The sequence below is a fragment of the Oncorhynchus mykiss genome, chromosome 4, assembly GCF_013265735.2.
Source record: "Oncorhynchus mykiss isolate Arlee chromosome 4, USDA_OmykA_1.1, whole genome shotgun sequence".
Taxonomy (NCBI): domain Eukaryota; kingdom Metazoa; phylum Chordata; class Actinopteri; order Salmoniformes; family Salmonidae; genus Oncorhynchus; species Oncorhynchus mykiss.
The window spans coordinates 23,125,001-23,399,944 of NC_048568.1; the positions used below are offsets into that span (position 1 = coordinate 23,125,001).

At 43.1% G+C, this 274,944-nt stretch overlaps 5 protein-coding genes across 13 annotated transcripts; 2 read left to right on the forward strand and 3 right to left on the reverse strand.

The window, feature by feature from the left end:
* Positions 1–110,314: 110,314 nt before the first annotated feature.
* rps6kc1 (ribosomal protein S6 kinase polypeptide 1) lies at positions 110,315–162,385 on the reverse strand. Of its 2 annotated transcripts, XM_036975942.1 has the most exons (16): positions 162,110–162,385; positions 150,574–150,609; positions 135,924–136,044; positions 133,445–133,560; positions 132,937–133,030; positions 132,756–132,815; positions 132,223–132,648; positions 131,447–131,571; positions 131,209–131,307; positions 130,057–130,104; positions 129,274–129,406; positions 126,516–128,267; positions 125,533–125,622; positions 118,405–118,487; positions 115,354–115,449; positions 110,315–112,449 (listed from the first exon to the last, which is right to left on the reverse strand). In XM_036975942.1, exons 1-16 carry the CDS (start codon positions 162,209–162,211, stop codon positions 112,348–112,350), a joined length of 3,483 nt encoding a protein of 1,160 aa, XP_036831837.1. In that variant the 5' UTR covers positions 162,212–162,385; the 3' UTR covers positions 110,315–112,347. The 2 variants fall into 2 exon arrangements, with proteins under 2 accessions (XP_036831837.1, XP_036831836.1); XM_036975941.1 differs by lacking the exons at positions 150,574–150,609; positions 162,110–162,385 and adding an exon at positions 139,658–139,934.
* Positions 162,386–174,661: 12,276 nt separating this feature from the next.
* Positions 174,662–181,986, reverse strand: moxd1l (monooxygenase, DBH-like 1, like). The gene is made up of 12 exons (XM_021600813.2): positions 181,556–181,986; positions 180,678–180,824; positions 179,616–179,768; positions 179,027–179,110; positions 178,742–178,897; positions 178,539–178,641; positions 178,152–178,324; positions 177,869–177,960; positions 176,156–176,252; positions 175,863–176,053; positions 175,320–175,428; positions 174,662–175,231 (listed from the first exon to the last, which is right to left on the reverse strand). Exons 1-12 carry the CDS (start codon positions 181,820–181,822, stop codon positions 175,034–175,036), a joined length of 1,770 nt encoding a protein of 589 aa, XP_021456488.2. The 5' UTR covers positions 181,823–181,986; the 3' UTR covers positions 174,662–175,033.
* A 17,451-nt stretch (positions 181,987–199,437) lies between these two features.
* On the forward strand, positions 199,438–232,018 carry snx9b (sorting nexin 9b). Of its 7 annotated transcripts, none has more exons than XM_036975943.1 (20): positions 199,438–199,894; positions 208,090–208,176; positions 208,749–208,823; positions 209,970–210,086; positions 217,571–217,648; positions 220,872–221,049; positions 221,501–221,536; positions 222,125–222,248; positions 222,534–222,621; positions 222,772–222,897; positions 223,094–223,211; positions 223,389–223,519; positions 223,655–223,758; positions 223,848–223,951; positions 224,037–224,114; positions 224,241–224,317; positions 229,295–229,384; positions 229,660–229,774; positions 229,981–230,072; positions 230,402–232,018. In XM_036975943.1, the coding sequence occupies exons 1-20, from the start codon at positions 199,883–199,885 to the stop codon at positions 230,447–230,449; spliced, it is 1,878 nt and encodes a 625-aa protein (XP_036831838.1). In that variant the 5' UTR covers positions 199,438–199,882; the 3' UTR covers positions 230,450–232,018. The 7 variants fall into 7 exon arrangements, with proteins under 7 accessions (XP_036831838.1, XP_036831839.1, XP_036831840.1 ...); XM_036975944.1 differs by having other exon boundaries at positions 222,537–222,621; XM_036975945.1 differs by lacking the exon at positions 221,501–221,536.
* Positions 232,019–239,506: 7,488 nt separating this feature from the next.
* On the reverse strand, positions 239,507–251,014 carry si:ch211-203k16.3 (angiopoietin-related protein 7). The gene is made up of 8 exons (XM_036975951.1): positions 250,907–251,014; positions 249,809–250,273; positions 245,071–245,190; positions 244,862–244,976; positions 244,445–244,582; positions 243,839–244,055; positions 241,119–241,314; positions 239,507–240,839 (listed from the first exon to the last, which is right to left on the reverse strand). Exons 2-8 carry the CDS (start codon positions 250,175–250,177, stop codon positions 240,693–240,695), a joined length of 1,302 nt encoding a protein of 433 aa, XP_036831846.1. The 5' UTR covers positions 250,178–250,273; positions 250,907–251,014; the 3' UTR covers positions 239,507–240,692.
* A 6,177-nt stretch (positions 251,015–257,191) lies between these two features.
* Positions 257,192–263,570, forward strand: LOC100136772 (proopiomelanocortin B). Of its 2 annotated transcripts, NM_001124719.1 has the most exon segments (4): positions 257,255–257,331; positions 260,783–260,855; positions 261,727–261,859; positions 262,062–263,564. In NM_001124719.1, coding segments are annotated over 3 exon segments (723 nt in total). In that variant the 5' UTR covers positions 257,255–257,331; positions 260,783–260,826; the 3' UTR covers positions 262,623–263,564.
* Positions 263,571–274,944: the final 11,374 nt, after the last annotated feature.

The following is a 274,944-nucleotide window of genomic DNA, read 5'->3' on the forward strand; positions in this document are numbered from 1 at the left end:
AAGTTGCTGTTAAGTGACTGTTAGGTGATGTTAAAAATGGGAATCCCCTGTCATTCTCTGGGTCTTGTGATAAGAGGGAAGACAAACCAGCCCTCTAGGTATTCCTGATCCTCCTGGTTTTCCTTACAGGAAGTTTATCCTGTTCTGCTGGCTTGTCAGAGCTCAGTCCCAAAGGAACGTGACAGGGGATTTTTTCAGCCAATGACCCGTGAAGAGGACAGCGGGAAGCAACACAAGTGTGTGTATGTGTGTGTCCTGACTAAGGGTTTTCTTTTCTGTAAGGAGATACTATGAATCCTGTACATTCAGCACGACCTCTGTGTGTCACGTGTGTGCATCCAGTGTCACCTCCATTTGCAGAAAGAATCCTCACAAAAAATCTGCATCCTCTGCGCCTCTTTTTCTGCCCCTCACTCTCTCCCTCCTTTCACTGCCTCTTTTGTGAGTCCAGGAGAAAAACAAAATGTGTCCCTGCCAAACGATGGCCTTTTATCTGAGCTCTAAACAACCAGACTAGTCTTATTCTATTTTCTCTCAGTGCTACACGCTCTGACCCATTCCCTGTTCCACAAAGAGAATATCTCAGTAAAAAAAGAGGGAGAGAGAGAGAGATTAAGAGAAGAGAAAATGGAAGGAAGAGAGAGAGTGAAATGAGACCAAGATGAACAGAGAGGGATGTAGATAGAGAGAGAGAGAGAGAGAGAGAGACAGAGAGAGAGAGAGAGACACAGAGAGAGAGAGACACAGAGAGAGAGAGAGAGACAGAGAGATGGTGAGGGGGAGAGACATTGAGGGGAGATATAGAGAGAGGGAGAGAGAGATAGATATCCATCTGCTCTGATGATCTCACGCCAAGAGATTCTGGCATGGCCCTTTCCTCCATGACACCATGGCCTCAATATCCCCAGCAGCTCCAGAGGACCCAGGGCCCGGCACAGTCTTGACCAGATCAGGAGCGTCATTCTGGGCTAACAGTCTCACCCACGGCCCCCCCTGGGCTGTTTGGAGACTAGCGTTCTGAGATTATCAAATGGTCACTTAAGAGGCAGAGAGTGGAAATAAAGTGGACAGCACTTAGCTAAAGATGATCCTTTAAGAGGAAGGGAGGGAGAGGGAGAACGAAGGAGAAAAGAGAGGGATAAGAGTGAAGAGATGGAGATTGGGGGTGGGTAGATAGAGGGAGCCATAGAAAGAACAGCAAGTGAGAGAGTTGAAGATAAAGAGGGTGCCTGGGAGAAAGAGGGTTAAAAAGATGGTAAATGGCAAAGCGAAAGACTGAGATGGAAATGAAGAGAGAGAAAGAGGGAGATTGAAGGAGAGAGAGATTGAGAGATAAAGAGGGGTAGAGATAGAGAGATAGAGGGAGGAAGGGAGGAAGCAGGAAGGATGAGTAAGTGGGGGATTAAGTGGTGAATGGAGTCGGCGACTGAACTGAACGCGCTGATAGCTCACCAAAAAACAGACAGGGGCCCGGCCGTCCGTACCACTGCACTTGCACATCATCGTGGGTAATGGGTGATGACACTCGGTGTATTCTCCGTAATGAGTTGATCCGTGCCGGGGGGAAGGGATACGGGATTAAAGATTAAAATCCCACCTCTTCGGGAATACCAATGACACAGAGGTCAACCTTCCGGAGCCTTCCGAGGGGACGGGGGGTCACTGGGGCGACTACCACAGAGGCCTGGGAGGCAGAAAAGGCACGGGAGCTTTCTTTAAATTAGAGCCAGAGGTGGAAGGTACAGCAGGATTATTAATGGCAGTAGTGGAGGAGTTTTGGGTTTGACTACTGATTGGCATAATAATATGCTGAATAATATGGTGAGTGAACCATGACAGGGGGGGGGGGTGTATGAGACAGAGAGGGAGTGAGAGAGACAGACAAACAGACAGACAGACAGACAGACAGACAGACAGACAGACAGACAGACAGACAGACAGACAGACAGACAGAACGAGAGATCATTGACTATGATTTGATTGGATTACTACATCTCTCCAATGTCCAATTATATATTCCCCTGAAACACACACACACACACACTCACACACACATTCCTGAGGACTGGACTGTAGGACTGTGGCTAAGTACTGTGGAACAGGTTGGGAGGGGGCTAGAGGGAGGGAGGAGGATGTGTATAAGCACAAGCACCAATCCCAAATCTAGAGCTTTCTTAAGCCCCCTGTCCCTGTCCCTAGGGAGGACACAGGGGGTGGGGGGGAGAGGCTGGGAAAGGGGGCATTCTTATCCCCCTGGAGGAGGAAGGGGCGAAAGAGAGAGAGTGGGGGGGGGGGGGGGGGGGGGGTTGGCCTCTCCATTTAATCCCCTCATTTTCATTTCTCTTACCATGTGGGATTATAATGATTTTATTTAAACTGTCAGCTTGAGCTGCGGATTGAGAAATCTGGATTTTATAGGGATTATTATAACGGAGGAAACACACACACTTCCCCCCTCTCTCCCTCCTTTTCTCTCTCATTCCCTAATAACCTGCCTGACCAACAAATGGTGTTTATCCCCAAATTTAGGGGCGGTGAAATGAACAGACATTGTGATACAGCCCTGTTTAGGAAGCTACCATAACACTGTGTGCACAGGTTGTGTTTCAAGTTCCAAGTTTCAAGTTTAATGTCACATGCACAAGTACAGGGAACTGCCTTTCTTTTAAGCTGTAAAGCCAACAATGCATTAATATCGATGTAATGCTAAAAATAGCATAAGATAGAACAAAAACACATGAGAAATAAAAATAAGAAATAAGAAGAACACAAGAAAGTAAGTAAGCTACAGTATACAGGGTCAGTTCCAATACCATATTTACAATGTGCAGGGATACTGGATTGATAGAGGTAAATACTGTATGTATAGAGGTAAGGTGACTAGGTATCAGGAAATATGATAAACAGGGTAGCATCAGCGTATATGATGATTGCGTGTGTGTGTGTGTGCCCGTGTGTGCGTGTGTTGGAGTGTCACTGTGCGTGAGTGTGTAGAGTCCTGTGAGTGTGCATAGAGGGTCAACTCAGACAGTCCATGTAGCCATTTTGTTAGCTATTCAGCAGTCTTATGGCTTGGGGATAGAAGCTGTTCAGGAGCCTGTTGGTGCCAGACTTGATGCACCGGTAGCTCTTGCCATGCAGAAGCAGGGATTTGTTTAAGGTGGTGCTGATAGACATGGTCGCCTGGTTCCTGGCTCCTAAGCAACTCTGCAATATATATATATTTTTAGTGTTGTTGTTGTTATTTCACACATTATTATCTCAGAGCGTTTTTTGCATCATTACATAATGTTTTGATATTAGAGTGGTGGAAACTCACCAGCATTCCGACCAGAAATACATCTTTCCTGAATTGAATCCTTTGTTCGTACCCCCAAGGTGACCCCACTTATCCCAGAGGCTGTCCCAAGACGTTGCCGGCGAGTAAGAGGTATTTGGAGTGGACTTTTAATTGTGCAAACCATCCATCCAAGTACAGTGCCTTGCGAAAGTATTCGGCCCCCTTGAACTTTGCGACCTTTTGCCACATTTCAGGCTTCAAACATAAAGATATAAAACTGTATTTTTTTGTGAAGAATCAACAACAAGTGGGACACAATCATGAAGTGGAACGACATTTATTGGATATTTCAAACTTTTTTAACAAATCAAAAACTGAAAAATTGGGCGTGCAAAATTATTCAGCCCCTTTACTTTCAGTGCAGCAAACTCTCTCCAGAAGTTCAGTGAGGATCTCTGAATGATCCAATGTTGACCTAAATGACTAATGATGATAAATACAATCCACCTGTGTGTAATCAAGTCTCCGTATAAATGCACCTGCATTGTGATAGTCTCAGAGGTCGGTTAAAAGCGCAGAGAGCATCATGAAGAACAAGGAACACACCAGGCAGGTCCGAGATTCTGTTGTGAAGAAGTTTAAAGCCGGATTTGGATACAAAAATATTTCCCAAGCTTTAAACATCCCAAGGAGCACTGTGCAAGCGATAATATTGAAATGGAAGGAGTATCAGACCACTGCAAATCTACCAAGACCTGGCCGTCCCTCTAAACTTTCAGCTCATACAAGGAGAAGACTGATCAGAGATGCAGCCAAGAGGCCCATGATCACTCTGGATGAACTGCAGAGATCTACAGCTGAGGTGGGAGACTCTGTCCATAGGACAACAATCAGTCGTATATTGCACAAATCTGGCCTTTATGGAAGAGTGGCAAGAAGAAAGCCATTTCTTAAAGATATCCATAAAAAGTGTCGTTTAAGGTTTGCCACAAGCCACCTGGGAGACACACCAAACATGTGGAAGAAGGTGCTCTGGTCAGATGAAACCAAAATTGAACTTTTTGGCAACAATGCAATACGTTATGTTTGGCGTAAAAGCAACACAGCTCATCACCCTGAACACACCATCCCCACTGTCAAACATGGTGGTGGCAGCATCATGGTTTGGGCCTGCTTTTCTTCAGCAGGGACAGGGAAGATGGTTAAAAGTTATGGGAAGATGGATGGAGCCAAATACAGGACCATTCTGGTGAAACCCTGATGGAGTCTGCAAAAGACCTGAGACTGGGACGGAGATTTCTCTTCCAACAAGACAATGATCCAAAACATAAAGCAAAATCTACAATGGAATGGTTCAAAAATAAACATATCCAGGTGTTAGAATGGCCAAGTCAAAGTCTAAACCTGAATCCAATCGAGAATCTGTGGAAAGAACTGAAAACTGCTGTTCACAAATGCTCTCCATCCAACCTCACTGAGCTCGAGCTGTTTTGCAGGGAGGAATGGGAAAAAAATTCAGTCACTCGATGTGCAAAACTGATAGAGACATACCCCAAGCGACTTACAGCTGTAATCGCAGCAAAGGTGGCGCTACAAAGTATTAACTTAAGGGGGCTGAATAATTTTGCACGCCCAATTTTTCCGTTTTTTGATTTGTTAAAAAAGTTTGAAATATCCAATAAATGTCGTTCCACTTCATGATTGTGTCCCACTTGTTGTTGATTCTTCACAAAAAAATACAGTTTTATATCTTTATGTTTGAAGCCTGAAATGTGGCAAAAGGTCGCAAAGTTCAAGGGGGCCGAATACTTTCGCAAGGCACTGTATATTACTCACTAATGTATATATTACTCGCTAAAAAGAAAGGCGGAGGTGTATGTTTCATGATTAACTACTCATGGTGTGATCGTGGAAGCGTACAGCAACTTAAGTCCTTTTGTTCAACCCACCTAGAATGCCTCACAATCAAATGCCGACCTCATTAACTCCTGAGAGAAATCTCCTCAGTCATCATCACACCCATGTATATTCCCCCACAAGCCGATACCACGACGGCTCTCAAGGAACTACATTGGACTTAGCGCAAAATGGAAACCAAAATTCCTGAGGCTGCATTTATTGTAGCTATGGACTTGGACAAATCTGAGGAAAAATCTACCAAAGTTTTACCAACACATTGCCTGCACTACTCAAGCATCATAAACTCTTGACCATTGCTACTCTCCCTTCCGGGAAGGCCCTCTCCCGCCCTCCCTTCAGCAAATCAGATCACGCCTCCAATCTGCTCCTACCTTTCTATAGGCACACACTCAAACAGGAAGTCTCCATGGTAAGGACTGTTCAACAAGGGTCTGACCAATCAGAATCCATGCTTCAAGATTGTTTCGATTACACGGACTGGGATATGTTCCATGTAGCCTCTGAGAATACCATTGACGTATACATTAACATGGTGACTGAGTTAATCAGAAAGTGGATAGGGGATGATGTTCCCACCGTGAAGATTAAAACCTATCCAAACCAAAAGCCGTGCATAGATGGATAGGGCTCGCAAGTGGCAGCCATCTAAAGCACTGCATAACAGTGCTAGAGGCCTCTCTATAGACCCTGGTTCGATTCCAGGCTGTATCACAACCGGCCATGATTGGGAGTCCCAAAGGGCGGTGCACAATTGGCCCAGCGTCTTCCGGGTTAGGGTTTGGCCGGGGTAGGCCATCATTGTAAATAAGAATTTGTTTTTAACTGAGTTGCCTAGTTAAATATTTTTTTTTAAATATGTTCGCTTTCGCACGAAACTGAAAGCGAACCATGGTAAGGTGACTGGGAATATAGTTGAGTACAAACAGTTCAGTTATGCCCTCCGTAAGCCAATCAAACAGGCAAAACGCCAGTACAGAGACAAAGTGGAGTCACAATTCTACGGCTCAGACACGAGACGTACGTGACAGGGACAATCACAGATTATAAAGGGAAAACCAGCCAGGTTGCAGACACCGACGACAAGCTAAATACCTTCTTCCCCCGCTTCGTGAAAAACACAGTGCCTCCGACACGGGCCACCGCCGCTTTAGAGGACTGTGAGCTCTTGTTCTCTGTAGCCGCCATGAGTAAGAGATTTAAACGTTTTAACCTTCAAAAGTCTGCCGCCCCAGACGGCATCCCCAGCCCCGTCATCCAAGCACGCTCAGACCAGCTGGCTGGAGTGTTTCCAGACATATTCAATCTCTCCCTATCCCAGTCTGCTGTCCCCACTTGCTTAAAGACATCGACCATTCTTCCTCTACCCAAGAAAAGAGAAGGCAACTTCTGTCATCATGAAGTGCTTTGAGAGGCTAGTTAAGGATCATACCACCTCTACCTTACCAGACACCCTAAACCCACTGCAATTTGCTTACCACCCCAATAGATCCACGGATGACGCAATCGTCATCGCACTGCACACTAACCTATCCAATCTGGTCAAGGGGAATACCTATGTAAGAATGCTGTTAAGTGACTACAGCTCAGCCTTCAACAACATACAGTTGTAGCCTCCAAGCTCATTACTAAGCTTAGGGTCCTGGGTCTGAACCCAGAATCTGTGCTACTGGGTCCTGGACTTCCTGACAGGCAGCCTCCAAGTGGAGGAGGATGGCAACAACACCTCCACTACGCTGATCCTCAACACAGGCATGCTCAGCCCCATCCTGTACTCCCTGTTCACCCATGACATCTCCAACTCAATCATCAAGTTTCCAGACGACACAACAGTGGTTAGCCTGAGCTACGGCTTGTTCACACCTCTACCATCCAGAAGCCGAGGTCAGTACCGAGGCCGAGGTCAGTACCGAGGCCGAGGTCAGTACAGGTGCGTCAAAGCTGGGACCGAGACACTGAAAAAAACATATATTTCAAGACCATCAGACTGTTAAATAGTCACCACTAGCCGGCCTCCACCCAGTACCCTGCCCTGAACTTTAGTCACTGTCACTAGCCTGCTACCACCCAGTTACTCAACTCTGCACCTTTTAGGCTGCTGCCTACGTACAGTTGGAGTCAGAAGTTTACATACACTTAGGTTGGAGTCATTAAAACTCGTTTTTCAACCACTCCACAAATGACTTGTTAACAAACTATAGTTTTGGCAAGTTGGCAAGTTGGTTAGGACATCTACTTTGAAGTCATTTCCCCAGCAATTGTTAACAGACAGATTATTTAACTTATAATTCACTGTATCACAATTCCAGTGGGTCAGAAGTTTACATACACTAAGTTGACTGTGTCTTTAAACAGCTTGGAAAATTCCAGAAAATTATGTCATGGCTTTAGAAGCTTCTGATAGGCTAATTGGCATCATTTGAGTCAATTGGAGGTGTACCTGTGGATGTATTTCAATGCCTACTTTCAAACTCAGTGCCTCTTTGCTTGACATCATGGGAAAATCAAAAGGTCTACAAATAAAATTGTAGACCTCCAGAAGACTGGTTCATCCTTGGGAGCAATTTCAAAACCCCTGAAGGTACCACGTTCATCTGTACAAACAATAGTACGCAAGTATAAACACCATGGGACCACACAACCGCCATACCGCTCAGGAAGGAGACGCGTTCTGTCTCCTAGAGATGAACGTACTTTGGTGCGAAAAGTGCAAATCAATCCCAGAACAACAGCAAAGGACCTTGTGAAGATGCTGGAGGAAACAGGTACAAAGTATCTAAATCGACAGTAAAACAAGTCCTATATCGACATAATCTGAAAGGCCGCTCAACAAGGAAGAAGCCACTGCTCCAAAACCACCATAAAAAGCCAGACTACGGTTTGCAACTGCTCATGGGGACAAAGATCGTATTTTCTGGAGAAATGTCCTCTGGTCTGATGAAACAAAAATAGAACTGTTTGGAGGAGAACGGGGGAGGCTTGCCAGCCGAAGAACACCATCCCAACCGTGAAGCACTGGGGTGGCAGCATCATGTTGTGGGGGTGCTTTGCTGCAGGATGGACTTGTGCACTTCACAAAATAGATGGCATCATGAGGGAGGAAAATAATGTGGATATATTGAAGCAACATCTCAAGACATCAGTCAGAAAGTTAAAGCTTAGTCGCAAATGGGTCTTCCAAATGGACAATGACCCCAAGCATTCTTCCAAAGTTGTGGCAAAATGGCATAAGGACAACAAAGTCAAGGTATTGGAGTGGCCATCACAAAGCCCTGACCTCAATCATATAGAACATCTGTGGGCAGAACTGAAAAAGCGTGTGCGAGCAAGGAGGCCTACAAACCTGACTCAGTTACACCAGCTCTGTCAGGAGAAGTGGTTCAAAATTCACCCAATTTATTGTGGGAAGCTTGTGGAAGGCTACCTGAAACATTTGACCCAAGTTAAACAATTTAAAGGCAATGCTACCAAATACTAATTGAGTGTATGTAAACTTCTGACCCACTGAGAATGTGATGAACGAAATAAAAGCTGAAATAAATCATTCTTTCTACTATTATTCTGACATTTCACATTCTTAAACTAAAGTGGTTATCCTCACTGACCTAAGACAGGGAATGTTTACTTGGATTAAATGTCAGGAATTGTGAAAAACTGAGTTTAAATGTATTTGGCTTAGGTGTATGTAAACTTCCGACTTCAACTGTACATAGGAATGGAACACTGGTCACTTTAATAATGGTTACATTCTTCTTTACCCACTTCATATTTATATACTGTATTCTAGGCCTATCCTAATCAACTATTTCTGTACATGTACTATTCTATCCTACATATTATGAAGATATACTGCAAATTCTATCCACATACTGTCCATAATGTCTATACATCCCATCATATATATACAATACATGACCAAAAGCATGTGGACACCTGCTCGTCGAACATCCCATTCCAAAATCCTGGGCATTAATATGTAGTTGGTCCACCCTTTTACTGCTAAAACAGCCTCAGTTCTTCTGGGAAGGCTTTGAACTAGATATTGAAACATTAATGCTGGGATTTGCTTCCATTCAGCCACAAGAGAATTAGTGAAGTCGGGCACTGATGTTGAGCGATTAGGACTGGCTCACACTCGACATTCCAATTAATCCCAAAAGGTGTTCGACAGGGTTGAGGTCAGGGATCTGTGCAAGCCAGTCAAGTTCTTCCACATTGATTTTGACAAACCATTTCTGCATGGACCTCACTTTTTGCACGGTGGCAAACTGTTACCACAAAGTTGGAAGCACAGAATTGTCTAGAATGTCATGTATGCAGTAGTGTTAAGATTTCCATTCACTGGAACTAAGGGGCCTAGCCCGAACCATGGAAAACAGCCTGAGACCACTATGATAGTGTCACGTTGAAAGTCACTGAGCTCTTCAATAAGGCCATTCTACTGTCAATGTGTGTCTACGGAGATTGCATGGCTGCAATTTTATACACCTGTCAGCAACAGGTGTGGCTGAAACAAATCCTCTCATTTGAAGGGGTGTCTACATACTTTTAAAAATATAGTGCATTTATAGATATACAGTGCATTCGGAAGATATTCAGACCCCTTGACTCTTTCCACATTTTGCTAAGTTACAGCCTTATTCTAAAATGGATTAAATTAATTATTTTCCTCATCAATCTACACACAATACCCATAATGACAAAGCGAAAACAGTACTTTAGAAATTTCTGCAAATGTATATAAAAGAACAAAACAGAAATACCTTATTTAAGTAAGTATTCAGACCCTTTGCTATGAGACTCGAAATTGAGCTCAGGTGCATCCTGTTTCCATGGATCATCCTTGAGATGTGTCTACCAGACGGAAGCCACTCCTCAGGAAAAGGCACATGACATCCCACTTGGAGTTTACCAAAAGGACTCTCAGACCATGAAAAACAAGATTCTCTGGTCTGATGAAACCAAGATTGAACTCTTTGGCCTGAATGCCAAGCATCACGTCTGGAGGAAACCTGTCACCATCCCTACGGTGAGGCATGGTGGTGGCAGCATCATGCTATGGGGATGTTTTTCAGAGGCAGGGACTGGGAGACTAGTCAGGATCGAGGGAAAGATGAACGGAGCAAAGTACAAAGAGATCCTTGATGAAAACCTGCTCCAGAGCGCTCAGGACCTCAAACCGGGGTGAAGGTTCGCCTTCCAACAGGTCAACAACCCTAAGCACACAGCCAAGACAATGCGGAAGTGGCTTCGGGACAAGTCTCTGAATGTCCTTGAATGGCCACGCCAGATCCCGGACTTGAACCCGATCAAACATCTCTGGAGAGACGTAAAAATAGCTATGCAGCGACGCTCCCCCTCCAACCTGACAGAACAGAGCTTGAGAGGATCTGCAGAGAAGAATGGAAGAAACTCCCCAAATACAGATGTGCCAAGCTTGTAGCGTCATACCCAAGAAGACTCAAGGCTGTAATCGCTGCTAAATGTGATTCAACAAAGGACTTAGTAAAGGGTCTGAATTCTTATGTAAATGTGATATTTAAATTGATTTAAAAAAAAATAGCAAAAAAAGGCTTTAAAGTTACAAAATGTGGGAAAAGTAAGGGTCTGAATACCTTCCGAATGCACTGTAATTATACTCTGTACTCCGACATTGCTCGTCCTAATATTTCTATATTTCTTCATTCCATTCCTTCACTTCACTTTTTAGATTTGGTGTATTGTTGTGTATTGTTAGATATTACTACACTGTTTGAGCTAGGAACACAAGCATTTCGCTACACCCTCATTAACATCTGCTAAATATGTGTATGCGACAAATACAATTGAATTGTATTTTATTTTATTTGAGAGAACGGTCTGTGGCTTGGGTGGCTGGAGCATTTAATGATTTTCCGGGCCTTCCATTCACACCGCCTGATATACGGGGTCAGAGCGTTGGACCAGTAACCGGAAGGTTGCAAGTTCAAATCCCTGACCTGACAAGGTACAAAATCTGTCGTTCTGCCCCTGAACAGCCAGTTAACCCACTGTTCCTAGGCCGTCATTGAAAATAAGAATTTGTTCTTAACTGTCTTGCCTAGTTAAATAAAGGTAAAATAAATAAATATACAGTAGAGGTCCTGGATGGCAGGGAGCTCGACCCCAGTGATGTACTGGGCTGTCCGCACCACGCTCTGTAGCGCTGTGTGATTGAGGACGGTGCTGTTGCGATACCAAGCAGTGTTGCAGGCACTCAAGATGCTATCAGTGCAGCTTTTTGAGGATTTGTTGCTCCATGTCAAACATTTTCAACCTGGTGGGGAAGAGGCGCTGTCTCCCCCCCCCCCCCCCCCCCTTCTTCACGACCGTGCAAGTGTGTATGGACCATTTTAAGTCCTTAGTGATTTGGACACCAAGGAACTTGAAGCTGTCGACCCGCTTCACTGCAACTCGCTCCTATAGTCCGCGATCAGCTCCTTGGTCTTACTGACATTGATGGAGAGGTTGTTGTCCTGGCACCACACTGCCAGGTCACTGATCTCCTACCTGTAGGCTGTCTCATCGCCTCCAGTGATCAGACCTACCACCGCTGTGTCATCAGCAAACTTGATGCGGGTGTTGGAGTCGTGCTTGGCCACGCAGTCGTGGGTAAACAGGGAGTATAGGAGGGGACTAAGTACACACCCCTGTGTGGCCCTTCTGTTGAGGATCAGCGTGCGGAGGTGATGTTGCTTACCCTCACCACCTGGGGTCGGCCCGTCAGGAAGTCCAGGATCCAGTTGCAGAGGGAGGTGTTCAGTCCCAGGATCCTAAACTTGGTGATGAGCTTGGAGGGTATAATGGTTTTGAACAGACTGGGACGTTGAGAGGTTGCAAATTACCATGAATAGATTGAAAATGATTGTGTGTGTGTGCGTGCGTGCGTGCGTGCGTGCGTGTGTGTGTGTGTGTGTGTGTGTCTGTGTGCGTGTGTGTGTGTGTGCATGTGTGTGTTCACACAGATGCACTCAACAAACTGGCTATGACTAATGTTGATTTTGTCATCATAGACAGCAGACAGACAGCCTGGTCTACGTGAGATGACGCTGCAGCCTGCAGTAGACTGACCATAAAGACACAGTAGCTTTAGTCCAGATCATTCCTATCCAGGTCTATCACCTCATCTACATTAGGATAAGGCAAGAAAAATCCCATCACCTTTTCATTCTGAGGACAAATGTTTTATTCCCTCTCTTCTCATTACATTAAAGGATGAGGGAGGCCTCACAGTCACTCTGCGGTATTTAAAGATACCCCTCTTTCATTTGTTTAATTGATCTTGATATAAAGGTACCTCTCATCTATTTAATTGATCTTTATTTAAAGATGCCTGTCATCTATTTAATTAATCTTTGTTTCAATCAGAATGACATCTCGTGGGAAAGGGAGGGTTAGTTACAGCAAATCCCCTAATCCTTCCCATGGAGACACTTATGGGAATAGGATAATAGTGTTACCCTTTGTATCAAAATATAGGAGGAATAATAGAATGTAGGAGGTATAATAGAATGTAGGAGGTATAATAGAATGTAGGAGGTATAATAGAATGTAGTAGGTATAATAGAATGTAGGAGGTATAATAGAATGTAGGAGGTATATAAGAATGTAGGAGGTATAATAGAATGTAGGAGGTATAATAGAATGTAGGAGGTATAATAGAATGTAGGAAGTATAATAGAATGTAGTAGGTATAATAGAATGTAGGAGGTATAATAGAATGTAGGAGGTATATAAGAATGTAGGAGGTATAATAGAATGTAGGAGGTATAATAGAATGTAGGAGGTATAATAGAATGTAGGAGGTATATAAGAATGTAGGAAGTATAATAGAATGTAGGAGGTATAATAGAATGTAGGAGGTATAATAGAATGTAGGAGGTATAATAGAATGTAGGAGGTATAATAGAATGTACGAGGTATATAAGAATGTAGGAGGTATAATAGAATGTAGGAGGTTTATCAGAATGTAGGAAGTATAATAGAATGTAGGAGGTGTACCAGAATGTAGGAGGTATAATAGAATGTAGAAGGTGTACCAGAATGTAGGAGGTATAATAGAATGTAGGAGGTGTACCAGAATGGAGGAGGTATAATAGAATGTAGGAGGTATATAAGAATGTAGGAGGTATAATAGAATGTAGGAGGTGTACCAGAATGTAGGAGGTATAATAGAATGTAGGAGGTATAATAGAATGTAGGAGGTATAATAGAATGTAGGAGGTATATAAGAATGTAGGAGGTATAATAGAATGTAGGAGGTGTACCAGAATGTAGGAGGTATAATAGAATGTAGGAGGTATATAAGAATGTAGGAGGTATAATAGAATGTAGGAGGTATAATAGAATGTAGGAGGTGTACCAGAATGTAGGAAGTATAATAGAATGTAGGAGGTGTACCAGAATGTAGGAGGTATAATAGAATGTAGGAGGTGTACCAGAATGTAGGAGGTATAATAGAATGTAGGAGGTGTACCAGAATGGAGGAGGTATAATAGAATGTAGGAGGTATAATAGAATGTAGGGGGTGTATCAGAATGTAGAAGGTATATTAGAATGTAGGAGGTAAAATCGAATGTAGGAGGTATAATAGAATGTAGGAGGTATAATAGAATGTAGGAGGTATAATAGAATGTAGGAGGTATAATAGAATGTAGGAGGTATAATATAATGTAGGAAGTATAATAGAATGTAGAAGGTATATCAGAATGTAGAATGTATAATAGAATGTAGGAGGTATAATAGAATGTAGGAGGTGTATGAGAATGTGGGAGGTATAATAGAATGTAGGAGGTACAGTGCATTCAGAAAGTATTCAGAACCTTTCACTTTTCCACATTCTGTTACGTTACAGCCTTATTCTAAAATGGATTAAATAAACATGTTTCCTCTTGAATCTACACACAATACCCCATAATGACAAAGTGAAAACAGGTTTTTAAATTTTTTACAAATTTATTCAAAATAAAAACAGAAATACAGGGGGTTAGTATAGGGGTTAGTATAGAATAATGGAGGTATAACAGGGGGTTAGTATAAGATAATGGAGGTGTAACAGGGGGATGGTATAGAATAATGGAGGTGTAACAGGGGATTAGTATAGAATAATGGAGGTGTAACAGGGGGTAAGTAGAGAATAATGGAGGTATAACAGGGGGTTAGTATAAGATAATGGAGGTGTAACAGGGGGTTAGTATAGAATAATGGAGGTATAACAGGGGGTTAGTATAAGATAATGGAGGTGTAACAGGGGGTTAGTATAGAATAATGGAGGTATAACAGGGGGTTAGTATAGAATAATGGAGGTGTAACAGGGGGTTAGTATAGAATAATGGAGGTGTAACAGGGGGTTAGTATAGAATAATGGAGGTGTAACAGGGGGTTGGTATAGAATAATGGAGGTATAACAGGGGGTTAGTATAGAATAATGGAGGTGTAACAGGGGGTTAGTATAGAATAATGGAGGTGTAACAGGGGGTTAGTATAGAATAATGGAGGTGTAACAGGGGGTTGGTATAGAATAATGGAGGTATAACAGGGGGTTAGTATAGAATAATGGAGGTGTAACGGAGGGTTAGTATAGAATAATGGAGGTATAACAGGGGGTTAGTATAGAATAATGGAGGTGTAACGGAGGGTTAGTATAGAATAATGGAGGTGTAACAGGGGGTTAGTATAGAATAATGGAGGTGTAACAGGGGGTTAGTATAGAATAATGGAGGTGTAACAAGGGGTTAGTATAGAATAATGGAGGTATAATAGGGGGGTTAGTATAGAATAATGGAGGTATAACAGGGGGGCTAGTATAGAATAATGGAGGTATAACAGGGGGTTAGTATAAGATAATGGAGGTATAATATGGGGATTAATATAGAATAATGGAGGTGTAACAGGGGGTTAGTATAGAATAATGGAGGTATAACAGGGGGTTAGTATAAGATAATGGAGGTGTAACAGGGGGTTGGTATAGAATAATGGAGGTATAATAGGGGGGCTTGTATAGAATAATGGAGGTATAACAGGGGGTTAGTATAAGATAATGGAGGTATAATAGGGGGTTAGTATAGAATAATGGAGGTATAATAGGGGGGTAGTATAGAATAATGGAGGTATAATATGGGGGTTAGTATAGAATAATGGAGGTATAACAGGGGGTTAGTATAATATAATGGAGGTGTAACAGGGGGTTGGTATAGAATAAGGGAGGTATAACAGGGGGTTAGTATAAGATAATGGAGGTGTAACAGGGGGGTTAGTATAGAATAATGGAGGTATAATAGGTGGGTTAGTATAGAATACTGGATGTATAACAGGGGGTTATTATAGAATAATGGAGGTATAACATGGGGTTAATATAAGATAATGGAGGTGTAACAGGGGGTTAGTATAGAATAATGGAGGTATAACAGGGGGTTAGTATAAGATAATGGAGGTGTAACAGGGGGATAGTATAGAATAATGGAGGTGTAACAGGGGGTTAGTATAGAATAATGGAGGTGTAACAGGGGGTTAGTATAGAATAATGGAGGTGTAACAGGGGGCTAGTATAGAATAATGGAGGTGTAACTGGGGGTTAGTATAGAATAATGGAGGTGTAACAGGGGGTTGGTATAGAATAATGGAGGTATAACAGGGGGTTAGTATAGAATAATGGAGGTGTAAAAGAGGGTTAGTATAGAATAATGGAGGTGTAACAGGGGGTTAGTATAGAATAATGGAGAAGTAACAGGGGGTTAGTATAGAATAATGGAGGTGTAACAGGGGGTTAGAATAGAATAATGGAGGTGTAACAGGGGGTTAGTATAGAATAATGGAGGTATAATAGGGGGTTAGTATAGAATAATGGAGGTATAACAGGGAGTTAGTATAAGATAATGGAGGTGTAATATGGGGATTAGTATGAGATAATGGAGGTGTAACAAGGGGTTGGTATAGAATAAGGGAGGTATAACAGGGGGTTAGTATAGAATAATGGAGGTATAATAGGGGGTTAGTATAAGATAATGGAGGTGTAACAGGGGGTTATTATAGAATAATGGAGGTATACTTTGGGGGTTAGTATAGAATAATGGAGGTATAACAGGGGGTTAGTATAGAATAATGGAGGTATAACAGAGGGTTTAGTATAAGATAATGGAGGTCTAAAAGGGGGTTAGTATAGAATAATGGAGGTATAACAGGGGGTCAGCATAAGATAATGGAGGTATAACAGGGGGTTAGTATAGAATAATGGAGGTATAATAGGGGGTTAGTATAGAATAATGGAGGTATAACAGGGAGTTAGTATAAGATAATGGAGGTATAATATGGGGATTAGTATAAGATAATGGAGGTGTAACAAGGGGTTGGTATAGAATAAGGGAGGTATAACAGGGGGTTAGTATAGAATAATGGAGGTATAATAGGGGGTTAGTATAAGATAATGGAGGTGTAACAGGGGGTTATTATAGAATAATGGAGGTATACTTTGGGGGATAGTATAGAATAATGGAGGTATAACAGGGGGTTAGTATAGAATAATGGAGGTATAACAGAGGGTTTAGTATAAGATGATGGAGGTCTAAAAGGGGGTTAGTATAGAATAATGGAGGTATAACAGGGGGTCAGCATAAGATAATGGAGGTATAACAGGGGGTTAGTATAGAATAATGGAGGTGTAACAGGGGGTTAGTATATAATAATGGAGGTATAACAGGGGGTTAGTATAAGATAATGGATGTATAACAGGGGGTAGTATAGAATAATGGAGGTATAACAGGGGGTTAGTATAAGATAATGGAGGTGTAACATGGGGTTAGTATAGAATAATGGCGGTATAACAGGGGGTTAGTATAAGATAATGGAGGTATAACAGGGGGTAGTATAGAGTAATGGAGGTATAACAGGGGTTAGTATAAGATAATGGAGGTTTAACAGGGGGTTAGTATAGAATAATGGAGGTATAATAGGGGGGTTAGTATAGAATAATGGAGGTATAACAGGGGGTTAGTATAAGATAATGGAGGTGTAACAGGGGGGTTAGTATAGAATAATGGAGGTATAACAGGGGGTTAGCACAGAATAATGGAGGTATAACAGGGGGTTAGTATAAGATAATGGAGGTGTAACAGGGGGGTTAGTATAGAATAATGGAGGTATAACAGGGGGTTAGTATAGAATAATGGAGGTATAACAGGGGGTTAGTATAAGATAATGGAGGTGGAACAGGGGGTTAGTATAGAATAATGGAGGTATAACAGGAGGTTAGTATAGAATAATGGAGGTATAACAGGGGGTAGTATAAGATAATGGAGGTATAATAGGGGGTTAGTATAAGATAATGGAGGTGTAACAGGGGGTTAGTATAAGATAATAGAGAGGTACAGGGGGTTAGTATAGAATAATGGAGGTATAACAGGGGGTTAGTATAAGATAATGGAGGTGTAACAGGGGGTTAGTATAATATAATGGAGAGATACAGGGGGTTAGTATAGAATAATGGAGGTATAACAGGGGGTTAGTATAAGATAATGGAGGTGTAACAGGGGGTTAGTATAGAATAATGGAGGAACAATAGGGGGGTTAGTATAGAATAATGGAGGTATAACAGGGGGTTAGTATAAGATAATGGAGGTGTAACAGGGGGTTAGTATAGAATAATGGAGGTATAAGAGGGGGTTAGTATAAGATAATGGAGGTGTAACAGGGGGTTAGTATAGAATAATGGAGGTATAATAGGGGGGTAGTATAGAATAATGGAGGTATAACAGGGGGTTAGAATAAGATAATGGAGATGTAACAGGGGGTTAGTATAGAATAATGGAGGTATAATAGGGGGTTAGTATAGAATAATGGAGGTATAACAGGGGGTTAGTATACGATAATGGAGGTGGAACAGGGGGTAAGTATAGAATAATGGAGGTATAACAGGGGGTTAGTATAAGATAATGGAGGTGTAACAGGGGGTTAGTATAGAATAATGGAGGTATAATAGGGGGGTTAGTATAGAATAATGGAGATATAACAGGGGGTTAGTATAGAATAATGGAGGTATAATAGGGGGGTTAGTATAGCATAATGGAGGTGTAACAGGGGGTTAGTATAGAATAATGGAGGTATAACAGGGGGGTAGTATAGAATAATGGAGGTATAACAGGGGGTTAGTATAAGATAATGGAGATGTAACAGGGGGTTAGTATAGAATAATGGAGGTATAATAGGGGGGTTAGTATAGAATAATGGAGGTATAACAGGGGGTTAGTATACGATAATGGAGGTGGAACAGGGGGTAAGTATAGAATAATGGAGGTATAACAGGGGGTTAGTATAAGATAATGGAGGTGTAACAGGGGGTTAGTATAGAATAATGGAGGTATAATAGGGGGGTTAGTATAGAATAAGGGAGGTATAACAGGGGGTTAGTATAGAATAATGGAGGTATAACAGGGGGGTAGTATAGAATAATGGAGGTATAACAGGGGGTTAGTATAAGATAATGGAGGTGTAACAGGGGGTTAGTATAGAATAATGGAGGTATAACAGGGGGTTAGTATAAAATAATGGAGGTATAACAGGGGGTTAGTATAGAATAATGGATGTATAATAGGGGGGTAGTATAAGATAATGGAGGTGTAACAGGGGGATAGTATAGAATAATGGAGGTATAACAGGGGGTTAGTATAAGACAATGGAGGAGTAACAGGGGGGTTAGTATAGAATAATGGAGGTATAATAGGGGGTTAGTATAGAATAATAAAGGTATAATAGAATGTAGGAGGTACAATAGGTGGGTTAGTATAGAATAATGGTGGTATAATAGGTGGGTTAGTATAGAATAATGGAGGTATAACAGGGGGTTAATATAAGATAATGGAGGTGTAACAGGGGGTTAGTATAGAATAATGGAGGTATAACAGGGGGTTAGTATACGAAAATGGAGGTGTAACAGGGGGATGGTATAGAATAATGGAGGTGTAACAGGGGGTTAGTATAGAATAATGGAGGTGTAACAGGGGGTTAGTATAGAATAATGGAGGTGTAACAGGGGGTTAGTATAGAATAATGGAGGTATAACAGGGAGTTAGTATAGAATAATGGAGGTGTAACAGGGGGTTAGTATAGAATAATGGAGGTGTAACAGGGGGTTAGTATAGAATAATGGAGGTGTAACAGGGGGTTAGTATAGAATAATGGAGGTATAATGGGGGGTTAGTATAGCATAATGGAGGTGTAACAGGGGGTTAGTATAGAATAATGGAGGTATAACAGGGGGTTAGTATAAGATAATGGAGGTATAACAGGGGGTAGTATAGAGTAATGGAGGTATAACAGGGGTTAGTATAAGATAATGGAGGTTTAACAGGGGGTTAGTATATAATAATGGAGGTATAATAGGGGGGTTAGTATAGAATAATGGAGGTATAACAGGGGGTTAGTATAAGATAATGGAGGTGTAACAGGGGGGTTAGTATAGAATAATGGAGGTATAACAGGGGGTTAGCACAGAATAATGGAGGTATAACAGGGGGTTAGTATAAGATAATGGAGGTGTAACAGGGGGGTTAGTATAGAATAATGGAGGTATAACAGGGGGTTAGTATAGAATAATGGAGGTATAACAGGGGGTTAGTATAAGATAATGGAGGTGGAACAGGGGGTTAGTATAGAATAATGGAGGTATAACAGGAGGTTAGTATAGAATAATGGAGGTATAACAGGGGGTAGTATAAGATAATGGAGGTATAATAGGGGGTTAGTATAAGATAATGGAGGTGTAACAGGGGGTTAGTATAAGATAATAGAGAGGTACAGGGGGTTAGTATAGAATAATGGAGGTATAACAGGGGGTTAGTATAAGATAATGGAGGTGTAACAGGGGGTTAGTATAATATAATGGAGAGGTACAGGGGGTTAGTATAGAATAATGGAGGTATAACAGGGGGTTAGTATAAGATAATGGAGGTGTAACAGGGGGTTAGTATAGAATAATGGAGGAACAATAGGGGGGTTAGTATAGAATAATGGAGGTATAACAGGGGGTTAGTATAAGATAATGGAGGTGTAACAGGGGGTTAGTATAGAATAATGGAGGTATAAGAGGGGGTTAGTATAAGATAATGGAGGTGTAACAGGGGGTTAGTATAGAATAATGGAGGTATAATAGGGGGGTAGTATAGAATAATGGAGGTATAACAGGGGGTTAGAATAAGATAATGGAGATGTAACAGGGGGTTAGTATAGAATAATGGAGGTATAATAGGGGGTTAGTATAGAATAATGGAGGTATAACAGGGGGTTAGTATACGATAATGGAGGTGGAACAGGGGGTAAGTATAGAATAATGGAGGTATAACAGGGGGTTAGTATAAGATAATGGAGGTGTAACAGGGGGTTAGTATAGAATAATGGAGGTATAATAGGGGGGTTAGTATAGAATAATGGAGATATAACAGGGGGTTAGTATAGAATAATGGAGGTATAATAGGGGGGTTAGTATAGCATAATGGAGGTGTAACAGGGGGTTAGTATAGAATAATGGAGGTATAACAGGGGGGTAGTATAGAATAATGGAGGTATAACAGGGGGTTAGTATAAGATAATGGAGATGTAACAGGGGGTTAGTATAGAATAATGGAGGTATAATAGGGGGGTTAGTATAGAATAATGGAGGTATAACAGGGGGTTAGTATACGATAATGGAGGTGGAACAGGGGGTAAGTATAGAATAATGGAGGTATAACAGGGGGTTAGTATAAGATAATGGAGGTGTAACAGGGGGTTAGTATAGAATAATGGAGGTATAATAGGGGGGTTAGTATAGAATAAGGGAGGTATAACAGGGGGTTAGTATAGAATAATGGAGGTATAACAGGGGGGTAGTATAGAATAATGGAGGTATAACAGGGGGTTAGTATAAGATAATGGAGGTGTAACAGGGGGTTAGTATAGAATAATGGAGGTATAACAGGGGGTTAGTATAAAATAATGGAGGTATAACAGGGGGTTAGTATAGAATAATGGATGTATAATAGGGGGGTAGTATAAGATAATGGAGGTGTAACAGGGGGATAGTATAGAATAATGGAGGTATAACAGGGGGTTAGTATAAGACAATGGAGGAGTAACAGGGGGGTTAGTATAGAATAATGGAGGTATAATAGGGGGTTAGTATAGAATAATAAAGGTATAATAGAATGTAGGAGGTACAATAGGTGGGTTAGTATAGAATAATGGTGGTATAATAGGTGGGTTAGTATAGAATAATGGAGGTATAACAGGGGGTTAATATAAGATAATGGAGGTGTAACAGGGGGTTAGTATAGAATAATGGAGGTATAACAGGGGGTTAGTATACGAAAATGGAGGTGTAACAGGGGGATGGTATAGAATAATGGAGGTGTAACAGGGGGTTAGTATAGAATAATGGAGGTGTAACAGGGGGTTAGTATAGAATAATGGAGGTGTAACAGGGGGTTAGTATAGAATAATGGAGGTATAACAGGGAGTTAGTATAGAATAATGGAGGTGTAACAGGGGGTTAGTATAGAATAATGGAGGTGTAACAGGGGGTTAGTATAGAATAATGGAGGTGTAACAGGGGGTTAGTATAGAATAATGGAGGTATAATGGGGGGTTAGTATAGCATAATGGAGGTGTAACAGGGGGTTAGTATAGAATAATGGAGGTATAACAGGGGGTCAGTATAAGATAATGGAGGTGTAACAGGGGGTTAGTATAGAATAATGGAGATATAACGGGGGGTTAGTATAGAATAATGGAGGTGTAACAGGGGGATAGTATAGAATAATGGAGGTATAACAGGGGGTTAGTATAAGACAATGGAGGAGTAACAGGGGGGTTAGTATAGAATAATGGAGGTGTAACAGGGGGTTAGTATAGAATAATGGAGGTGTAACAGGGGGTTAGTATAGAATAATGGAGGTATAATAGGGGGGTTAGTATAGCATAATGGAGGTATAACAGGGGGGCTAGTATAGAATAATGGATGTATAACAGGGGGTTAGAATAAGATAATGGAGGTATAATACGGGGATTAGTATAGAATAATGGAGGTATAACAGGGGGTTAGTATAGAATAATGGAGGTATAATAGGGGGTTAGTATAGAATAATGGAGGTATAATAGGGGGGTTAGTATAGCATAATGGAGGTGTAACAGGGGGTTAGTATAGAATAATGGAGGTATAACAGGGGGTCATTATAAGATAATGGAGGTGTAACAGGGGGTTAGTATAGAATAATGGAGATATAATGGGGGGTTAGTATAGAATAATGGAGGTGTAACAGGGGGTTAGTATAGAATAATGGAGGTGTAACAGGGGGTTAGTATAGAATAATGGAGGTGTAACAGGGGGTTGGTATAGAATAATGGAGGTATAACAGGGGGTTAGTATAGAATAATGGAGGTGTAACAGAGGGTTAGTATAGAATAATGGAGGTGTAACAGGTTGTTAGTATAGAATAATGGAGGTGTAACAGGGGGTTAGTATAGAATAATGGAGGTGTAACAGGGGGTTAGTATAGAATAATGGAGGTATAATAGGGGGGTTAGTATAGCATAATGGAGGTATAACAGGGGGGCTAGTATAGAATAATGGATGTATAGCAGGGGGTTAGTATAAGATAATGGAGGTATAATATGGGGTTAGTATAGAATAATGGAGGTATAACAGGGGGTTAGTATAGAATAATGGAGGTATAACAGGGGGTTAGTATAAGATAATGGAGGTATAATACGGGGATTAGTATAGAATAATGGAGGTATAACAGGGGGTTAGTATAGAATAATGGAGGTATAATAGGGGGTTAGTATAGAATAATGGAGGTATAATAGGGGGGTAGTATAGAATAATGGAGGTATAACAGGGGGTTAGTATAAGATAATGGAGGTGTAACAGGGGGGTTAGTATAGAATAATGGAGGTATAACAGGGGGTTAGTATAAGATAATGGAGGTGTAACAGGGGGTTGGTATAGAATAATGGAGGTATAATAGGGGGGCTTGTATAGAATAATGGAGGTATAACAGGGGGTTAGTATAAGATAATGGAGGTATAATAGGGGGTTAGTATAGAATAATGGAGGTATAATAGGGGGGTAGTATAGAATAATGGAGGTATAATATGGGGGTTAGTATAGAATAATGGAGGTATAACAGGGGGTTAGTATAATATAATGGAGGTGTAACAGGGGGTTGGTATAGAATAAGGGAGGTATAACAGGGGGTTAGTATAGAATAATGGAGGTATAATAGGTGGGTTAGTATAGAATACTGGATGTATAACAGGGGGTTATTATAGAATAATGGAGGTATAACATGGGGTTAATATAAGATAATGGAGGTGTAACAGGGGGTTAGTATAGAATAATGGAGGTATAACAGGGGGTTAGTATAAGATAATGGAGGTGTAACAGGGGGATAGTATAGAATAATGGAGGTGTAACAGGGGGTTAGTATAGAATAATGGAGGTGTAACAGGGGGTTAGTATAGAATAATGGAGGTGTAACAGGGGGCTAGTATAGAATAATGGAGGTGTAACTGGGGGTTAGTATAGAATAATGGAGGTGTAACAGGGGGTTGGTATAGAATAATGGAGGTATAACAGGGGGTTAGTATAGAATAATGGAGGTGTAAAAGAGGGTTAGTATAGAATAATGGAGGTGTAACAGGGGGTTAGTATAGAATAATGGAGAAGTAACAGGGGGTTAGTATAGAATAATGGAGGTGTAACAGGGGGTTAGAATAGAATAATGGAGGTGTAACAGGGGGTTAGTATAGAATAATGGAGGTATAATAGGGGGTTAGTATAGAATAATGGAGGTATAACAGGGAGTTAGTATAAGATAATGGAGGTATAATATGGGGATTAGTATGAGATAATGGAGGTGTAACAAGGGGTTGGTATAGAATAAGGGAGGTATAACAGGGGGTTAGTATAGAATAATGGAGGTATAATAGGGGGTTAGTATAAGATAATGGAGGTGTAACAGGGGGTTATTATAGAATAATGGAGGTATACTTTGGGGGTTAGTATAGAATAATGGAGGTATAACAGGGGGTTAGTATAGAATAATGGAGGTATAACAGAGGGTTTAGTATAAGATAATGGAGGTCTAAAAGGGGGTTAGTATAGAATAATGGAGGTATAACAGGGGGTCAGCATAAGATAATGGAGGTATAACAGGGGGTTAGTATAGAATAATGGAGGTATAATAGGGGGTTAGTATAGAATAATGGAGGTATAACAGGGAGTTAGTATAAGATAATGGAGGTATAATATGGGGATTAGTAGAAGATAATGGATGTATAACAGGGGGTAGTATAGAATAATGGAGGTATAACAGGGGGTTAGTATAAGATAATGGAGGTGTAACATGGGGTTAGTATAGAATAATGGAGGTATAACAGGGGGTTAGTATAAGATAATGGAGGTATAAGAGGGGGTAGTATAGAGTAATGGAGGTATAACAGGGGTTAGTATAAGATAATGGAGGTTTAACAGGGGGTTAGTATAGAATAATGGAGGTATAATAGGGGGGTTAGTATAGAATAATGGAGGTATAACAGGGGGTTAGTATAAGATAATGGAGGTGTAACAGGTGGGTTAGTATAGAATAATGGAGGTATAACAGGGGGTTAGCACAGAATAATGGAGGTATAACAGGGGTTTAGTATAAGATAATGGAGGTGTAACAGGGGGGTTAGTATAGAATAATGGAGGTATAACAGGGGGTTAGTATAGAATAATGGAGGTATAACAGGGGGTTAGTATAAGATAATGGAGGTGGAACAGGGGGTTAGTATAGAATAATGGAGGTATAACAGGGGGTTAGTATAGAATAATGGAGGTATAACAGGGGGTAGTATAAGATAATGGAGGTATAATAGGGGGTTAGTATAAGATAATGGAGGTGTAACAGGGGGTTAGTATAAGATAATAGAGAGGTACAGGGGGTTAGTATAGAATAATGGAGGTATAACAGGGGGTTAGTATAAGATAATGGAGGTGTAACAGGGGGTTAGTATAATATAATGGAGAGGTACAGGGGGTTAGTATAGAATAATGGAGGTATAACAGGGGGTTAGTATAAGATAATGGAGGTGTAACAGGGGGTTAGTATAGAATAATGGAGGAACAATAGGGGGGTTAGTATAGAATAATGGAGGTATAACAGGGGGTTAGTATAAGATAATGGAGGTGTAACAGGGGGTTAGTATAGAATAATGGAGGTATAAGAGGGGGTTAGTATAAGATAATGGAGGTGTAACAGGGGGTTAGTATAGAATAATGGAGGTATAATAGGGGGGTAGTATAGAATAATGGAGGTATAACAGGGGGTTAGAATAAGATAATGGAGATGTAACAGGGGGTTAGTATAGAATAATGGAGGTATAATAGGGGGTTAGTATAGAATAATGGAGGTATAACAGGGGGTTAGTATACGATAATGGAGGTGGAACAGGGGGTAAGTATAGAATAATGGAGGTATAACAGGGGGTTAGTATAAGATAATGGAGGTGTAACAGGGGGTTAGTATAGAATAATGGAGGTATACTAGGGGGGTTAGTATAGAATAATGGAGATATAACAGGGGGTTAGTATAGAATAATGGAGGTATAATAGGGGGGTTAGTATAGCATAATGGAGGTGTAACAGGGGGTTAGTATAGAATAATGGAGGTATAACAGGGGGGTAGTATAGAATAATGGAGGTATAACAGGGGGTTAGTATAAGATAATGGAGATGTAACAGGGGGTTAGTATAGAATAATGGAGGTATAATAGGGGGGTTAGTATAGAATAATGGAGGTATAACAGGGGGTTAGTATACGATAATGGAGGTGGAACAGGGGGTAAGTATAGAATAATGGAGGTATAACAGGGGGTTAGTATAAGATAATGGAGGTGTAACAGGGGGTTAGTATAGAATAATGGAGGTATAATAGGGGGGTTAGTATAGAATAAGGGAGGTATAACAGGGGGTTAGTATAGAATAATGGAGGTATAACAGGGGGGTAGTATAGAATAATGGAGGTATAACAGGGGGTTAGTATAAGATAATGGAGGTGTAACAGGGGGTTAGTATAGAATAATGGAGGTATAACAGGGGGTTAGTATAAAATAATGGAGGTATAACAGGGGGTTAGTATAGAATAATGGATGTATAATAGGGGGGTAGTATAAGATAATGGAGGTGTAACAGGGGGATAGTATAGAATAATGGAGGTATAACAGGGGGTTAGTATAAGACAATGGAGGAGTAACAGGGGGGTTAGTATAGAATAATGGAGGTATAATAGGGGGTTAGTATAGAATAATAAAGGTATAATAGAATGTAGGAGGTACAATAGGTGGGTTAGTATAGAATAATGGTGGTATAATAGGTGGGTTAGTATAGAATAATGGAGGTATAACAGGGGGTTAATATAAGATAATGGAGGTGTAACAGGGGGTTAGTATAGAATAATGGAGGTATAACAGGGGGTTAGTATACGAAAATGGAGGTGTAACAGGGGGATGGTATAGAATAATGGAGGTGTAACAGGGGGTTAGTATAGAATAATGGAGGTGTAACAGGGGGTTAGTATAGAATAATGGAGGTGTAACAGGGGGTTAGTATAGAATAATGGAGGTATAACAGGGAGTTAGTATAGAATAATGGAGGTGTAACAGGGGGTTAGTATAGAATAATGGAGGTGTAACAGGGGGTTAGTATAGAATAATGGAGGTATAATGGGGGGTTAGTATAGCATAATGGAGGTGTAACAGGGGGTTAGTATAGAATAATGGAGGTATAACAGGGGGTCAGTATAAGATAATGGAGGTGTAACAGGGGGTTAGTATAGAATAATGGAGATATAACGGGGGGTTAGTATAGAATAATGGAGGTGTAACAGGGGGATAGTATAGAATAATGGAGGTATAACAGGGGGTTAGTATAAGACAATGGAGGAGTAACAGGGGGGTTAGTATAGAATAATGGAGGTGTAACAGGGGGTTAGTATAGAATAATGGAGGTGTAACAGGGGGTTAGTATAGAATAATGGAGGTATAATAGGGGGGTTAGTATAGCATAATGGAGGTATAACAGGGGGGCTAGTATAGAATAATGGATGTATAACAGGGGGTTAGAATAAGATAATGGAGGTATAATACGGGGATTAGTATAGAATAATGGAGGTATAACAGGGGGTTAGTATAGAATAATGGAGGTATAATAGGGGGTTAGTATAGAATAATGGAGGTATAATAGGGGGGTTAGTATAGCATAATGGAGGTGTAACAGGGGGTTAGTATAGAATAATGGAGGTATAACAGGGGGTCATTATAAGATAATGGAGGTGTAACAGGGGGTTAGTATAGAATAATGGAGATATAATGGGGGGTTAGTATAGAATAATGGAGGTGTAACAGGGGGTTAGTATAGAATAATGGAGGTGTAACAGGGGGTTAGTATAGAATAATGGAGGTGTAACAGGGGGTTGGTATAGAATAATGGAGGTATAACAGGGGGTTAGTATAGAATAATGGAGGTGTAACAGAGGGTTAGTATAGAATAATGGAGGTGTAACAGGTTGTTAGTATAGAATAATGGAGGTGTAACAGGGGGTTAGTATAGAATAATGGAGGTGTAACAGGGGGTTAGTATAGAATAATGGAGGTATAATAGGGGGGTTAGTATAGCATAATGGAGGTATAACAGGGGGGCTAGTATAGAATAATGGATGTATAGCAGGGGGTTAGTATAAGATAATGGAGGTATAATATGGGGTTAGTATAGAATAATGGAGGTATAACAGGGGGTTAGTATAGAATAATGGAGGTATAACAGGGGGTTAGTATAAGATAATGGAGGTATAATACGGGGATTAGTATAGAATAATGGAGGTATAACAGGGGGTTAGTATAGAATAATGGAGGTATAACAGGGGGTTAGTATAAGATAATGGAGGTATAATACGGGGATTAGTATAGAATAATGGAGGTATAACAGGGGGTTAATATAAGATAATGGAGGTGTAACAGGGGGTTAGTATAGAATAATGGAGGTATAACAGGGGGTTAGTATACGAAAATGGAGGTGTAACAGGGGGATGGTATAGAATAATGGAGGTGTAACAGGGGGTTAGTATAGAATAATGGAGGTGTAACAGGGGGTTAGTATAGAATAATGGAGGTGTAACAGGGGGTTAGTATAGAATAATGGAGGTATAACAGGGAGTTAGTATAGAATAATGGAGGTGTAACAGGGGGTTAGTATAGAATAATGGAGGTGTAACAGGGGGTTAGTATAGAATAATGGAGGTATAATGGGGGGTTAGTATAGCATAATGGAGGTGTAACAGGGGGTTAGTATAGAATAATGGAGGTATAACAGGGGGTCAGTATAAGATAATGGAGGTGTAACAGGGGGTTAGTATAGAATAATGGAGATATAACGGGGGGTTAGTATAGAATAATGGAGGTGTAACAGGGGGATAGTATAGAATAATGGAGGTATAACAGGGGGTTAGTATAAGACAATGGAGGAGTAACAGGGGGGTTAGTATAGAATAATGGAGGTGTAACAGGGGGTTAGTATAGAATAATGGAGGTGTAACAGGGGGTTAGTATAGAATAATGGAGGTATAATAGGGGGGTTAGTATAGCATAATGGAGGTATAACAGGGGGGCTAGTATAGAATAATGGATGTATAACAGGGGGTTAGAATAAGATAATGGAGGTATAATACGGGGATTAGTATAGAATAATGGAGGTATAACAGGGGGTTAGTATAGAATAATGGAGGTATAATAGGGGGTTAGTATAGAATAATGGAGGTATAATAGGGGGGTTAGTATAGCATAATGGAGGTGTAACAGGGGGTTAGTATAGAATAATGGAGGTATAACAGGGGGTCATTATAAGATAATGGAGGTGTAACAGGGGGTTAGTATAGAATAATGGAGATATAATGGGGGGTTAGTATAGAATAATGGAGGTGTAACAGGGGGTTAGTATAGAATAATGGAGGTGTAACAGGGGGTTAGTATAGAATAATGGAGGTGTAACAGGGGGTTGGTATAGAATAATGGAGGTATAACAGGGGGTTAGTATAGAATAATGGAGGTGTAACAGAGGGTTAGTATAGAATAATGGAGGTGTAACAGGTTGTTAGTATAGAATAATGGAGGTGTAACAGGGGGTTAGTATAGAATAATGGAGGTGTAACAGGGGGTTAGTATAGAATAATGGAGGTATAATAGGGGGGTTAGTATAGCATAATGGAGGTATAACAGGGGGGCTAGTATAGAATAATGGATGTATAGCAGGGGGTTAGTATAAGATAATGGAGGTATAATATGGGGTTAGTATAGAATAATGGAGGTATAACAGGGGGTTAGTATAGAATAATGGAGGTATAACAGGGGGTTAGTATAAGATAATGGAGGTATAATACGGGGATTAGTATAGAATAATGGAGGTATAACAGGGGGTTAGTATAGAATAATGGAGGTATAATAGGGGGTTAGTATAGAATAATGGAGGTATAATAGGGGGGTAGTATAGAATAATGGAGGTATAACAGGGGGTTAGTATAAGATAATGGAGGTGTAACAGGGGGTTAGTATAGAATAATGGATGTATAACAGGGGGTTAGTATAGAATAATGGAGGTATAACAGGGGGTTAGTATAGAATAATGGAGGTGTAACAGGGGATTAGTATAGAACAATGGAGGTATAATAGGGGGGTTAGTGTAGAATAATGGAGGTATAACAGGGGGGCTAGTATAGAATAATGGAGGTATAACAGGGGGTTAGTATAAGATAATGGCGGTATAATATGGGGATTAGTATAGAATAATGGAGGTATAACAGGGGGTTAGTATAGAATAATGGAGGTGTAACAGAGGGTTAGTATAGAATAATGGAGGTGTAACAGGGGGTTAGTATAGAATAATGGAGGTGTAACAGAGGGTTAGTATAGAATAATGCAGGTATAACAGGGGGTTAGTATAAGATAATGGAGGTATAATACAGGGATTAGTATAGAATAATGGAGGTATAATAGGGGGTTAGTATAGAATAATGAAGGTATAACAGGGGGTTAGTATAAGATAATGGAGGTGTAACAGGGGGTTAGTATAGAATAATAGAGGTATAATATGAGGGTTAGTATAGAATAATGGAGGTATAACAGGGGGTTAGTATAAGATAATGGAGGTGTAACAGGGGGTTAGTATAGAATAAGGGAGGTATAACAGGGGGTTAGTATGAGATAATGGAGGTGTAACAGGGGGTTAGTATAGAATAATGGAGCTTTAACAGGGGGTTAGAATAAGATAATGGAGGTATAACAGGGGGTTAGTATAGAATAATAGAGGTATAATAGGGGGTTAGTATAAAATAATGGAGGTATAATAGGGGGGTTAGTATAGAATAATGGAGGTATAACAGGGGGTTAGTATAAGATAATGGAGGTGTAACAGGGGGTTAGTATAGAATAATGGAGGTATAACAGGGGGTTAGAATAAGATAACGGAGGTGTAACGGGGGTTAGTATACAATAATGGAGGTATAATAGGGGGGTTAGTATAGAATAATGGAGATATATTAGGAGGTTAGTATAAGATAATGGACGTGTAACAGGGGTTAGTATAGAATACTGGAGGTATAACAGGGGGTTAGTATAAGATAATGGAGGTGTAACAGGGGGTTAGTATAGAATAATGGAGGTATAACAGGGGGTTAGTATAAGATAATGGAGGTGTAACAGGGGGTTAGTATAGAATAATGGAGGTATAATAGGGGGTTAGTATAAGATAATGGACGTGTAACAGGGGGTTAGTATAGAATAATGGAGGTATAATAAGGGGGTTAGTATAGCATAATGGAGGTATAACAGGGGGTTAGTATAGAATAATGGAGGTATAATAGGGGGGTAGTATAGAATAATGGAGGTATAATAGGGGAGTTAGTATAGAATAATGGAGGTATAACAGGGGGTTAGTATAAGATATTGGAGGTATAACAGGGGGTTAGTATAGAATAATGGAGGTATAATAGGGGGGTAGTATAGAATAATGGAGGTATAACAGGGGGTTAGTATAAGATAATGTAGAGGTAACAGGGGGTTAGTATAGATTAATTGAGGTGTAACGGGGTTAGTATAGAATAATGGAGGTATAACAGGGGGTTAGTATAAGATAATGGAGGTGTAACAGGGGGTTAGTATAGAATAATGGAGGTACAATAGGGGGTTAGTATAGAATAATGGAGGTATAACAGGGGGTTAGTATAAGATAATGGAGGTGTAACAGGGGGTTAGTATAGAATAATGGAGGTATAACAGGGGGTTAGTATAGAATAATGGAGGTATAACACGGGGTTAGTATAAGATAATGGGGGTATAACAGGGGGTTAGTATAGAATAATGGAGGTATAACAGGGGGTTAGTATAAGATAATGGGGGTATAACAGGGGGTTAGTATAGAATAATGGAGGTATAACACGGGGTTAGTATAAGATAATGGGGGTATAACAGGGGGTTAGTATAGAATAATGGAGGTATAACAGGGGGTTAGTATAGAATAATGGAGGTATAACAGGGGGTTAGTATAAGATAATGGAGGTATAATACGGGGATTAGTATAGAATAATGGAGGTATAACAGGGGGTTAGTATAGAATAATGGAGGTATAACAGGGGGTTAGTATAAGATAATGGAGGTATAATACGGGGATTAGTATAGAATAATGGAGGTATAACAGGGGGTTAATATAAGATAATGGAGGTGTAACAGGGGGTTAGTATAGAATAATGGAGGTATAACAGGGGGTTAGTATACGAAAATGGAGGTGTAACAGGGGGATGGTATAGAATAATGGAGGTGTAACAGGGGGTTAGTATAGAATAATGGAGGTGTAACAGGGGGTTAGTATAGAATAATGGAGGTGTAACAGGGGGTTAGTATAGAATAATGGAGGTATAACAGGGAGTTAGTATAGAATAATGGAGGTGTAACAGGGGGTTAGTATAGAATAATGGAGGTGTAACAGGGGGTTAGTATAGAATAATGGAGGTATAATGGGGGGTTAGTATAGCATAATGGAGGTGTAACAGGGGGTTAGTATAGAATAATGGAGGTATAACAGGGGGTCAGTATAAGATAATGGAGGTGTAACAGGGGGTTAGTATAGAATAATGGAGATATAACGGGGGGTTAGTATAGAATAATGGAGGTGTAACAGGGGGATAGTATAGAATAATGGAGGTATAACAGGGGGTTAGTATAAGACAATGGAGGAGTAACAGGGGGGTTAGTATAGAATAATGGAGGTGTAACAGGGGGTTAGTATAGAATAATGGAGGTGTAACAGGGGGTTAGTATAGAATAATGGAGGTATAATAGGGGGGTTAGTATAGCATAATGGAGGTATAACAGGGGGGCTAGTATAGAATAATGGATGTATAACAGGGGGTTAGAATAAGATAATGGAGGTATAATACGGGGATTAGTATAGAATAATGGAGGTATAACAGGGGGTTAGTATAGAATAATGGAGGTATAATAGGGGGTTAGTATAGAATAATGGAGGTATAATAGGGGGGTTAGTATAGCATAATGGAGGTGTAACAGGGGGTTAGTATAGAATAATGGAGGTATAACAGGGGGTCATTATAAGATAATGGAGGTGTAACAGGGGGTTAGTATAGAATAATGGAGATATAATGGGGGGTTAGTATAGAATAATGGAGGTGTAACAGGGGGTTAGTATAGAATAATGGAGGTGTAACAGGGGGTTAGTATAGAATAATGGAGGTGTAACAGGGGGTTGGTATAGAATAATGGAGGTATAACAGGGGGTTAGTATAGAATAATGGAGGTGTAACAGAGGGTTAGTATAGAATAATGGAGGTGTAACAGGTTGTTAGTATAGAATAATGGAGGTGTAACAGGGGGTTAGTATAGAATAATGGAGGTGTAACAGGGGGTTAGTATAGAATAATGGAGGTATAATAGGGGGGTTAGTATAGCATAATGGAGGTATAACAGGGGGGCTAGTATAGAATAATGGATGTATAGCAGGGGGTTAGTATAAGATAATGGAGGTATAATATGGGGTTAGTATAGAATAATGGAGGTATAACAGGGGGTTAGTATAGAATAATGGAGGTATAACAGGGGGTTAGTATAAGATAATGGAGGTATAATACGGGGATTAGTATAGAATAATGGAGGTATAACAGGGGGTTAGTATAGAATAATGGAGGTATAATAGGGGGTTAGTATAGAATAATGGAGGTATAATAGGGGGGTAGTATAGAATAATGGAGGTATAACAGGGGGTTAGTATAAGATAATGGAGGTGTAACAGGGGGTTAGTATAGAATAATGGATGTATAACAGGGGGTTAGTATAGAATAATGGAGGTATAACAGGGGGTTAGTATAGAATAATGGAGGTGTAACAGGGGATTAGTATAGAACAATGGAGGTATAATAGGGGGGTTAGTGTAGAATAATGGAGGTATAACAGGGGGGCTAGTATAGAATAATGGAGGTATAACAGGGGGTTAGTATAAGATAATGGCGGTATAATATGGGGATTAGTATAGAATAATGGAGGTATAACAGGGGGTTAGTATAGAATAATGGAGGTGTAACAGAGGGTTAGTATAGAATAATGGAGGTGTAACAGGGGGTTAGTATAGAATAATGGAGGTGTAACAGAGGGTTAGTATAGAATAATGCAGGTATAACAGGGGGTTAGTATAAGATAATGGAGGTATAATACAGGGATTAGTATAGAATAATGGAGGTATAATAGGGGGTTAGTATAGAATAATGAAGGTATAACAGGGGGTTAGTATAAGATAATGGAGGTGTAACAGGGGGTTAGTATAGAATAATAGAGGTATAATATGAGGGTTAGTATAGAATAATGGAGGTATAACAGGGGGTTAGTATAAGATAATGGAGGTGTAACAGGGGGTTAGTATAGAATAAGGGAGGTATAACAGGGGGTTAGTATGAGATAATGGAGGTGTAACAGGGGGTTAGTATAGAATAATGGAGCTTTAACAGGGGGTTAGAATAAGATAATGGAGGTATAACAGGGGGTTAGTATAGAATAATAGAGGTATAATAGGGGGTTAGTATAAAATAATGGAGGTATAATAGGGGGGTTAGTATAGAATAATGGAGGTATAACAGGGGGTTAGTATAAGATAATGGAGGTGTAACAGGGGGTTAGTATAGAATAATGGAGGTATAACAGGGGGTTAGAATAAGATAACGGAGGTGTAACGGGGGTTAGTATACAATAATGGAGGTATAATAGGGGGGTTAGTATAGAATAATGGAGATATATTAGGAGGTTAGTATAAGATAATGGACGTGTAACAGGGGTTAGTATAGAATACTGGAGGTATAACAGGGGGTTAGTATAAGATAATGGAGGTGTAACAGGGGGTTAGTATAGAATAATGGAGGTATAACAGGGGGTTAGTATAAGATAATGGAGGTGTAACAGGGGGTTAGTATAGAATAATGGAGGTATAATAGGGGGTTAGTATAAGATAATGGACGTGTAACAGGGGGTTAGTATAGAATAATGGAGGTATAATAAGGGGGTTAGTATAGCATAATGGAGGTATAACAGGGGGTTAGTATAGAATAATGGAGGTATAATAGGGGGGTAGTATAGAATAATGGAGGTATAATAGGGGAGTTAGTATAGAATAATGGAGGTATAACAGGGGGTTAGTATAAGATATTGGAGGTATAACAGGGGGTTAGTATAGAATAATGGAGGTATAATAGGGGGGTAGTATAGAATAATGGAGGTATAACAGGGGGTTAGTATAAGATAATGTAGAGGTAACAGGGGGTTAGTATAGATTAATTGAGGTGTAACGGGGTTAGTATAGAATAATGGAGGTATAACAGGGGGTTAGTATAAGATAATGGAGGTGTAACAGGGGGTTAGTATAGAATAATGGAGGTACAATAGGGGGTTAGTATAGAATAATGGAGGTATAACAGGGGGTTAGTATAAGATAATGGAGGTGTAACAGGGGGTTAGTATAGAATAATGGAGGTATAACAGGGGGTTAGTATAGAATAATGGAGGTATAACACGGGGTTAGTATAAGATAATGGGGGTATAACAGGGGGTTAGTATAGAATAATGGAGGTATAACAGGGGGTTAGTATAAGATAATGGGGGTATAACAGGGGGTTAGTATAGAATAATGGAGGTATAATATGGGGGTAGTATAGAATAATGGAGGTATAACAGGGGGTTAGTATAAGATAATGGAGGTGTAACAGGGGGTTAGTATAGAATAATGGAGGTATAACAGGGGGTTAGTATAAGATAATGGGGGTATAACAGGGGGTTAGTATAGAATAATGGAGGTCTAACAGAGGGGTTAGTATAAGATAATGGAGGTGTAACAGGGGGTTAGTATAGAATAATAGAGGTATAATAGGGGGTTAGTATAAAATAATGGAAGTATAATAGGGGGGTTAGTATAGAATAATGGAGGTATAATGGGGGGTATTATAGAATAATGGAGATATATTAGGAGGTTAGTATAAGATAATGGACGTGTAACAGGGGGTTAGTATAGAATACTGGAGGTATAACAGGGGGTTAGTATAAGATAATGGAGGTGTAACAGGGGGTTAGTATAGAATAATGGAGGTATAATAGGGGGGTAGTATAGAATAATGGAGGTATAACAGGGGGTTAGTATAAGATAATGGAGGTGTAACAGGGGGTTAGTATAGAATAATGGAGGTACAATAGGGGGGTTAGTATAGAATAATGGAGGTATAACAGGGGGTTAGTATAAGATAATGGAGGTGTAACAGGGGGTTAGTATAGAATAATGGAGGTATAACAGGGGGTTAGTATAGAATAATGGAGGTATAACAGGGGGTAGTATAGAATAATGGAGGTATAACAGGGGGTTAGTATAAGATAATGGGGGTATAACAGGGGGTTAGTATAGAATAATGGAGGTATAACAGGGGGTTAGTATAGAATAATGGAGGTATAACAGGGGGTTAGTATAAGATAATGGAGGTGTAACAGGGGGTTAGTATAGAATAATGGAGGTATAACAGGGGGTTAGTATAAGATAATGGGGGTATAACAGGGGGTTAGTTTAGAATAATTGAGGTATAACAGGGGGGTAGTATAAGATAATGGAGGTGTAACAGGGGGTTAGTATAGAATAATGGAGGTATAACAGAGGGGTTAGTATAGAATAATGGAGGTATAACAGGGGGTCTGTATAAGATAATGGAGGTATAACAGGGGGTTAGTATAAGATAATGGAGTTTTAACAGGGGGTTAGTATAGAATAATGGAGGTATAACAGGGGGTTAGTATAGAATAATGGAGGTATAACAGAGGGTTAGTATAAGATAATGAAGGTGTAACAGGGGGTTAGTATAGAATAATGGAGGTATAATAGGGGGGTTAGTATAGAATAATGGAGGTATAACAGGGGGTTAGTATAAGATAATGGAGGTGTAACAGGGGGTTAGTATAGAATAATGGAGGTATAACAGGGGGTTAGTATAGAATAATGGAGGTATAACAGAGGGTTAGTATAGAATAATGGAGGTATAATAGGGGGGTAGTATAAGATAATGGAGGTGTAACAGGGGGTTAGTATAGAATAATGGAGGTATAACAGGGGGTTAGTATAGAATAATGGAGGTATAACAGAGGGTTAGTATAGAATAATGGAGGTATAACAGAGGGGTTAGTATAAGATAATGGAGGTGTAACAGGGGGTTAGTATAGAATAATGGAGGTATAATAGGGGGGTTCGTATAGAATAATGGAGGTATAACAGGGGGTTAGTATAGAATAATGGAGGTATAATAGGGGGGTAGTATAAGATAATGGAGGTGTAACAGGGGGTTAGTATAGAATAATGGAGGTATAACAGAGGGGTTAGTATAGAATCATGGAGGTATAACAGGGGGTCTGTATAAGATAATGGAGGTATAACAGGGGGTTAGTATAAGATAATGGAGTTGTAACAGGGGGTTAGTATAGAATAATGGAGGTATAACAGGGGGTTAGTATAAGATAATGGAGGTGTAACAGGGGGTTAGTATAGAATAATGGAGGTATAATAGGGGGGTTAGTATAGAATAATGGAGGTATAACAGGGGGTTAGTATAAGATAATGGAGGTGTAACAGGGGGTTAGTATAGAATAATGGAGGTATAACAGGGGGTTAGTATAGAATAATGGAGGTATAACAGAGGGTTTAGTATAAGATAATGGAGGTATAACAGGGGGTTAGTATAGAATAAAGAAGGTATAACAGGGGGTTATTATAGGATTATGGAGGTATAACAGGGGGTTAGTATAAGATAATGGAGTTGTAACAGGGGGTTAGTATAGAATAATGGAGTTATAACAGGGGGTTAGTATAGAATAATGGAGGTATAACATGGGGTTAGTATAGAATAATGGAGGTGTAACAGGGGGTTAGTATAGAATAATGGAGGTGTAACAGGGAGTTAGTATAGAATAATGGAGGTGTAACAGGGGGTTAGTATAGAATAATGGAGGTATAACAGGGGGTTAGTATAGAATAATGGAGGTATAACAGAGGGTTAGTATAGAATAATGGAGGTATAACAGAGGGGTTAGTATAAGATAATGGAGGTGTAACAGGGGGTTAGTATAGAATAATGGAGGTATAATAGGGGGGTTCGTATAGAATAATGGAGGTATAACAGGGGGTTAGTATACGATAATGGAGGTATAACAGGGGGTTAGTATAGAATACTGGAGGTATAATAGGGGGGTAGTATAAGATAATGGAGGTGTAACAGGGGGTTAGTATAGAATAATGGAGGTATAACAGAGGGGTTAGTATAGAATCATGGAGGTATAACAGGGGGTCTGTATAAGATAATGGAGGTATAACAGGGGGTTAGTATAAGATAATGGAGTTGTAACAGGGGGTTAGTATAGAATAATGGAGGTATAACAGGGGGTTAGTATAGAATAATGGAGGTATAACAGGGGGTTAGTATAAGAAAATGGAGGTGTAACAGGGGGTTAGTATAGAATAATGGAGGTATAATAGGGGGGTTAGTATAGAATAATGGAGGTATAACAGGGGGTTAGTATAAGATAATGGAGGTGTAACAGGGGGTTAGTATAGAATAATGGAGGTATAACAGGGGGTTAGTATAGAATAATGGAGGTATAACAGAGGGTTTAGTATAAGATAATGGAGGTATAACAGGGGGTTAGTATAGAATAAAGAAGGTATAACATGGGGTTAGTATAGAATAATGGAGGTATAACAGGGGGTTAGTATAAGATAATGGAGTTGTAACAGGGGGTTAGTATAGAATAATGGAGGTATAACAGGGGGTTAGTATAGAATAATGGAGGTATAACATGGGGTTAGTATAGAATAATGGAGGTGTAACAGGGGGTTAGTATAGAATAATGGAGGTGTAACAGGGAGTTAGTATAGAATAATGGAGGTGTAACAGGGGGTTAGTATAGAAGAATGGAGGTGTAACAGGGGGTTAGTATAGAATAATGGAGGTGTAACAGAGGGTTAGTATAGAATAATGGAGGTGTAACAGGGGGTTAGTATAGAATAATGGAGGTATAACAGAGGGGTTAGTATAGAATAATGGAGGTATAACAGGGGGTCTGTATAAGATAATGGAGGTATAACGGGGGTTAGTATAAGATAATGGAGTTGTAACAGGGGGTTAGTATAGAATAATGGAGGTATAACAGGTGGTTAGTATAGAATAATGGAGGTATAACATGGGGTTAGTATAGAATAATGGAGGTGTAACAGGGGTTTAGTATAGAATAATGGAGGTGTAACAGGGAGTTAGTATAGAATAATGGAGGTGTAACAGGGGGTTAGTATAGAATAATGCCGGTGTAACAGGGGGTTAGTTTAGAATAATGGAGGTATAACAGAGGGTCAGTATAGAATAATGGAGGTTTGTAAAGAAATGTTACAGTTGAAGTAAATTAACCACCTACTTAGAACTAGATTGGCCAAACATTACAAGATTGAAAAATGTAGTTGTTACTGAATAAAATAAATAGCAACTATAAAATGTATTTGTATTGAGCTTTTCAAGACACTCAGTGTATGGGCATTAGGCAATATAATAGAGGTAGAGACGTGAGAACCATGGAGTTATGGAATTTATTTACACTGTAAAGGTATCAGCCCCTCTCTCTAAACTGCCTAAAGAGAGGGGCTGCACAGTAAGGAAACTGACCAGCTATACTGCAACATACACCAACATTAATAAGACAGGGAATTACAATCCAATATCTACACTGTCCATCACAACTTTTGAAAATGGCAAAATCATTCAAGCACAAGTGTTGAACCAATCAGCTGTGCCCTATATGAACATGTAAAGTGGTTCATTCTGTATAGTGTGGCACATGGATGTGGTAGGGTTAGGGTTAACAGCGTGGGGAGGCGCGGCGTTTGCAACACTCATAAAAGAGTTGGAGCAAAGTGCTAAGACTGTGTTTATCCTAATGCGTAAACACACTCACAGGCACTTTCTCTCAATGCATGGCACCCACCGGGTCTTGGGAAGTAGGCTAAGCAGGCTAGGGACCTCCGCTCAGTGCTCTCTCCCAGCTTCGAGTTATCAGAGTGAGTGGACAAGGGAGAGAGAGAGAATGAGGGGGACAGGGAGGGAGGAGGAGGGTGAGGGATAGGGTGAGGGAGGATGGGAGGGAGGGGGGGGGGATCTTCCAGAGGACATCTGTCACAGAGAACAACTTGTGAGCTTTTTCCAGCCCTTCTGTGACCCACAGATTCTCTTGCATGACTGGCCAAGAACTATGAGGGCAGGGAGGGGGCCGTAGCCCCTGCCTTAATGTAGGGAGACCCCTTACGGCCCCGAGTTGAGCAATAGTAATGCATAAATCATTTGGGAGGATTTTTGTTGAGGCCATCCTGTTAGATGCTATAATATGTATGTACCTATACATGTTCTGTGAGGCTCTGCACACTATTGGGAGTTAAATATGAAATCTCATAGATTTCAGACAGTTCAACCACCTACAAAATACCAATGTGATCCTTGCTTATATGGTTCACTGAAAGTGAGAGTGATTTGAAATGATCTTGACAGTTTCGTTTGATCCAAGGCTTCAGAGGTTCTAAGAAGGTGAATTGACTTAAAATGTTAAGTCCAATTGGAATCCGTAGCACAGCCTCTTATAGTTACAACAGTCATTCCATTTATTGTATTACACTAAAATATGACATTGTTTTTTCCATCTTTAGCCTACATGTGTTGATTAGAGTTGTGACCATGTGTTCTATTACCCAGACAGCAGGAAGCTCAGTGAATGTCGTTAATGCCAAATGATGACAGCCGCCCGCGTAGCGTAGCATCCAGTATGTTAGCTACAGTAGACGTGTGAGAATATTTTGCCTCCTCCCGCAGATGTTTGACCAGTAGAGTAAACAAAACAATGTTGCAGCCACACACACACACACACGCACACACGCACGCACACACACACACACACACACACACACACACACACACACACACATAAACACACATACCCACAAACAAACACAACAGGCTCATTGTGTGTGTGGGTGTGGACCCTAACCCATCTTTCCTAATCTGGGATTATAGTATTCCCATCCTGAAGGGCAGAGATTTACATGGGAGAGAAAACAATGGTCTACTTCATGAGAGAAAATGTGCTGTAATAACATGAACGCTTCAACAACCCTCATTTAACCCCCATCTCTCACACACACACACACACACACACACACACACACACACACACACACACACACACACACACACACACACACACACACACACACGCAGACATACACACAGACACACAGAGACACACACTCACTAATTCACTCACACCCTAACACACTTTCATATACAAACACTGTCTACAGTTTACCTCTTGAAAAGGCCAGATGCGTGTAAAGTTTTACCCTTGCATGATTGTGTGAGCACGTTCATGCATGTGTGTGAGTGTGTGTGAGAACGCGTTGGTGTGTGTGTGTGCGTGCGTGCGTACTGTAGGCCTCCCCCAGGGGGTGTATGTAATCCCACACTGAAAACGTCCATTAACACACTATCAAATCTATTCTTCTCTGTCGTGTCACACTTCCACGGGCCAGTGCTCCGGGCTATCCACTCTATCTACCCTCTTTAATGTACTTCACAGGGATAAGTAATATCACACCATATTTATGCATAAAGACTGTTGAAAGCCTTGGCCCTAATGCCACTACATAGAGTGAGGGGGAGACACAAAGTGTGGTGAGACTACCAGTCCCTCTGCAAAGCCCAACATAAGATATGAGCCAGTCTCTTCAGCATTGCTTGTTGTTGTTCCTCTTGCGACGTCTGTTGACACGTTATTGTGGAAAATGTACATGACTGAATGAGCCATAATTTTTCTCTTTCCATGCTGAAGGCAGCGTATGCTCAAGAGAGACCACGTTATAGGTTGTGTTGTTCAGAAGGATCCTCTGTCTGAGTTGCCCCAGTGTGTTGAGTAGTGAACAAGGTTTCTGATGATGGCTGTATTTTATGGTGAGGGCCCCAGGTGCAGTGAGCGTCACACATGAGCAGACATGGAACAGTTAGCCTGGCACGCTTTGGCCTACCAGAGGAGAGCCAAGACATGGTGTGTGTGTGTGTGTGTGTGTGTGTGTGTGTGTGTGTGTGTGTGTGTGTGTGTAAGAGATAGAGCAAGATAGCGAATGTGTGTGCTTACAAGTGGGCCTGAGCACGCATGCGTGTGGGAGTACACGTGAGTCTATGACTCGTCGACCCGAGAAAAGAGCCCTGGCACGGCCAGAGGATGAGGGCAGAAACAGACTGGCATGGAGGAGAGGAGAGGAGAGGAGAGGAGAGGAGAGGAGAGGAGAGGAGAGGAGAGGAGAGGAGAGGAGAGGAGAGGAGAGGAAAGGAGAGGAGAGGAGAGGAGAGGAGAGGAGAGGAGAGGAGAGGAGAGGAGAGGAGAGGAGAGGAGAGGAGAGGAGAGGAGAAGACTGGTCTCCTATGAGTTATTCTATTGGACCATAATCTTGGATATTTGCCAACTCTAGATACCTGAAACGTCTTTATTAGGTGTTAGTGTAGTTTATAAAACACTAAGGACTAATCAAATTATAACAGTGCTTTATACACTCCACAATCAATAATTAGAATACACCAGAAAAATAGGTAGTGCATTGGCACTTCTAAAATAGCCCACAGGGCGTTTGTTTCTTCTCACAGGCTTACCGAACATTGATTCAACTATAGTTTTTGGTTAATCGTTTTTGACCATTTACGTTGGCAGGCTCTAATTTCTGTATTTTCAATTATGCTAATAGTGTTGCTGTGCCTGTGCACCAGCTGTCTGATGTGTAATCAGTTTTCAGTAGGCTAATACAGCCTCCTTAACCCAGGGGTCTCATAAGACACCCTGCAAACAGCCCGCTGCCAGGGACAAATCCATTACACAAAACAAGGACATTAAATGTCAACAGTAACACAGACACACACACACACACACACACACACACATACCTGCACTACGGTGAGTGTTAGCTAATGACAACGACAATAACAAGGTAATTGTAATGTAAAACATGCTTCTGTTATATAATATTATTCTAGTCAGGTAAAGAAAGAACGCTGTTTCCCAATTCAATTTTAGAATGGGTGAACTCAAAGAGATTGTTTCTGATAGTGGTATACAATTTAGTTGTAAACTTCTAAATGTAACACAACACCAGTGGGCATTTCCTATGCTCCAAGTGTGGATAATGGATTGGTCAGCCAGCCAATCAGATATCTTCGATTGGAGGAGTCTCCGGGCGGCTTAATTTTAGCTCCAAGTCCTCCTGGGCAGACTTAACCTGGAACCAGCCATAGGATAGAGAAATATTGGTCCTATGTCAATTCTTAGAAGGAGTGGTTCCAACCGATTATAGAGAAGGGTTCTAAGAGGGTTCTAACTGGGCAGCCAGGCTTTAAACCAGAATGAAAGTCTTTCATGAGATGAGCCCGGCATTGTGTCAAGTGCTCTGTGACCGAACTCATTCTACAAAGCTGTACATTAATAGCAGTGAACTAAACAGTGACAGATAGATTCACCACTTAGAAGTCCCTCAAAAGAAGAGCATCATGGTCCCTGGTGGTCAGGCGGTAAGCAGCGCGTTTACATATCAGTGGCCCTGTAGCATGTACAGTGATCTGGTAGGTTGGGAGCTTTGATGCGCTGTCACTCAGCAGGTCGGGCGAATCTATCCCCAGGGCGGTGCTCGTTTCTGGGCTTGCCTGCCTGGGTGACAGGGCCCCCTCCTGGAGATCTCCCTGGTGCCTGTACCCAGCAGATGGCCTCAAAGAGGGACCAGAGACTCAGGGCCAACATCCAGCTCTCAAACAGAGGAGCAGAGGACCAAATGGCCTGTTAATATTTCATACAAACACACTCACTCATCTCACACCGAGGAGCAGACAGGACTGGGCTCGCAGTGTGGCTGTGTGTGTGTAGGTGTGTATGGTGTGTGTTTGTGTGTATCTGAGAGCAATCAAATAAATGTTTTATGAAACATGAAAAGTTCTCCCACTCAGAGGTGTTTCACAGATGCATTCCTTGTGCATAGTAATTAAGTAATATACACACACACACACACAAGCTCACATACAGGGAGGGGGGTGATCGGGCCATCTTTCCTGCATCTGTTTAATGATAGGGTCATGCGTGGATCTGTATGTTCCAGTGAAAGCAACAATGGAGCAAGACATGGGTGGACCCTACTTCCACTTCCCTGACAATACTACACTTCAAAGAGGTTACTACTGCCCTATGACCCTATTCATTATACTCCAAATAAGGTCAGTAACGCAGGCCTCCTTGTGCTCTTCTCCAGAACTCCATCTTCCAACCTGCTAGTCCATAACCTCACACCTCCATGCCCAGATCACTCCCAGTTATGATATCTTCCTGCTGTATAATTGAGCTCTTCATCAGTACTCTGTGTGTGCAGGCAGTGGTGCAGTCAGCCCCTGGGTCCTCCTGATGTCATTAATGTGTGATTAGGGCCGGTGGGGCGCATCAGTTAGGAGGTTAAAGAGCCCCTGACAGCCCTCATCATGGCCCAGGAAACCCCGAGACGAACGCAGGGGCGAGCGCAGATGGGGCGAGGGAGACGCGTTGCCAAAGCCATAACTGTTATTCCTCCTCACCTCCAAAAACTGTCATCCCCTAATGACGCACGCACACACAGCCACACACAGCCACACACGCACACACAGCCACACACATGCGTGCACGGGCAGACATACACACACGCACACACAGCTACACACATGCGTGCACGGGCAGACATACACACACGCACACACAGCCACACACATGCGTGCACGGGCAGACATACACACACGCACACACAGCCACACACGTGCGTGCACGGGCAGACTTACACACACGCACGCACAGCCACACACATGCGTGCACGGGCAGACATACACACACGCACACACAGCCACACACATGCGTGCACGGGCAGACATACACACACGCACAAACAGCCACACACATGCGTGCACGGGCAGACATACACACACGCCACCTGGCACACACTGCTTCAGTCACTTTTTCCTCCAGCTCAAAATGCCTACAATTGGCAGGAAACATGTAAATATTGTTTCGAACAGATTTATTGGTGCGATATAGTAGGTGATATAAGAGGTCAGTGTCATGGGTCTGTCTCTACTGAAAGGTCTATATCATAGGCTTTTCGCAAAATAGACAAACAGACAAATAGGCAAGTCTCTTGAGAACATTTGTGATGGGACAAACTAGCTTGAATGAACTAAGACAAACGCCAATATCCTGACAAGCAAATTGACTTAAGCAGTTCACAATAAAAGTCCAATAGCCCTGTAGCTGTATAGGATTCCTTTAAGTTGTCATCTTTAATACATGAGGGGATTTTATATTCCACTACACAACAAAGTCATTAAACTCAGAGGAGAGATTAAATATAAATCAAGCATTGTACCTCTGTCCCTCTCTCTCCCCCCTCTCCCTCCCCTCCCCAGCGAACAGGTGGCCCAGTTGAATGAGGAGGGCGCGCTAACTTGGCTGTCACTGTGTTTTCCGACAGAACCGCTGCCTTCTAAAGCCAAACTGCAGTGAATTATACATCTATGGCAGTAATTCTCTCAGAGGAGGTAGAGAGAGAGGGATGGATTAGAAGAAAGACAGAAATAGAGAGAGAGAGTGAGAGAAAGAGCGAGAAAGAGAGAGAGAGAGAGAGGGAGAGAGAGAGAGAGAGAGAGAGAGAGAGAGAGAGAGCAAGAGAGAGAGATAGAGAGAGAGAGCAAGAGAGAGAGATAGAGAGAGAGAGAAAGAAAGATTAATGGCCGAACTGTTTGTTTTTGACGCACTGATCATTGGCTCCGGTTTCTGCCCGCTGCTTATTGGCTTTTCAGAATGCATTTATTTATTTCGTTAACAAGAGAGAGAGGGTGTGCGGCTGTCACTTTCTTGGCTCACTCTGCACCACAGCAGACCTGTCATCTCATGCGCCGTGGCATGCGCCGTGGCATGCGCCTTTGAACCCCGCCACGGACTACAGCGCGGGAATATTAATAGGCGACAAGCAAGACTTTAAAAATAGGAGGAGTAGGTCTATGTCACAGGGCTCATGTCAACTTCTCTTTGTTCGCTACCACAACCTGCTAAACACAAGAATGTCTGGACAATGGACACCGAAAGTAAATTATAAAAGAGAAAAGCCTACTTACTTTTAATTCACCTTTATTTAAATAGGCAAGTCAGTTAAGAAAAAATCTTATTTTCATTGATGGCCTAGGAACAGTGGGTTAACTGCCTTGTTCAGCGGCAGAACGACAGATTTGTACCTTTTCAGCTCAGGGATTTGATCTTGCAACCTTTTGGTTACAAGGCAAATGCTATAACAATATTTGTACCTTTTCAGCTCAGGGATTTGATCTTGCAACCTTTCAGTTACAAGGCAAATGCTCTAACCAATAGGCTACCTGCTGCCCCCAACCTGTGAATGTTTCTCTTTCAGGATGCACCTGTAGGCTAGAAGTTGTTTAAAAGAGATCACTTATGTGTGAGAGCACATATTTCACTCCCGCTGGACAGTGTCCAAATGTTTATTTGTCTGCGCTATGGAATATTTCACAACACATCACACTTCTGAACTGTAGTCTGACAAACAGGTCTCAATGGTCTGGATTCAGAGAGACGAGAGTGCCAGCCAAGCCCAATAAGGTTATTCAATTCGATTTCAACACTGTTCCCCTGTTCCAGCATAATCTGTCCGGGGGGTCATGACCTTTAGATCCCCTGCCTGCCTGCCTGTGGAATAAAGAGGACCTCAGGCTGGGATGACAGGAGAAGTCTTCCAAGGAGTTCATGTTACCAGATGTCATAATAACAAGAAGCTAGAGTTCCTTCCTGCTTTGTCTTGGAGGGGGTTTGGACAGGGGCAGACAGGACGTGCTGCTCTGCTGTGGCACAGCTGAAACTGAATATTATCTTCGGGGGGAATCTTGTTTCATGTTACTGTGCAGGGTCAGAGAGGGAACAGGGAGGTGGAGTACATTAGGATGAGGTACAGTGGTGCTTTGGCTGGGTCCGCTGTCACTACAGTTGACATGATTATCACTTTCTCTCCCCCCTCACACACTCACTGACTCACATGCCAATACAGGTACACACACATGACAATACAGGTGCACACACACACCAACCCCCCCCCCCCCCCCCCCCCCCCCACACACACACACACACACATATATATATATATATATATATATATATATATATATATATATATATATATATATGCCAACAAATGTAGACCATACCAACTCTCACTTACTACACACACACCTCATATTCACATATACATACAAACACACACACTGACTCACTACACCTCATATTCACATATACAGTGCCTTGCGAAAGTATTCGGCCACCTTGAACTTTGCGACCTTTTGCCACATTTCAGGCTTCAAACATAAAGATATAAAAATGTATTTTTTTGTGAAGAATCAACAACAAGTGGGACACAATCATGAAGTGGAACGACATTTATTGGTAATTTCAAACTTTTTAACAAATCAAAAACTGAAAAATTGGGCGTGCAAAATTATTCAGCCCCTTTACTTTCAGTGCAGCAAACTCTCTCCAGAAGTTCAGTGAGGATCTCTGAATGATCCAATGTTGACCTAAATGACTAATGATGATAAATACAATCCACCTGTGTGTAATCAAGTCTCCGTATAAATGCACCTGCACTGTGATAGTCTCAGAGGTCCGTCAAAAGCGCAGAGAGCATCATGAAGAACAAGGAACACACCAGGCAGGTCCGAGATACTGTTGTGAAGAAGTTTAAAGCCGGATTTGGATACAAAAAGATTTCCCAAGCTTTAAACATCCCAAGGAGCACTGTGCAAGCGATAATATTGAAATGGAAGGAGTATCAGACCACTGCAAATCTATCAATACCTGGCCGTCCCTCTAAACTTTCAGCTCATACAAGGAGAAGACTGATCAGAGATGCAGCCAAGAGGCCCATGATCACTGGATGAACTGCAGAGATCTACAGCTGAGGTGGGAGACTCTGTCCATAGGACAACAATCAGTTGTATATTGCACAAATCTGGCCTTTATGGAAGAGTGGCAAGAAGAAAGCCATTTCTTAAAGATATCCATAAAAAGTGTCGTTTAAAGTTTGCCACAAGCCACCTGGGAGACACACCAAACATGTGGAAGAAGGTGCTCTGGTCAGATGAAACCAAAATTGAACTTTTTGGCCACAATGCAAAACGTTATGTTTGGCGTAAAAGCAACACAGCTCATCACCATGAACACACCATCCCCACTGTCAAACATGGTGGTGGCAGCATCATGGTTTGGGCCTGCTTTTCTTCAGCAGGGACAGGGAAGATGGTTAAAATTGATGGGAAGATGGATGGAGCCAAATACAGGACCATTCTGGAAGAAAACCTGATGGAGTCTGCAAAAGACCTGAGACTGGGACGGAGATTTGTCTTCCAACAAGACAATGATCCAAAACATAAGCAAAATCTACAATGGAATGGTTCAAAAATAAACATATCCAGGTGTTAGAATGGCCAATTCAAAGTCCAGACCTGAATCCAATCGGGAATCTGTGGAAAGTACTGAAAACTGCTGTTCACAAATGCTCTCCATCCAACCTCACTGAGCTCGAGCTGTTTTGCAAGGAGGAATGGGAACAAATTTCAGTCTCTCGATGTGCAAAACTGATAGAGACATACCCCAAGCGACTTACAGCTGTAATCGCAGCAAAAGGTGGCGCTACAAAGTATTAACTTAAGGGGGCTGAATAATTTTGCACACCCAATTTTTCAGTTTTTGATTTGTTAAAAAAGTTTGAAATATCCAATAAATGTCGTTCCACTTCATGATTGTGTCCCACTTGTTGTTGATTCTTCACAAAAAAATACAGTTTTATATCTTTATGTTTGAAGCCTGAAATGTGGCAAAAGGTCGCAAAGTTCAAGGGAGCCGAATACTTTCGCAAGGCACTGTACATACAAACACACACACTGACTCACTACACCTCATATTCACATATACATACAAACACACACTGACTCACTACACCTCATATTCACAGTCACATTTACATACAAACACAAACACACACACACAACACTGACTCACTACACCTCATATTCACATTTACATACAAACACACACACACAACACTGACTCACTACACCTTCTCCCCTCTCCCTCCTCAGTCACACGGCGATTGAGAGGTCAATATCTCACTTTATCCCCCGCTACGTTTTCCTCTGTCACTCACTTCTCCCTCTCCATTCATGCTCCAGGTTTAGCCCAACAAAGGAGACTGTGGGGGAGCAGCCTAGCCTTCCGCTAAGGGCTAACGCTACAGTACGCTGCGCCGTGGCACTGCCCTCATGTCCGGGGCTTGACGGTTGTTTTGTGCTCGTCCGTCAGCCCAGACCTAGGTCCTGAAGAAACCTTCAGTCAGCGCCTCCCGCTCCCTGAAAGGAGGGATTCACACACCGCTGAAATATTCATGGAGGGAGGGAGGATAGAGGGGGGGCACCTGACCTGGATCACGCTGACCTTTTGACCCTGTCCGTACCTGCAGGATGAGGGAGTTTTAGGGTTTGTTCAGAAAATACGTTTCTGGAAACGATGTATTGTAATTAACACAACATGTGCCTTTTAAAGAGTTTGACATTACATTCATCATTTGTTGGTTGGTCATTGTAAAATAAAATACAGTCAAACATGTTCAAAGGTAGACTAAATAATTGATATAGATAGAAGTGGTCAGTAGGCTTTAGTAAGGATTTGATTTGTTATATTGTTGTGTATCTTTATCCAAGTTCAGAACATTCTCAGTAGCTATTTGCTGTAGTTCTCTCACTGCCTTCATTATGTTGTCTCATAAACATCACATAAACACTCCCACAATGTTAACTCCAGCACTTTTAGCACGGAGGGAAAAGCAGATGGCTGTCAGGAGCCAAGCACTAGCTAGGACAGAGACAGAGACATGGGAGAGAGAGTTTGGTCGGAAGTTTGACATTCCTGCAGGCAGTGTGTGTCTCGTCAGTGAACGCGTTTGGATTCTTTTAACGGGAGTCGATACCCCCTTCCGCTTCCCAAGCACTCGCTGTGAGTTGAGCGAGGGTAATGTGATTGAGCCGGGACAAAGGGAGCTCTTAAAAGCAGCCTTTTAACTGGGTGTGTGGACCCATATCAATACAGCAGTTGTTTTGTGCATAAGGAGATCAAATGAAGTGGCATCGGGTGATACGCAGGGAAGGAGTGGAGAAAGATGGATTGAAATGTCTAGGGTGCTGTTTAAAAAAAGAAAAGTGTTTTCTGTTTTGTGATGTAAAACACACACAGGCGATGTCTTTCTTTTTCTGCATGTCTCTTTTCTCGTTCTCCCTTTCTCCCTCAGACAGAGACACACCACACGCGCAAACTCTTCAAGCAGATTTCAAACGAGCCAGGGCGCCTGTATCACTGTGTCAGACGAAAGGGCCAGCTCTTAGGAAACAGAGGGGACATCTGAGGGAGAGAGAGAGAGAGAAAGTCACAGAGAGAAAGAGAGAGAGAGAAGAGGCACTGAGGGGGGGAGTGAGAGAGAAGGGGAGAGAAGGAGGGGGCACAAACGGAGCTTTCAACTGCCTTTTGTGGGCCTCTCTGCAGATGTCACCAGCTGTTACCCTGCACGGAGGGTTCCAGAGCGAGGAACATCGCCTCCGGCCCCGTCCTCGGCCACCTTTCAAGTGTCAATCAGGGAGGAGGGAGGCAAGGGGGGAGCAGGGGGAGAGGGGGGGGGGGGGGGGGGGGGGGGGGGGGCAGGCTGGGCTTCGGTCACTGTCCTGTGAACAGTGCCAGCAATTCGCCATTGATTTAGCCTCGCTCAATAACATAGGGGATGGAGCCAGCCGTGTGCACAGACAAAGAGGCCTGTGGCAAGGTTAGCTGGAGATCACAGCGCTAGGCTAGCATGAACGTTAGTTAGCCAGCGTTGGTTAGAGTGGTTGAGCTGAGCGACATAGATGGCCCTGCCTGCTCCTTGGTGCAACAACACAACCGTGAGGGTGACCTGCGATTAGACATGAGGGTGGAGGGGTGGGGCGCAACGAGGAGAAAATGTGTTTCACGACCGAAAGAGCAAACATTAAAGGGGGTGACATATGGTGTGATTGACAATAAGACAAACATTGTCTAGCAAAGAGGATAAAACATGTGTTTAACACCGTTTAACCTTGAAGTGTCTGTCTACGGCTGACGTGTTTCCCATGGTGCTCTCTGATATGGATTCAAAGGCACCTTTAACTACAGTACATCAATATCAGCTGTACTGTACATGACTGACTGAATGTTTAACCTTGTAATCCTTAGGGGACCGTAGGGTCTGAATCCCCACTGCCCAGCCACTACAGGGTATTTCCATGTAAAGGACCCATGAGCAACAACATGGGAAGTTCATAGGAGCATGTCAAACCTGGTGTCAAAAGAAAGCTAAGAGTTTATATTTTTGATAAATGAAGGCATATATACATTTTTGAACCATTTTCCATCCTAAAAATGAGGAATAAGTAAAGGCTTTGATTTCTGGTCAAACTAGTGGAACAGGGGTCTTAGAAAACATCTACCAGAAAATATCAGAAATACATCAAAACAACAATGTTGAAGTAAAGACCACTGGCAACTAACATCAGCACTTTAGTTTTGGAGGTATTATTTGCATTCCGTTACCAAAAACCCACAAATAAAATTTGATTTGATTTCACATAACTTTAAGATATTCTCTAATTTCTCTCCCACATGAGGAGGGAGGATAATGAAAATTCACTGAAAAACAAAGGTAGACCTACCAATAAGTCATAGTGTTTAATAAGGTAGACCTACCAATAAGTCATAGTGTTTAATACGGTAGACCTACCAATAAGTCATAGTGTTTAATAAGGTAGACCTACCAATAAGTCGTACTGTTTAATAAGGTAGACCTACCAATAAGTCATAGTGTTTAATAAGGTAGACCTACCAATAAGTCGTACTGTTTAATAAGGTAGACCTACCAATAAGTCATAGTGTTTAATAAGGTAGACCTACCAATAAGTCGTAGTGTTTTATAAGGTAGACCTACCAATAAGTCATAGTGTTTAATAAGGTAGACCTACCAAAAGGTCGTACTGTTTAATAAGGTAGACCTACCAATAAGTTTTAGTGTTTAATAAGGTAGACCTACCAATAAGTCATAGTGTTTAATAAGGTAGACCTACCAATAAGTCGTAGTGTTTAATAAGGTAGACCTACCAATAATTCATAGTGTTTAATAAGGTAGACCAACCAATAAGTCATAGTGTTTAATAAGGTAGACCTACCAATAAGTCGTAGTGTTTAAAAAGGTAGACCTACCAATAAGTCATAGTGTTTAATAAGGTAGACACACCACAGTTGGGTCACCTGCTACTGTCCTCCCTTCCACTGGCACACTGTTATGTTCAGCTCATAACTTTTCTTCCTCTTTCTGTCATCTGGTGTCAAAGAAAGACTCTGAAAACAGCCTGGACAGCCCCTCCCTTTCACTCTCCCTCTCTCTTCCCTCTCTCTCTAGTTAATGTCACCTCTTCCGGCTCCCACTGAAACCTACCAATGAGCCCCCTCTCTTTCCATTTACTATAATCAGCATCTTTACCCACTGAGCAGCGACCAACGCTTGAAAGTAGGTAGTAGCTGACACCCCATTATTTCTGCAGACATCTTTCAATCTTAATTCAGAGCAGATATTTAAGTGTAGAGTTTTTAGAAAACGTGGTCACATAAAAAAACGAGATTCCGTTACCGAACTTAGCATCTGCCCAGTTCTTTCGGTAAATGTGTTTTAGTCAAATCTTCAGTGTAAAAGTAGTCATTGTACATAGAGTTTTTGTATGGCATACACTTTGAAGTGTAAAATCAGCGCAATTCTGTTACCGTGGAATTGCCTACAGTAACTCACCCAGACGGGGTCACTAGTATAAACCTCTTCAGACAGGAACATAAACAATGGCTTTATGGTTGACGTTGGCAGACGACACCGCGTCAAAATGGCTGTCGCTGTCACATTGAGGTGATACAACTCAGCACCTGAGAAAACATCAGTTTATTCCTTGTCTTCTAGCTGACTACCAGACTGTCGCAGGACTGTGTGTTCCTTACTGTTATACTTATCAGACTGACTAAGTGGGTCCATTATACAGGCAATTGCCTCTGCCCTCCTGATAACATCTGTAAAACAAAAGCCTTTGAAGAGGAGCGGAACTGTCCGTTTCATCTGATTCATGTCTTCCAAAAGTAAAATGGCCGACTCAGAGGTCCCAGACCATGGTTGACCTTGGTCTTTCCTGTCACCTCCTTGTATCTGCGAGTCACCCAGGGGTTACACACACACACGCACGCACGCACGCACACACACACACACACTCGCAGTTTGGGATATCCTAGATAAGTGGCCTCAGCCTCCGTGTGTGTACTTCCCATGTCTGCTCTTCTCTCAACACCTTGTCGTGAAGAAGAATCGTCCTGAGTGGCCATTGAGAATGCCTGTCATAAAAACAGCCCCGCAGGTCACACTCTCAAAGACCACCGCTGACCCAGACTGGGTTAACCCCTTCATTGCAGTCAATGTAATTATAGAATGTCTACTCAATATCTAGTCAATAGAAATGTATGGAGACAGAATGTTTGAATGGGAGGAAGTTGTGGTTATTTGTGTTGGGAATTTACCCCTATCTATCTACACATGAGTTCTGGTCAACTCAAGAATCCTGATAGTAGACACGATACCATTGTGGGGCATATTTAGGGTGAGGTTTGTTGTGTAACTTAAAATACACATAATTTCCTTTTGAATACCTCAAATCGAGCAGAACATAAACTTACTTTGGGTGATCTCATCCTAAAGCATGTCGTATCCATTAAGACAACATGAAACTTGTTTTATCTATGATAACAATAATGATAAAGTCTTTCTTTCTGTGGTTCTTTACCGGTCTGAGCAACTGGTACGTTTACTAATCATTATAAACCAATCAAAAAGCGATTTCCTCTGTCTTCTATGTAGATGACCCCTCTTCATGTTACGGTTGGAAAACAATGGGGGGCCAAATCACTACTGCCTGTCAGACATGTAACTAAACACAACTTCAGACAAGCCACAAACCCTTTTCCGAGAGGTAATATCCACGAGCATAAATCAACTGTGTCGTAAATCAAAAGAATGACCCCCCCCATACCAACCTCACCCCCCCCCTCCCCTCTTCCACAACTCACCCCTTCTTCTCTCCTTCCCTCCATAGTCTGTCTCTGTACCCACTGTGTACCCTCTGGTAGAAAGGTAACTTCCCTACGGCAATCAACCACGTCATCAATCAAAAGAATGACCCAAAACCCCACACGTCATGGCCCCCTTTCTCTCTGCATCCTCAACCTTCCACCTCCCTCTCTTCCCTTCCCTCCCTCCCTCCCCCTCTCTTCCCTCCCTATATCGAGCCAGCCATCAGAGGTCAATCAAACACATCAGAAATAAAAGTCTCCCAAAAGTTCCCCAATACAATCCCCTCCCTGTGCAGCCACCTCCTCTCCTGGTTACCCACCACCAGAAGTCAGGTCCTATTCCTCGGGGGTGAGTGTTCGCCCCCCAGGGGTCGGGTCACCTCGAGGTCCTGGGGCGGGAGGGGAGGGGTTGATGGTACCAGAGGTGACACTGTGACTGAAAGTCCCCTCTGTTCCCGCTCCACTCCGCTCTGTTCTGAGCCTGCAGTGTTGTTCTGTGTTTTTCTGCCCCCTGTAAAGTGAAAAATAGCAGGAAACATATATCTGTCAGTGTCCATTCAGGAGATCACCTGTAAGGAAACGGAGCGGCCAGTAAGTGCTGACACAATCATCCCTGTGCCTAGCAACACATCCTGGTTCCGGCCCAGACGCGCGGGACTGTACAGTACGTCTGAGTCTCACAGCTTCCTGCCTTAGAGGATAGGGGGGAGACAGGGGGGAGACAGGGGAGAGAGAGGGGAGAGTTTCTTCTTTCATTCAGAAGAAAGGAACGAAAATGTGTTTGTTTGCATCTGTAGAGGACGGGTAGAGGAAATGTGTGGTGTAAAGTAACAGAAGTTATCGTGACTGAACATTGTAATGTAAAACAGAGCCAGTCTGCTGAAGACAAAATCAGTAGCATTGTCATAACAGAATGTTTCCTGCTATAGTTGTCTATGGAGTGGTTCAAATGGAAGTTAAAGGATACAAATCTGTTTCTGTGCAAAAAAAAAAAGGGCTAGAGGAAATGTAGAGCGCAAGATGAACAAAATCTCACCAAAATATTTAATACACAATCAGCTGTGGAGGGCTAATATAGTCGAAAACAAACTTGTCCACCACGTGAGATTAATTCATCATCTCTTGAAATATAACTTACTATAATGTCACAGTTAATGATAAGGTTGTTAATAATGCCCTGATGACACTAATATCTGTTGAAACGGTCTCTCTCAGCCTAGCTTAAAGCAGATTTGATACACATGTTCATCAGTCACGCATGTTTCTGTGTTCTGGGCTACTTTTTCTTAACCCTGACTCAGCACAGAGAACAGCGTTTGATCTTCTCTGGTGTTGTGATGTTGTGTTCCTCCCTTTACAAAGAGTGACTCCAGAATACCAGGAAATGGGGGTCCCTGGAGAGGAGGGGCAGAGACCCTGTTTATCCCAATCACAACGCACGGCGTGACCAATGACCCAGCCCTGCACCTGGCCTAGTGAGGTGCCAAGCACGCACACACACATTAAGCACGCATGCACACGCACACGTACATACACACACATACACACACACACTTCATATCCCTTTCCTTGCATATGAAAGTGTTTTATCATTGCCAGTACCTCACAGAGACACAGCTACTCACATACACTGGTCACCTATATTCCTGAATGGACGGTAACTAACACTACACTATACACTGAGTGTACAAAACATTAGGAACACCTGCTCTTTCCATGACAGAAAGACCAGGTGAATCCAGGTGAAAGCTAAGATCCCTTATCGATGTCACTTAAATCCACTTCAATCAGTGTAGATGAAGGGGAGGAGACAGGTTAAAGAAGGATTTTTAAGCCTTGAGACAGTAGAGACATGGATTGTGTTTGTGTGCCATTCAGAGGGTGAATGGGCATGACAAAAGATTTAACTGCCATTGAACGGGTTTTGTGCCAAGAACTGCAATGTTGCTGAGTGTTTTTACACTCAATAATTTCCTGTGTGTATCAAGAATGGTCCATCACCTAAAGGACATCCAGCCAGCTTGACACAACTGTGGGAAGCGTGGGAGTCAACATGGGCCAGCATCCCTGTGGAATGCTTTCGACACCTTGTAGAGTCCATGCCCCAATGAATTGAGGCTGAGGGCAAACTCAATATTAGGAAGGTTTCCTTAATGTTTTGTACACGCTGTGTACAGTATATGCAGGTTGACGTTTATTGTCATGAATCATGCCCTGGAGGCAGAACTGAGTGATTTCCAAGAGATGGGCCTGCTGCAATGTGAATATGGTCTACAGTACCAGTCAACAGTTTGGACACACCTACTCATTCAAGAGTTTTTCTTTATTTCTTACTATTTTCTATATTTTAGAATAATAGTGAAGACAACGAAACTATGAAATAACACACTCATATTGGGGAATCATGTAGTAACCAACATCATGTTAAACAAACCAAAACATATTTTAGATTTTAGATTCTTCAAACTAGTCACCCTTTGCCTTGATGACAGCTTTGCACACTCTTGGAATTCTCTCAATCAGCTTCACCTGGAATGCTTTTCCAACAGTCTTGAAGGAGTGCTGAGCACTTGTTGTCTGCTTTTCGTTAACTCTGTGGTCCAACTCATCCCAAACCATATCAATTGGGTTGAGGTCGGGTGATTGTGGAGGACAGGTGATCTGATGCAGCACTCCATCACTCTCCTTCTTGGTCAAATAGCTATTACACAGTCTGGAGTGTGTTGGGTCATTGTCCTGTTGAAAAACAAATGATAGCCCCACTAACCGCACACCAGATGGGATGGCTGTGGTAGCCGTGCTGGTTAAGTGTGCCTTGAATTCTAAATAAATCACAGACAGTGTCACCAGCAAAGCACCGCCACACCATCACATGTACTCCTGCTTGCTTCACGGTGGGAACCACACAAGCGTCGATCATCCGTTCACCTACTCTGCGTCTCACAAAGACAAGGCAGTTGGAACCAAAAATGTCAAATTTGGACTCATCAAACCAAAGGACAGATTTCCACCGGTCTAATGTCCATTGCTCGTGTTTCTTGGCCCAAGCAAGCCTCTTCTTCTTCTTAGTGTCCTTTAGTAGAGGTTTCTCTGCAGCAATTCGACCATGAAGTCCTGATTCAAGCAGTCTCCTCTAAATAACTGATTTTGACACATGTCTGTTACTCTGTGAAGCATTTATTTGGGCTGCAATTTCTGAGGCTGGTAACTCTAACGAACTTACCCCTGCAGCAGAGGTAACTCTGGGTCTTCCTTTCCTGTGGCTGTCCTCATGAGAGCCAGTTTCATCATAGAGCTTGATGCTTTTTGTGACTGCACTTGAAGAAACTTTAAAAGTTCTTGAAATTGTCCGTATTGACTGAACTTCATGTCTTAAAGTAATGATGGACTGTCGTTTCTCTTTGCTTATTTGAGCTGTTCTTGCCACCATATGGACTTGGTTCAAATAGGACAATATTCTGTATACCACCCCTACCTTGTCACAACACAACTGATTGGCTCAAACGCCTTCAGATGGAAAGAAATTCCACAAATGAACTTTTAAAAAGGCACACCTGTTAATTGAAATGCATTCCAGGTGACTGCCTCAAGAAGCTGGTTGAGAGAATGCCAAGAGTGTGCAAAATTGTCATCGAGGCAAAGGGTGGCTAGTTTGAAGAATCTCAAATCTCAAATATATTTGGATTTGTTTAACAATTTTTTGGTTACTATATGATTCCATATGTGTCATTTCATAGTTTTGATGTCTTCGCTATTATTCTACAATGTAGAAAATAGTCAAAATAAAGAAAAACCCTTGAATGAGTAGGTATGTCCAAACTTTTGACTTGTACTGTATATCGTAAAAATTAATGAAAACTGAAACTTTCTTTTAGGTCTTAATTTAAGGTTAGGGTTAAAGTTTTAGGGGGTGCATTATTATTTGATGGGGGTGCAGGATAATGAGTTTTATTCAGATTCCCCCCTGGGGGCCATAGGGCTTGTATACGTGTAGGCTCCCATCCAGGAAACATATGTTACATTCCTACTAAAAATACACCAAACGCTACCAACCACGTTGTACCCCCGCCATAGAATTCCCTTTGGCACAGAGAGCCTGCATTGTCGGGGAGGTAAAAAGAAGACCAGGTCTCACATCCTTTGTGCTGTGAGGACCGAGGAGTCACATTGCAGACTGGTGGAATCAAAGACTTGCCAGCCCAAAACTTTCAACAAAGTTTTTATCCTTGGGGTTCAGATAGGAGTGCCGTGTCCCCACAACCTTTCTGTCTTTCACTATTCCTTTCTTCCTTTCCATCCCTCCATCCCACTTTACCTCACACCTCTCTCTCTCTCTCTCTCTCTCTCTCTCTCTCTCTCTCTCTCTCTCTCTCTCTCTCTCTCTCTCTCTCTCTCTCTCTCTCTCTCTCTCTCTCTCTCTCTCTCCGTCTTAGTCTTCTTTTTTTCTCACTCTCATCCCTCTTTTTGGTCTTTCTCTCACTTTAGGACTTTAGGGGTCCCTTGGGCCGGACTCTCTGTCCTGTCCCCCCCCCCCCCCCCCCCCCGTGTCTCTCTCCCTCGCTCTCTGTATAATGTGTCCCTGGTGCCAACTCTAGAGGAGCCCCATTGTCTCTTTGACCGAAGCACCTGTCACCACAGTGTTAAGGGGGAGCAGGGAGCAGAGAGCGAGAGCATACTGTATAAATGAACTGGAAACAGTTTAAGCTAATGAGTCCCAACGCGACGGCGGCGCAATTTGTACTTCTAACCCCTTTTAAACATTGTATGTTTGAGCTAAAGACTGTTCGGTTGTACCATTGGATTTGTCTATTTCTTCTGCATCCGTTGGTACCCACCATTGGTATGTGTGATTAACAGGAGCTACACACAAGGCAGATCCTGAAAGGGCCAAGGGCCGGGTCTTTTAACACAAACGAAAACGAGTCCGAATGGTTTGAGTAACAAACTTTCTATGAAAAGCTGAGACTCTCAGAAACACGCACAGGCTTTGCTACACAAAAGCCATTAGAAGGTAAGGGGTTCCTCTACATAGAAGATCTTAGGAAATCCCAGTCCAGTGTCTATAATACTGTAACAAGTAGTGGTAAGTCACAAATTCCAAACTCCACACAGTTGTCACTGATTAGTTGTATCATCATTTCCCACTGAGCAAACCATTTCTGTACTTACAGCATTCATATAAATTCATTTCTATCAGGTTTTGTCAATAGGTTATCTACTCACGTTCACATACGCTGTTTCATAGTTGTTGCAATCTTTCTAGATACGGTTTTACATGGCCCATAACACCTGCCCACTGGAGCCCTGCACGAACTCGTCATCCAGAAACATGACAGACAGTAGATGAATATAAAATGTTCATGTCTTTGGTGATGTAGAAAAAAATTGTCCTCTAAGATAATTACTTGAATAATGGAATGGATATTTTGTGCACAAAGGTGATGACTAAGAGTCTTATTTTCACATTTCAAATTCGACTATGGGCTGTATCACAACCAGCCGTGATTGGGAGTCCCATAGGTCGGCGCACAATTGGCCCAGCGTCGACCGAGTTAAGGTTTGGCCGGAGTAGGCCGTCATTGTAAATAAGAATTTGTTCTTAACTGACTTGCCTAGTTCAATAAGGTTAAATAAAAAATAAGTTAAACTGCAATACTAAAAGTGTCCTCTGGGTACAGTGGAAAGCTTCTAGACCGGAACCCTGGGGCCTTGGCAGAGAGGTGGGTGGGTGCAGGGTGCTAGTGGAGTAGGGCGCCCCCAACAGGCCGCTAACTGCATGGACAGACCCCCCCCCTACCCCCCACACACACACTATTCATTTCCACGGGGTGAGGGTGGCATTAAAGGTCCTACTATGTGTGTGATCCTGGAGCAAAGATCATTTGTGCTGCTTAACAGCTGAGTGTCAAAGGGCTTTTATCAAGGATCGCGGCGCCCAGACTGTCCCCCCCTAACTCCCCCCCCCCCCCCCCCCCCCCCCCCCCCCCCACACACACACACACACACAGACACGCACACAAACACACAGACACAGACACACACACACAAACACACAGACACACACACACACACAAACACGCACGCGCGCACGCACACACACACACACACACACACACACACACAAACACACACAAACACACACAAACACAAACACGCACGCACGCGCACACACACACACACACACACACACACACACAAACACACACACACACACACACACTTCTTCCATCTAACCCTCTTCCCTACCTCACCCTTTCCAGACACACAGCGGACTCAGCTGTTGCGTCTTCTCACTTTTAGTATACATGACAAGCGCACATGATGAGGACATGCTACAGCGCCACTGTTTGAGTGTGTGTGTGTGTTCATGTGTCTGTGTGTGGTGCGCGTGTTTGCTTGCATGTGCACGTGTGTTTTCACACTTGTGTGCATGGTGATATGCTGTCACAGTCAACAAGGGTACAGTAGCAGACTGACTATTTGGATGCCAGCCTGGATGCCAGCCTGGATGCTAGCCTGGATGCTAGCCTGGATGTTAGCCTGGATGCCAGCCTGGATGCTAGCCTAGATACCAGCCTGCATGCTAGCCTGGATGCCAGCCTGGATGCTAGCCTGGTTGCTAGCCTGGATGCCAGCCTGGATGCTAGCCTGGATGCTAGCCTAGATACCAGCCTGGATGCTAGCCTGGATGCCAGCCTGGATGCTAGCCTGGATGCTAGCCTGGATGCCAGCCTGGATGACAGCCTGGATGCTAGCTTGGATGCTAGCCTGCTTGTCGGTCTACTAACTCAATGTCTTCACTTCGCCCTGTATGTCTGTCTGCCCGTCTCTCTCTCTGTTGAACTCTCTATTTCTACATCCTTTTGCTGACTGACTGGATACTTATATGTACTTGCCTGTCTACTGTATGTCTACAGAATGTCCAGTGTTACTTGACTTAACAATCTGTCAACCTTTTCTTAAACCCATTTCATGCTATCGTACATGACTTGCGATTTTCAAACGGGGACAATTCTGTACGTATGACTTAGAAAAAAAATGCTGCACAACAATCACCTGTTCCATCATATCATTAGAGTTCACTGCCAGTGTTATTCTCAGTCATCGTTTTCTAGTAAACTCCATTACCGGAACCCGAGTCCGTGTCTTGCTAAATAGAGAAATGATAACAGTGATTTACAGTAGTTTGGAATAGGTTGTTTCAAGGCTACGTCAGGGCTAAATGGCAATGTTTAAGATGCCTCACTCCTGCCAACTGTGACTGACAAAGGCTATTGTCTGACCATAAATGTACTAGAGGCATTAAGATAATTAATGCCTCTATTGCAGAGTGCATTGGGCTGATGTTGCTGTGTTAAGAGACTGGGATACGACAGAAATGCAGGACTTACAAGTCCACAAACAGACCAAAGAGTTGAATAAAAGTTTATAAACAAATGCATTACTAGGTGTTACGTAAGGAGTAATCAATGAGACGAGGGGCTATGCGTTCTCTGGAAAATAATGAAAGACGTGGAAGGTGTATTCCACAACACTTATTTTCCAGAGAACGCATAGAGCCCTGAGTTGATTATCCCTTTTATACCATGGCTATAATTTAACACATTTGCCAGTAGAAATGTATTCATTTGCCAGTAGAAATGTGACAACATCCACTGAAGTAGCTAGCAAGTTTACTAGCTAGCTAGATAGCTACAGTAGTTGCCTTGGTAACCACAGACTTGCTAACTTAGCTAACTAAATAGCTTTCTATTATGAAAATCAAATTCAACAATGCCAATACACTAATGTCTTCAATTCAACTTTGCTCAAACATGTGATCGTGGACTTCTGGAAACAATAGGCGGAGCAACCCCCATCCACATCAACGGGACAGCAGTGGAGATGGTAGAAAGCTTCATGTTCCTCGGCGTACACATCACTGACAAACTGAAAATGTCCACCCACACAGACAGTGTGGTGAAGAAGAAGCAACAGCGCCTCTTCAACCTCAGAAGGCTGAAGAAATTTGGTTTGGCACCTAAATCCCTCACAGTTTTACAGATGCACAATTGAGAGCATCCAGTCGGGCTGTATCAACGCCTGGTACAGCAACTGCACTGCCCGCAACCACAGGGCTCTCCAGAGGGTGGTGCATTCTGCCCAACGCATCACTGTGGGCAAATTACCTGCTCTCCAGGACACCTACAGCACCCAATGCCACAGGAAGGCCAAAAGATCATCAAGGACAACAACCACCTGAGCCACTGCCTGTTCACACCGCTACCATCCAGAAGGCGAGGTCAGTAAAGGTGCATCAAAGCGGGGACCAAGAGACTGAAAAACAGCTTCTATCTCAAGGTCATCAGACTGTAAAATAGCCATCACTAGCACCTTAGAGGCTGCTGCCATATATGCATAGACTTGAAATCACTGGCCGCTTTAATAATGTTTACATATTTTGCATTCGTCATCTCATATGTACAGTGCCTTGCGAAAGTATTCGGCCCCCTTGAACTTTGCGACCTTTTGCCACATTTCAGGCTTCAAACATAAAGATATAAAACTGTATTTTTTTGTGAAGAATCAACAACAAGTGGGACACAATCATGAAGTGGAACGACATTTATTGGATATTTCAAACTTTTTTAACAAATCAAAAACTGAAAAATTGGGCGTGCAAAATTATTCAGCCCCTTTACTTTCAGTGCAGCAAACTCTCTCCAGAAGTTCAGTGAGGATCTCTGAATGATCCAATGTTGACCTAAATGACTAATGATGATAAATACAATCCATCTGTGTGTAATCAAGTCTCTGTATAAATGCACCTGCACTGTGATAGTCTCAGAGGTCCGTCAAAAGCGCAGAGAGCATCATGAAGAACAAGGAACACACCAGGCAGGTCCGAGATACTGTTGTGAAGAAGTTTAAAGCCGGATTTGGATACAAAAAGATTTCCCAAGCTTTAAAAATCCCAAGGAGCACTGTGCAAGCGATAATATTGAAATGGAAGGAGTATCAGACCACTGCAAATCTACCAAGACCTGGCCGTCCCTCTAAACTTTCAGCTCATACAAGGAGAAGACTGATCAGAGATGCAGCCAAGAGGCCCATGATCACTCTGGATGAACTGCAGAGATCTACATCTGAGGTGGGAGACTCTGTCCATAGGACAACAATCAGTCGTATATTGCACAAATCTGGCCTTTATGGAAGAGTGGCAAGAAGAAAGCCATTTCTTAAAGATATCCATAAAAAGTGTCGTTTAAAGTTTGCCACAAGCCACCTGGGAGACACACCAAACATGTGGAAGAAGGTGCTCTGGTCAGATGAAACCAAAATTGAACTTTTTGGCAACAATGCAAAACGTTATGTTTGGCGTAAAAGCAACACAGCTGAACACACCATCCCCACTGTCAAACATGGTGGTGGCAGCATCATGGTTTGGGCCTGCTTTTCTTCAGCAGGGACAGGGAAGATGGTTAAAATTGATGGGAAGATGGATGGAGCCAAATACAGGACCATTCTGGAAGAAAACCTGATGGAGTCTGCGAAAGACCTGAGACTGGGACAGAGATTTGTCTTCCAACAAGACAATGATCCAAAACATAAAGCAAAATCTACAATGGAATGGTTCAAAAATAAACATATCCAGGTGTTAGAATGGCCAAGTCAAAGTCCAGACCTGAATCCAATCGAGAATCTGTGGAAAGAACTGAAAACTGCTGTTCACAAATGCTCTCCATCCAACCTCACTGAGCTCGAGCTGTTTTGCAAGGAGGAATGGGAAAAAATGTCAGTCTCTCAATGTGCAAAACTGATAGAGACATACCCCAAGCGACTTACAGCTGTAATCGCAGCAAAAGGTGGCGCTACAAAGTATTAACTTAAGGGGGCTGAATAATTTTGCACACCCAATTTTTCAGTTTTTGATTTGTTAAAAAAGTTTGAAATATCCAATAAATGTCGTTCCACTTCATGATTGTGTCCCACTTGTTGTTGATTCTTCACAAAAAAATACAGTTTTATATCTTTATGTTTGAAGCCTGAAATGTGGCAAAAGGTAGCAAAGTTCAAGGGGCCGAATACTTTCGCAAGGCACTGTATATATGTAACAGTATAAATTTAGACCGTCCCCTCGCCCATACCCGGGCGCGAACTAGGGACCTTCTGCACACATCAACAGTCACCCTCGAAGCATCGTTACCCATCGCGCCACAAAAGCCGCGGCCCTTGCAGAGCAAGGGGAACTACTACTTCAAGGTCTCAGAGCAAGTGACGTCACTGATTGAAACGCTATTTAGCGCCCACGCTAACTAAGCTAGCCGTTTCACATCAGTTACATATACTATATTCTATTCTATTCTATTCTACTTCATTGTAATCTATGCCGCTCCGACATTGCTCGTCCAAATATGTTTACATTCTTAATTCCATTCCTTTACTTTAGATTTGTGTGTATTGTGTATATTGTTGTGAAATTGTTAGATATTACTTGTTAGATATATGTGCACTGTTGGAGCTAGAAACACAAGCATTTCGCTACAACAGCAATAACATCTGCTAAACATGTGTATGTGACCAATAAAATGTCATTTGATTTGATTTGAATGAACTTCATAGCCATTGAACTATACCATGCAATTATACTGTGTGTTATAGGGAGCTCTAGAATGCCCTTCAAGCCAGGCAGAAATGAATATTCAACAACGCCATGGTATGAAATAACATATTGTAATTTAGGGGGCAAACTACACAGCATTTCAAGTGAAGTCTGTTAGTGCTATACTATGACAAATGTCATGATGTTACAACATGGTTGGCCCATATAATAATGCTGGGCCGGAAGGGTCTCAGTGCATATGATAAGCCTCTTAACGTATACACTTGTCATGTTGTATCTACATTGCAATACTTACATTTGTGAGAAATGCTCCCTTAAGCATAGCAACACACATACCACACACACTCACACACACACACACACACACACACACACACACACACACACACACACACACACACACACACACACACACACACACACACACACACACACACACACACACACACACACACACACACACACACACACACACACTTCCCCTCCACAACAACACACGTCTTTATCTAAATGAAAGCATGTTCAGATTACCATGCTAACGTCCCAGCATTGTGTACAAAACCACTTTACTGGCCTCATAAGAAACCCCCCACCCCCATCCCCTCCAAGCGGACCCCGGATCCCCGGACTGACTGTGTATATGCAGCTCCTTTCCTCAGCTCAGTCATACTCCCTCCCTCTATTCCGCAGGGACATTATCTGCTCTTATCTCCTGCTAAGTCCCCCATCGGCCACTCGCTGACAAAATGGCCACATTGTTGCTCAGGAGGAGTTAAGACGCTCTTGGCCGCTCTGAAATGCACCCAGCAGATGTTGCCATTTGAGAAAGCTTTATATGCCTGGCCCTTTTCTTAGGAGAGGGAGGGAGGGAGAGAAAGAGGGATGGATGGAGAGATGCATGGGTGGAGGGAGTGGAGGGAGGAGAGGTTTAAATATTAGAAGGCCAACAGCTGGTTGCTTATCCTGCCTTGAGTGCATTAACCTCCCTGGCCTGTTTTAGAGCAGGAGAAGGAGCCTGCCGGCATCTGGAGCCTCGCATGCACCAGGCTTAAGTGAGACCATCCGTCGCCGCGGACGACTGATGCCTCTGTCGTCATGGCGATGGGAGGAGAAATCCCGTGGCACTTGGATACGGAAGACGCTGGCGATGCTCACAAATCAAAGAGGACGGAGTGTCTTGCCCAAGGTTGATGATTCCTTCCATGGGTAATGAACAAACTGTAGCAGCCTGAAATACATTATATGAATGTATCGGCCTATGGCAGGGTTTCATACCATGCTTCCACCAGCACACACACCAGTGTTTCCCCATGTTTGTGTCTTTCAACACGTTTTAACATGTGGTGTTAGGGGAGTCAGGAGCTCCGCTGTACACACTGTAAGTGAGTGTGTGCTGAAGAGTTATCTACAAGAGGACAGTGACGTTGACATTAGCCATGTGTCCCTATAGCTGGAGATAGCAGTACAGGGCTCATAATAAGACCCATCCAAACCATAGAGGGGAGAATGAGAGGATGATAGTGAAACAACCTCCATGTATCCATAACCATCCATCTGTCCTTGAATATTGTGCCCATGTTTTCTGTTGTTTATGTATGTTGTGACATACAGAGGCAGTCTCCCACAGAGCGAACCCCAACAAGATCATTTAAAAGGCTTTACGTGAACATGTCGTTAATTGATTTCACATCACGACCACAGAAGGCTTTGTTTCTCTGAGATGCTGCTCGGACGGTCTGGCTAGGACAATGTAGCCGCGTCCCTCGTCTCTTGTCTTGGCTGCTTCTGTTTCAATGTCATTGCTTTGATTTCATTCTTCAGAGCCCAATGCACAGGGAGTATCAGGGCCTTGTCTAGCCTCCACAGCAGACACTGAGGTCCGTTTCTTCCACTGCCTCAGTCCCACCGACAAGCATATCATAAACAGTGAACACACTTTCTCTCTTTAATTCTCCGTGTTAAGAGATTAGAAGAAATGGTTATTATCCTAAGGGAGAGCTTTTGAAAATCAAGAAGTAAACAAATGTATAATACAGAATCATCCCCTGTGTTTTGTTTGCAGGAAGTGGATAGAGATATTCTCCAGTCTAAATCTTTTATTGTGGCATTTGTTTGAAAAAAAAAAGAGAGAGAAAGAAATGGGACATATTTCAAAGCCTCTCAGTGTCACAGGAATTAAAGGCGCGGAAGGATAAAAGCAGCTTAGACTGCTGGGAGTAAATGTAGGAGAACACAATGGGATGGGTGGAAACTTATCAACCACAGGCTTTGTCCTCAATCCAGTTAAGTGAGTCCCGAACACGCCCCTGTTGTGCCCCTTTAATGGTCGAAGAGTGACTTGTGCTGTCGCCTTTTCATGGGGATTACGGCTAAGTGCTTAAGTTGTAGGGAAACGCTGATTTAGTGACGGACAGAGAGAAAGAGGGCAGAAAAAGGACCCTTCTGAAGGATTTTTGTGGCAGGAACGCGTTTTCACTCTGTCTGTCTGTCTGTAGTGGTGAGGAGATGGACAAGAGGGCCAACTGACACACACAGAAAGTCTCACACACACACACAGAAACACACAGTTCTCTCTGTCTCCTGTTTTAATTAATTTCGCACTGTGCTGCCGTATGAGACTTGGCCCTGGGAGTGTCCGCTCCTACAGTTTCAGCTCTCATCTCTCTCTGCTGCCAGAAAATGACTCAATGTGCAGAAAAAAGACAACATTTCAAAGAACTAACAGGGAAAGAAACTAAAAGATATCAACACAATTGTTTTTTAAATTAGAAGTGTGAAATGTTCCCGAATTTAAATTTCGGAGAAAGAGAGAGAGAGTGTGGAAAAGAGAGGAAGCGAGAAGGAGGTTAACAATGTCACAGACGACGGACGAGTGTCAGAGAGAGAAAGCCTCTCCTTGAGCCTCATGGGTGTGTCTCTCTCCTGGACAGCTGTGTGTGTAGGTAAACCCAGGAACACCTGTCCCTATTGTCCATGCCACACACAGGCACACACACCACTCCACTGAGCACACAACACCCAATACTGAGTAAAGATGAAGAAAGGGCCCATCCCAGGGTCGAGGTAAAACTTCCTATTCAGACGGTTGATTGTACAGCAGACATTACCAACCATCTTTTCTCTCTCAGGGCCTTGATGAGTTCCTCATAGCCACTGTAGAGCTATTGTCCTTACCTTTGTTGTGTTGTGTTTAAGCAGGATGATGATGATGATAATGATGATGACGATGATGACGATGATGATGATGGCTTCTCTCTGCTAAGGCTTGAGGAGCAGCAGCTGCAGCAGAGAGGGTTGAGAGAGACAAAGACAATGACTGTTTACTCATGGAACAAAAAGGTACAATATGGGCTTCAAAGGGTGTGTGTGTGTGTGTGTGTGTGTGTGTGTGTGTGTGTGTGTGTGTGTGCGTGCGTGCGTGAGAGAGAGAGAGAGAGAGGAGGAGGAAAGTGTGTGCGGAGGGCAGAGAAGGAAAGAAAGAGCCAGACCAAGAGGGAGAGAGAGAGGCTAGAGACATCCATGTGAGGCGAGACAGACACGGTTTAATAAGGTTTTGCATCTGACTGAAGAAAGTGCATTTAGGGCGAGCAGAAAGATCAAGCATCCAGCATCCAAAAAGACTGACAGAAAGAGAACCAGCTCTAAGTAGTTGAGCTCATATGGTAATCCAGTGGTTTAGTGGCCAGGGGACTGTGGACTGATCACCATGTATTAAAGCAGAGAGCAGTAGGAGGTATTGCTATCAGACTCCTCTGGGCAAGAGACTCTAATGGCCGTGATTAAGCCCATCCAGACCTCTGCTTGGCTCTCTGTTGTAGTAGGGACTAAACCTTGTCTTACTCACAGAGACAAGAGCACTGCCTCAGGGATGGATAGCACTATTAATCCGCCTGGCATACACAACAAGAAAACACACACACACACATTCACACACATACATAAACAAACACACACGCACCCATACACACACACACACACACACACACACACACACACACACACACACACACACACACACACACACACACACACACACACACACACACACACACACATACACACACACCACCCACATTCACACACATACATACACACACACACACATTCACATTCACACACACATACACACACATACATAAACACACACGCACCCACACCCACACACACACACACACCACACGCACATTCACACACACCCATACACATACACACACACACATACACACACCCACATTCACACACATACATACACACACATAAACATACACACACACACACACACACACACACTCACACACATACACACACACACAGACATAAACACACACACACCCACACCCACACACACACACCACACGCACATTCACACACACCCATACACATACACACACACACACACACCCACACACACACACACACACACACACACACACACACACACACACACACACATACACACCACACACATACACAACATACTCACATTCACACACACATACACACACCACATGCACATTCACATACACATACACATACCACACACACATTCACATACACACATGAACGCATACACACAAACACACATAGACACACAGACAAACACACACACACATACATACAAACACACACATACAGACACACACACTCAATTGTGATGGACACAACACGACAAGTAGTGCACACACTATATTGTTACACAACAACTCTCTAGCTCTACTCTTTCCTATTCAACTACTCCAGCTCTGTCTAATAAGTCATGTTGCTTAATTTGTTTTAGTGAGGAAAGGGTTAAGTCTGCTAGCTCACTCTCTCTGCCTTGGCTGGCTGTGCAGTAAGGACACTAAGTAGCAGATGTTCACCTGGCGAAGGAAGATTCTTTTGCACACACACATACACACACACACACACACACACACACACACACACACACACACACACACACAAATATATATACACGCCATGGGCTCTTTCAAGGATGAATGGCTTTCAAACACATACACACACAAATACACACATACACATGCCCTCTCGAGGAGTAGTGACTATGTCACACACACTCAGGCCCTTAGTAAAGGAGCTGCCCAGATGGTCAGGGAGAGGACCAGTGCCCAGTGTCATCCTGAGAGAAAGAGGGGGTGAGAGAGAGAGAGAGAGAGAGAGAAAGAGAGAGAGAGAGAGAGAGAGAGAGAGAGAGAGAGAGAGAGAGAGAGAGAGAGAGAGAGAGAGAGAGAGAGAGAGAGACAGGAAGACAGGAACTCTGGCCAGATACAAGAATAAGGGCTGAAGCAAGCAGAAAACATCAACATCACACAATATCACCCTGCTGAGAGAAGAAGAGCCAAGAGAATTCTCCTCTATCAAGTACACACTTGGCTACAGTATGTGGTCCAGAACTGACCGACTCACTACAAAATGATATGTTATAGATGTGAGCCATTATGTTGAATTCTGTTTTATGTAGTACTTAAAAAAACATTGTTTTGCTGAACATACCCCGGGATCTCAAAAAGTGGACAAATATCTAATATACTTTTGTGTTGTTTCAGAAAGTGCGACCAAATATCATGAATATAAAACATTATATACATAATAATATATTGCATAATAATATGCAATATTCATACCCCTTTAGAAAAATGCAAAGAACAAAAGAACAACCTGTGCCAAGCGTCTGAACAGTCTGAGTTTTCCTCGGTCAGATATAGAAAACTTTGGTCCAGATGGTACTATTTTTTCCAGCGTTAATTCATTTATTTCATGTCACAGTTCTGCTTTGATCCCTCCTCTCTCATAATTAATGTGTTTTTCTGTGCGCTGCTCTTGAAGTCATTGTTCCAGGGTTTACTGTACTGTACCAACGCTGGCTGGCGTTGACACACACCTGACACGCACACACACCTGACACACACACACACACCTGACACACACACACACCTGACACACACTCACCTTTTGCTTTGAAACGTCTCGGTGGGTTCTCGCCAGAGTGGCTAACACATACACACACAAACAGAGGAACGTGTACACACACACACACACATTGGACTGGGTGGTTGTTCTCCAGAGAGGTTATAATACAGTGGTTGACATGGGTCATTCATCCATAATTGATCAGATACAGCTGCCATCACTGACTGGAGATCAGATCAGTTCTAGAGATGCTGTTGTCTCCACCTGTTCACTTTTAGCTATCACCATCAAACACTAGTCGTGTAGCAGTTTTCTTTTACGGTACTGTTAATAATAATAATACTTTTTTTGGGGGGGGGCTTATATTTGTCCTGCTACACACAAATGTGTAATGGAAAGGTGTTTCTTGCAAATCCCAAGTCCCCCTGAGACACCCGCAGGGAGTGGAGTCACAGCCAGGGTCACCATTGTACAGTGCCCCTGGAGCAATTAGGGTTAAGTGCCTTGCTCAAGGGCACAGCAGCAGATTTTTCACCTTGTCGGTTCCAGTATTTGAACCAGCAACATTTCAGTTACTGGCTCAACATTCTAACCTTTCCAATGTTGTTCTTCTGGTATATAAATTAACTGAACATTTAAGGATATCAATGAGTACTGTTTTTCATTGATTATTACAGCATTATTACCGTTTTACATTTCTGGGTAAATTCCTGGTAATTTCTCTACTAGTCTTGAATTAGTGTGTGTGGGTGTGTGTGTGCGTGTTTTTATGCCCGAGAGATAGATAGAGAAAGAGAGAGAGAGAAAGAGTGTGTGTGTACTTGTTGGTGGGGGTTAGAGGAGGGCGAGGGAGGCGGGATGAGGGGAGTGTGTGGAGCAGGGAGGACGGGAGGGGGAGTGAAGGGGGGGTAATGCCCTGCGATGTACCCATGTACCCACTGGACCACTGAACCATGTCCTCTTCTCTCAGCTTCCCCGCTTTCTTTTTTTTCCAAATGCAAGTCACCGTGAAAAATGTGCTGGTCCAATATTTGCACAGAAGTGGTGCTGGGACAGGCAGATAACCTATCAGTATTTGACTTTGGCTTCCCATGCTCCAAATAGCCATCCTCCGCCTGTTTAGCTTATTGATTGGCTTGGCAAGAAACTAGGTCCCTTCAGCAGTGACCAAGGTCACAGAACACATGGACCCCATGCCCCCCTCCTCCCCCTCTCAAACACACACTCAGTCACACTCTTACACCCACAGACACACACTAATGCACGGAACCACGCATACAAATACACTTATCAAGACATACACACACACTGATGATGTGATAAGTATGCATATTACCTACAGTTAGAACTTAGTGAGATCTTGGTGGTGAGAGTGGAGAATATCACCTGTGGTCAGGTATGTGTGTCTTTCAATGTTTCTGTGCACTTCTGCGTATTCATGTGCGTGAGTGAATGTTGGTGGTAAGTGTATCTCTGTGTGTGTGTGTGTGTGTGTGTGTGTGTGTGTGTGTGTGTGTGTGTGTGTGTGTGTAATGGCTCAGGGTAAGGTCCAGGGGCAGAGTCCTCCACTCTTCTGTGAGATCGATAGGATTGAATTCAGAAGGTTTTCTCAGGGGCATCGGCCTGGCCTGTCAATAGTGCTCTCTGTCACATGTGCACCTCACACACATAAACACACACTCACACATAAACAAACGCGCACACACACACACACATCTAACTGTCCCATACCCAGACCCCTCCATCACCCCTCCCCTCCTCTCCTCCTTTCAACTCTTTACCCCACCCCTCTCTTCCTAATCCACTTCTCTCTCCCCCTCCCCTGCTCTCTCACTCCACCCATGTCACCCATGTCACCCAGACCCAACCCACCCTCCCCCTCCTGCTCCTGCTATGTGCCCTACTTTAGGAGAGTTACAGAGAAGCAACAGATTCTGTCTTTCCTCTCTCAATTACAGAAAGAGGGAGAGAGAGGGAGAGAGAGAGAGAGGGAGAGAGAGCGAGAGACAGGCTGAAAGAGAGATTGAAAGAAAAAGAAAGAATGAAAGAAAGAAAAAAGAAAGAAAGAAAGAAAGAGTGCTTGGCTAAGTCTACAGAACTTTTATCTACATGTGATCACAAGCAACGGGAGACAAGAAGACTGAGGGCTCTCAGACACCTTGTTCTGTCTCTAGGGAAAGGAGACAAAGAAGAAAGCCATCAAGGAGAATTGTGACCCAACCCCGTGGTGAGGGTGCAGACTCTTTTGTGACACCTCTGTGACACAGTCCCATCTCCTGTCCTCTCCTGCAGTCCATCCATATGATTTACAGCTCAGTGAAACTTGGATAACATAAATTCTCACCACCTGACGATGGCCCTGGACAAGCTCTTTGATTTATGCTTGACGCTCCCACGTTCCACAGCGCTCTGCGTGACTGATATTCCTGATATTCCCAGAGTCCTTGGTCAGAGACCCACTGGGCGCCAAGGGAGACCGGCTAAGCCCCCGTTGCTAATAGGGAAAGGGACTCAGATACCTGCTGTGTGGGGGTTAAATGTCACACACACACACACAGTGACACATACACAGATACAGGCACACAGGCAAATATGTACACACAGATGAAACGATAGACAAATTACACTTAATATGGCTTTGGGGAGTTTGTAGCCTGTGGTAGGGTCTGTGACTCTGATCTGGTCCCCAGCCACTGGGAGAAGGCCTTGGAGCCTGGGGCTCGCCTAGAGGCCAGAGCAGGGCTGAGGAGCCACAGTGGGGCCAGGAGAGGAGTTATAGCCTTGTCCCTAGTACAGAAATATAATGTCACCCATGTATAGCAGGCCAGGAAGTATAGAAGGCTTGTCGTCTCCACTGTCCTCTCCTCTGTTCCTTGACATTTCTACTTCTCATCTTGCTACATTGCTCGCCATCTCAGAGTCATAGCCCCCCCCCCCCCCCCAAAAAAAAAATACCTATCGTCTGTCCCCTCACAAACACACACACACACACTTCTCGTCCTGCCACCTCTAACACCCCCTCCTTGCTCCCCCGTCGCTAAACAGCTGTCTGAGACGCGGCGGTATGAGAGTGGAGTGCTACATCACTGTCATCCCTCCATCACCTGCATTCCTTACTTTCCTTCCCCTTCTCCCCCTCTCCCCCTCTCCCTCTATCCATCACCATTTTCAGATGCAGGGCCTGACAAGGGCACATCCAGCTCTGAGCTCATACATCACCTTTATGGGGGAGAGCTAAACCAGGGAGGGGGTTGTGGGGGGACGAGGGGGCTGGTGCCAGTGTCCCAAACTCCTTCAGAACTTGGGATGGAGCCAAGTCTTTGTTTTTTGTTTTACTCCAGGCTTCCTTTGTGACTTTCCTTCACTCCTGCTGTCTTTATTTAGCATTTTGCTGAATAGTATTTCCTTGTTTTCTTGGGTAGAGTAAGGTTTTCACTAGTCCCTGTTCTCTCCCTTCACTGTCTCAAGTTAATTCTTCTTGACAATTTTGTCTCTTCCTCATTCCTTTGTTTCTTTATACTATCTTTCTACAACCTTCCCTTTTTTTAAGTAAAAAAACAACAAAAGCTTTTCCTTTCTGCATCCATTTTTCCTTGACCTGTCCCTCTATCCTTGTCGCTCACCCTCTTCTTCACATCTACCCCTGAAACTCTATTCTTGGCGTTTTGTTTACCAGCTCTTTTTTTCAACTCCCTTCCTCCCTCTTTCTCAATTCCCTTCCTCCCTCTTTCTCAACTCCCTTCCTCCCTCTTTCTCATTTCCCTTCTCCCTTCGGCCCATCTATCACTCACTCACTCGCTTCTTCTCACCTTCTCGTTGTCTCACTCTCCTTAAGCGGTCTCTCTCTCTCTCTCTCTCTCTCTCTCTCTCTCTGTCTGTCTTTCCTTGCTCTGTTCTCCTCTGGTTCACCTCTCATTAAGCCTTAATGTCCACTACCACCACAATGGCCACACACACGTCACTCACCTCTCTCCGTATCTCTTGGTTTTTCTTTCTAGCCTCTCTCTCTCTGGCTCTTTCTCTCCATCTTTTCTGTCACTTTCTCTTTCTTCCATCTCATTCTCATGCTTTTACTCTCCTGTTATATTCCTTCCTCTTCCTACTCCCTCTCTTTTTCTCTCTCTCCCCCTCTATTTTTCTGTCCCTGTCCGTCTCTCCCTCCTCTCTCCCTGCCTGGAGACGAGTCTAAAAGACCCCAAACCACATACAATGGCAAGGTCTGTCTCTTTCTCTCTCTTCCTCACCACTCTCTGTCTCCTTCACTCACTCTCTTTCTCCCTCCCCCACACACACTCCCTTACTCACCTCTCTCTCTAGAAAGGCCTGCTGTAGTTGTAATGGCAGCACCAGATGCAGTACTGCTTTAAGTATCCCTACTGCCCAGTCACAGACACTAACACCACTGCCCAGTCACAGACACTACCACCACTGCCCAGTCACAGACACTAACACCACTGCCCAGTCACACACACTAACACCACTGGCCAGTCACACACACTAACACCACTGGCCAGTCACACACACTAACACCACTGCCCAGTCACACACTAACACCACTGGCCAGTCACACACACTAACACCACTGCCCAGTCACACACACTAACACCACTGGCCAGTCACACACACTAACACCACTGGCCAGTCACAGACACTAACACCACTGGCCAGTCACACATACTAACACCACTGCCCAGTCACACACACTAACACCACTGGCCAGTCACACACACTAACACCACTGGCCAGTCACACACACTAACACCACTGCCCAGTCACACACACTAACACCACTGGCCAGTCACACACACTAACACCACTGGCCAGTCACATACACTAACACCACTGGCTAGTCACACACACTAACACCACTGCCCAGTCACACACACTAACACCACTGCCCAGTCACACACACTAACACCACTGGCCAGTCACACACACTAACACCACTGCCCAGTCACACACATTAACACCACTGGCCAGTCACACACACTAACACCACTGGCCAGTCACACACACTAACACCACTGGCCAGTCACACACACTAACACCACTGCCCAGTCACACACACTAACACCACTGCCCAGTCACACACATTAACACCACTGGCCAGTCACACACACTAACACCACTGCCCAGTCACACACACTAACACCACTGCCCAGTCACACACATTAACACCACTGGCCAGTCACACACATTAACACCACTGCCCAGTCACACACACTAACCCCACTGGCCAGTCACACACACTAACACAACTTGCCAGTCACACACACTAACACCACTGCCCAGTCACACACATTAACACCACTGGCCAGTCACACACATTAACACCACTGCCCAGTCACACACACTAACCCCACTGGCCAGTCACACACACTAACACCACTGCCCAGTCACACACATTAACACCACTGGCCAGTCACACACACTAACACCACTGCCCAGTCACACACATTAACACCACTGGCCAGTCACACACATTAACACCACTGCCCAGTCACACACACTAACACCACTGGCCAGTCACACACACTAACACCACTTGCCAGTCACACACACTAACACCACTGGCCAGTCACACACATTAACACCACTGCCCAGTCACACACACTAACACCACTGGCCAGTCACACACACTAACACCACTGGCCAGTCACACACACTAACACCACTGCCCAGTCACACACATTAACACCACTGGCCAGTCACACACATTAACACCACTGCCCAGTCACACACACTAACCCCACTGGCCAGTCACACACACTAACACAACTTGCCAGTCACACACACTAACACCACTGGCCAGTCACAGACACTAACACCACTGGCCAGTCACAGACACTAACACCACTGGCCAGTCACACACACTAACACCACTGCCCAGTCACACACATTAACACCACTGGCCAGTCACACACACTAACACCACTGGCCAGTCACACACACTAACACCACTGGCCAGTCACACACACTAACACCACTGCCCAGTCACATACACTAACACCACTGCCCAGTCACACACACTAACACCACTGGCCAGTCACACACATTAACACCACTGGCCAGTCACACACATTAACACCACTGGCCAGTCACACACACTAACACCACTGCCCAGTCACACACACTAACACCACTGGCCAGTCACACACACTAACACCACTGCGCAGTCACAGACACTAACACCACTGGCCAGTCACACACACTAACACCATCACAATAACATTGTCCAAATCAATGATGACAACTACATTAACACATAGATGTACACATAGCACAAGATAATCAGGTATCAATATACTGTATATCTCTATCTGTGATATCAGTATAATTGAGCAAGCATGGACATTTTCTCTGATGTCTTCACATACATACCTGGTTAAAAACCTGTTCCCTTTCCATCTCTCCCTCCACACATTTCACTCCATGATGTTCTTAGATCACAGTGTTATCTTATTCTGAGTGAACATCTCCTCCATTGTTTCCACTCTGTCCTTTTCCAGTGATACAAACCCACTACCTCACAAAGACCAAACTGGCTGTAGTGAAGGGCTACAATAATTGTTTTTAATAGACCCTCCACTTCTAATGACAAGGGTGCAGTGATGTGTTTTGGGGAGACGAGAGCTCGGGCTTTGTGCCTGGGTAATTTTCTTTCTCAGTGTAAGTGGTCAAGGTCCGGGCTTTTAAATGCAGGTGAGTAATATGGTGTTCAGCTCGTATTGTTTCAGTCGATAGACGGTTGTTGATGCTCCAACATCACAATCCCTGTCCGTTTGGAGTGCAGAACACTCCTGGGTACTTGAGGAACAATGGAACATACTTCAGAGACGCTGCATATGAAGGATGTTATGAGTGTACTTGGACAAAAGGACAGCGTTACACAAGACATGTGTTTCAGGATGAGAGAAATGAGGTGTGCTGAACCTTGACATTCACTGATAATTAAAACTCATTGACAGGGAGAGAGACATATACACTTGTGATGTTTACAGCTCCACAAACGTCATGAAAGGAACTGTGGCTGCCATTTTGAGATAAAGAGTCAGTTTGGAATTATGGACAAAACTATAATTAGTATAATCATTAGGGGTGATTTTGAGGTGAAAGAGTGCAACATTGGGGCGCGGACCCATGTTGAGTTGGCCTTTTATTGTAGTGAAGAGCTTCAGATGTGACTATTGGCCAGGAGCAATGCCAAGGCACACAGGTGTCATTTGGGATCTGGTCCCATGCCACAGAGATGAGGCCTAAAAGCCTGGGGCTCGCCTAGAGGCATCCCCCTGTCAAGAGGTCCTCCTCTGTCCACAGCACTGAGAGAGGGGGGGGTGGGGGTGGGGTGGTATGGACAGAATGGGTGGGATGAAGATTAGAGAGGGATGGGGAAGGAGATAGCATTTATTAGAGTGACTGTGTGTGGTAGGGAGATAGAGAGAGAGAGCAAGAGAGAAAAAAAGAAAGAGAGAAGGAAAAAGAGGCAGGCTTTGTGGTTGCGGGAGTTCACCTCTGTCACAACTACTATCTGATTTTCACTATGAATTATTATGAGGGGGGGAAACTGAGAGGGTAAAAGAGAGATAATATTTTTTCTTCCCTTCATTTCAAGGTTCACCCCAATTTGCTGGCCATTTAATGATATGTTAATGGTTCTCCGGTCTCTCCCGTTCCATCAAAGGTGTATATTTATACTGAGAGAAGGAGAAAAAACCCAGCAGAAAGAACAAAATGCCTTTGGTTAGGTCAGAGTGTCTTCTAATGGCCCAATTTACTAACAACAGAGCCTTGAACCAGGCAGGCAAACACACAGCACAGCAAGACAGCCTTCATCCCACTGTGATAGAGATAAGGGAAGAGAGGGAGAGAGAATAGGGAGGAATAGAGAAAAAAGAGAGAGAAAGTTGGGAGGAGAGAGAGAGAGACAAAGAGAAAGAGCACTGCAATCAAACAACACAAACAGTGTCTGTGTGACTGCTCAACCTTGCCAAAGAAAATAGGTTACCTCTGTTCCTCGAAGCACCCAGGGGACTAGGAACAAACTGGCAAGAGCAGTGCCCCCGCTCCATCCTGTAAACATTTAACCGCAAACCAACAGCCCTGCAACCGTTAAACACTACAGACAACAGTCTACGCTACTCCACTCCTACTCTATTAAACACTACAGACAACACTCTACTCTACTCCACTCCTACTCTGCTAAACACAACAGACAAAACTCTACTCCTCTCCTATTCTGTAAAACCCTACAGACAACAATTACTCCTACTCTGTTAAACACTACAGACAACACTCTACTCTACGCCCCTCCTACTCTGTTAAACACTACAGACAACACTCTACTCTACTCCACTCCTACTCTGCTAAACACAACAGACAAAACTCTACTCCTCTCCTATTCTGTAAAACCCTACAGACAACAATTACTCCTACTCTGTTAAACACTACAGACAACAGTCTACGCTACTCCACTCCTACTCTATTAAACACTACAGACAACACTCTACACTACTCCACTCCTACTCTGTTAAACACTACAGACAACACTCTACTCTACTCCACTCCTACTCTGCTAAACACAACAGACAAAACTCTACTCCTCTCCTATTCTGTAAAACCCTACAGACAACAATTACTCCTACTCTATTAAACACTACAGACAACACTCTACGCTACTCCACTCCTACTCTATTAAACACTACAGACAACAGTCTACGCTACTCCACTCCTACTCTATTAAACACTACAGACAACACTCTACTCTACTCCACTCCTACTCTGTTAAACACAACAGACAACACTCTACTCTACTCCACTCCTACTCTGCTAAACACTACAGACAACACTCTACACTACTCCACTCCTACTCTGCTAAACACTACAGACAACACTCTACACTACTCCACTCCTACTCTGCTAAACACTACAGACAACACTCTACACTACTCCACTCCTACTCTGCTAAACACAACAGACAAAACTCTACTCCTCTCCTATTCTGTAAAACCCTACAGACAACAATTACTCCTACTCTGTTAAACACTACAGACAACACTCTACGCTACTCCCCTTCTACTCTGTTAAACACTACAGACAACACTCTACTCTACTCCACTCCTACTCTGCTAAACACTACAGACAACACTCTACACTACTCCACTCCTACTCTGCTAAACACTACAGACAACACTCTACACTACTCCACTCCTACTCTGTTAAACACTACAGACAACACTCTACTCTACTCCACTCCTACTCTGCTAAACACAACAGACAAAACTCTACTCCTCTCCTATTCTGTAAAACCCTACAGACAACAATTACTCCTACTCTGTTAAACACTACAGACAACACTCTACTCTACTCCACTCCTACTCTATTAAACACTGCAGAAAACACTCTAATTCCCTGCTACACTGCTAAACACTACAAATGAAATTCTACTCTACTCCCCTCCTACTCTGTTAAACACTACAGACAACACTCTACACTACCCACTCTGTAAAATATTACAGACAACACTATACTCTACTCTCCTCCTACTCTGTTAAACACTGCAGACAACACTCTACTTTACACCCCTCCTACTCTGTTAAACACTACAGACAACACTCTACTCTTCTCCCCTCATACTCTGTTAAAAATTACAGACAACAATCTACTCTACTCCTACTCTGTTAAACACTACAGACAACACTCTACTTCCCTCCTACTTTGTAAAACACTACAGACAGCACTCTACTCCCCTTCTACTCTGTTAAACACTACAGACAACACTCTACTCTACTCCCTTCCTACTCTGTTAAATACTGCAGACGACACTCTCCTCTACTCCAACTCTGTTAAACACTAACGACAACACTCTACTCTACTCCGCTCCTAATCTGTTAAACACAACAGACAAAACTCTATTCCCCACCTACTCTGTTAAACACTACAGATGACACTATACTCTACTCCCCTCCCACATTGATAAACACTTCAGACAACACTCTACTCCCGTGCAACTCTGTTGAACACTACAGACAACACTTTACTCTACTCCCCACCTACTTTGTTAAACACAGCAGAAAACAGTCTACTCTGCTCTCCTCTACTCTGTTAAATACTAGACAACACTCTACTCCCCTCCTACTCTGTTAAACACCATAGACAACACTCTACTCTACTCCCCTCCTACTCTGTTAAACACTACAGACAACACTCTACTCCCCTCGTACTCTGTTAAACATGACAGACAACACCCTAGTCCCCTCCTACTCTGTTAAACACTACTGATGCCACTATACTCTTCTCCCCTCCCACATTGATAAACACTTCAGACAACACTCTACTCCCGTGCAACTCTGTTGAACACTACAGACAACACTTTACTCTACTCCCCACCTACTTTGTTAAACACAGCAGAAAACAGTCTACTCTGCTCTCCTCTACTCTGTTAAACACGACAGACAACACTCTACTCCCATCCTACTCTGTTAAACACGACAGACAACACTCTACTCCCATCCTACTCTGTTAAACACTACAGACAACACTCTACTCCCCTCCTACTCTGTTAAACACTACAGACAACACTCTACTCCCCCCCTACTCTGTTAAACACTACAGACAACACTCTACTCCCCTCCTACTCTGTTAAACACTACAGACAACACTCTATTCCCCTCATACTCTGTTAAACACTACAGATGACACTATACTCTACTCCCCTCTTACTCTGTTGAACACTACAGACAACACTCTAATCCCCTCATACTTTGTTAAACACTACAGATGCCACTATACTGTACTTCCTTGCTACTCTGTTAAATACTACAAACAAGATACAACTCTACTCCCCTCTACTCTGTTAAACACTACAGACAACACTCTACTCCCCTCTAGTCTGTTAAACACCACAGACAACACTCTCCTCTCCTCCTACTCTGGTAAACAGTACAAACAACACTCTATTTCCCTCCTACTTTGTTATACACTACAGACAACACTCAACTCTACTTCCCGTCTACTTTGTTAAACAGAACAGAAAACACTCTACTCTCCTCCTACTCTGTTAAACACTACAGACGACACTCTACTCCCCTTCTACTCTGTTAAACACTACAGACAACACTCTACTTTATTCCTTTCCTACGCTGTTAAACACTACAGACAACACTCTACTCCCCTCCTACTCTTTTAAATACTGCAGACGACACTCTACTCTACACCCCTCCAACTCTGTGAAACACTACAGACAACACTCTACTCTACACCACTCCTATTCTGTTAAAAACTACAGACAAAAATCTATACCCATATTACTCTGTTAAACAATACAGACAACACTTTACTCTACTCCCCAACTACTTTGTTAAACACAGCAGAAAACACGCTCCTCTGCTCCCCTCTACTCTGTTAACACTAAAGACAACAATCTACTCCCGTGCAACTCTGTTGAAAACTACAGACAACACTTTACACTACTCCCTTCCTACTCTGTTAAACACTACAGACAACACTCTACTCCCCTCCTACTCTGTTAAACACTACAGACAACACTCTATTCCTCTCATACTCTGTTAAACACTACAGATGCCACTATAATGTACTTCCTTGCTACTCTGTTAAATACTACAAACAAGATAAAACTCTACTCCCCTCTAGTCTGTTAAACACCACAGACAACACTCTCCTCTCCTCCTACTCTGGTAAACAGTACAAACAACACTCTACTTCCCTACTACTTTGTTATACACTACAGACAACACTGAACTCTACTTCCCGTCTACTTTGTTAAACAGAACAGAAAACACTCTACTCTACTCCTACTCTGATAAACACTACAGACAACACTCTACTCCTCTCCTACTCTGTTAAACACTACAGACGACACCCAACTCCCCTCCTACTCTGTTAAACACTGCAGACAACACTCTTCTCTACTCCCCTTCCACTCTGTCAAACACAACAGACAACACTCTACTCAACTCTAGTCCTGCTCTGTTAAACATTACAGACAACACTCTACTCCCCTTCTACTCTGTTAAACACTACAGACAACACTCTACTCAACTCTAGTCCTGCTCTTTTAAACATTACAGACAACACTCTACTCCCCTTCTACTCTGTTTAACACTACAGACAACACTCTATTCCCCTCCTACTCTGTTAAACACTACAGATGACACTATACTCTACTCCCCTTCTACTCTGTTTAACACTACAGACAACACTCTACTCCCCTCCTACTCTGTTAAACACAACAGACAACACTCTATTCCCCTCCTACTCTGTTAAACACTACAGACAACACTCTTCTCTACTCCCCTTCCACTCTGTCAAACACAACAGACAACACTCTACTCCCCTCCTACTCTGTTAAACACAACAGACAACACTCTATTCCCCTCCTACTCTGTTAAACACTACAGACAACACTCTTCTCTACTCCCCTTCCACTCTGTCAAACACAACAGACAACACTCTACTCAACTCTAGTCCTGCTCTGTTAAACATTACAGACAACACTCTACTCCCCTTCTACTCTGTTAAACACAACAGACAACACTCTATTCCCCTCCTACTCTGTTAAACACTACAGATGACACTATACTCTACTCCCCTTCTACTCTGTTTAACACTACAGACAACACTCTACTCCCCTCCTACTCTGTTAAACACAACAGACAACTCTACTCTACTCCTCTCCTACTTTGTTAAACACTGCACACAACACTCTACTTCCCTCCTACTCTGTTAAACACTACGGACAACACTCTACTCCCCTTCTACTCTTTTAAACACAACAGACAACACTCTACTCCCCTCCTACTCTGTTAAACACTACAGGCAACACTCTCCTCTACTCTGTTAAACACTACAGACAACACTCTATTCCCCTCCTACTCTGTTAAACACTACAGATGACACTATACTCTACTCCCCTTCTACTCTGTTTAACACTACAGACAACACTCTACTCCCCTCCTACTCTGTTAACTAAACTACAGACAACACTCTACTCTACTCCCTTTCTACTCTGTTAAACACTACAGCTAACAAACTACTCTACTCCTCTCCTACTTTGTTAAACACTGCACACAACACTCTACTTCCCTCCTACTCTGTTAAACAGAACAGACAACACTCTACTCCCATCCTACTCTGTTAAACATTACAGACAACACTCTCCTCTACTCTGTTAAACACCACAGACAACACTCTACTCCTCCCTACTCTGTTAAACACTACAGACAAATCTCTCCTTTCCTCCTACACTCTACTCCCCTCCTATTCTGTTAAACACTACAGACAACAGACAACTCCCCTCCTACTCTGTTAAAACTTCTCATGGCTTAGATCCCGCTACCGGGATCGATATGACAGCAGCCAGTGAAAGTGCAGGGCGCCAAATTCAAACAACAGAAATCTAATAATTAAAATTCCTCAAAAATACAAGTATTTTACACCATTTTAAGATAAACTTGTTGTTAATCCCACCACAGAAAAACAGCCATTTTTCCAGCCAAAGAGAGCAGTCACAAAAAGCAGAAATAGAGATCAAATTAATCACTAACCTTTGATGATCTTCATCAGATGACACTCATAGGACTTTATGTTACACAATACATGTATGTTTTGTTCGATAAAGTTGATATTTATATCCAAAAATCTCAGTTTACATACATCGTTATCTTCAGTAGTTCCAAAACATCCTGTCACGTTCTGACCATAGTTCTTTTGTGTTTTCCTTGTTTTAGTGTTGGTCAGGACGTGAGCTGGGTGGGCATTCTATGTTGTGTGTCTAGTTTGTCCGTTTCTATGTATGGCCTGATATGGTTCTCAATCAGAGGCAGGTGTTAATCATTGTCTCTGATTGGGAAACATATAGGTAGCTTGTTTTGTGTTGGGGTTTGTGGGTGGTTGTTTCCTGTCTTTGTGTTCCCTGCACCAGATAGGACTGTTTCGGGTTTTGCCACGTTTGTTGTTTTGTAATTGTGTTCATGTTTAGTTTCTCTTATTAAAAACCATGAACTCTAACCACGCTGCATTTTGGTCCTCCTCTCCTTCGACGGAAGAAAACCGTTACACATCCGGTGATTTTGTAGAGAGCCACATCAATTTACAGAAATACTCATAATAAACATTGATAGAAGATACAATTGTTATACATGGAATTATAGATCCACTTCTCCTTAATGCAACCGCTGTGTCAGATTTACGGAAAAAGCACACCATGCAATAATCTGAGTACAGCGCTCAGACACAAAAACAAGCCATACAGATATCCGCCATGTTGTGGAGTCAACAGAAGTCAGAAATAGCATTATAAATATTCACTTACCTTTGATAATCTTCATCAGAATGCACTCCCAGGAATCACAGTTCCACAATAAATGTTTGTGTTCGATAAAGTCCATCATTTATGTCCAAATACCTCCTTGTTGTTCGCACATTTTGTTCACAAATGGCGCAACACTACAGACAACACTCTACTCCCCTCCTACTCTGGTAAACACTTCAGACAACACTCTACCTCCTCCTACTCTGTTAAAAGGTACAGACACCACTCTACTCGACTCCCCTCTTACTCTGTTAAACACTACAGACAACACTCTACATCCTCCTACTCTGTTAAACACTACAGACAACACTCTACCTCCTCCTACTCTGTTAAATACTACAGACAACACTCTACCTCCTCCTACTCTGTTAAACACTACAGACAACACTCTATTTTACTCCCCTCCTACTCTGTTAAACACTACAGACAACACTCTACTCCCCTCCTACTCTGTTAAATACTACAGACAACATTCTACTTTACTCCCCTCCTACTCTGTTAAACGCTACAGACAACACACTACTCCCCTCCTACTCTGTTAAACACTACAGACAACACACTACTCCCCTCCTACTCTGTTAAACACTACAGACAACACACTACTCCCCTCCTACTCTGTTAAACACTACAGACAACACTCTACCTCCTCCTACTCTGTTAAATACTACAGACAACACTCTACCTCCTCCTACTCTGCTAAATACTACAGACAACACTCTACTCTACTCCGCTCCTACTCTGTTAAACACAACAGACAACACTCTATTCCCCACCTACTCTGTTAAATACTACAAACAACACTCTACCTCCTCCTACTCTGTTAAACGCTACAGACAACACTCTACTCCCCTCAAACTCTGTTAAATACTACAGACAACACTCTACTTTACTCCCCTCCTACTCTGTTAAACGCTACAGAAAACACACTACTCCCCTCCTACTCTGTTAAACACTACAGACAACACACTACTCCCCTCCTACTCTGTTAAACACTACAGACAACACTCTACTCTACTCCCCTTCTACTCTGTTAAACGCTACAGACAACACACTACTCCCCTCCTACTCTGTTAAACACTACAGACAACACTCTACTCTACTCCCCTTCTACTCTGTTAAACGCTACAGACAACACACTACTTCCCTCCTACTCTGTTAAACACTACAGACAACACACTACTCTCCTCCTACTCTGTTAAACACTACAGACAACACACTACTCCCCTCCTACTCTGTTAAACACTACAGACAACACTCTACTCCCCTCCTACTCTGGTAAACACTTCAGACAACACTCTACCTCCTCCTACTCTGTTAAAAGGTACAGACACCACTCTACTCTACTCCCCTCTTACTCTGTTAAACACTACAGACAACACTCGACTTTACTCCCTTCCTACTCTGGTAAACACTTCAGACAACACTCTACCTCCTCCTACTCTGTTAAAAGGTACAGACACCACTCTACTCTACTCCCCTCCTACTCTGTTAAACACTACAGACAACACTCAACTTTACTCCCTTCCTACTCTGTTAAACACTACAGACAACACTCTACCTCCTCCTACTCTGTTAAACACTACAGACAACACTCTACCTTCTCCTACTCTGTTAAATACTACAGACAACACTCTACCTCCTCCTACTCTGTTAAATACTACAGACAACACTCTACCTCCTCCTACTCTGTTAAATACTACAGACAACACTACTCTATTCCTTCCTTCTCTGTTAAATACTACAGACAACACTCTACTCTACTCTTTCTCTGTTAAATGTGTGTTTTATTTAACCTTTATTTACCTTGGCAAGTCAATTAAGAACAAATTCTTATTTTCAATGATGGCCTGCCAAGTGGCAAAAGGCCTCCTGCTGGGACGGAGGCTGGGTTAAAAAAAAAAAAAATACATGTAGGACAAAACACACATCACGACAAGAGAGATACCACAACTCTCCATAAAAAGATACCTAAGACAACAACAGACAACACTCTACTCCCCTCCTACTCTGTTAAACACTACATACAACACTCTATCCCCTTCCTAGTCCCCCACATCTTTGAAAATATTATCAACAACCTGCTACAGTACCTCGCATTCAAACACTTCACTGATTCAAAACACCTTCCCAATGGTCATGTTACCATACTGTATATTTATCTGGATACATTTAAAACAATGATACTGAAAAAAAATATCTGTCACTCCTCCCTCACTTCTCATCCTCTGAGCAACAGTAAATATAATTCCCAGAACCATCCTTCCATCTGAGCAGCACTAAAGCCCGTCTTAATCTTCTCTTCTGCAATCACGGAACAAAGAGCAGAGTGCTGGCAAAGCACCTCACTGTTTTTATAACTAATGTCGATTACATATTTGATAAACATGCATTAGCATTAGCCGCGGTCAGGATTAGCGCCTTTCATCCTCAAACTGTTCTGTTCTGTCTCACTGCTGTCTGTTTGTAGATTTTTTTTTTTTTTCGGGGTCTTTTTTGTGTGTTTGTGGCCATCTCAAATCCTAAAGGACACAACTCGACATGAGCTACGATGCTGGAGCAAATATTTGAAAGGGTGATTAAAAATCGTTTGGGAAAACAGATTATTGACTGTTCTTTTTTAATCAATTTGTAAACATAAACAGAATGCTTTAAGGAGTCAAAAAGGGTCAAAATAAATAAATAAATAGCGGGATACATAAAACAGAGATTGTTTCTGTCTGATGTGTTGGTTGGGTTTGTGGATGTTAACAACTTTTTTCTCCCTTCTGATAGTAATGTTTACATTATTTTCAGGTGTAATGGAAACCTTTAGATCCCTTGTTATGTTATGCAGTCAAATATTTGGAACACACAAACATGTATATTTCATAAACTGTTGAGGCAACTGTAGACAAAAAACTGCTTTGTAATTTATAGACTGAATGTCTTGCCATTTCCTAAAGCTTCTTAGTTTCTGAGTGAAAGAATTGAAAGGAAGAATGAGTTTACTCCTCAGACCCCATCGGCAGCTCGGGAAAAGTTTCAAGTGCTTCTGTTGACCGCACACAAAGAAACTGATCTACTTAACAGCTTTAAACCCCTCTTCTACTTTCGGTTTCTCTTCTTTCTTTTTCATTATTTCTCTCTGCCTCTCTCTTCCTAAATCCTGCTTTACCCCCCACACACTCCCCACCATCCATCTCCTGAGCAACAGACCCTAAGAAGCCGCGAGGCCGCAGACGACGGGCCCAAATCATTAGTGGTCCTGATTGTGAATTAGGATCTTACAGACCTGTCCCAGCCACCTATTAAACAGCTTACAGCACAGTAATGGAGCGTCAGACGCTCCTCCTAAACAAGCTTTTTAAAGACTAATTGTTTCTCCTGCCACCGAAGGTCATTTAATCCACAGGCTTAAGAGGCATACAGAGGAATGGTCTTTCTCTCTTTCTCTGGCTATTATAATAAGATCCTTCCCTGTATTAAAGACTCCTGGATTAACCATCCTTCTATTAATGCTAGCCAAGCCTTTGTTTTCCTTTCTTCCATTCCGCCAGAGATACACTTTGTTTTTTGTTTCTCTTTTCCCTACGGCTCTTTTTGCATTATTTGGAGTTAGAAACATGACTTCGTACTCATATTAAGCAATTTCAAGAAATAGAAAGAGAGCGAAACATGAAAAGACGAGACAATTGAGCAATTTAGTGTTCTTTCTTTCTGTTTATTGAGACCATTGAAAATCTATTGTAGCCCCAGTTTACACTTGCTGCTTGCTACAAGCTCTGCTTTTGAGAACTCGGGGATTACTCCAAGGCCTGCATTGGGTCTGCATTAGGAAATGCATTACATTAGTAAAAACCATATGACATCTTTCTGCTTGGAACTAATCAAGGAGTTCATGCACGTCAGTGTTAATCATCCATTATTAGAGTTGTTCATGCTGACTCGTGGATAGCAAACTGTCTCTTGTTCTGAGGAATTAGTCAGTGACCATCTCCAACTGCACGTCCACTTGTCCATGGCTTAATTGGAGAGATGACAAAACACTGCTGTGGATGGAAGTCTGCTCATTGGAAGATGATTTAAAGGCCTGAGTCGCAGGGAGGAAACAGAGAAGAAATGAGGCATTCTCTCCTTAATTGACATTAGTTTGTCTCTTAGCTTTCCTGGCTGGGCCCATTACAGTAGTAACCACCCATTATTCTTATCAACGCAGGCAGCAAAGCTTAGCCAAGATTCCTCCTAATAATGTAGAGATGTGACATGGTACACAAACAAAGAAACAAAGACATGGATTTGGTTGATTGAATTAAGCGCACCCATGAGTTGCTGCTCTTTTTGGGGGTCTTGGTTAGGAGCTGGGGCCATGATGAGGGTTTGACTCATTAGCCTTTTGACCTGAGGACCAGCTCAGTATGTTTTATGTGCCACTCCACCCCGGCATGTAATGGTCTCCCTTTGGGAGAAATATCAGTCAGTTACTGAGGAAACTATGTGTGATTTCTCATTCATTCATTTGACTTGTTTCTTTTACCAGGTTTCCAGAGTAGTTGCTTCTTTTGAGAGAGAAACGTGGTTAGATGACGGCAGCATGTGACATACTGCAACTCTGAACCCAACTGGGATTGTAGAAATTGAGAAACGAGGCCTAGATCATTCAGTCAGAGGAGAAATAATTAACAATGATAACTTGAGAGACATATTTGACCATTTACATAAAGACAAGTACACCTCAACCACTGTATTTCTGTCACAGAGGGACTTAAACCAAATAAAGCCAGTTGAGAGATTTTCAATTGTTCAATTAGCTCTCATTAAACGTGAGTGATTGGTCGAAATGAAATCCCGGCTCTCCGGTTGGGTCTCCGGGGCTCGGGTCAAGGGCTTTGAAAGAATGTGATTGGCTGTCTCCCTCCAAGTCTTCCAATGGCTGGTCCTTATGGTGAACTCTGACCCCCAGCCTCCTCATCCTCCAAACTCCACGGCTCCATTTGCAAACAGGATCTGGTAAAGGACTGCTAAGTTGTACTTCACCAGTCCTCCAGTCCAATCACTCATTTACCTCAAGTGATTTTATCACTCTCTAGAGATAATCAGAGAGGGTAAAAAACAAAGTGGTTGGTTGTTGCATCGGGATGAACAATTAACAGGTTATGGAACCTTGTCCTGCTCTTGTTGTTATGTTATAACATGTTAATAAGGCAATAACACAATTTGGCCAAAAACTTGCTGTATTTAGATTATGCTGTGTAAATAAATATTGTTTGGTTAAAACTACACATTAGACTCGACGTAATGGACAGTGAATATCCCCTCCAGATGGATTTCTCCCAGTCAAGTGGCTCTAAAAGGTTTTGGGATTTGTGGAGTGAGGCGGCTAGTCGGTTTGTGGTGCATTTTGGGTCCCGCTCTCACAGTGGTTGGTCTGAGGGGAGATTTTAAGAGGGGAATTATCAGGACTGGAGAGGGTGAAAGTAAAGGCGATTTGGGTGTTTGGTGTGTGTGAGTGCATGTGTGTGTATGCTCGTGTGTGCGTACGTGCAAGCACGGGTGCGTGCGTCCCTGCATGCGTGTGTGCTTCAGTGGTTCCTGTGGTGACTGACGTGTAGGCTGTCAAAAACCCACCCAGCTCCAAAACACCAGGGCCTTTTGAGAAGCCTGCCTGCATCAGCTTTGGTCCAATCTGCTCTAATCCCTCCCTACTTGAACCTTAGTCCACCACAATCTGCATGCTAACAGATTAACACAATACGCAAAGATAATTCAGCCGAACCTCCCCTGGATGGACAGTGATCTCACAAATCTCTGAAAGGCTGGGAGAAGATGCCTCCCAAAACCCGGATGAAGTCCATGGATCTGGAGTCTTAGACCCTCTCAGGGCTTATATTAGCATTACCACTGGGCACTTTATATATTTATTTATCTGATTTTAAAAACAGATAATGCAGCCCAGGCCCGGTCAGCTGACAGTCTGGAGAGATGGATGGAAGGATGGGACAATATCCAGATTGAGAGAGAGAGATAGAGAGAGTGAGACAGAGAGTGAGAGAGAAAGAGTGATAGAGGGAGAGAGAGACAGAGAGAGACAGCGAGTGAGAGAGAAAGAGAGAGAGTGATAGAGAGAAAGAGAGACAGAGAATGAACTCTGTAATCCATATTATATGCTGCCCTGACCCAGGGAATTATTTAAGAAGGTCTTTGTTTGTCCTTTTCAGAAACAGTGAATTGGGGATGATCGGATGGCGGATGCTTCCATTCTGTAAAGATTATGTGATTTCAATTAAGAGGCTGAAGATTGAAGATTGGTGAATTATGCCTGATGTTGGCATCAAAAGAGACATTGAAAAAGAGAAAGGGGAAAAGGCCGAAAAGGATAGGGAGGGAGGAGAAGAGAGAGAATAATATAGGGAAATTGAACAAATGAGAGTTGGATAAGAGAGTGCTAAAGGGAGAAAACAGAATACAAGACAGAAGGCAAGGGTAAACAGCATTAGGAAGAACATTAGATTGAGAGAAAGAGTGGGAGAGAGAAAAGGAGGCAGAGAAAAACAGATACTGCACACAGAACGGGATCCCAATCTCTCGTCGACAGGCAGGCAGTCTCTAAGGATACCAAACTCCAATTTGTGCTGAAGTTGCCAAACTCCTACCATTGTGTTTTCCCAGGCGGCGCTGTAGCTGCTGAAATAGTTGGAGAGCTCGTGGTGTTCCCGCGGCGCCAGGCTGCGGCCCTTCTCTGCCGCGCTCGAGGGCCCTTGAGGCGGCCATTATCTGGACGTCCGCCTCGCCGAGGCATATGGGTAATTACTGAGCTAATAGAGTGATGGAGGGAGAGGCAGAAGCAGGAGCCTCGGCCAATTAGATGATGCATTAGTGCTCTGTCTTTTGTAAGCACCTAATGTGTGGGGAGGGTGGGGTGGGGGAAACGTGTCATTTTGGAAGGGTCAGGATCCTTGAGAGAATGCAAACAGTCTCGCTTTCGTGGATAGACACACACACACATGCACGCGAACAGAAGGACACACACTCACACAAACACACTTACAGTATGCGCTTTCCAAAAATCCACAGATGCATCCCTCCCACCTTCCCACACACCCACACACAAACACACACACTCCGATCACCATGCTTTGTTTTGCTCTTTTCTCTAAGTGTCTAAAGAGTGTGAAGTTGTAATTATCACAGTCTCTCTCTCTCTCTCTGCTGACACACACACACACACACACACTCACACTCCCTGTGAATACAGATGAGTCCAAACAAGCAAGGGGACCCTGCCCAGTCTATTGAGGTCTGATATAAGAATCCACTCCATCAATTACATTAAAGAGGCTCGTGTTAATGACGGCCACAGCTGTAATCACACAGCACGAGCTTTTGTCGTCGCACTGAACCATTTCTACTACGACGCCTCTTTGTTTTGAGCTGTTATCGTCCAACCCACCAAAGAGAGAAATGTAAGCTAAGGCATCGGCAGAATGTTTGGAGTTTGCTTTTTGACATTTGAGTTTTGGTTGTCGTCAGATTAAAGCTGTCTGTTGGATGTCTGTCGGATAGTCAATTTCAATTTCAAGCTAAAATGTAGTAAGTACTTGCAAAGTTGCTAATTGGCCAATGTTGTCTGTGAGATTCAAACACACAACCTTTGGGTTGTTAGACGTTCATGTTATACACCTACCCATCCACCCTGACCAACCACCCTCCTTTCCTTTTTGCCTTAAGTAGCATTCTGTCTTATCAAACTTAACATATCATACTCAAATAATGTAACCTAACATAACATAACATACTAAATGAAGTGGCAGGGAATTTAGTAACATATAATACGTTTTGCTCTGAGATCCGGCAGACGAACAACGCATCTAGCCGTAAATAGCAGTGTAAAATATTCACTTCAAATAAAGCTACAATTCTGTAGCATTACCCTAATTATTATTCCACTGTACAATTAGCATAAAAATAGACTCACCAATAGGTCGAATCAAACACATAAGACCACATCGCGGGAGTTTACCTGCCTGCGCAGTAAAGCATATGATTAACTGTTCAAATGGACTTCATTGTTAGAGCGTCCGTAACAATAGGAAGAAAAAGCCTGTAGGTTCCCCTCAATATAGCCTTTCCCTGACCCCTGTTCACTTACACACAACCCCCACAAGTAGCAACATGTGTTTTATTCTAATAGTGAATAGTGCATAGAGACTTATTATTCATTCAGTCCCAACAGATGAAACTGTTGTAATAACCCAGTTCTATTCATTCCTGTCAGAAAGACCCCCCACCCCCCCACATTATCAAACAAAAGACTTGATCACTGGTATCATTATCAAAATTATTTTTGCTTTCAGCATTTAAATTACTTTATTCCGCATGGCCCCTCCGTGATATTTTTCTGTTGTCGTGGAAGCCATGTAACTTTATCCCCAAAGGTCGGCTCACAGGCTTTGACCCCTGTGCTGTTGAGTGACAAGCTGTGGAGTTATGATTATGATTATATGGGTAATGGTAATACTGTGACATTTTTATCTCACAGCTTTTGTTTTAGCCAGAAACTGGAAACACCTTAATTGCATCTAATTCGGGTGTACCTTTGATGAAGAGGGATTTTCAGCAGCGCTCGCATATTGGTCGGCCTTTTGTGCAGACGGTACTTGCTTCAGGGGGGCTCAAAGATATCCCCGATCTCTGGATCACCTTGAGGAGGTTGCTCTAGGCGATCCTACCTCCCCTGACTGCCAAATGAGGGGGGTTGACACCAAAATATGGTGGAAAGAACCTCTAATTGGAACAAACTCAGTGACTACCACTAAAGCAACCCCTACTAACAGTCTCCACACAAATATATTGAACAACATATTGTATGTGTATTGAATAGAGCTGAATTTGACCACAGAGTGCCCAGAGGTATTGGATGATTTGACTGACTGGGTAAATGCCTCCCAAAATGACTGAGAGCAAAACAAAACAAATGTAAATTGTGTGGCTGGGCTCTTAAGCACCCGGGTGAGACAGGGACGTGCGGCTCTCAAGTGCTGCCAACCTGGTCCTTACTCCATCAATGGGGGGCCCTCTCTCTATGCCATCTCCTCACATTCATACAGAGATCCATCTATCCATCTATCCTTCCCTCCTCCAGACAGAGGCCCTCTCCTCTCCTCCTGGCCCTCCACCGTGGCCCCTGCCCTGGGGAAGGCCCCGTCTCCCCATCCCTCAAGGGCCCTTCAGACGTCTACTGAGAAAGAGCAGAGAGGCTGGGAAAAAGAGAGGAGAGAGAAGAGAGACAAGAAAGAAAAGCTGGACAGAAAAATAAAAGAAAAACGTTAAGAGAGGAAGAGTTAGTGAGAAGAGGATGGAGAGGAGATGCATATTGCATTGGGCCCTTGAGGGCGGTGGTCGGTTGGGGGTGGGGGGGTCATATTGTGTATTAATGTGTGAAGCGCTAGCATTCTCTGTCATGCTAATCTCCCTGTGTGTCTTTGTTGTGTTGGCTGGTCTCTGTTGGTGTCACAGACACTCGTCTTTCCTCTCTTCCCTCGCTTTCTTCTCTTTCATGTGCACCCCTCTCTTTTGGAGTGGATGATCAGAGGGAGTAATAGAGTATAAACACTGCTGTTGTCTAAAAGGATCACATTTGAATTACTAATACATCATTACTATTAGCATATATAATTTAGAAAGGAAAAGGTGTTAGCCATTTTCCAACTCCGCACAGCGATACAGTATGGTAACTAAGAACTGCGTCTAGGAATTCTTGCACATTAAATACCATGAAAAGGAAATTCATCTACACGCTCAAAGGGAAGTGACTTGGAGCCTCGTTGATTCTGCGCACTTCGGTGTAACTACAGCAGAAAGTCTTCAACTGATGTTGCATTATGTTCTGGAAAGATCAAAAGCACATTTTCTAGGTGGTACAGTAACAAACAAACCACTGCAAGCTGTCTACTTTTCATCTTGATTAAGCTCTATCAGGCTGAAATCAGCCAGGATATCTTAGAGGTTCTGTGGCACTCTGATCTCTGTTGGTATGGATGGGGGGATTGAGAGAAGGAGGAAACCAGAGAGAATCTCTTCCTGCATGTTTATCCACAATAATCAGGCTGTGATGCTGGAGAGGCTGGCTTGGCTTGGCAGTAGGAGGCCACTGCCACATTAGAGAGGAATGAATACGGATGCATCGCCAAGCCTGGCCAGAGCTAGAGAACACCACCACATCAACACTGGAGACAGCAAGCATCCTTTCTGATTTGGTCTAACTTTAGAGAGCAGGAGGGAGAAAAAGAGTGGGCAGGGGAGAGAGAGACAGAGTGAGAGAGAGAGAGAGAGAGAAATAACTTGAGACTGTTATACTCTTGTGTAAACTAGACAAACATTTCAGTTGTGTTGTTGTTGTGTTGTTTTTTTCTTCCTCTCTATGAACTTTAGCATCAAAGCGATGGGGAAGAACAAAAGGAGGCAGGCTGGGTTGACAAAGACGAGAATGGATGGTATGTGAACGCCGAGCCGCCATCTGCTCTGGAGGACGACCAAAATCTTGACACACTTCAGCAATCCCACAATCCCCTGCTCCAGAAGCGTTCCAGCTAGGCGCCCCATTCATACACTCCCCAGCTCCCAGAGTCGGTGTGATTTTTCCTTTTTCTCCTCCTCAATTAAGTCATTAATTCCTTTCTTCACTCCCCTCTTAATGACCACCGAGGCACAAACAAGCCCCGGTCGCTTCCTATTGAGGCCCTGTGATTGGCCGTAATTGCAGCGAGGGCCTAAGTATGGGGGAGTGGAATTGGGGGGGGGGGATTGTTTTTTGGGGAATGGGGGAGGGTTAGGTGAGACCCTTCCTCTCTTGACCTGTACTACATTAGTGTCACTGGTCATTTGCCAGATACCTTGAAGAAGCCCATGAAGAAGATGAATTGAACAAGTCCAACCCCTCAAAAACAAAAAAGAAAGTACCACATTTCTGCCTCGTCTGAAAACCTTGGGCACCGCATAAATTTGCATGTTAAACAGTGGCTCCTTTTGTCCGCCGGCCCTAGAAATTATTACGACACATCATGTCTTTATCATGCCTTGTTTAGAACAGTCATCTTATCTTGTCAAACGCTTGTTGATACTGGAGCAAAAATCTTTTACACTTATATTTTGTGTGAAAATAGAGGATAATTGGGCCACATGGCCACTAAATATTCTCTATGATTATTAATAATGATAAATCAAACATAGCACTTGGCAGGTCACAAAGTGTTTCATGTTGAATTCAAGTTGGGTATCACCATCAACTACAATATGCTACCTGAGGGATAAACGGCAGCCATTTTACATTTCAACTCTGACCACACTTTCATGTCCATTACCTTGGATTGAAACACTCTCCCTCATTCTTTGGGCTGGGCCTTGTTCCATCTTCAGGACTGAATGCAGTTGGTGCTACTGGCTCCATGCTATACAGCATGACAGTTTTGCACATTATTTTGGCATTAATACGTGTTACTTATCAGTTTGCAAACAATGTAAAAACTACCCCAAAATATAAAACAAAAAAATGTATATTTTTTTCATTTATTGAGTAAGGCAGCTCCAAAAGCAGGTGTTTCAGCCTAGCTCAGTGCTTTCTGTGGTGGTGGGGCAAGCCAGCAGAAAATACGGAGCGTTGTGAGGTGATTGGCTCATTGTTCTGTCACTCATGGGGACACGACGTCACCGCCAAGTCTAAGAGTAGACTTAAAATTTCTAGCCCCTTGTGTGCTGCCATAGAGTTACATGAGAAGTGCCCATCCAAGAAGGCTCAAGGTTATTGGCCACAGATAAAATGATGTCAAATCACAATATACAGTATGTACAGTAGCTTTGATTGGACTGATCATGTCAACAACATACTTTCAAAATATTAGCTAGCAGTCATGAATCAATTCAAAAACCTACTGGAAAATCCTTTTAAATTCTTGTCATATGAAGAGAAATAATGAAGAGAAATTATAGATAAAACGTATCGGTGCTCATCGGCCATTGGACATAAACATTACAAAACAAGTTGGAAATCGCAAATTCAACAATGAGTGGTTTGGAAGGAATCAATGACAGTGGCTGGTTGGTCCCAAATCTGGGATTAAGGGGCTCTTTTCCAAGTTTAAAATGACAAAGATTCAACATTGGCCATGCTGTCAATGAAGCATGATTTGTGCCGCACTCAACTTAACAACTTAACTCGGAACTGCGAATACTTGACTTCAGTGAGTTCTAGATAACTGGGAAGTCGGGAATAAACAAGCTCCGACTGGGAAAATACGTTTTGAACGGTCATCCAACTCGGAATTGTAAATCCGGCCTCTTTCTACAGCTGCGACCTGAAGATCAATGACATCATCATGATTCAACCTTATTTTTTTTCAGAGTTCCCAGTTGTTTTGAAAGCACCATAAATCCAGAGAATGCCAGACTTTGATGACAAAATGTGTCCACAAAGGACAGCCGCGCCACCTTCCTGTTCAAGTGAGCACAGCACAACAAGGTGAGTCCAAAAATCTATTGTATGCTGCTGCATAAATTATGTAATATGCCAGGGACATATGTATATTGAAGCTAAGAAAGTAATAATAAGTGTATGTTGTGTAGTAAGATGTTAATAGCCCATGTGCCTCACCCTAATAATTTGGTCAATTTACCCCTCTTAATTTTGCCTACTGTTCTGACTTAGTGGTGCACATGTAGCCTATAAACTGTTTTAGAGAAATGTAATCAAATCAAATCAAATTGTATTTGTCACATGCGCCGAATACAACAGGCCTTACAGGGAAATGCTTACTTACAAGCCCTGAACCAACAATGCAGTTTTAAGAAAATACCTAAAGTAAGAAATAAAAGTAACAAATCATAATCGTTGAATATTTTAAGAGCTTTCATTGCCTGCTTATATTCCCCCTTTCATATCCTACAGTTATAACTTGGTGTACAGGGAGAACACTGTAAGAACAGCCCATGTTCTGAATTCTGTCCCTGTACATTTCAATAGTGCTAAACAAATAGTTAAATTGACTACGTCCATCCTAGCTTGCTCATTAATGTCTTAATCGAAATTACGGATTGCCTCTTATCCGCTTGTCATCCCCTTATATCATAGTTTGTACATCTCAATGGTCAGTTTAAACCACATTTGTTTAAGCAAGTCAGCCATATCAGCTATGTTTTTTTTTAAAGACCAAAATTAGGCTGAATGAACTGTTTCACTGCCAGACAAGGCTCTGCTGATAGCCAGGTGTAGCAGTGTTAAGACGTTGGGACTGCTGTTGGGACAGCTTTATGTAGGCCCTAACAGTTAGCAGGCACCGTCTGTCACCGTTATAGTGCATTTAATGTATTGTTTAGTGTTGTGGCTTTGCTGGCATGCATCCCACTTTCTTTCTATTTTTTGCCCCACTAAGATTTACTTGCTAAAATCGCCAATGCTAACAGCTAGCGGCTAACAATATAGCATATTCACCAAGGAAACCCTCCTCCATGAGATAGGCAAGCAAGTCCAGCGCTCAACACTAAAATCAGCCGTCTTGTCTGGCTGATTTTGCATTATGTGACCATCTGCAAATGTGTGTGTGTGTGTGTGTGTGTGGGGGGGGGGGGGGGGGGGGGGGGGTATTCACAGATTGGTCAATTTACAGATATGAGACAGAGAAGCAGAGGGAGGGAGAGAGAGAGTGTGAGGGAGATGGATATAGAGATAGAGAAAGAGAGAGGGAGAGAGAATAAATCTCCAGATTAGAGATTAGCCGTAGCGGCAGCTTTAACTGGGTGTCTGGGCCAGGGTGCTCAGGCATCTATCTGCCTTCTGCCGGCCTGGTCTGGCTCTAGCCATGGTCCTTCTAAGTAAATCACAGAGTAGAGTTGTACTATGTACTGCAGCACAGCAGCACTGTGCAGTGAGGCCTCCTTGCTGGCTGTGGCTCTGTTCGCCATGCCTCACTACAGAAGACAAAAAGTTGTGGAGGTTCTCTCTAAATAAGTCATAGACAGGGCAGGGAGGGGATAACGTCCACCCTTCCTGGCCCCATACTCACACATGCCAAGTTTTAGGACTGAAACCCTTTCGCATGGTTTTTCCCTGAAATAAAACTGTAAAGCCCCCTTGCTAATGTCCAGATCAGAGGAGCAGTTAAGCACTACGACGGAAGGCTCAGTTTGTGGGGGTTTTGAAAGGGGGGCAGAGGGAATGGAGGACTAGAAAGAGGAGGGGTGGGGTATTTACTCATTTTAAATGTGTGATGGAGGGCCAGGGAGGGCTTGCGTGATACAGGGAGATGTTCCCCCTTGCTGCCTAATGATTATCTTTGACGTTTTTAGGCCTTAAGCACTTCTTATTAGGAACTAATTCCTGTTTTTACATGGGTGTAAGTAATCTGCAGTAATCGGCAAACACACACACACACACACACACACACACACACACACACACACACAGACGAGTAGAATCTACGTTATGCTCACCCATGTGGTAAATCCTATTCAGGACCAGAGGTTGCTGGAGAGGGTCGAGGTTTGTGATATTTGATATTTGAACTTTTAGCCCCAATCGTTTAACCCTTTTATGTTGCTAAAGCGGGTTTGGGTGTGTTTAAAGATAGACATTTGTGCAGCTGTTTTGGTACCCAAATCTCTCCCTTACCTCTGACATCATCGTCAACAGCTGGAGACAACTGTGACTAAACTGATACTTTCATTTGACTTGCAAAAGAGCTATTACACTAGGGTTAAGGTTAACAATTTAATCCGTTCAGGCTTTAGGGACATTTCATATATTTTTTTAATCCTTATTGAAAAAAAATTGCACTTATATTACAGTAATATTATTATTATAATTTATGAGGATTTGAAATATTTTCTTAAATTGAGCCCATCCCTATAGCCCAGACATTAATACCTGTGAGCAGGTATGTGTTGTCCTCTACATTCCGCTCTAAACTCCTCATGGTCCAGTCCTGGTTGGGATGGGATCTTGGAGAGGCGTTTCCTTGGACTGGGAAAGCGCTCACCACTGATTTGTGAATAGTGCTTTTGGACGTTGGATCTGCTTTGGGGGTACGAGACGCACCCCTAAAGACGCAGAGACACAATGAGAAATCACAGCTCTTTCACTCGGCGTCCATCTGCCCGCTACTGAGCACGCTCAGTGTGTGCCACTTGGCTTAAATCTGTCCCATCAGCCATCACAAAAGCCCTGATCCAATCAGAGGCTGATCGAAGTGTGGCCAAGACCAGAGAGCAGGAGCCAAGGCCCAGACCAGAATCAACAACCTATTCTCCAAAGATCACAGACGCAGAGAAGGAGGGGGAGAAAGAGAAAGAGAGGAAGGAAACATATTCACAGAGAGAAGAGATTCAGAAGATGAGAACCATTGGAGAGAATAAAGAAGGGAAAGAGATGGATTCAAGCCTCGTCATTTGCTGTAAATATCTACAACGGTCAGTCAGCACTAAACTCAACGCCAATAATAGAACAACTATTGAGGGCACGTGTCATGTGAAGAATTATGTATATTTACAAATGAATCAGCTGGCATACAGAATCAAGCCACAAATCCCAAACTCTCAGAGAACTCTGTCTCTTAATCACACATGGAAATGCAAAATAAAGTCTCTATTTCAGTTGAGCAACAATGTTGCTGTGCATCAATGAAATAAAATGTTTAATTAAATTCCGTCCCTGCTGCAAGAAATGAAATCAGATCAGTTGTGCAGTTCAGTATAATATTCAAAGGAAAGTTGTCCACAAACGAAAATTCAGAAGCAATATAGGAGCAATATAGGAAACTTCACATGATAATCAATACAATATGCCTTAAGGGCAACTGAATGCAAAAAAAATATATACTTCTCTGGTTGAAAACAGCCTATGTGGCATCAATATTAGTCAGAAACATTTACTCCAGAGCCAAAATGGACAAAAAAAAAGTAAGTAGGATCATTTGTGTCATAAAGTCAGTATATTCCAAAACTGAGTTTTGTGAGATTTGTCTAACTCAGGTCGTCACGATTTACATGAGGGTTGAGTTTGGATTACAATCATGCCCACTTGCCCACTAAGACGGGATGGTAATGCCTGGGGAGAGTTGTCATGCATGGAGATCCAACTGCGGTGATTGGGCTCTATCTAATCATAACAGCCAGAGTCCGCCACTGTTTTTGGCAAAAATGTAAAATCAAGACGATGCGCACTTACATTCTAACAATCATGTTACAACATTTTAAACCAATTCGCGAGCCTCTTGTGTTCCACCGCAACCTGTTTTGTAACACGATTCACTATGAAACACTGTCAGACAGACACTCTGGTAATAGAGTAATTTTACATGAGAAATACTGCACCAAACAGTCAAAATTAAAAACATATATCTTGATTTATGTTAGATCAATTCTGACTATTTTGAGAAAACAGTAGTTGATATGTAATGCTATCGTGCCTCAAGGAGACCAAAAAATACAATAACCATAAATCTTGTTTTTCTTAATGAGCAGCAGAAAAACACATGCGGAATCGGTAAGTTCAGCCGCTCTTTAAAAAAGTATTTGAGAACATTATCCTTTGTATGGAGTTGAGAAACTAGTCTTTTAAACTATAAAAATGTTTTCTACTGTAGTCACAAACATTTCAGATCACACTTCCTGGCAAACCATGGCGAGGGAGTGACCAGGGTAGAGCCCACAGCCTACACTATACACATCTCAAGAAACCATGGAACCATTTACAGTATGCACCTCTTCCCTCCTACCAACTAGGCCTACTCCCAAACCATAGATTTACATTTAGAATAAATTCTAGATAAATAAAATGCAAAAAAAATATATAAAGAAAAAGACAAATGAAAACGTCCACACATTCCCAGAAGGCGTTTGTCAGTGCAGGTCTCTTTCCGAGGGCAGTCCTCTCAGTAGCTGCTAATTGTGTGAGTACAGGTCATCAGCAGCAGTACATTACAATAATGGAAATAGATGGAGGAGACCCACGGATCGGAACACAACTCATCATGTCCATTTCCATGGTTCTGTACTCCAGGGCGATTATGTAATTATCAAAGACCTCTGTATGCATGTGTGCAGGGTGACAGGTGTGGAAGCAAAACCATTTACATCCAAGGAGTTCCAGTACTCTCTCTCTCTCCTGTTTCGTTCTCTCTGAAGGCTACAGTTCATTAGGTACACCACCCCATTCACGACAATAGATCGCTCCTACAAACAATGAGTCACGAGCCATGGCTTGCTATGTAAAGCAGGCAGACAGGCATCGAGGCATTCATTTACTGTTCGATTGAATGTTAGAATGTGTAAAACAAGTGACCTAAGCGACTTTGAGCGAGGTATGATCGTCGGTGATAGACGCGGCGGACCCAGTATCTAAAAAACGGCCTTCTGGGCTTTTCACACACGACAGTGTCTAGGGTTTACAGGGAATGGTACGCCAAACAAAAAACCTACAGTCAACAGCAGTCCTGTGGGCGAAAACAGCTTGTTGATGAGAGAGGTTGAATGAGAACAGCAAGAATTATTGCAAGCTAACAGGGGGGCAGTAAACAGATAAATAATGGGGCAGAGTGAAGAACGGCATCTCAGAGAGCACAATTCGAACATTGTCACGGATGGGCTATTCCAGCAGGCGACCACACCGGGTTCCACTCTTTTCAGCTAAAAAGAATAGAAGAAGCTGCTCCAGTGGGCACGCGACCACCAACACTGGACAATTGAGGTACAGCCGTCCAATATGCAGCAACGGCGATATGCCATCGCGTAAACATGGACGTTTCTGACGTTGTTCAGGCGGCAAAGAGGGGTCCGACCTGGTGCTAGATGGGTGTACCTAAAAAACTGTCCGGTGAATGTATGTACTCTGTTTTTCTCTCTCACTTTCTTGCTATTTGGTATTTATAGTGCAGCAGGAATGAGCTGCTCCAATATACAGTAGGCATCATAAATATTCACCCCCAATGTTTAGGCAAGCCTAAATCATTTCAGGAGTACAATTGTAATATAAAAATCCCATAACTGTGTGAAATAATAGGGGTTGACATAATTTGACTACCTCTTCCTCTGCCCCCCATACATACAACATTTGTAAGGACCCTCAGTCAAGTATTGCATTTCAAGCACAGATTCAACTACAAAGACCAAGAAGTGCAATGATTGCTAGATGGGTAATTCTAACAAATCAGACAGTGAATATTTCTTTAAGCATGGTCAAGTTAATAATGATGCTGTGGATGATGTATTAAACCAGCCAGACACATCAAAGATCCAGTCGTCCTTCTGAACTGAGCTGCAGGACAGGAGGGAAACTGCTCAGGGACGTCACCATGAGGCCATTGGTGATTTTAAAACAGCAAGAAAGTTAAATGGCTGTGATGGGAGAAAACTGAGGATGGATCAACAACATTGTAGTGACTCCACAATAATGACCTAAATGACAGATTGTAAAGAAGAATACAAATATACAGAATATTCCAAAACATGCATCATGTATGCAACAAGGCACTAAAGTAATTTACCCAAGAAGACTCACTGCTGTAAACGCTGCCAAAAGGGTTTCTAGCATGAATTGACTCAGGGGGGTTAAAACTTATCTAATCAAGGTAAATTGGTGTTTTTCATTCATCTTTGACAGAGTATTACAGAGTAAATACAGTGTATTTTGTGTCAATTGTTGAAAAAAAATGACAATTAAATCCATTTGAATCCCGCTTTGTTACACAACACAATGTGAAGAAATCCAAGCGTGGTGAATACTTATGATAGGCACCGTGCCACAATCAACGTGCTGAGGCTATTTTGCCATTAAGCTACATTCAATAAGTTCCTGTGACTCGGAATATCAGCAGAGGAGCGTTTCCATGTTCCAGTTCTGATCCTCCAGCCCCAGCCTCAACCTGGACCCCTCCAGCCCCACCGCCCAGTGACCCTGCTGAGCCTCAGGAGGAAGGAGCCCCCCCTGGTCTGATCTCCTCTATCTGATGGAGGGGCACACAAAAAGGAAAAATATATTTTTTAAATGATTCAATGACAGCCTCTTCCCTCCTGTCCCCCCTCCACCCCTTTAACGACCGAGGAATGGCGGATGTAACTGGACCTCATTAGGAAGGCAGGACTTAAGACAACATGGCAGAGAGGAGAGGACATCGACCTCTGACCCCAGCATGTGTCCAGCGTGTCCGGCGTACATGTCCGACACTTCCTGTTTCTCATCAAGACGGGGAAGAGCAGACCACCTGCACAACCTCCCGCTGTCACCTCTGTCATTCTGACTGGTGTGTGTGTGTGTCTGTCTATATTAGGTTCTTCCTTACGCCTTAAGCCATACATATACAGTACCAGTTAAATGTTTGGAGACACCTACTCATTCAAGGGTTTTTCTTTATTTTGACTGTTTTCTACATTGTAGAATAATAGTGAAGACATCAAAACTATGAAATAACACATATTGAATTATGTAGTAACCAAAAAAGTGTTAAAGAAATCAAAATACATTTTATATTCTTCAAATTAGCCACCCTTTGCCTTGATGACAGCTTTGCACACTCTTGGCATTCTATCAAGCAGCTTCATGAGGTAGCCACCAGGAACGAGTTTCAATGAACAGGTGTGCCTTGTTAAAAGATAATGCATTTAATAATGCAGTTGTGCCGTTTCAAGGTAGGGGTGGTATACAGAAGTGGTATACAGAAGATGGTCTTTTACCAAATAGGGCTAAGTCTATATTATTGCAAGAACAGCTCAAATAAGCAAAGAGAAACCGCTCTCTTTGTGAGACGCAGAGTAGGTGAACAGATGATCTCCGCATGTGTGGTTCCCACTGTGAAGCATGGAGGAGGAGTTGTGATGGTGTGGGGTGCTTTGCTGGTGACACTGTCTGTGATTTATTTAGAATTCAAGGCACACTAAACCAGCATGGCTACCACAGCATTCTGCAGCGATACGCCATCCCATCTGGTTTGTGCTTAGTGGGACTATCATTTGTTTTTCAACAGGACAATGACCCAACACACCCCCAGACTGTGTAACGGCTATTTGACCAAGAAGGAGTGTGATGGAGTGCTGCATCAGATGACCTGGCCTCCACAATCACCAGACCTAAACCCAATTGAGATGGTTTGCGATGAGTTGGACTGCAAAGTGAAGGAAAAGCAGTCAACAAGTGCTCAATACATGGAACTCCTTCAAGACTGTTGGAAAAGTATTCCAGGTGAAGCTGGTTGAGAGAATGCCAAGCGTGTGCAAAGCTGTCATCAAGGCAAAGGGTGGCTAATTTGAAGAATCTAAAATATATTTTAATTTGTTTAACACTTTTTTGGTTACTACATAATTCAATGTGTTATTTCATAGTTCTGATGTCCAAACTTTTGAATGGTACTGTACATATATAATAGCAATGCATTACATTCTTTGTTTTATTTTACGGGAATTATTTAAATAGTGACATGTACAATGATATGTTAACGTCAATATTTATATTAGCGTTGATAATAAAATTGCCTGTAATGAATGTGAATAACAAGAGGCCATTAAAACCATTACCACAGTCTCCAGGCTTCTGGAGTGCCAGAGCTTTTCTGGAACATGCATTTATCTCAGTAACGCCAGGCATTGTTGAGGGAAGGTGTGAGGTCTTTTTTTGTATGAAACCTCTTAGCGTCACATAATCAGGAGTGATAATGTGTCTCATTCAATGCTAATGTGTGTGTTTTACACAGCAATCAGGTGACAGGTGATGATAGCATGCCGTGAGAGGTGTGTGTGTCTGTGTCTGCGTGTGTGTGTGTGAGACACCATTAGTGACTTCCCAGGTCCTCTTCAGGAATACAATGGGCGGTGAAATTGCTTTAATGGAAAAAGGCTAATGTGAGACACAATTCACACAAGCGCGTGCGCACACACACACACCTCAGCTACTCACTCAGGCTCGGAAGAGGAAGGTAACTAGGGGATGTATTACTTACAGAGAAATACTTAGAGCAGCTTCGGTAATATACAGCAGCTTTTGAGAGTGACAGTAGGCATGTGGGCTTGAAAACTACAGTCCTAAACTACTTAAGTAACGCAGGGATCACATTTCACATTCTGAACTTTGGCTCATTATTACCTAAATAACCTTTGTGACTCATTCTCTCAAGCTCACATCTTCAATCTTTTGCAACATCATGCTCTAAAAAGTGCTAACATATGTACATATTGGGAAGTGATTATTTCCTCATCAAAAATCCTACTGTATGTCACTGTGGTTTGTTTTAGCCATGTTTCTTTTGAAGGGCATTATAATCACACACACTCTCTCGCCTTCCTTGGTAAGACAAGGCACGTCCTCCCCTTCTAAACAGTCTCATCTGTGCCCTACTCAAGGCTGGCAGCATCTGTTTCCCTCCAGGCCATGCCATAAGGTGTCAGGGCACCAAGGAACCTCAGTGTTCCCTCAAGAACCCCCCCACGACTGCCCTCTAACCCCCACCTCCTGCCCACAGACGCAACTCGCCCACACCAACCCACTCTTGCCCTCTCCGCTCAGTCTCCCAACTCCCCCAGGTTCTACCTTTCTCACTCCCTCCTATACCAGCCTCTAACCTCTTCCGCTCTCTTCTAACCTCCTAACCCACCCACCAGACACCCTCAACCTCCTTCCCCACCCACCAGACACCCTCATCTCCTCCCTCCAACCTCCTCCCCCACCCACCAGACACCCTCATCACCTCCCTCCTCTCTAACCTCCCCCTCCATGCACAGAATGCGAAAGATGTCACCTGCCTTCCTTTATAACCTCCCTCATCTCCCCCACTTATCTCCCTATATCCCCCCTTCCATCCCCCTTTGTTTTTGAGAGGTGCCATCAGCTTAACTACCCTATCTCCTTTTCTTCCCCCTCTCCTCTCCTCCTAGATGTGGTCTGGGGCCCCGGCAGTGCAGTGACAGAATGCGTCTCGGCGCCAGGAAGAGTTCCCCTCGGAGAATCACAGATTAGCGCTGTGTCGCTCCCAGCCCGCCTTCCTGGGAATGCAGCTCCTTAACAGGCGTCACATTCCCCTCCAGGAAGCCTGCGGCACCCGCGACAGCCCAAGACACGGAGGGGAAAGTGATCTGATGGCACTCTGTCTGCCTCCCTTTTTCTCTCTCTCGTTCTGGCTGTCTCTGGAAGTCAAGGACCCGTGCCTCTGAGCCGTGCCCGGCGACAATGACACAGAGAGGGGGGAGGAAGTGCTAACACGGGCCCCTGCTGCGGCCTCCTCAGCTCTGGCCTGGAGCGAGAGCAGAAAGGAGAGAGGCAGAAAGAGAGAGAGGAGATAAAGGAGGAGAGGAGGACTAATGAGCGGTGCTGCAGAGCCACAGAAGGTGTGTGTATCGAAGCGTGAGCAAGCTGTTGAGACAGCGCCGGGCCATTGAGTTGACCGGGAAGCTAATGCTATGTTACTGGGACGCTAACGGCATGCCTAAACACACCGGAGAGTGCTCCACACTCATCACACACACTGCCACAACAACAAAAGGAGACACCTCAGGTCTAGGGGGAGAGATTACTTGTGACACGTGTTTTGGGAGCCAGTTGAGACTTCCTTAACATCTGACTCAGTCCATATGACTCACGGATGGATATAGTATTATATAAAGTCCTCCGTCTGCATATTCAATGTGACACAGAAGGTGAGGTAGAATAACCAGCGCTCAGGGAGAAAACCGCCCGGTCTACCTGGAGTAGTTAGAGGACGTTTCACAGAGAGTACCATGGTGTAACTCAGCTTGAAGAGAGCAGAGATATCTCCTAGGGTTAGTCTCTTGTTCTCTCTCTCTCTCATGCACAAACTGAAAAAAAGCATAGCCCTGCAAGGTGTGTTTTTTTTTTTTTTTTTTTTTTTTTACCTTTATTTAACCAGGCAAGTCAGTTAAGAACAAATTCTTATTTTCAATGACGGCCTGGGAACAGTGGGTTAACTGCCTGTTCAGGGGCAGAACGACAGATTTGTACCATGTCAGCTCGGGGGTTTGAACTCACAACCTTCCGGTTACTAGTCCAACGCTCTAACCACTAGGCTACCCTGCCGCCTATTAATTGGCCTATGTATGCATGTAAAGTAGAATACAATAATGTTCAGAAAAAAATGTATTCAATTGTGTCATTGCTTATGCAATAACCAATAGTATGATTTATTTTTTCGGGTTACAAAGTATGGCCTGTATAAGTATCATAGGTTCAAAGGTCAAATAATATATCTATAAAGTATTCTACACCCAACATTCCTATAATTGCTAACAACGATGACCAGGACGACCTGTAATGTTTACGCTGAACTCCCTTTGACCTTGTGAAATTGTCTCCGGGAGTAACTAGTGATCTACACCGCGAGGCTAAGGAATTGTCACAGGGTCACAACGTGCCCAACATGTCCCTGTGCCCCAATGTAAGATGCTACCCTGAAGTGCAGTTAACAATTAAGATCAAGGTCATGTTATCTGATCCTAGATCTGTGATTGGGCCAAATATTGCAGTCTTGACCCTGTCCTGTCATTGTTATCGTGAAACAGGGGAATGAGGCAGTGGAACACCTGCTACTACACACTTGGTGCCTAACCTCAACCCTTTCTATTGTAGTCCTGTAGAGCCCCCACATCCTTCCTCATATCACTACTCTGACAGTGTAGCATATATCCCAAGAGGTGGAAGTCGATGTGAGTGTGATGGGGTGGATGGGGGTACATGGGGTGATGGGGGTACTTTGTGTGCACTTTTCAGCAGCAGTGGCATCACCAAATGTTCATCAATGGAGCACCAGTACCTACGGAGGAGGGACTTCTGGAGGAGGTGACTGTCAGAAAGGCAGGTGTGTTGTCTGGCTGCTTTTAACATGCTTTGAGATTCTTCTGAATAATAATGAATAGCGCTACACAAGTTAAATAAATTCATTTTTTTATTATTATTACTAAAAGCTTTGCGTCTCTTCATTATAACATCATGGCTCTGACAGAAGCTGGAGAAGATGCCCGGGGATCGTAAGCGGCAGAACTCTTCAGCTGTGTGTCCCACCCTGGGCTATTTGGAGTCCTCCTGTGCTTTGTGGAGGAAAGTCAAACCACCAAAGACAAAAACAAAACCTGACCACCAGCAGTATGACGCAGAGGGCAAGCCAATTGGCTGCATGCGTGTATGGGAGAGAGAGAGAGGACACCAGAAGGGAGTTACATACAAAAAGGAGAGGATGCCAGGGTGTAGGACAGAAGAACAGTGGATGCCAGATAGTGAGCGAGAGATGGATAGAGGGAGAGAAAGACAAAGAGAGAGAGAGGAAGAGAGGGATGAGTGGAACAGTAAGTTGCTGGGGATCAGAGGTTGATCTCCTCCCTGCAGGTCTTGGTGGCGCTCTGCTCTGAGGCTTGAGCTGATAGCATTCTGTTGCATCATGGGAGGACCTTGGCATGTCCTCTTAATCTAGCCCCTGACTAGATGAGTCCTTCCCTGTGGCACGCACACACGCACACTGGCATCAGGGTCCTTTGTGTGTGAGGAGCCATTGTTCCCAGGGCAAGGCGGCTTTGAGAGGATTCTAGAATGTTCCAAGGGCAGGACAGTTCAACAAACTATGCTGTACAACATGAAAACACCATAGGATAGCAATAAGGTCCATAAGGTGAGACATGTAGCACTGTAAGGAACATAATTTCCCTCCTTTGAAGACATCAAACCTGGAAAGGCTTGATACACTTGGTGGATTGTGTCCCAACTGGAAAAGGGACTATAGTCTGAGACTTTTGTGAGCAGTGGATAATTCCTTTACAGTCTCTTTCACACACACACACACACACACACACACACACACACACACACACACACACACACACACACACACACACACACACACACACACACACACACACACACACAGGTAGTGGTCAGTGCGATGGAGTGAACCTCTTACCCTGTGTGTAACTAATGAGTCAGGTCTTGATATTAACCAGCCATTCAGCCCATAATCAGTTCTTACTAAGGCACAGCCAGGAACTAGAGTCACTGAACCTGATACACTGGCAATGCTAAAAACGCCTTACTTGTGTGTGTGTGTGTGTGTGTATGTGTGTGTGTGTGTGTGTGTGTTGGCTTCTATCAGGGTCAGGGTGATACTCAGCAGGACTGACAGCAGCTCTTTAGGAGTGTCATCACTCCTACTGATCAGAGAGAGGGACTGTATCCCCAGAAACACACACCCGGCAGATCCACCATGAACTGAGTACAAATGGCAGATGATAACCCACTGACTAAAACCACTTGTCCACTACAAAACACACACCCAGTGAAATCCACACATACAGGCCTAAGAAGCAGATCCCACCACTGATAGATGATCCAGATGTGTGTTTATTAAGTTGTATTCCAGAGAGGACAGACTAATACATTAAACATGTGTAAGTGAAAATAGCTAGACACAGTAAGAAACATAGAAAACCAACTATTGCAGGCACACATACATCTCTCACTGGTAGTGTTTGGCATCTCAGAGAATAGGTCATTGTAGGACATGGATAGTGACTAAGTGTACGGCTAACTGCTAGGTCCATGCCATGTCGTTAGTCAATCAATTAACCAGAGAGCCAGAACAAAATAGAGGAATCAATCAGGTTTGAATAGGGATTTTCAAATCATCAAGGTGTCCCCAAGTACTGGTCTATAATCAGTTTTTCCTCTGAGAAGTTTATGGTTATATTAGGTTAGTGTAAGCTGATCCTAGATCTGTGGTTAGTTACAGGCAGTATGCGATGGGATGCGCAGGAGGCAGTATGTGATGCGCAGGAGTTACATTGGGGATGACAGTGTTCTGCCATTATAACAAGGTAGGCAGCATACAGTGGGACTTGTAATAGGCGGAGTCTGTTAGGTCATCCGATGGGATCTCTACATTCATTGTAAAAAAAATTGTGTAGAAGTAGTGAGTGATTGAAAGTAGTAGGTATTGGTCAGAGTAGAAGTGGACACCAATGAGAATTAGGATTGGGTGTGAGACAGATGAATATAAATGACATTACAAGTTACCTTGACAACACACAAGATGGGGAGTTTTAGGCTACATGACAATGGACATGACGAGATCAATGCATGAACATCAATTATTGAATCTATAATAGTTGTCTTTTCATTAAATATGATATATAATATATTATCAAATGCACAGAAAAACACTGATGTACAGTACAGTGGGTTTCTCTGGGTAAAAAAAACACGCACCTTCGACTATACCATTCAGACAACCCTAAAAAAACATTACTCAACCATAATCCAACCAATATTCACCATTCAACCATTGTTCAACCATGGCAACTGTTATACAATGCATCTCCCGAGTACAATGCCAGTGTTTCCCCTATATTAATTTAGCAGTGGCCAATCGTTGTCAACACTCCCAAAAATATGTCGGTTTTTTTTTATATGCAAAAATTCAAATAACTTTCAGGATAAAATGTTTTCAGTGTAAACGGAAACGACTAAAACCAGATATAAAAGTAGGTAGAAAAGCTAAGAGCTATATGTTTTAAAATAAGATCCTCTTTGAGAACTAACAATCACCAAAACAAAAACTAGACAGTCTGGGAGAATCTAAAAGTCAAAAAGGGCATGGGGCCCCATAGATGTTATGTTTGAGTCACTCAAATGGCTTATGCCGTGTTCTAATGCTATGACAAAATGTGTAGAATTGCAGGAAACTAGCTTTAAAAGTCAAAAATGTTCTCACCGCCCCACAGCAAAATGTGTTTAATTATGTGTAGAATTGTAGTAAAAGTGTAGAATTGCAGGAAATTAGCTTTAAAACAGTAACATTTTCAGTCCGCCCCAAGGCAAAGTGTAGAATTGCAGGATATTAGTTTTAAAACAGTAACAGTTTCAGTCCACCCCAAGGCAAAGTGTAGAATTGCAGGATATTAAGCTTTGAAACAGCAACATTTTGGCTCTGCGGCCAAGAGGAGGGCATCTACAATTTTAGGTCGGAGAAAACAGTATGCAACCTATCAATACAGGGGAATGTATATGGACTGTGAAATGTCAGAAGACCGTTGGTTGTCTTGTTGAAATAAGAAAAAGTTTAATTGACTTTGTGAACCACCCTTCCATAAAAGGACTAGTTAGTTTATTGCACCACATGCATCATGTCTCAACAGTCTAAGCTGCTCAACGTGAGGATAAAGAGAACGTCAGTGAGAGTAACATGTACACGGTAGGTGTGTAGACGATATGTCCAACTCCCCAACAAGAGTTCACTTGTTGACACTGGCCACGTCTGGGTCTCTGTGTCTGTGTGTGTGTTTGTGCCCACCCTGTCAGCAGCTCGATCCGCCCACAGCATTCATTTCTGACCTCCACCGTCCCACAATGCACTGGGCTTATTTGGGCCAGTCCACTCGGCCAAAGAAGGGATGTGATTTGATGTCCTCTGCTCCTGCCACCCCCGCCCCCAGCCTCTCTATGGGGTTGAACTGGAGAAGCTACACCCACAAAATATAAAAACAAGCGCTATTAACACTCAAGCGGTGGAGGACAAACTATTTCGCTGATATCTCACTGATATAGCAAACTAAGCAAAGTGAAAATCAGTGAAGAGAGCTTTCCTGATCTAAAACAGGTCATATAACATGCACACATAATATACATCTGGGTGATTCCACGCCAGCATGAACAGAAAACATTTTTGGTATCTTAGATTGTTCTGGAAAAACTCACATAGAAACCTGTTTGACATGCTTTTTACATTTGTGTGTGTGTGTGTATATATACACTGCTCATAAAAATAAAGGGAACACTAAAATAACACAACCTAGATCTGAATGAATTAAATATTCTTATTAAATACTTTTTTCTTTACATAGGTGAATGTACTGACAACAAAATCACAAAAATTATCAATGGAAATCAAATTTATCAACCCAATTGCGGTCTGGATTTGGAGTCACACTCAAAATGAAAGTGGAAAACCACACTACAGGCTGATCCAACTTTGATGTGTTGTCCTTAAAACAAGTCAAGATTAGGCTCAGTAGTGTGTGTGGCCTCCACGTGCCTGTATGACCTCCCTACAACGCCTGGGCATGCTCCTGATGAGGTGGCGGATGGTCTCCTGAGGGATCTCCTCCCAGACCTGGACTAAAGCATCTGCCAACTCCTGGACAGTCTGTGGTGCAACGTGGCGTTGGTGGATGGCGCGAGACATGATGTCCCAGATGTGCTCAATTGGATTCAGGTCCGGGGAACAGGCGGGCCAGTCCATAGCATCAATGCCTTCCTCTTGCAGGAACTGCTGACACACTCCAGCCACATGAGGTCTAGCACTGTCTTGCATTAGGAGGAACCCAGGGCCAACCGCACCAGCATATGGTCTCACAAGGGGTCTGAGGATCTCATCTCGGTACCTAATGGCAGTCAGGCTACCTCTGGCGAGCACATGGAGGGCTGTGCGGCCACCCAAAGAAATGCCACTGCACACCATGACTGACCCACTGCCAAACCGGTCATGCTGGAGGATGTTGCAGGCAGCAGAACGTTCTCCACGGCATCTCCAGACTCTGTCATGTCTGTCACATGTGCTCAGTGTGAACCTGCTTTCATCTGTGAAGAGCACAGGGGGCCAGTGACACATTTGCCAATCTTGGTGTTCTCTGGCAAATGCCAAACGTCCTGCACGGTGTTGGGCTGTGGACGTCGGGCCCTCATACCACCCTCATGGAGTCTGTTTCTGACCGTTTGAGCAGACACATAAACATTTGTGGCCTGCTGGAGGTCATTTTGCAGAGCTCTGGCAGTGCTACTCCTTCTCCTCCTTGCACAAAGGCGGAGGTAGCGGTCCTGCTGCTGGGTTGTTGCCCTCCTACGGCCTCCTCCACATCTCCTGATGTACTGGCCTGTCTCCTGGTAGCGCCTCCATGCTCTGGACACTACGCTGACAGACACAGCAAACCTTCCTGCCACAGCTCGCATTGATGTGCCATCCTGGATGAGCTGCACTACCTGGGACACTTGTGTGGGTTGTAGACTCCGTCTCATGCTACCACTAGAGTGAAAGCACCGCCAGCATTCAAAAGTGACCAAAACATAAGCCAGGAAGAATAGGAACTGAGAAGGGTCTGTGGTCACCACCTGCAGAACCACTCCTTTATTGGGGGTGTCTTGCTAATTGCCTATAATTTCCACCTGTTGTCTATTCCATTTGCACAACAGCATGTGAAATTTGTCAATCAGTGTTGCTTCCTAAGTGGACAGTTTGATTTCACAGAAGTGTGATTGACTTGGAGTTACATTGTGTTGTTTAAGTGTTCCCTTTATTTTTTTGAGCAGTGTATATATATATATTTTTTTTCTAATGATGAAAGTAGCCATTTTAGGCCCTTTTCAGACCGAAACATGCCTCCTGTAAGACCCTATGATCCGTGAACCGTACATGATACAGACAACATCTTGGAGTATAATGACAGCAAGATGTCTGTATCGTGTACGGTTCACAGATCATAAGATCTTACAGAGGGCATATATAGGTCTGAAAAGGGCCTAAAATTGCCACTGTCATCATGATTTTCAAAAAAATTAAACTCATGAAAAGCATTTCATAAAAGCATTTTGTTAAAAGCATTACAGACATCCTTCCTCCCAATGAAGTTTCTATGTGAGAATTGCCAGAACAATACGAGATACAAATATTTTCCACTCCCATTGGTGTGAAATCGCACATCTGCCATGTAATTCATCAGCTCAATCATTATAGCATCTATGCATTCATTAGATAATGTATTTGTGACATAAAGACAACAGTTTTAAAATGTGTGTAATGGCTGTTCTCCATGCCTATCATCACACCATAGGACATTCCATAGTAATCCATTATTAAACCCGGGCATGAGCCAATCAAAATGTCAGTCTGACTGTCATTAGATGGTGTCTTCTCAATTACGGGGTACCAATTGTGACTTTTTATTATAACGCATCACACACGCTGTATTAGATAGATCGACAGGAGCAGTATGAATGCTACCCAGTTTATATTAAACATCGGAATGAGGAATTAGCAAGGGAACTTTAGCCTAGTGCGAGCTACGTTAAATATAGGATGTATTTATACACAGTGCGAGAGGTCTGTGTTTACTTTAGTACATGAAGTACTTATCAGTACAGAGGAGAATAGAAGAGATGAGTAGTCAACAGGAGGAGGAGCCAGAATGTGTATTTTAAAACAGAAGAGATGAGTAGTCAACAGGAGGAGGAGCCACAAAGTGTATTATAGAACAGAAGAGATGAGTAGTCAACAGGAGGAGCCGCCACAATGTGTATTATAGAACAGAAGAGATGAGTAGTCAACAGGAGGAGCCGCCACAATGTGTATTATAGAACAGAAGAGTACTGACCTCCACCAGTAGCGACATGGCCTCCTCAGATACAAACTCAGGGACGTTGAGGGCCGTGTGGCGACTGATACCAGCTGGGTGGCACTGCAGCAGAGACTGGGGAGGAAGAGAACCGCACATTATGCACATCGAAAACATGCGCACACAATTACATGCATTTATTTGACACCCGGTCGGATCATATTATTCTAGCTCGGTGTCATTCAGATGGTGAAATGTTATCCAGCCTGGATCAACCTCCACGGTCTCAGATACACATCAGACAAACCACAGTTTATTTATCTGTTTCCGTCACTACAAAAGCTGTTCATGTTTCGGCTACTGTCTGTGTGAAGCTGCCACAGAGGCAGACAGAGACAGACCCCAGGCCTGTGGAGGCCACTACAGGAGAAAAGCTGACTGGATAAACAGAAGACAAGAGAGAGGGAGAAAACACCTGAAATAATACTGATCATAGCAGAGATAATATCAGTGTGATTTCACTGGGCTGTTGCTCTTCCTTGTGACCTAATGGAAAAGGTTGTTTTTCACATGGGGAGAGGTTAGTGGAAGAGATGGAAGGGGGAACTCAGACAGACAGTTATTCTGTTGAAGTCACTATAAACATGCATTACAAAAGGGAAACAGAGTCAGGCAGTTGGTAATGTAATTGGGTGTGTGTGCACCTACACCACAGGTAGTCATAATTACTGTGTTACAACAAGCCCTTGAGATTTTACTTAAAAACCCAGCGCAGCCCAAATGTTGAAAAACACAAGCCAAGTAAATACACTGAACAAAACTATAACCACAACAAGTGTTGGTCCCATGTTTTATGAGCTGAAATAAGAGACCAGAAATGTTCCATGAGCACAAAGCTTATTTCTCAAATGTTGTGCACAAATTGCACAAATTTGTTAACATCCCTGTTAGTGAGCATAATCCATCCACCTGACAGGTGTGGCATATCAATAAACTGATTAAACAGCATGATCATTACACAGGTGTACCTTGTGCTGGGTAAAATAAAAGGCCACTCTAAAATGTGCAATTGTGTCACACAACACAATGCCACAGATGTCTGAAGTTGAGGGGGCGTGCAATTGGCATGATGACTGCAGGAATGTCCACCAGAGCTCTTGACAGATAATTTAATAAGATAATTTGGCAGTACGTCCAACCGGCCTCACAACCGCAGACCCGTCAGTGTATGGCGTCATGTGGGCGAGCGGTTTGCTGATGTGAACATGACCCCACCGCCCTCATGGGGCACTATGATATGGGCAGGCATAAGCTACGGACAATGAACACAATTGCATTTTATTGATGGCAGTTTGAATGCACAGAGATACCGTGACGAGATCCTGAGGCCCATTGTCGTGCCATTCATGCTCCACCATCACGTCATGTTTCAGCATGATAATGCACGTCTCCATGTCGCAAGGATCTGTACACAATTCCTGGAAACTGAAAAATGACCCAGTTCTTCCATGGCCTGCATATTCACCAGACATGTCACCCATTGAGCATGTTCGGGATGCTCTGGATTGACATGTACTACAGCGTGTTCCAGTTCCCGCCTATATCCAGCAACTTCGCACAACCATTGAAGAGGGGTGAGACTATGTTCCACAGGCCACAATAAAAAAAACTATGTAAAGGAGACGCGTGGCGCAGCATTAGGCAAATGGCTGAGTGGTTTTCTGATCTAAGCCCCTACCTTAATATATTTTTTTAAGGTATCTGTTACCAACAGATGCATATCTATATTCCCAGTCAAGGGAAATCCATAGATTAGGGCCTAATGAATTTATTTCAAAGGACTGATAATCTTATATGAACTGTAACTCTGTTGACTGTTGTTTATATATTATTTTCAGTATAAAATATTTGTATGTGTGCTTCCCTTTATACAGTCGTTTGTGTGTGTGTGTGCGTATGTGAGATTAGCATGGAAAAACCCTGTTAGTTCATCAGTTAGATCGGTTGCTTTTTCCAACACATGCTGCAGGAGATATGGCTCAGATCCCAGCAACAGTCAAGATCGCCCTGGGCAAAATCTTATCCTGCAAGGATCAAGAGCTCCTGTGTGTGTGTGTGTGTGTGTGTGTGTGTGTGTGTGTGTGTGTGTGTGTGTGTGTGTGTGTATGTATAATATACCTCAACTAAAATCCTCAAAAGAGAAATCTGTGGGTTTGTTGAAGTTCTGCCAGTAAATGTATTCACAATGTTAAAACAAACTTACAACCTGGCTGTCCGTTTCATCTGTTTCATCTAGTGATGGGAACTAAAGATCGTTCAGATGAAACTACGCCACTGGCAGTCAGTTAGGATTTATTCAAATTTAAGGACAATTAAAAGTTTGAGGAGTGTTCTGGACCTGTCACGAGTGTGTCTGTGTTCTCGAAGACAGTGATATCTCCTTCCTCACCAGTCCTCATCTACCCCTGACCCAGGAACAGCCACAGCAGTACATTACCAAGAGATCTGCTCTGTTCTCCCACCTCTATACTGATCTAAGGTCAGTGGGCTCAGCCCAAGGAGTCCTGAGAGCTGGCTTGCTCTTCCATCCCAGCCCTGATCCAGGGACAGAGAGCCAGGAGAGGGCCCAGGGAGAGGTGACCCCCTGCCCCAGCAGATGGAGCCCAGGCTGGGGGAGAAAGTCACACCGCTGCCCCTGGCACCAGCCGAGAACCAGGGGGAGAGACGGGAGCCAAGACGCAACTACACACAGACACCTCCAAACACACAAACAACAGATACATACATACATATATGCCTGTGTGTATGTATGTATGTATGCATGTATGTATACACACAACCACATCCACCCTGGCACAGCTAGCCAGCCAGGGAGAGGAGGGAAGAGCCAAGATGCACCTACACACAGACACCACAAAACACCTTCCACACACACACCTGACAGAGATAGTCACATGTCCACCCTGGCACAGCGAGAGCGATGGCCAGCGAGAGCCAACATATACCACCACACAGATGTCTTCACTGCCCCCACACACACACAGGCATCCATCTAACACACAGCCACACTGATGCCATTTGTCCTCTTACCTTGCCTATGAGCAGCTCAAACAAGATGGCTCCCAAACTCCACCAATCACACGCTGCAGTCTCCTCGCTGATACCGCCCACCTCTACAACAAAGGAGAGAGAAGCGATAATATGACATGTAGCTGACAAAACATCAGGTCTGACTTGTGATTAGCGCAATTCCTTTAAATTCACTATCCCAAAATTAGAATACCACATAATAACACTATGAAATGACAACGACTTAATATTTTATTTAATTAACATATTACACACACACAAACCAGTGAGGAGCCAAATGTGTGTGTGTGTGTGTCTCGTAAAGGGGTGATTTGCATAATAAAAAAGCAGTCAAATTGAGGAAACCGTCTGTGCTGCAACTTCACACCATCTGCATGACCTGACCTCGCACACAAAAAAATGTGAAAAGCGCACACACACCCTCAGAAACACACACACACACAAACACACGCCCTCAGAAACACACACACACACACAAACACAAACACCCTCAGAAACACACACACACACACCCTCAGAAACACACACACACACACACGCTCAGAAACACACACACACCCTCAGAAACACACACACACACACACACACACACACACACACCCTCAGAAACACACACACACACCCTCAGAAACACACACACACACCCTCAGAAACACACACACACACCCTCAGAAACACACACCCTCAGAAACACACACCCTCAGAAACACACACCCTCAGAAACACACACCCTCAGAAACACACACACACACCCTCAGAAACACACACACACACCCTCAGAAACACACACACACACACACACGGTACCAACCACAGACACTCCTTCAGAAATGCACACACTTCTCCAGTCCAGAGACACAATACATGATAATACACTTCCACTTAAAGCCTTCATCAACATTTCCCTCCTGCCCTCCATTTCATCCTCATGTTAGTTCCAGCTGCCTTGTATTAAACCTCACTGAACTGTCATCTTGTCTGTTAGTTCCAGCTGCCTTGTATTAAACCTCACTGAACTGTCGTCTTGTCTGTTAGTTCCAGCTGCCTTGTATTAAACATCACTGGTCTGTTGTCCTGTCTGTTAGTTCCAGCTGCCTTGTATTAAACCTCACTGAACTGTCGTCCTGTCTGTTAGTTCCAGCTGCCTTGTATTAAACCTCACTGAACTGTCGTCCTGTCTGTTAGTTCCAGCTGCCTTGTATTAAACCTCACTGAACTGTCGTCCTGTCTGTTAGTTCCAGCTGCCTTGTATTAAACCTCACTGAACTGTCGTCTTGTCTGTTAGTTCCAGCTGCCTTGTATTAAACATCACTGGTCTGTTGTCCTGTCTGTTAGTTCCAGCTGCCTTGTATTAAACATCACTGAACTGTCGTCCTGTCTGTTAGTTCCAGCTGCCTTGTATTAAACCTCACTGAACTGTCGTCCTGTCTGTTAGTTCCAGCTGCCTTGTATTAAACATCACTGAACTGTCGTCCTGTCTGTTAGTTCCAGCTGCCTTGTATTAAACCTCACTGAACTGTCGTCCTGTCTGTTAGTTCCAGCTGCCTTGTATTAAACATCACTGAACTGTCGTCCTGTCTGTTAGTTCCAGCTGCCTTGTATTAAACCTCACTGAACTGTCGTCCTGTCTGTTAGTTCCAGCTGCCTTGTATTAAACCTCACTGAACTGTCGTCCTGTCTGTTAGTTCCAGCTGCCTTGTATTAAACCTCACTGAACTGTCGTCTTGTCTGTTAGTTCCAGCTGCCTTCTATTAAACATCACTGGTCTGTCGTCCTGTCTGTTAGTTCCAGCTGCCTTGTATTAAACCTCACTGAACTGTCGTCCTGTCTGTTAGTTCCAGCTGCCTTGTATTAAACATCACTGGTCTGTTGTCCTGTCTGTTAGTTCCAGCTGCCTTGTATTAAACCTCACCGAACTGTCGTCCTGTCTGTTAGTTCCAGCTGCCTTGTATTAAACCTCACTGAACTGTCGTCCTGTCTGTTAGTTCCAGCTGCCTTGTATTAAACCTCACTGAACTGTCGTCCTGTCTGTTAGTTCCCGCTGCCTTGTATTAAACCTCACAGAACTATCGTCTTGTCTGTTAGTTCCAGCTGCCTTGTATTAAACCTCACTGAACTGTCGTCCTGTCTGTTAGTTCCAGCTGCCTTGTATTAAACCTCACTGAACTGTCGTCCTGTCTGTTAGTTCCAGCTGCCTTGTATTAAACCTCACTGAACTGTCGTCCTGTCTGTTAGTTCCAGCTGCCTTGTATTAAACCTCACTGAACTGTCGTCTTGTCTGTTAGTTCCAGCTGCCTTGTATTAAACATCACTGGTCTGTTGTCCTGTCTGTTAGTTCCAGCTGCCTTGTATTAAACATCACTGAACTGTCGTCCTGTCTGTTAGTTCCAGCTGCCTTGTATTAAACCTCACTGAACTGTCGTCTTGTCTGTTAGTTCCAGCTGCCTTCTATTAAACATCACTGGTCTGTCGTCCTGTCTGTTAGTTCCAGCTGCCTTGTATTAAACCTCACTGAACTGTCGTCTTGTCTGTTAGTTCTAGCTGCCTTGTATTAAACATCACTGAACTGTCGTCCTGTCTGTTAGTTCCAGCTGCCTTGTATTAAACCTCACTGGTCTGTCGTCCTGTCTGTTAGTTCCAGCTGCCTTGTATTAAAGTCACTGGTCTGTCGTCCTGTCTTCCCTATCTTCTATTGTTTTCAATTCAATGCTATTTTCCAGGCAGGTCTTCTGGAATTGCAAAAGCAAAACTAAACCAAATCCACAAACATTAAATTCCACCTCCATACTGTATCTCTCTTGTTCGATTAGTCTTTCTGTTCTACTACTGAAGACAAACCTCCATGTTCCCCCTACACTGTAAGACCCTGTCAAGGTGAACGTTGTGTCGGCCGTGCGTCCTTCCTCTAACACCACCTCCCTCTCGCCCCCCGCCCCCCCCCCTCCTCTCCCTCTTGTTCCATCTCTTCCTCCCTGGGCTCTCCAGGCCCCTGGCTCTCTCTCCACAGAGGAGGTTAGGGGAGCAGGGACACACAGCCGGAGTGACAGGCAGGTCGGCTGGGGGGGCCACTGGTGCATGTGCCATTTGTGTGTGGTGTATGTGTGTGTCAGTGGTCTTGTCTGTGTGTTGGTGTGTGTTTGTGCGTGCGTGCGTGTGTGTGTTCCAATGGGCACCAGATGGCCCCTTGTGTCTCTCTCCACTCCTCTCTCCAGAGGGGGGCCTGGTAACCCTGGGGCCGGGGCCCAGGAGTCAGAGCGTGTGTGCCCAGCGACCAGGCTCCTCAGCTGGGGAGGAGGAGAGACAAAGCTCCCTCTCCTCCAGGAGGCTCCAGGGGGTTCCCTTTCAGCCAAGGTTAGAGAGCCCCAGTTCGGGCTATGATACTCCTCGCTCTGGCCGCCCTTAAAGGAACATCCAGCCAGCACTCGCTCACACGCACTCTCTCACACACACACACACACAACTGAGCAACCAGTCTTCAGGGCTCCCCATGACCACCGTTTTGACAGCCAAGGAGAAGAGATCGTCATTGAACAGACTAGTGATACCTGCGTGGGTATGAGCTTGGGGGGAGGATACTGGACACACACGTCTCACAGCAAGGTCAATTGTCATCACAATGGATTAATGTCTGAGGAGCTGCAGGGAGAAGACAGCGGAGCTGGCTACACTTACCGCTCTGTCAGAGCAAGGCAGGAAGAGAGAGAGAGGGGAAAGAGTGGGTCACTAACAAAACCCACTCGTACAGTAAGCCTCCGTTTTACATGACTATAATACACACGAGTTCATTAAAAATGGCTCCTTTCCACCTTGTCTTTCTTATTTAATCTAAAGGGATGGGAGCCTCTGCTAATCTTTACAAAAAGAGTGAAGTCAAGGGAAGGCCAAGCCAGCTAAGAGACAGTGAGTGGAGACACACGGTGTTTTCAGCTCAGGTGTGATGTCTAACGGAACACAACAGAACTTCCCTTTTCTCTACAGCAAAGGAGTTCCCTCTTCCTCGGTCAGTCGTTTAAGAAAAGCACTCTCTCCTCTCATCTCTTAGGGCCAGGAGGAACATTCTCTCTTCTCCTCTCTCTTTTCCACTTCCCCAAATCTAACTGACTGCCATTGTTCGAAGGGGAAGTGATGTAGGAGGAAGTGAAGAGAGGAGGACCGGAGAGTCTGGAGCTTCTCACGCTTCAGGTAGAAGCAGTTGACATTAACCACAGATGTACTTACTGTGGTGTTGAATACAATAGGGAGAAGGGGAATCTAAGTGAATCGGACAATAAGTGACAATGCGCGTATTATCATCAACACCATTGTCACTAAATAACATGCTGTTAGTTTGATGGGGAGGAGGGATGTAAAATAAAAAATATTATTTTGGGTGATTTGTTAAATAACAGAAAAGCACTCTGGTGTTTACAGAATCAGTTCTAATCTCAGTTAGAGATAATAAACAACTAATAGATCAAAATAAAATAAATACTTTCCCAGTCCCCTCCTATGTTTTTGGGTGTGAGTGTGTTGAAAACATGTTGTCTCTCTCTCTCTCTCTCTCCCTCTTGACACAAACACACACAGCGCCCTGTCACAGCAGGCACCCTGCAAGCTCTCTGGCAAACAATCATAAATCTGTCATCAGGAATGAACCATAGCTGGGACTGACCCTGTCTGGGTAAACAGCAATACATAAGGGGGTGGAGTAAGTACATCTGTGGGAGGGGGGGGATTACAGAATGACATTGAGGTAGATAGAATGAAAGACAGAATGGAAAAAGAGAGTGAGATTGAAAGAGAGTGAAAAGTACGAGTTAAAGTGAGACTTAGAGAGCAAATGAGTGAGAGTGAAGGCTATAAAGCAGAGATAGAGAAGTCAGACAGACACTCACAGACAGAGCATGAATCCCTCTGCTGGATCCTCATGGCTAATACACCTACCACATGCTGCCCAATGAACAGTGCTCAACCAGATGCGGAAGTAACCACCGACACATAAACGAGATACACTGAGTTCTGAGATACACCTATTATGGACCTACAAGTCCATCTACGCAGAAGCTAATCGGTAGTCACCACACCCTTTTAAAATAATCCAATATCTTTCAAAAATTAAAGTAGGACAGCGAACAGCTGACCTACACACTCCCTAACCTCTGCCTGCTTATTCCTCCCTCATCTGTCCTTAGTGCCTCTCCGGAAGACCTCTGGGACTTGATCATTTGACATACACTGAGCATACAAAACATTAAGAAAACCTTCTCTTTCCATGGCATAGACTGACCAGGTGAAAGCTATGATCCCTTATTGATGTCAGCTGTTAAATCGACTTCACTCAGTGTAGATGAAGGAGAGAAGATAGACTGAAGAAGGATTTTGAAGCCTTGAGACAATTGACACATTGATTGTGTATGTGTGTGTGCCATTCAGAGCAGGAAAGTGCAAGACAAAAACAGGGTATGGTAGTAGGTGCCAGGCGCACCGGTTAGTGTCAAGAACTGCAACGCTGCTGGGTTTTTCCACACTCAACAGTTTCCTGTGTGTATCAAGAATGGTCCACCGCCCAAAAGACATCCAGCCAACTTGACAACTGTGGGAAGCATTGAAGTCAACATGGGCCTGCATCCCTGTGGAAGGCTTGACACCTAGTAGGGTAAATGCCCTGACGAATTGAGGCTGTTCTAAGGGCAAAGGGGGGGCAACTCAATATTTGAAAGGTGTTCTTAATGTTTGGTATACTCAGTGTATGTTCCTCGGTGTCGAGTTCCTATCTCCAATATAATGCCTTAACACACGGACAGTGTTCTGCTGCTCTGGACTGCCTGCCTGCCCTCCCGCCTGTCTGTCTGTCCGTCTGCCCGCCCGTCTGCCTGTCTGTCTGTCTGGCTGAGGCTTCTGGAATATAAAATGAGTGGAGAGAGATGGAGCTTTGCTTTCATACTTATTGCACTCTGTCATACATTTGGTTTGGTCAAGAAGGATTGGGAGGAGGGGGTAGGAGAGAGAACTTAAGTATATAAAAGTATATACATCTGTCATTTTTGCTTTAATCCAAAGCGACACACACAGTATGTTAACTATATGTGTCGCACGTCGTCTGGTGTTCCAGTACAGCGCCATGCGCCATCAGTGTTGCACGTACGTACGCACGCACACACACACACACAAGGTGCGGTAGAGTCTTGTGTGTAACAGCAGTGTGTTTAGTCAGCCTTTAAACAGCATGCCAGGGCTTCCACAGGCATGCTCAGGCCACAGGAGAGGTCAGTCACACCACTCCAACACAGGCTGGCGCCACACTACCCTCTACAGGACACCCCAGGAACTACATTCAGATCCTTAATCTATAAAAAAAATTCAGTCCATTTTAATCTGTTTAAAATATGTCATTTGACATATGACAGTAATCGTGTGTCATCAATACTCACAGAAAAGTTTGGCCTTCTGTGCATCTGTGACTAGGTTTAATTCTCTGGGAAATGTGTTGGTTTAAAACTTGTTCATGTTATGAGGCGGCAGGTAGTCTAGTGGTTAGAACGTTGGGCCAGTAACCGAAAGGCTGCTGGATCGAATCCCCGAGCTGACAAGGTAAAAATCTGTCGTTCTGCTCCTGAACAGTCTTGCTCCTGTATGAATGAGGCCTTTGTGGGAGATGGGAGGGAGAGTGGCCTAGTTGTGTCTGCATAACATGAACCTCTACACAGCCTCACTACTAACCTACTGAGGCCTTCTGCTCTGGAAACACACACACACATTTTTGAACAATTGAGTACCACAGTATGAGTCATAAACCCCGAAATGGTTACAATTGTTTTTTTGCCTCTGTGATTATGGTCTGTGTTTGTAGGCTTACCCTGGAGTGACGTTTTGACAAGTGCGCAAATCTCTCTCGGACAAGGTCACTTCAATCAATAATTAGCATAGCACATTTTTGTGAGTAAATTGAGCCCAATATATTGATGAAAGTCACCTTGTCCGAGAGAATTACACGGCTATCACAACGTCACGGCAAGCCTACACCAAACACACAAATGTATTTTTTCGTCAAATTCACAATGTGAAAAATGAACGGCGGAAAAACTATTGGAACCATTTCCGTGGTTTTATGACGTGTCCACTGAGGCGGTGTGTGTGTCTCTCTCTCACCTGGTGCACTGTACATGTTGGAGATGGCCTCCCTGTCGTAGGAGTCCTCCACGTCACTCCAGCTGCAGAAATACGTCAGCTCAACATGGCCTAGCAACGAAGGAGCGAGAGAGTGAAAAATGAGTCATGTCAACAAACCCAAAAAAGAACCCTTTCCAACTTATCTCAACACGTACACAGACACACACACACACACACACACACACACGTCTCCAACTTCTAAAAACAGTGTTTGTGTCACCCTGACTCCCTCGCTCTCTCTGCACACAACAGTCCACTCAGCTGACCTCTAGAACACTTACACACCTCTTTACCTCCTCTCTCTCTCTCTCTAACAGAGCTATTCCAGCAGCACACGGCCCCAGTGATTACTCCTGTTTAGCTGCTAACGGCTACCAGTATCATTAGGACTAATGTTGCCATTAGCTAGCCGATGGCATCAGCCGGAGTTAACCAGACTGATGCACTACACTACTACTAGGCTGTTGATAGCACTTCAGAACAATAATTACACACAGAGGGGAACACAGGGAGACCAAAACAGCCACTCAGATAATTAGACCATAACAAGGTACAGCGAGACGATGGGACTAGAAAGGGAAGGAGAGAGATTCAAGCTTGGGTCGGTGTAAAACAAAGAGGGAGTTACCAAACCACTGGTATCAGACAGATAGGCGTATGAGTAGCGTGTCCTATCTATATGAATATATCTGGCAGAACTTTAGTAGTTTAAGCTTTGAAGGAAAAGTGAAAGATAATGAAAATTATGAAATAGTGTGAAAGTGTGAAATACTTAGTACTTTGTTTCATAACCTCTCCTAGTCGACAGAGGAAATTAGATTGAGGCCTGCATATTTCTCCTAACGCATATAACTGGGTCTACACAACACGTATGATGGGCGTTCACTTTTGATGTATAAACGCTATATACAAACAGCCATCACAAAGCCCTGTTGCTTCAGTAGAGCTGCGTGACCTCCGACCTTTGCTGTTGATGAGGATGTTGTTGGGGTTGAGGTCCTTACAGACGATGCCCTCCTGATGGAGTGAGTCCAAGGCAGAGACCATGTCCACCGCCCAGCACCTCACAAACTCCTCTGGAATCCTGGCCTGGGACGCTACAGCAGACAACTGGTCAAGCTCTGCAAACAGCCGAGACACATCCTTATCTGACTCTACCATGTCCTCCACACCAAACACACCAGCCTTACTGGCCTGGAACTGGGACTCAACGCCTAGTGCACTCTCTGCCCCAGAGCTGGCCCCTGTCCCATCCTGACCGCGGTTGGAGCCAGCTATCGTCCCGTCTCTGTTAATAACCAAACTGTCAGGGTGTACCTGTGGGTTCAAAATGGCTTCTAATCTTTCAGGAAGTGAGCTAAGTGAGTCAGCGAATGGAATGTCTGTGTTGGAGGAAGAGAGCGGGACTATAGACACAGCGCTGGCAGGGAGGAAGTCCTTATTCGGGAGTACGGAAGCTCCGGAAGCCATTTTGGCATCTTGTCCGAAGGCCAGGCCACAGTCGTCCCACAGGGAGGCGCAGGGAGAGGAAGAGGTGGTGCGTTTGTCCCTCGAGGGGAGGGCCCGCCCCACAGCCAGCTCCTCCCCCTCCTCAAGCTCATGGTGGAGCTGCAGGACGTCCGGCTGGATCAACTTAGGGGAGGCTTTGGCCTCCTGGGCCAGACACACCCCCGAGGACACCAGCTCCTCCTGTAGGGCCTCCACTTCCCCAGTTACCCCCACCAACCCCTCCCCACCAATGACCCCAGGCAGGTTGACCAGGAGGTCAGGGGGTCGACCCTCGTCCTCCACCACTGCCTCTTTAAAGGAGATAACTGGTACCGACTCATTAGAGCCCTGGTCACTACCATCCAGACCCCACCGGTCAGACCCACCTCCATGACCTTTCACCTCCTCCACTAAGTCCGATAGGTCTGTGACTTCAGAGCCCAGGTCAGAGGTGGACAGGAAGGGGAGCGGTTTGGAAGGGTCTGGTTTGGGCCTCAGCTCGGCTGAGTCAGGACACCACGTCACCTCGCTAGCACTGTCCTTACTATCGATGCGGAAGAACTCCATGGGGGTGCGTTTGGACTGGTCCAACGAGAGGGGAACGGCGGGGGAGAGCAAGGGGCTGAACACCTCGCCGTGGTCCTGCCCGATGTCCTGGCAACGCCCGTTGTTGTGATCCACGGCCGTCTCAGTAAAGAAACGCAGCTCCTGGGCGCTGATTGGAGAGCAGAGGCTGTCGTTGCTAAGCAGTGAGCGAGTCCTGGAGGAAGTGGTCGTCGTGGTGACGGTGACATCCAGCGACGATGCTTCCTGTCCTCTCGACACACACACCTCTCCTTCCTTCTCCTCCTCCTCTCCTAGAGCTTCTGGTTCTACCTTTTCTTGCTCATACTCATTACAGAGATTCAGATAACTGTCGGTGCACTCCTCTAACTCATAGGTCGCTCCAGAGTCCGACTGGGGCCTAAGGCGGTCAGCCAGCCCAGGAGGCAGAGCACTCTTCTGGGGGAAGACAAGAGAAGACTCCCCTTGCCTCTGGAGCACACATCCAGAACCAGACCCAGCTCCAGGCCCAGAGCTGCCAGAGTCCAAGCCCAGCTTGGGAACAGCATGTTGGACAGAGTGGACTGCCGTGGTGTGGCTTTTCTGAATGAAGGGAATGTCGAAGCTGTCCTCCGGGCTGGAGTTACGCAGGAACTTCCCAATGTGAGACCACAGCTTCCCACCTGGACAGAGGAGAGGGAGAGAGAGAGAAAAGACAAAGAGATGGGGAGAATTGAAACTTGTTTAATGATCAAAGTAAGAAGGTGGATTGCTCAAAAGGTAAATAGAAGGAAAAAACAACATTGTGGTGAAAACAGTTTAATTGTTTTGGGGACTCAATTACCTCAAGGGTCATGATAACATTTAGAAACTGTCCTTGGCAGGCAGAGACGAGCACACTCCTCCCCAAATACACACACACACACACACACACTCACTCTAACCCAGCTGTGGTGTGAGTGATTGTAGGACAGCATCTGTTGTGTATGATGAGACTGAATAGGGTGTATGCTGCGGGTGGTGATAATGATAGTAGGGCAGCACGATCACTTAGGAGGAAAAACAACCACATGTTGGACTGGAGAATGTCACTCAGGTCACTGCCTCCCTCTGTCTGCTCTCAACTACTTTGCTGGCTGTTTGTCTGCTCTTCCCATGTGGGACAGATTCGCTATACTGTAATGCACTAGTTTCAGCTGTGCTTTTCTTAGACTTGGATTGTATCTACCATTTGAAGCATCATATCATCATATCTAGTTTTCCAAATCAAATATTGCGCTAGCCAATCAAATATTTGAACGCCATATGAAAAACAATTTCATTTTCTAAATGATGGTAAATCAATAGGTGCATAACAAAAAAATCAAAACATCAATTTGTCTTTTCACAAGTTATACAAGTGTGAAGATAGCAGTTACTCTAACTGCTATCAGAGTCTGTCTCTTTCACACACGCACACACACACGTTGGTGAGTGGAAAATAAGGATGCCCAGGTGTTAGCATAGCTAATGAAGCGCAGCACCACCTGGTATTCAGAATAATGACCTGTGACATACACCCAACTCTATCAAACATCTGTCTACAACAAGGGTAGGCAGGCAGGGAGTGAGTGAAGGGAGGGAGATAAAGGAGAGAAGAGATATGAAAGATGGAGAGAGTGAGGGAGACAAAAGAAGTGTGTATCATACCCTCAGCGTAATGTAGCAGAAGAAACACAGTGTCCTCTGAGACAATGAACTTCCTCAGCCGCACCATGTGGGGCACAGAGTGAGGCATGATGGTCCGCTTGGGTCTCCCACAGTCACTGCTCTTCCTCAAGCCCTGAGGGAGGGAGGGGCCATGAGGAGGGATGAAGGAGAAACATTGCATTGAGGTTGTGCAAACATTGCCCTGCCAACCCGACTCCCTGTGTCTGTATTCATTAAGACATATACAGTACATCTGAGTTATTCTAGACTTCAGTGCAGGAATGAGTGAGAGTGTGTGTGTGTTTGTCGTCTGTGCCTGTGGCGTGCTGTTCGATGGCATCTGGCACACGTCTCGCACCAGAGCAGGAGAGCTGACAGGGACACGGCCATTAGAATCAATTACACAGGTCACACTCAGGGCACATGGTGACACTCACATACACACCGTTACACTCAGGGCACATGGTGACTCTCACATACACACCGTTACACTCAGGGCACATGGTGACTCTCACATACACACCGTTACACTCAGGGCACATGGTGACTCTCACATACACACCGTTACACTCAGGGCACATGGTGACTCTCACATGCACACCGTTACACTCAGGGCACATGGTGACACTCACATACACACCGTTACACTCAGGGCACATGGTGACTCTCACATACACACCGCTAGTCTTGATACATGGTGGGTTTCACACACACACAGCTAGCCTGAATACTAGGGACTGACACACACACTAGTAGGACTACTAATTCACCACATAGACTTACTTTCAAAATAAAGGTCTCCTGGGTTCTCTTGTCCATAACCAGAAGAACCTGAGGGGAAAGACAACATTCAAATCCAGAAATAACATTACAGTATCCCGCCATCTCTTCCCTGTCTCCCTCCCTCTTAAATCATGTCTGTTTCACCTCCCTGCACCACCCCCTTCCTCTCTCTTTCCTGACATCTTCATTTCTTTTCTCCTTCACTTCTCCTCCTCTCTCTGACATCTCCATTTCTCTCCTGCTCCCTCTCTCAGGGGAGAGCTGGAGCATATGTGGCGGGGTGTGTGTGTGTGTGTTTTATTCTCTGTGACCCTGGCTGGGCCCAAACAGGTGCAGGCTAAATGGATATGAATGGAGTTGTGAGTAAACAGAGTGAAAGTGCTAGCCAGGACGCTAATATAATTAACACACCAACATCAGGGACGGGGGAGAGGAGAGGAGGCGCAGGGGTGAGGAGCTCTCTCCATCTGTCCCCCTATCCCCAATTAAAAGTGAGAGAAGGAGGGAGGAGAAGGAGAAGAGCTGTGTATGTCATTGTCCATTAGGTGAAAAAAACAATGTTGTCTTTCTTTGGCCGCCATTTTTATATGCACAGAATAAGGGAGCAAATACCCGCAGGTGTTTAGTTGTGTTGCTGAGTTGTGTGCAAACATTGTATGGTTTTAGTTGTGTGTAGGGCCTCACTAACACGTGTGTTACACTGGGTCCATTTGATATGTGTTTGGTTGTGTATAGAGCTGTGGCTCTGGCCTGTGCTGAGCTCCATTGATTTTGTGTTGTGCGATGTCCGCTCTGCCTGCCAAGTCATTTCATGCTCCAGTGCTGGAGTCACTTTGCCAGCAGCTGTTTGAGAGGACCAGTAACCTAAACTGACCTTGTGGCACCCCGACACACACACACTGGTTTCCTTTCCTCGTGTCCTTTCCTTGATCCTAGCCGATTTAAAAAAATACATGGATAGGTGAAAACAGGGTAACACAGTAGTCTTTCTACTTAGATCCAGGAAAGGAGATGAGGAAACCACTTCGAACCGATGATAACTGCCCACAGGATGCTTCTCTATAGTCTAAAGTGGCTTCCCTTCCATCTGCACCAACCTAAAACAAACAGTCTATATGACTGCCCTTCAACCCATCCTTCCCCCAGACTGACCTTATCGATGACCCCCAGCACCATGTAGGCCCTGAGCTCCTCGGCTGGACTCTGCTGACCACCTCTGCAGGTGGCGGTAGAGCATTGCGCCCCCATGGCCTGAGATAGATGGACATAAGATTGATTTTATATAACCTTATACAAAGCCAGGCAAGTCATTGAGAAGAAATGTTGTCTTTTACAATAATGATTATACGGGTGCATCAGTGAGCCAATGAGATTGTTTGTAGCCACTGACCACGGTCTGTGTTGACCCTTGACCCATGCTGTTTCTCAGATGCTGATTGGATATCTGCTCAGCACGCATCAGATACTCAGCCGTCCTTCTCTTCACAGCCTCCCGCCTCGTAGGGCTGGGCTCGCCTGGAGAGAGAGGAGAGGGGGAGATGGAGGGAAGGAGAATTATGTAAGATACAAACACTTAGAACCAGTCAATTCAGATTGCAAAGCCAATCAATCAAATTGGGGCGGCAGGTAGCCTAGTGGTTAGAGCGTTGGACTAGTAACCGAAATGTTGCAAAATTGAATCCCCGAGCTGACGAGGTAAAAATCTGTCATTCTGCCCCTGAACAAGGCAGTTAACCCACTGTTCCTAGGCCGTCATTGAAAATAAGAATTTGTTCTTAACTGACTTGCCTAATTAAACAAAAGATCAAATTTTTTTTTTTTTTTAAATCACGTGCCGCATTTGCACCAATACACCATTTCCCCCTAAACGGGCAGAACTCGTTTAGGGGTGCAAGTGTTTGTATGAGTACGAGCAAGAGCGAAGACAAGAAAGAAAGGGAGAGAGAAAACGAGAGAGTGTGAGAGGTATTGTGGAGTGTAGCAGTGTGTGTCTGGACTAAGAGCTGTAATTGACGTTTTAAGAGGTGTTGAGTTAATAACAGTCATTAGTGACAAATGGCTGGCCATCGCTTCCTCTCAACAGAACCCATTAACACAGCACAACAAACAAACAAACATATTGTCTCCTCAACAAAGTACCTAGTGTTTCCCTCCAGGGTACCTTACCTTGCACCCCTTGCAGAAGCAAATCCACCCCGCTCCTGTAGTAGGAGAACGCTGATTGGTAGTCCTGCTCTGTTTCCTTCTGCACGGCCAATCGGATGTGTTCACTAGCCCTGTCCAGGTAGTCTCTCTTGGTTTCCTTAGCGTTACCTCTCCTCAGACTGGAGGGGAACAGCGCTGTCCTGCTGGTTCGGCTGACCTCGGGGGCTGGGGAGCAGGGGGCTGGATTCGAGGTGTGCTGCTGATGGCGGTGCTGCTGGTAGTCATACAGGGGGGGCAGAGAGGGGCTGCTGTGGGTACTGGTGATGGTGCTGGAGCCTCCCAGTGGCTGGTTGGGCGAGCTACGGCCTGAGGCCATGCCATCGTCCAGCTCGGCCAAAGAGTCTATGTCTATGGCCAGGGAGGTCAGGTCACTGTCACTGGACGGACCTGGGGAGGGGACACATAGATAGACATCAGTACAGACAACACACAAATACAGGAGGGTAGACACACACAGACAACGTATGTAGAAACACACACAAAATTGTTTTTACCTCCATATTCAGACTGACTGGTAATGGTCAAATCATCTGCTCCACCGAGATCCCTCTGAACTGGGGAGAGAAACACACAGACACCAACAATGAGTGATACGAGGGTAGGTGTCCTTTTCCCTCAAATATGAGGTTAAACTGGGATGAAACTGTAATGAATACTCCTCAGGTCCCGCTCTACCTTCAGAGCCGCAGTCTGATAGGCTGTCAGCCAGGAAGTCCAAGAAGGGTTCAGCCGGTCCAATAAGCTCTGAGCCGTCGCTGACCTCCCCTCCCTGAAACACAACCAACAACCAATCAAAGAGGGAGCCAATTGGACAGTGAGCCTATGAGGAGTCAGGGACAGATGTTTATTAGCAACGTGATGCTAGGTGGACCAATACCTTGAAGGAGGTTTGTATGTGTGTGTTCATGTGTTTCAGTGCCGTGAAATGCCTAACCACAACAATGCAGTAATCAATAACAATGTAATACTACAACTAACAAGGTAGAACAAAAACACACCAGATATAAAAATAAGAACACAAAAAAGTAAGCATACTATATACAGGGTCAGTTCCACTACCATGTGCAGGGATACTGGATCAATAGAAATAGATGTGTATAGGGGTAAGGTGACCACGCATCAGGGTATATGATAAACAGAGTAGCAGCAGCATATATGATGAGTGTGTGTGTGGTGTGTGTACCTTGAAGAAGTCCTGGATGTGCTGGCTGCTGTAGAGGGCTGGGATGTTAGCAGAGAACTGGAGCAGATCTTCTGAGCACTGCCTCCTCTCCTCAATCACCGTCTCATCAAAACGACCTACACACACACACACTTATTACACTGGGTTTATTACACACACATCACGCCATGTAATTACACTGTTTATTACACACGTCATGTAATATTTTACTACGGTTTATTTTAGTGTATATTTTACACTGTTTATTACACACGTCATGTAATATTTCACTACGGTTTATTTTAGTGTATATTTTACACTGTTTATTACACACGTCATGTAATATTTCACTACGGTTTATTTTAGTGTATATTTTACACTGTTTATTACACATGTCATGTAATATTTTACTACGGTTTATTTTAGTGTATATTTTACACTGTTTATTACACACGTCATGTAATATTTCACTACGGTTTATTTTAGTGTATATTTTACACTGTTTATTACACACGTCATGTAATATTTCACTACGGTTTATTTTAGTGTATATTTTACACTGTTTATTACACGTCATGTAATATTTCACTACGGTTTATTTTAGTGTATATTTTACACTGTTTATTACACACGTCATGTAATATTTTACTACGGTTTATTTTAGTGTATATTTTACACTGTTTATTACACGTCATGTAATATTTCACTACGGTTTATTTTAGTGTATATTTTACACTGTTTATTACACACGTCATGTAATATTTCACTACGGTTTATTTTAGTGTATATTTTACACTGTTTATTACACACGTCATGTAATATTTCACTACGGTTTATTTTAGTGTATATTTTACACTGTTTATTACACACGTCATGTAATATTTTACTACGGTTTATTTTAGTGTATATTTTACACTGTTTATTACACGTCATGTAATATTTTACTACGGTTTATTTTAGTGTATATTTTACACTGTTTATTACACACGTCATGTAATATTTTACTACGGTTTATTTTAGTGTATATTTTACACTGTTTATTACACATGTCATGTAATATTTTACTACGGTTTATTTTAGTGTATATTTTACACTGTTTATTACACGTCATGTAATATTTTACTACGGTTTATTTTAGTGTATATTTTACACTGTTTATTACACACGTCATGTAATATTTCACTACGGTTTATTTTAGTGTATATTTTACACTGTTTATTACACGTCATGTAATATTTTACTACGGTTTATTTTAGTGTATATTTTACACTGTTTATTACACGTCATGTAATATTTCACTACGGTTTATTTTAGTGTATATTTTACACTGTTTATTACACACGTCATGTAATATTTTACTACGGTTTATTTTAGTGTATATTTTACACTGTTTATTACACACGTCATGTAATATTTCACTACGGTTTATTTTAGTGTATATTTTACACTGTTTATTACACACGTCATGTAATATTTTACTACGGTTTATTTTAGTGTATATTTTACACTGTTTATTACACACGTCATGTAATATTTTACTACGGTTTATTTTTGTGTATATTTTACACTGTTTATTACACGTCATGTAATATTTTACTACGGTTTATTTTAGTGTATATTTTACACTGTTTATTACACGTCATGTAATATTTTACTACGGTTTATTTTAGTGTATATTTTACACTGTTTATTACACGTCATGTAATATTTTACTACGGTTTATTTTAGTGTATATTTTACACTGTTTATTACACACGTCATGTAATATTTCACTACGGTTTATTTTAGTGTATATTTTACACTGTTTATTACACGTCATGTAATATTTTACTACGGTTTATTTTAGTGTATATTTTACACTGTTTATTACACGTCATGTAATATTTCACTACGGTTTATTTTAGTGTATATTTTACACTGTTTATTACACATGTCATGTAATATTTTACTACGGTTTATTTTAGTGTATATTTTACACTGTTTATTACACGTCATGTAATATTTCACTACGGTTTATTTTAGTGTATATTTTACACTGTTTATTACACACGTCATGTAATATTTCACTACGGTTTATTTTAGTGTATATTTTACACTGTTTATTACACGTCATGTAATATTTTACTACGGTTTATTTTAGTGTATATTTTACACTGTTTATTACACACGTCATGTAATATTTTACTACGGTTTATTTTAGTGTATATTTTACACTGTTTATTACACACGTCATGTAATATTTCACTACGGTTTATTTTAGTGTATATTTTACACTGTTTATTACACACGTCATGTAATATTTTACTACGGTTTATTTTAGTGTATATTTTACACTGTTTATTACACACGTCATGTAATATTTTACTACGGTTTATTTTAGTGTATATTTTACACTGTTTATTACACATGTCATGTAATATGTTATTACATATTAATAATATTACATATTTTACACACGCGCGTACACACGTCAGATAATATGTTAATAGCGGCACCTTACCAAACACTTTGGCCTTGGCGAAGGGTGGGAAGAGCTCTGATTGGCTGAAGAGATTCCTGTGTAGCTGCCAGAGGTCGTGATGAAGTTTCCGGAAATCACTGTACCTCTTCCACACCGTGATCTAGAGAGAGGGAGGGAGAGGGGGAAGGAGAGAGAGAGCAAGAAAAAGAGTAAGACTCAATATCACTACTCTAGGAACACACACAATGAAACCTGTGTGTGTGTGTCATTGTGTGTGTCATTGTGTGTGTGTGTGTGTGTCATTGTGTGTGTGTGTGTCATTGTGTGTGTGTGTGTGTCATTGTGTGTGTGTGTGTGTCATTGTGTGTGTGTGTGTGTCATTGTGTGTGTGTGTGTGTGTGTGTGTGTGTCATTGTGTGTGTGTGTGTGTGTGTGTGTGTGTGTGTGTGTGTGTGTGTGTGTGTGTGTGTGTGTGTGTGTGTGTGTGTGTGTGTGTGTCATTGTGTGTGTCATTGTGTGTGTGTGTCAGTGTGTGTCATTGTGTGTGTGTGTCATTGTGTGTGTGTGTCATTGTGTGTGTGTGTGTGTGTGTGTCATTGTGTGTGTGTGTCATTGTGTGTGTGTGTGTGTGTCATTGTGTGTGTGTGTGTGTGTGTGTGTCATTGTGTGTGTGTGTGTGTGTGTGTGTCATTGTGTGTGTGTGTGTGTGTGTGTGTCATTGTGTGTGTGTGTGTGTGTGTGTCATTGTGTGTGTGTGTGTGTGTCATTGTGTGTGTGTGTGTGTGTGTGTGTGTCATTGTGTGTGTGTGTGTGTGTGTGTGTGTCATTGTGTGTGTGTCATTGTGTGTGTGTGTGTGTGTGTGTGTGTCATTGTGTGTGTGTGTGTGTGTGTGTGTGTGTGTGTGTGTGTGTGTGTGTGTGTGTGTGTCATTGTGTGTGTGTGTTTGTGTGTGTGTGTGTGTGTCATTGTGTGTGTCATTGTGGTGTGTGTGTGTGTGTCATTGTGTGTGTCATTGTGTGTGTGTGTGTGTCATTGTGTGTGTGTGTGTGTGTGTGTCATTGTGTGTGTGTGTGTGTGTGTGTGTGTGTCATTGTGTGTGTGTGTCATTGTGTGTGTGTGTGTCATTGTGTGTGTGTGTGTGTGTGTCATTGTGTGCTTGTGTGTGTTTGTGTTTGTGTTTGTGTGTGTGTGTTTGTGTCTGTGTCTGTGTGTGTCATTGTGTGTGTCATTGTGTGTGTGTGTGTGTGTCATTGTGTGTGTGTGTGTGTGTCATTGTGTGTGTGTGTGTGTCATTGTGTGTGTGTGTGTGTGTCATTGTGTGTGTGTGTGTGTGTCATTGTGTGTGTGTGTGTCATTGTGTGTGTGTGTGTGTGTGTGTGTGTGTGTGTGTGTGTGTGTGAGAGATTGTGTGTGTGTGTGATTGTGTGTGTGTCCACACACACACAATGAAACCTCCACACACACAATGAAACCCCCACACACACACAATGAAACCCCCACACACACACAATGAAACCCCCACACACACACACAATGAAACCCCCACACACACACACAATGAAACCCCCACACACACACACAATGAAACCTCCACACACACACACACACTGAAACCTCCACACACACACACTGAAACCTCCACACACACACACTGAAACCTCCACACACACACTGAAACCTCCACACACACTGAAACCTCCACACACACACTGAAACCTCCACACACACACACTGAAACCTCCACACACACACACTGAAACCTCCACACACACACACTGAAACCTCCACACACACACACACTGAAACCTCCACACACACACACACTGAAACCTCCACACACACACACACTGAAACCTCCACACACACACACACTGAAACCTCCACACACACACACACTGAAACCACACACACACACACTGAAACCACACACACACACACTGAAACCACACACACTGAAACCTCCACACACACGATGAAACCTCCACACACACACAATGAAACCTCCACACACACACGATGAAACCTCCACACACACACTGAAACTTCCACACACACACACACACGATGAAACCTCCACACACACACACACACACACACGATGAAACCTCCACACACACACAATGAAACCTCCACACACACACGATGAAACCTCCACACACACACAATGAAACCTCCACACACACACAATGAAACCTCCACACACACACAATGAAACCTCCACACACACACAATGAAACCTCCACACACACACAATGAAACCTCCACACACACACACTGAAACTTCCACACACACACACACGATGAAACCTCCACACACACACACACGATGAAACCTCCACACACGATGAAACCTCCACACACGATGAAACCTCCACACACGATGAAACCTCCACACACGATGAAACCTCCACACACACACACACTGAAACCTCCACACACACACACACACACACTGAAACCTCCACACACACACACTGAAACCTCCACACACACACACTGAAACCTCCACACACACACACACTGAAACCTCCACACACACACACACACACACTGAAACCTCCACACACACGATGAAACCTCCACACACACGATGAAACCTCCACACACACGATGAAACCTCCACACACACACACACACACACACACAATGAAACCTCCACACACACACAATGAAACCTCCACACACACACACACACTGAAACTTCCACACACACACGATGAAACCTCCACACACACACACACACACGATGAAACCTCCACACACGATGAAACCTCCACACACACTATGAAACCTCCACACACACACACTGAAACCTCCACACACACACACACACTGAAACCTCCACACACACACTGAAACCTCCACACACACGATGAAACCTCCACACACACACACACGATGAAACCTCCACACACACACACACGATGAAACCTCCACACACACACACGATGAAACCTCCACACACACACGATGAAACCTCCACACACACACACGATGAAACCTCCACACACACACACGATGAAACCTCCACACACACACACGATGAAACCTCCACACACACACACGATGAAACCTCCACACACACACACACGATGAAACCTCCACACACACACACACGATGAAACCTCCACACACACACACACGATGAAACCTCCACACACACACACACGATGAAACCTCCACACACACACACACGATGAAACCTCCACACACACACACGATGAAACCTCCACACACACACAATGAAACCTCCACACACACACAATGAAACCTCCACACACACACAATGAAACCTCCACACACACACAATGAAACCTCCACACACACACAATGAAACCTCCACACACACACAATGAAACCTCCACACACACACACTGAAACCTCCACACACACACACTGAAACCTCCACACACACTGAAACCTCCACACACACTGAAACCTCCACACACACTGAAACCTCCACACACACTGAAACCTCCACACACACTGAAACCTCCACACACACTGAAACCTCCACACACACTGAAACCTCCACACACACTGAAACCTCCACACACACTGAAACCTCCACACACACTGAAACCTCCACACACGATGAAACCTCCACACACGATGAAACCTCCACACACGATGAAACCTCCACACACGATGAAACCTCCACACACGATGAAACCTCCACACACGATGAAACCTCCACACACACACACACCCCTTCTATCTCTCTACAGACAAACACACATTCACTAACTCCAGTAAAACCCCTCTACCCAACCTGAACAGCCCCAGACCAGCTCCAGACATCCAGGCCCAGGTACAGAGGTAGTATAGGGCAGACAGAGGTCTGAACCCCAGCTCGGACTGCTCTGGTCTGGGCTGCCGGTCCAGTGTGTGAGGGACACGAGACACAGCACCACTCCCAGAGAGAAGGACTACTCAACAATGGAGCTGTGTGTATTCCCATTTTTCTCTCTCCCGACCACACACACACAAAAGTAATTGGGATCATGCCTGCTGTATTAGAGCGGGCCTCAGGGCTGTGTGTGTACAGGCATAAGTTGCAACTTTTTCCAGTGTATCACCAACCTACAATCATGAAGTGGAACGACATTTATTGGATATTTCAAACTTTTTTAACAAATCAAAAACTGAAAATTTGGGCGTGCAAAATTATTCAGCCCCCTTAAGTTAATACTTTGTAGCGCCACCTTTTGCTGCGATTACAGCTGTAAGTCGCTTGGGGTATGTCTCTATCAGTTTTGCACATCGAGAGACTGAAGTTTTTTCCCATTCCTCCTTGCAAAACAGCTCGAGCTCAGTGAGGTTGGATGGAGAACATTTGTGAACAGCAGTTTTCAGTTCTTTCCACAGATTCTCGATTGGATTCAGGTCTGGACTTTGACTTGGCCATTCTAACACCTGGATATGTTTATTTTTGAACCATTCCATTGTAGATGTTGCTTTATGTTTTGGATCATTGTCTTGTTGGAAGACAAATCTCTGTCCCAGTCTCAGGTCTTTTGCAGACTCCATCAGGTTTCCTGTATTTGGCTCCATCCATCTTCCCATCAATTTTAACCATCTTCCCTGTCCCTGCTGAAGAAAAGCAGGCCCAAACCATGATGCTGCCACCACCATGTTTGACAGTGGGGATGGTGTGTTCAGGGTGTTGCTTTTACGCCAAACATAACGTTTTGCATTGTTGCCAAAAAGTTCAATTTTGGTTTCATCTGACCAGAGCACCTTCTTCCACATGTTTGGTGTGTCTCCCAGGTGGCTTGTGGCAAACTTTAAACAACACTTTTTATGGATATCTTTAAGAAATGGCTTTCTTCTTGCCACTCTTCCATAAAGGCCAGATTTGTGCAATATACGACTGTTGTTGTCCTATGGACAGAGTCTCCCACCTCAGCTGTAGATCTCTGCAGTTCATCCAGAGTGATCATGGGCCTCTTGGCTGCATCTCTGATCAGTCTTCTCCTTGTATGAGCTGAAAGTTTAGAGGGACGGCCAGGTCTTGGTAGATTTGCAGTGGTCTGATACTCCTTCCATTTCAATATTATCGCTTGCACAGTGCTCCTTGGGATGTTTAAAGCTTGGGAAATCTTTTTGTATCCAAATCCGGCTTTAAACTTCTTCACAACAGTGTCTCGGACCTGCCTGGTGTGTTCCTTGTTCTTCATGATGCTCTGTGCGCTTTTAACGGACCTCTGAGACTATCACAGTGCAGGTGCATTTATACGGAGACTTGATTACACACAGGTGGATTGTATTTATCATCATTAGTCATTTAGGTCAACATTGGATCATTCAGAGATCCTCACTGAACTTCTGGAGAGAGTTTGCTGCACTGAAAGTAAAGGGGCTGAATAATTTTGCACGCCCAATTTTTCAGTTTGAAATATCCAATAAATGTCGTTCCACTTCATGACTGTGTCCCACTTGTTGTTGATTCTTCACAAAAAAAAACACAGTTTTATATCTTTATGTTTGAAGCCTGAAATGTGGCAAAAGGTCGCAAAGTTCAAGGGGGCCGAATACTTTCGCAAGGCACTGTATATGCATTAGCTGTGTGTGGGTAAAATCAATGGGGAAGCCAAGCCAAAAAAATACAAATAAAAAGCCATTACAACCGGTGTTGTGATAAATAAGTTCTCGCTATAACCTGTTAGTTCATATGCCTTGGCACCATGATATATAGGCCTAAGGCCGAGACAATAAGGAGACACACTAGCAGAATAAATTCAACCACACCTTTATTTCATCACAAAACCAGAGAGCCACATTTGTCCTGTGAAGTCCACAAAGCATATTGCATGTAACAAATAGTTACATCACCTACAGAATGGTCAAGCAAGTTAATGTTTCCGACAATTGTGTACCATTAAACAACTATTGTTTTAGAACCACAGAGGTACCACAAGTCCCAAAGAAAACAGGAGCTGCCTCCACTATTCCAGCACCATTTCAAAGTCATAAAATCACCTCTGCGTAGTCTAATACAGTGACAACGAAAAAATCCCCAAAACAATTCCGTCCAATCAACCAAAGCTAAATATGATGTGGCTGTCCATGGGACTGATTTCTCTGCGTGCATACAAGTAGAAAAAACATGTTGACTCACCCTACAAGTAGAGAAACGCCAATGCCATCCTCCTCACTTTCATGTTGCCGAAACGGTCTCTGACTGTCATACAGTACACACTTTTAGTTTTTGTTGTCCTAGGCAAATCATTGTACCATCTAAGCTGTTTGAAGCTGGCGTACAAAACTGAAAGTAAAAGATGCAAAAACTAAACTTGACAACAGGAAGCATAGAAATGGCGCACATAAATCAAATTTACCGCTTCTCAGACTTGCTTTCAATGAACATGACAGATCTATAACTCACATTTCTGTGGGAATTTGGTCAGGTCACCCAAAAAGTTAGATACTGCAGCTTTAACATTAGTCTACATCTAGCGACAGTGAACTTCCATTCTCAGGCCAGCGGCACAGTGTATGAATTTATGGTTGGATCAATCGCCGTTAATCATTGATCAGTACGGAGGATAAAAAAAATGTAAATTCTGTCAATAACGTTTGGCTTTTGATGTGAAGCAAAATCCAAAATGGCTATCCTGGACACTATTTTTTTTTGTGTGCCAAGACTCAGTTTAGCTCAACGCTGATTGGCTATTATCTTTGTTTTTTAGGGAGGCCAAATTTGCTGAGCTTCCCTTGCATTCATTCAATGCTACGGGCGGCAACAATGTCATATTCTTTTTGTCCAGACAGCATCAGACAGATGGACTACACAGAGCCAAAAGGGGCACTGTTTTGCTCGCTCGGATGCAGCCACCGGTGAGATAAATTCAGTCGCTTGCAAATTGAAGGAAAAGTATAAGAGACGAGAGCGACGAAAGATATAAAATAAAAAGTCTTAGTTCATTTTTGAAGCCTGGCTTCCCATGGCATCCATGAATACGCACCACCATCTAAATAACAGCAATTGAACGTTATCTGCCCTCAACTTGTGGCCTGACGCTAACTTAGCGGTCACAGAGCTATATAGCTTAACCGCGAGACAGAGATACTAACAGATTAAGTAGCTAGCACTAGAGTGGGTGTATGTAAACACGTACTAATAGGCTCTGCTAAACCGTGACCAGGGTTCCCACCAGGGTTGGAAATGAATACCTGCCAAATGCGGGCGGGTAGATTTTGTCATTGGCGGGTAACGGCCAGTGTACACTAGGGAGTGGTACATTTCTGCGTGCCGAGGCAGCCGCCCAGAGTGGCTCGCTTGTGGGCATGCTGGCAGCACGTTTGTTTGTGCATCAATAACTCAGTATAGCAAGTTTGTATGAAGGTCTAGTTATTAAATGGGTAAATAGTTTAATCGATTCTCCTTTTCATTAATTTATTCACAGTAATCTAGAAATATGCTCTAAACCACTCTGCTGACAAACTAACTTTCTTGCCCTGTTTCCAATCATCCACATGGCTGGGAAAACCTATCCAAGCAAGTAAATACATTAATTTAAAAAAAAAAACGAACAAACAAAGTATTATTAGCTAGCTAGCTACAGTGCAGGCTCAGTCAGGACAAGATGCTAGAATATGAATATAATTGACAGCTTAGGATAGAAAACACTCTAAAGTTTCCAAAACTGTAAAAATATTGTCTGTGAGTATAACAGAACTGATATTGCAGGCGAAAGCCTGAGAAAAATCCAATCCGGAAGTGCCTCATGTTTTGAAAGCTCTGCGTTCCAATGCGTCCCTATTAAGCAGTGAATGGGCTATCAACCAGATTAAATTGTTCTACGTATTCCCCAAGGTGTCTACAGCATTGTGATGTAGTTTTACGTATTTATGTTTAAGAATACCCGTAAGCGGCTACATTGTGTAAGTGGTCACCTGATGGCTCTCAGAGTGATTCTCGCGTAAAATACAGGAGGTAGCCATTTTTCCAATGGGTCCTACTGAAAACAAATTGTCCCGGTGGATATATTATCGAATAGATATTTGAAAAACACCTTGAGGATTGATTATAAACAACGTTTGCCATGTTTCTGTCTATATTATGGAGTTCATTTGGAATATTTTTCACCGTTTTCGTGATCGCAATTTCAGGTCGATTTCTCAGCCAAAACGTGAAGAATAAACGGAGCTATTTCGCCTACAAAAAGGAACATTGGCTATCTAACTGGGAGTCTCGTGAGTGAAAACATCCGAATCCAGATCCATCCAGATTTGCCAGTTCTTGCTGTGAGATGTTACCCCACTCTTCCACCAAGGCACCTGCTAGTTCCCGGACAATTCTTGGGGGAATGGCCCTAGCCCTCACCCCCCGATCCAACAGTTCCCAGATGTGCTCAATGGGATAGAGGTCCGGGCTCTTCGCTGGCCATGGCAGAACACTGACATTCCTGTCTTGCAGGAAATTATGCACAGAACGAGCAGTATGGCTGGTGGCATTGCCATGCTGGAGGGTTATGTGAGGATGAGCCTGCAGGAAGGGTACCACATGAGGGAGGAGGATCTCAATGCTGTGTGTTACAGGGAAAGACAACAAGCTCAGTACAAGGATACTATGACACCACCCCAGACCATGACGGACCACCCACCTCACCCACCCGCTCCAGGGTACAGGCCTCGGTGTAACGCTGATTCCTTCGACGATAAACGTGAACCAAACCATCACCCCTGGTGAGACAAAAAAGCGACGTCAGTGAAGAGCACTTTATGCCAGTCCTGTCTGGTCCAGCGGTGGTGGGTTTGCGCCCATAGGCAACATTGTTGCCGGTGATGTCTGGTGAGGACCTGCCTTACAACAGGCCTACAAGCCCTCAGTCCAGTCTCCCTCAGCCTATTACGGACAGTCTGAACACTGATGGAGGGATTGTGCGTTCCTGGTGTAACTCAGGCAGTTGTTGTTGCCATCCTGTACCGATCCTGTTCAGTTGTTGTTGTTACACGTGGCCACTGCGAGGACAATCAGCTGTAAATTATTGCCCTGCAGTTCTCATGCCCCCTTGCAGCATGCCTAAGGCACGTTCACACAGATGAGCAGGGACCCTGGGCATCTTTCTTTTAGTGTTTTTCAGAGTCAGTAGAAAGGCCTCTTTAGTGTCCTAAGTTTTCATAACTGTGACCTTAATTGCCTAACGTCTGTAAGCTGTTAGTGTCTCAACGACCGTTCCAAAGGTGCATGAATTGTTTATGGTTCATTGAACAAGCATGGGAAACAGTGTTTAATGTTTATCTGTGAAGTTATTTGGATTTTTACGAATTAACTTTGAAAGACAGGGTCCTAAAAAAGGGAAGTTTAATTTTTTGCTTTTGAGTTTAGAAAGTATCCAAAAATATTGTTGAGAAAGTTGCTTTTAGTTGCCTGGTTTGCTAGACATATAAGGGGCTGAATAATTTTGCACGCCCAATTTTTCAGTTTTTGATTTGTTAAAAAAGTTTGAAATATCCAATAAATGTTGTTCCACTTCATGATTGTGTCACACTTGTTGTTGATTCTTCACAAAAAAATACAGTTTTATATCTTTATGTTTGAAGCCTGAAATGTGGCAAAAGGTCGCAAAGTTCAAGGGGGCCGAATACTTTCGCAAGGCACTGTATGTATTCATTTTCCTTGATATGATCCTGCTGTCACATACATCTATCTATCCAATGTTATCATGATTTGTTATAAGAGATATTATACTTTAGTAATCCACAATGACCCGCTGATGTAAAAGTCTAATAATGACATTATCTTCCATATACCTACAAATACCTTGAGATTCCTGGAGATTCCTTCAAAATGATTACCTACAGTTACTGTGTAAGGGACTTCACAGTTGGGTGCATTGTCGTGAGTGTGACCAGGGCCATCTGGGAATGGGGGAATTCAGGCATGTGTGAAGGCTACCTGTGTCCTGCATAAATTCATGATGGACATTTCTATTTTTTATTTAACCTTTATTTAATCAGGTAGGCCAGTTGAGAACAAGTTCTCATTTACAACTGCAACCTGGCCAAGATAAAGCAAAGCAGTGCGACAAACAGAGTTACACATGGGATACACAAAGGTACAGTCAATATAAAAAAAATCTATAAACAGCATGTGAAAATGAGGACCAGGAGGGGACATGCAGCTCTCAGGCGTGTGCCAGACCAGAGTTCTGCTGCTCTACAAGATGTTGCACGGACGGGGCCAACAATGCAACACGGGAGGCAAACAATGTGAAGAATGTCTTCACCTCCTACTTCAAAGAGGGTGCTGTTCCCTGGCAACACCATAGAATGCACTATGCACAACCAAAGGCTATTTTAAGAGACGCCCACAATAAAGAGTATTCTTTACATTGTCAACTCCAGTTATTACAATTCCCGGTTTCTCTCCTTTTCATTTCTACTTCTCAGATAAGTGTGATTGTCTTCACAAAAACAAAACAGGCTCTTAACCTCTCTGGGACCGTTCGGGACGTGAGCGTCCCACCTCTCAACAGCCAGTGAAACTGCAGGGCGCCAAATTCAAAACAACAGAAATCCCATTATTAAAATTCCTCAAACATAGAAGTATTTTACACCATTTTATAGATAAACTTTTCGTTAATCCAACCACAGTGTCCGATTTATTTCAAAAACGCTTTTCGTTGAAAGCACAACATATCATAATGTTAGGTCAGCAACTAGTCACAGAAAGCATTCAGCCATTTACCAACCAAAGAGACGAGTCACAAAAAGCAGAAATATAGATACAATTAATAACTAACCATTGATGATCTTCATCAGATGACACTCATAGGACTTCATGTATGTTTTGTTCAGTAAAGTTCATATTTATATCCAAAAATCGGAGTTTACATTGGCACGTTACGTTCAGTAGTTCCAAAACATCCGGTGATTTTGCAGAGAGCCACATCAATTTTACAGAAATACTCATAATAAACATTGTTAAAAGATACAAGTGTTATGCATGGAATTTTAGATCCACTTCTCCTTAATGCAACCGGTGTCAGATTTCCAAAAAAACTTTACCGAAAAAGCGCACCATAATATAATAGAGCGCTCAGAGCCCATACATATATCCGCCATGTTGTGGAGTCAACATTAGTCAGAATAGCATTATAAATATTCACTTACCTTTGATGATCTTCATCAGAATGGACTCTCAGGAATCCCAGTTCCACAATAAATGTTTGTTTTGTTCGATAATGTCCATCATTTATGTTAAAATAGCTCCTTTTGTTAGAGCGTTCAGTCCAGTAATCCACATTCATAAAGCTCGTTCACTAGTTTCAGACGAAAAGTCAAAAAAGCTCCGTTAGTTAGTAGAAACACGTCAAACGATGCATAGAATCAATCTTTAGGATGTTAACATAAATCTTCAATAATGTTCCAACCGGACAATTCCTTTGTCTTCAGAAATGAAGTGGATCGTAGCTACCTTTCACGTGAGCGCGCCAGAATGAGCCTGTGGCACTCTGCCAGACCACTCACTCAAAGAGCTCTTATGAGCCCCTCCTTTAGAGTAGAAGCATCAAACAAGTTTCTAAAGACTGTTGACATCTAGTGGAAGCCGTAGGAAGTGCAAAATGACCAATATCCCACTGTGTATTCGATAGGGGCTGAGTTAAAAAACTACGAACCTCAGATTTCCCACTTCCTGGTTGGATTTTTTTCTCAGGTTTTTGCCTGCCATACGAGTTCTGTTATACTTACAGACATCATTCAAACAGCTTTAGAAACTTCAGTGTTTTCTATCCACTCCAAAGAAGTTAAGAGTCACCCATACTGAAAATGTTTTTCAACAATTAGACACCCTACAACCCACACACTGGTATATCAATCTGATTTATGGATTGTGTTTTGTGCAGGCTCAGGTGTCTGCCCACCTTCAAAGAATAGGCAAGATGACCAACCATGGAGAATATTAAGACATCTCATTATTTATATTACTACGCTATATTGTTTGTCCTGTGTCTGTGCATGTTTTTCAGTATAAAGTACTCTGGAGCCATTCAGTGTGGACACTGGACACCAGGTGAGGCCACACACACAGAGATTCCTGTTGAACACGGTCTCTTTTGAACAGTCTCTTTATATATGTGAACCCCTCCCGGTTCTGAACTGCTTGACAGAGGGAACAGTATGAGCAGAGGTGACAGGTCACTTGGTCGGGTCAACATGAAGCATTATAAAATAGATGATTTACATTGAAATACAGATCGAGATGTAGTAGTCCCAGAGTTAATGATCCATGGTCAGTTCTGCATTTCACCTCCTGATGATTATGATGACATACTGTTAGTATTAAAAAAACTAGGCTTAATCATCCCATCTCTCGCTCTCCCTCTCATCTGCAGGTATGTTTTGATGTGAGAGAGGATACCAACCCCCAGTCACATCATCACCACCTTACCCACTTTAAGATAACCCTTGGGCCAACTGGGGGTCCAAAGCTGGTTAGAGATACTTCTGTAATTCTGATGACCTGAGAGAACGATGTTTAGTAGCACTGTAATTCATTACTCATGTGCAGTCTTCCCTGCTCCTCTGTTCTCATCTCTTTCCCCTTGTCGGTCACACTCACACCTCTATCCCCACCTCTTTCTTCCTCTGTTTTTATAATGCATACCAGATGTGCATTGAAGTACCGATTGAACTAGTATTTAAAATATAATATCACAAAATTCATATTTATAATGCATTAAGTACAGATTGAACTTGTATTTATAAAATATCACAAAAATAATATTTATAATGCATGAATTATGTATTCATAACACTTGGATAAATTACTTTTCAAACAAGCTTTTCACATTCTCTACTGGTTGAAATCTATAAGCCTCTAATTTGATTAAATACTACACCTATCCTGTGTCGTCAGATCAGTGTAGATTAAGGAAATGACCTGGCGAGAAGAACCTGTTTTACAGTATTTACATGATGCATAGGAAGTGTGGTGTACTGCTTTTGTAATTCTGGTCCTATATGTGTGCCTTACAAATCAGCCTTTAACTAGTTAAATCATGTGCTCTAGTCTAAGGCAATGTTACAATGTATAACCATTGATGTCCTAGGACCAGTAATGGTAAACACTGTTGAAGTGTATAATTGTAATAAATACAGTGCATGCAGACACAGCATCAGACCCCTGGTCTCGACCACGCCCTGTGCAACTGGGTACTGGACTTCCTGACGGGCCGCCCTCAGGTGGTGAGGGTAGGCAACAACATCTCCACCCCGCTGATCCTCAACACTGGGGCCCCACAAGGGTGCGTTCTGAGCCCTCTCCTGTACTCCCTGTTCACCCACGACTGCGTGGCCACGCACGCCTCCAACTCAATCATCAAGTTTGCGGACGACACAACAGTGGTAGGCTTGATTACCAACAACGACGAGACGGCCTACAGGGAGGAGGTGAGGGCCCTCGGAGTGTGGTGTCAGGAAAATAACCTCACACTCAACATCAACAAAACTAAGGAGATGATTGTGGACTTCAGGAAACAGCAGAGGGATCACCCCCCATCCACATCGATGGAACAGTAGTGGAGAGGGTAGTAAGTTTTAAGTTCCTCGGCATACACATCACAGACAAATTGAATTGGTCCACTCACACAGACAGCATCGTGAAGAAGGCGCAGCAGCGCCTCTTCAACCTCAGGAGGCTGAAGAAATTCGGCTTGTCACCAAAAGCACTCACAAACTTCTACAGATGCACAATCGAGAGCATCCTGGCAGGCTGTATCACCGCCTGGTACGGCAACTGCTCCGCCCACAACCGTAAGGCTCTCCAGAGGGTAGTGAGGTCTGCACAACGCATCACCGGTGGCAAACTACCTGCCCTCCAGGACACCTACACCACCCGGTGTCACAGGAAGGCCATAAAGATCATTAAGGACAACAACCACCAGAGCCACTGCCTGTTCACCCCGCTATCATCCAGAAGGCGAGGTCAGTACAGGTGCATCAAAGCTGGGACCGAGAGACTGAAAAACAGCTTCTATCTCAAGGCCATCAGACTGTTAAACAGCCACCACTAACATTGAGTGGCTGCTGCCAACACACTGACTCAACTCCAGCCACTTTAATAATGGGAATTGATGGGAAATGATGTAAAATATATCACTAGCCACTTTAAACAATGCTACCTAATATAATATTTACATACCCTACATTATTAATCTCATATGTATACGTATATACTGTACTCTATATCATCTACTGCATCCTTATGTAATACATGTATCACTAGCCACTTTAACTATGCCACTTTGTTTACATACTCATCTCATATGTATATACTGTACTCGATACCATCTACTGTATCTTGCCTATGCTGCTCTGTACCATCACTCATCCATATATCTTTATGTACATATTCTTCATCCCCTTACATTGTGTATAAGACAGTAGTTTTGGAATTGTTAGTTAGATTACTTGTTGGTTATTACTGCATTGTCGGAACTAGAAGCACAAGCATTTCGCTACACTCGCATTAACATCTGCTAACCATGTGTATGTGACAAATAAAATTTGATTTGATTTGATCACCACCATTATAACCGTGGTCACTAACCTATGCAACATGAACAGCCATTGGAGCAAAATCCAAAGCCACTCTCTCGCATGCACTCTCCATTTTCCCTCTATCCCTTCTTTTCTCACTTTCTTCCCATCACTGTCAGATAATCCTGTAGTTCTTACCTCTTGGACGTCCTCCGGGTTCTTTCTGGAGATGATCTGAGCAGGAGAGAAAAAGAGGGGTTAGGATCAGCAAGCAAACTTAAGCACCACCATCATCATCGCCACCAAAAGTTGTTCATTGCACTACAGACTGAAAATGGGGACCCTGGATGGATGGGCCCTGTAGAACTGTAGTAGACATTCCCTGTTCTGCTGTGGAGAGCGGAGTCATTCACAGATAGCGGAGGAGGGTTCAGAGTTCTAGCCGCTTGACAATGAGGACATTATACAGCGACACAGTGGGGGAGCAGGGCACAAACGAGATGTCACCACACGAGCAGGGCACTATACATACACACACCACAAAGGGGCAGCAACTCCAAGATCGCTGGATGAAGGAAAACAGTTTTATCAAAAGGCACACAGACAACCTAAACATTTGTTTGCGATACCTTCAATAAAGAGCCATCAGTATCATTGGAAAAAAATAACTGCTATACAGACATTATAGCATATTATAAACCGTGTGGTTCGATCCCTGAATGCTGATTGGCTGAAAGCCGTGGTATATCAGATCGTATACCATGGGTAAGAACAAAAATAAATGTTTTCTGTTTTAATTACATTGGTAACCAGTTTGTAATAGCAATAAGACACCTCGGGGGTTTGTGGTATATGGCCAAAAAGCTATATCCAGGCACTCCGAGTTGTGTCATGTTCACTGGACGTGCAACCTTGTCCCAGACCTGCTGTTTTCAACTCCCTCGCTCTAGGGCACCTGCCGTCTCGAACTCTGAGTGCTCAGCTACGAAAAGCCAACTGACATTTACTCCTGCTGACCTGTTGTACCCTCTACAACCACTATGATTATTATTATTTGACCCTACTGGTCATCTATGAAAATTTGAACATCTTGGCCATATACTGTTATAATCTCAACCCGGCACAGCCAGAAGAGACCTGGCCACCGCTCAGAGACTGGTTCCTCTCTAGGTTTCTTCATAGGTTCCTGCCTTTCTAGGGAGTTTTTCCTAGCCACCGTGCATCTACATCTGCATTGCTTGCTGTTTGGGATTTTAGGCTACGTTTCCGTATAGCACTTTGTGACATCGGCTGATGTAAAAAGGGCTTCATAAATAACACTCCTTAGCCGTGGTATATTGGCCAAATTTTTTACCAGCATGTCACGTGCAACCAGAGAGAGAGAAAAAAAATCAGACACCAGTTTAACTCTACACACAGATGCATACAAAGCTCTCCACCGCCCTCCACTTGGCAGATCTGACCATAATTCTATCCTCCTGATTCCTTCTTACAAGCAAAAACTAAAGCAGGAAGCACCAGTGACTCGGTCAATATGGAAGTGGTCAGATGATGCGGATGCTACATACAGGGCTGTTTTGCTAGCACAGACTGGAATATGTTCCCGGGATTCATCCAATGGCATTGAGGAGTACACCACCTCAGTCATCGGCTTCATCAATAAGTGCATCAACGACGACGTCGTCCCCACAGTGACTGTACGTACATATCCCAACCAGAAGCCATGGATTACAAGAAATATCCACATCGAGCTAAAGGCTAGAGCTACCGCTTTCAAGGAGCGGTAGACTAATCCGGATGCTTATAAGAAATCCCTCTATACCCTCAGGTGAACCATCAAACAAGCAAAGCGTCAATACAGGATTAAGATTGAATCCTACTACACCGGCTGAGATGCTCGTCGGATGTGGCAGGGCACGAAAACTATTACGGTCTACAAAGGGAAACCCAAAAGCGAGCTGCCCAGTGACACAAGCCTACCAGACGAGCTAAATGCCTCTTATGCTCGCTTTGAGGCAAGCTTTTGGGTTTCCCTTTGTAGACCGTAATAGTTTTCGTGCCCTGCCACATCCGACGAGCATCACAGCCGGTGTAGTAGGATGCACAAGAGCACCAGCTGTTCTGGACGACGTGTGATAACGATGTGAACAAAACCTTTAAATAGGTCAACATTCACAAAGCCCCTGGGCCAGACGGATTACCAGGACGTGTACGCAAAGCATGCGCGGACCAAATGTTAAGTGTCTTCACTGACATTTTCAATCTCTCCCTGACTGAGTCTGTCATACCTACATGTTTCAAGCAGACCACCATAGTCCCTGTGCCCAAGGAGGCGAAGGTAACCTGGTACCGCCCCGTGGCACTAACATCAGTAGCCATGAAGTGCTTTGAAAGACTGGTCATGGCTCACATCAACAGCATCCTCCCGGACACCCTAGACCCACTCCAATTCGCATACCGCCCCAACAGATCCACAGATGATGCAATCTCAATCTCACTCCACACTGCCCTTTCTCACCTGGACAAAAGGAACACCTATGTGAGAATGCTGTTCATTGACTACAGCTCAGCGTTCAACACCATAGTGCCCACAAAGCTCATCACTAAGCTAAGGACCCTGGGACTAAACACCTCCCTCTGCAACTGGATCCTGGACTTCGTGGCGGGCCGCCCCCAGGTGGTAAGAGTAGGCAACAACACGTCTGCCACACTGATCCTTAACACTGGGGCCCCTCAGAGATGTGTACTTAGTCCCCTCCTGTATTCCCTGTTCACCCACGACTGTGCACCAAACAAGACTCCAACACTTTCATTAAGTTTGCTGATGACACAGTGGAACAGTGGTTCCTTCTTTAAAAGTAGCGTCATACTGTGGAACACCTTGCGTGCTGCCACAGAATTCTGTGGCCCATCCTTAAAATGTCAGCCATTTTTTCTGTTATTGCTAGTTTGACCACCAGAGGGCATCTTTGAGAAGCATTTGATAGTATTCCGTATTGGCATTACCAGAGAACGTAAAGCCTTTTTTGTAATAACATAGTACATGGGATTGATTTAAATTTGGCTTAATTAATTTTATTAATATTATGGTGTTTCTGTTCAGAGAAAAACCAAAAACTAAACTCTTATGTTTTCCGTTTGGATGGAATGGAAAATATGGTGCTGTACAATGTGACGGTAGAGAGTAGCCTACAGGAGTGGAGGATTCTAAATAGTTCACCTTCATTAGACAACTTTGTTCCAATATTTCTGTAAATCAGTGATATTTATTCCCATAGTAATTTGTTATGGATCCATAACTAAATCAACATCTGCAATTTGAAAAATAGTATTTTTTAAATCATTATTTTATTAACAAAATGTGTTTGTTTATTAGGCTACTGTGCAGTCTACAATACATACTGTAGTAAACTTGGGAAATTGCCTAATTCCTTACATAAAGGAAAGCAGGTCATGTCTGTACTACAGAATGCGGGGCACGCGGTGTTATTTCATAGTTGTGATGTCTTCACTATTATTCTACAATGTGGAAAATAGTAAAAATAAAGAAAAATCCTGGAATAAGTAGGTGTGTAAACTTTTGAGTTGTACTTGTTTAATTAATTTGATTCATATTATGGTGGGTTTTTTTTGTTTTGTTTTTTTGTTGTTGAGTTTTACCCCTTTTTCTCCCCAATTTCGTGGTATCCAATTGTTGTAGTAGCTACTATCTTGTCTCATTGCTACAACTCCCGTACGGGCTCGGGAGAGACGAAGGCTGAATGTCATGCGTCCTCCGATACACAACCCAACCAGCCGTACTGCTTCTTAACACAGCGCGCATCCAACCCGGAAGCCAGCCGCACCAATGTGTCGGAGGCTACACCGTGCACCTGGCAACCTTGGCTAGCGCACACTGCGCCCGGCCCGCCACAAGAGTCGCTGGTGCGCGATGAGACAAGGAGATCCCTACCGACCAATCCCTCCCTAACCCGGACGACGCTAGGCCAATTGTGCGTCGCCCCACGGACCTCCCGGTCGCGGCCGGTTACGACAGAGCCTGGGCGCGAACCCAGGGACTCTGATGGCACAGCTGGCGCTGCAGTACAGCGCCCTTAACCACTGCGCCACCCGGGAGGCCTATTATGGTGTTTCTATTCCATGAAAAATAAAAAACCCTGGGGGGGGTCACCATTAGGATGGAACAGAAAAGATGGCGCTGTACAACGTGGCGCTCATAAATTCAGAGCGTTGTCAGATTGTCCGTTTGTAAAATTCAGACCGTTTCGATAACGTTGGCTAGCTTGCTAGCTACTTCCAGACACAAATGAAATCACTCTGACCATTTTCCGGCCATATTCAACCGGTGTGGAGCACTCGTAAACGTATTATTCTGCGCTCTGGTACACTCAGATGAGAGTGAAATCGATTTAGATGGCCAGAGCAAGTTTACGAAAGCACCCAAATGTCCATTGAGAACGAACAACAACTAACATTTAACTAAGCTAAGAATGACGGGAATAATCAAGTCAATAAATGTTGGATAGTTAGATAGCCTATAGTTAATATACTGGAAAGTTTGATGGCTAACTACTAACGTTAGGTAGCTAACTAACATACCGGTACATAATGCTGTAATATGCTCCGTGGTTCGTAAGGACAGCGTAGCTAACAAATTGTCAGCCAACATAACGTGTAAGGTAACTTATTTGAAAGGTCATTACTTTATTACATTGAGTAGCAAGCTACCCCTTGGTCGTTAGGGCAGATCTGGTTTGTGATAGCAGGGGGGGTTCACACCTAGCTCGGCTATTAGACTATTCTTTAGTAAAGGTTGAATAGTCTATTGTTCAGCTATTAGCCCCCGTCCCAAACTTGCAACAAAGTGTTGTTGTTCCCATCTCGTTCCTTTCCCTCTTCCACACGTCATCATTCTGCGCCGGAGTGGCTCGCTTGCGGGCGTGCTAATAGGATATGGCAGCATCTTCGGTTGTGCGACAAGAAATCTGCATACAGTAGCACGTTTGTATGAAGGTGTGGTTATTCACAGGCCAATTGTTGTATGCTATGGAGGTACATTGGCGTCTTTTTGTCGAGAGCAAAACTTTTATTTTCAATCAAAAATAATTATTCTGAAAGCAACCTTTTTCCGACACAAAGGAAGTCATAGCGGACACCTACGAAGAAGGACTGTGTGATGATGGCATCTCAGGTAAGCAACACTGGGTGTTCTTTCATCCAACGTTTACATAGCTCCTACGATTCAGTGTCGGTTCATAACATTCTACTATATAACATAAATACCGTAGAATGAAAAATCATGCAATTATTATTCTCAAGCTAACCAAAAGCATTTAGCTATGAATGCCTGATCTCGCCATTTTCAGTTGAACTAATCTAACTTTCTTTCATGGAAACTCATAAGCAGGCCATGTCATATTTGTTTCAAAGTGGATATATAGTCATATCTCATGACCGTGTAACGGTTAGCTTTTTTTACAGAAGGATGAAAAAACATAATATGTCTGTCACGAAAGTCTTCGCAGCGTGTAGATGGTGCAGGTATCATGGCATATTTCTCATCACCTAATGAACAACCACAATACCAGCCTGGTACGCTTTCTACGCTGTATTGACGTATCCTGAAAATGACATCTGCTGCTTTAGATTGGTCATATCTGTTATTGTTTTCATATCTACAAAAAATAAGCTCTTTTCTTTACTTTCAGAGAGCGAGCTGATCAAGGGGTCGGAAATGTAGATATTGCCAGATGTTCACTGTCCGAGGAACAGGCCGTGGAAGCTTTACTGCTGGCAAAAGTGTCCATAACCAGAGGTAAACTGTTCTGTGTTCTTTTTCTCTCTTCATCTATGCCTGTCTTGTAGTACATGTAACCGGTCTCACATTATGACTGCCAAGTCATAATTTCCCTGGGGGTTAGCCTTGCAATAACCAAGTGGTGAGACACATAGCCCTCTATATTTAAATGTTTCAGGTACACTCTGATAGGTGTCTGGGTCACATACATTATCTTCTATTGTTTGTCCTCATGTGTCTGTTTTTCAGCATAGAGTACTCTGCAGCCACTTCGTGTGGACACCATGTGAGACCACACACACACAATAACAGTCTCTCTTCTTCACTTCATCCCTCTCCCCCTTCTCCCTAAATCCTCTAGGTTATATCAGCGGTTTTGGTGAACACGTCCCTCATCTGAACTGGCTGACACAGAAGGCACTGCATTTTAAAAGGTGAGAGGTCACTTGGTTGGGTCAAAAATAAGTATTATTAAAGAGATACTTTACATTGAAATACAGAGAGATGTAGTAGTCCCAGAGTTAAAGATCCAAGGTCAGTTTTGCATATCATCTCCTGATGATTATGATGACTGACTGTGTTAGAATAAAAAAACAAGGTAAATCATGCTCTCTCTCTATCCATCTGTCTCTCATTTGCAGGTATGTTTTGATGTGAGAGAGGAAGCCAGTCCCGTCATCGCCACCTCACCCGCTCTTAAGATAACCTTTGGGCCAACTGGGGGCCCAAGGCTGGTTAGGTGACACCACAATTGTGATGAACTGAGAGAATAAGGGTAGCACTGTAATTCATTAATCATATGCTGTCTGCCACCGTTCTTACCTCTTTCCCTTTCTGTCTTCTACACCTCTTTCCCCACCTCGTCTTTCTTTCTCGTTTTATAATGCACACCATATGTGCATTGAAGTACAGATTGAACTTGTATTTATAATATATTACAATTATCATAATTATAATGCATGTATTATGTATTTATAACACCTGGATAATGAACTTCTTTCAATAAAGTGTTTCACATTCTCCACTGGTTGAAATTAAGCATCTCATTGAAATACTATCCTGTGTCCTCAGATTAATGCAGATGAAGGGAGTTAGTTATGCATAGTTTTTTTCTGTATTTTTTTTTAATTACAAGTCAGCCTTTACTTAAATCATGTTTCTAGTCTATTGCATAGTTACAATATGTAATCATTGATGTCCCAGGAGCAGGAGTGGTAAACACTGTTGAAGTGTATAATTGTAATACATACATGCAGACACAGCTTCATTCAAATTATGGAGTTTGATAAGACTGAAAAAGAATGTCTCAGAAATTCATACCTGAACTGCACCTTTATTTGCAAAGGAAGAGTACATGATCAGTGAATATATTCAATGTACAGGCTACAATGTGGGAATCTCATGTGTGGTAATAACTACAGTACATATATAGGAGTACGTACAGTACGTATATAGGACTTGCATCCTTGGCACAAAGTTATTATTTTCTACTCTATCCATAGGTTTCATTAGTGCCATTCAGACTTGAAGTTGATACAACAACTATGACAGCTGAGGTTCATAGATTGGTATGAATATTAATTCAGAAACTAACGTTTTAGTGTCCATACACAGACGGGCTACATACTGTAGCTAGCTACACATCCATAGGCATACAGTTATTTTTATCCTCCACAACACAATAAGCAAGTAAAAAGTTACCTATCTATGTTACTTCAGCTGCATTGCAAGGCAAGCTTACACAATTGTACATTCAATTTGCAGTAAATGCTTTATCGGGCTAGATTCTTTACAGCCAGTTTCACAAGATGACAGCCTGGTTTGCTGGTTCTCTCAGGAGTCCCTAAAACATTAAACAAGACAAATTATAAATTAATTATCCTGTCATAACACTAGCTAGCTAGCTGGCTAATGTTAGCTAGTCAGCTAACTTGCTAAATAGCGATTTTCGTTAATGAACTTTATGACAAAAAAATATGCACAAATGTTTGTCTCTATATTAACATATTCCTCTCAATTGTCTTTTTTTTTCTTGACTCGTTATGACATAACTACTTACAGTTGGTTCCACCGTAATGTTTTGTCAGCCATCTTCACCCAGGGACGGGTGTCTCGTGTCAAATTCGTCATTGGAACCACTCGATATGATTGGGTCCCAAGGTTTTTATATGACGAAATACATAATGAGTGCTCTAACTCCCCATTGTGGTGTTCTGGAGCAATGACGCCGTGCTGCTGGGTACCTCTAAGTCCCGCAGTGCAAGCTCGCAACTTTTAAAGGAGGCAGGCCTGATCACCAACAACGATGAGACAGCCTATAGGGAGGTCAGAGAACTGGCAGTGTGGTGCAAGGACAACAACATCTCCCTCAATGTGAGCAAGACAAAGGAGCTGACTGTGGACTACAGAAAAAGGCGAGCTGAACAGGCCCCCATTAACATCGACAGGGCTGTAGTGGAGCGGGTCGAGAGTTTCAAGTTCCTTGGTATCCACATCACCAACAAACTATCATGGTCCAAACACACCAAGACAGTCGTGAAGTGGGCAAAACCTTTTCCCCCTCAGGAGACTGAAAATATTTGGCATGCGTCCCCAGATGCTCACAAGGTTCTACAGCTGCACCATCAAGAGCATCCTGACTGGTTGCATCACCGCCTGGTATGGCAACTGCTAAGGCGCTACAGAGGGTAGCGAGAACAGCCCAGTACAAGCCAAGCTTCCTGCCACCCAGGACCTATACAATAGGCCAGAGGAAAGCCAATAAAATTAGCAGAGACTCCAGTCATCCAAGTTATAGACTGTTTTCTCTGCTACCGCACGGCAAACGGTACCGGAGTGCCAAGTCTAGGACCAAAAGGCTCCTCAACAGCTTCTACCCCCAAGGTATATGACTGCTGAACAATTAATAAAATCACCACCGGACAATTTACATTGACCCCCCCTTTTGTACACTGCTGCTTCTCGCTGTTTATTATCTATGCATAGTCACTTCACCCCCACCTACATGTACAAATTACCTCAACTAACGTGTACCCCCGCACACTGACTCGGTACCGGTGCCCCCTGTATATAGCCTTGTTACTTTGTATTACTTTTTGTTTTCATCTACTTGGTAAATATTTTCTTAACTCTTCTTGAACTGCACTGTTGGTTAAGGGCTTGTAAGCATTTCACGGTAAAGTCTAAACTTGCTGTACTCGGCACAGGTGACAAATAAAGTTTGTTTTGATTTTAGCGTTTTTCTGGGTAGCCTAAGTCCAAAGAGCGTAAAAAATGTTTTTTAAATTATTATTATTACTTTTCAGGTTAGAAAAACTCAAAGTTTTAACTTAAACCACTAAAACCAGATATAAAGTATGTAGAAAAGATAATGGACCTATATATTTTTTTTAACATAACATTTGAAAATGAACAATCACCAAAATAAACGCTAGACAGTCAGAGAGAATTGAAAATGCAAAAAAAAATATGAATTTAGCAATATTCATTTTATTATTATTGTCGAGCAAAAGAACAGCAATAGACATGGCAAAATGCAAATAATTACAGGAAATTAGCTTTAAAAATGCTACATTTTCTCTTAGCTGCATAGCAAAATCTGTAGAACTGCAGGAAATTAACTTAAAAATGTACTAAATATCTCAGCTCCATGGAGAAATGTATAGAATTACAGGAAATTGTCTTGAATGCAAAAGTCTCTACAGCGCAAAGATGGGGTCTCAAATTCTCTCTAAAATGTAGCCGCCAACGACCAATTATGCTCATTGCCCTGCCCTCTGCCACGCCCCCTGTCACACCCACCAGCTAAGCCCATTTCTGATACAGAAAAAAACTGCAGCGGTGGGTATGGAAGCATCTATTTATTCATTCTTTCGGTCCCATCTCCTTAGAACATTGTGGGCAGACTGACGACTCATTCTGTCTGATAGTGTCCCAGTTTCAAAACCCTGTAGTGTTCTGACCTCCTGCACCACTCACAGTGACAGAGCCAGACAGACGAGGAAATGATATAACCCTTTCTCTCTCCCATCAGCACCTTTGTGACAAAAATCAACCCTTTTCATTTGTATGGGTGCGCATATGTGACACTGAACTGGTTGTGTGGTATTGTAGCCATTGGAAAGACTTGATATGGTTCCCTTTGGAGAATAATCTCTGATAGTGCTAAAATCTGTTGCTGGGATGTGACCTTTCTGAATCTGATGTGAAATACAAACTAAAAGGTAGAGAGTCAACATATCTGGGAGTGGGTCTGGATGCAACAATGATGATTACTTTTGCACAATGGGTAACTTCGGGTCGTTGCCGTGGACTTCCTTTCGCTAGACAATAAATTGCATAGACTGCAGTTTCTCTCATGCTGCATACGCACTTACTGAGACTGATTAGTAAAATGTATGCAACTAGATGCCCCAGTATCTGTGTATTAGAAATGTTGACGATGAATGAGTATGACGTGTCTCCTCTCTAACGCTCAGGAAGCTCTGATTGAAACTCCCATTAGACAGCTCTGCAAGCATCACAGCCAGTATGTACTTCAAAATAAAACTGTATAAGCACTCACGTCGCAAGGATTCTGAGGAGCTATAACCTTACTGCTAAGCACAGATCGAAAGTCTACAACAGCCCAACACATTAGAGGTGTCGAAGATCAGTGGTGTAAAGTACTTAAGTCATTTTGTAGTGGTATCTGTACTTTACCATTTATATTTTTGCTAATTTTTACTTCACTGCATTACAAAATAAAATGATGTACTTTTTAATCTATACATTTTCCCTGATACCCAAAAGTTACATTTTGACTGGAAAATGTTCCAATTCACTTATCAAGAGAACATCCCTGGTTTTCTCTACTGCCTCTGATCTGACAGACTCACTAAACACAAATGCTTCATGTGTAAATTATGTGTTGGAGTGTGCCCCTGGCTATCCGTCAATAAAAATAAAATATGGTGCTGTCTGGTTTGCTTAAAAAAGGAATTTGAAATGGTTTATACTCTTACTTTTGATACTTATGTACATTTTAGCAATTCCGTTTACTTTTGATACTTAAGTATATTTAAAACCAAATACTTTTAGACTTTTACTCAAGTTGTATTTTACTGAGAGACTTTTACTTGAGTAATTTTCTATTAAGGTACTGTATCTTTACTTTTACTCAAGTATGACAATTTAGTAGTTTTTCCACCACTGCCAAAGAGGCATTTTTTCGGTTCATTGACCTTTTTGGAAGTACATACCAGCCATAACGGGAGTAAATTAAGATAGTTACTCAGCGAAACCCCATATTTGGTGAGTAACTAAAGTATTTTGACATTATAACGCATGCAGAGTTATCTAATGGGAATTTGAATGGGGGCTTCCTGGGCGTTAGAGGGGAGACACGTCATACTCATCGTCGACAGCTCTAAAGGCTTGCACAGATATTGGGGCAGCAGCAAGCTTATAAGTGGCAGCTTCTTAACGGTCTCATGATTGCACACTGTTCAGTTAGCTTTATCGTCAATAACAGTTAGTTAACTGACGTTAGCTAACTACCTAGTTAGCATATGGTGGTATGACAGAAGGTGGCATTCAATGTAATCTCCTCTCTTGATCTTGTTATCACCGAGTTTGGCTAACTATGGAGGCTTTCTATCTCCATTGTCAGACAAACGAGCTAGTTATTAGCTAGCGCAAGCTAGGCACTAGTTTGACAGCTAGTTAGTTAACGTTAGCTGAATAATGGGAGCAAGTTAGCAGGTGAACGGAAAAATGTCACATATAAGCAGCCAAAATAAGGTTTAAAACGTCGTTATTTATCAACTACAACATATCCGTATGAATAGTATTCGCAGTTGTAGCTACGACAGGATAAAACAACAATGATAACGTTAGCTAGCTGCTAACTAACGTCACTGTAGCTAGCTGTCAACAACACAGCCTCTGTCAACTTACCCTTGCAGTGACTTTGTACACTGTATAGCCTTTCTTGTGCTTTTTAGGGTCCGTAACAGTATAAAAACGTGCAAGTTCTCCTCGTTCCCGCTGCGATATCATTCTGATTGAAGCATAGCCATTAGCTAGCCAGCTGATTCCCAGTCTAAAAAGCCGGGGCTGCTTTGCTTCGTTCCAGATAGCCGCTGCTACACAGAGATAGAACAATGAGCCAGATAATTCACCGGATGTATGAATGTGAAGTATCCGGTGGGCGTTTCCACTCACATCCAAATAATGGGACGAGAATAAACCCAACAACTGTGGTCAGCAGTGGGGGAATAAGGAGTGAGCTGGATTTTTGCCGATATTCAGATAATTTTCTCATCGATGAAACATTTGATCTCCAAAACTGTTTCCGAAACTAAAATCTGTAACAAACAGAGTGGACTGCGTTTTATAGACTTTACCCTTTGCCAAAGTTTTTTTTAAATGTGTCGTTTAGGAGTGCCAGGTCGAATTGAGTTATTGCACACGCACACTTCAAAGTGGTCGTTCCCTAACGGAAATATGCGAATAAATGCCAATAGTAGTTCAGTAGTTCGTGCTTGTCTCTGCCCACCTCCTTGCTTGTTTTTCCCACTATGACAGATTTTTATAACTATCGTGGGTTAGTTGGCTGCATATTGCAAAATGACACGCCGAAAGACCGGCTCCTCAAATTCTTCTTCTTCGGTACTATGGCAGTCTGCAAACAAAAGTTAGAGCTGCATTCCCACACCAACTGGACCAGGGATGAAGGGATAAGGGATACATTCACAAATTAAAAGTAAATTCCATTACAGGAAGATAAAAAAAACAACATTATTTCACAAAAACTAAAAAGTATTATCAGGAAAAATATTCCCACTCCTTCGGTCATTTGATACCTCAAACTTCCCTACTCAGGCTGGGACTACTCGAGACAGTACTCCGTGGAGCTCTTCAGATGTGAAATCTTTTAATCCCGGATATTGTTTAGCTGCAGAAACAATGATGTTGATCTTTCTAGATTTATTTCAAACTTGAACAGTATCTACTACCATCTCATCTCCACCCGCTCCTTCAGCTATTTCCACAGCCTCCACATAGGAGACCTGATGGATAGCCCTACCTTTTTTATTTTATTTTATTTTTTATTTAAAAAATTGGGATAGCCCTACCTACTGTGACCTTCTTCACCCTTACAGGTAGTCCCAATGTGGAGGTGCTTTCCATTGCATGTCCAGGCTGTCCAGCATAGCCACGCATTGAATACAATTATATTTGAACTTACTCTGTCGATTGTCTGTGGGGTTGGTTCTTAATCGGGTTCAAATTTGACAAAAAAACACTTGAAACCCGTGAACCCCAAGGGACTCGGATTAACAGAGGGGGTATTAATAACTTGGTTATTCCAGGAAGGATAGAGAGGAAGGCTCCACACCACTCTCTCTTGAGTATCTTATCTTTCTTCTGATGATCTCATTATGCTCATTTGTAGCTTTGTTAAGTGATTCTCCAAGATCGCATAGCAGTTCAGACGTCTTTTGTCCTCGTCTTGTCGTGTCCTGTATATATATATATTTACAACTTTTTTCACATACATTTTATTTTTATTTTCCATCAACTCATCTTCTAAACACTCTCCTGCAACCATCCTCACCAATTTATATTTATAAAAAAGTATTATTTACCTCAGATCTGTAATCCTCCAAGAAGCTAGCCAGAAACTCCAAGAAGCTAGCCAGAAACTAGCCAGAAGCTAGCCAGGAGCTAGCCCAGAAGCTAATCCAGAAGCTAATCAGAAGCTAGTTAGCTTCTTTACTGGCAAATCGTTAGTATTCAGCTAACCACGGTTTGTGGTCATCAGCTATCCTTTAGCTCGAAATTCTATCAAAAATCTATCGCCAGTTTTGTACGGCGCAGCGCGGCTCGGAACGGAACATACCGGACCAATTTTTCTCTCCATGTCCCTGGATTTCAACTGCTCTCTGGACATTCATACCCGGATCTCACAGCTAGCTAGCTGCTATCCGTGTGACAGTCGGCTTTCGTCGATTCCGGAGCAAACATCGATTGTTCCGGTGCTAGCCAGCTCCGTCAATCACTCCTGAGTTCCATCATTCACTCCTGGGCTGCAGTCACCTATCCGGACCCGTTTCACTGCCTACGCGGAGCCCCACCGGGCCTTCACAACTGGACTGCCGACGTTATCTACCCGAATGAGATCCGGCTGGCTCCTCTGTCGCGACGTTACCTGAACGCCCATCTGCGGCCCGCTAACCGTTAGCTGTCTTACCGGCTGCTATCTGAATAGACAATCGGACAATTTATTTATTTTTATTATTATTATTATGTTTTCTTCTCGGGCCTCTATAACTATATCTATTGTTCTTATTTTTGTTGTTGTTGTGTGATTTGGATTAATCCCCTCTACCACACGGAACCCCACTAATCTACTGACCGAACGCAAGAGGTGGCTAACAACAGACTCCATCCTATGCTAGCTTGCTACCGGTTGGCCTGGCTAGCTGTCTAAATCGCTGTGACCCTCAACCAACCTCTCCACTCACTGGACCCTTTTCATCACTCGACTAAGCATGCCTCTCCTTAATGTCAATATGTCTTGTCCATTGCTGTTCTGGTTAGTGTTTATTGGCTTATTTCACTGTAGAGCCTCTAGTCCTGCTCACTATACCTTATCCAACCTATTAGTTCCACCACCCACACATGCAATGACATCTCCTGGTTTCAATGATGTTTCTAGAGACAATATCTCTCTCTTCATCACTCAATACCTAGGTTTACCTCCACTGTATTCACATCCTACCTTACCTTTGTCTGTACATTATACCTTGATGCTATTTTATCGCCCCCAGAAACCTCCTTTTACTCTCTGTTCCAGACGTTCTAGACGACCAATTCTTATTGCTTTTAGCCGCTCCCTTATTCTACTCCTCCTATGTTCCTCTGGCGATGTAGAGGTGAATCCAGGCCCTGCAGTGCCTAGCTCCACTCCTATTCCCCAGGCGCTCTCTCGTGACGACTTCTGTAACCGTAATAGCATTGGTTTCATGCATGTTAACATTAGAACCCTCCTCCCTAAGTTTGTTCTATTCACTGCTTTAGCACACTCTGCCAACCCGGATGTTCTAGCTGTGTCTGAATCCTGGCTTAGGAAGACCACCAAAAATTCAGACATTTTAATTCCAAACTACAACATTTTCAGACAAGATAGAACTGCCAAAGGGGGCGGTGTTGCAATCTACTGCAAAGATAGCCTGCAGAGTTCTGTCCTACTATCCAGGTCTGTACCCAAACAATTTGAACTTCTACTTTTAAAAATCCACCTCTCTAAAAACAAGTCTCTCACCGTTGCCGCCTGCTATAGACCACCCTCTGCCCCCAGCTGTGCTCTGGACACCATATGTGAACTGATTGCCCCCCATCTATCTTCAGAGCTCGTGCTGCTAGGCGACCTAAACTGGAACATGCTTAACACCCCAGCCATCCTACAATCTAAACTTGATGCCCTCAATCTCACACAAATTATCAATGAACCTACCAGGTACCTCCCCAAAGCCTTAAACACGGGCACCCTCATAGATATCATCCTAACCAACTTCCCCTCTAAATACACCTCTGCTGTCTTCAACCAAGATCTCAGCGATCACTGCCTCATTGCCTGCATCCGTAATGGGTCAGCGGTCAAACGACCTCCTCTCATCACTGTAAAACGCTCCCTGAAACACTTCAGCGAGCAGGCCTTTCTAATCGACCTGGCCGGGGTATCCTGGAAGGATATTGACCTCATCCCGTCAGTAGAGGATGCCTGGATATTTTTTAAAAATGCCTTCCTAACCATCTTAAATAAACATGCCCCATTCAAGAAATTTAGAACCAGGAACAGATATAGCCCTTGGTTCTCCCCAGACCTGACTGCCCTTAACCAACACAAAAACATCCTATGGCGTTCTGCATTAGCATCGAACAGCCCCCGTGATATGCAGCTGTTCAGGGAAGCTAGAAACCATTATGCACAGGCAGTTAGAAAAGCCAAGGCTAGCTTTTTCAAGCAGAAATTTGCTTCTTGCAACACTAACTCAAAAAAGTTCTGGGACACTGTAAAGTCCATGGAGAATAAGAACACCTCCTCCCAGCTGCCCACTGCACTGAAGATAGGAAACACTGTCACCACTGATAAATCCACCATAATTGAAAATTTCAATAAGCATTTTTCTACTGCTGGCCATGCTTTCCACCTGGCTACTCCTACCCCTGTCAACAGCACTGCACCCCCAACAGCAACTCGCCCAAGCCTTCCCCATTTCTCCTTCTCCCAAATCCATTCAGCTGATGTTCTGAAAGAGCTGCAAAATCTGGACCCCTACAAATCAGCCGGGCTAGACAATCTGGACCCTTTCTTTCTAAAATTATCTGCCGAAATTGTTGCCACCCCTATTACTAGCCTGTTCAACCTCTCTTTCGTGTCGTCTGAGATTCCCAAAGATTGGAAAGCAGCTGCGGTCATCCCCCTCTTCAAAGGGGGGACACTCTTGACCCAAACTGCTACAGACCTATATCTATCCTACCATGCCTTTCTAAGGTCTTCGAAAGCCAAGTCAACAAACAGATTACCGACCATTTTGAATCTCACCGTACCTTCTCTGCTATGCAATCTGGTTTCAGAGCTGGTCATGGGTGCACCTCAGCCACGCTCAAGGTCCTAAACGATATCTTAACCGCCATCGATAAGAAACATTACTGTGCAGCCGTATTCATTGATCTGGCCAAGGCTTTCGACTCTGTCAATCACCACATCCTCATCGGCAGACTCAACAGCCTTGGTTTCTCAAATGATTGCCTCGCCTGGTTCACCAACTACTTCTCTGATAGAGTTCAGTGTGTCAAATCGGAGGGTCTGTTGTCCGGACCTCTGGCAGTCTCTATGGGGGTGCCACAGGGTTCGATTCTTGGACCGACTCTCTTCTCTGTATACATCAATGAGGTCGCTCTTGCTGCTGGTGAGTCTCTGATCCACCTCTACGCAGACGACACCATTCTGTATACTTCCGGCCCTTCTTTGGACACTGTGTTAACAACCCTCCAGGCAAGCTTCAATGCCATACAACTCTCCTTTCGTGGCCTCCAATTGCTCTTAAATACAAGTAAAACTAAATGCATGCTCTTCAACCGATCGCTACCTGCACCTACCCGCCTGTCCAACATCACTACTCTGGACGGCTCTGACTTAGAATACGTGGACAACTACAAATACTTAGGTGTCTGGTTAGACTGTAAACTCTCCTTCCAGACCCATATCAAACATCTTCAATCCAAAGTTAAATCTAGAATTGGCTTCCTATTTCGCAACAAAGCATCCTTCACTCATGCTGCCAAACATACCCTTGTAAAACTGACCATCCTACCAATCCTCGACTTTGGCGATGTAATTTACAAAATAGCCTCCAATACCCTACTCAACAAATTGGATGCAGTCTATCACAGTGCAATCCGTTTTGTCACCAAAGCCCCATATACTACCCACCATTGCGACCTGTACGCTCTCGTTGGCTGGCCCTCGCTTCATACTCGGCGCGAAACCCACTGGCTCCATGTCATCTACAAGACCCTGCTAGGTAAAGTCCCCCCTTATCTCAGCTCGCTGGTCACCATAGCATCTCCCACCTGTAGCACACGCTCCAGCAGGTATATCTCTCTAGTCACCCCCAAAACCAATTCTTTCTTTGGCCGCCTCTCTTTCCAGTTCTCTGCTGCCAATGACTGGAACGAACTACAAAAATCTCTGAAACTGGAAACACTTATCTCCCTCACTAGCTTTAAGCACCAACTGTCAGAGCAGCACCCCATTATTTTTATTTCTACTTTGCACATTCTTCCATTGCAAAACTACCATTCCAGTGTTTTACTTGCTATATTGTATTTACCTTGCCACCAAGGCCTTTTTTGCCTTTACATCCATTCTCACCTCATTTGCTCACATTGTATATAGACTTGTTTATACTTTATTATTGACTGTATGTTTGTTTTACTCCATGTGTAACTCTGTGTTGTTGTATCTGTCGAACTGCTTTGCTTTATCTTGGCCAGGTCGCAATTGTAAATGAGAACTTGTTCTCAACTTGCCTACCTGGTTAAATAAAGGTAAAATAAAATAAATAAAAATAAGTGTGTGTGTGTTTCCTATCCCTGTTCACTTCTCTCCCTGTAGGTTGTACAGACACTACCCCTTGACTACAACCCTTCTAATTTAGTGTATCCTGCTCGCACAACCCATGTGTAATTTCTAGTCCCCGGCAACGTTTGGAACTGCCGATTTGATGCGCATGAAATATGTTTTCGTGACATTTTGATTAAGAGGGAGTGGGGTGGTTTTAGCTTGGATCTATACAGGGAGCCCGATGGACAGGAATTCCCTGATACACGGAGACATCTTCCACCCTACACCCCCCCAGAAAAAGCCTCCCCATTAGCCAATACAGTCTCATACGCAGGATTTGTGGTACACAGAGTAACTTTGACAAACAAGCCGACTATCAGGATGAGGGTTTCAGACAGCCGCCTTACCCAGAGGAATGGCTGCATGATGCAAGGGAACGTTATAAAAATATGACCAAGGATGACAGCCTCACACCCAAACCTCTCCAACTTCCTGACCAATGCGCTCAATGCTTCCTTCAATACTCCCCACTTGGTAAACAGTTCGACCACATCATTGGGGGAGCGTCTGAAGGTCTGATCTTCCACCAGAGCCACGTAGTACCTTTCTAGACAATGTGCAGGATGGTAACTATAGATGTGGCTGATGTAACCAGTGTAACTTTACGAACAAATGCACAATGTTCAATCACCCTATTACGGGCAAGGCCATTAAGATTAAGGGAATCATTAAATGTCTCACATAAAAAAAAATGATATACCTGATTAAGTGTATTTATGGTCTATGCTGTGTAGGAAAAACAAAACGAGCTCTGAAAACAAGGATAGCAAAACACAGGAGTAATACCAGGACTAGAGGTCAACCGATTAATCGGAATGGCCAATTAATTAGGACCGATATCAAGTTTTCATAATAATCGGTAATCTGCATTTTTGGAAACCAATTATGGCCGATTACATTGCACACCACGAAGAGACTGCTTGGCAGGCTGACTACCTGTTATGTGAGTGCAGCAAGAGCCAAGGTAAGTTGCTAGCTAGCATTAAACTTATCTTATATCTTATATAATTTATCATCGAATCACAGCCTACTTCGCCAAACGGGTGATGATTTAACAAGCGCATTCGCTTAACGTTGAAGGTTGTGCAATGTAACAGCAATATTTAGACTTAGGGATGCCACCCGTTAGAACGGTTCAGTATTTCACTGAAAGAATAAACGTTTTGTTTTCAAAATGATAGTTTCCGGATTTTACCATATTAATGACCTAAGGCTCGTATTTCTGTGTGTTATATTATAATTAAGTCTATGATTTGATATTTGATAGAGCAGTCTGACTGAGCGGTGGTAGGCAGCAGCAGGTTTGTATGCATTCATTCAAACAGCACTTTCCTGCATTTGCCAGCAGCTCTTAGCTGTGCTTCAAGCATTGCGCTGTTTATGACTTCAAGCCTATCAACTCTCGAGATTAGGCAATACTGGCAATACTATAGTGCCTATAAGAACATCCAATAGTCAAAGGTATAGGAAATACAAACGCTATAGAGAGAAATAGTCCTATAATTCCTATAACAACTACAACCTAAAACTTCTTACCTGGGAATATTGAAGACTGATGTTGAAAGGAACCACCAGCTTTCATATGTTCTCATGTTCTGAGCAAGGACCTTAAACGTTAGCTTTTTTACATGGCAAATGCACTTTTACTTTCTTCTCCAACACTTTGTTTTTGCATTATTTAAAGCAAATTGAACATGTTTCATTATTTTTTTGAGACTAAATATATTTTATTGATGTATTAAGTTAAAATAAAAGTGTTCATTCAGTATTGTTGTAATTGTCATTATTACAAATATATATATAAAAATCGGCTGATTAATTGGTATCGGCTTTTTTGGTCCTCCAATAATCGGTATTGGTATCAGCGTTGAAGAATCATAATCGGTCGACCTCTAATCAGGACCCTTGACCAGAGAAACCCTACGGCTGCACATTTCATTGAGTCTCGTCACAACATTAGCTCTTTGAGATACATTGGCATTGAACATGTTTAGACGACTGGGGGACTGATAATCTATTATTGAGAAGAGAATTGTATTGGATTCACCATGTGTACCATGTCTCCTAGAGGTCTGAACCAAGGGTTTGATATCAGACCATTTCTTACATCAATATGTCACTTTGATTTGTCTTGCCATCCACTTGGTATTTTTTAAAATATATATTATTTTCTGGAACTACTACATGTACACATCTCATTGTTATTAAATTATTAGAGATGCACAACTAGTTTTTGCACCTGTAACCGATGTGAAATGGCTAGCTAGTTAGCAGTGGTGCGCGCTAATAGCGTTTCCATCGGGGTCGCTCTGAGGACCTTGAAGTAGTTGTTCCCCTTGCTCGCTCCACAAAAGGGCCGCGGCTTTTTGTGGAGAGATGGGTAACGATGCTTCGAGGGTGACTGTTGGTGTGTGCGGAGGGTGCCTGGTTCGAGCCCTATTAGGGGCGAGGAGAGGGACGGAAGCTATACTGTTACACACCCACCATGCGTCATGTCCGCAATGGTCATGTAAGGTGAAATGTGTACCTGTATATTTTGGGATGGGAGCACTCAGATTGTTGGACCAGACAAAGATCTGTTTCGGATCGGAACGTTGTCAGTAAACCGATGAATTGGGGGCTTTAACAGTGTGCGGGCCTTCTTGTTCCATACTTTGACCTCACTCTTTCCCAGTCCCCGACCACTCACAAGGCAGGCAATATGCTTGACCTCATCTTTACTAGAGGCTGTTCACCTACTAATCTCACTGCAACCCCCCTCCAGGTCTTTGATCACTACATTGTTTATTTTTCTCTCCATTTCTCCTCCAACTCTACCCACTCAGCCCCTACCCAGATGGTCATGCACCATTGCAATCTTTCCTCTCTCTCTCCCACTACACTCCACTTCTATCCTATAATTTCTCCCTTCTGCTAAATCCTTCTCCCTACTGTCTCTGCCTCTTCGATCCTACTCTCCTCCTTTTCCGCATCCTTTGACTCTCACTGTCCTCTTTCCTCCCGACTGGCTCGGTCCTCCCCTACTGCTCCGTGGCTGAGTAACTCATTAAGTACTCACAGAACAGGGCTGCAGTCATCTGAGCGGAAATGGCGGAACACTCCATTTCCGGAGGACCTATCATCCTTCCACTCCCTCCTCTTCCTCTGTATTTACTGCTAAAGCCGCTTTCTATCAATCAACATTTCAAGCCTCTGCCTCCACCCTGGGAAACTGTTCTCCAGGGGTTGGAACCGGTTCAGGGAACAGAACCGAAAACCAATTTTTTCGAGGACAGGAACAGCACTGGAAATTAAAGTGATATACACTGTTCCAGAAAATAACATTTATTTTAAAAGCAAGGAAACCAGTTAGTCACTCTGTCACTCAGAAACGTATTCCAGTGTCTTATTCCAGCATAGTCTACTAGCCTACTACTGACGTTACAAGCGTGATTCAGAAATTAAGGAGAGAGATTTTTTGTTGTTGTTGAAAAGAATGGATTCACTTTTTCAACGCTGGTTGAGTATACTGCATTTCACATTGGATTTATTAACTTCAAAAAGTGCACACACAAGCTTGTTAGCTATCTAGCTAGTTTTGGTCCATCATTAAGCCAACTCTCTGAAGTTCAATGACATTCAACATTCTTTCATAGAAGCCGGTCCTACGTAGGTATAACTGTGGGCGCAATTCAGATAACGCATTTCATAACAACAAGATAACCTCCATCCTCTCTCACTCTCTCCCCACTGCAAAATTTCAGTCACATCTCTTGCCCTACACTTCTCTGTCCAATGCATGTAAATAGCTTGCCCGCTCCATAGCAAGCTGCTCTATCTGCACTGATTGTGAAGTAATTTAATGTTGAGTTAAATGTTTAAAAAATTAAATAAAATAACAGAAAGGAACAATTTAACTTGTCAATTTTGGGGGTTTGAACCGGTTCAGTACTTTGTTTTGGTGTTTGGAACAATGGAACGGAACAAAAAAATATAGAATTATGTTTAGAACTAAACGATTGGAAAATAATTTTGGTTCCAACCCCTGCTCTTCTCCACTTTTTCCTCCTTAATCCTCCATCTCTCAGTCCATCTCTCAGTCCTACTGAGTCCACTGGTCTCACTCACACAGTACTACCTTACACCTTGACCTCTTTCTCCCCTCTCTCTCCAGATTCAATTCTGTGACTAGTGAAGTCTGGCCGCCCGACAACCTGCATCCCCTCCTGCCTTCCCCAGACCTCTCTGCAGAACTTCGCACTTCCCTTATCAACTCATCCCTGACCGTTGGCTGCGTCCCCTCTGACTTCAAGATGGTCAAAGCCGCTTCCAACACTCAACCCATATGACATGAAAAACTATAGACCATTATTCCTTATTTATTTTCTTTCCAAAACACTTCAGTGTGTTGTCTATGACCAACTCCTTTGTTATGTCTCTCAGAATGATCTTCTTCACCTTAACCAGTCAGGCTTCAAGGAGGCTCACTCAACTGACACCCCTCTCCATTGTGTCACAGAGGCTTTCCGCTCTACCAAAGCTGACTCTCTCTCCTCTGTTCTCATCCTCCTAGATATATACACTGCCTCTCCACCGTTATCCATCAGATCCTCCTCTCCACCCTCTCAGGACTGGACATCTCATCTCATCAAGTGTCTGCACCATGGGTTCGTACTACAGGGCTCGGTTCTAGGCCCTCTCCTCTTTACACCAAGTCACTCGGCTCGATCATATCCTCACATGTCCTCTCCTATCATTGCTATGCAGAAAACACTCTACTACTTTTCTCATCCTCCCTTTCTGATACTCAGGTAGCAACACACATCTATGCGTGCCTGCCAAACATCTCAGCTTGGATGTCAGCCCACCACCTCAAGCTCAACCTCGATAAGACAGAGCTCCTCTTCAATGCCACCGTGGGGAGGCAGGAATAGCTAGCATGCCTTGGCAAGTTAGCTAGTCTGGTTAACATGCTATGCAGTGTTTATCTAACCTTGTCTCAACAGTCTCATAGAACCAGATCACTGAGGCGAGCCGGACCCTTCTTTGACCAAGTCTGGGAAATTAGGAAAGTGGCGCTTTACCAAGGCAGGCACAGAAGGCAGGGAGTCCCCACCGAACCCGGCCGACCTCTCCCTTCAAGAGTAGCCTCCCGCAACCGGCGACAATGCGCACAAGACCCAGGTTGAGCGAGAGCAGCTTCTGCATGCAACAAGCCCAGGCTAAACAAGACATTTGATCCGACCAAAGACCCAAATCCATCCCGCATCCCACAACTCAGCCGAGGTACAGGCCTCCGGGAGAGGACGGTCACTATTGGAAACACCAAGCAGCCGGTGAGAATGTGCACGTGAACTGGTTCAAGCAAGGGCAGCCTGAGCATGCACCAAGCCGAGACATACAAAACAACAAACATGAGTATATTTTGTTGATATGGTGTAACCGCATGACCGGGCGCATGGTCTCTAACCTGAACCCGGTTTGTTGGCTTTTGTCGTTTCGTTCGCGTTAGCCATCTCACTCATTGCTATAGCCAGGCGTAGCAACCTGAAGAATAACTAATTGGTTTGTAGGTAGGAAACTACGAAAACAAAATACAACTCTAGCACAGAACATCCAAAGGGGTGCTCAACCACAAAAGGAGAGTTTAGTTGGAGCAAAGTATGATAAACAAGCAGTCTAAGTAACTGAATTGTTCTGCTCAGCTCAATGTGAAGAGCAAAATTGAAGGAATGAATCAGAGCCTAAGTGTTATCACCTGTGGAAGGCGGGGCTTCTAGCGAGGCACGGCTTTCATTGGCCTTGTCAGGCTTGATTGTAAGTTCTTCAGTAGAGCTCGTGAGAATGAGACTCAGTGTTCTATTGAGGTAGCCTAGCGGTGAAGAGTGTTGGGACAGTAACACTGGTTCAAATCCCTGGGACGACAAGGTGGGAAAATATGCTGTTCTCCCAATAGCAACTGCTCCCTGGGCATCAATGACGTGGATTAACTTTCTGATTCAGAGGGGTTGGGTTAAATGTGGAAAACACATTTCGGTTGAAGGCATTCAGTTGTGCGTCTGACTAGGTATCCCCTTTCCCCTGAAAGGGAACAGATAGACTTCCCTCCTTCTTTCTGTCTATCATTTGGGTCAAGCGACTTGCATCTACCCCTCCTGGCATGTTCATCAAACCATGAAGCATCCATGTCTGACGAGATGCCAGAGATAACAGCTTTAATCTGTACCTTACTCCACTCAATGAGTCAATATTTTTCTCAGCCACAATGCACGTATGATTTAGATTTTTAGACCAATGAGATAAAACAGAATAGAAGACAGACACAAAGAGAGTCAAGGTGATGAAACATTTTAATCTAATCACAAAAGTACAAAAATATGCAGTAAAATTGAATAGACCTACTTTACAGAAATATCATGGAAGCTCCAGGCTAATATTTATTGCCATGAATAAACAAAGACCTGTCATCAAAATCAAAGTTTGGTTGATTTAATGTAATGCAATCAAAGAGCAATCAATGCTAAATAGGCATAGCCAGTGGCTATTTTGATTAATTAATTGTAATCATTAGAGCATGAATGGGGGGGGGGGGGGAAGAAATATGTATATAATGAACAAAAAAAAACATTCAGGGACCTACCCAGAGCAGGGCGAAATTTAATACATATGTTGATGTTTTTTCTCATCTTGGCCTGGACTGATCCTTATAGCATTGTCGTCCAGAGCATCAGGAAGACACTTCCAGCAGCAGAGGTCACGACCCAGGAACCGCTTCCTCTGGGGGACATGTTGTTGTTAAATGGCTCCAAGGGCCCAGCCTGTGAGGATGGATCACTCCTGCAACTCACTGAAAGAGTAGCCGTCATGTTGCGGATGTTTCCCTCATACATGGAGTAGTTTTTCTGTAGAAGGAACAAACATGACATGGATGGAGAGGATGTTTTGAAATGACAGCATGAGCATTTACATTTTTATTGAGTGGATGCTTACATTGACATCTATGATGAACCCAATCTGAGGGACCCTCTTCATTGTGGCCTCGTGCACGGCAGTAGATGACTGGTCCCAAGCTGCAGTCTTCAACATCTCCTCAATGTTTCTGTGGGGCACACACAAAGTCATTCTGGTTTACATGTAACAACTTAATATAATATATGCCATTTAGCAGATACTTTTATCCAAGGGACTTACATTAATATTATTTTACTGCTCTAGGGATGTAATTATTCTTTGGATTACCTTACTATTATGTATTGATTTACTTATTATTATTTTTTTCACCCTTTAAGTGATGCGCAATGCAGAGAACGCCGGAAGAAGAATTATCATTTAATTACCACAGTGAATTATGGTAATGTTTGTTTTTGTGTCAATTAATCCCATAAAGGATGGGTTGCCAATTGGTGATTTGACACCAATTTTTTTTTTCATTCATTCAGTCATGCGTAACTAGCCACCAAAACAAACAGGCACAGTATCAGTCTAAAAATGTAAATGTGTGGGTGAAAACTGTGACAATGTGAAGGCTCTTACTGGTCGACTGTCTTCCCCATCATGGCCATGTATGCATGCATGTCAGGGTGGCTGCAGCAGCTGGTGACGGGGATGGCTGGGTAGTAGAAGACAAAGGCCAGACACATCTCATCAGTGGTGGCCAGCCCTAACTGTGTGATTCCTTTGCGATTGGTTGTGTTATAGGTGCACTCCACAACAATCTCATCGCCCTGCAGTGGGGAAGAGATACTGCTTTAGGAAAGATCTAATGACTAACAATACCACTCATCCATGACACCCATTTGAAATACAGGAAATACGTGGATGCTCACTGGTTTGATGGTCTTAATATTTCCCAGATTGGTGGCCTGCTGCATCTCAAAGTTGAAGTTCTCATCCAAGCCCAGGAAGTCAATCTGCTCTCCATTCCTGTGGAGGTTAGAATCAAGAGCACATCAGTGGTGAGAGTGAAGAATCATCCAGGAGGATCATCAAAGCTTATCGCTAATTATCCAGACAATGAGACCATGTACGGGTCATATCATAGGCTGGTATCATGGATCATATTTTTGGCTGTCCTCTCTCCAGGGACACAACTTTGATTTTAGAATTGGGGGAGACATATACAGTAGGGCAAAAAAGTATTTAGTCAGCCACCAATTGTGCAAGTTCTCCCACTTAAAAACATGAGAGAGGCCTGTAATTTTCATCACTTCAACTATGACAGACAAAATGAGAGAAAAAATCCAGAAAATCACATTGTAGGATTTTTTCTGAATTTATTTGGAAATTATGGTGGAAAATAAGTATTTGGTCACCTACAAACAAGCAAGATTTCTTGCTCTCACAGACCTGTAACTTCTTCTTTAAGAGGCTCCTCTGTCCTCCACTCGTTACCTGTATTAATGGCACCTGTTTGAACTTGTTATCAGTATAAAAGACACCTGTCCACAACCTCAAACAGTCACACTCCAAACTTCACTATGGCCAAGACCAAAGAGCTGCCAAAGGACACCAGAAACAAAATTGTAGACCTGCACCCGGCTGGGAAGACTGAATCTGCAATAGGTAAGCAGCTTGGTTTGAAGAAATCAACTGTGGGAGCAATTATTAGGAAATGGAAGACATACAAGACCACTGATAATCTCCCTTGATCTGGGACTCCACGCAAGATCTCACCCCGTGGGGTCAAAATTATCACAAGAACGGTGAGCAAAAATCCCAGAACCACACAGGGGGACCTAGTGAATGACCTGCAGAGATCTGGGACCAAAGTAACAAAGCCTACCATCAGCAAGGGCATTGAAGATGAAACGTGGCTGGGTTTTTCAGCATGACAATGATCCCAAACACACCGCCCGGGCAACGAAGGAGTGGCTTCGTAAGAAGCATTTCAAGGTCCTGGAGTGGCCTAGCCAGTCTCCAGATCTCAACCCCATAGAAAATCTTCGGAGGGAGTTGAAAGTCCGTGTTGCCCAGCAACACCCCCAAAACATCACTGCTCTAGAGATCTGCATGGAGGAATGGGCCAAAATACCAGCAACAGTGTGTGAAAACCTTGTGAAGATTTACAGAAAACGTTTGATCTCTGTCATTGCCAACAAAGGGTATATAACAAAGTATTGAGAAACTTTTGTTATTGACTAAATACTTATTTTCCACCATAATTTGCAAATAAATTCATAAAAAAATCCTACAATGTGATTTTCTGGATTTCCCCCCCTCATTTTGTCTGTCATAGTTGAAGTGTACCTATGATGAAAATTACAGGCCTCTCTCATCTTGCACAATTGGTGGCTGACTAAATACTTTTTTGCCCCACTGTATATGTATATATATATATATAAATTAAAAGTATATATTTGTTTGTTTTTTCCAGTCGGATAAACACTTCAAACAGCCTACCCAACCACTCGGAGGAGTCCTCATGGTCCTAAAGCGCACCGTTGCCCTGTATCACATTCCAATGATAGAACTGGGGGGGAACAAAAATGAAATTTCAGAATTTCCCAAGTATAAGTTACGACCCCGCTGCTCTCTCTCACCTGATGTGGCCAGCTTGCACCTTCCTCCCAGCCAGGTGAGTGTGCAGTGCCACGGAGAACACAGAGAGGTCAGGGACAGGGTCAGGCATGATCTGGGGAAAGACAGAAAGCAGGCTCATTTTGAACAAAATCCTGTTTTGTTGAATTCAGAGATGGCTATGCATAGTATACCAGAAAGGAAAGAGTAAGCTGGCGCTTTCCTTTTTTGACGACAATCTGCTCTACAATGTCATCAAAATCAGCCATCCTTCTTCAATCTAGTGTCAAAGGGCACTGAACGTACGTCTGAGAAGTGTGATGTGTTGCAGAGGCCGTAGCTGTGGAATGCTGTGGCATTGGGAGGGATAGCGTAGCCCCAGCCAATGGCCACCATTAGGCCTGTAGTCATGATGCCCACGTCATGCTGCCTGAGCTGGGCAGTGTAGTACAGCCTCAGGCCTGAGCTATCCCTCCGGCCTGCAGGGAGAGACAGAGGAGAAGACGTGATGATGAGGGCTTTAGATGATCGCTAAATTCAATCCAAGTCTTGGAGAACCTCAGGGTGTGCAGGCTTTGTTCTGTTCAAGGACTAGCACATGGTTCACCTTTCATCAAGATTGGAGCGGGGTAAACCTGTTAATCCTGTGTTAGTGGATTGGAACATTTTAATTATTAGCTAGTGAATGGTTACCTGCTTCTTGGGCCAGGTTGTTGTAGTGAATTTCCAGCCTGTAGAACTCATCATTATTCTGTCCTCCAATAGGGATCCCAGCTATTTCTGGAAGCTCAAAAGCCTGGAATGGAGAAGACAATGTAGAGACAGATCAGACTAGCATGTGTGTTCATGCATGCATGTGTGTATATTCATGTTTTCAGAAGGGGGCAGTCTCTCACCCCTCCTCCCACCCCCCAGGCAGACACCACTCTGATGCAGTCCTCCCCTGATCCTTCCGTGTAGCATTTCTTCTCGTAGGTCTGGTTCACAGAGGAGGGGCAGCCATAGAGAAGCATGTGGTGGACCAGGTCCAAGTGCTCAATCACCGGCTCAATCTGAGCGACAGGGAGAGAGAAGGAGGCATAGAGAGAAGACGCAGGGAGAGGGAAGAGATGACTCCAATGACAAACGTATGATGTAATTGCAAAATGATTAGACCATGAAATGAGAGAGGGCTCATTTACCCGATAGATATGATTTTTGCCGTTGAGCTTTGGCACCTTCATGACCTTGCAGTGGTAGTATGTACGTTCGGCAGGGACAGTAACCTGCAATGGAAGAAGGACTACTGTGTTAACGATGAAGTCCGGGATCTTAAGTACAACAGATTTGTAACATATTGTATGAATTGGATTCATAACCTATCATACGAATTGCAAAGAAAATAACAGATGATAATAAGAATTTGCAGGACATAACATTTCATACAAAACGGATGAAGTAGTACACAAAAAACAGGGACCCGTCTTGGCTCGTGAGCACCACTTTCAAAACTACTGGCTGAAATTACACAGAAGTTCTGGAGCATCACTTTAATAGTATAAGTGTTGCCAGTCCATTCTGTTCCACAGTCACGTTGTAGACTAAAGATACCACCTCCTGTATATTCAATATCACAATATTAATTCAAATTAATTTCATTCAATCATCTTTGACCTGTTCCACCCCAGGAGTAAAGTAAAGTATTTGACTTCAAACTAAAAGTCCTGCTGTGCCTGATCTAGAGGAAATAGATGATTCCCCTTCAGGACATGTGTGTGAGGTCACTCTTACATTCTCCATAACGAAGTCTAGATAGTTGCTGTCTGGGGGGCTGGATCTGGGCATGAACTTGAGTAGATTGACCTCCTTGGTCCCCCTTCTATTGGCATGGTACCTTATGTCATCAGACGTACCATAGGCATAGATCAGTTTCACTGGACTGTCCTATGAGAAGGATGGAACAAAACAACATCAATTGACATAAAACATACAAAAATCACAGAGTGAGGACTAGGTGTGAATAAAAGGCCTAGAAGCCAGTAGACACTTAGTAGGGCCTGCATAATTTAGTGGCATTGGTGTTTTGACACTTGTTATGGCACCATTGTCTTTATTAATGTTGTTTTTTGTGAACCATCTAGGGTTACAACTGCTCACTTTTGAAAATGTTTGCCTGCCTCCCTGTGTTTAGGCCATTGTTCCAATCCTCTGATTAATTGTGTTGAATTACTCTAAATAAAATAATCAGTAGGTGCATGTAAACCAGAGATGGTCTCCAGAGTGCTTTCAAAGAGCAGGTACATTAGATTGAACACAGTGAACAGAAGATAAATGAATCCGGGGATTAGGAGGAAACTGGAGCTTTGCATGGAGGCCTGTAGTTATATTATGAGAAGATGTAAAAATACAAACAATGAAGCAGAACAATGAAATGCCAGACCACAATATAGTGTAAAAAGATTGTGGTCCAAACAATGGAACGTATCACACCTTAAACTAGGCATTGAACCATGGGAACGGCCATAGGAGCAGATCTTATTTCTCAGGGGTGTGAGCGCCTGAAGGCCATAACATTATTACCATGGCAACAGACGGGGAAAGGATATTTTGGCCCACCATCACTTGAGAAACTAACTAACTGTATTATGTGTTATAAAGGACACATTTATTTAGGTTAAAAGGGAACAACTCTCAAAACCGGCTTAGGTTGCTTAGATATTTGTAAACTAACCTTTTATGAATAGAAATAGTCAATCATGATAACGGAACATGAATTTCCTCTTCCATCCTTTCAAGACTTTTAGTACAGATTACTTGTTAACAGTTTGTGTCTGTGTGAAAACGTTGACTTACGGGGATGTGGAAGTCTTCCTCGTCACAAGACTGGATGGGCCTCCTGAAGGTCATGGTGGTTTGACCATCTGCCTCCGTCAGGGACAGGAGGGTGTAGCTCTGTTTCTTATCCACCAGGGGAAATGAGTTCCCTGTGGCATAATAATCCTGAAAGAGAGACAACACAGAAATACTGAAGTTATCTGGAGTCTATATGAAGCTTAATAGAGTTCTGTGTTGTTAAACAAAAATGTTGTAGCGTTTCTGAAGGAGCAACACATTCACAGGTAACTTTAAATAGTAATTTAATCTTCCAACGGTTTGCAGGTGTTGAAAACCAATACACCTACAACTCCTCCTTCTTTGGGTCGGCAGGTAGCCTAGCGGTTAGAGCGTTAGTCCAGTAACCGAAAGGTAGAAATATGTCATTCTACCCCTGAACAAGTCAGTTAACCCATTGTAGGCCGTCATTGCAAATAAGAATTTGTTCTTGCCTAGTTAAATAAAGGTAAAAATATACTCCATATGACAAGATCAGTGTTCCCCAACAGTGCACATTTTTGCAGTAGCACCGGACAATCACACCTGATTCAACTTTTCAACTAATCAAGTCCTTAATGAGTTGAATCAGATGAGCTTGTCCAGGGCAACAACAAAAATGTGTGCTGTTGGGGGTACTTGAGGACTGGAGTTGGGAAACACTGAACTAGATAATCATGATTACTGCTACTACTATAGCCACTTCACTGTTACAGTAGCCTACTTCTATCCCTACAATATAACTACTGCTATTCCTGCACATAACAGAACAACAACTACTACAATACATTACCACTCATTATCTTGTGTCTAATAGTAATAGATTAGAAAGTAGAATAACAGGTTAATAGTTTAGATACCATGAAATAGGTGCCATTTGGTCCGACCCCTCCCATAACGATGTCCGATGCAGCCATGCCTCCATTTGGGCTGAACCCGAATCCCAGCCAGCCAGTGGTCTTGACGGTCAGCTGGAACATGATGGTGCCCTGGACCTCACTGAACCCCCACTTCAGGATGACGTTACGGTCTGCGTCAAGGTTCTCCATGAAGGGCATGAGGGGGTCTTGCTGTGCCCCTGTCCCTGGAGGCCAAGCCAGGAGCAGGGAGAGAAGTAGAGGGATCATACTGTCTTGTCACCCTCAGATAGACCCTGAGACCTCTACCTGCTGAGAGACACACACTCCCAAACAAACAGCTGTTTCTAGCACCGCTAAGATTCTGATACACACTCACTCACTCAAACAACAGAGTTCTAACAGGGTCGCTACACGCTCACACACACTCCCTAGCTCTAACTTTTCTGAGATGTTCTCTCTCCTTTTGCCACCCTACTCTCCTCCTCCTGGGTCCTTCCTACCTCCTCCTTCCTTCCTCATATAAACCTGTTCCTACAGATCCCTCCTGCCCAAATGGCACTGTCAGTGGATTAATGGAAGTCCTGAGTCTGGAGTCATATACTGTAGGAGTGATATATGATACGAGGAGGAGAGGAGGGGTGCCTTTGATTTGGAGTCGGGGAACAGGTGAACAGTTCTGTAGGTTTTGATCCAAAAGAATAGAAGGAATCCCCAAAAACATGTTCACATTGGGACAATGTGTAGGCTCCACACATTGGTCCAATGCGCCTTTGCTCATAGGTTCCACATTGCCCCCAAGGCATGAGCCGAGTGTGGGAAACCCATATCTGGTGAGGGCAGCCCCCATCTTTTCTCAGTAAACATTCCCACATTGGCACTGTACAGAATTCCGCCTCCTGGACATTATGGGCATCCAGTGTTTCTAGCCTCTGATTGGCCAGTTGGTCCAACCCATGCTCTTACAAGGGTATAAATAGATCCCAGTCCCGGACCGTCCTTTGTCCCTGTGTGATTTGTTGTGAGAGCATTGTTGTTATTGTGTTATTGTTACCTTCGAAACAAAGTCGTTTGATATTGGGGACGCTGACGTAGATAGATGAAGTTAACAAGCTAGCTAGTTTCATAATTATCTCCATCACGGTATGTTATTTGGTCACGGTATGGCGCTGGTATTTGCTAGTGTGATATATTACTGCTTCCCTGATTTGGCCATGAGAATGTTGTCATGGCGTTGTGTTAAGCCATAAGCACAGCTGGTTCTTTAAAAACAACTAGCTAACTCAGGAACGCTTAACTCCGTTCTCTTATATTGAGGCGGTTCGGAATGTATTCAGACCCCTTGTCTTTTTCCACATTTTGTTACGTTACAGCTTTATTCTAAAATTGATACAATTATTTTTTCCCCCTCATCAATCTACACACAATACACCATAATGACAAAGTGAAAGCAGGTTTTTAGAAATTGTTGCAAATTAAATCAAATGAAAAACAGAAATACTTTATTTACATGAGTGCTCAGACCCTTTGCTATGAGACTCGAAATTGAGCTCAGGTGCATCCTGTTTCCATTGATTACTATGTAAAGTAGGTAGACAGGCAGTGAGGCATTCAGTTATTCAGTTACTGTTCGATTGAACGTTAGGCTGGGAAAAACGAGTGACCTAAGCGACTTTGAGTGCCAGGCGCGCCAGTTCCAGTATCTAAGAAATGGATGGCCTCCTGGGCCTTTCATGCACGACAGTGTCTAGGGTTTACAGAGAATGGTGTGACAATCAAAAAACATCCAGTCAGCGGCAGTCTTGTGGGCGAAAAAAAGCTAGTTGATGAGAGAATGGCAAGAATCGTTCAAGCTAAGAGGTGGGCCACAAACAGGCAAATAACGGCGCAGTACAAGAATGGTGTGCAGAATGGCATCTCGGAACACACAACTCGTCGGTCCTTGTCACGGATGGGCTATTGCAGCAGACAACCACACCGGGTTCCACTCCTATCAGTTAAAAACAAGAAGAAGAGGCTCCAGTGGGAACGCGATCACCAACACTGGACAACTGAGGAGTGGAAAAACATCATCTGGAAATCTCAGTTCCTGTTACATCATGCAGAGTCAGGATTTGGCGTAAGCAGCTTAAGTCCATGGCCCCATCCTGCCTGGTGTCAACAGTACAGGCTGGTGGTGTAATGGTATGGGGAATATATTCCTGGCACACATTAGGTCCCTTGACACCAATAGAGCAACGTGTCCATGCCCCAAAGAATTCAGGCTGTTCTGGAGGAAACCTGGCCGACCCGGTACTAATTAATAAACTTGCCACTCAATGTATATCAATATAAGAGAAAGAGGTGTGTCACGGTTTTCTTGATGAGAAGGAGAGTCGGACCAAAATGCAGCGTGTAGATTGCGATCCATGTTTTAATGAACAAACGTAAAACACGAATCAATGCAAACACTACAAAATAAAGAACGTGATGAACGTAACGAAAACCTAAAACAGCCTATCTGGTGAAAAACACATAGACAGGAACAATCACCCACAAACACACAGTGAAACCCAGGCTACCTAAATATGGTTCCCAATCAGAGACAATGACGAACACCTGCCTCTGACTGAGAACCATATCAGGCTGAACATAGAAATAGACAAACAAGACATGAAACATAGAATACCCACTCAGATCACACCCTGACCAATCAAAACATAGAAAATACAAAGTAAACTATGGTCAGGGCGTGACAGTACCCCCCCCCCCCAAGGTGCGGACTCCGGCCGCAAAACCTGAACCTATAGGGGAGGGTCTGGGTGGGCATCTGTCCGCGGTGGCGGCTCTGGCACTGGACGTGGACCCCACTCCATGACAGTTTTAACCCCCCTCCTAAACGTCCCTAAATAGGTTACCCACCACAATGATAACATGGGACAGAGGGACAGCTCGGGACAGAGGTAACTCGGGACAGATGGGTAGCTCAGCACTGAGAGGAAGCTCAGCACTGAGAAGAAGCTCAGCACTGAGAAGAAGCCCAGGCAGGTAGTAGAAACTACCAGAACCTGGCGGTTTCAGCAGATCCTGGTCGACTAGCAGATCTGGGAGAATCTGGTCGACTGGCGGATCTGGGAGAATCTGGTCGACTGGCGGATCTGGGAGAATCTGGTCGACTGGCGGATCGAGAATCTGGTCGACTGGCGGATCTGGGAGAATCTGGTCGACTGGCGGATCTGGGAGAGTCTGGTCGACTGGCGGATCTGGGAGAGTCTGGACGACTGGCGGATCTGAGAGAGTCTGGACGACTGGCGGATCTGGAAGAGTCTGGTCGACTGGCAGATCTGGAAGAGTCTGGTCGACTGGCAGATCTGGAAGAGTCTGGTCGACTGGCAGATCTGGAAGAGTCTGGTCGACTGGCAGATCTGGAAGAGTCTGGACGAGTGGCAGATCTGGAAGAGTCTGGACGAGTGGCAGATCTGGAAGAGTCTGGACGAGTGGCAGATCTGGAAGAGTCTGGACGAGTGGCAGATCTGGAAGAGTCTGGACGACTGTCAGATCTGGAAGAGTCTGGACGACTGTCAGATCTGGAAGAGTCTGGACGACTGTCAGATCTGGAAGAGTCTGGACGACTGTCAGATCTGGAAGAGTCTGGACGACTGTCAGATCTGGAAGAGTCTGGACGACTGTCAGATCTGGAAGAGTCTGGACGACTGTCAGATCTGGAAGAGTCTGGACGACGGGCAGATCTGGAAGAGTCTGGACGACGGGCAGATCTGGAAGAGTCTGGACGACGGGCAGATCTGGAAGAGTCTGGACGACGGGCAGATCTGGAAGAGTCTGGTCGACTGGCAGATCTGGAAGAGTCTGGTCGACTGGCAGATCTGGAAGAGTCTGGACGATTGGCAGATCTGTAAGAGTCTGGACGACTGGCAGATCTGGAAGAGTCTGGACGACTGGCAGATCTGGAAGAGTCTGGACGACGGGCAGATCTGGAAGAGTCTGGTCGACTGGCAGCTCTGGAAGAGTCTGGTCGACTGGCAGCTCTGGAAGAGTCTGGTCGACCGGCAGATCTGGGAGAGTCTGGTCGACCGGCAGATCTGGGAGAGTCTGGTCGACCGGCAGATCTGGGAGAGTCTGGTCGACCGGCAGATCTGGGAGAGTCTGGTCGACCGGCAGATCTGGCTGCTCCATGCTGACTGGCTGCTCAATACTGACTGGCAGCTCTGGCTGCTCCATGCTGACTGGCAGTTCTGGCTGCTCCATGCTGACTGGCTGCTCCATGCTGACTGGCGGCTCTGGCTGCTCCATACTGACTGGCAGCTCCATGCCGACTGGCAGCTCCAGCTGCTCCATGCTGACTGGCTGCTCAATGCTGACTGGCGGCCCTGGCTGCTCCATGCTAACTGGCAGCTCTGGCGGCTCCTTGCAGACTGGCAGCTCTGGCGGCTCCTTGCAGACTGGCAGCTCTGGCGGCTCCTTGCAGACTGGCAGCTTTTGCGGCATCCTGCAGACAGGCAGCTCTGGCGGCTCCTTGGAGACTGGCAGCTCCATGCAGACTGACAGCTCCTTGCAGGCTGGCAGCTCCTTGCAGGCTGGCAGCTCCTTGCAGACTGGCAGCTCTTTGCAGACTGGCAGCTCCTTGCAGACTGGCAGCTCCTTGCAGACTGGCAGCTCCTTGCAGACTGGCAGCTCTGGCTGCTTCATGTAGACTGACAGCTCTGGCTGCTCCTTGCAAACTGACAGCTCGGGCTGCTTCATGCAGACGGACAGCTCAGGCTGCTCCATGCAGACTGACAGCTCAGGCTGCTCCATGCAGACTGACAGCTCCTTGCAGACTGGCAGCTCCTTGCAGACTGGCAGCTCCTTGCAGACTGGCAGCTCCTTGCAGGCTGGCAGCTCCTTGCAGGCTGGCAGCTCCTTGCAGGCTGGCAGCTTTAGCGGCATCCTGCAGACAGGCAGCTCTGGCGGCTCCTTGCAGACTGGCAGCTCCTTGCAGGCTGGCAGCTCCTTGCAGACTGGCAGCTCCTTGCAGACTGGCAGCTCCTTGCAGACTGGCAGCTCCTTGCAGACTGGCAGCTCCTTGCAGACTGGCAGCTCTGGCTGCTTCATGTAGACTGACAGTTCTGGCTGCTCCTTGCAAACTGACAGCTCAGGCTGCTCCATGCAGACGGACAGCTCAGGCTGCTCCATGCAGACTGACAGCTCAGGCTGCTCCATGCAGACTGACAGCTCAGGCTGCTCCATGCAGACTGACAGCTCAGGCTGCTCCATGCAGACTGACAGCTCCTTGCAGACTGGCAGCTCCTTGCAGACTGGCAGCTCATTGCAGACTGGCAGCTCATTGCAGACTGGCAGCTCGGGCTGCTTCATGCAGACTGGCAGTTCTGGCTGCGCTGAACAGGCGGGAGACTCCGACAGCGCAGGAGAGGAGAGAGGCTCCGGCTGCGCTGAACAGGCGGGAGATTCCGGCAGCGCAGGAGAGCAGAAAGGCTCTGGCTGCGCTGAACAGGCGGGAGACTCCGGCAGCGCAGGAGAGTAGAAAGGCTCTGGCTGCGCTGAACAGGCGGGAGACTCCGGCAGCGCAGGAGAGGAGAGAGGCTCTAGCTGCGCTGAACAGGCGGAAGACTCCGATAGCGCATGAGATGAGAGAGGCTCTGGCTGCGCTGAACAGGCGAGGCGCACTGTAGGCCTGATGCATAGTGCTGGCACAGGACGTGCAAGGCTAGGGATGGGCACAGGAGGCCTGATGCGTGAGACTGGAACCAACTTCACCAGCCGACTAAAACGGACCTCAGGACGAGTATGGAGCGCTAACCCAGGTGCCATCAAATCCCTGACACGTTCCGTCAGGCGAATTCTATGCAAAATGCACCAACACAGCAACTCCCTCATTTCTCTCTCCTCCAATTTCCCCATTAACTCCTTCACAGTCTCTGTTTCACTCACCTCCAACACCGGCTCTGGTTCTGCTCTCCTTGGCTCCTCACGATAAACAGGGAGAGTTGGCTCAGGTCTGGCTCCTGACTCTGCCACACTCTCCCTGAGCCCCCCCCCCAAGAAATTTTTTGGGCTGACTATGGGGCCTCCGTCCGCGCCGCCTTGCTTGCTTCGCAAACTCCATTCTCCTATATCAATCCTTCCGGTTCCCAATCAGAGACAATGACGAACACCTGCCTCTGACTGAGAACCATATCAGGCTGAACATAGAAATAGACAAACAAGACATGAAACATAGAATACCCACTCAGATCACACCCTGACCAATCAAAACATAGAAAATACAAAGTAAACTATGGTCAGGGCGTGACAAGGTGAGCATTCCTCAGCTAACATCTAGCTAGTTAGACCTGTTTACAGTGAAGAAAGGGTCCCGAGGATCCCCATTGTTTTTTGTTGTATACTTGCCTGTGAAAGTGATTATCTAACTAACTCACCGTTTGAACAGGTTGTTGGTGAGTGGAGGAGGTCTTTTGTTATATTTTAGCTAAAATGGTGTTGCAGCTGGTAACGCACGTACATTATTATTTCTGTTACAATCATATCCATAGCCTACACATTTGTATGATAGCTAGCTAAATCTATCCAGCTGGGCTGTTAGATAGAGCTACAAAGGGAAGCACAACCGAGAGCTGCCTAGTGACACGAGCCTACCAGACGAGCTGAATAACTTCTATGCTCACTTCGAGGCAAGTAACACTGAAACATACATGAGAGAATCAGCTTGTCCGGATGACTGTGTGATCACGCTCTCAGCAGTCGATGTGAGTATGACCTTTAAACAGGGAGTACAGGAGGGGACTGACCACGCACCCCTGAGAGGCCCCTGTGTTGAGGATCAGCGTAGCGGATGTGTTGTTCCCTACCCTTACCACCTGGGGGCGGCACGTCAGGAAGTCCAGGATCCAGTTCACTCATGACTGCACGGCCAGGCACAACTCCAACACCATCATTAAGTTTGCTGATGACACAACAGTGGTAGGCCTAATCACCGACAATGATTAAACAGCCTATAGGGAGGAGGTCAGAGACCTGACCGTGTGGTGTAAGGACAACAACCTCTCCCTCAACGTGATCAAGACAAAGGAGATGATTGTGGACTACAGGAAAAGGAGGACCGAGCACCCCCCCCCCCCCCCCCCCCCCCCTTTGTCATTGATGGGGCTGTAGTGGAGCAGGTTGAGAGCTTCAAGTTCCTTGGCGTCCATATCACCAACAAAATAACATGGTCCAAGAACATCAAGACAATCGTGGAGAGGGCACGACAAAATATATTCCCTCTTAAGAGACTGAAAAGATTTGGCATGGGTCCTCAGATCCTCAAAAGGTTTTACAGCTGCACCATCGAGAGCACCCTGACAGGTTGCATCACAGCCTGATATGGCAACTGCTCGGCCTCCGACCACAAGGCACTACAGAGGATAGTGCGTACGGCCCAGTACATCACCAGGGCCATGCTTCCTGCCATTCAGGACCTCTGTACCAGGCAGTGTCAGAGGAAGGCCCTAAAAATTGTCAAAGACTCCAGCAACCCTAGTCAAGCGGTACCGCAAGTCTAGGTCCAAGAGGCTTCTAAACAGCTTCTAACACATATGGAATCATGTAGTAACCATAAAAGTGTTAAACAAATCTAAATATATTTTATATTTGAGATTCTTCAAAGTAGCCACCCTTTGCCTTGATGACAGAGGATGGAAGTTCAGTATGTAGCTAGATGTAGAAGGCAAATGTTAACTACAGTAGCTAACATTGCCCATGAATGGAAGAGAGGCTTGTGAGCAAGCATTTTAGCCAGGTAGCCTAGGACAACAAAAAAGAAAAGCGTGTACAATATGACAGGGTGATAGACCGTTTCGTGAACAGGAAAGAGAGGAGGATGGCATTGGCGTTTCTCTACAATTAGGGTGAGTCAACTTGCTACCTGCATGAACGCACACGCACACACAAACACACACGCACACAGAAATCAGAACCATGGACAGCCACATCATATTTAGCTTTCCGTTGATTGGAATAAATTGTTTATGGTATCCTCAGTTGTCGCTGTATTAGACTAAGCAGAGGTGATTTGATCATGTTGAAATGTTGAAGTTGAAATGGTGCTGGAATAGTGGAGGCAGCTCCTGTTTTCATTGCGACTTGCCATAACTCTGTGGTTCTCAATCAATAGTTGTTTAGACCTGTCTAAAATAAATAATGGATTTATTGTGATGGTGTATATTCAACTGATTTAATAGACTTTTAAAATGTAGATGTTCCAAAGGCGCACATCAACATTTGTATGAGGCTTGTATGTGTGAAGGCCTGGATATGCTAAACATGTTTTTGTTAGTATGTTAGTTAGTCTTTTGCAATATAATAACCGGCTGACACAATTTCATGACTACCACAGCCCTACTCTGAGCTCCTTGACTATCTGGGTAAACAATGACTATCGCTTTTTTTTCCCCCTTTTTTTATTTTTTTTCTACTGTATGATTGACTGTATGTTTGTTTATCTCCATGTGTAACTCTGTGTTGTTATATGTGTCGAACTGCTTTGCTTTATCTTGGTCAGGTCGCAGTTGCAAATGAGAACTTGTTCTCAACAAGCCTACCTGGTTAAATAAAGGTGAAATTGAACAATTTAAAAATAAACTCAGTCACTGTGTTTCTCAAATACTTCACCATAACCCACCAGTGTTATTACTCCGTGAGGTAGACATTCATCATGCAGTCAATTCTCCAATCAGTCAGTGTTATGATGTATTATATGTTTCCTTAACTCAAGGTTTTTCCATTGAAGTAGTACATTCTTCACATTGTTATTGATACGTTAAGTCATTATGTTGTGTCTCTCTTTCAGACTCTCAAGACAGTGGCTGTCTGTGCTTCTGTTTCTGTTGGTTACTGATCTGAGTTCTCCTTTGAGAACATCCTGTCCCTTTGTGAGTTGAATGGATGTGGGTGGATACTACTGTACAGTACACACACACTCACACACATAACACTCATTAGAAACACTCACATGTAGCCGACACACACAGCATGGAAAAAAAACACCCAGATTTTACAATACCAGGAAACACAATATATGCAGCTTGTATGTAAATTAATATACACTGAGTTTACAAAACTTTAAGAACTGCTCTTTCTGTGACAGACTGACCAGGTGTAAACTACAATCCCTGATTGATGTCACTTGTTAAATACACTTCAATTAGTGTAGATGATGGGGAGAAGCAGGGTCGCAACATTCAACGAGGTTATGTCCCCCCACATACTGATATTGCATGTTTGTCTCCCCCAGTTTTATCAAAACAATGTGATACAAAAAGCGGCAATGGTGTGCTTTAGGACCATGCGGACGCCTAGAGCGGTCGGGTAGGCTGTTTGGAGTGTTGAGAAGGCTGGATTTAGGACTGAGTGGACACCACAGAGCGGCTGATAGGCTGTGTGAAAGCAAAGCTTCTGGAAGTCTGGCTGGACCAGCAAGGGAGAGTTGAGCATATTTCAGTGTGTTGAGCTCTTTTACCGAGTTGTAAAAGTAAGCAGAGCAGAAACTGGCTACTCTTTAGTTGACTGATGTAGCTGGCAAGATAATAGACCTCTTATGGATCGGCTCCTTTTTTTCAATTTTCGCCTAAAATGACAAACCCAAATCTAACTGCCTGTAGCTCAGGCACTGAAGCAAGGATAGGCATTTTATTGGTACCATTTGAAAGGAAACACTTTTAAGTTTGTGGAAATGTGAAAGGAATGTAGGAGAATGTATATATTTTATTTTTTTATTTATCCGTTATTTTATCTGGTAATTTGACTGAGAACACATTCTCATTTACAACAACGACCTGGGGAATAGTTACAGGGGAGAGGAGGGGGATGAAAGAGCCAATTGTAAACTGGAGATTCTTAGGTGACCGTGATGGTTTGAGGGCCATATTGGGAATTTAGCCAGGACACCGGGGTTAACACCCCTACTCTTACGATAAGTGCCATGGGATCCTTAATGACCTCAGAGAGTCAGGACACCCGTTTAATGTCCCATCCCAAAGATGGCACCCTACACAGGGCAGTGTCCCCAATCACTGCCCTGGGGTATTGAGATATATTTTTAGATCAGAGGAAAGAGTGCCTCCTACTGGCCCTCCAACACCACTTCCAGCAGCATCTGGTCTCCCATCTAGGGACTGACCAGGACCAATATAACACATTAGATCTGGTAAAATATAATACAAAGGGAAAAAAACTATGTTTTTTTGTATTTTCATTGTACCATCATCTTTGAAATGCATGGCCATAATGATTTGTATCTGTATTTAACCAGGCAAGTCAGTTAAGAACAAATTCTTATTTTCAATGACGGCCTAGGAACTGCCTGTTCAGGGGCAGAACGACAGAGTTGTCAGCTCATGGGTTTGAACTTGCAACCTTCCGGTTACTAGTCCAATACTCTAACCACTCTAACCACCCTGCCACCCCAGTCCAGGTTTAATTTAGATATTGCCCACTAGATGCCAGCAGTGTATGTGCAAAGTTTTAGTCTGATCCAATGAGCCATTGCATTTCTATTCAAAATTTTCCATCAAGACTGCCCAAATGTGCCTAATTTGTTTATCTAATAACTTTTCATGTTCAAAACTGTGCACTCTCCTCAAACAATAGCTTGGTATTCTTGCATAATAATAGCTACTGTAAATTGGTCAGTGCAGTTAGATTAACAAGAATTTAAGCTTTCTGCCAATATCAGATATGTATATGTCCTGGGAAATGTTCTTGTTACTTACAACATCATGCTAATCGCATTAGCCTACGTTAGCTCAACCATCCCGCAAGGGACCCACCAATCCTGAAGAAGTTTAACAGAAAAAAACTAAACTAGTGTTTACTGAGAGAGCTGAGCTAGTATTTTAACTGTCATGTAACGTTAGCAAATGTTTCATCCCCTCTCGACTGAGGTGAATGAATTAGCTACGCTACCTAGTACAGCTAACACAGCCAGGTCTAGCATCTAGCTATATGTCAGATAGCAATATGAGGTGGCTATTACTACTATCTAACAGCTGTTGTTTGTTTGGACATGCTTTGAATCCTTTGTTTTGTCCCGTTTCAACAAAAGTAAATGAACTTGGCTAGCTTTGCCAGTTGATGTACAGTTAGCGAGAGAGCTGGCCAAAAGTTGGCAAACATTACCTATTATTTTTGCCACAATCACACTAGACCTGAATCAAACGATGAAACCATAGGCCAAACGATTGAAGATTGATATTGCGATGTTTTTTCAGTGCAATGTGAGTTTTATTAGTCAGTATGGCAATGTAATGTTATTGATCTGTCAGTTTCCCCAGCTAATGCCCTACTTTTCACACTGACACAGTAATAAACAGCTCTAACTTTACAGGCTTCACTGTCATGGTGTACAGCAGAGGTCTGCGGCCAGACCGATTTCTTCATCCTGCTCCTGCCCGCACCTACAGATTTTCATATTGCACCCGCTGGCTTTCTGTCCAACTCCCACTACCTCAAGAACTGGTCCCAAACCCAACCAACCACAGTCCCGCAATGTTATTTTAGGCATATGTGACGCAGCTCCCTTGCCAGCCATGGTCCCAGCAATTTTGCGCCCTATAGGCAATATCAAATGCCCAAAAATAACTTAAGAAATAGGTTAAATTAACAGAGATTCTTACATGGCCCTTATATTTGGCTATCTGTATTACTGGGCTAGATCAGTCAATATGCTGGAGGTACAGTACCAGTCAACAGTTTGGACACACCTACTCAAGGGTTTTTCTTTATTTGCCAAGAGTGTGCAAAGCTGTCATCAAGGCAATGGGTGGCTTCTTTGAAGAATCTCAAATTTAAAATATATTTTGATTTGTTTAACACTTTTTTTGGTTGCTACATGATTCCGTATGTGTTATTTCATAGTTTTGATGTCTTCACTATTATTCTACAATATAGAATATAGTAAAAAATGAAGAAAAACCCAGTTATGAGTAGGTGTGTCCAAACTTTTGACTGGTACTGCATGTAATAATGATCTCTCAACTAGCTTGATGACTGTGGGCATTTTTACATTTAAAAAAAGGGCCAACACTGATTTTGAAGTTGCATGCGGGGCTACCTCATTACGTGACCTTGAGCAACCATGACCGACTCATGTCCGCTACACACTGTATAAACTAGCTTGACTGATTTTGAAGTTGCAGGCGGGGCTATCTTATTAAGTGACCTTTTGGGCTAATGGCCAACTGTAAGGGGTGCGTAACTGGTGGCAGGGAAGTCAGATTCAGGAGAGCAGAACTAGGTAATAGCCGGAGCAGCATAAAGAAATAACCAACATGGGTACAAAACCCGACGCACACCAGTAAACATGTGCACAAGCACTTACAACAAACAATTCCACACAAAGACATGGGGGGAACAGATGGTTAAATACACAACAATAAATTACGGAAATGAATACCAGGTGTGTAGGAAAACAAGACAAAACAAATGGAAAAATGAAAAATGATCAACGATGGCTAGAAGACCAGTGACACCGAACGCCGAACGCAGCCCGAACAAGGAGAGGAACCGACTTCGGTGGAAGTCGTGACACCAACACTGATTTTGAAGTTGCAGGTGGGGCTACCTCATTACATGATCTTTTGGGTTAAGGGCCAACACCGATTTTGAAGTTGCAGGTGGGGCTACCTCATTGCATGGCCATGAGCAACCATGACAGACTCAAGTCCACTACATATAAATTAGCTTGATTGCTAATTCCAGAAGTTAGATGTGTCGATTGTATCCCCTGAACTACTATCTTCAGCCCCTAACTATGTTAGCTAGCTAACAGGCTAAGAAGCTAGCTAGCAAGTTGATTCACACAAATGTCTGTGGTCATTTAGCTAAATAGCTGCAGTGCAACATAACCAAAGCCAAAACCAACTTTTTCTAAACACATCAATCTATGAATATATGGCCAGTAACAATATCATCAGAGTAGATTACATAACCTTGGCCTTAACATTCTTTGAGTAGTTGAGTTAGTCCTCGGTGAGGCAGTTAACAAAGCTGTTTCTTAACTCAATACTGTTAAAGCTGCAAGACATGAGGCATTATTTCTAATGTAAACTGGAAAATGAGAAGCATAAAGCAGATAACAGTGTTCAATTAATTCACTGATTTGTCATGTCCATACCTATTTGTCATGTCCATACCGATTTGTCATGTCCATACCGTAGCAATCAGTCTGCACAATTAACTATCACAAATGATTTGATGAAGGCTGTACACCTTACTGTACACTTGGAGATCTGTGATAGAGACATTGTCCTACAGGTAACATTGTTATTATTCTTAAAATAATCACTGGTGTTCAAGAAACAGGTTAGAATTTCAACTAGTTTACCTCGATGATGATTTACAACTTAAGATTGGAAGAACTTCACGAAAGAGTAAGAACATTTTTGTATTGAAAAATGATGTGAACCCTTTGGAATTACCTGGATTTCTGCATAAATTGGTCATATAATTTGATCTGATCTTCATTTAAATCACAACAATAGACAAACACAGTCTGCTTAATCTAATAACACACAAACAATTATATGTTTTATGTCTTTATTGAACACACTGAGTAAACATTCACAGTGCAGGGTGGGAAAAGTATATGAACCCTTGGATTTAATAACTGGTTGACCCTCCTTTTACAGCAATAACCTCAACCAAACGTTTTCCGTAGTTGCGCATCAGACCTGCACAACGGTCAGGAGGAATTTTGGACCATTCCTCTTTACAAAACTGTTTCAGTTCAGCAATATTCTTTGGATGTCTGATGTGAACCACTCTCGAGGTCATGCCACAGCATCTCAATCGGGGTGAGGTCAGGCGTATTTTCTTCTGTTGAAGCCATTCTGTTGTTGATTTACTTCTGTGTTTTTGGTCATTGTCCTGTTGCATCACCCAATTTCTGTTGAGCTTCAGTTGGCAGATAGATAGCCTTACATTCTCCTGCTAAATGTCTTGATAAACATGGGAATTCATTTTTTCCGTCGATGATAGCAAGTTGTCCAAACCCTGAGGCAGCAAAGCAGTCCGAACCATGATGCTCCCTCCACCATACTTTACAGTTGGGATGAGGTTTTGATGTTGTTGTGCTGTGACTTTTTTCTCTTCACACATAGTGTTGTGTGTTCCTTCCAAACAACTCAACTTTAGTTTCATCTGTCCACAGAATATTTTGCCAGTAGCGTTGTGGAACATCCAGGTGCTCTTTTGCGAACTTCAGACTTGCCGCAACGTTTTTTTTGGAGAGGAGTGGCAACTTCCGTGGTGTCCTCGCATGAACATCCTTCTTGTTTAGTGTTTTACGTATCGTAGACTCATCAGCAGAGATGTTAGCATATTCCAGAGATTTCTGTAAGTCTTTAGCTGACACTAGGATTCTTCTTAACCTTATTGAGCATTCTGCACTGTGCTCTTGCAGTCATCTTTGCAGGACGGCCACTCCTAGGGAGAGTAGCAACAGTGCTGAACTTTCTCAATATATAGACAATTTGTCTTAACGTGGACTGATGAACATCAAGGCTTTTAGAGATACTTTTGTAACCATTTCCAGCTTCAAGCAAGTCAACAATTCTTAATGTTAGGTCTTCTGAGATCTCTATTGTTCTAGGCACGGTTCACATCAGGCAATACTTCATGTGAATAGCAAACTGACATTTTGTGAGTGTTTTTTTACATTGCAGGGCAGCTCTAACCAACATCTCTAATCTCGTCTCATTGATTGGACTCCAGGTTAGCTGACTCCTGACTCCAATGATCTTTTGGAGAAGTCATTAACCAAGGGGTTCACATACTTTTCCCAACCTACACTGTGAATGTTTAAATTATATATTCAATATAGACAAGAAAAATACAATAATGTGTGTGTTATTAGTTTAAGCACATTGTGTTTGTCTGTTGTTGTGACTTCAGAGATCAGATCACTTTTTTGACCAATTTCTGTAAAAATCCAGGTAATTCCAAAGGGTTCACATACTTTTCCTTTCAACTGTATTTGCAGAATTATTGAACATGTGACTAGTGGCTAACAAATTGACACTGTAAACTTGACTGAACACAGCTGAGTGGCAATGGATACCCTTGCAAAAGTAAATATTAGCAGCAAACTTCCAGCAAGTTTGTGGCTAATTTGCTGCAAACTAAATTGTGTGCCACAAAAACGTTGCCAGAAGTTTGCAAATGTTGCCACTAGTGGTGAAACTGCGGCAAACCTTTGGCAACTATAAAATGTATTGGCACTAGTTGCAAACAGTTCAACAGAGTTTTTTCTGGCAAATAATTATGTCGAGATTCTGTTTCAATCTGTGGCAAAAATGTGGCAACAATATGTATTGCCACAAGTGGCAAACCGTTTACCAGAATTACACATGCGTTTCAAGACCAGTAACCGGTAATTTTTCTGCCATTTTGGTGCCACTCCAGCCCTTGCTTCCAATGGGAGAGCATCTCCACCTGGCTGATGGGGGGCAGCTTGGTTAGCAGCATCTGGAAGGCAGGAGGGGGCAGTCTGCTGGAAAAGTTGTTGGGGTTTGCCTGCACACAGCAATGACGTTAGCAGAGAGGAAGAGGCAAAATGAGAGGTTTCACTCTTGACAAGAACTGTCCAAAATAAGCCCAATGTGTTTCCATGGGCTTATTTTGGACCTATGGGCTTGTTCCCTGCCTTCCCGCTTTTGGGACAATGATTCCCATTGTTAGGGCGGAGACATAAACATCTCGTCATGATATAGGCCTACAGATCTTTGACGTTAGTCAGGTGAACCACTCCCTTCTCATAGTTTCCAAAGGGTAAGATCACAAAATAGATGAGTTGAAAGGAACAATGTAAGGTCTGGACTGGAGCAAATATGTGAATATAGGAAAGGCTCTTCTTCCCCTCAAATGTTTTGTACCCTTTAGACAACAGAAATTCAGAAGAATCAGATTGATTACAGTCCATATCATCGATCAGCCCCCTTACAGAGTCTCTGGTATTGTCCCCTGTGAGATATAATATCTCACTACTGTAGTGTTGACAATTGACAAAATTTACTACTGTATGCAAACAGAAACTTTACTTGCAAACAAAATGTCACAAGAACTGTGGTGGAGGATGGGACTATAATAACCTGAACGCTACCATGCTGTAGAGTAGCACTTACATCCAGAATATTTTGCTGTAGGCTTCAGCTACAGGACTTGGCATAGAAGGTGGTTGAGAGAGCACTGTAGGCTTCAACTACAAGGGCTCTTCTCCACCCTTCTCCTGAAGTGTGCATTTGCACACCCCTCGTCATGGATTTAAAAGCATAGGATAGTTTCCAGCATTGCTTTGCTAAATCCGTACAAGAAAGTGTGCTTTGGGAAAAAGGTGGGGAATCGGGATGCAATTCACACAGAAACATTACATTTAGGTCAAACTCATATTAGTACTGCCTATGAGGAGAAACAGTGCCAAGTAATGACTTGCAACTATAGAATTAGATACTGTAGACATTATCTACATTTATCCTCCACCTCCTATCTATCCAAATAGTAGTAGTGAAGAAAAGGACTAGGGCAAGGACAGACTGTAAGCTAGTTTCAGGACTGTTGTTTCCACCGTGGCACATTGGTCAGAATGCAAATGAGGAGATTGAGTAGGAATCCAGGTTTAGGGGTATTTATTACACAAACACACTTGAACACAGGAACGAACAGAGGCACGTTGGGAGAGGGTTTGGAATTAAGGTTTTGTAGGGCTTGTAAGGCCGGTGGGAAGGTTAGGAAGGATGCTTTAGGAGTGGTGGCTTGTAAAGGCCTTGGAGATGTGGATAACAAGGATGTGATGATCTGGACGGAAGATACAAAAGGGAAACTTTATCAACACATAACATAGAGGTGCAGACATGACAAAGTAGTGCCAGGTGACTATGGGGAATTGGCTTAACATATAGCATCCAACGCAGGAGACTGCCAGGATAAACATAACAAATGAGTAATTAGCATTATCAAACTGATGGCATGGGTATCAAAGGGATATAACGTAGGGCAACAAATATAAATATATACTGTATTTATATGATTATTTAGTGCTTACATTTCTCCAAACAGTACAATAACAAGGGGCACATATTTCATCATATCATACACATTGGAAGGAGTAAGGATAGGGCCGCCCCGTGGCATCACCAAGCATAAACTGAACTGGGCTCAGTTTCCCAAAAGCATCTTAAGGCTACGTTCATCGTTAGAACCTTTGTTCTAACAGGAATAAGTTAAACTATTAAATTACTTTCCTCACAAGATTTGTATTACATTTCCAGAATCTACCTATAACTATGACTCCAAATCATTTTAAACAGTGGGACAAACTCCTGACCAAATTTATCTAGGAAGGAAGAAAAGCCTGTGTCAAACTTAAAACAATTTGAATGCGTTTCTACTGGACTGACACTGTAAATTCATTAGGCCTATGGACCTTTCACCATGCTTCTGTCCAGCAGATGGCGTCATTTTTATTAGTCCTCTTTTGAACAGCGCCCTTCACACCTGCATGTCATGTGCTTTCAAACTGTCAAAACTTTTTCACAAGGATACATTGTAACAATTAAATTATTATATTGAAATATCATGGCACTAACCAATTCTTATTTGAATCTAATTTGACATACAATTAAATGCTATTCACTGATCTTTCTGTATGATAAATAAAATTTCAAAATAAAAGACAACATACCTAAATGTATTAAAATAAATTATTATTATTATTAATAGAAGTAGACGTAGTAGAGCGCTAGTTTTATGTTATTATTAGGCCTTACTATTATTGTTGTTGTTGTTAGTATTATTATACGTTTGATTATTATTGTTGTTTTTAGCTTGGCCAAGGCTACTAGGAATAGGAGAGTCCTGACCTGGATCTACAAACTCACACAACTAACTTGTCATATACATAGTCTATAGGCCTGCTTGTCTTGGGAGAACCATTGGACTGAGCCCACTTTCTTTCCGGTTTCTTACTACCGGTAGGCTACAGGAATCTTGCTCCCCGGGCTCTGGAGTCAATTCAGCTATTTACTCGCTATAAAGAAATTTCATATTTTTGTTGACTGGATATACACAATTGGGATTGACTGTCGCGGATTTTTTCGCACTCAACCATTTTAGCTGTCTCTCTCAGGTTTGAGGTTAAAGGGCATCTTGTATTTAGTGATGTATTAAAATTTGTTCTGCGACGACTCGCCCCAAGAAGTGCCTTGTTTTCGCCCAGTTGAGCTGCGAGGAAATGTCTGGCTGAGGATTTGTAACCCACGAAAACCTTGGCCCGTTTTGTAATGATAGATTAATGCACCGACAATGGCAAACAAGGTAGGATGACATCTTTACAGAAGTGTTTTTTTCTGAAAGCTGGCGATCTATCCATTTTGAATTATTTTAGCACCAGAGTTAGTCGGAGAAGGAGAATATCAGGGCTGTGAGAGTTCTATTTTCAGTCTGGCGCTCACCTCGAAATTGGTTACATTTGTGAACTATTTCCCCGGTATTAAGAGAGGGGAGAAGACATTTTATTTTCTCTGTTGTTCGTACTTCAAAATGGCTTAGGAACGCTTTTATATGTACATGGAAAATATGTATCATTAAAAAGTGTCTTGTGACATTTTATTACCCTTCCAGTGCGGGTCATTTCTTTACGCTAAGAACTCTGGGAAGTGTAGTGCTTTGAGCACAGAACTTTGTGGCAGAGGGTGAAAATGTTAAACGCTTTGGTGTTAACTTATTGATACGCATAAAAGCCCACTAAAGATAATTAAGGTACCAAGCTACTAACATTGCACAATGCAGGGTACTATGTAATCTATAGCTGTTATTATTATGTGCAAAATGCTACGATGAGGCTAGGCGTGAAATAGACTGGCTTGGAATGAAAGGGAAAGGCCCATTCGTTCTATGAAGGATTCCTCTTCTAACATTCTATAATGGAGCATCCTAGAATTCTATGGAGGTGTACGTTGTATAAAAGATGCTGTCTTTTGAGTTAATCTCTGGTGATTTCGCTTGAGACTGCATGCTTCCTTTTGGGGTAGCGTTTGAAGGAGAGAATTGAAATTGATTTCACATTCTAAGGAATCTTGACTATCTGGTTCCGCCTTTCTATGGAGAATTCAACTGAAACATGTCAGCCATTCCTGTACTTTTATCATCAGCAAGAGTATGTAGGCTACACGAGGGCCACATCAAATAGATCCTATTATGTAGCCTAAGTTCTGCATTCCTTTTTATGGTCTGTCCAGACGTTCCAAAGAATGTTGGCTATTTGCTTCCACCCTCATCTCATTGTAATCCATTCTATGAATCATTAGGAATGTTGTATTAGCCAACGCTCTTCTCTTCCATCAGCTTCAGTGTGTAGCCTAGCTGTAGATCCAGACACTGAGCTAAAGAGCACCCAAAAGTCTTCTGACAACTTGCATTTCCGCCAAAACTGACTGACTCACTCTGTCTATGGTATCATTCTTTCTTCCTCCCCCTCTCTGTCCCCCGTCTTCTCCCGGCCTCGTGGAAGCTGGCTGGGAGGCTAACATTAAAATAGACCTATATTCAGAGGCTGAAGGTGCTAAACAAACAGACAGACAGACACCGAGACAGACGGACAGACACCGAGACAGACGGACAGACACCGAGACAGACGGGCAGACACCGAGACAGACGGGCAGACACCGAGACAGACGGGCAGACACCGAGACAGACGGGCAGACACCGAGACAGACGGGCAGACACCGAGACAGACGGGCAGACACCGAGACAGACGGGCAGACACCGAGACAGACGGGCAGACACCGAGACAGACGGGCAGACACCGAGACAGACGGGCAGACACCGAGACAGACGGGCAGACACCGAGACAGACGGGCAGACACCGAGACAGACGGACAGACACCGAGACAGACGGACAGACACCGAGACAGACAGACAGACAGACAGACACCGAGACAGACAGACAGACAGACAGACAGACACCGAGACAGACAGACAGACAGACAGACAGACACCGAGACAGACGGGCATTTCCATGGAAAAGGACCCGTGAGCACCAACATGTGAAATTCATAGGAGCATATCAAATTGGGTGTCAAATGAAAGTATATATTTTTGGGAAATTAAGGCATAGATATGTTTTTCAACCATTTTCCATCCTAAAAATTAGGAATAAGTAAAGGCTTTGATTTCTGGAAAAAACAGAAGTGTTAAAAGGTATCAGAAATAGATAAAGACCGCTGTCAACTAATATCAACACTTATATTTAGTTTTGGAGAAATTCCTTACCTTCTGTAAATTCAAGACATATTGCCTTGTGCCTTTAAATTCCGTTACCAAAAACCCACATACTGTATCTTTAAAATATTTTATAATTTCATGCCCTTATGAAGAGGGACGATAATGACATTTCATAGAAGTAACAAATACAGTGTCTTCAGAAAGTATTCACACCCCTTGACTTTTTCCACATTTTGTTGTTACACATTCTGAATGTAAAATTGATTAAATGTAGATTTATTTTGTCACTGGCCTACACAAGACCAGGGAAGTTTTCCAATGCCTCACGAAGAAGGGCAACTTCAAACATTGAATATCCCTTTGAGCATGGTGAAGTTATTAATTACACTTTGGATGGTGTATCAATACACCCTGTCACGACAACGTTACGGGCATCATTCCTAATTCAGTTGCCGGAGAGGAAGGAAACCGCTCAGGGATTTCACTATGAGGTCAATGGTGACTTTAAAACAGTTACAGGGTTTAATGGCTGTGATAGGAGAAAACTGAGGATGGATCAACAACATTATAGTTATTCCACAATAGTAACCTAATTCACAGAGTGAAAAGGAGGCCTGTACAGAATAAAAATATTCCAAAACATGCATCATGTTTGCAACAGGGCACTAAAGTAAAATTGTAAAAAAGGTGGAAAAAGCTATTCACTTTTTGTCCAGAATACAAAGTAATGTTCTGTGGCAAATCCAAGTACCACTCTCCATATTTTAAAGCATAGTGGTGGCTGCATCATGTTATGGGTATGCTTGTAATTGTTTAGGACTGGGGAGTGTTTCAGGATAAAAAGAAACAGAAGGGAGCTCAGCATAGGCAAAATCCAATAGGAAAGCCTGGTTCAGGGTGCTTTCCACCAGACACTGGGAGATGTGCGCCAAATCTACACTGGAGTTGCTTACCAAGAAGACAGTGAATGTTCCTGAGTGGCCGAGTTACAGTTTTTCCTTAAATCTACTTCAAAATCTATTGCAAGACATAAATGGTTGTCTAGCAATGACCAGCAACCAATTTGACAGAGCTTGAAGAATGAAAATAATAATGGGAAATGTTGCACAATCCAGGTATTGAAAGCTATTAGACTTACACAGAAAGACTCACAACTGTAATCGCTACCAAAGGTGCTTCTACAAAGTATTGCCTCAGCTGTGCATGCTTATATGAATGAGATATTCTGTATTTCATCTTCAATACATTTGCTAACATTTTTTAAAACATGTTTTCACTTTGTCATTATGGGCTATTGTGTGTGTATATTGGTGAAAAACTCAAATGTAATCAATGTTGAGTTCAGGCTGTACACAAGAAAATGTGGAGTCAAGTCAAGAGGTAGGAACACTTCTTGGCGCACCCATCCCGTTTGTGGGATCATTTTCGTCAACATCCGCTGAATTGCAGAGCGCCAAATTCAAATGAAATTACTAAAAATATTACATTTTCATGAAATCACAAGTGCAATATAGCTTGGCTTGTTGTTAATTCACCTGGCGTGTCAGATTTCAAAAGAGCTTTTAGGCGAAAGCAAACCAAGCGTTTATGTAAGGACATCTCTCTCAGCAGACAAAACATTACAAACAGCTAGCAGCAAAGTAGATTGGTCACGAAATTCAGAAAAGCAATAAAATGAATCGCTTACCTTTGATCTTCGTATGTTTGCACTCACGAGACTCCCAGTTACACAATAAATGTTCCTTTTGTTCCATAAAGATTATTTTTATATCCAAAATACCTCCATTAGGTTGGCGCGTTATGTTCAGTAATCCACAGGCTCGAGCGGTCACGACGGGGCAGACGAAAATTCCAAATAGTATCCGTAAAGTTTGTAGAAACATGTCAAACGTTTTTTATAATCAATCCTCAGGTTGTTTGTACAATAAATAATCGATAATATTTGAACCGGACCGTAGCTTTTTCAATAGGAGAGAGAGAGAGAGAAAATGTCTGCTCCAAGCTGTTGGCGCATGCAAAACTCTGCTGGCACCCAGCCATCCACTGACGCGATGTGATTGTTCTCGCTCATTTTTCAGAATAAAAGGCTGAAACTATGTCTAAAGACTGTTCAGACCACGTGGAAGCCATAGGAAAAGGAATCTGGTTGATATCCCTTTTAAATGGAGCGAAGGCATGCAATGGAACAGGGAGCTTTCAAAATAGAAGGCACTTCCTCTTTGGATTTTCCTCAGGTTTTCGCCTGCAATATCAGTTCTGTTATACTCACAGACAACATTTTGACAGTTTTGGAAACTTTAGAGTGTTTTCTATCCTAATATGACAATTATATGCATATTCTAGATTCTGGGCCTGAGAAATAGGCAGTTTCATTTGGGTATGTTTTTCATCCAAACATCAAAATACTGCCCCCTACACTCAACAGGTTAATGAAGGCACTGGTAGACCTACCAATTAGTTATAGTAATTTTACTGATAATTTTACTCCTCTTTGTTTGAATGATTAAGTGATTCATTACTAAATTGTTAACGGAATTACCAAAAAATCAGTAACGGAATTACTGCAACTGAAGTTGCTACAATGGGAAATCATAATAGTCACAAACCACAGTTGGGTTACCTGCTACTGTCCTCCCTTCCACTGGCATACTGTTCAGCTCATAATTGTTTTCTTTGAAGAATCTTAAATACAGCACCAGTCAAAAGTTTGGACACACCTACTCATTCAAGGGTTTTTATTTAATGTGTACTATTTTCTACATTGTAGAATAAAAGTGAAGACATCAACTATGAAATAACACATGGAATCATGTAGTAACCAAAAAACTGTTAAACAAATCAAAACATATTATATATTTGAGATTCTTCAAAGTAGCCACCCTTTGCACACTCTTGGTATTCTCTCAACCAGCTTCATGACGTAGTCACCTGGAATGCATTTCAATTAATTGTGCCTGGTTAATTTGTGGAATTTCTTTCCTTAATGCGTTTGAGCAAACAGTTGTGTTGTGACAAGTTAGGGGTGGTATACAGAAGATAGCACTATTTGGTAAAAGACCAAGTCCATATTATGGAAAGAACAGCTCAAATAAGCAAAGAGAAATGACAGTCCTTCATTACTTTAAGACATGAAGGTCAGTCAATCCGGATAATTTCAATAACTTTGAATGTTTCTTCAAGTGCAGTCGCAAAAAGCTTTCAAGTGCAATGATTAAACTGGCTCTCATGAGGACCGCCACAGGAAAGGAAGACCCAGAATTACCTCTGCTGCAGAGGATAAGTTCGTTAGAGTTACCAGCCTCGAAATTGCAGCCCAAATAAATGCTTCACAGAATTAAGGTAACAGACACATCTCAACATCAAATGTTCAGAGGAGACTGTGTGAATCAGGCCTTCATGGTCGAATTGCTGTGAAGAAACCACTACTTAAGGACATCAATAAGAAGAGACTTGCTTGGGCCAAGAAACATTAGCAATGGACCATAGACCGGTAGAAATCTGTCCTTTGGTCTGATGACTAAAAAATCTCAAATTTGGGTTCCAACCACTGTGTCTTTGTGAGACGCAGAGTAGGTGAACGGATGATCTCTGCATGTGTGGTTCCCACCGTGAAGCATGGTGGAGGAGGTGTGGGGTTGCTTTGCTGGTGACACTGTCAGTGATTTATTTAGAATTCAAGGCACACGTAACCTGCATGGCTCCAAAGCATTCTGCAGAAATACGACATCCCATCTGGTTTGCACTTAGTGGGACTATCATTTGTTTTTCTACAGGACAATGACCCAACACACCTCCAGGCTATGTATGGGCTATTTGACCAAGAAGGAGGGTGATGGAGCTCTGCATCAGATGACCTGGCCTCCACTATCACCCAACCTCAACCCAATTGAGAGAGTTTGGAATGAGTTGTACTGCAGAGTGAAGGAAAAGCAGCCAACAAGTGCTCAGCATATGTGGGAACTCCTTCAAGACTGTTGGAAAAGCATTCCAGGTGAAGCTGGTTGAGAGAATGACAAGTGTGCAAAGCTGTCATCAGGGCAAAGGGTGGCTACTTTGAAGAATCTAAAATATATTTTAATTTAACACTTTTTTTGTTTACTACGTGTGGGCGTCACTACAGACCATGGTTCGATTCCAGGCTGTATCACAACCGGCCGTGATTGGGAGTTCCATAGGGTGTCACACAATTGGCCCAGGGTTGTTAGGGTTAGGGTCATTGTAAATAAGAATTTGTTCTTAACTGACTTGCCTTTTTAAATAAAGGTTAAATAAATAAATAACATGATTCCATATGTGTTATTTCATAGTTTTGATGTCTTCACTATTATTCTACAATGTAGAAAATAGTCAAAATAAAGAAAAACCCTTCAATGAGTAGGTGTGTCCAAACTTTTGACTGGTACTGTATGTTTCACAAGTAGAGTACAGTATTGAGTAGAGCACTGTCGAATACAGTATTGAGTACATTACAGTACTGTACAATAGTGAGTAGGGCACCACAATACAATATAGTGAGTAGAGCACAGTAGAGTACAGTCCAATGTGGTATAGTACAGTATATTGGACTGTTTTGAACTATGCTCTACTTTACTGTACTGAACTCTACCCTACTCTGCTGTGCTGTATTGTATCGTACTGCACTGTACTCTCCTGTGCTCCGCTGCACTGGGCTGTGATGTCCAAAGTTACACATCAGGGACCCATGATGTAATTCCGTTACCGTAATTCTGTTGCAGGGTGTAAATCCACTTCACTTACTGTAGTTCAATAACCAAAATATATATATTTTTTACTCAAGGTGCCATGTCATTGCTGACACAATTCTTTCTGCAGACATCTTTGAATCTTAATTTAGAGTACATAAAAAATCTGGTCCCATTAAAGCCTGATGGAGATTTTACTGTAATTCCATTACCAAAGTTTGCGTTGGCACAGTTCTTCCACTAAATGATTTTTCTACATTTTCTGTTGAAGTTGTTGAACTTTGGAATCAATTTTTTTATTTTTTTAAGTACATTTTAAAGTGAAAAAACTGAGTCAAAGTCTAATTCCGTTACCGTGGAATTGCCCACAGACATTGCTTCAGTCTGTCTAATCGATACGCTAGCTGCCCAAGCACTGACGTAGCTCTGTGAATTCTACACCATTATAACAATAGCATTCCCTCTTTTGTCCGAGACTCTCATCCCCTCTTTTATCTTCTGTACATAGCATAGGCCAGGAGGTTTCCCTGACCATGTGACCTAACCAGGAATAACTCTTGGCTTCCTACCTCTCCCAGAGGCCTTTCATACTGAAATGCTACAACGTTCTTTGAAGTTACTGCTGTAGCCTTGGGGTTACCAATAGACCAATCTGTGCAGAGGTCAAGCTGAGCTGTCTAAAAATGGCGTCAGTGAAGAAGTGAAAGAGGTTAATCTTGGAGTGATATGATCACTTGTTTCTCTCTCACTTCCCTCTTAGAGAGGCGTAGAGGGAATTGGGCGGGGTTACTGTTTCTCGAAGGAGCCCCTTGTCAAGAACACTGTTCCCACTGTCAGATCCCCCCTGCACACGTGCTTATTTCTATGGGCACAAGCTCTGTTTATCTCACAAACTGTTCACACCCCTCTTGTTGGCGGAGAGAACATTTAGCAAGTTTAAAGCTTATTTCCTTTAATTCTACACATTTTGTCATGGGGTGCATAGAAAATGTTTCAATTTTTAAGCTAACTCTGCACATTTTGCCAAGTCTAATGTGTATTCATGTGATGTTTGAGTGACTCAAATATTACAACAATCTATGGGCAAAACATCATAGCTAAATAACATTAACATGGGCTAGTTGATCTGGACATTTCTGACAAGTTATAAATATCTATAAATATATAGGTATGCAATGACTGACATGACAAGAGGAACTGATGATGCACTACCCAGTTTTTGAAATTGCACCTTGTGCTTTCTACTATTACAACTTTCAAGAGTAAGTTTATAACCCCCCCCACACACACACACACACACACACACACATAGTTTGAGAACCACTGGTCTAGTGGACTGAGTCACTAGGGTGAGTTGAGGCCGTCGGAATGGGCCTATCAGGGTTCAAGCTCTGTTTGAGATGTATATACAGGTGCTGAGGTTGAGTCCGCACAGCAGAAGTCCTTGGCAGCAGAACTAGTTCAGCTTGTTTGAGGTTGAGATTTCCTCACTCCACTCCTCAGCAGATAAACGATGATGTGTGTCTGTGTTTGGCCTGATTGGCCTGGCCCTGATTGTGTTGACTCTTGTTGTGCTTCTCTCAGGCACAGGTTTTGTATGACTTCACTGCTGAGCCTGGAAACAACGAGCTGACCGTGAGAGAGGGAGAGACAGTCACTATCACCAATCAGGTGAGCACGTGACTGACCCCCCCCCCCCCCCCCCCTTCATTACCCCGTTTATCTTTTTCTGTCCCTAGCGTTACCCATCTCTTTTTCTATCGCTGTCTTTCTCTTCCACATATCTCTCTATCTGTCTCTATTTTTGTCCTCATACAGTATCTTTTTCTCTCGAACCCCCTTTCTCTCATACGCGCTCTTACCCCCCCCCCCCCCCCCCATCTAACTTTCTCTCATCTTTCCCCCTCACACCACACTATGCACATCATCAGTTCTGTGTGCATTTATGTGAGTATAAAAGTATCATGTCTTGCTGGCTCAACTATATTCTGTGTCCTGTTTACAGCCGTGTAAAGTCACATGATCAATATCTCACATGATCACATAGACAATAAAAGCTCCTCTCTGTAGTATAATGAGCCAACGTGATGTCACTGCTATCATGCGGGAACGGCAGTTCAAAGGTCACTGCAGTGACTAACTGTTTCATCATCAAATCTGTCATCAGCCAATCACGTCATATCATGACACTCTCTTCTCACAAAGCCAATCACAGTCTCTCTTATTGGTGTGTTTTGTTTCAGGGTGTTGGAGGAGGCTGGATAGAAGCACAGAATTCCAGAGGAGAGGTTGGACTAGTGCCAGAAGACTACATTGAGGTTAGGGAGTGGCTTGAAGTGTTGTTGATGGAACTGGCTTCATTTACACTTTATATCAATGTCTTATTCCTTCTCATATATTGTTTCACCGTTTTTTAAATCTTCTATGTATAATTGACTTTTCTTTTTCTTTTTTTACCAGTTGCATTCACCTTGTAGCCTGAACCTGTTAGTAGTGTACCTACAGTGTTACTACACATGGATAAATAGCTTGTGTCGTGTTACTGGGATTGTCAATGGGAATGGGCTCAGGGTTGTGGAAGGGGGTCAAGGAAAAGGCAGCTCTCGCCAAGTTTCTCTGCTTTTGGGAAACCAGGACAGGATATACCTCCTTCGGGACTGGGGGTTGTATCACTATGTTTATGTAATGCAGTGGTGTAGGGACCCTTCTGAGTAGTGTGTTTCTGTGATACAGTATCAACTTCAGTATGGGGTGAGTCACTCTGTGGTCTTCTTAAAGCCAAGACAGAGATGTGAGTTCTGTCCAGTCAGTCGATGGCAGAGAGAGGAGAGGTCTGCTAAACAGTTTAGTCTTACTCCAAACAGCACCGAGTAGTCACAGCAGTAACAGATCACGCTGTGTGTGTGTGTGTGTGTGTGTGTGTGTGTGTGTGTGTGTATTTGGAGGACCAGTAAAAACTCATCACCCTAACTGATCAGTGCTTACTTTCTTTATTCACAAGATGGAAGTGCGTGTTTGTTACTATTGGGCAGACTCCCACCAGCTATTTGACCCTTAGTTACCTCCCCAGCTGTCCTAGATAGTTTTGGTTCCACACAGGGTCATAATATTCCCATTGACAACTGATATCCACATGCTGTTATTGTTATTTTCAGTGAAAACAGCAGGACTAAAGTTCACTGTGTCTCTAAAGCAAGTGGTTTCTATCTCCGTACACCAGGCTACAATCTCGGGGGGGAGGTGTATACAAAACAGGGCTACTTCTGCTGAGTAAAGAGTTAGTTAGGATTTATTTTTGTATAGTTTCACTATACCATTTCAGTGGCCTCCCAGGTGGTTAGCCACTCAACCTTCTATAAATCAACCATAACTTGAGCTTAGAACTTGAAGGTGTAAAATGTGGTTGTTTGTAAATATGTTTGTCTCTCTCTCTGTCTCCTTTGTCGCTTCTCTTCTGTCTGCAGCTCCCAGGAGGAGGGGGAAATGTAGGACATGTAGCTGCCCCAGTAGCTGCCCACGCCCCAGACCTATCGTTCTTTGACGCCTTCGCTGCCCCAGCCAACAACACCACTCAGAACCAGGTAGCACACTGAAGAAGTAATGACATGTTTATCCACAGTGAGAAAATATTTCATTTCAAATAGGAGCTAATGTCTTTTAAATTATCATAATTGTGGTGTAACCTCATGTCTCTGTCTGCCTCTGGGTTTTTGTACCAATACTTCTTTATATCATACTTCCCTTGTCTCTTCTCCTCTGCTTTTACATGTGACTCACCCCTTACTAATTCTTATCACTCTATACTAGTCCCTCCCTGCTACAGTGGCCTCTGTGCCAAGCTAGACCACAATGCACTGCTCCCAACGATACCATGGTGGTGTGACGTTTTGAGTGAAAGAGATGCAGAGTGCAGAATTGAGGGATGACCTTTCAGTCTTTTATTCATCTAATGAATATTATTCTACCCATCCGAACCTCTGAAATGAAGAAGGAAGAGCAGCTATTTCTGCACGGTTGTGGGTTTTAAATGATCCCTGTTTTTAGATATTGGTCTTAGGACTCCGCAAAAGACAGGGGGTTACATTGTGTGATTGTGTATGTATTGAAAAATACAATAGAATGTGAGTATGAGTGAATGGGAACTATAGTGCCTTGCAAAAGTGTTTGCATCTCTTGGATTTAATTTTGTTGCAAAGTTGGATTAAAATGTATTTAATTTCCATTTTGTTGTCAATAATCCACACAAAATACTCATGTCAAAGTGGAAGAAAAATTATATATATTTTTTGTAAATTAATAAAATAACTAAAATATAGTCATTGCATAAGTATTCAGCTCCCTCAGCCCATACATGTTAGAATCTCCTTTGGCAGCCATTACAGCGAAGAGTCTTCTTGGAGCTTTACACACCTGGATTGTGCAATATTAGCCTATTATTCTGTTAAAATTCTTCAAGCTCTGTCAAGCTGTTGGGGATCATGGCTATACAGCAATTTTCAGGTCTTGCCATAGTATTTCTAGCAGATTTAAGTAAAAACTTGGCCACTTACAGTAGGAACATTCACTGACTTCTTGGTAAGTAACTCCTGTGTAGATTTGGCCTTGTGTTGTAGGTTATTGTCCTTCTGAAAGGTGACCTCCTCGCCCAGTGTCTAGTGGAAAGCAGACTGAAGCAGGTTTTGCTTTAGGATTTTGCATGTGCTTAGCTCCATCCCGTTTATTTTAATCCTGGAAAAACTCCCCAGTATTTGCTGATGTCAAGCATACTCATACCATGATGCAGCCACCACCATGCTTGAAAATAAGGAGGCAGTTACTCAGTGATGTGTGGTGTTGGATTTGCCCAAAGGCCAAAACATGTATTCATTTGACATTGTTTTTTTCCACTATTACTTTAGTGCCTTGTTGCATACAATATGCATGTTTTGCAATATATTTATTTAGTATGTTTGTGTTCTTCTTTTCACCCTTGTCATTTAGGTAATTTATTGTGGAGTCACTACAATGTTGATCTATCCTCAGGTTTCTCCCATCAGTCATTGAACATTGTATCTGTTTTAAAATCACCATGGCCTCATGGTATCATTCCCTGAGCAGTTCAGAAGGATGACTGACTATCTTTGAGGTGTCTGGGTGGTTTAATACATAATGCACAGCATAATTCTTCATTATACAACGGGTGGTTCTAATACTGAATGCTGATTGGTTAAAACCACATTCCAGCCTGTGTCTATTCCACAAGTTACCACTGGCTAAATCTATTACTTTAAAATGCCTATTTACTCTTCCATCTGACTGCGCAATCCAGTGTTTCATCAGCCCAGCCAGGCAATTTATAAACTTGATTTCCACTATAAAAAGCATCTAGACATTCTCATATTTCTTTTAGACTAACATTTAGTTTTAAACAGCAGAGATTTGTATAACCTTGCTGTCTGTCTCTCCGACATTTGCAACATTGTTTCAATATTCCAATTCGATCTCCAGCTGTTCCATAGTAATGAGTCGGGACGAGAGAGAGAGAGGCAGGCAGTGTTTCTCAGCCAGTCGAAATCATGAATCAGCTGACATCATTTTTATGGATATATACAAAGAATTGTCAATTGATAAAAGGTAGAACATAAACGAAGGTCAGCTAGTTTGTGGTCTTTCCAGCTTCAGTTTGAAGTTATTGTGTTAGGTGTGTTGTTGGCTAGCTCCTCTGAACTAATCGATTGCAGAGGCCATGGGGATGGTACAGTCCAAGAAGAAGGGGAGTGTGGCTAAGATGCACATCTCTGTCCAGAATGCACTCTCTCTGCCAATTATGTACTCAATATATTATTCCAGTCTTTTGCTGTTCGCATTGTCGGAGTGGACACGTTGTTTCCAGAGTGCACAGCCTATGCTACACTTGTGAGAAACACTTTTTGGTTCATTTCATTCCACTTCCAAGTTGTCAATTTAGTCATTGTCTTTTGTTTGGAGCGCTCCTGTCAATGTACATTACCCATAGAACTAGGCCTATAGGCTAGCTGGCCTGCGCACTAATGTAGGCATATAAATGTGCCAATTTTAAAGCATCAGACAAGCTCAATGTGAATTTATAGTTGATTTTATTAAAACACAAAGGGTGTGTTGACTATTGCGTTGACTATTACCGCCACACCGGCGGTCACAAGTCATGAAGGCAGTCAAATTCCACATGACCATTTAGTCAGGGTAATTAGGCTTCTCCAAGCTCTGATGCTGCTGATGGTCATTAGTAGCCCTTCAAACTTGCTAACTGCCTGGTACTCAGCACTCTATTTTCCCTCTAATCACTTTGACATCAATGCATATGTTATAGAAAATCCCGCTGCCCCTGTGTGTGATAATGGTCTATTCTATATCAAAACAAATGTCACACATGTATTATTTAGTATATGTAAAGACAATATTACATCAAGAATAGTCTGATGGGTGACAATATTAGCCTATTACTGATATGATATATTATCACTTGTAAATGATGCCTAGCATAAGAAGCAATGACTTTTTCTAATCATGGTCGCAAACCTCATGTAACCTAGCCCATAGGCCTATATGTTTTAAAGGTTTGTATCACAACTAAAGTGGCTGGCCAAATAACCTCTTAAAGTGATGCACATTAATCTGCTTTACAAGGGGTGTAGAGCCTAACGTGTGAGTTTCAAGTTTGGGGTAGATAATTTTCAGCATAAAAATGCACCTTTTATAATAAAATAAATACATGCATAATTGCATTTTGTGGTCACTTTTGATAATGTTTTTTTCCCGCTAATGGCACATTTGCACTTATAGCCTACTACCATGTATGTGTGCATTGCTGCGCTGTTAATGTGAAGAAGTAGCCTAATAGTTTATCAACATGTTAAGCTAAACGTTCTGATCTGTTGCGTCAGCCTCATTGCTTAAAAATGATTTTTTGATGCTAGTGGTTGTATTAATGTGGGATCTATCACATCCCACAACTGTCCCAGACTATGTTTGGAATATTTATTTATTACACAAAATAGAATAGGTCGACTTTTGTGCTATGTAGATTGACATAGGCTAGTGCTTTTGCCGTTTGTTAGGCCTACTCGTCTTTTTGGCTGACGAAAAGTTATTCTATTATCTTCAATATGCACCTCGGAATTGGAAAAGGACGTGCGCAGTTGCGTCCCGGATGTGTCTGTCTTCACTTGTAAGCCTGTAAGAAAGACCTGATCAAGTGGCTGACAGCCATGTGAGTGAGAGGCGCTTCAGATTGCGCCGCACACTGTTACAAGTTACATTAATAACTCTATATTAAGCATATAGGAGTACCTATTTTTTTCTTAACACAGAATAGCCGCATGTGCGCACTCCCTTAAATCGTTTGGAGAAAATATTTATATTTCATTCAACTTTGTTCAATTGTATTCTTCATACTATAAAATAATGCCACGGAATTATAAGCAAATCTTGTCTGCTAAATGAACTAGTGTAGCCCACATCAGGACCTAACATAAGGACAACTCAGAGTATGCTATTCTTTTCTTCTGAAATAGTCTACATTTTCTTCATATCATGCTTCTTTAGAGCTGTCTAAAATAAATAATGGATTTATTGTGTAGGTGTAGGCTATATTACATGGATTTATTGTACTTTTTAAAATGGCTTGTAGGCTATGTGTGAAAGCCAGGAGATGCTAAATGTGTTTATGTTAATTAAAGGTCAATTACCGTGAGACCGACAGTTATTTGCTTGACAATCACCGGCTGACCAAATTTTGTGACCGCCACAACCCCAGGTGTGCCCAATGTTCCCTCAATTGTTTTCCGGCACTGAGCAAATTTCAGGTATGCCGAGTGCAAACTTGAAGTTGTTCAAATTCTGTTCAAATTCCAGTGCGCGTTTACTGTGAACACCGAGTCTGTACCCGCTTTAAGTTACAGTTTTAACAGTGGCTATGGCTATTTCATCATGATGTAGGCCTACCAGAGTGGCATAGCATCAAAATCAATGGAGTGCATCCCATAACATTTTAACATGGAAATCATTCAGCCTACAGTAGCAGCCACTGTGTGGTGTTCAGTGTAGGCCTACATTCCATGAGGCTTTTGGAGAAGAATAAAAAAGCATGCAGGGCTTGACATGAACCTGTTAATCCACTTGTCCTTCAGACAAGGTGACTGAAAGTGTTGTGGGATGCAAGAAACCACTACAAAATAAAATGCATTATTATTCCCATACCGTTATTACAGAGAATCAGACAAATTATGCTACCCTCTACCTATTGGTTTCTTAGCTTATTCAAGACTGTCTCAAAATACAACACTACCTGTTTATGACAAAAAAAGCTCTTTACCTTGCTCGCTTTTCAAAGATGTCTAGAAATGTACATATTTTGTGCTCTTGTAGGAAGCAATCACTCCCCTATTGCTGACTACAAGTGATCTATAACTGGGCTAATAACTCAGTAACTAGCAAAGGATATGAACAAACTGTGCACACCTACATGCAGCTCTCACTTTGATCTCAAAACAAGTGCATCAACTCACGACCACTCATGCTGTAAACACAGTCCAGTTCAAAGTAAATGGTACAGATCCATATACAGTGCATTCAGAAAGTATTCACTTTTTCCACATTTTGTTACATTACTGCCTTATTCTAAAGTGGATTCAATTGGTGAGGGAAAAAAAACAATCTACACACAATACCCCATAATGACAAAGCAGAAACAGGTTTTTAGAAATGTTTGCAAATTAAACTGAAGTATCACTTTTACTCCCATTCGTCCCTACAGATCCTCTCAAGCTCTGTCAGGTTGGATGGGGAGCATTGCTACACAGCTATTTGCAGGTCTCTCCAGAGATGTTAGATCGGGTTCAAGTCCGGGCTCTGGCTGGCCCACTCAAGGACATTCAGAGACTTGTCCCGAAGCCACTCCTGCATTGTCTTGGCTGTGTGCTTAGGGTCATTGTCCTTTTGGAAGGTGATCCTTCTCCGCAGTCTGAGGTCCTGAAGCAGGTTTTCTTCAAGGATCTCTCAGTACTTAGCTCCTTTCAGCTTTCTCGATCCTGACTAATCTCCCACTCCCTGCCGCTGAAAAACATCCCCACAGCATGATGCTGCCACCACCGTGCTTCACCATAGGGATGGTTTTGGCCAGGCGATGAGCAGTGCCTGGCTGTAATGTGATGCTTGTTATTCAGGCCAAATAGTTCAATCTTGGTTTCATCTGAACAGAGAATCTTGTTTCTCATTGTTCGAGAGTCCTTTTGGTGCCTTTTGGCAAACTCCATTTGGCCGAGCATCTCGGTGGATGCTTTATTCAATCAATTTTAGAATAAGGCTGTAACGTAAGAACATTTGAAAAGTTAATATGATCACACCAGTAATAGATTTGATGTTGTATTACTTGTGAAGCACAGCTGAGTAAGCATTTAAATAATTAGCTTTTTATTTTTTATTTTACTGGGCTGATGGTGCCTGCATCTGATGGTCAGTCTCAGCAGAGGGAGAGAGCAGCAGACTGAGGGTCCACTTCTCAACATCCCTCCGCTCTTCCTTTCCTCCACTGACCAAAAAGTCACACTGTCTTCCAGCTAATGGCAACTTGAGTTGCACAACATTATTTCTGCCTCTTCCACAGATTCATGTTGTTACTCCTATGAACAGAGAAAGTTAAATATTCCTCGATATTAAAAAAAAGACCCAAGCTGTTAATAATAATAATGCAATCCTATAGATACACTTCCCTACTCATTACTGCTGCAGTGCTTGTTGTAGCGCTGAGTGGAAATAGGAAGAAGGCGCATTTTATGGTTTTATAAAAGTGTTGAATACAAAGTGTTGACAGTGCTGAGTAAGAACATGAAGGAGTTCACAAACAGCAGCTCTTTCATGTATTCGTTGACAGTCTCTCCTGTCATGGTTTTAAACGTTTTGAAATATCACAGTATCAATTTTACTGTAGATTTATTTTATGCCTGTTACGTTACTGTAGACATGGTCATCTGAGCCATCCAATTGGCCAGCGGTAGACCTATTGTGCACTTGATATGCTCTCTGGCCCACTGGAAAGGCTGAGTTTGTACCTTCAGACACATGAAATGGTTCAAAATGGCAACAGTTCGCCTACCTGGCGCAGGGAAGCTAAATCGGGTGCATCTATCGCCAACAGCCTGAGACGAATACAAAAAAAGGAGGAAAACAAGGCTTTATCGTTGTTTTTTTTTACAGAAATGTTTGGCGATCGACTAGAAATGCCTTGGAGATCGACCAGTCAATCGCGATCGACCTGTTGGTGACCACTGCTCTAGAAAGTGAAGTTTAATCTTGTGCTTCTCTCTGTGGGCTGGTATTTCTGCGCGGCAGTCCCGGAGGAGCTGCGTGGCAGTCTTGGGCTACTGTGCACACGCAGGCAGCTTAGAGGGAACATTGGGTGTGTCTATATATGCAAAAAAATACATGTTTTAAAATTTCAACCAATCGATTGTTTGAAAGAACAGACTACTTCCGGTCAACAATTAAAAAAACAAAATGTTTTCATGTTGTTGTCGGCAACAGCCCTATTTGTTACCCATCTACCAAACCTATTATTTCACGCAAAGTGAATCCATGTAACTTTTTATGTGATTTGTTAAGCCAAATTTGACTCCTGAACTAATTTAGGCTTGCCTAAAACAAAGGGACCGAACACTTATGCAACAACTATATTTTAGTTATTACATTTTGTATTCAGAAGAATGTTTTTTTTACTTATCCACTTTGTCATTACAGAGTATTTTGTGTATATTATTGACAAAATATGACAATTAAATCCCTTTTAATCCCACTACGTGACACAATAAATCCAAGAGGAATCCAAGGGGTCTGAATACTTTTACAAGGCACTGTATGCTAGATGCAAGCTATTTATTTTTCTTGGAAAATGGGATAGCTATACAACTGTGAAGACATGGTACCCCTATTATAAGTTAGAGGGGAGTCAAATATTCCTACTTCACTGTGGCCCCTGCTTGGGGTCCGCGTTGCCCAGGTTACCCTTTACTCGCAGGCGCTTTGTGATGATGTCACCTTCTCTCCCCTCAAGGTGGATGTTGGGGCCTGTAGTCCTCAGCCGGACACCCCCGACACCCAGGCCCCCCCTTCCTCCTCTTCCCCTGACGAGGTAACCAGCACCGAGCGGTGGTCAGGGCCCCGTCCCCCACCTCCCATCTCAAATCCCCCCCCGCCCCACCCCCCTGCAACCCCACCCACACCCCCAGCTCAGCCTGCAAGAGCATGATTGTACCACCCCCACCCTCTCCTACACCCCACTCCCTAAACCAGGGTCCACTTACTTTCTGTCCATCAAACTACAACTGACCTGGAGCCAGTTGATAAGGGTAACTGTTAACTGGAACATCCAAATCAGAGGCCGAATCAAGCCTACCGACCCCCTACACCCCCAGACGGGCATCCCATCACAGATGAATGAAATTGATCTGCACATCTCTGATACAACATGCACCGCTATGGATCAATGTTTCTTATTACCAGCACTAAACACCAAACGAATGATCTCAACATTCACGGTTCCCTATAACCAATCAATTATTACAGTGATCAGTGAACAATCTCTCCCACCAGGCAAGAGCCAGCAATCATTTGTCTCAATTTTACCATTGTTTTTATATGTTGTAAACAAATTGTTGGACAATTCAGCAGAATAAGTCAAAACTCCTGCAGTTTGTTCTGTGGTAACACACTACAGCTGCTATGAGCCTGTGTTCCCCACCACTGTGGTCCTCTAATGTACTCTCTCTCCCTCTGTTTGTTTTGTGGCTTACTGTGAGTAGCCTATGATGGAGATGTTTGGTCAGCAACTTCCTATCCAAATGTGCACACATACACACACACATCCACACAGGGCTCTCCAAGCCTGTTCCTGGAGCGCTACCATCCTGTAGGTTTTTCGCTCCAACCCTAATCTAGCGCTAATAATTCGCTGGTTGATGAGATGAATCAGGTCAGTTACAACTGGGGTTGGGGTGAAAACCTAGAGAAGGGTAGCGCTCCAGGAACAGCCCTGATCTACACACACATGCTTGCGGCATGGTCAACGTCTGCCCCATACGCATGGCATGCAGTTATCCTGTCGATTGTCTTGATGCAAAATTCTTCTATAGTCTCAGTGAATGAATGACTGTAGAACGCATGAGATGTGTTTCTGTTCTGCTTGTGTTGTCCTTCACCACATGTAGTCCTCCAGCCATGGAAATAACTGGGAGAAATGCTTACTGTGACGTGCTGCATCCTGCCGTGCCTTGGCATGATCTGAATGGTACAGTGCAGTGCGTCACAATGCTGGACTTGAATACGAGGCATGAATTTCTCAATTATTTAGATAAGCGTGAGAGTGGCATTGTGCGCGAGAGACGTTTTTGCATAATTTTGTGTGACTTGAGGAAACACGCTGTACCTGCAAGTCCAGGGTTCAACTTCCATACCATTCAACACACAGTCACATGTCAGTGTGTTGCCTGACTCTGTATTTTGAGTGGGATGTGTGGGGAGGGAGTCTGCCAGGTAAGGGTTGGAGTGAGAACACCATATTTTCTTCCTTGTTTCATGTTTTATGTCCATTCTTCTCAAGCAGTATTAGTGGGGCAAATAAGTATTTAGTCAGCCACCAATTGTGCAAGTTCTCCCACTTAAAAAGATGAGAGGCCTGTAATTTTCATCATAGGTACACTTAGGTACACTATGACAGACAAAATGAGAAAACAAAATCCAGAAAATCACATTGTAGGATTTTTTATGAATTTATTTGCAAATTATGGTGGAAAATAAGTATTTGGTCACCTACAAACAAGCAAGATTTCTGGCTCTCACAGACCTGTAACGTCTTCTTTAAGAGGCTCCTTTGTCCTCCACTTGTTACCTGTATTAATGGCACCTGTTTGAACTTGTTATCAGTATAAAAGACACCTGTCCACAACCTCAAACAGTCACACTCCAAACTCCACTATGGCCAAGACCAAAGAGCTGTCAAAGGACACCAGAAACAAAATTGTAGACCTGCACCAGGCTGGGAAGACTGAATCTGCAATAGGTAAGCAGCTTGGTTTGAAGAAATCAACTGTGGGAGCAATTATTAGGAAATGGAAGACGTACAAGACCACTGATAATCTCCCTCGATCTGGGGCTCCACGCAAGATCTCACCCCGTGGGGTCAAAATGATCACAAGAACGGTCAGCAAAAATCCCAGAACCACACGGGGGGACCTAGTGAATGACCTGCAGAGAGATGGGACCAAAGTAACAAAGCCTACCATCAGTAACACACTACACCGCCAGGGACTCAAATCCTGCAGTGCCAGACGTGTCCCCCTGCTTAAGCCAGTACATGTCCAGGCCCGTCTGAAGTTTGCTAGAGAGCATTTGGATGATCCAGAACAAGATTGGGAGAATGTCATATGGTCAGATGAAACCAAAATATAACTTTTTGGTAAAAACTCAACTCGTCGTGTTTGGAAGACAAAGAATGCTGAGTTGCATCCAAAGAACACCATACCTACTGTGAAGCATGGAGGTGGAAACATCATGCTTTGGGGCTGTTTATCTGCAAAGGGACCAGGACGACTGATCCGTGTAAAGGAAAGAATGAATGGGGCCATGTATCATGAGATTTTGAATGAAAACCTCCTTCCATCAGCAAGGGCATTGAAGATGAAACGTGGCTGGGTCTTTCAGCATGACAATGATCCCAAACACACCGCCCGGGCAACGAAGGAGTGGCTTCGTAAGAAGCATTTCAAGGTCCTGGAGTGGCCTAGCCAGTCTCCAGATCTCAACCCCATAGAAAATCTTTGGAGGGAGTTGAAAGTCCGTGTTGCCCAGCAACAGCCCCAAAACATCACTGCTCTAGAGGAGATCTGCATGGAGGAATGGCCAAAATACCAGCAACAGTGTGTGAAAACCTTGTGATGACTTAAAGAAAACGTTTGACCTCTGTCATTGCCAACAAAGGGTATATAACAAAGTATTGAGAAACTTTTGTTATTGACCAAATACTTATTTTCCACCATAATTTGCAAATAAATTCATAAAAAATCCTACAATGTGATTTTCTGGATTTTTTTTCTTCTCCTTTTGTCTGTCATAGTTGAAGTGTACCTATGATGAAAATTACAGGCCTCTCATCTTTTTAAGTGGGAGAACTTGCACAATTGGTGGCTGACTAAATACTTTTTTGCCCCACTGTATATTCAAATTTCTATCAAGTCAAGTTATATACCCTGTAATTTCTTTCCCTGACAAGTCATTTAAAACCAGTATTGGTTGATTGTTAAAAAGGCTGTCCTCTACCCCCTACCTATTTTTCTCTCTCCTCTCTCTCGCTCCTCTAGGCGAGTAACGGTAAAGACCCGTGGTCGGTATGGAACCAGGACACCACGGGAGGTTCCTCCAACAACTGGGCGGCCCAGCCAGAGGGCACCATTACAGGCACCATTACAGGCAAGAGTGCTGCCCCTGACCCCTGGGGCTCCACAGCACAGAGCCATCCTCAGGCCTACCAGGGCCCAGGTAAGAGTCACTGTTCTAGAGGAACTAAAGGGCAATGAGGGCCCCTTTATGGACCTCAACACTTTGGTAATAATTTGCTCGTAATACTGTAGGGAAGACCTACTTTAGCAAGTTTCTGGCAAAAGACTTGCAGAAAGATGTCTCCAGAAATGTTTTTTTCCCCCTTGTTATACCTCTTTTTAGGAACTTTATCCATTGTTAATATCTATGTTTTGGGTTTTAAGAATATAGCCTTTGGCATACATGAAGGGTGGTGTTTTGCAATGCATTTTCTAGGTGTGGTCTTTAACAGGGGACGGTGTTGTCATCAATAGTTATGAGATCACTTGCCTTTGCAGAGTTTTTGCTGGCTTTGGTTTTTCACTTCCCGTTTTAAAACTATATTCTGAATTAAGATGTGACTGACTGAATGAACGAAATAACAAAGTGCCTCTTCTTTTTCCTTCCAAAGATATCTATCCATATCCCTACCTTATTGACTGGTCAGGTATCCCACCATGCATTGCCTGCTGGGAGGGTTTCCCTGTTTGTGCGAGTGTTGACTGTTTCTTGTTTTAAGAAAATGTCTGGCATGTGTATAACCAGTAAATGTACATTATTTTCTCTATTGCAGGCATGTGTTTGCATTGTGTGTATTTTCTCTCAAGAAAGCTATTCACAGTATTTATAGCTTAACACTTAATTGGTTGGTTTTGAGGATATATCTAACTGATTATCTAGACTGATATAATAGGTTTGTTGTTTCTGTTTGGATACATACTGTACAGTATATTTACAATTTTTCTCTCAAAACATAGCACGGGGTAGTGCAGTGCAGTGGTCTTCAAACCTCTCATTGGGCACCCAAGATTTTCCCTTAAGGAGCTCACCTAATTCTCTAATCAAGGGCTTAATGATTAGTGATTGGAATCAGGTGTGCTAGCTCTGGAATAAGAACGTCTGGGGGTCCTCGAGGAGAGGTTGGAAACCCACTGGTCTAGTGCATGTTCTCTGATCTCGGTTTTAGGCTTTTTATGCTGTATGATCTCTCTTCCATGTATTTGGTTACTAAGGGTGTGTGTTTGTGTGTGGGTAGGAGCGGAGGACGATGAGTGGGATGATGAGTGGGATGATGTGAAGTCGAACTCCGAGTCTGGAGATGGAGGGGCCATCCAGAGAGGAGGGGCTACTGGCTCCTCCATGAAGATCTCCCTCAACAAGTAAGACAGCTGACTACTACTCCAAACCATCACACTGAATCCACAAACACTAGCCATGACCTAAAGACCACTTTTACCCAGATTTTACCCACGGTAAACATAAACATTGAGTCAATATACAGAGTTTGGCCATCTTAGTTTGCGGTTTAGAATCTGAGACGTTTGGCGGAGGATAGTTGGCCCAACTCACCATTGCCGTTGGATTTCCAGACTGTCAAGTGTCCCTTTCTACCTAACCACTGACACTTAACCCCTGACCTTTACCCCTGTGTGTTCCTCTTTGAGCAGGTTCCCCGGGTTCTCCAAGTCTGGTCCTGAGCTGTTCCTCCTCTGCAAGCAACCACCCAAGGGAAAGGAGAAGATAACCATCTATGTGAGTTGGTGGAGGACCGTCATCAGTACTGGACATTGAATGGAGTGTGGTTGGCTGTGTTGTTTAGCAATTTTTTGTACTGTAGTCTTTTCAAATTGCTGTAGGATTTATCTTGTAGGATTTAGTAGGGTTGTCTCTGCTCCGTCTCAGATGGGGGAGGTTGGTCCAGTGTGGTCCTATCCAGAGGCTCAGCTGGACTGTGTCGTAGCCGACCCTAAGAAGGGCACCAAGATGTACGGCCTGAAGAGCTACATCGAGTACCATGTCATACCCAACGTAAGTGGGACCACTACTAGTATCAATGTGAATGGTCATTAATGTTTCTGGCTCGATCATTTCTAGGGACAGATACATTGTCCAAATGCCTGATATAACGAGCTGTCTCAGATAAAAGCTGCAGTTTCCGAAAGCCAATATTATGCCAACCCATTGGCATTATAGTGCATGTTAACTTTGTGTGATTGGTTTGCAGACCACAAACAGACCTGTCAATCACCGATACAAGCACTTTGATTGGCTGTATGAGAGGCTACTGGACAAGTTCGGTTCAGCCATCCCCATCCCCTCTCTACCGGACAAGCAGGTCACAGGTGAGAGACTGACCTGCTAACCTCTCCTCTTCTCTCCTCCACTGAGAAACCCTCTGTCTATCCTATAGGAGAGGAGTTCACTTAATGTATGAAGGTATATGTGGAGCCTGGGGTGCTCCTTTCAATGCACACTGCTTATATCTGCTCTCTCTCCCTTTCTCCCTCCCCCTCTGCCAGGGCGTTTTGAGGAGGAGTTTATCAAGATGAGGATGGAGAGGTTGCAGGGCTGGATGACCAGGATGTGTCGGCACCCTGTGGTCTCCAACAGTGACGTCTTCCAACTCTTCCTGACCTACAAGGACGAGAAGGTACAGTAGGAGTCTTCCTCATCTTCCTCCCCCAGAAACAGCAGAGGGGTGCAGTATCAGACTGGACATGGAGCTCTGACTGTACAGGACTGGTAGTGACACTGAGGATTGGCTATTGAGCACTGTGTGTTGCAGGACTGGAAAACAGGGAAGAGAAAAGCAGAGAAAGACGAGGATGTGGGAGTGATGATCTTCTCCTCCATAGAGCCTGAAGCCCCCGACCTGGACCCCATCGAAGTGTGAGTGACATCACACCACTCTGCAGCAGACATATACAATATGAAATGCTATGGGGTGTTTTTCTTCATTTGTTTCCATTGCGTAACAGGGAGCAGAAGTGTGATCAGTTCAGTCGTTTCACCAAAGCTATGGATGATGGTGTGAAGGATCTACTCACAGTGGGCCAGGAGCACTGGAAGAGATGCACAGGACGTATGTATGCACTACATAAACACTACACAGCAGCTATGCAGGCTACATAGTTATAACACATGACCGAATCTGTGTGTGTCCTCAGCTTTGCCCAAAGAGTACCAGAGGATTGGCAAGGCCTTCCAGAACCTCTCGTCTGTCTTCACCAGCAGTGGATACCAAGGTAGGCCTGTTTGGACAGACATTTACCCCACTAAATGGGATATATATGGATCTCTGTATGTTTTAGTTTGTTCAATGTAAGTGTTGTTGCGTGTAATGTAAAAAAAACAGGTTCTTGTATCTGCAGGAGAGGCCACCCTCACCGATGCCATGACTTCAGCAGGAAAGACCTATGAGGAGATAGCTCAGATGGTGGCTGAGCAGGTACAGTACCAGTACAGACGTGTCATAACCTGTAGATCTCTCTCTTAACCCTGTATCTCCTCTGGGTTAAAATAAATTATCAGAATGTGTTGTTATTTTCAGTGTCAGAATTGAATTTCCATGTTATTTTATTTGATTATTTAAAAACAAGATACTGTTAGGTTCTGAACAAACAGAGTAAAAACTCAAACGGATGACTAGGAAAAATCTCAAACCAAGTTTATTCACCCACTGGGTCATACACAAATCAAAATCAAATCAAATCAAATTTATTTATATAGCCCTTCGTACATCAGCTGATATCTCAAAGTGCTGTACAGAAACCCAGCCTAAAACCCCAAACAGCAAGCAATGCAGGTGTAGAAGCACGGTGGCTAGGAAAAACTCCCTAGAAAGGCCAAAACCTAGGAAGAAACCTAGAGAGGAACCAGGCTATGAGGGGTGGCCAGTCCTCTTCTGGCTGTGCCGGGTGGAGATTATAACAGAACATGGCCAAGATGTTCAAATGTTCATAAATTACCAGCATGGTCCAATAATAATAAGGCAGAACAGTTGAAACTGGAGCAGCAGCACGGCCAGGTGGACTGGGGACAGCAAGGACTCATCATGTTAGGTAGTCCTGAGGCATGGTCCTAGGGCTCAGGTCCTCCGAGAGAGAGAAAGAAAGAGAAAAAGAGAGAATTAGAGAGAGCACACTTAAATTCACACAGGACACCGAATAGGACAGGAGAAGTACTCCAGATATAACAAACTGACCCTAGCCCCCCGACACATAAACTAATGCAGCATAAATACTGAAGGCTGAGACAGGAGGGGTCAGGAGACACTGTGGCCCCATCCGATGACACCCCCGGACAGGGCCAAACAGGAAGGATATAACCCCACCCACTTTGCCAATGCACAGCCCCCACACCACTAGAGGGATATCTTCAACCACCAACTTACCATCCTGAGACAAGGCTGAGTATAGCCCACAAAGATCTCCGCCACGGCACAACCCAAGGGGGGGGCGCCAACCCAGCCAGGATGACCACATCAGTGACTCAACCCACTCAGGTGACGCACCCCTCCCAGGGACGGTATGAGAGAGCCCCAGTAAGCCAGTGACTCAGTCCCTGTAATAGGGTTAGAAGCAGAGAATCCCAGTGGAAAGAGGGGAACTGGTCAGGCAGAGACAGCAAGGGCGGTTCGTTGCTCCAGAGCCTTTCCGTTCACCTTCCCACTCCTGGGCCAGACTACACTCAATCATATGACCCACTGAAGAGATGAGTCTTCAGTAAAGACTTAAAGGTTGAGACCGAGTTTGCGTCTCTGACATGGGTAGGCAGACCGTTCCATAAAAATTGAGCTCTATAGGAGAAAGCCCTGCCTCCAGCTGTTTGCTTAGAAATTCTAGGGACAATTAGGAGGCCTGAGTCTTGTGACCGTAGCGTACGTGTAGCTATGTACGGCAGGACCAAATCAGAGAGATAGGTAGGAGCAAGCCCATGTAATGCTTTGTAGGTTAGCAGTAAAACCTTGAAATCAGCCCTTGCTTTGACAGGAAGCCAGTGTAGGGAGGCTAGCACTGGAGTAATATGATCACATTTTTTGGTTCTAGTCAGGATTCTAGCAGCCGTATTTAGCACTAACTGAAGTTTATTTAGTGCTTTATCCGGGTAGCCGGAAAGTAGAGCATTGCAGTAGTCTAACCTAGAAGTGACAAAAGCATGGATTAATTTTTCTGCATCATTTTTGGACAGAAAGTTTCTGATTTTTGCAATGTTACGGAGATGGAAAAAAGCTGTCCTTGAAATGGTCTTGATATGTTCATCAAAAGAGAGATCAGGGTCCAGAGTAACGCCGAGGTCCTTCACAGTTTTATTTGAGACGACTGTACAACCATTAAGATTAATTGTCAGATTCAACAGAAGATATCTTTGTTTCTTGGGACCTAGAACAAGCATCTCTGTTTTGTCCGAGTTTAAAAGTAGAAAGTTTGCAGCCATCCACTTCCTTATGTCTGAAACACATGCTTCTAGCGAGGGCAATTTTGGGGCTTCACCATGTTTCATTGAAATGTACAGCTGTGTGTCATCCGCATAGCAGTGAAAGTTAACATTATTTTTTTGAATGACATCCCCAAGAGGTAAAATATATAGTGAAAACAATAGTGGTCCTAAAACGGAACCTAGAGGAACACCGAACGCACGAGGACAGATGCAGAGCCTCGGTCTGATGCCATTAAAATGTCATTTACCACCTTCACAAGTGCAGTCTCAGTGCTATGATGGGGTCTTTATTACTGCCACTTTTAGTGAGTTTGGTACACATCCGGTGGATAGAGAGCCGTTTATTATGTTCAACATAGGAGGGCCAAGCACAGGAAGCAGCTCTTTCAGTAGTTTAGTTGGAATAGGGTCCAGTATGCAGCTTGAAGGTTTAGAGGCCATGATTATTTTCATCATTGTGTCAAGAGGTATAGTACTAAAACACTTGAGCGTCTCTCTTGATCCTAGGTCCTGGCAGAGTTGTACAGACTCAGGACAACTGAGCTTTGAAGGAATACGCAGATTTAAAGAGGAGTCCGTAATTTGCTTTCTAATAATCATGATCTTTTCCTCAAAGAAGTTCCTGAATTTATCACTGCTAAAGTGAAAGCCATCCTCTCTTGGGGAATGCTGCTTTTTAGTTAGCTTTGCGACAGTATCAAAAAGGAATTTCGGATTGTTCTTATTTTTCTCAATTAAGTTAGAAAAATAGGATGATCGAGCAGCAGTAAGGGCTCTTCGGTACTGCACGGTACTGTCTTTCCAAGCTAGTCGGAAGACTTCCAGTTTGGTGTGGCGCCATTTCCGTTCCAATTTTCTGGAAGCTTGCTTCAGAGCTCGGTATTTTCTGTGTACCAGGGAGCTAGTTTCTTATGAGAAATGTTTTTACACCTGCAAAGACAAAGCATGATTACACAAGCACATATATTTATAACCTCCTACTAGGCAGGGTCAACTCCTTACACGTCTAGATAGCCAATACATACATCTCTGTCGCCAGGCAGGAACTTAATTGGTTTCTCTCACTGGTGTAGTCATGGTCCTTCCTGATGTTAGAACCTTGGTGGGTGTGGAAGTGTGTGTGTGAGATAGGACTGTTGTGGTGGGCCCCTCTGGCCCCCCTCCCAGAGGTTTCTTCTCACTTCATCTGTTGACTTAACCTCGAGCCAAATTCCACGCTCCTCTCTAGTTTCGCAGCTGGCCTGCCCTAACAGAGACTAACTACACTGTTGCCCTTTTACCTCCCTCCTTAGGACATACACCAGATTCCTATACACCCTTCATTGACCCCAACATATACATTCCTTGTACATGTAAAGTATCAACATGTTTTAGTATAGTAAAAGTATATTTCGAGCTAGAATCCAACAATATGCATACAAAATTATTCAATTGATTAAGAATCATTGAGGATGAACACAAAAAAGCACAAATGTCTGTGACTTACTTCCATTGTGGTCCTCTTTCATGATAGTGTTTGGCATAATGTGGCACGATAAAAAAAGATACATCTAAATTGGCAGGCCAATTTGGTTACTTAATCATAAGAACACAAACACATCCAGTTTACACACTATACACAAAGGAACTAGGAGGGATTGCTCACACAAGCACACTATCCATTAACTAGGATTTCACCTTCCCTTTAATGCTACTCAGAGTGGGAATAGTTTTAACACAGACAGATTATTCCACTCAGAGGCTGCTGAAGAGTCTCCTGTTGAGAGTGTAGTTGCTCAAGGGCTGTAAATAGTATTTGAAAGGCAATGTGTGCTATACGTCAGATGTAGCCTTGTTTTTTTTTGTCTCAGTTGTTGAGGTCTTGGAATCCAAAATAAGCCTTTGAGGGAGTGTATGCTAGTCTACTTTGAGGAGCAGCTTTGGGCAAGTGGGGGCAACTTCCTGTTGCTCTGTGTACTTCCTTTAGCCCCAAAGGCCTTGTGCTCTATTCCCGTTCCTTTGGTCTCTCTTTTTTCTTCATCGCCCCAAGCTGCTCCTGTCTGATGTCACTTCCTGGATGTCTGCGTGTGTTTCCTGTGACCTCACAGTGTCTGTTTTATATCCTTGTTCTGACCTTCTTCTGACCCTTTCACTAAGCATCCTGTGTGTGAGGTGTGTGTTATCTGAAGGGAAGAGGTCAAGACTTGTATGATTACTCCATGACATTAATTTAAGGCCACCAGCACTAAATTTAAGGCCACCAGAGCAAAATATGTTCTCTACGTTCCTCTGACAGTTCAGTTGAACATAATGTTTGAATATCAGTTCTCTGATTTATATCCATGACGGTGTAGTGTGGTTTGTAATGAAATCAAAGCCCCACCCTGTTTTTGATGTTGTCGCAGCAGCGTCGACATGGAGGACTCATCTGGTAAGCATGTGTTGCTCCAGTCCAGAGGTTTCTGTCCTTGGTCCAGACTCTGTTTGACTTCTTTTTGACCTCCACCAATCATTAGCTGTGTAGTTTCAGTCCTGGGTAGTTACTAGCACTCAGACACAGTGCTGTCTATATATATATATATATATATATATATATATATATATATATAATGTGTGTGTGTGTGTCAGTTCAACATTATAGTAAAACTACAGTTCCCTACCTTGGTTCTCTGGTAATGTTTGGGTGGATGTGTTATGGATCTCTTCCATGACCAAGCACGCCTTTTGGATGTTGTTTTCCCTACATGGTCCTTTATTGTCTCTGTTTTTGGTCATATTTCTATCGTTTTTAAGTGGTTTCCTGTTTTTTGCTATTTGAGACATTGCTACTACATTTCTTTCTGATGATGTCACAGTTGTATTATTGTACTCATTTTGTTCATTGGCTTTTCTGGCTCAGTACCAAAAGTGTAATGTGAATTGGCTTTTGCTCTGTTTGCAGGGGATATTGGGTTGTGCGGCTGTGTGTGTGATTTGATATCTAATTGTCCATGTTCTCTCTCTGTAGCCCAGGAAAGACCTGCACTTCCTCATGGAGAACAACAATGAGTACAAAGGCCTTCTAGGATGTTTCCCTGACACCATTGGAGTACACAAGGTAGGCTCCTACAGGGGGGGAGGGAGGGAGGAGAGAGAGAGAGAGAGAGAAATTGGTATTCACATGATACTGAGCCTAGGGCAGAGGAGAGAGAGCGAGAGAATAACAACCATATGAAAATAACATTGCTAAAAGAACAAAACCATTTTATTTTGGTTAGGACCTACAGTGTCTTTGCTATTAATGTAGATCCCTGTTTAATCCAGTATAGCTGTAAAGTTGAATCCCTAGAATTTTGTGTAAAGCTGAAGACTGCTCTGTCTTTTCACTGTTAGGCGGCCATAGAGAAGGTGAAGGAGGGAGACCGGCTGGTGGCAGCTAGCAAGATCACCCCTCAAGACAAAGTGACCATGGCTAAACGTGTTAGCACCATGTCATATGCACTACAAGGTAAGGCTACTGGTCTAATGCTAAACGTGTTAGCACCATGTCATATGCACTACAAGGTAAGGCTACTGGTCTAATGCTAAATGTGTTAGCAATGGTTAAATGTGCTAGCACAAAGTACTGTAAGCCTATGGCGTAATAAAGAGATGGTTCCATCATCTATACTAAATCACGTGACAGTGGATTTCCTGTTTTCCCCCCGCCCACAGCTGAGATGAACCACTTCCATAGCAACCGTATCTACGACTACAACAGGGTGATGCAGCTGTACCTGGAGGAGCAAGTGAAGTTCTACGAGACGGTAAGAACACCATTTTAAAATGTCAGTAGCTTCTTCCTCTCAAATAGAAAACCTATGAGTTCTTTGCCTGAATGACAGTGGATCTAAAGCAAATGAGTATTGCTAGCATTGAAATTATATTAATGAATGGGTCATTTCCACATGCTCACATGCAATTGTCTCTGACCCTGGTCACAAGGTCTGCTATGAGAGGGACTGCTATGAATAGATGCATCTGTACATACAAATAGTAGTCCATCAACAATGCTTCAATCTGATGAATGTTTTTATTTAGGCATTCAGCACATGGCTTTCAATGGGATTTTTCTCTTTATTCCTGGTTTGGGCAGATTGCTGAGAAGCTGAAGCAAGCACACAGTCAATTCACCACCATGTAAACCTGCCTCCTAAGACTGAAAATGCAAGAAACAGCTTAACACCCAAGAGATCTCTCTTTTTCTATTTCTCACTCTGTTGCTTTTTCCCTTTGCGCTCAGTGCAATTTCATTTCCTGCAGTCGTTAGCTAATGATGCTAATGTAATCTGTTTTAAACAGTCTAGGAACTGTTTAGGAAGAGGTGTAGACAGTCGAAACCCAGATGGGTGGATTGCAGCAGTGCCTGATGCACAGTGGGTGCCACATGCAGCACCAAACAGCCCAGTCCCACAGGAAACAACACTGACTTCTTCCTGTGTCTCAGGTCAGGGTAACATGACAAACATTCAGGCCCTCATTGAACATATTGCACAGTTAAGCATTGCCCTCACTGCCTCAGTGATTCACTCAAAATGCAGAGGTCAAAGAGCAGCTCTCTTCCCCTGGCAAAGAGGATACTGTTTGCATTTCCTTGTTTGACTGAATCCATGGGCTAGTCATGTGGAACTGACTTCCTCAGTTCCACATTATAGTAAAACTACAGTTCCCTACCTTGGTTCTCTGGTAATGTTTGGATGGATGTGTTATGGATCTCTCTCATGACCAAGCACGCCTTTGTGGAAGTTGTTTTATGCTCCATGGTTCTTTATTATCCCCTGGTCATCTTTTGGACCTTACCCCAGCATCACAGCATTTTTTAATCACAGCATTTCAACAGAAATTGTGTATATGATTTTCTTAAGTGATTGAAACACACTCACAGTTCAGAGTAGAGTTGTTGCATTATGCCTTGTCAGTTAAGTTCCAGCAGATATGAGAGAGAGTGTGTCACCACGCCCCTTGCTTGTGAGTGTGTCTGAACACTGCTGGCAGTGCCCCGCCTCTTCCTTCACTCACTTCCTCGATCTCTTAACAGGAAGCTCGACCCTTTCCTGCCACTGTGCCTTGTTGACGTTCTGTAGAAAATAGAACTGCATGCTTCGCTAATTCCCCCCTGCCTCATTTTTTATTTTTTTTACTTTTCACATCTTTCCAAAAACATGGAGTTCTGCTTTTCTCCCTTCTGGAAGGACACATCTTGATGGGGAATGTTAGAGGTTATGCAATGGGAGCCTACTCCTCGTCCATGGAAGCCAAACATCAGTGAGCCAATGCTTCTCCCAAAGCCAGTGCCAAACATGGTGGCTGGGTCCCAATACTCGTAAATTGCTCCCTTGTTTTCTTTCCTTCAAAAACAGCTGAGCGGTTTCACAATATTGCTTTCACCTATCAAATCCTTACATAGCAGTGGTTAGTAAGGAAATGTGGTTAAGACAATTGGGACACAGCCATGCCTTTCTCCGGGTGTCTATGACAGCTCTTCTCTGCCTCACTCCACTTAATACCGCAGTGCAATCTTCAATCATTATTTAATCTCACTCTTTCTATTCTCGTCACATAAATACAAATACATCTATATTCTATCTGATGCATGTGCTTTTTGGTTGTTGAGGTATTATTTTATGTATAGAAATATTTGCGATACGTTGTCACCCAGAAAGAGGAGAAATTTAAGTTTGATTTAATAAAAATGATTTGTACTCTCCATGTACACGTTTGCATTTCTTTGAGTGTGTTTGTGGGAGTGAGTGAGTCATGTCTTGTTCTGCCGGACTTGTGTATTTGGGACGACACCCACCCACACACACTCATATACACACACAGCAGGCCCCGTCTGAAAATTCTGTGGAGATGGATAGGAATGAAAATGAGTTGGTCTATCAGCAGAGCGGAGCGTCAAAGAGTGTGTTTGTGCTGATTATGAGGGTGGAATGAAAGAGGTCTTTCACCCTGTACTCTGCCTGCACCCAGCTCTGACTGAAATCAGGTGCAGCTGGGTCTCTATCTCTACACCCAGAAAGAGTTAAATATTTCACTCTATAAAGAGTTAAATACGCTATACAGTGCCTTGCGAAAGTATTCGGCCCCCTTGAACTTTGCGACCTTTTGCCACATTTCAGGCTTCAAACATAAAGATATAAAACTGTATTTTTTTGTGAAGAATCAACAACAAGTGGGACACAATCATGAAGTGGAACGACATTTATTGGATATTTCAAACTTTTTTAACAAATCAAAAACTGAAAAATTAGGCGTGCAAAATTATTCAGCCCCTTTACTTTCAGTGCAGCAAACTCTCTCCAGAAGTTCATTGAGGATCTCTGAATGATCCAATGTTGACCTAAATGACTAATGATGATAAATACAATCCACCTGTGTGTAATCAAGTCTCTGTATAAATGCACCTGCACTGTGATAGTCTCAGAGGTCCGTCAAAAGCGCAGAGAGCATCATGAAGAACAAGGAACACACCAGGCAGGTCCGAGATACTGTTGTGAAGAAGTTTAAAGCCGGATTTGGATACAAAAAGATTTCCCAAGCTTTAAAAATCCCAAGGAGCACTGTGCAAGCGATAATATTGAAATGGAAGGAGTATCAGACCACTGCAAATCTACCAAGACCTGGCCGTCCCTCTAAACTTTCAGCTCATACAAGGAGAAGACTGATCAGAGATGCAGCCAAGAGGCCCATGATCACTCTGGATGAACTGCAGAGATCTACATCTGAGGTGGGAGACTCTGTCCATAGGACAACAATCAGTCGTATATTGCACAAATCTGGCCTTTATGGAAGAGTGGCAAGAAGAAAGCCATTTCTTAAAGATATCCATAAAAAGTGTTGTTTAAAGTTTGCCACAAGCCACCTGGGAGACACACCAAACATGTGGAAGAAGGTGCTCTGGTCAGATGAAACCAAAATTGAACTTTTTGGCAACAATGCAAAACGTTATGTTTGGCGTAAAAGCAACACAGCTCATCACCCTGACCACACCATCCCCACTGTCAAACATGGTGGTGGCAGCATCATGGTTTGGGCCTGCTTTTCTTCAGCAGGGACAGGGAAGATGGTTAAAATTGATGGGAAGATGGATGGAGCCAAATACAGGACCATTCTGGAAGAAAACCTGATGGAGTCTGCAAAAGACCTGAGACTGGGACGGAGATTTGTCTTCCAACAAGACAATGATCCAAAACATAAAGCAAAATCTACAATGGAATGGTTCAAAAATAAACATATCCAGGTGTTAGAATGGCCAAGTCAAAGTCCAGACCTGAATCCAATCGAGAATCTGTGGAAAGAACTGAAAACTGCTGTTCACAAATGCTCTCCATCCAACCTCACTGAGCTCGAGCTGTTTTGCAAGGAGGAATGGGAAAAAATGTCAGTCTCTCGATGTGCAAAACTGATAGAGACATACCCCAAGCCACTTACAGCTGTAATCGCAGCAAAAGGTGGCGCTACAAAGTATTAACTTAAGGGGGCTGAATAATTTTGCACGCCCAATTTTTCAGTTTTCGATTTGTTAAAAAAGTTTGAAATATCCAATAAATGTCGTTCCACTTCATGATTGTGTCCCACTTGTTGTTGATTCTTCACAAAAAAAATACAGTTTTATATCTTTATGTTTGAAGCCTGAAATGTGGCAAAAGGTCGCAAAGTTCAAGGGGGCCGAATACTTTCGCAAGGCACTGTATATACAGAAGTATGTGGACATCTCTTAAAATGTGTGGATGTGGCTGTTTCAGCCACACTCGTTGCTGACGGGTGTACAAAATCGACTACACAGCCATGGAATCTCCATAAACAAACATTGGCAGTAGAATGGCCTTACTGAAGAGCTTAGTGACTTTCAATGTGGCACCATCATAGGATGCCACCTTTCTAACAAGTCAGGTTGTCAAATTTCTGCCCTGCTAGAGCTGCCCCGGTCTACTGTAAGTGCTGTTATTGTGAAGTGGAAATGTCTAAGAGCAACAACGGCTCAGATGTGAAGTGGTAGGCCATACAAGCTCACAGAATGGGACCACCGAGTGCTGTAGTGCATACAAACTGTCTGTCCTCTGTTGCAACACTCACTACCGAGTTCCAAACTGCCTCTGGAAGCAAGGTCGGCACAAGAACTGTTCATCGGGAGCTTCATGAAATGGGTTTCTATGACTGAGCAGCCGCACGCACACAAGACCAGTAGCGATTTTAGCATGTAAATCTTGATGGGGGGAAAATAAATAAAAGTGGGATGCATCCTAGCAAAGCCACTACACAACACAACACTAAACAAATTGCACTATAACGGTGACAAACAATGCCCACAAACTGTTAGGGTCTACATAAAGCTGTCCCAACAGAAGTCTCAACACCTTACCACTGCTACACCTGGCTATCAGCGGAGCCTTGTCTGGCAGTGAAAAAATAAAAAAGTTTATTCAGCCTCATTTACTGCCTTTAAAAAAACATAGCTGATATGGCTGACTTGCTAAAACAAATGTGGTGTCTACTGACAATTGAGATGTACAAACTATGGTATAAGGTGACGACAAGCAGATGAGGCAATCTGTAATTTTGATTAAGACATTGAGCGAGCTACAGTAGGACGAACGTAGTCAATATAACTTTGTTTTGCACTATTGAAATGTACAGCGCCACAATTCAGAACATGGGCCGTTCTTATAGTGTTCTCCCTGTACACCAATTCAGAAGAACCGTAGGATAAATAAAGGGGGCATATAAGCAGACAATGAAAGCTCTTACAATATTCGATGATTACAGTTCTCTAAAACAGGTTAAATGCTACATGTACACCACCAAGTCAGAACAGTAGGGAAAATTAAGAGGGGTATATGGACCAAATTATTAGGGTGAGGCACATGGTACTACTAACATCTTACTGCACAACATACACTTAGTATTACTTTCTTAGCTACAGTATGCATATCTACCTGGCATATTACATAATTTATGCAGGAGCATACAATACATTTTTGGACTCACCTTGTTGTGCTGTGCTCACTTGAACAGGAAGGTGGCACGTCCTTCATGGGCTTATTTTGTCATCAAAGTCTGTCATTCTCTGGATTTATGGTGCTTTCAAAACAACTGGGAACTCTGGGGGGGGGGGGGAACAAGGTAAAATCGTGATGACGTCATTGATCTTCAGGTCGTAGCTGTAGAAAGAGACCAGATTTACAGTTCCGAGTTGGATGACCATTCAAAATGTATTTTCCAATGCATTTATTCCCGACTTCCCAGTTGTTTTCGCAGTTCCAAGTTAAGTTGTTTAGACCGCGGCACAAATTATGTTTCATTGACAGCATGGCCATGTGAATGTTTATCATTTTAAACTTGGAAAAAAGCCCTTAATCACAGATTTGGGACCACACAGCCATTCCACTGAATAGCAGGCTAGTGATTGGTTTGCAAAGCTTGCAGTTGGCCACTGTCACTGATTCCTTCCAAACCACTCATTGTTGAATTTGGGATTTCTAACTTGTTGTGTAATGTTTATGGCCGATGAGCACCAATACGTTTAATCTATCATTTCTCTTCATTATTTCTCTTAATATGACAATAATTAAAAAGGATTTGCCAGTAGATTGTCGACTTGATTCATGATGATGACTGCTAGCTAAGATTTTGAAAGTATGATGTTGACAGCCCAGTCAATTCCTGCCAGTCTGCACAGCGCGATATCAACCCAGAACATATTGGACTGCTTTTTCTCTACCACATCTCTGGATTCCTACCACAAGCTCTGAACCTTTACACCGGATCATCGCAGCTAGCTAGCTGCTATCCGAGTGTCTACTCCTGGCTAACGTCTCTGTCCGGAAGCAAGCACCAGTTAGCTTGGAGCTAGCCTCGAGCTAGGCCCATCTCCTGGCTAGCTGAAGAGGTCCATCAGCCAATTTCTTGGGTTACAATACCTATTTTGCCAATTGGCCTGGACCCTTTTACTGCCGACACGGAGTGCCAACGATCCATCACAACTGATGTGCCGACGTAACCTTCCGAGGGGATCTCAACAGGCTCTTCCGTCGCGACGTCCACCGAAGGCCCTTCTGCTAGCTCCGGCCCGCTAGCTGTCTGAATCGCCGTGTCTCCAGCTCGCCTAGCTACTCACTGGACGCTATGATCACTCAGCTACGCATGCCTCTCCCTAATGTCAATATGTCTTGTCCATTGCTGTTTTGGCTAGTGATTATTGTGTTATTTCGATGTAGAGCCTCCAGTCCTGCTCAATATCCCTTTTGTTCCACTCCCCACTCATGTGGTGACCTCACCTGGCTTAAATGGTGCCTCGAGAGACAAAACCTCTCTCATCGCCACTCAATGCCTAGGTTTACCTCCACTGTATTGATATCCTACCATACCCTTATTTGTACATTATTCCTTGAATCTATTCTTCTGCGCCCAGAAATCTGCTCCTTTTACTCTCTGTTCTGAACGTACTAGACAACCAGTTCTTATAGCCTTTATCCGTACCCTTATCCTACTCCTCCTCTGTTCCTCTGGTGATATAGAGGTTAACCCAGGCGCTGCAGCACCTAGCTCCACTCCCATTCCCCATGTGCTCTCATTTGTTGACTTCTGTAACTATAAAAGCCTTGGTTTCATGCATGTTAACATCAGAAGCCTTCTCCCTAAGTTTGTTTTATTCACTGCTTTGGCACACTCCGCCAACCCAGATGTCCTAGCCATGTCTGAATCCTGGTTTAGGAAGGCCACCAAAAATCCTGAAATTTCCATCCCCAACTACAATATTTTCCGACAAGATAGAACTGCCAAGGTGAACCGAGTGCCTGCAGAGTTCTGTTATACTATCCAGGCCTGTTCCCAAACAATTCGGGCTTCTACTTTTAAAAGTCCACCTTTCCAGAAACAAGTCTCTCACTGTTGTCACTTGTTATAGACCACCTTCAGCCCCCAGCTGTGACCTGGACACCATATGTGAATTGATTGCCCCCCATCTATCTTAAGAGCTTGTGCTGCTAGGTGACCTAAACTGGGATATGCTTAACACCCCGGCTCGTCCTACAATCTATGCTCGATGCCAAATTATCAAGGAACCTATCAGGTACAACCCTAAATCCATAACCATGGGCACCCTCTTAGATATCATCCTGACCAACTTGCCCTCTAAATACACCTCTGCTGTCTTCAACCAGGATCTCAGCGATCATTGCCTCATTGTAAAACTGACCATCCTACCGATCCTTGACTTCGGCAATGTCATTTACAAAATAGCCTCCAACACTACTCAGCAAACTGGATGTAGTCTATTACAGTGCCATCTGTTTTGTCACCAAAACCCCATATACTACCCACGACTGCGACCTGTACGCTCTCGTTGGCTGGCCCTCACTACATATTCGTCGCCAAACCCACTGGCTCCAGGGCATCTGTAAGTCTATCCTAGGCAAAGCCCCGCCTTATCTCAGCTCACTGGTCACCATAGCAACACCCACCGGTAGCACACGCTCCAGCAGGTATATTTCACTGGTCACCCCCAAAGCCAACACTTACTTTGGCCGCCTTTCCTTCCAGTTCTCTGCTACCAATGACTGGAACTAATTGTAAAAATCACTGAAGCTGGAGACTTATAACTCCCTCTCTAACTTTAAGCATCAGCTGTCAGAGCAGCTTACCGATCACTGTACCTGTACACAGCCAATCTGTAAATAGCACACCCAACTACCTCATCCCCATATTGTTACTTATCCTCTTGCTCTTTTGCACCCCAGTATCTCTACTTGCACATCATCATCTGCAAATCTATCACTCCAGTGTTAATGCTAAATTGTAATTATTTTGCTTCCATGGCCTATTTATTGCCTACCTCCCTACTCTTCTACATTTGTACACACTGTACATAGATTGTTCTATTGTGTTATTGACTGTACGTTTGTTTATGTGTAACTCTGTGTAGTTGTATTTGCCGCACTGCTTTGCTTTATCTTGGGCAGGTTGCAGTTGTAAATGAGAACTTATTCTCAACTGGCCCACCTGGTTAAATAAAGGCGAAATACAAATAAATAAAACAGTCCATGATGATCAGTCCAATCAAAGCTGCTGTACATATAACTTCATTTGATGTAATTTTATCTGTGGCCAATGACCTTGAGATTTCTTGGATGGGCACTTGTAATGTAACTATGGCAGCACCCAAGGGACTAGAATTTTCTAGCTCTAATGTTCTAGTTCTTGTGGGGCGGCAGGTAGCCTAGTGTTTAGAGTGTTGGGACAGAAACTGTAAGGTTGCTGGATCGAATCCCCGAGCTGACAAGGTAAAAATATTTCGTTCTGCCCCTGAACAAGGCAGTTAACCCACTTTTCCCCTTTAGGCCGTCATTGTAAATAAGAATTTGTTCTTCACTGACTTGCCTAGTTAAATAAAGGTTGCATTACCATTAGACTTGGCAGTGACATAGTGTCCCCATGAGTGACAGAACACTGAGCTAGGCTGAAACACCTGCGTTTTGGAGTTGCCTTACTCAAGAAAACAAAAAAGAGACCGTGTTTGTATGCGGCTTTATTAGTAACATGCCTCCCCCCCAAAAAAAATAAAAACAAATGTATTTGTTTTTGTAAAAATGTTGGCCTCAAAACAGGTTTCCAGCGTTTCCACTGCACAAGACTAAGATCACCATGCCAAGCGTCAGCTGGAGTCCGCCGAATCTGGGTTTGACAAATGCCAGGAGAACGCTACCTGCCCAAATGCATAGTGCCAACTGTAAAGTTTGGTGGAGGAGGAATAATGGTCTGGGGCTGTTTTTCATGGTTAGGTTTAGGCCCGTTACTTCCAGTGAAGGGAAATCTTAACGCTACAGCATACAATGACATTCTATATGATTCTGTGCTTCCAACTTTGTGGCAACAGTTTGGGGAAGGCCCTTTCCAGTTTCAGCATGACAAAGCGCCTGTGTTCAAAGCGAGGTCCATACAGAAATGGTTTGTCGCAAATCGGTGTGGAAGATCTTGACTGGCTTGCACAGATCCCTGACCTTCACCCCATTAAACACCTTTGGGATGAATTGGAACGCCGACTGCTTATCGCCCAAAACCAGTGCCACTCCTCACTAATGCTCTTGATGCTGAATGGAAGCAAGTCCCTGCAGCAATGTGGAAAGCCTTCCCAGAAGAGTGGAGGCTGTTATAGCAGCAAAGGGGGGGACCAACTCCCATGTTAATGCCCATGGTTTTGGAATGAGATGTTCGACAAGTAGGTGTCCACATACTTTTGGTCATGTAGTGTATCTCAATCTACACACACAAATAGGTAAATATGTCAATCTGCACACAAGGCCGTAAACACCCACACTTCCTTGTGTTTGAACGCTAACTGCAGTTTAAGAACAGCGGCAGTTAGCCTAGTGGTTAATAGTGTTGGGCCAATAACCGAAAGTTCGCTGGTTTGAATCCCCAAGCCGACAAGGTGAAAAATCTGTCTGTGCCCGTGAGCAAGGTACTTAACCCTAATTGCTCCTTTAAGTCAGTCTGGTTAAGAGCATCTGCTAAAATGTAAGAATGTTATATTTACATTCATCTGAGTTTTGTGTTTTTCTAGCTGGGATTCAGCCCTTAGTCTTTACACTAACACACATTGCAGTTTAAACAGTGTCTTTTCTCTTCTATATATTATGTATGGTATAATATATAGCATTTTATGTACTGTATAGTATATTGTCCACCTGACTGTGGATCTATAGGAGGGAAGTTCCCCTTCATCCCTCCAGCAATAGGCTGTTAGTTTGGCACAGTCATGTTATTATAGTACAGGACTGTGGAATCTATGTAACTCCAGCCATCTTCTAGACAGGTCAACACACACACAAAGGACTTCTCGACGTGTGCCACCCCTTCCATTCAATACTTGTTTCTCAGAGTTCACTGGACAATATCTGTTCCTGTGTCTGTATTGGTCAGAAGACTTTAGTACAACATGCCACAGTATCCAGGATTGAGCTTCTCACTGAGCACAGGTGGCTGGTGGCACCTTCATTTGGGAGGATGGACTCAGTAATGGTTGGAACGGAATAAATTGAATGGTATCAAACGTGGTTTCCATGTGTTTGATAATATTCCTTTCACTCTATTCCAGACATTATTATGAGCCGTCCTCACCTCACCAGCCTCCTGTGCCTGTCAGGCTTATTGGTGGCATGGCCACATATGCAAATTTAAACATTATGCAAACATATATCCACACACATTCAAAAATATGTGCACACACTGAAAATCCATCTCCAGACCGGTGAGTAAGGTTTACTGCACATTTCACTGTAAAAGTGTGGAGCATGTACGTCTGTGGTGATGTCATCAGATCAGACGAGCCATTATGGAGCCTGACCGTCATCAGGGGGTGGTTGTCATGGCCATGCGGTGGTTTCTCAGGGCGACATGCGTGGGCGGAAGGTACGTGGGCGGATCATCATACTGACTTTCCTTAGAGAGTAGTAGTCCGAGTCCTTCCAGGAATACCACACGATTCCGTCTGGTCCTAGAGGGTTCTTCCCCTTGGGGGAATACCGGCCTCCCTGTGGGGTCACAAACACAGTCAGAGTTAGCGGTCAGGGTGGTAACAGGGAGGAATACCGGTGACCAGATACCTATAGGTCTGTAAATATCTGTCAAGCACTTTGTGACAACTGCTGATGTAAAAAGGGGATTATAAAAAACATTTGATTGTTTGATTGGTTATGAATATTCTTTTGATTATCATTACACACATACCTCTATCAAACATTCACATTCTATCTGACAAGGTCATTTATTGTGCAGTGTGTTTGTGTGTGTCTGTATGGTGAGGTTGTTACTCTGTAGTAGACTCCGTTGAGGTTGGCGTAGAAGCACTGGTTGTACCACCAGCCTCCATGGGATATCTCAGCACAGATGTTGCCAGTGTCGGGGGTGCTGAAGCCCTGCTTGTCATGGTACCAGCTGAATGAGTCCTCCGTCGTCCCACTGAACCCAGACACATGGAGACAGTACTGGCTGTCCTCCCCATCCACACTGTATGGAGAGACGCACACGGACAAGCAGAAGTTAAAATGCCACCCAAAAGAGAATGTCTAGGTCATTCCAAATTCCATTAACAGTGTGTGTTTTCATTCAAATAAAAATTGAAAATCTGCAGAAAATTACCATTTTGAAATGTCCAACTTCTGCAAGAATGTTAACCCACTCAACCCCAAGGTCTTCCCAAGTTTTCACCATTGTTGTTTAAGCCCTGGTTATTTTGTTGCTTTGGACAAGTAATTTTACTTATTTAATGTGATTAGTGATTAATTAACATTTGTCCCTCAGGTTTAAGGTCTATCCTGAAATGTGAACTGGACTCTCGTTTTAATTAATATGGTAAAACTATTTCTTTTGAAAAAGGAACATTGAACATTAATAGTCGAATCATAGTGTAGAAGCAGGTGAGATGGTTCTACTGTTTTTTGGGGTGTTTTGTGTTGGAAAACTGAGTACATTGAGTATAACATGTCAACCCTGTTGCTCATTATAGGCTAGAAATGTTTTAACACGTTCAAATATTGTTGTTAAGCTTGTATCTAACCCCCACCTGAAGATCTGGTAGAGGGCGTGTTTGTCTCTAACCCCCACCTGAAGCTCTGGTAGAGGGCGTGTTTGTCTCTAACCCCCACCTGAAGCTCTGGTAGAGGGCGTGTTTGTATCTAACCCCCACCTGAAGCTCTGGTAGAGGGCGTGTTTGTATCTAACCCCCACCTGAAGATCTGGTAGAGGGCGTGTTTGTCTCTAACCCCCACCTGAAGCTCTGGTAGAGGGCGTGTTTGTCTCTAACCCCCACCTGAAGCTCTGGTAGAGGGCGTGTTTGTCTCTAACCCCCACCTGAAGATCTGGTAGAGGGCGTGTTTGTATCTAACCCCCACCTGAAGATCTGGTAGAGGGCGTGTTTGTCTCTAACCCCCACCTGAAGCTCTGGTAGAGGGCGTGTTTGTATCTAACCCCCACCTGAAGATCTGGTAGAGGGCGTGTTTGTCTCTAACCCCCACCTGAAGATCTGGTAGAGGGCGTGTTTGTCTCTAACCCCCACCTGAAGCTCTGGTAGAGGGCGTGTTTGTCTCTAACCCCCACCTGAAGATCTGGTAGAGGGCGTGTTTGTCTCTAACCCCCACCTGAAGATCTGGTAGAGGGCGTGTTTGTCTCTAACCCCCACCTGAAGCTCTGGTAGAGGGCGTGTTTGTCTCTAACCCCCACCTGAAGCTCTGGTAGAGGGCGTGTTTGTCTCTAACCCCCACCTGAAGATCTGGTAGAGGGCGTGTTTGTCTCTAACCCCCACCTGAAGCTCTGGTAGAGGGCGTGTTTGTCTCTAACCCCCACCTGAAGATCTGGTAGAGGGCGTGTTTGTATCTAACCCCCACCTGAAGCTCTGGTAGAGGGCGTGTTTGTCTCTAACCCCCACCTGAAGCTCTGGTAGAGGGCGTGTTTGTCTCTAACCCCCACCTGAAGCTCTGGTAGAGGGCGTGTTTGTATCTAACCCCCACCTGAAGCTCTGGTAGAGGGCGTGTTTGTATCTAACCCCCACCTGAAGCTCTGGTAGAGGGCGTGTTTGTCTCTAACCCCCACCTGAAGCTCTGGTAGAGGGCGTGTTTGTCTCTAACCCCCACCTGAAGCTCTGGTAGAGGGCGTGTTTGTCTCTAACCCCCACCTGAAGCTCTGGTAGAGGGCGTGTTTGTCTCTAACCCCCACCTGAAGCTCTGGTAGAGGGCGTGTTTGTCTCTAACCCCCACCTGAAGCTCTGGTAGAGGGCGTGTTTGTATCTAACCCCCACCTGAAGCTCTGGTAGAGGGCGTGTTTGTCTCTAACCCCCACCTGAAGCTCTGGTAGAGGGCGTGTTTGTCTCTAACCCCCACCTGAAGCTCTGGTAGAGGGCGTGTTTGTCTCTAACCCCCACCTGAAGCTCTGGTAGAGGGCGTGTTTGTCTCTAACCCCCACCTGAAGCTCTGGTAGAGGGCGTGTTTGTATCTAACCCCCACCTGAAGCTCTGGTAGAGGGCGTGTTTGTCTCTAACCCCCACCTGAAGCTCTGGTAGAGGGCGTGTTTGTCTCTAACCCCCACCTGAAGCTCTGGTAGAGGGCGTGTTTGTCTCTAACCCCCACCTGAAGCTCTGGTAGAGGGCGTGTTTGTCTCTAACCCCCACCTGAAGCTCTGGTAGAGGGCGTGTTTGTCTCTAACCCCCACCTGAAGCTCTGGTAGAGGGCGTGTTTGTCTCTAACCCCCACCTGAAGCTCTGGTAGAGGGCGTGTTTGTCTCTAACCCCCACCTGAAGCTCTGGTAGAGGGCGTGTTTGTCTCTAACCCCCACCTGAAGCTCTGGTAGAGGGCGTGTTTGTCTCTAACCCCCACCTGAAGCTCTGGTAGAGGGCGTGTTTGTCTCTAACCCCCACCTGAAGCTCTCGTGGAGGGCGTGTTTGTCTCTAACCCCCACCTGAAGCTCTGGTAGAGGGCGTGTTTGTCTCTAACCCCCACCTGAAGATGTCGTGGAGGGCGTGTTTGTCTCTAACCCCCACCTGAAGCTCTGGTAGAGGGCGTGTTTGTGCTTGTTGCTCCAGTCCTCTAGGTCAATCCTGAGGCTATAGTCTCCCTGGCTGGTCAGGTCATGGATGTGGTCGTTACCCAGCCAGAACTCAGAATGCATATCACCAAACCCGTCCTTATACTCCCTCCAGCTCCGGTCAAAGGTCACAGAGCCATCCACACGCCGCTGGAGCATCGTCCAGCCACCACCTGGGAGAAGGAGAGGATACGTATACATTAAATATGACATACACTACCAAAGGTTTTAAAACACCTATTTATTCAAGAGTTTTTCTTTATTTTTACTATTTTCTACATTGTCGAATAATCGTGAAGACATCAACACTATGAAATAACACATATGGAATCATGTAATAACCAAAAAAGTGTTAACCAAATCAAAATATATTTTATATTTGAGATTCTTCAAATAGCCACCCTTTGCCTTGATGACAGCTTTGCACACTCTTGGCATTGGTAGTGTACAAGTTATGCAAACACACATAATGAGGATATGTTATTGACTGATAAAACTGGTTCTTCAAACCACAAACCAACTCTGTTCATGTGTGACACTTGTGAGTGTATATAACCCTCACCCTCTGTCTCCATGTCACAGTAAACCTCGACAGGCATAACCCCCAGTGAAGGCACCACCGTGTACAGACCAGAGCGCCTCACACCGTTATAGTAGATAGACGCACAATCTATAGGACAGTTCCTCACATGCTGTACCTCTGGCGGACAGAGAAAACACAGAGTGTTTCATCATTAATTGACACAAACTTAAAAATGCAGTATTTGAGCAGAAATGAACAGGTGAGATATTGGACTCAGAATACTTTTAAAGAGGCTTGTCACCCCCTACTGGTAAATTGTAGACCTTGGCTCCAATGAATTGTAGATATGTTAAATAAGTCCAAAATAAGGCAATAATATTAACATATATATATAAATATATCTGAGTGTGTGTGTGTGTGTGTGTGTGTTTTTATCAATAATGAGTGTCTATGTACCTGGATGCAGGGCCTCCTCTGAACTCATCTGAGGGCTGGTACCGACAATGTTGATCATACAGCCAGGGTTCCTCCGTACACTCTCTACCAGCCGAGACAGGTTATGGATCTGGGCCTAGAGAGACAGACGACAAGCTCTCAACATGTTTGAAAAATGTACTTAGATTATTACATTACTGGTACTATAAGATGTGTACTGTACTGTGTACCTGAAGGTCGTAGATGAGGGTCCCTTGTAAGTGCACTAGTGTGGTGGCCTCGGCATAGTGTGTCTCCAATTCATGGAAACGATGCTCCAAGGATGAGTTAATACGGGTCTTCTCCTCGCTCTGATATATATATATATATACACACACACACATTAAGACAACAATGCATGGATATGTACACAGCAAAGAATCAACTCCACAGCTGGCCATTTCAAAATCCATGCAAGTAATGGAACAATGCTTGAAAGTGTTGATTGTTTGAAATATCTGGGTTTGAGGATATATTCTGAATGATCTTTTGGAAAGCACATTGATTATATTCGAAAAACAATTAACTATAAGCTACACAGATCTAATAATTGTTTTACTTTATCCATTAGAAAGACCTTAGGAACTCAACTGCTGCTTCCTATAATAGACTATGGTGGCATCATCTATAAAAACACAACCACGACCTTACTTTATGAATGAGATGTAATTTACATCAATCTTTGAAGATTGAGTCCTGGATGCCATTATAAGGCACATCATTGCACAATGTGTGAATCACTAAATGGTATGTCACTGTCTAACAGAAGACAACTGCATTGGTACCAATTTCTTTCTAAATGTATCTATTTAAATCTCTCTGTATCAGTGGAGGCTGCGGAGGAGGAGGACAGCTCATAATGTCTGGAACGGAGTGAATGGAATGATACCATTCCACGTATTCCGCTCCAGCCACTATCACGAGCCCGTCTTCCCCAATTAAGATGCCGCCAACCTCCTGTGCCCTGTATATACTCACTTTACAAGACACACACTACTCCTTTCAAAAACAGTAGCAATCACAAATTCTAAGGGTATATCATGAGGTTGGAGTAAGATCTTTCAGATACAAAGGCCCAACTTACTGAAATAATTTACATACAGAAATCAGGACATTACAATCACACAGGGAATTTAAGAAAGGCCTTTTTCGAATGTTATTGTTTTTAAGTAATAGAAACATCACCATGTGAAGATGTTTGTAAATATGTATCTATGTATTACAGGTACTTGGTTGTATTAGTAGTGTTAGCAGTAGTTTTTATTAGTTGTATTAGTAGTGTTAGCAGTAGTTTTTATTAGTTGTATTAGTAGTGTTAGCAGTAGTTTTTATTAGTTGTATTAGTAGTGTTAGCAGTAGTTTTTATTTGTTGTATTAGTAGTGTTAGCAGTAGTTTTTATTCGTTTTTATTAGTTGTATTAGTAGTGTTAGCAGTAGTTGTATTAGTTGTATTTGTAGTGTTAGCAGTAGTTTTTATTAGTTGTATTAGTAGTGTTAGCAGTAGTTGTATTAGTTGTATTAGTAGTGTTCGCAGTAGTTTTTATTAGTTGTATTAGTAGTGTTAGCAGTAGTTGTATTAGTAGTGTTAGCAGTAGTTGTATTAGTTGTATTTGTAGTGTTAGCAGTAGTTTTTATTAGTTGTATTAGTAGTGTTAGCAGTAGTTGTATTAGTTGTATTAGTAGTGTTCGCAGTAGTTTTTATTAGTTGTATTAGTAGTGTTAGCAGTAGTTGTATTAGTAGTGTTAGCAGTAGTTGTATTAGTTGTATTAGTAGTGTTAGCAGTAGTTTTTATTAGTTGTATTGGTAGTGTTAGCAGTAGTTTTTATTAGTTGTATTAGTAGTGTTAGCAGTAGTTTTTATTAGTTGTAGTAGTAGTGTTAGCAGTAGTTTTTATTAGTTGTATTAGTAGTGTTACCAGTAGTTTTTATTAGTTGTATTGGTAGTGTTAGCAGTAGTTTTTATTAGTTGTATTAGTAGTGTTAGCAGTAGTTTTTATTAGTTGTATTAGTAGTGTTAGCAGTAGTTTTTATTAGTTGTATTAGTAGTGTTAGCAGTAGTTGTATTAGTTGTATTAGTAGTGTTAGCAGTAGTTTTTATTAGTTGTATTAGTAGTGTTAGCAGTAGTTTTTATTAGTTGTATTAGTAGTGTTAGCAGTAGTCGTATTAGTAGTGTTAGCAGTAGTTGTATTAGTAGTGTTAGCAGTAGTTTTTATTAGTTGTAGTGTTAGCAGTAGTTTTTATTAGTTGTATTAGTAGTGTTAGCAGTAGTTTTTATTAGTTGTATTAGTAGTGTTAGCAGTAGTTTTTATTAGTTGTATTGGTAGTGTTAGCAGTAGTTTTTATTAGTTGTATTAGTAGTGTTAGCAGTAGTTGTATTAGTTGTATTAGTAGTGTTAGCAGTAGTTGTATTAGTTGTATTAGTAGTGTTAGCAGTAGTTTTTATTAGTTGTATTAGTAGTGTTAGCAGTAGTTTTTATTAGTTGTATTAGTAGTGTTAGCAGTAGTTTTTATTAGTTGTATTAGTAGTGTTAGCAGTAGTTGTAGTAGTTGTATTAGTAGTGTTACCAGTAGTTTTTATTAGTTGTATTAGTAGTGTTAGCAGTAGTTGTATTAGTTGTATTAGTAGTGTTAGCAGTAGTTGTATTAGTTGTATTAGTAGTGTTAGCAGTAGTTTTTATTAGTTGTATTAGTAGTGTTAGCAGTAGTTTTTATTAGTTGTATTAGTAGTGTTAGCAGTAGTTTTTATTAGTTGTATTAGTAGTGTTAGCAGTAGTTGTAGTAGTTGTATTAGTAGTGTTACCAGTAGTTTTTATTAGTTGTATTAGTAGTGTTAGCAGTAGTTTTTATTAGTTGTATTAGTAGTGTTAGCAGTAGTTTTTATTAGTTGTATTAGTAGTGTTAGCAGTAGTTGTAGTAGTTGTATTAGTAGTGTTACCAGTAGTTTTTATTAGTTGTATTAGTAGTGTTACCAGTAGTTTTTAGTAGTTGTATTAGTAGTGTTAGCAGTAGTTTTTATTAGTTGTATTAGTAGTGTTAGCAGTAGTTTTTATTAGTTGTATTAGTAGTGTTAGCAGTAGTCGTATTAGTTGTATTAGTAGTATTAGCAGTAGTCGTATTAGTTGTATTAGTAGTATTAGCAGTAGTCGTATTAGTTGTATTAGTAGTATTAGCAGTAGTCGTATTAGTTGTAGGCCTATTAACTGTTTTATGCTGTTAATGTACTTTTTTGTTTGTTATTATTTCATTTAAATTATTTTTAGACTGTAGTTGCCATATTATTCTTGTTGTTAAGTATTGTTTGCTTGTTTCCTTTTTTTAAAATTTGGACACGAGTTGGTGCATCTCAAGAGATTTCATCCTTGAAAATATCTAATAAATATATATAAGTACATTTTCATAAACAAAGATGTTCTGTACATGCTAAGAAAAGTCTGCTATGCAGTAACTGCTATGCCATTTTCCCCTGTAAGGTGAGAAGTGTTGGGATATAATAGTGGGGCAATATACTGTATGACCCCAGAAAAAGAGATTTGCAGAGAGCGAAAGGAGTAAAAATGATAAGGGAAATGACAGAGACAGACAGACATACAGAGGGTATTCAACCACCTATTATGGTGGAAATTACAAGATTATGTTATAATACTTTTATTGCATCAAATGGTTGTTTTATGCAACCGAAGAGAGGATTTTTAGAACTATTGTGTGTGTTCTACTGAGGATGGGCCTCTGGGAGATAACACTGACAGGAGATTTATGATGTATTTTGGGTGATAAAACCTAAAGAGACCTCATTCCAGAGCATGAGTTTATGTTTCTGTTCTATAAGATACCAGGGAGAGATGACCCCAGTGCCAGACACTGGTCTCTACGCAAAGATAACTGTTTTTACAGCATATACTGTCTGCTGTGAATTATACGTATCTTTCATACAAATCTTAACCTTGTGACCCATTCTATATATCTGTTGTTCATCATGTAGGTTGAAAGGGGTGTATCTTAGCTATAAAAGACCTTTGTACTTTTGTCTCAGGGCTCTCAACGAGTCATCTAAGGGTGACTCGATGACCAGCCATCATTATCGTAGAGCACTCAATCGATTCACTTTATATGTGTGAGTTGTATTCACCTGCTCCCTTATTAATAAGTGATTTAAAGATTTAGTTTAAGTATAAGTATAAGACTTGTGTGATAAGGTTGTCTCTCCTCATTTGATAGTAAAGAAATGAACCACCACACTAACCCCAACCATCCCAACTACAGGTGCTATATTCCCAGCCCATATCCCAAACCACATCCAAGTGGCACTACCTCCCCCTTTCGTCCCAGACCAGGTAAAAGCCATGGTTAGCCAAAGGGCTGAGTCCCAGTGCCACAGACACACGAGGCAGCACGTGGTGGAGGAGGGCCAGGAGAGCCAGGCCAGAGTACCCAGGGCTAATCCCCTTAGCGCCAGGGTCAAGGACTTGCTAGGAGGGAGGGACACCTGGGGCGATACCGTACACTACCGGCTGCCACAGCGTAGGGGGAGTAACAGAGACAGGTGTCAGTGTGTATGTGTGTGTCTACAGTATGTGTGTTAGTTGGCTGAAGTCCTCCTTTATGACGTAGGGTTAGAGCGTGTTCCGGAGGCTTTTAGCATTCAGTTTAACGTAAAGTAACCATAGCAGTATCTCAAGAACAGTTGCTCACCTGCAGTTCTAGACCACTGGCACATGTCCTGCTCCGAGTCTGAAGCAGTGGCTCACCTCCAGCCTTACACACTCATACAGAAACTAGAGCACTGTATCTCAGTCATTGAACTTTTATTTCCATGAAGCTTTATAACCCTGGCCTACTTGTTTTTCCCTGAACTCTAGTTCTAGAATTTGAACTCCATCTATTTCTCTACACCATTAGCCTATTCCTCCAGTTCAATCTCTAGAACCCACCTGCAGCTCCAGAACCTTGACGCGGTGCCTGTGGTTCCTCAGCTCCTCCTGAAGCTCTGAGATGGTCTCCCTCAGAGACAGAATCTGCTGTTTCCTCTCCTCGTTCTCATGCAGCCAATAGGAGACTTCGTCTGTGCAACGGAACATGTCTGGACAGCGCTGGTCCTCGGTCTGGGGCAGGGTGGCCACCAGACGGCACATCCCATCCTCCATCACCTGGTTACTGTAGTCCCCGCACTGGGAGCCCCCGCCACCACCGCCAATCTGATGACTAGTGGGGTCTTCTCCATGGACCTCCCGGACCAGGAGGACACACAGAGCCAGCCACAAGCCCAAGAGGGGGGTACAGTGAGGGGGTAGGAAGGCCATTGTTCTCCTCTGGTTGGAACGTCCTAGCTTGGTCAGAGAGAGTGGTCTGTCTGGCTCTGGAGACTGGCAGGTTCAGGTTCAGGTTTAGCTTTCTCTCTGTAGGATGGGCAAAAAAGCTTTAGTACTATAAAATCACTGCACACTGGTAGGCCTATATGTACCACCAGATCATCATTGCATTACTTAGCAGATGTTCTTATGCAGAGCAACTAGGGTTAAGTGCCTTGCTCAAGGGCACATCAACAGGTTTTTATACCTAGGCAGCTCAGGGATTCAAACCAGCGATATTTCAGCTATTGGCCCAACGCTCTTAACCAATAGGCTACCTGGCGCCCCATCGTAGTCCAGACACTAATGTCTGACATATTCGTAGCTCACACCAACGCCCACCTCCCAACCACAACCTTTGACCTGCTCTAATAGCGTGATTAATAGGTCATGAACTCTGAGCACTGAAATGAATACTAGGTGAACCTACCATGTTATAATAGTTGAATTGCATCATAACTGATATACATGTTTTCAAATGACTGAGTAGCATTTACTGACACACAAATACATAAGCCAATGTATCTCAAACCCCCCTCCAAAACAACATACTATTTAATCACTCTATTTATTCACACAACACAATAAAACCCAACAACAAACCCAGTATAGAACCCCCCTGTGCATGTACAGAGTTATCTACAGAGCTGCTGTAAACAAAGAAGTTTGGTATTTCTTTACCTCTCTCCTGGCCAGTCTCTCGCCCCTGTCCTTACACCATCCTGGTCGTAAGACCCTCCCCATTCCTCTCCGTCTCCGTCGTTCCTTCTCTCCTCCAATCTCCACCTCTCTTTCTCTCTCTATCTCTCTATGTGAAAGAGTGATTTAGAGCAGTGTGGCTGTAACACAGTGGACATCTTATCCCCATAATCCACCTTAGAGGATTCCCCTGAGGGAGAGGGAAAGTGAGGGAGGGAGGGAAGGAAGGAAGGAAGGAGGGAGGGAGATGCTGTGAAAATAGGATTAGGGATGAGCTGGGATGTGGACATGAAGCTAGGGTTAGAGGTAAGGTTAGGGATGAGCTGGGATGTGGACATGAAGCTAGGGTTAGGGGTAGGGATGAGCTGGGATGTGGACATGAAGCTAGGGTTAGGGGTAGGGATGAGCTGGGAAGTCATCCTGGTCTCAGAACATTTCGTTTTATTCTGTACGTAAATACGTAACACTCCATTTAGTATTATGTTATATTTTTGTCTCTATTTATTAATTTGTGGATATCCATCACCCATTTCTTATATGTTACGAATTACAATTCATATTATAAACTCAACAAAAAAAGAAACGTCCTCTCACTGTCAATTGCGTTTATTTTCAGCAAACTTAACATGTGTAAATATTTGTATGACCATTACAAGATTCAACAACTGAGACATAAACTGAACAAGTTCCACAGACATGTGACTAACAGAAATGGAATAATGTGTCCCTGAACAAAGGGGGGGTCAAAATCAAAAGTATCTCCTCCTCATGGACTGCACCAGATTTGCCAGTTCTTGCTGTGAGATGTTACCCCACTCTTCCAACTAGGCAATGGCAAGTTCCCGGGCATTTCTAGGGGGAATGGCCCTAGCCCTCACCCTCCGATCCAACAGGTCCCAGATGTGCTCAATGTGATTGAGATCCGGGCTCTTCGCTGGCCATGGCAGAACACTGACATTCCTGTCTTGCAGGAAATCACGTACAGAACGAGCGGTATGGCTGGTGATGCTGGAGGGTCATGTCAGGATGAGCCTGCTGGAAGGGTACCACATGAGGGAGGAGGATGTCTTCCCTGTAACGCACAGCGTTGAGATTGCCTGCAATGACAACAAGCTCAGTCCGATGACGCTGTGACACACCGCCCCAGACCATGACGGACCCTCCACCTCCAAATCAATCCCGCTCCAGAGTACAGGCCTCGGTGTAACGCTCATTCCTTCGACGATAAACGCGAATCCGACCATCACCCCTGGTGAGACAAAACCACAACTCATCAGTGAAGAGCACTTTTTGCCAGTCCTGTCTGGTCCAGTGACGGTGGGTTTGTGCCCATAGGCGATGTTGTTGCCGGTGATGTCTTGTGAGGACCTGCTTTACAGGCCTACAAGCCCCCAGTCCAGCCTCTCTCAGCCTATTGCGGACAGTCTGAGCACTGATGGAGGGATTGTGCGTTCCTGGTGTAACTCGGGCAGTTGTTGTTGCCATCCTGTACCTGTCCCGCAGGTGTGATGTTCGGATGTACCAATCCTGTGCAGGTGTTGTTACACGTGATCTGCCACTGCGAGGACGATCAGCTGTTCATCCTGTCTCCCTGTAGTGCTGTCTTAGGCGTCTCACAGTACGGACATTGCAATTTATTGCCCTGGCCACATCTGCAGTCCTCATACCACCTTGCAAAGTGCCTAAGGCATGTTCACGCTGATGAGCAAGGACCCTGGGCATCCTTCTTTTGGTGTTTTTCAGAGTCAGTAGAAAGGCCTCTTTAGTGTCCTAAGTTTTCAAAACTGTGACCTTAATTACCTTCCGTCTGTAAGCTGTTAGTGTCTTAACGAACGTTCCACATGTGCATGTTCATTAATTGTTTCATTGAACAAGCATGGGAAACAATATTTAAACCCTATACAATGAACATCTTTGAAGTTACTTGGTTTTTAACTAATTATCTTTGAAAGACAGGGTCCTGAAAAATGTCTTTTTTTGCTGAGTTTATGTCACGCGTTTGCAAAACTATACTATAAAATACAAAACATTACATCTAGTCTATGAGACCAGGCTGGGGATGTGGACATGAAGCTAAGGTTCGTTTTTTTTTTTTATCTTTATTTAACTAGGCAAGTCAGTTAAGAACAAATTCTTATTTACAATGACTGCCAGATGACACTGGGCCAATTGTGCGCCACACTATAGGACTCCCAATCACGGCCGGATGTGATGCAGTCTGGATTTGAACCAGGTACTACAGTGACGCCTCTTGTACTGAGATGAAGTGTCTTAGAACACTGAGCCCCTTGGGAGCCCATAAAAAGGGTTAGGGGAAGGGAGGAGCTGGGATGTGGACATGAAGCTAGGGGTGGGGCAGTGCGGCCCTTCATTCAGGGCACCTGTTTGAACCCAACAATTTTTGCAAAAAATAATAATAAAAATAAATGTTTTGTTAAAAGAATTGGGCTTGCATGTTTTGCATGTTATTTTAGAATTAATGACTTGTGGTCCCAAGTCTAAGATCTATGGGTCTATTCTCCTAGTTTAAAATGATAAACATTCAACATTGGCCATGCTGTCTGATTTGTGCCGCACTCAAAACAACTGTTAACTCGGAACTGAAAAATCTGACTTTAGTGAGTTCAAGACAACTGGGAAATCAGGAAAAATTAGCTACGACTGGGAAAATACATTTTGAACTTTCATCCAACTCGGAATTGTAAATCAGGAACTCTGGCCTCTTTCTAGAGCTACGACCAGTTGTCTTGAAAGCAGCATAAATCCAAAGAGTGACAGACTTTGATGACGAAGATTGATGACAAAATTCGCCCATGAAGGGACGCCGCGCCACCTTCCTGTTCAAGTGAGAACAGCACAATAAGGTGAGTAGCCCATGTGCCTCACCCTAATAATTTGGTCTATTTTCACCTCTTAATTTCACCTGCTGTTCTGACTTGGTGGTGCACATTTAGCCTATACCTATTTTGAAAAATGTAATAATAGAATATTGTAAGAGCTTTCATTGTCTGCTTATATGCTCCCTTTATTTATCCTACTGTTCTGACTTGGTGTACAGGGAGAACACTGTAAGAACAGCCCATATTCTGAAGACAAGGCTCTGCTGATAGCCAGGTGTAGCAGTGGTAAGGATTCAAGCCATGGTGCTGAAAATAAAGCTCTCCTGTTGGGACAGCTTTATGTAGGCCATACTGTAACATTGTGGGCATCATTTGTCACCGTTTTAGTGCAATTCATGTATTGTTTAGTGTTGTGGCTTTGCTGGCATGCATCTAAAATAATGTTGGAGGGTTTGTCCCACCAAGATTTACACGCTAAAATCGCCACTGTGGTAGGATTTAGGGGTGAGCTGGGATGTGGACATGAAGCTAGGGTGAGGGTTTAAAAAGTTTGGGAACCTCTGGGTTAGGTTAAGCCTAACCCTAACTCTAGTTTCATGTCCACACCCCGGTTCAAATCCATTCCTAGCCATAACCCCAATCCTAACCGTTAAAACTTTACAGGTTGTCATGTAAAGAAAGTTGCCCTTTCCCTGAGTTTATAGGGCTCTTAAATCAAGCTGAAATTATTTTGGGGATGGCTCATAATAAAGCATATACAGGTGTAAGATCTTAATTTGATCAGTTTCTCACAGCAGGAAAATAATCATGCAGCAACGGGAAATGTGAATTATTGTGTGAATTATAATTAATGGACATTTTTGTAGGGGTTGATACATTTTCTGTTAGGGCAAATCAAGTCTGACATTTTTAAGTGGAAATGGCAAACTTTAGAAGCCTTTTAAAACCTTGAATACACTACAAATGTGCAGGAAATTTCCAGCAACAACAAGGTGATCAAATTAAGATCCTACGCCTACAGGTTATGTTGGAGCATTTTGACATTTCCATGGCATCAATGTAGATTACTCACTTCACACTTAGTTCATGTTCTGACAAGCTTGCTGTTGAATAACTATTTGACAGAACACAAAACAACTTTCCTAGAAATGCATTCCAAATATCAAAGTGTGTGTTCATCTGGTTTAATGTATATTTGAGTAACCAACCATTAAAAGCCTCCTAACCCAACCAAAACAAACAGACGCGCACGCGCGACACACACACACAAACACACAGTTTTATGACCAAGTTCAGGTCTTTGAGCTAATGGTAGGCTTTTCATATTTTCTTTTATCCATCTTGAAAGTGGCAATCTGCAGTAGCTACATCCATGTTTGGACGTGTAAATTAATTATATGGACCCATTGATTCGTTGAAACGTATCTTATACATGCCTCATACCCCATCAGAACCCCAAATATAAGCTTGTTTTACTCCGATGTTTGTAAACTAGGTAAATGTAAACGAACACTATACAGCCTCAAAAACTTGGTTAAAACTCTCATGTTGATATCATGGATAGCCATAGCCATGCATCCATAGCTCTGTCAATGAATTTGAGAGTGGGTACATTTATCCAACCTCATCCATCTCTCAGCTTTCTACCGAATCAGAGGCGGAGGTAAGCTTTGTTAAAGTTTCAACTGCTGACATCCCCTTTAAAGCAAAAAAAGACAATTGTTCAATATTCTTTTCAATATACTTCTTGCAACATCAAAGCAACATTTTATTGGAGAGAGAAAAGCTTAATATTTGGGATCCACCATGTCACCCTCTGCCATTCTGTGGCTAGCCTAAAGTTCCCTTTCTTTTTACAAATCAATTCAAAATGTACTGTAAAGTGTGTAAAACCTTTGTTTCTAGAAAAATCAGTCAATAACTAAGTGTAATTGCTTTCTTTCTCCAGCCCCTAACATAGATTTCTGTGGTATTCTTTTGTATCTTGTTTCCTTTAATTATATGGAGCAGTCACAATGGTGCATTCAGATCATCCTCCACTGCAATGGAAGCCATTGTTTTTCACAATGTGTGTGTAGCACAAGAGGTTGGTGGTACCTTAATTGGGCAGGACAGGCTTATGGTAATGGCTGGAGTGGAATACATGGCATGGTTTGAATGATTCAAACACATGGGTTCCATATGTATGATGGATGTCATTCCATTTGCTAATTTCCAGTCATAATTGTGAGCTGTCCTCCCCTCAGCAGCCTCCACTGATGTGTAAGGGTTGCAAAGGGAGGGTATACTGTATTTCTGGTAACTTTAAAAGTTTATAACATGTGAAAATGAAGACAATTTTAATATTTACATTTTTTTTAATGACAAAAGCTGTATAACATTATCCTAAATATAACCCATCAACTTTGTGAATATCGTTGGTGTTTAAAAGGGAGGGTTTCAGCATGAAATATCCTTTATATTTTGACGTGCTTTTATTTATTTTTATCTGTCAATATGTGTTTGTTGTAAATGTAAATAGGGTTGCAGAGTTCATTGGAATTAATTTAATTGTTGATTAGATGCTCTTTAAAAATTAATTAGGCTGTTTTCGCTTGATCATAATGGTCTATACACAAAAAAACTTGTGGACAATAATATGGACACAGATCTAAATATGAAGAGAATTTAATATTTTACATGAATACATTTCAAATATATATTTAAGAATAAATTCCTACTTACCATAGAGTGCCAAAATTATAGATAATTCTGTTTTGCAACCCTACAGTGTGTGTGTGTGTGTGTGTGTGTGTCTGCTTCAATCCTTGTGTGTGTAAGGTGGAAAGAGTGTTTGCTTGCCCCTCTACAACCCAACTTCTAAGGGTTTATTAAGGTGTAGCAATCATGTGTGATCATCAATGAGTCAGATTTCTGAGAAAATTTTGATTTGGCCTTAAATGTTATCCTTGATGAAAACCAATGGAACCAACTCCATTTGCACGCTGCCCGCTGCTGCCCTTTCTCCTATGAAAACATGTTACTCCACATCGCTCCTCCGTAGCTGATTAGGTAGCAGTGTTTAGCACCTCCTTGAGTATCCATCTACTGACAATAGAGGCTGGAGAGAACCTCAGATCCGGTGTCAGCGTCACCTTTTAAACCCAGAAAGAGAAGTGTCAATTTTCCCACATACACATATGATTCAAAAACTGATCAACGCAAAGAAACACAACGTCAGTTGCTATGGCATGACTCAACAAGTGGCAGCTACCTGCTAAGACCTCACCTGTCATCTGGTAACGTGAGCCCCCATCGATTAGAGAGAGAGAGGGAAAGTGTGTGAGGGTGGAATTTCCTATGACCTCCCCACCCCTAGCCTCCTACCCACCCACACGTGTCTTTGGCTACAGTATAAAAGGTGCTCCCACCTCACAGACATAGACACAGGACAAATTCCTACAAAGAAATTGATCAGACAACCAAGGGAAGAGAAGGAGAGAGAGGAGTGATTCCATTCTGCGCTGTGAGATCCTGCAGAGAAAGACAGGAGACCTGTGGAAGAACAAAACGAGAAAGTGAAAGAAGGTAAGGAAGATGAACCTGCTAAAGAGCAACAGCAAACTTCTGCATAATTTTCCATTCATGCTCTGAATTAGCTGTTGTCTTATTTTGTTGAGAATTATTAGTAAGACTTAGCACTAGGCTGTGTGCATAAATATGATTTTAGTTAATTGCACAGCTCTATTGCATGTTAACATTCCTACCCTGAATATTAGCAGAGGTAAGCTGGCTAATCTGCTTATCTGCAATATATATTTCATTATGTTTGAAATATAGATTATTTGTCCTAAAGTAGAGAGATGAGAAATATTGATTAGGTATCAATTGATCAGGGAGAGGAAATATGAACATGCATGCATGGAACACCAACTCATCACTTTTTGTCGTAATAATAATATAAATAAATATATAAACTACTTTGTTAGTAATTAGAAGAATATTGGGGGAATACTTATTTTACTATAACTTTCGGACACAAAGGTATACTTGTGTGTCAATGTATTTGTCATCATCAATTGAGTAGTGTTTAAAAGTTACTGTAAAATCAATGCTAATTTCCCCCCAAGATAACCTATTTTTGAGCCATTCACAAGCCAATGGCATTTCTTTCTGACGAAACAAGTGGCTGACCTTTCTGCAATGCAGAGATCAACTTATTCTCAGAAAACCAGGGAACATTCTCAGGACATTTTTTATCACCAAATAGAGTATATCCTTGGAATTTTCTCCTAACATTCACTAACATGTTGTGCACAACACCTGTTAAAACTACTACAGGACATTCTCCTAAGGTTCTCATTAGGTTGCCAGGGAACGTAATAACACAATGTTCCGGTATATTCTTAGAACATACACAACAAAATGTGGGAGCAATAGAAATTGTTCTGAGGAAACGTTACAGGAACATTCTGCTTATTTTGATGGATATGAAAAAAATTAAATTAAATAAAAAATAATAATTAGGGCATATTTCTACAATGAATGGTCTCATAAAGTTAGTGTGACGTTTTGACCTTATGTTCCAAAAACATTCCTTGAACATACTTCATGAAATGATGTCTGGATTCAGTTGAATTGGTTATGACAACATTGCAGGACCGTTCTGCTAATGTCCATGGCGACTCTCACATAGGTACAGTGTGATGTGTCCATTAGCGTTCCCTGAACATACTTCAGCAATAAAATGTAGGAGAAATAGAAAATGCTGGAGAACATTCCTGGAATATTCAACTAATGTTGGTGGATATACAGTATTACTACTGACACCTACAACAAACAAACAAGAAACATTCCTGCAAGACTGTTATAAAGTTATTCTGCAAATTCATGTCATGATGTTCCAATACATCCAGTACATCACTGAGCCGAGCTTCCTGCCATCCAGGACCTCTATACCAGGCGGTGTCAGAGGAAGGCCCTAACCATGGTAAAAGACTCCAGCCACCTATGTCATTGACTGTTCTCTCCACGCTTCATCATCTGGCAGTGCGACGGACTCATCTGGGTTTGCCAGGATAATGCTACCTGAATTCATAGTGCCAACTGTAAAGTTTGGTGGAGGAGGAATAATGGTCTGGGGCTGTTTTTCATGGTTCGGGCTAGGCCCCTTAGTTCCAGTGAAGGGAAATCTTAATGCAACATCATACATACATCATACAAAGACATTCTAGAATATGCTGTGCTTCCAATGTTGTGGCAACAGTTTGGGGAAGGCCCATTCCTATTTCAGCATGACAATTCCCCCGTGCACAAAAGCGAGGACCATACAGAAATGGTATGTCGAGATCGGTGTGGAAGAATTGTTCCAACATCTAGATGTTCCAACATGTTCCAACTTCCCAGAAGAGTGGAGGCTGGTATAGCAGCAAAGGGGGGACCAACTCCATATTAATGCCCATTACTTTGGAATGAGATGTTCGACGAGCAGGTGTCCACATACGTTTGGTCGTGTACTGTATCTCACTACACTGACACTCCAACACTCAAACACGCACACACACACGGGGACAAACACAAAACACACACACATGCATTTTGACACCACACACATGCACACACATGCGTTCACATTCTTCGCATACACTGTTGCTACTCTCTGATTATTATCTATGCATAGTCACGTTACCCCTACCTACATGTACATATTAAATCATTTACCTCAACTAACCCGTACCCCCACACATTGACTAGGTACAAGTACCCCTTGTATGATCATTTATTGGGGTATTTCAAAAAATAGTTACAGCTTTGAACCAGCAATCTGCTGTCTTACAGCCCTGATAGTCTGCTAAGCCACCAGGAGAGAGCTCATCTGTTTCATTCTGTACATAAAGCTGTTCAGTCACAGACACAGCAGGGGTTCAAACTGTGGAACCCAATTCCTACATTTGAATATAAAAATTTATTTTATCAAACAAAACTATGCCACATTTGATCTCTGGAACCCTCAGGATTACAAATCTGAGCAAGATTACTGAATGTAAGTACATTATGTACCTTCAGAGGTGAATGTATCAAACCAGTTGCCGTGATAAAAGTTTTTTGTTGTTGTACAGTCTCCTCAAACAATAGCATAGTATTTTTTCACTGTAACAGCTGCTGTAAATTAGACAATGCAAAATAAGATTAACAAGAATTTAAGCTTTCTTCCCATATAGGACATGTCTATGTCCTGGGAAATGTTCTTTTTTACTTACAACGTCATGCTAATCACATTAGCGCACGTTAGCTCAACCATCCCACGGGGGGACACCGATCCCGTAGAGGTTTTAATCAAAGAATTATGTCTCATATTTACCTTTGCAATTGATATAGAAAAATAATTAATTCACAAGTATCCTCTCTTTCTTTCAAATCCCAATGTTTCCATTGGATTTCCCTTTGCATTGAAATCCTTAAATTAAGATTGAAATTATGGCTATAAGATTCCAACTATGTCTCACTCTTAGTACATATTCACATCTATTTACACCTCACCACAATCGATCAGGCAGTAATAAAAATGTTATATGATTTCTGAAATCAAGTTTGTAGGGAACTAAAAGTATTGTATATATAATTGATTGGTAGAGTAAGAAATAATAAAGTGTACTTATTTTTCTAGATGTAGTTATCCTCTCTCTGCAAAGACAAACATCACAACCTGGAACTCTTAACATAACGCTGTAAACAGCTTTGTACTTGTGTTAGTCCCATCCTAGTGGTGTGGTGGATTCATTCCTGGGATAACACTCCAAAGATCCCAACTAAATGTTTTGGGAACTTTTAAATAACATTCTGATTAAGGCGAGACAAGTTTCCACAGACATAGATCTATTGAGTTTGTCAGAGAACTCCACAGCAGTAAGAATGCCATGATAAAACACTCAGTTACATTGTAACTCAATACTTTGTTCCTTTTTTCAGTCACTGTTTTAGTATGTTCATTAAAAGTATGTTGTATGTTTAGTAAAATGTGTTTCTTTATTATTTAAAGGCAACGCATTCCTGCCTTCATACAGTACCTGGTGTTAGTACAGTATGTTCGGAACATTCTTGCAAAATCAGAGGTATGTTAACATCCTACTACAAAGATTGTATAATCATCAACACAACTGGACAGATTTTGTGTTACCATAATTTTTGAGTGGAATGTTCTTAATAATATGTTCTGGGAACATTTACAGAACCAGTTATGGTGTGCTGGAATCTTTTTCTGAATGAAAATACATAATTGGATGTTCTAGGTTCTATTATAGAACACCTGGATGGTTATCAGTGATGGGATGACTGAGGTACAGCCACAAAGTTAAGGATATAGGGAGAAGGAGCAGTGGTTTGTCAACTTTAACTTGTGCTAACTTAAAGATAACAGGGGGCAATAGACTAGGGGAGATGTGTCACAAGGCCAGTGAAGGCTGCCTCCCATTCAGAGACTTCCTTTGCACATCTTCCACAATATTTTATATAAAATGTTCCAGTGTATGTGTGGGACAGGGGCATGAATGAGCTCCATATCTGTGTTGTGTGTGTGTGTGTGTTCACAAGGGCACTGATATATAGGAGCAACAGATAAACAAAGGTCAGCGAAGTCATCTTTGATAAGAATGTCTGAGCGTCACATACGTTGGGTGATAGAATTCCAATGGTATGGGTTCTAATCCATCCTTCTTATAGTTTGCCCTTCACCAGTTTACCTGTGAATACTGCATTAATTCACCTTTGTGTCAGGGATTATTTCAGATTGATGCAGGACAGGATTAAAGTTGATCAAGAGGAAGTAGAACTGCTGGTGAAATGACCACAGACTCAAGCCCTATTCCTCTATGCGCCTCATCATCTGCAGTCTATTTTCATGACGTGTTTCTGATCAGAATTAAATAATTGTACATGTCTTTGTCATTGGCTAATCCTCCCTGTGCCTCTGTGTGTCTTGTGCAGTGTTAGGTTGAATATGGTGTGTGCGCCCTGGCTGTTAGCGGTGGTGGTGGTGTGTGTGTGCAACCCCGGGGTGGGAGGGCAGTGCTGGGATAGCTCCCACTGCAAAGACCTCCCTTCAGAGGACAAGATACTGGTGAGTTAAAGTTAAAATCATCACCTTCATTCAGTAATCATCATCAAAATCAGTATAAGATTTAATCATCATCTATAGCAATTTTCATCAGTCACTATTCATGGATTGTTCTTTAACCCAACCATCCATATATCACTAAACACTGTTCCTGTCCATCCATTTGTATTGAACTCCTGTCTCCTGTTCTTCTTCCGTCTGGCAGGAGTGCATCCACCTGTTCAGGTCTGGGCTCCAGGACGAATCCCCAGAGCCCAGATCGGCTGCCCAGCAGTCCACTGAGGAGAGCCTCTCCCTGGGCATCCTGTTGGCAGCCCTGACCTCTGGAGAGAGAGCACTGGATGCTGACCCTGAGCCCCACAGCGACAAGAGACACTCCTACTCCATGGAGCACTTCCGCTGGGGCAAACCCATTGGGCACAAACGCCGCCCCATCAAAGTCTATGCCTCCAGTCTGGAAGGGGGGGACTCCTCCGAGGGCACCTTTCCCCTGCAGGCACGCAGGCAGCTGAGCAGCTGGGAGGACGAGATGGTGGGAGCTCTGGGGAACCAGGGGGCCAAGGCTCAGACCAAGGTAGTCCCCAGAACCCTCACTGTGACGGGGCTGCAAGATAAGAAGGATGGGTCCTATCGGATGGGTCACTTCCGCTGGGGCAGCCCAACCGCTATCAAGCGCTACGGTGGCTTCATGAAGCCATATACCCAGCAATCCCACAAGCCCCTGATCACGCTGCTCAAGCATGTCACCCTTAAGAACGAGCAGTAGAGGAGGGCAGCAGGAACAAGGGATAGAAGGGAGGGAGGGGAGGGATAGGATGAGTGTAGTAAAGAGGAAAAGATGAAAGATGAACTGAATGTTTTGAAGACCAGTGGCAACTGTTGAAAACTAAGGGTCATATTTAATCTGTAGCCAAGTTTCCAGAGTAACACAAAAAACGAATTATAGCTCCGCAATATAAAACAATGAAACAACAAATAAGTCCCCAAAAAATGTCTTATATACATTTCAGACAAGATATGATATGTTACCTGTAAAAAAGATAAGGCAATGTTCCCATTCAAACAGCCCCTTATTTACAACTTATTTGCAGGTATGCCCTTTTATACATATCAGTGGGTAACTGGCAAATTGGGAGGGTAGGGTGTGCCGTTAAACAATCGAAGTGTTAATTAATTTACCTGCAAATAAGCGGAGAACCATACTGTACACAGACCTGATACCTGTATTTTGGTTAGAGGGTCTGTGAAAATACAGGAATCATGACTAGGTCTTTAGGTGGGTTTTAAATTACCATGTTTTTTTTAACCCTTACCCCTTTCAGAATGACAAAAAAAGCTTGTACTGTATAAAAAGCTGGCATGGTAAAATAGTGTGATTTTTGTCTGTATATGAAAGGGATATTAGCATTGCCCTAGATAGCCCATAACGGTTTTGATTGAATAGGGCCATTGATAGCTGTAGAATACATTTATGGCCATGGCTTGAATGCTGTATGAGAAAGTATAAATTGAAGGAAGTACTTAGAAAGTCTTCGGTAACAGTGACCATACTGAATACTGTGTATAGATGACAGACTGGGGTAGGGAGTGGGGTATGAGAGAAGATCATTTCAAATGGAATACTATTTTTCCTCATTATTTTTATTGAGATAAATTGTACCATATTGTAAATGTATGTATTAAACAGATACTGCTTTGTGGCAAGCAACACAAATGACTTCCTTTTTTGTACTGTACATTACTATTTATTTGATGTCTACCAAACAAGCAACCAAGATAAAATCAATGGTGCTGTCAATATACAGGTATAGGTAGTGCCGATTTTAGCATGTACATTTTGGTGGGGCAAAAATAAACAAGTGGGGTGCATGCCAGCAAGGCCACAACACAACACTAAACAATACAGTAATTGCACTATAACAGTGAAAACGGTGCCCACAAACTGTTCAGGCCTACATAAAGTTGTCCCAACAGCAGTCCCAACATCTTACCACTGCTACACCTGCCTTGTCTGGCAGCAAAACAGTCAATTCAGCCTCATTGACTGCCTTTAAAAAAAATATAGCTGATATGGCTGACTTGCTTAAACAAATGTGGTTTCTACGAACAATTGAGATGTACAAACTATGGCATAAGGGAGCGACAAGTGGATAAGATGCAATCCGTAATTTCAATTAAGACATTAATGAGCGAGCTAGGATGTACGTAGTCAATATCACTATTTGTTTAGCACTATTGAAATGTACAGCGACAGAATTCAGAACATGGGCTGTTCTTACAGTGTTCTCCCTGTACACCAAGTATGAACCATAGGATAAATAAAGGGGGATAAGCAAACAATGAAAGCTCTTACAATATTACATCACTTATGCAGGAGCATACAATACATTTTTGGGCTCACCTTGTTGTGCTGTGCTCACTTGAACAGGAAGGTGGCGGTCCATCAAAGTCTGGCATTCTCAGAATGTATTGTGCTTTCAAAACAACTGGGAACTCGGAAAAAAAATAAGGTTGAATCATGATGATGTCATTGATCTTCAGGTCGCAGCTGTAGAAAGAGGCCGGATTTACAATTCCGAGTTGGATGACCGTTCAAAACGTATTTTCCCAGTCAGAGCTTGTTTATTCCCGACTTCCCAGTTGTCTTGAACTCACTGAAGTCAAGTTTTCGCAGTTCCGAGTTAACAGTTGTAGCGCGGCACAAATCATGCTTCATTGACTTGAAAAAGAGCCCCTTAAGCCCAGATTTGGGACCACACAGCCATTCCACTGAATAGCAGGCTTGTGATTGCTTTACAATGCTTACAGTTTGCCACTGTTTCCTTCCAAGCAATTAATTGTTGAATGTGAATGTTTATGTCCAATGGCTGAATACGTTTTATCTATCATTTCTCTCCATTATCTCTGTCACGTCTGCTCTCACTCTTCCCTCCCCTGGCGCTTGAGGGCGCAAGGCTGCCCTGCATCACGCACTCCTGTCATCAATTACGCACACCTGCCTTCCATCGTCATGCGCTTCAGCGATATTGGACTCACCTGGACTCACTTATCATCTGTTTATTACCTCCCCTATATTTGTCAGTTTGCCTGCTGATGCATTGATTATTTTTTGTCTTTGTTTTCTTGTATGTTGATGCTGTTCCTGTCTCGTTCCATGTCCGTTCCTTATTAAATGTTTGACTCCCTTACCTGCTTCGTCTCTCCAGCGTCAACTCATGTGACAATTTCTCTTCATATGACAAGGATTAAAAAGGATTTGCCAGTAGATTGTAGACTTGATTCATGATGATGACTGCTTGTCTCACTTGCTAGCTAAGATTTTGAAAGTATGATGTTGACATGATTAGTCCAATCAAAGCTACTTTACATATAACGTGATATGATGTAATTTTATCTGTGGCCAATGACCTTGAGTCTTCTTGGATGGGCACTTCTAATGTAACTCTATGGCAGCACCTAAAGGGCTAGAATTTTCTAGCTCTACCCTTAGACTTGGCAGTGACATTGTGTCCCCATGAGTGACAGAACACTTAGCCAATCATGTCATAATGCTCCGTATTTTCTGCTGGCTTGCCCCACCACCACAGAAAGCACAGAGCTAGACTGAAACACCTGATTTTTGGAGCTGCCTTACTCAAGAAAACAAAAAAGAGACAATGTTTGTATGCAGCTTTATTAATTCAATGATATGTACTTTTTCTTTTACATTGATTGCAAACTGATATGTGACACAGACTAACTTTCTCAGGCCTTTTATATGTACTGTACAGTTAGTGAAAGTCTAAACACCCCTTGCACAGTCTTCACATTTTGCTGTCTTAAAATTAAATCCAAAAATGTAACATTTTTTTTTCCTACTGATCTACACAACCTACTCCACATTTTCAAAGTCCTTATAAAAAATTATACAAAGTTTACCACACAAAAAATATCAGAAAAGGTATGATTTTATCCCAGCTACAACATGTTGTTCCTTAAAAGTTATGGGACTGTACATTTTTTATTTCCCATTGTTTCTAGGAACGAAGCCATACAGTGCATTCGTAAAGTACTCAGACCCCTAGACTTTTTCCACATTTTGTACCGTTATATTTTTCCCCCATCAACCTACACACCTGCCCCATAATGACAAAGCAACAAAAAAAAGCAGAAAAATATAATTTCCATAAGTATTCAGACCCTTTACTCAGTACTTTGTTGAAACACCTTTGACAGCGATTACAGCCTTGAGTCTTCATGGGTATGACGCCACCAGAATGACACACCTGTGTTTAGGCAGTCCTCTCAAGCTCTGTCAGGTTGGACGGGGAGCGATGCTGCACAGCTATTTTCAGGTCTCTTTCCAGAGATGTTTGATCTGGATCATGTCCGGACTCTGGCTGGGCCACTCAAGGACATTCAGAGACTTATCCCGAAGCCACTCCTGCGTTGTCTTGGCAGTGTGCTTAGGGTTGTTGTCCTGTTGGAAGGTGAACCTTCGCCCCAGTCTGAGGTCCAGGTTTTCGTCAAGGATCTCTCTGTACTTTGGCCCGTTCATCATTGCCTCGATCCTGACTAGTCTACCAGTCCCTGCCGCTGAAAAACATCCCCATAGGTGCCTTTTGGCAAACTCAAAGCGGGCTGTCATGTGCCTTTTACTGAGGAGTGGCTTCCATCTGGCCACTACCGTAAAGGCCAGATTGGTGGAGTGCTGCAGAGATGATTGTCCTTCTGGAAGGATCTCCCATCTCCACAGACAAACTCTAGAGCTCTGTCAGAGTGACCATCAGGTTCTTAATCACCTCCCTGACCAAGGCCCTTCTCCCTCGATTGCTCAGTTTGGCCGGGCGGCCAGCTCTAGGAAGTGTCTTGGTGGTTCCAAACTTCTTCCATTTAAGAATGATGGAGGCCACTGTGTTCTTGGGGACCTTAAATGCTGCAGAAATGTTTTGGTACCCTTCCCCAGATCTGTGCCTCGACACAATCCTGTCTCGGAGCTCTACAGATCATTCCTTCAACTTCATGGCTTGGTTTTTGTTCTGACATGCACACATCTGTCAACTGTGGGACCTTATATAGACAGGTGTGTACATTTCCAAATGATGTCCAATCAATTAAATTTACCACAGGTGGACTCCAATGAAATTGTAGAAACATCTCAAGAATTATCAATGGAAATAGGATACAGCTGAGCTCAATTTCGAGTCTCATAGCAAATGGTCTGAATACTTATGTAAATAAGTTATTTCAGTTTTTTATTTCTATTAAATTTACAAAAATGTCTAAAAACCTGTGTTCGCTTCATCGTTATGGGGTAGTGCATGTAGATTGATGAGGAAATGTTTTAATTTAATCAATTTTAGAATAAAGCTGTAATGTAACAAAATGTGGAAAACGTCAAGGCCTGAATACTTATTGACGCTTGTTCGCTTGCCCGGTGCAAGTGAAAAAAACATTTACGTTGTCTGATGGACATTTACGTTGTCTGATGGACATTTACGTTGTCTGATGGACATTTACATTGTCTGATGGACATTTACGTTGTCTGATGGACAAAAGCAACAATATTAAACAATTAGACTCCCCCGATCAGAATTGGATCAGTATCCTCCGAATGCAATGGGTTGCACACTGTTGTCCCAATCTCTGCAGAGCGCATCGGAGTATAATTATTGTAGGCCTGCATTGACAGGCTAAAGAAGCCTTTCAATCATGGAGTCGCAAGATGCGTTTTTGAAATAAAAGCCTAGTTTAGTTTGGTCAGCAATGAAGATCCTGGAAAAGTCATGGTGTGTGCCTCACCTGCGTGTGCCAGTGGGCCGTTGCCAGGGGAGAGAGAACGAGAGAGAGACATTGTGCTGCATGTAAAATAATTACAGTGGGGCAAAAAAGTATTTAGTCAGCCACCAATTGTGCAAGTTCTCCCACTTAAAAAGATGAGAGAGGCCTGTAATACACTTCAACTATGACAGACAAAATGAGGAAAAAAAATCCAGAAAATCACATTGTAGGATTTTTAATGAATTTATTTGCAAATTATGGTGAAAAATAAGTATTTGGTCAATAACAAAAGTTTATCTCAATACTTTGTTATATACCCTCTGTTGGCAATGACAGAGGTCAAACGTTTTCTGTAAGTCTTCACAACACACTGTTGCTGGTATTTTGGCCCATTCCTCCATGCAGATATCCTCTAGAGCAGTGATGTTTTGGGGCTGTTGCTGGGCAACACGGACTTTCAACTCCCTCCAAAGATTTTCTATGGGGTTGAGATCTGGAGACTGGCTAGGCCACTCCAGGACTTTGAAATGCTTCTTACGAAGCCATTCCTTCGTTGCCCGTGCGGTGTGTTTGGGATCATTGTCATGCTGAAAGACCCAGCCATGTTTCATCTTCAATGCCCTTGCTGATGGTAGGCTTTGTTACTTTGGTCCCATCTCTCTGCAGGTCATTCACTAGGTCCCCCTGTGTGGTTCTGGGATTTTTGCTCACCGTTCTTGTGATCATTTTGACCCCACGGGGTGAGATCTTGCGTGGAGCCCCCAGATCGAGGGAGATTATCAGTGGTCTTGTATGTCTTCCATTTCCTAATAATTGCTCCCACAGTTGATTTCTTCAAACCAAGCTGCTTACCTATTGCAGATTCAGTCTTCCCAGCCTGGTGCAGGTCTACAATTTTGTTTCTGGTGTCCTTTGACAGCTCTTTGGTCTTGGCCATAGTGGAGTTTGGAATGTGACTGTTTGAGGTTGTGGACAGGTGTCTTTTATACTGATAACAAGTTCAAACAGGTGCCATTAATACAGGTAACGAGTGGAGGATAGAGGAGCTTTTTAAAGAAGAAGTTACAAGTCTGTGAGAGCCATAAATCTTGCTTGTTTGTAGGTGACCAAATACTTATTTTCCACCATAATTTGCAAATAAATTCGTTAAAAAACTTACAATGTGATTTTCTGGATTGTTTTCTTCTCATTTTGTCTGTCATAGTTGAAGTGTACCTATGATGAAAATTACAGGCCTCTCTCATCTTTTTAAGTGGTTGAACTTGCACAATTGGTGGCTGACTAAATACTTTTTTGCCCCACTGTATACACAACAAATCAAATCACATTTTATTTGCCACATGCGCCGAATACAACAGGTGTAGATAGACCTTAGTGAAATGCTTACTTACAAGCCCTTAACCAACAGTGATTAAAAATAGATAAGAAAAAATTAAAAATAAAAGTAACAAATAATTCAACAGCAGCAGTAAAACGACAAGTGAGGCTATATACAGGTATATTGAGGTAATATGTACATGTAGGTAGAGTTAAAGTGACTATGCATTATAAACAGAGAGTAGCAGCAGCGTAAAAGAGGGGTCTGGGTAGCCCTTTGATTAGCTGTTCAGGAGTTGTATGGCTTGGGGGTAGAAGCTGTTACGAAGCCTTTTGTTCCTAGACTTGGCACTCTGGTATTGCTTGCCGTGTGGTAGCAGAGAGAACAGTCTATGACTAGGGTGGCTGGAGTCTTTGACAACTTTAATGGCCTTCCTCTGACACCGCCTGGTATAGAGGTCCTGGATGGCAGGAAGCTTGGCCCCAGTGATGTACTGGGCCGCACGCACTACCTTCTGTAGTGCCTTGCGGTCGGAGGCCGAGCAGTTGCCATACCAGGCAGTGAATCAACCAGTGGTGCAGCTGTAGAACCTTTTGAGGATCTGAGGACCCATGCCAAATCTCTTCAGTCTCCTGAGGGGAAATAGGCTTTGTCGTGCCCTCTTCACGACTGTCTTGATGTGTTTGAACCATGATAGATTGTTGGTGATGTGGACACCAAGGAACTTGAAGCTCTCAACCTGTTCCACCATAGCCCCGTCAATGAGAATGGGGGCATGCTCGGTCCTCCTTTTCCTGTAGTTCACAATACTCTCCTTTGTCTTGATCACGTTGAGGGAGAGGTTGTTGTCCTGGCACGACACGGTCAGGTCTCTGACCTCCTCCCTATAGGCTGTCTCATCGTTGTCAGGGATCAGGCCTACCACTGTTGTGTCATTGGCGAACTTCATGATGGTGTTGGAGTCGTGCCTGGCCATGCAGTCATGAGTGAACAGGGACTACAGGAGGGGACTGAGCACGCACCCCTGAGAGGCCCCCGTGTTGAGGATCAGCATGGCAGATGTGTTGTTCCCTACCCTTACCACCTAGGGGCGGCCCGTTAGGAAGTCCAGGATCCAGTTGTAGAGGGAGTTGTTTAGTCCCAGGGTCCTTACCTTAGTGATAAGCTTTGAGGGCACTATGGTGTTGAACGCTGAGCTGTAGTCAATGAATAGCATTCTCACATAGGTGTTGTCCAGGTGGGAAAGGGCAGTGTGGAGTGCAATAGAGATTTCATCATCTGTGGATCTGTTGGGGCGGATGCAAATTGGAGTGGGTCTAGGGTTTCTGGGATAATGGTGTTGATGTGAGCCATGACCAGCCTTTCAAAGCACTTCATGGCTACAGATGTGAGTGCTAAGGGTCAGTAGTCATTTAGGCAGGTTACCTTAGTGTTCTTGGGCACAGGGACTATGGTGGTCTGTATTACAGACTCAGTCAGGGACTGGTTGAAAATGTCAGTGAAGACACTTGCCAGTTGGTCAGCGCATGCTCGGAGTACACGTCCTGGTAAGCCGTCTGGCCCTGCGGCCTTGTAAATGTTGACCTGTTTAAAGGTCTTACTCACATCGGCTACGGAGAGCGTGATCACACAGTCATCCGGAACAGCAAGTGCTCTCATGCATATTTCGGTGTTACTTGCCTCGAAGCGAGCATAGAAGTGATTTAGGTCGTCTGGTAGGTGTGTGTCACTGGGCAGCTCACGGCTGTGCTTCCCTTTGTATTCTGTAATTGTTTGCAAGCCCTGCCACATCCGATGAGCGTTGGAGCCGGTGTAGTACAATTCAATCTTAGTCCTATATTGATGCTTTGGCTGTTTGATGGTTTTTCAAAGGGTATAGCAGGATTTCTTATAAGCTTCCCTGATAGTGTCCTGCTCCGTGAAAGTGGCAGCTCTACCCTTTAGCTCATTGTGAATGTTGCCTGTAATCCATGGCTTCTGGTTCGTGTTTGCACGTACACTCACTGTGGGGACGACGTCATGGATGCACTTATTGATGAAGCCAGTGACTGATGTGGTGTACTCCTCAATGCCATCGGAAGAATCCTGGAACATATTCCAGTCTGTGCTAGCAAAACAGTCCTGTAGCTGAGCATCTGCTTCATCTGACCACTTTCTTATTGACAGAGTCACTGGTGCTTCCTGCTTTAGTTTCTGCTTGTAAGCAGGAATCAGGAGTTTAGAATTATGGTCAGATTTGCCAAACAGAGGGCGAGGGAGAGCTTTGTACGCCTCTCTGTGTGTGGAGTAAAGGTGGTCGGTCTAGAGTTTTTTTCCCATCTAGTTACACATTTAACATGCTGGTAGAGATTAGGTAGAACGGATTTGAGTTTCCCTGCATTAAAGTCCCCGGCCACTCTGGATGAGTGTTCCTGTTAGCTTATGGCCTTATACAGCTCATTAAGTGTGGTCTTAGTGCCAGCATCGGTCTGCAGTGGTATATAGACAGCTACGAAAAATATAGATGTAAACTCTCTTGGTAAATAGTGTGGTCTACAGTTTATCATGAGATACTTTACCTCAGGTGAGCAAAACCTCGAGACTTCCTTAGATTTCATGCACCAGCTGTTGTTTACGAATATACATAGGCTGCCACCCCTTGTCTTACCAGAGGCCACTGTTCCATCCTGCTGAAAAATCTGTATGTTAATCATGTCGTCGTTCAGCCACGACTTGGTGAAACATAAGATATTACAGTTTTCAATGTCCCGTTGGTAGGATATACGTGCTCGTAGTTCATTTATTTTATTATTGATTGATTGTACATTGGCTAATAGGACCGATGGTAAAGGTAGTTTACGCTCTCGGCGAAGGATCCTTACAGGGCACCTGGACCGTCATCCACGATATCTCCGTCTTTTCCTCCTATCGGGCGTCAGGAAGTAAATCCTTCCCGTCCGTCCGACACGTTGAAGAAGAAGAATTCCTCCAGTACGGGGTGAGTAATCGCTGCCCTGATATCAAGAAGCTCTTTTAGGTCATAAGACACGGTGGCAGAAACATTATACACAAAATAAGTTACAAATAACGCAAAGAAACATACACAATAGCACAATTGGTTACAGGATTGTAAAATGGAAGCCATCTCATTTGCCGCCATTATGCTCAGACTAACTAGATAGGCAATTCAAAACATAGTGCAGTTTGGCTGGTTCTCTCGCTAGTTAACTATTTAGCATGTATCAATGTCATTGTCATGTCCGATGTCCTAAAATAACTTTATACTAGCACTCGTGTATATCTGCAAATGGCAGACACACAGTTGATACGGGCGCGCAGTTGATGAAACCAATGCTGCATACGCTGGTTGTAAAGCAGGCTCTTCACTTCTCAAAATTTGCTAGGATTCTTCTTTAATCAATACTATGTAATTCTGACAAAGTAAAAGAAAACACAAATCTTAGAATAGCCTAATTGACAAGTAACTCCTATGCTTTAAAGATCTCCCTTGAACACTGAATATTTTAACCTTACAAATAGATAAACATCTTAACTAGCTACCTTAGCCATTTGATCCCTGGTTTATTGAATAAGGGAATTGTTTTATAAACACAAAAAGTATTTGGTTGTAATTGTAATGTTGCAGGGTGTGCAGGCTTTTGATCAAGCCCTGCTCGAACACACCACACTGTAAAGAATCAGCTGCTCAACAGGACCTTGATAAGCTGACTGGTGACTTTGAGCAGGGTTTGATCAAAAGCCTGCCCACCTGGTAGCTTTCCAGATGGAAAGTTGACGGACGGTGTGTTTTATACAGTAGTCAATCAGTGCAGTATTTTACTTTGTGGGGGTTAAATGCCTTGCTCAAGGTCACAACGGCAGGATACACTGTATAATACATGGGATCCGAGACTAGCAGCCTTCCATTGTCAATACCAGTGATAATAATGAATGTTATTTTGGGAAGTGTTTCCTTGCATCATACAACGCAATTTTCCATCACATTTTTGGCTCATGCTGTTACAGATTTAAATTGGGAACAAGTGACTTGAGCTTTCGGACAAGCCCTGCATAAGTTTCCTGACCGGTAAAACTGAATGTTTTTTAAACGTTATGAGAACGGAAGTGAACATGTCGCCAGTTCTGGAAACATAAATGTTTTGGTTGCAGGGAAGTGTTTAAAACATGTTTTACTATGGTCTTCTGAAAGTTTTCCTGGGAGGTTTTATTAACGTTAAGGGAACAGAAATGATAGGTTATTTGAAGGTAATTCTGAGAACATGTTTCAATAATACTTTTAATAACACTGCTAGCTTAATTTAGGTTAACTGTTTTGAACTCCAAGCACATATACTGTAGGACACATGGGCTGCGTTTACACAGGCATCCCAATTCTGATATTTATTTCACTAATTGGTCTTATGACCAATCAGATCAGCTCTAAAAAAAAAAAAATCTGATGTGAAAAGATCTGATGTGATTGGTCAAAAGACTAATTAGTTGAAAAAAGATCAGAATGGGCTGTCTGTATAAACACGGCAAAGGAAATTAATTTGCTTAGGCATTAATCATGCAAACACATGTATTTTTTATTGTGGCATGGCATCAGTGAGGAAGTGAAGGAAACAAGCACTCATTAAGATCAGGTGTGGCCAATTAGTGGGCACGGCCAACACTCCACCCCTTTGCTATTATAACAGCCTCTACTCTTCTGGGAAGGCTTTCCACTAGATGTTGGAACATTGTTGCAGGGACTTGCTTCAATTTATCCACAAGAGCATTAGTGAAGTCTGGCACTGATGTTGGGCGATTAGGCCTGGCTCACAGTCAGCGTTCCAATTCATCCCAAAGGTGTTTGATGAGGTTGAGGTCATGGCTCTGTGCATGCCGGTCAAGTTCTTCCACAAAATCTTGACAAACCATTTCTGTAAGGACCTCGCTTTGTGCACAGGGGCATTGAGATGCTGAAACAAGAAAGGGCCTTCCCCCAAACTGTTGCCACAAAGTTGGAAGCACAGAATCGTCTTGACTGTCATTGCATGCTGTCGCGTTAAGATTTCCCTTCAATGGAACTAAGAGGTCTAGCCCAAAGCATGAAAAACAGTCCTAGACCATTATTCCTTCTCCACAAAACTTTACAGTTGGCAATATGCATTCGAGCAGGTAGCGTTCTCTTGGTATCCGCCAAACCGGACTGCCAGATGGTGAAGCGTGATTCAATGGCTGCAAGCTTTATACCACTCCAGTCAACGCTTGGCATTGTGCATGGTCACCTTAGGATTGTGGGCGGCAGCTCGGCCATGGAAGCCCATTTCATGAAGCTCCCGACAAACAGTTATTGTGCTGACGTTGCTTACAGAGGCAGTTTGAAACTCGGTAGTGAGTGTTGCATCCGAGGACAGACGACACACACATTCAGCACTCGGCAGTCCCGTTCTGAGCTTGTGTGGCCTACCACTTCGTGGCTGAGCCGTTGCTGCTCCTAGACGTTTCCACTTCACAATAACAGCACTTATAGTTGACCAGGGCAGCACTAGCAGGGCAGAAACTTGACAAACTGACATGTTGGAAAGGTGGCATCCTATGACAATGCTATTTTGAATGTCACGGAGTTCTTCAGTAAGCCTATTATACTGCCAATGTTTGCTATGGAGATTGCATGGCGGTGTGTTCGATTTTATACACCTGTCAACAACGGGTGTAGCTGAAATAGCCAAATCCACTAATTTGAAGGGGTGTCAACATACATTATATATACAAAAGCATGAATGTTATGTGTAAGCCTCACACCTATGAAACATATGGTTCTCAGAATGTTATGTGTAAGCCTCACACCTAAGAAACATGGTTCTCAGAATGTTATGTGTAAGCCTCACACCTAAGAAACATATGGTTCTCAGAATGTTATGTGTAAGCCTCACACCTAAGAAACATATGGTTCTCAGAATGTTATGTGTAAGCCTCACACCTAAGAAACATATGGTTCTTAGAATGTTATGTGTAAGCCTCACACCTAAGAAACATATGGTTC

What these genes read in the sequence shown, in the direction of transcription:
- rps6kc1 (XM_036975941.1), bottom strand. Translation starts at nt 139,891, where the DNA reads ATGATCCCAATTACTTTTGTGTGTGTGTGGTCGGGAGAGAGAAAAATG. An exon ending in CAGTCAGTCTGAATATGGAG is followed by an intron (nt 132,649 to 132,755) that starts GTAAAAACAATT and finishes TCCCCTCCCCAG; the next exon opens with GTCCGTCCAGTGACAGTGAC. An exon ending in GCTTCTGCAAGGGGTGCAAG is followed by an intron (nt 131,572 to 132,222) that starts GTAAGGTACCCT and finishes CTCTCTCTCCAG; the next exon opens with GCGAGCCCAGCCCTACGAGG.
- moxd1l (XM_021600813.2), bottom strand. Translation starts at nt 181,822, where the DNA reads ATGATCCCTCTACTTCTCTCCCTGCTCCTGGCTTGGCCTCCAGGGACA. An exon ending in TAGACTTCGTTATGGAGAAT is followed by an intron (nt 179,111 to 179,615) that starts GTAAGAGTGACC and finishes CTTCCATTGCAG; the next exon opens with GTTACTGTCCCTGCCGAACG. An exon ending in ATATTAAGACCATCAAACCA is followed by an intron (nt 176,054 to 176,155) that starts GTGAGCATCCAC and finishes TCCCCACTGCAG; the next exon opens with GGCGATGAGATTGTTGTGGA.
- snx9b (XM_036975943.1), top strand. An exon ending in TGACCTACAAGGACGAGAAG is followed by an intron (nt 223,520 to 223,654) that starts GTACAGTAGGAG and finishes TGTGTGTTGCAG; the next exon opens with GACTGGAAAACAGGGAAGAG. An exon ending in CTCAGATGGTGGCTGAGCAG is followed by an intron (nt 224,318 to 229,294) that starts GTACAGTACCAG and finishes CTCTCTCTGTAG; the next exon opens with CCCAGGAAAGACCTGCACTT.
- si:ch211-203k16.3 (XM_036975951.1), bottom strand. Translation starts at nt 250,177, where the DNA reads ATGGCCTTCCTACCCCCTCACTGTACCCCCCTCTTGGGCTTGTGGCTG. An exon ending in TCAAGGTTCTGGAGCTGCAG is followed by an intron (nt 245,191 to 249,808) that starts GTGGGTTCTAGA and finishes TATATATATCAG; the next exon opens with AGCGAGGAGAAGACCCGTAT. An exon ending in CCCTCATCTACGACCTTCAG is followed by an intron (nt 244,977 to 245,070) that starts GTACACAGTACA and finishes CTGTCTCTCTAG; the next exon opens with GCCCAGATCCATAACCTGTC.
- LOC100136772 (XM_021598374.2), top strand. Translation starts at nt 261,740, where the DNA reads ATGGTGTGTGCGCCCTGGCTGTTAGCGGTGGTGGTGGTGTGTGTGTGC. An exon ending in CTTCAGAGGACAAGATACTG is followed by an intron (nt 261,860 to 262,061) that starts GTGAGTTAAAGT and finishes TCCGTCTGGCAG; the next exon opens with GAGTGCATCCACCTGTTCAG.